This window comes from Dermacentor albipictus, chromosome 2 (genome assembly GCF_038994185.2).
Source record: "Dermacentor albipictus isolate Rhodes 1998 colony chromosome 2, USDA_Dalb.pri_finalv2, whole genome shotgun sequence".
Classification (NCBI taxonomy): Eukaryota; Metazoa; Arthropoda; class Arachnida; order Ixodida; family Ixodidae; genus Dermacentor; species Dermacentor albipictus.
Window position 1 is genome coordinate 164,993,866 of NC_091822.1, and position 288,358 is coordinate 165,282,223.

Below are 288,358 nucleotides of genomic sequence, written 5' to 3' on the forward strand. Positions count from 1 at the left end.
AGAAACAGCGCGTTTCTAAGGCAACACCGCATTCACTAGAGGCGCTTTTGTACCGCTTTGAAGCGTTGTACTCGTGGCTCAGTGGTAGCGTCTCCGTCCCACACTCCGGAGACCCTGGTTCGATTCCCACCCAGCCCGTCTTGCAAGAGTTGAGCCAAAGCCACTTCTCCTCTGTCGTGACGTCACGGTGTCACGTGATTTCATGGTCACCGCCGCGCCTGAGGAGCTGGGTTGAGCCCTCGTAATATGCTTCGCATAAAACAACTGCTCTGTGAAATGTGCGGAGAGACTTCTGTGACCGCAGTACTTGTGCACCTTCCACAGTGTTTCCTGTCATGTATAAAATTATGTATAGTGAGAGTACTGTTGCACTCAATATGAGCTACAACACACAAGCCGTGGCCGTAGCTACACTCTCGAGAAAAAAGTGTAGAAGGTTTTGCCATTCCAGAAACGCACACACCCTGTGCTTTATGCTGTCCAATTTCTCCACGGAACATAATACTGTGGCCCACAGAGCAGCCTGCAAGTCCTTAGCCTTTAGTGCAGATTGCTTTGTCACGGTGCACGCTGCCCTAGCTTCTTAACTATTTTTTCTTGTTTGCATATCCGGGACGAGGACGTAGCTGCTTGATGGGCAAGTGCATTGTTGCCCCGCAAAGAAAGTCAACAGTACACTCAAACAGCAACGTTGCCTCCACATTTTTCTCGTAAGCGTTGCTGCAGCTACAGCTCGCATGTTGCAGCTCATATTGAGCACCATAATACATACTTGCGACAACAATGAAACCGACGTGTAGAGCTAGTGTGCGTTTCCTTACGTCTTAACTAGTAGTCATTGAAAACCGGGACATTGAAATGTGGGCAAGAAAGAATCTTACCTGCTGAAACCAGTTTGCCAGATGTTTATTGCTCACTATGTGCGCTTCTGTCACTTTATTTTTTTCTTCCTCATTCCTCCAAGTGCCCTACAAAGCCATTTACTGTCTCTCCATTTCCTGAGCAAGTCCAGAAGTGTGCCCCATTGTAATATATTCGATTTTGTAGCCTTGAACAAACAAGTTGAAATTAGAACAAGCTTCTTTAAAGGAATCGGTGTATGCAGTATCTTGCAAACTTTTCTCGACGTACACTCATAGTACAATGCTAGTGCAAAAATTTGAATTTGTGAATGAGGGACATAAACAGCTGCTTCAAATATTGATCTTGTAGCCGTAAGTGAAGTCGGTAAAAAAAGGTTCGCTGAATGGATTCACTGTACATGGTACTGTGCGTTTTCTTTGAAACTCGTACGGGCCACGTTAGGCTGCCATCCTCTAGGATTGTGGTCACTTGGCTGGTGCAGTGTTGGCAAATGGACTAATTCATGGTGCAACAAAGAGTACAAGCACAGCAGTAGTGAATCTGTCATCCATTTGCACTACACTTTCTATCTGTTGACAGTTGCACAAGTGGCTTCATTTCATCTAGCAAGTAAAAGCATTATAACCAATTAAGATGTTTTAATGGAATGGGTTTAATGAACAGCTATTGGTTACAAGCGAAAAAATTCTGGGGTTATCATAAAGGCCATACATACTGTGCAACTACAGTGAATACCAGTCTGCTTTTCGATACTATGACCAGTCGCAGCAGTTCATGCAGAAATGTGCTGACCAAGCATGCAATGTATTGAGCATCCTCCGAGGCGAAAGATGTGTTGTGGCCATTGATGGCTAGTGGATCCATGCTCTTAGTTGCAGATGAATGGGCTCATCGCTTCTGCTACTTTAACCAATTGAAACAGCACTCGTCCGAGACTGTCTCCATGGGGATGGAAGACAGAAATGAATTTCAGGGTGCATTGCTGGGCTTTCAACTAATGCTTCACCGTTAAGTACAGACACAAGCCTGAGCACAGACAAATGTAAAAGCAAAATTTTGCTACCTGACATAGTCATCACAGCATATTAATGCACTGGCATTGTCTGATTATCCAGAATGTAACGACTTTGCTTGCTCGTAAAAACTAACTTTTGCATCGGAGGTTTGCAGACACCGTGGCCTTTGTTTACTTTAAATAGCAAAGCATCAGTTACAGTGCAGGATCACATTCTCTATATTTTTGTTTTGTTGTCCTTAGTCATTTTTGTGTTGAGCCTTTGAAAACGTGCCAACTAGCCCGACTTGCTAATGACTGGCAGACCCCAAAAATTTTCTTTGCTGCTCTTCTTGCATGTGCTGTTGCAAGATTCACTATATGGTGCTTAGCTTCTACTTAAGTGCGATGTTTAACAGTATCTACATAAATGTTACACACGAGAATGCTCTCACTAAATCAGTGAAACAATTTGAATGAAATGCGCATTTCAGAAAAAAAAAGCCAAATCATAGTGATAATCGAGAAAAACTTTACTTACGCCTTTCTTTATAGTTACACAAATTTAATTGTAACCCCTTGAAGAGTTAAAGCATGTTAGCAATTCAGCTATGAAATAAAAATTGTCACAGCCGTGAAAACCTTTCTTTACGACTGTCTAAGCTGGAGAAAAATGATATAATTGTACATTACTCTGAAATGTATTTCGTGAGCAAGTCGTGATCCCTAGTCATCAGTTAACATGTTTTCCACATTCAGTGCTGTTATGTGCATTTTACAGAATTGTGATTTGTCCATGTCACTGTTAGTTGCGAACATGATTAATAGGCAACTGGTGGCAGTACATTTCAGACCCATGACTTGCTGCAGTTGAGGTGCAGCACTGCCAATTTCAAGCAAGTTGTCTTACTCTCTGTAAGCAAGACGAGCAAAACGAGAACAAGGTAAAAGCGGGAGCCAACGTTTCGACAAGTGGACTAGTCTTTTTCAAGGTGACATATGCTACATGTAGTATATATAGGTAGCGTTCTTCTAAAGGGGAGTGAGGCAAGGATCGCAGGTGCGTTAGCGGCGAGGGTGTAGAATGGTGTAAAGTGATGAGGGTTAGCGTTAGCGGCGAGGGTGTAAAGGGGTGCTACGCACCCCTTTATTATCATTCTACACCCTCGCCACTAACATTTTCGGTCGTTGCCTCACCCACCCACCTTACCCCCTCTCCCCTTTAGAAGAACCCTACCTATATACACTGTGCCAAGGGATATGCATATGTCGCCCTGAAAAAGACTAGTCTACTTGTCGAAACGTTGGCTCCCGCTTTTACCTTGTCCTCATTTTGCTCATCGTCTTGAATTTCCACCTCCCACCCTGCCCGTGTTTTCCCTGGATCTCTGTAAGCAAGATACGCATGTACTTAAGGCAAGCTTTCCATGCTTATGAAAGTGTCTGTATGCCTATAAGAGCTAGTCAAATAAAACCTTTGGGTAAACATGTCCTTGGGATCTTTCAAACATGAGCTTGGTGCAGTGTTGGTTGTGTCTTGGAAAGTTAAGCAGTGCCAAGGTTACACTGAAATATAGGGTGTTCTAGCAACCACCTTGTTAAAACTACTCTGTTATAAATATGCTCAGTTCAAGACAAAACAGAAGCCGTGTCTGCGAGATCATCTCCTGGATAGCATAGCCTCCCTGTCAAACTATATACCCATTCCACCATTCTTCAAAAGCAATTTTGATATGTGCAGGTGCCCCGTTTACCACCCACTAATACAGTTTTCCTAGCAAAACTATGATGTTCCTCTTGCCACACTGCGTCCTTTTCTTTCCCCACGGATGAAATTTAAACATTCGTCAAGGTGTTCATGTATGCTATGTATGTGCGCTTGATAGAATTGATTCAGTAAAAGCTCTATTCATATTTTCAACACACTAACTTTGCCAATGTTCTTTTTGATGTTGTACATTGGATCAATACTTCCCCAATTCTACATCCTTACTTCTCTAAGGCCTGTAAGGGAGCTTAAGGTAAATGTTTCTTATTGGGTGAAATTTACAGCAGCTGCATATATCAAACTATGCCAATATTCGCTAACTCTTACTCGCTTGTTCTGTTCAGGCCATTCAAAATGACTCGGCAACATTCACGTGAATCACTGTGACTTACTCCTTTAGACTGCCAGTAACTTTAAAGTAAAACTTTTCCGTGACCTTCCCGATTTCTTCCATAAAAGATCGACGAGATCTTTGGCAAACCAAATCTCAAACAGGTCCTTTTTGTTGTGCCTTCCTGGTCCCCATGTTGATCATCATAATAAAGTACTAGTGCCAAGCTGCCACACAAACTCTTACTTTCATTCCTCCTATGAAAGCTTCAGCCGAATTATACTATTTCCCCAGCCCAAATGCCAGCAACCTTGATTATTGTTCAAACTGCTATCGCTAGTGTATGAATGTACTACTCATTTCCGTGGTCCCATAGCACACTTCATTGTGAAATCGTTGTCGGGCACCACCTCTGTGAACCCTGCAGTAACACTGGGCAGCAATGCATTTCTTGTAAGTGTGCAAGAGACATCGCGAACTTGTTTTGCCCAATGCCCATTTTGGTAAAACAAATGGCCTCGTGGAAGCACTGGATGCTGCACAGTTCGGACAAAAGGCAGCACAGTGCAGCAGTAGTACTCGAGGTTTCAGTGAACAACGAAAAGATCATATACAAAATAGTGCGTAGCTGTTAAAAGTGTTTTTAGCTAACAATTTCATGAATGTTCGGACTGCCTGTGTCTGAAAAAAAAAAAAAACATTACCATGCGGATGTGTACATATGCCAAGATGTTGACACAAAATACAAAACACTGTTGGAAACCTACAGCTATGGCGTCACAAAGCAGAGATGGGTTGAGAGCTTTTTCCAAAAAGACTATACAGTAAAAGCTCGTTAATTCGAACCGCAAGGAGAAGCCGCTTCAGTTCGAATTAACGAAAGTTCGAACTAACGAAAGTGAAAGAAGGCAACAGTACACTGTGATTTGGGAGCAGTAGGGCATGTCAGAAATTTGGCGTTTCAGAAAGTGATGGCGTGTGCCGCGGGCACACGCCATCTTCAAGTCGAAGCTCTGGGTCCGACTGTGCCACACCACCGATGTCCACCGAAACGAACGTTAGCAGAGGCTTAACACCATCACAATGAATCGCGACGGCCGATACCTCCTAAGCTGAAAACAGAGGTGCACAACCGATGAAGACTGCCGAGACACAGACGCTGAACATGTCAAGGTGGCGAAGGCCCTCATTCGTTGGTTCTCGATTGCAAGCGCAGCTGCGAGGTACTTGATTCGCTGTGTTTTTGAGCTTGCTGCGCCATCTCCACACTACATTAGCAGCTGTACAAGATTTGCAAAGCCTCAGAGATTCGCAACGGGCGAGAAGTCTCGGAGGTTACGTAGAACGGAGAGGCGGCAGACGCCGCTGCCTTCTGGCTGACCCCGCGTCGGTTAGATTTTTTTCCGATTTTGCCTTCTCTCGCCGTTCTCTCCGTTTCGGAGGCAATACAGCCTTGTGTGTAGGCAGTTGGCGCGCTTCTCTGGCCGTGTGTCAGGCGAGCGTAGTTCGAATTATCCGTGAGGGAACCTTCTCGCGTTCGAATTAACGGACTTTTTTCTACATAGACTTCTGTGGAGCTTGGCCGGACCAAATCGTACAGTTCGAATTATCCATAAATTCGAATTATTGAAGTTCGAATTAACGAGCTTTCACTGTATTATAGCCTGCTAAAGTTATGGTGCAGCTTGTACACCAACGCACACCATGAAGTTGTGCAGTTGTGTTTGCATCACACAACTCCTCACAAAAATAGGCTTGTTGGAGGCACTTTATTGACCACTCTGCACCAGTTTCCCGGATTAATTGTCCCAGTGTAACAGAAGAGATATGAGAGAAGCTGTAGTGGAGGGCTCTGGATCAACTTCAGCCACCTGGGGTTCTTTAGCAAATCCAATGCTCGGTACACAAGCGTCAGCCCCGTGGGAATGTGGCCACTGAGCAAGGGAATCGAACCCCAGCCACGTACTCAAAAGCAGAACATATCCCATTGCCCACGGGCAAGGAGACGCTTTGAACCAGCTCAGTTAATCCTAGAGTGATCATTTTCGTATTGCATGCAAGTGTGCATTTTTTTTTTTTTTTTTAGTGTTTCAGATGTTATCTTCTGTGATGCCAGTCTGTGGTTTCAGAACCCCGAAGAAAACCTTCAAAGCAATGACACAACTTCTCGTTTGCAAACATTTACTTTCGTTGCATTTGTGCCGCCACTTACATGCACGACATCCACGCAAAAACCAGGTTTCCTCTCTAAGCAGTAACGTTGGTTCTTCCTAGGCCAGGCACGAACATGAATTCCGTCGTCTAACACGCGGCACACCTATCTAAGTACAGAGGACACTTTTCTTTTTAAGCACAGGGAGAAAACGATGAACAAACTTTTTCAGTGTGAAGACCCCTCTTTCCAAAACAAAGAAATGAAAGAAGACTGCACCATCTGGGCATGAGCTAAGCTTTCCACAGCCCATCTGGCCAGATGTAGTATCACATTTCCTTTTTTTCTAACAATAAGAGTAAGAAAATAACTCCTATATCTAGACTTCAAGGAAAAGCAAAAGCTAATAAGCAGCGCGCGAGTTGTGTGTACTCCACAATGTATACATATATATATATATTATAAATATTTATAACTTATGTACAAGAAACAACCATCCACAGATGGATGGGGTAGTGGTTTTTTTTTTCTTTCTTTACAGTCTTAGCTGAACACTTGAAACGGGAAAAGTTGGAAGGAAGGAAACATGGAGAAGACGAGAAGGAAAATGGAATGTGTCTCGTAACTGCGCCTTCTTTCGCATTCACTGGAGGGTGCCTGCAGGAGGTGTTGGGGATAGCTCAGAATTGAATCCAGGCCTCTTGATTCGAAGACTGCTGTGATGGTGTGCTGCTACTGTCTGGTGGTCTGAAAAACGAGTGAAGCGTCGTTAACACGTCGCTGGCAGAACTGCAGCGTAAGTATGCACTATGTGGTAACACAGCCAAACCTCAACAAATGCGTATAGCGAATTATCGGATGTAATGTAGTTAATACAGAATGTTTCTAGCTCGTATAAGTGCATAACAAATGTATGCTTATAATACTGGACGTAACAAAGGTGCCTTCATGTTGGATGCAATTTTGTTGCAATAGGCTTTGACTGCAATAATGAATGTCTATAAGTTCAGGCCTAATTACATCGTGAAACAATATGCCACCACTGCAAGCATTGCTGAAAAATATGCACATCAGTTTTATTCGACAGCAAGTGAGAAAATAATGTGGATTGGTATAATTAATGTGGACTGGTATAATCTGGGCAGAGTTCAGTTATAGCCGATTTAGGTAGCTTGTCAAGAGGAGTGAAGAAAGAAGAAAAAAAAAAAAAGGATACAGGGGGGGGGGGGGGCAGCATATGTCCGGTCAGTTACCTCCTCCTTCGTCTTTATCTTGTCATGCCATTTAAATCGGCCATTGAGAAACAGCTTACTTACACAACGGGAGCACTGGCAAAGTCACCCCAGGGGTCAACGGAAGTGGCTGCTGCCGGTGCTACCGATGTCGTGTTGCCAGCTGGACCATCACCAGGCAAAAGCGAAGGGGGAGCTTCCTTTGGAGGGCTCAGGTCCAACAGGTTCGCCACTGCTCCAGCTCTGACCGCTGCAGGCATGGAGGAGGGCGAGGGCGAGGACGAGTTTCCGTTGCCCTCGGGCGTCTGAGCCGTGGCCGGACTCGACGGAGGCGGTCGGAAGCCACTGCTGAGCTGCGAGGTCGGCGGAGGCAGCTTGACGCCTCCCGGTGGCGGCGGGAGCAAGCCACTGCCGGAGGCAGCAGCCCTGGGTTTGCTCTTGCCCGAGCCAGACTTCTGCCAGGCATTGCAAGAAGGACGACGTGATTAGCTTAAGAGTACTTGGCTCTTACTGTAAGAAATCGTGTATTATGGAAATTTGGATATATAATCATCCTAAGACCTGCTCGAAAAGAGCTGAAGCACATACATAATCGCTAATTCAAGTTGAATCTTATTAACTATGGGCATGTTACGAAGGTGAAAAACTTTTTTTTTTTTCCGTATTGTTGCATTCCGTTGCATTTACGCAACATTCCGATGAACGGCATTAAACACAGAAGCAAAGTCAGTTTAAAACTGCCTGTACACGTTGTTGCATTTCCGCAACATTCGTCTACAAAACATGCCCCTTTGTGCTATCATTTGTGCTCATCCTTCACATCTTCTACCAAAACAAACATGGCGGAGGCGGCGCGCGCCTGTGAGCAGTAATACGGATAAGTTTTGCCACTTGTAAATGTATTTCTCCATAAGACAAAGCCTCAAAAAAATTTTACGCTAAGCTCCACATCCTCCCGACTCTGTAGATTAAAAAAAAAACATTATTATCTCGGAACACTTTGTTCCTGGTGACGGAACGTTGCTATGTTGCGCAAATGCAACAATGTGCACATGGTTTATTTTCTTCGGAAAAGTGAAATGGCTCCCAAGCGCTATTATGGCCAGCAATTCCTCCTGATAGTGAACGCAGCGACCCTTCCAGGAGTGACGACAACCACGAGTGTAAATCCGTTTCGATTCAATAGGTGTGCAAAATGTTTTCTGGACGATTTATTTTTTCTAAAGGATGCGGTGCATCCACACGCTGCTGTGTTGCGTAGTCACGGGCACAGCCGTGCGTCTGTGCTTCTGTGTTCTAAATTTTGACTATAACGCGAAAACTTTGCATTGCTTCCTGGCTGCACGGCTATCTGCACCACATACTGCACGAAATGTGGGAACCACCCGTGGTGCACAAGCAAGTACAATTGCTTCTTTTTGTTCCACACTAAATCATAGGTGCACCAATGATTGTCACGTGCAAATAAACATCCGAGCATGAATCGCACTAAGTGTATCTTTCACCTTCAACTTCTTTATTTGCACATTGTTGCAAATACGCAACATACCCTTCTTCTGCAAATTCAAACCACAGAAATTCGCTAAAGTTAGTTTCCATGGGAGTACAGCTACTGTTATCCTTCCCTACAACTCCATGAAAAATATTTTGAGGAAACAAAAAATTGTGCAGTAAAGGGTTAATGCTGAAGGCAACATCTCATGCAATGTGGGTAAAGTAACCATCTTTTCATGTGTCGTGTAAAAACTGTATTCCTTTGCTTAAACAAAGAAGATGATGTAACATTGTGTTCAAGGTTGGCATACCCATCCTAAGTCCTGGATTTGCATGCCATGCTATTCAAAACACATTTCGTGGGTGCTTTTCATCGTCCATTCCAACACAACAGTCTAGATAAAATCGGTGTCAATTTTCACGAACCCGGACGGTAAGAATATGCTTAAACTACTTCCATGTACCGTATAGACTCAAGTAAGGGGCGCCCGCCCAACTTGGCAGCCCAAAATAAGGGAAAAAAATTTCAACGGAGAACCGATCACGTTCGGTACCCTGATGCTGTGCGCATGCATTGGCAAACTTTAGCTTGCTGCATACTTCAGCATGCCACTACTCGATCACGAGTACTGCTGGCTGCGGTGCTAGATGCGCAATCAGCAGAGCGAGCGCAGAGAAGACCTCCCTGGAACACTACTCAGTATGCACACGTTTTCGCCTCCTGTCCGCCGGCGTCTTTTTTTGTGCACCGCTGGAACTTGAGCTTGTTTGCAGTGCTTTGCACCTACTGCGTAGCTTGTGTTGCTCCTTTTCCAAACGCTAAGCCGAAGAGTGGAACCTAGTGCTCGAGAGTAGTCATATTTACTACACTGAGCCACACTTATCGGAGGCGCAAGCAGACAGAGGTTGCCCTGGCTTTCACAAGTTAGCCTAGTGGTTATCGCGAGAGCAACCAGCACAGCTGCGGGGACACTTTTCCTTAACGGCATGTCATGGGAAGCCGTTCTCTTGCAGCGATATGCTAGTGGCACCCTTTTCTGTATCTTTTGCCTTCGTTGCGGGAGCCCCTTTGATTAGCGCACCGGAACAGGCATTCGAGCAGTGCTGGGTGCCGTCGGAGACAAACTGTTTCCATTAACTTAGGGCAATACTGTGATTTCTTGCTTGTGCAGCGCTCGGTGCCCACCCAGCAGTGCGCAAACCTGCAGTGGACAGTACTCCTGTGAGATGCCAGACCACCACGAGTGAGGCGTGAAAACTGATCTCCGTGGCAAAAACGTCACAAATTCACTGAGCACCAGAACCCATATCATGGTGGCACCGTCTCGCAGCTAAAAAAAGACATCACCTATTCATGATGGCAGCCATAGGTAGCCTCTTTATATAATGGAGGTACACACAACTTACGCCAATGTTCATGTTGATCTTGATTGTTTGGCCTTCCTTGAAACTGAGGTCCAAATGTGGCTGACTGGGATCAGTAGCACCTTTCTCCAACTCCTCACTCTTCTCAAGCCACCTAAATGACACAATAGTATCACTTAGATACAAGCATGCTGCAGTGGACACCCAATAGGAACACTCTTAGCTATGGGATTGGGAAACAATGTACCACCTATGTGTGACAAGCAGTAAAGAAATTTCCAAACAATAGGTAAAGGATTACGCACTTGAAATGGTCTTGAAGAGCAACATTCAAGTCGAACGAGTCACCCCGGTCTGCAAATCCGATTCCAATGAACGCTGCACGACCTATGATGAAAGAGATTATAGCATGAGAGTGCGCAACAACACAGCAAACACGATGCATAACAAGGACTTCACAGTAAATGTGATATGCTCATTTCTTAAAGCAAGCACGACAGAAGCCTACAAGTGGAAGGCCGAGTCAAGCAAGAGCAATACATGTCGCACACTCAGGTACGCCACAGTAAGGTACAACAAACTGTAATGAAGTCCTTAAGGAGGTACTGACAAAATTTTTGAAATTCTCCTTTCTTATTTTATCAGATAACTGTCGTCACCATCACTATCATGTCACGCTAGAATTCCTGGAATGCACAGAAAATTATGAATTATCCTCTTTTAAAGTGACCGTTTCAAAATGCACGTCAAATAGCGTAGGGCTCCTTGGCGTAAGGCTTGTTTACAAGACATCTCTGGATATCATGAAAATCAGGGTCACAGTCACAAACTGTTGACGCGTGCACTGGTGAGCCTGGTGAGCCACACAATGACCACATCTCGCCGAAAGCTGGATGCGCAGCGTATAAATAATTTTTTCCTCTTTCACTCTGCACTTCTTTGCATTCCATGCAAGATAGTAAGCTTGCTTCCCTGCTGTCACTTCTGTTAGAATGTGCAGTGCCTATTAGCCTTTTCACCTTCTTTCCCCCTATTATCCTGTCATCTGCACCTTTTGACAAGGCGACTACAATGAGGCTTCGACTAATGCACCAGATCACACATCAGTGATACCATGTGACTCCTCGACCCCCGAATTTTCGTGACATAGACTTTGCCCTTGTGAACAAACCCTACTCCAAGAAATTTGGTGCGCTTCTTAAGCTCATCAGATTAATCCATCATTTGTTGCACATTCAAGGAATTCAAGTGTCAAACCTTGATTATGGGGTCATTAGCTATCAAAGAGTAAAAATTTGTGTCAGTCCTACTTTAAGTACAATACCAAGATGATAGCCACTGAAGACGGCTAGATATGAATATACACTATAAGTGTGTAATTAATGATGGTAAGTGGCATGATAATGCTAAGCATCAAAAGGTGACAGTAGTAATATAGTGGTCAACACTCTTTGCTCATAGACCAATACTGAATGCAAAGCTTTAGCCTTTAACATCATTTTCACCACTGTTACACTTGCAAAGTACCATGCGAGTGTTGATTTGATATCTGTATATGAATTTGAACACGAACGCGAACACTGAAATAATGCACAAGAGGAAGGTTTAAGATACAGGACGTCAAACACAAAGCGAAGCATGCATCTATCATGCAACAACTCTGCCCATGTGAAAAACAGTACGGTCATTTTGCCGGTTCACATTTTTCCACAACTGTAAAAATTAACATGCATTTTTTTTAATGTACCACGTAAGAATCCTATAAATTTTAGGTGCAATATAAACAGCAGTGTTTCTTCCAACTTTCAATATGCCACAGCACTGCGAGTGACAGCGGCAGCAATTGATGATCAACGAATGCTGCTGTAGAACAGTCTTTCCAATGCATACAAAGAAAGTGACATACCATTGTCATCTTGCAGTCTAATGACAAAGTAGCGGCTTGAATCCATTACAGCCTCAACTGCAATACCCGGGTACTTGTCGATTGGGCATTTGGCAAACAATTCACCTGCAAGACAATTTTTTTTATGCATTATGAAACAAGAATATTACCCAAAACAGCAGCTGAATGTGAACTTCTTCACAATCTTCCCTCTTTGCAATACATAATGCCTCACAGAAAATTTATCATGATATATACAGTTCAACAAGAATTTGAGACATGCCCACTTTTCCATCAGTCTGTCACGGCATAGTGTAGTGCAAATCACAACTGTAGTTGGGAACACCAATTGACAAGCAATTATGCAGTGGCTTTCAGCATTTCCATCTGGCTTTCTGTCATTGTGCAGGTGTTTATATACGCGTTCTAAGGCATGCTGGGCCGAGAGCATACATATATATATATATACATACACACAAGTTCGCATCACACCCTTAGATTGTGGGAATGGCCCCCAAAAGCAGCCGCACTACATAGAGAGCTCTACATGCTTTCCTGATATAACGAGTTCAGCGCCACACCCTCAGTCAAAAGAGGTGCAACTGGCGAAACTTTTTTCCACTCAACTCGGCTGAAGTGATCACCGTACTTCAATGGCATGCCACAGACACTCCCGAAAGAACATTTTTGTAGCCCGATTCTCTCGCCATTTAACGGAATGAACAGGAGTGAAGGCGCATTTCTCAAGTTCCTCCTCATCATACAAATCACTGAAGAGCATTCAATGCGCATTTGTCTTCCGCAATTCAAGAACTGCACTGCGCTATTCAGTGGAGTAATAATTATTAATTAATAGGCTTCAAGGTGAAGCCTACTAACAAATAAGGTTGTGAGACTGATTGCTAGTGAAAACCACACCGTGAAGCTTATTTCCTGCGTTAATTACCGCAGTAATTCTGGTGGAATGAGTGATAACTGCAATGTTATAAATGAATAGACTACTGGGCAGCTTACTAAGCCATACTATTCAAGGAGGGAAAAGTTCCCATCTCAGCTCTGTTGAAATGACAGAAGCAAGTGTCTTGACTTATCTGCAGAATCCTAATATATAAAGCCACTAAACTGTATCTGAAGCCTGCGGTATTTGAATTAGCAAGCTAAGCTGATAACACAGCAGCTAGGCTTTGATTAGCAGTGTGCTATCTAGTGTAACATGGCCCAAATGTGAAGGGCATAAACGCAACAAGTTTCATGAGATTAGAGTTATACAGGCCACAAAAGTGAAAGCGAGTAAAACAATATAAAAAAAGGGACTGCTGCAGAGTTTTTTATAATAAGAAAGCAAGCATGGATTACTTTTTCTGGAACAAATTCCAGTTTTTTGGCACACTGAGTGTGATGTGTGGTTGACCGCTGCATGCATGCACGTATATGTGGGCATCTGCCAGGCTTTGAACTACAATTAGGCAACTTCAAGTTTACTGCACATCATGCCCGCTTCGAAAAGTATTATCTTGCATTCATTAGACCGTAGTTGACTTATTCAATAATGAGCCTTCTTGATGAACATTCGGGAATGCTTACCCGAAATCTTGTCCTCGAGTTTCAGAAAGCACTCCTTGCCCTTTGTGACCAGCCTCATACGCCCTTTCCATTCTGGTGCATCAAGCTTCCAGTCGGCAGCCCTGCACAAAAGGAAGCACGTAATATGCAACACTTGGCTTCAAGCAAAATCCAAGCTCCCGTTTATTCATTCACTACAATAGAAACTCTGCCTCCTTAGAACATGCGCTGATCTTGAAAGCATATGGCGTACTTCACGTTAAACAAAGTACACTGCACAGAAGTCGGGTCAACATACTGACCCTACATTCTTAACTTTAAACTCATCGCACTTATTAACAGAGGGTGAAGTGAACGAACACAATAAAATTGAATTGAATCTTTATCATCATGTGTTGTAGATGCAGTATGACGGAAGTAAAAACTGCATAAAAGCAGCTTAACTAGCTCCCACCGCCTACAAAACGGCCACAAAGCAGTGACATCTAGTAGTAAAGATAAGATATCAAACATGAGAGAGGGTAACTATTGGAACAACAATAATTCAGAATTACTGCAAAGCATAAAGTTTAACAGGTTACAATAGTTATTGCTCAAGCATGAAAAAATATAGAAGGTAAAACATACATGCACGTTGAAAAGACAGAATCGGATTACTGTCATACAATTCGATAAATCACACCTATAATGAATGGCTGCTATAAATTACCACTAAGATTATAAAAACAATGCTATAACATCTTTTGAAGTCATATTTTCTATGTTCACATCAGTGCCAATAAGATAATTTAACATCTTTGGAAAAACATTGCATAGAATCTGGTTACCATACTTAGTGCGTGATCGAGGCACTGACCAGCAATTATGCTGGCGTGCATCATATTTACTTCCAGTGGGCTTTAGGTTGGCCAGTTCAGAAATTATTGTTCTTTGTTTAAGTTCCTTTTTTATCACCTTACAAATATCATAATTGTAAAGATCCTGCATACCTATTAACTTATATTTTTTTTGTATATAACTAATAGAATGATTAGACTCCTCTTTAGCAACAATTTTATGAAATCTATATTGAAATCTTGTAAGTTTATCAATGTTTGTTTGTATTGTGTCACCCCATACTAGAAAACAGTAGTGAGCATAGGATACAAACAATGAATGGTAGATAAATAACTGTTTTCAAAGGAAGTAGATAATGGTTGCGATAAATTATACCAGGTATACATGCCATTTTTGTTACCACGTGCTCTACTTGTGCGTCCCATGACATGTTATTTGAAAATATGACACCTAAAGCTTAACGTGACACCTAAAGCCTCTTTGAATTAACTGCTGAATGTCTTCATGTGCAAAAAGTACCCTCGTATCATCATAATAAACAATACATTTTGCTGAACAACCTATGTTTACAATATCGTTTATGTATAAATTGAAAACAAAAGGGACTAATATACTGCCCTGGGGAACATTGTGAAAGCTTGATTTAATCATCGAAGTAAAATATTTATATATACAATTGTTTCCTTTCGTTTAAACAGTGAGCTAAAGATATCTAAGGTGACACCACGTACACTGTATAAATCTAGCTTTTGTAAAAGGAAATTTAGGGGATGTTATAGAACGCATTGATATAGAGAATCGTTTCTTTTTTATTTGTTGCTTAGTAACTAGAAATATAGGTAGGTGATCACTAATATCACATGAGTGGTTTGTGCTCTAACATCCTCAGAGTAAACATTCGTGAGAAAGACATCAATTAGTATTGATGAATTGGCAGTAAGTCTTGTTGGCATATTAATTGTGTTGAGTAGTCCCCAAAGCTATCAAATAAACATATCATCTCATGTTTAGAAGTTTTGTTAGCATGTCAATATTAGTATCGCCCTCACAAGCAATTACATATCTATTCACCAAATGGTTAAAAAAATTTTCTAGACAAGTCAGAAATTTTGAAATATATCCAGGGGGGGTGGGGGATATACGGCTGAGATGACGCAATTGTTTAGGACAGCTGTTAGCATCTCGCAATCAGGTTCTGAACAGAAAAAATTCTTTTAGGAGTTCACAGCGAAAAGTTTCTTTTACAAGGAAGCAAACACCACCGCCTGAACTGTAGGAACGATTTCCACAGCAAACATTATAACCAGGCAGAGAAAATGGATTGTGATAATTCATGTACCAAGTTTCGGTTAACATTATTATGTCAAACTGAAAATCAAGCTGTGAAAATAAGGAATCTAGAGACAAATATTTGTTTCTTGCAGATTGGCAATTTAAGCGCAAAAATTTTATGCCAGGCAAATATCTGTACGCAGTATGTTTATGCAATTCTGTTGGTAAAGCGAACATGGTTCAAGAAAGAAAGATGGGTATAAATGCGACAGGAATCTCAAGATGTGCTTGGGAAATCTTCCTTACTATTGACGAGGATGACAGGAGAACCAACCTCGCGTCTCATCAGAACTTTACCGTTTGCACACCATACAAAATAGATGTAATTCTCTTGCGCCCATTGCTTTGCCTCCCAGAACAGGGCTCGAGTTTGCTTGGTCAAGCTCGCCCAAATCATGACATCGGATTTCGCATCCCTTAGCTTCTTATGGTCATGTAGCCAGATGGCCCGAACCAATTGTTGCGAGAAGTGTGCAATGATGCCTGGTATCCTGTCTGGCCTAGAAGGTAGACATTGTATTGCCATAACATCACTCCCTGTTAGATAGAGCTGGCATCTGAATTGAGGCAGCAACTGTATTGGCCTTTTCCACCAAGTTCTCATGATCACTCTTATGGATCTGTAAAGCTCTAGGTTGAGCTTCCTATCATGCCGTTCAAGTTCATTAAGATTTCTTTTATATCTTGAATTTCTTTAGTGCTGGAACTTGTTTCTGTTGAATCAGCTTTCCACTTCACATCTGACAATTTGGTATCCTGCTCTTTAATGGCAGCAAGTACACCGTCGCATTTGCCAGACATTTGCACGCTGGCCTCGAAAGCAGCAACAGTGTCTTTCAGATTTTTCAGTCTCCGTTAATTCTGTAATGGCTAAAACATTGGAGTAATCGTCTCAAATAATCGTCTACAGCATTGATGCAACTGTCTAATGCGCCTGAAAGTCCCACTTAATAATTAAAATCGTGCTCCGGAAATTTTTTTTTTCTCACACTTTCCGCGGCACTTGCGAAGGCTGCAGGAATTAGCACAATTGCGATTACCAGATTCACCGGTACGCAAGGCAAGTTAAACCGTTTCCCCCAATCCACGGTTCTCGCTAAGTGAACTATTCACAGTGCGATCTCAACGCGCAGGTATATGCACAGCGGAGCGCCACTGTTTTTAGTAAACAAACAAACACATGCATCCGGTGGGCGGATCGGAAATGTCAGTATGCCGCTTTCCACCGTGCGGCTTTGTTCGGGAGCCGCCTGAATCGCGAAACACAAGGCCACAGAGCTGTACGGACAGGGAAGGGCCACAACACGGAAACAAGTCAGCCAAGAGTTTCTTTCCTGAAAAATAATTTGCGAGCGGCTACCACTACACGCCAATGCCGCATGCCCGACGCAACGCCAGCAGTGCGTCTTTCAGTCCGTTTCTCTCGCGGGACTTGAGTGAACAGTGAGAAGATAGTACGCTAATTCATTTTTTCTGAATCGCACAATACGAGGACAAGGAGTGAAAGCGAACAGCCGTTTCTGTTCAACGAGTAGTTTGCTTGCTGAGCATACATCTGTCCACGAAGCAGAAAAAAAAAACACCCACAGGAGCTATCCGCAACGAGCGTATCGAGAGCGCGCCCTTAGTTCTCGCGCCGCGTCCGCTACCAAAGAACGTGCATAACAAATTAATCTGTGAAACTGACCTGTAACCTCTGTTTGTCGTCCGCGGTGGTATTTTGTAGACGAAAACTTCGTTTTTAACGAGCAAAACGCTCTCGTAGTCTTCCATACTGTTGGTGATTGCAGCGGCGGAAGTGGCCCCTGGCGGCGCGACATGTGTACCATGCGAAACGAGAAAATCGGCAAACGGGGAACCCCAATGAATCACATGTGTGGTCGTTCAGTAACGGCGCTTTTGCGCGTTTTTTTCAATCTTGTTGTTCTGTGCTGCTTCGCCTGTGTCAAAACACGAAAAGTTACGTTTGTGTAAAGCAGACGGGGCACGTAAGTGAACATTCCGACATATAGTTGTCTGGTCGGCAATAAATTGAATTTGAAAAGAGTTGGTTTGACGCCAACCAAAACATTATAAATAAATGATGTACCGGGCGTTTTGAAGCCGGACCGGCTCATTCTGCATTGATGAGGTTTCGTGGAGCCAGTATATAGTGCTGTTTTACAGCGAAGCTGTATATGGCTATAATAGCCGATTCATCCGTCTGTCCGTCTGTCGCCTGTACGCCGAAAACTCCTCCGGCGCCACCCCATGAGCAGGCGATAAAGAAAAAGAGAGAGAGAGAGAGAGAAAGAGGCGCGCGATTGGCTGCGCCAGTAGTGACGTCGTTATCTGTGTGGCAGTCGAGTGCGCGTTTTCTCTCCGGCTCCGAAATATGTAGGCCACGCGTCATACGTACCCCTCAGGAGCAGGCATTTTTCGATCAGAAACGCCGGGAGCAGAACCGGGAACCAGCTCGCCTACGCCGTGCCGATGCTGCAGCACCTTGTTCACTGAACGCACGCTTGAGAGCAGCACAATACCACTGCGCAAACACTGTCACGTGGCTTCTTTTCATATTTCGCGGGCTTTCTTTGCAAGCCGGAAAAAAACGACTACGTGAGACGTGTCGTAAAGGAAACAACTCGATCAGTGGTTTCTGAAACTGCTCTACAAATCTGCGTATCATACTTGGGGTCCTCAGCCAATAATTAAAGAGTTGGTAATTAAATTAATTGGTGAGTTATGGGGAAAACAACAAAAAAATGCCTCAGTTACTATTGGCTATTGCGAATAGTATGCGTTCGGTTCAATTCGCTTCCGACGCGCCTTTCATATTTAAATTCATGGCTCATGTTATGTGGGAAACCCTGTATATAAACAGCACTGCTTTTGATAAATGTCGAACCCAGTAAATCAAGCTCGATTAGAATAAAAAATGCACCATGTGACAGCTGCTTTAGCAACTACGCGAATCAAAGTGCCAAAATTATGCTGCATCATTAATTCGGCACCGCTTCAGTGGACATCTGTCTAATTTTAAGACGTCATATGTATAGTCGTAAATTATAATGAAATGTAACACAACGTCCGATAGCGTCGCTAAAACAGCGACAAGACGGCGCGGATATTGTTCTTGTATCCAAACACGTGGCTCTTACTCACTGTTGGTGATTGGCCGACAAGCAGGCAGTTTCACGTGCCTTTATTAGGTTTATAACAAAATAAAATTTGTATAGCAAAGCGTGGGTGAAAGAAAGATAACGTAAAAAATTGAGAAAGAAAGCATACTGTCAAGAATTTTGTGGTAAAATAGTATAACGCCAAGAAATGAAATAATAGATATGATTGATACTTTTAGAAATTCAGCAAGACGTAATCTTTTCGTGTCTAATAAACTTGTCATCCCTTTGGCTGAATCCAAGCGAAGATGCTCCAAGAGGGAGAGAATGGTTGGCGAGCGTAGCGATAGCTAGCACAAGTTGTCGAAATGTTACTTCTAAGAGTTTCCTTTGTCTTAAAAATCGGCGGCACGAGAGAATGAAATTCTCAATAGATTCAGATCTATTAGAAGAATAACAGAGGGAACACGGCCAGGCCAGGGCTCCGTGCAAGTAAAAATTTCAAGGTGGAATACGGCATCTCAATTTCGTAAAGGAAACTTCAAATGGTATTGAAGGACACCAATATTATTCCATGGGAGACAAAGATGATGAAATTCAGAAGGCTGGGTTAGAGTGAATTTTGCGGCGTTTTGCGATATGGAGAAATTTCTGTACCTAGCAGCGTGATTACATAAGGCGATGCCCTCAAAACAGAGATGGCAGGGCCAGTGAGAGATGCTCATGCGAGTTGTTCAACCATTTCGTTCAAGTGCGACCCAGGGTGTCTTGGTATTCAAAGCAAGTAAGCTTGCTTTGCAAGTAATCATTGAACAAAATGTTCGCGGAATCCTTGAATTTGAGGATGCAGTAGGTGCTGTGCACACAGACAGCGAGTCGGTCACAATAACAGCTAATGAGGCATCTCGGGGAAATTTTCGTAATGCTATATAGTACAATTGCTAATAACTCTGCCTGAAATATGGGTATAAAGTCGGGGAGGCGAAGAGACTGTTGAAAAGATTCAGAGAAGATCCCCGCTCCTTTCATTGCACAGAGAAGCGTCAGTAGCTATTATGTTGTTATTAGCAAGCTGGCTTGGGTGTATCAATTAAATGTCTACTAGGCAGCAGTTTAGCATGATTTGGAAATGTGCACTCGAACTCAATTTTGAAATCTCTAAAGGCATGATTCGAATGGTAAACTTGGCAATGGACACATTCAAGTGTCGTAACTGTGCTTGCACAAATGTTATCTGAGGACTACTGTGTAATCGCGACCACGATACGTAAAAAAAAAAAAAAAAAAACTCAGACGGTTCAGTTATGACTACATATTGTTTACGTCTCTTTGAACAATTTAACATTTTTGTGGATGTCTTAACCGTGAACATGAGAAACCTTTAATCTAGGGTGGATATATGAGCTTTCTGATATACAACAGCGTTGGCAACGAAGCTAGGTAGCCAAAGGCATAAGGGCAGAGCTTCTCGTTCTAAAAGCACAATAAGTTTAATTTTAAAGGCGGGACCACCGGAAAATAATACGCAGCCGAATTCAATTATGGGCAGAGCGGGCGTCTTATTTACTTCATCTTTCTCAATTTAGTAGAAATCCCTAAGGGTGAACCGGAAATAATTGGCCATATTCTCCTTGCTTGTCGGAAATTTTGCTAGAAGAAGGTTGGCCGAGGCCCCTGTAAGCAAGCTTGGCCTCAGTATGAACGCCCTTGTCCTGCTTTCCTTTGCAGCTTCCACGTTTGGGTACAGCCACCAGAATGTTTGCAAAACGATGACACGCTTCATTGTTGACACCAAGTGGTTGCCTTCCTAAACAAGTATTTTATTATAAGTATCTATTTTTCGGCTCGCATCTAGCATGATTACCGTTCCACGTTCAATTGAACACCAAGCAATAATAAATCTTTTCCCAGTACAACTTTTTCTTTAAACCTCATTTACGCATTTTGTGCAAACCGCCCAGTTCTTGAGCGATACCCCACGGATGAATGTGCCACTTGTGAAGAGGTGCAACAGCAACTTGCTCCATGTACTTTCAATTGCCACCACAGAGTTGCCTACAAAAATTTGTAGGAATAAACTCAATGTGCTACGAAGTACAATGCATGGTCACCCGATCGATGGAAAGTCATACGTATGCCTTTCCATCGAGCGACCATGGAACTACATTGGCACGTTCGTGACGCTCCTCAACCAACCTCTTTCACGTCGACATGTGGGTCACTGTAGATGCGGGACCGTGTAGTTACCGCTGTTCGAAGAAATACTTTGACGCCGACTTGGAGCACTGGGCATGGGCCACTCGGCACGTGCTGGTCTTCAGTGAACCTCTTTGATGCCAACTTGGGTCAACTGGGTATGTCCCAATCACAGTTGTGTTGTGCCGCTCTTCAATGGACGTCTTTGACGCCAACTTGTGTAACAACAAATGTGCCACTGGGAATGTGCAGCTGTACAATGATGAAAAAGATCCCCTAAACTTATCCGACGCTGAGCGGAATCCAACTCACGTCACAAAGGTTCCTCAAGGACAGCAACCCGATGCATTAGCAGGCTGTGAAACAAATGCACTGAGTACGTGCCGCTATTCAGTGAACCTCTCGCCAACTTGGGTCACTGTGTATGGGCTGCTGAGTCTGAGTGTGCGGCAAGCGAGGGAACAGCGTTCGCAGGCGAAGGCGCGCCACGCTTCTAGTCTCGGAGGCCGCACGCGGACTTCTCGGCAGTGCTACTAGGTGGCGCAGCGTGTCCAGGCACCATAAAGGGCCCCTCGCCAGGCCGCACAGCAAATTTTGGCCATACGCTGGAAATTGTTACGTGCCCCATAATGGGGGATCTACCGCCAGAATTTTTCAGATTAGTTCATTAATAGCCGAGTAGAGGTATTGAAGTGCCGCGAACGGTATGATTTCAAGAGGCGAGCGCCACTGCCAAGATACACTCTCTCCACTTGCCCCGTCTAGCCTCCGCAAGCGAAATTCCTTCCCTGCGTTCTCCTATGACGGTACGGGAGAATCACGTGACGTTTACGTCACGGGCCCCGCCTCCTTCTTTTATCTCGCTTTTTTTTGCTGCGCGGAGCACTTCCGGTGACGATCTCGCGCGCGAGCGGTTGCGACTTTCTTGTATCGCGCCGCGCACGATTTTGCGCGCTGTGCACGAGTGCACCTAACAAGCGGCATAAGTCTAGTGCTACTCGAACACAGAGGCAGACGCAGGCGCGTCACAGAGCATGATAGCGTGCCGGAAGTCGGTCGAAAATGACATAGTTCCGTTCACTACGCGCGCGACTGCAATTCAGGGGAACCAGCAGACGGAACGGGAGTACGTCTCTCTTACTACGGCACGAAAAACCGGAAATATTCAGTTTGCGTGATTCATTATTTCTATCAACTTTAGTTCGTGTATTGAAGCAACGGACTGTACAAGTAACAGATGTCTCCTTGAATAATTCTCGAGCTGTCACGTGTCATTATGAGCGACGTAACAGCAGAGACATGTACGTAGGCGCACTAGCAGATATACGTCAACCCTCCGGCTTGGAGCGCGGCGGCCGGGAAGAGAAGGGCAAACGGCCTCTAGCTGGAAATTTCAGCTTTTTCCGCGGCGCGTAGCGACGTACTACTTAGCAGACACGATTGTGAGCCCACATTGTATGCACTATAAAAAATTTAATTATGTGGTTTTACGTGCAAAACCACTTTCTGATTATGAGGCACGCCGTAGTGGGGCACTCCAGAAATTTCGACCGCCTGGGGTTCTTTAACGTGCACCTAAATCTAAATACACGGGTGTTTTCGCCCCCATCGAAATGCGGCCGCCGTAACCGGGATTCGATCCCGCGACCTCGTGCTCAGCAGCCCAACACCATAGCCACTGAGCAACCACGGCGGGTGGTATGTACTACGCTTGTCAGATCAAACTGGCCAGACGTGGTGAGGGCCCTTTAAAAGCAGCCAACAACAGAAAAATATATTTTTTTTTATTGTGAGGTTGTAAACACGTTCAATTAAACAGTGTATGCTGACTACGTAGTGATTTCAGTTAAATTATTTTGCAGATGCCTCGCAAATTGAGAAAGCAAATGAGGTTAAAATCACCCTCATGAGATCTTGCCCATATGAGGGGCAACACATGTGTTCAGTGTGTTAAGTTCAGTGCGTTATTAAAGTTCAGTGTAACTTTGATTGATAATTATTTGTAATGTGGAATCTTTGGACTCGACCTAATCATATTTTTCATTGAACAAAATTTTGACCGACTTCAATATACTACATTTGTACAGTTCCTGCAGATAAATATCCCCAAGACTGGTTGCGTTATAAATATAAATGCGGCATTGTAAGCAAGTGAGTAACCTCAACACATGTTAAAAATTGGTTTGACAAAATTATGATTGCACTGCACTAGGAACCTCTGGTGCGCGAACTTATAGGCACGCCGTCATTTGGATTTTATCAGGGGGTAAAGATTTTGCGCTCCACATTTTCGTCATTCAATGCAACGTAATCAAATTCAACTAAACACGAGTACTAGTTTACTTCGGTTCGCTAAACAGCTATAGCTTGTGCTTAGCAGCGTAACACCATAGCCGCTAAGCCATCGCGGCGGCTCCGGATACGACTTAGGGAAGAGAACTCTGGTGTAACGTTAAGGAGGACAATTCCTCCTTAACCAAGCCTTGGCGAACCGCGAACGCTCAGCTCTTGTGGACGCGGCATGCATACGCGGGAAACAAAGCTTTCGCAGTGGCGGTTGTGGACGGCCGCGGATCCACAAGACATGCAGCCACGGTAATCGCAAGGAAGCCTGAACAGGCCGAACGGGTTGCGATCGCTGTTGCGCTCGCCGACGACAATCTTTGCCATATCTATACAGCGACTACATAGCCGCTATCAGAGCTTTCCAAAAGGGCACGGTCTGCGCACAGGCTCAGAATCGTTACAAAGAAAGAGATGAAGAAACACGTCATATACTGGTTCCCGGCACACTTTAGGACCAAAGATCGGCGACGTCTAACGAGGCGGCACACGAGGCTGCGCGCGCGCTTACAGACCGCACTGCTTAATTCACCCGACCACTCGGATAACAAGGACGCCCCCACTGCATACAATGAAATCACTAAACACTACTACCTACAACGTAGACTGTATAGCACGCCACACCGCACGCTCACTCGAGCTCAAGCGGTTACACTCAGAATGCTACAAACAGACACATACACCACGCAAAACAGACTACACCATTACATGCCTGAGCTCTGCGACAAGTCTTAATGCACCAATTGCAATAGACCTCTTAACGTATATCATTTATTCTGGCCGTGCTCGCAAGCTCACATAAACTACGAACAGGACAAGCGCAAGTTTGAAGAAGCAATCCGGAGCGAAGAACTCGCTCCCCAACTCTGGGCCGTCCAGCAGGTCCACGACGCCGCCAGGAAACTCAACCTCCCGGTTGCGTCGTGGGAGACGCCCACTCCATGAGAGCCCAAAGCTCTCGTGGCCTGCAGGACCTCGAATAAAGTTGATTTCCTTCCTTCCTCCAGATCCAACCGGCCTCCAAGGAGACGCGTGTTTCTGTGCGGCCGCCCAGATTGTCTGTAGGGACGAACGGAGCAAGCGTTCTCCCACCTATAGTTGATACCTAGACGAAAACAAATCTCAGGGAACAAATTTCCTCGAATTTCTTTCTCACAACTTCACCTTTTCGCGCATGTGCAGAAAGAACGTATAAATGCACTTTCGATGTGCTCGCGTTTGTTTGGAGCAGTTGCAATAATAGTTGCCAATTGCCCAAAATTGCATCACACATTTTAATATGTTGCCTGTTTCAAAATTACATAAATGAAGTGCTCGAGAGCGTTATATGCATGCCGCCTGGGTTACAAACAGAAGTGTTTTTTTATGGCCGACATTTTAAAGCACGTGATGCAATTATGGGCAACTTACTGAAACTCTATTGCTACTTCTCCAAAGAAACAGCTCATCTGAACATTTAATTGTAATCCTGCAAGGTTGCACAGTCCTAGCTGTTGTAACAGTGTTTGTGCTTCATGCTTGCTAGCGATTAAAAAAAAAAGCACACTGTCTTCACACGGTACATATTGCTACATCAGCGAAATATCCCCACCAGAACCCCGATTGAGCGAGTTAATATGCTCGCTCGGTTTGGTAATGGGATGTGCCGGGCGCATGTATATGTGTACATGTGCCAGCGCAGGTGAGGTTGTGTATCCAGGTTGAGCCTCTAGGATCGAGAAAGACTGCGGTTAGCCGGACCTGCGCCACCACGTGGTTAACCGTGAGAGGTCCATATACAGGGGAGACAGTCAGGGCTTGAAGCGGTGCGTTCGGCCGCTGCGGGATGTGCACGGATACGACCGAGAACACGTTCGCTTCGAGTGGAATGCATGGGCCTTGCCGTGCACGAGGCGAACGTGGTACGCGGTCGTAACTGTGAACAGCCGGTGATGGACGAGCAAGAGTATAGGGCATAGGGTCAACTGCCCCGGTGGTTGTAGGGGGGCACTCTGCCGTTTCAGCACTGCCTCATATACAGTGAAACTTCACTTGAACGAACTCCAAGGGACCCCAGGGAAAAGTTTGGCAGAGTGAAAGTTCACTAAACTGAAATAAGCCAGCGTGCGACAGCTTGTTGCCGTTATGTAAGAACAAAAGAACTGGTGGTCAACTTGTTTATCAACGCATTTATTTGTCACTCTGCTCAAGTTCCGCTAATTAGCACTTTGCAAAGAACACTGTGATCTTCTGCTGCACTTTAGCACTTAGCACTGCAGCAGTTGTGAACTGAGTCACTGTGTCTAAGCACTCGAGAGAACCTTCTCTGGCACAGCGGGCTGCTGGGCAGCAAAGGCTTTAACTTTTTCCAGGGCGATTAGTGCCTGTGTGGCAGATATATTTGGCGCTTCGTCATCACTGGTAGAACCTTCCTTGTCTTCGCCTGCTTCAGGTAATGCACTTGCTACAATACCTTCCGTAGTGAGTGCAGCGCATGTCTCCAACATGGTGTCACAGGCGGCATACTCCTCAAAAGACAAAGGGCTATCTGCACCTAGCCTTTCTGACAATTCCAGCCAGCCACCTGGCTCACTGTTCTCTTCATCAGTGCCATGGTCCTCTGCTTCGAGATTGGTGTCGACAGCAGTCCAGTTTGCTGCATACAGACCTGCTTTTTGCCAGCAATTCACTATCGTTGCTGGTTTCACACTCCACCAAGCTCCTGCGAGCATTTCTGCTGCCTGCCGCACATTAACCGCGTCAGGCTTCTGCATTCTTAATTAAATTTACCAGAATGCGCTGCACAAGCCGCTTCCTGTAGTGTACTTTTACATTCTTTATGATGCCTAGACCAAGAGGCTGCAGGAGTGACGTGCAGTTGGGCGGCAGGAACTCGACTCTGATGTTACTGAGACGTGTGTCCACTAATGAATGAATGAATAGAATTTATTGATAGGAAAGACGGAGAGGTCGACCTGAGCTAGTGCGCTCTAGTCTGCTACTCTGTACTGGGGAAGAGGGAAGGGGAGTGAAAGTATTGGGATGGATGATGATCCATCCCAATACTTTCACTCCCCTTCACCCATGAGAATCATGGGTCCTGAAACTGGAATGTTCCTGGATCGTAAATCCTTTACCCATGTGGCAACAGCGTCGTCGACTTTTATGAAATATCCAGTGCACAATCTTTTGCGGGAGGGGCCGAGCTGCGCACTTTCCGATGCGGCCGCGATCGCTTGGCGCTGGCTCTTAATCGTGGACAGTGACGATGCAGGGATCCCAAATGCCTTTGCAATGTCAAGTTGACGCTGCTCGGAGTCCAGCCTACGTAAAATGTCCCGTTTTTCGTCGAGTGTCAGGCGCTTTCGTTTGCCGCTCATGGTTAACTAGCACGCGCACACTTTCTCGGGGCCAAGACGAATAGGCCTAGTACGGCTGAAGCTGTGGCTGGCTCTGGATCTGGCTAGCTATGGCTGTGGAGCCAACTAAACGCTCTAAACGGGGAAAAACAGCCATGGTTTCGGCTGGCTACGGCTTAGGCAACCAATCCAGTTCAAAGCTAAACCGCTAAATGAAGGCGGTAAAGGCCGATCCACACGACGGACCAAATTGCTCTTTTGGACCGCGGTCCGCGCATCACGTGATAGGACGTCACCAGTTCGTGCGTACCGCCGTTGGCCCGCGCAAGGCCGCGGCCCTCGCGGTCCAACAAATCGCCGAGGCTTTTCCCGCTTCCGTATTGGCGGCGGACCGCATGCAAACCGCAGCGATTTTGGCTTAGCCAACGAATGTTGTCCGGCAACAGAGCCAAATCCAATCTAGTTTTCGGCTCAGCAAAAGCCAGTCAAGCCAGTCGTTTCATGTCCGCCGTTCCGCCTACACGTTCGTGCAGCAGATATATTTTTTAAACACCGTGTCCTCTTGGAGTGACGAGGAGGTTTTTTTCATCTTGTATGCCTCGTTGAGCAGTTCCCGGCTTTGTGGGACTCGAGCCGGAATGATAACAATGATAACACTCTGGCCGAGAGTGTAGCTGGTTGGTCCGCTCTGCCGTCTGCTATGGCGGTCCGCCGTGTGGATGTGCTCTGCGCCGGACCGGACCGCGGCGGGCCGTGACGTCGCATCACATGACCGATCGGCCCGCGGACTTGGTCCGTCGTGTGGATCGGCCTTAAGCGGTAACGCAGTAATGGACCGCGGTCGGCGCGGTTCTCAACGTAAAAAAAGCTTGGCAAAAAGGGCGGTTTATACTTGTCGATGTGCTCAGTATGACCTAGGAGACATGGCATGGCACCTCTGAATCTGTTCGTAGAAGTGAAATGCGCACTGCAGTAAATTTCGTTAAACTGAAGGGCGTTTGCATAGGGTTCAATGGCGCGACGGTGGGGGTTCTAAAAAAAGTTCGTACAACTGAATACTTCGTTTAAATGAAGTTCGTTCAAGTGGTATTTTACTGTATAACGCGCACGAAAGGCGCGAGCACTTTTAGTTTTGTCCGTTTTATTCCCGCGCTACCACCGTGCATTAGGAGCAGCACCGCCAAGAACAATTGTTTGGGCGCTGATACGAATTGTGCCACTGTGCATTATATCGTGACACTCTGACGAAGGAGATGTTGTCAGCATGGTCGGAAGAAGGCGACGCTCTGTACTTCGCACGCTGTCTGCCATCTAGTCAGCCGCTACGATTATTCTAAATATCCTGTAAATATTACGTCTGACTGTTTTTAACCCCGTAACATTTTTGGTGGAGGTAGCGGGATTTATATCAAGACGGAATAATGGCATTTTGGGAGAGCTTCAGAATGGCTTCAGAACAGGTAGGCGTTTGGATGATAACTTGTTTATTCTTAGTCAGTGTATTGAAATATCAAAAGCAGAAAGCAGACCGTTGTACGTGGCCTTTTTAGACATTACAGGAGCCTACGACAACGTAGACCGCAGCATTTTGGGGGATATTCTGGAAGGGAAGGCTTAGGTAACGTTGTCTACAGCTTTTGAGAGAGATTTACCTAGAAAATAACGTTTGCGTTGAATAGGAAGGGATGAGGAGCGAGGAGAAAGTTCATATCAACAAGGGACTGAGGCAGGGGTGCCCTTTATCCCCGCTGCTGTTTACGGTGTACATGGTGAGGATGGAGAGGGCGCTAGAAGGAAGTAATATCAGGTTTAATATCTCATACAAACAGGCGGGTACAGTAGTAGAGCAGCAATCCCCAGGTTTATTTTATGCGGAAGACATTGTGTTGCTAGCTAACAAGCAAAGTGATTTGCAACGTCTGGCTAATATCTGTGGACAGCTAGGTTTCAAACAATTTAGGTTTGAAATTTAGTGTTAGAAAATCAGGTGTTATGGTATTCAATGAAAACTGTGAACAGAAAGTGTAGATACAGTGCCAAGAAATACCTCGGGTAACAGAATAGAAATACCTTGGTATATGGATAAACGAAGGCAATAGATATATGGAAACACAGGAAAAAACCATAACAGTAAAAGGGAAGAGAAATGCAGCCATAATGAAGCACAGAGCACTATGGGGATTCAATAGGTACGATGTCCTCCGAGGTATGTGGAAAGGGGTAATGGTTCCAGGACTTACTTTTCGAAATCCGGTTGTTTGCTTTATATCAGGGTACAATCAGGACTCGACGGGAACCAAAGGTCAGTGGGTCGCCTCGCATTGGGCGTTCACGGGAAGACTACAAATGAAGCTGTGCAGGGTTATATGGGCTGGACTAGTTTTTAATTGAGGGAAGCTCGCAGCACAATTGAGTATGAAGGACGGCTGAGGAATATGAAAGAAAGTAAATGGGCTGGGAGAGTTCAGGTATCTGTACGGGAAAAAACACTGATTCACAGTGGAGGAAAAGAACTAGGAAGCTTACCAGCAAGCATGCGGTCTGTAGGGTGGGCAACACAGCAACAAAGAAGGTCAAGCGGAAAGTCAGAGAGGCTGAAATAATCTCATGGGTGGCGGCAATGGAAAAGAAACTTGCCATGAGTAACTACTTAAGAGGAAAAAACAAAATCAGGAAAGGAACCGGTTATGATAACTCAAAGGGAAGCTCATTACTTTTTGAAGCGAGATCGGGATGGCTTAGTACACGCACTTGTAAGGCGGGATATAAGAAGGAAGAGGAAGCATGTGGTTGCTGCGGTAAAGCTATACGACGGAGCAAGTTTTATTAGAATGTGAAGACGTCTATCCAGCGGTCGATTTAGGCACCACTGGCCTCCTTTAAGCCCTTGGGTTCAGCGGGAGCAGTGGTAAAGCAAACATGTCCGCAATAGGCATTAGTAAGAGGCGATCGGATGATTGGTGGAACAAAAGTAGGGAAACGACAAAAGACGGAAACGTACAAAAGCACAGTTCGCAATAGGGGACCAGAAAATTTGGGCGTAGTAGTTCTTAGTTGTTTTTTTTTATTGTTTAACCTAGGTATGACATTATAGGCAGTATATTAGCAAGAGCTTGGTGGCGCAACCGACCGTGCCGTTCCAAAGGGGACGCTCATAACATTCATCCATCCATCCCCACGCTGGAAATTGTTGGGTGACCTATAAGGAGTGTTCTGCCGCACGAATTTTTCAAAATATAGTTCATTAGTAGCCGACTTGTTGTGACATTACCACCAGCCCGGATTCCGAATCTGCAAGATGCAGAATTTATCCTGCGAGCGCCCAAATTCTCCCGTGACAAGTCAGGATGCTGAGCTGTCAGGCAGCGGTGTTCTGCGGAGAAGCATCGGCGGGCAACGTGTTCACACGTGTCAGCAAGTGCCAGACAGCCCGGCGCCGCACCTCCCTTTTCCTGGGGGTCACCGCGTGCGCGAACTTTGAACCGGGTGGCCAGCGCGGTCGCTGGTTGGACCTCTCGGACGACCGCCGAGTGCTGACTTTGTATTGGGCCATTTGAGTGACAATGGTTCCTCGGGGATTATAAAAGACGCGACGCGCCGCCTGAAAAACCGGATCCGCCGACCCACCGGGAGCCAGTGCTGCTCTCGACTGGGGTGAGATGTGTCACGCGTTTTCGCCGGACGTCGCCGTGCGGGAACAGTCGCGTTTGCTGTGAGATCTCGGCCCCAGTGCCGACCCGTTCATGTCCTGTATAATGACCTGTATATAGTGTATAAAGTCCCTTTTGTTATTCTCATCGACGCCTGGCTCGGAGTCTTCGCTACCAACGCTCTGTCACGAAACGGGTGACGAGCGCTACGGGACCACAAAGTCGTAATCGTGGTGCAGCGGTGCAAAGTCGTAACAGAGTGTAGGTATTGAAGTGCCGCGAACGCGTGATGTGAAGAGGCGAGCGCCACTGCCAAGAGACACTCTCTCCACTTGCCCCGTCTAGCCTCCGCAATCGGAATTCCTTCCCTTTATACATGGACACATCACGCACTCAAGAGGGCTATACCTCGGTAGTTTTGGATGACACCGAATCCCTGAGAAACTCCGCTGCAATGCGCGGAACAAATGCCGCTTACGGAGAAATTCTCGGTGTTGCTCTTGCTATTCGATACGCCATCCGTGTTCCCGAGGAAGTGTGTATATTGACGGACTCGCAACAGGCATGCCGGGCGTTCCTATATCAGGACATGGCATCCCGAGAGCGGCGCACCAAATTCTCAAACAGGTCCCGCAAAATGCGCCAACCACACCTCCCCGCGTCCACTTATTCTGGACTCCTGGTGATACCTCGCTGCCGGGTAACGGACGCGCAGATACGGTTGCCCGAGAAATTTCCTTCCGGGCGACTCGGCGTGGCGAGGCGACTAGTTCAGAGTGGGGGGATCCCTTGCTCCGTTACAAAGACATACTCCGTCATTATACACGCATTCGTCGCACCCACGCCGCACCACCGCCATCCTTCTCGCGAGAAGAAGCAGAGGCATTGCACCAGTTACAAGCTGCAACTTTTCCGAATCTTGTCTCTCTCAATAAATTCTATCCACATTGTTATGCAGATCGTTGCCCTGGCTGTGGCAGCTCGCCCACAATCTTCCACGTCACGATTGAGTGCACTACAAACCTCTTTCCTCCCTTGCCAACTCTCCTTTACCCCCTACGCAACAAAGAGCTGTGGGACGAAGCCCTCAGCGACGGACCTCCCGAGGTCCTCCGAGCTGTGATACAACGGGCTCGAAACATCGCCGGAATCATCTTAGGGACCCTGGACTGAGGGTTCCTCCCACACTGCTCTCGCCGTCCAAATATTAATAATAAAGATGTTTTACTCTCCCCCTGCGTTCTCCTATGACGGTACCGCAGAATCACGTGACGTTTACGTCACGGGCCCCGCCTCCCTCTTCTTTTACTTTATTTTATTTATTTATTTATAGATGCTGCGATCTGAAATCAGATCATAGCAGGGTGGGTATACATAGAAATATACAAGCATGTAAACACATACAAATCCATCACATATGCAGGCATTTTCAGACATTGGTGAAGAATACATAACATAAAGAAAAAAACATACAAGCAGATAACGCACACGAATTCATAACATTTGCAAGCATTTTTCAAACATTGATAAGGAGTTCTGGGTAACAATATAAGAATTAAGATTAGTCCAATCTGTTATTGTCCTAGGAAAAAAAGAATATTTGAAACAGTTATTCCGTGCGTTGATGGGGGTTATCGATAAAGCATGCCTTCGTCTCGTTTTATAACCTGATGAGTAAGTAAAGAACTTGGAAGTGTTAACCTTATAATGGCCGTTTACAAGTTGAAAGAGGAACTTTAATCGATAGATACGGTTGCACACAGTCACCGGGGGTAATCCATTGCGCCTTACGAGCTCACCAACAGACGCGCGGCCGCATGAACTAAAAACAAACCTAACTACCTTGTGCTGTACACGTTCCAGTTTTTTAATATTGGTTAAAGTGAATGGGTCCCAAATAATTACGGCATATTCCAACAACGGACGAATGTAGGAATTGCACGCCCGTAAACGAACATCAGACGTAGATGATTTCAGTGAGCGCCTCAAGAAAAACAGTTTACGCAAAGAATTCGCAACAACAGTATCTATGTGCTTCGTCCAGGAAAGCTCATTGGTTATCCATAGGCCCAAATATTTGTACCCTCTTACCTCTGATAGAGATACGTTGCCAACATTATATGCAAATTGAAGAGGTTCTTTCTTATGTGTGATTCTCATAAAAACAGTTTTTTTTTTCAAAATTAAAAGACATTTGCCATTGTTCACACCAAGCAGTGACCTTTGCCAGGTCATTATTTAGACGCACTTGATCATCAACAGAAGATATCCTTTCATACAAAATACAGTCATCTGCGTAAAGTTTCACGGAAACTGAAAGTTCTGCGACTGTGTCATTTATAAATAATAGAAATAAAAGTGGTCCCAAAACTGATCCCTGGGGGACTCCAGACGCAACCTCTGTATGGTTAGAAGAAGTATTGTTTAAGGTGACAAATTGGTGTCTGTTAGTAAGATAGGCTCTGATCCATGTAAGTATCTGCTCATTTTTTATATAATACCCTAATTTATGGATTAATTTGTTATGTGATACCTTGTCAAATGCTTTACGAAAATCCGTGAACACAATATCTGTTTGCTTCCCTTCATTAATTGCCTGTGCGAGATCGTGAACAGTTTCAACTAATTGAGTACATGTAGAAAACCTATGCCTGAAACCATGTTGGACATCTGTAAGTACCTTGTGCTCTTCTAACTGAAATTCTTCATTGCAACTGCTCCAAAGAAACAGCTTATCTGAAAATTTAGTTGTGCTTCTGCAAGGTTGCACAGTCCTAGCTGTTGCAACCGTTTTTGTGCTTCATGCTTACTAGCGATAAGAAAAAAGAAACGAGCACACTGTCCTCACTTGGTACATATTGCTACATCAGCGAAATATCCGCACCAGAAAGTGAGTGACAGGAAGGCTTTCTTCCTCTCACTTGCTCCGCTCCTAGATACTGAGAGAGATTTGGTACTGTTGGGAGACTTCAACTGTGTTTGTCATTCCAGAGACCACTCATACCTAACTAATCGTTATGATGCAAGTGCTACTTTCCTGCATCACTTAACAGAAGATCACAATCTAATAGACGTGGGCGCCTACACACCATCTTGGGTGCGGTTCACGCACTTTCAAGGCGTCTCCCATGCTCGACTTGATCGTGTGTATGTTTCGACAAATCTCTGGTCTAACATTCACAACTACGCCGTGAAGCCTGTATTTTTTACAGACCACTGTTTAGTAGCTGTATCATGGGGTCCCCGAAAATTTCGCAGGTTTGCTCCAAACTGGGAACTGTGGAAACTTAATACACAACTTTTGCGAGAGGAAAGTTTTGTAAACAAAGTGAAAGAATTATGGCTAGAAATAACACAATGTCAACAGCTCCCTTTGTTTGCTCAATGGGAAATGTTCAAAAATAGAGTGAAAAATGAGGCGATTGCCATTTCGTGTGAGCTGTCTCAAAGAAAAAAAGCTGAAAAGCATTACCTTCATGATCTACTTCACAAGCTGCACGCTTTCGAAAGCCAGGAACCAGGGTTGTATAGCGATGAAATAAACACAGTTCGCGCACAAATACAGAAATATGAGACGGAAGTGTACAAAGGAGCAATGGTGCGTTCACGCACAACTCGCTTCACAGACGAACAGCCCACAAAAAGGGCTCTCGGTGATGAGAAGAGATACGCGCTTTCCAAGCAAATATTAGAAATTGAGTCTGGTGGGTCGATATACACCGACACGTCCCAAATAATAAGCCTATTTGAAGCTCATTATAAAGATCTTTTCGCTGCAGTTAAGCCTCAAAATGGATACGGAGAAAACGCTGATCAGTTTACTTCCCTTATGCCACACTTAGAAGAAGATGATCGGCTCAGCGTTGATGGGCCAATAACTCGAGAAGAAATTAATTTTGCTGTCGAAACGCTACAGAAGAACAAGACGCCTGGTCCTGATGGCCTTAGTGCTGAATTTTATATAAAATTTCAGAAATTCCTGTGTCCTTTTCTGGAGCAGCTTTTCGAAGAAGCCTATCAATATGGTGAGCTTCCTCCATCCTTCTATCAGGGCCACACAACCTTAATACCAAAAAGCACTGATGATGAAACAATAAAGAGAGTAAACGGATATAGGCCGATATCGTTATGTAACGTGGATTACAAAATATTTGCAAAAATACTGACCAATAGATTGCAGACAGTCATTACTAAATTAGTAGGAGATCAACAAACATGCGGAATTCGAGGCCGCTCTATACAGACAAATATTCATATCGCACGTTCAGTCCTTGAGTGCATAGAGGGTAGTACGGATCAAGTAGCTCTTCTCCAGATTGACCTCGCCAAAGCCTTTGATAAGGTTCAACACGGATTTTTGTTCCAACTACTGCGACATCTACAATTAGGGGATGTATTATACAATGGTATAACACTTTGTTATAAACATTGCACCACAAAGTTAATTGTGAACCGTACCCTCTCAGATATAATACAAGTACAGTCATCCGTTCGTCAAGGTTGTCCGCTCTCGCCTTTACTCTTTGCCATATACTTAGAACCGCTTTGCTTAAGCGTGCTTTGCGACTCGAGCATTAAAGGATACATGTATGCCGGTGAGGAAATTAAAGTGCTAGCTTATGCAGATGACATTGCCTTCTTTTGCGTCGATAAGCCAAGCATTACCAAGGCAATAAACGCTACCCTGCGTTTCTGTGAGACTGCAGGAGCTACTGTAAATTTTGACAAAAGTAGGGGCTTTTGGTTAGGCATGTGGGCGCTCACTCCCTCTGTATTCGCGAATATTCATTGGAATCAGTCTCCGTTGCGATATCTTGGAGTACCTCTCGATAACTTCCGTAATAGTGGACCTCATTGGACGTCCACGATAACCACTATCCGTCAAAAGGTGACAACCTGGCAGGGACGTGATCTCTCCATTTTTGCGAGAGCTAAGGCATGCAATACATTTCTCGCTACTAAGCTTCTTTATGTTCTGCAGGTCTTGCACTGCTCACGTGTCCATGTCCAGGCATTTCATAGAATATTTGCATGCTTTATTTGGCATTCATCATGGGAAGCTATGAGAAGGGACAACCTTTTTCTCCCGCTTGAAAAGGGAGGCCTGGGTCTTGTGCATTTATTTGTGCGACAATTGGTCATGCGCTTATTTTACCTTAAAAATGTCCATCATCCATTCCTTCTCGCAGTTAATCGAGCACGTCTTGCGTCACACCTACCCTTTCTGTTTGTCACGACAAACTTTGTTCAAGAACTACCGCTATGGGGCTTCCTAAAGGAACTTGTCGACACTATTTCATTCTTGAAAGCCAGATTCACCCTTGAATATTTGTTTACCGCTAATCGAACGTCGCTAAACGTAGCACTTATAGATAACCTTTTCCCTGTACCTCTGTACCGAAAGCCGTATCAGTCTCTATTTGGTCAAGATGTTCTTTGCCGTGTCCGTAGAATGTGCATTGCGCCAGCAGCGAAAACGTTTTTCTTTAAGCTGCACACTTCCACACTGCCAGTTAAAACGTGGCTTCAGGAAAAAGGACTGTATGTACCCTGGAATACAAATTGTAGGCTTTGCAATCAACCCGAGACAATAGAACATTGCTTTATACTTTGTCGTGACGCATTTCTTTTTTGGGACATTTTACAAAGAACTATCAAAAAAGACTTTCCTCTCACATGTTATGGTATCCGGTTCCTTCCTTTCAAAAATACTGCCAGTAATACACCATATGATTTGTTTATGTTATTAGGACTTTATTCATTATGGAGAAGTCGAATGATCGACAGACATGCCGAGCCACCTCGCTCGACAAGGTCTATCTTCCGTGAAGAGACTGCCCAAGTCCGTAGTGTGGTGCTTACATATGATCCCGTCCCTGAATGGATTTCACACCTGGACGCTTGTGTTTGTTTGCCAGAATTTTGAACTGTCATTGGACTGTATACTATCTGTGAATTTGTTTCTCTTGTATGTTCATATGTAATGTAACTGCGTTGGTTTGACAGTACCGATAATTCCATGCAATAAAGAGAAAAAAAAAAAAAGAACCACGATTGAGCGAGTTAATATGCTCGCTCGGTTTGGTAATGGGATGTGCCGGGCGCATGTATACGTGTACATGTGCCAGCGCAGGTGAGGTTGTGTATCCAGGTTTGATGACTCTAGGATCGAGAAAGACTGCGGTTAGCCGGACCTGCGCCAGCACGAGGTTTTAACCGTGTGAGGTCCACATACAGGGCACGATCAGGGCTTGAAACGGTCCGTTCCCGCTGCGGGATGTGCACGGGTACGCCGGAGAACACGTTCGCTTCGAGTGGAATGCATGGACGTTGTCGTGCACGAGGCGAACGTGGTACGCGGTCGTAACTGTGAACAGCCGGAGACGGTCGAGCGAAGAGCACGGGGCATAGGGTCAACTGCCTCGGCGGTTGTAGGTGGGGCGCTCAAGCCGTTTTAGCACTGCCTCCCTCATATTACAACGCGCACAAGAGGCGCGGGCACATTTAGTTTGTCCGTTTTATTCCCACGCTACCACCATGCATTAAGAGCAGCACCATCAAGTGCAATTCTTTGGGCGCTGATACGAATTGTGCCGCTCTGGATTATATTGTGACACGCTGACGAAGAAGATGGTATTTATTACAGTAGCAACAAACCGACGTTCACCAGTTGTGCATAGTCAGACAATGGAGAGCACAATGAAAGTCACACAGAGAAAAGTCATGGTTCATACTGTCGGTACAAATGTTGGTTTCACTTTAGAAGGGTGGTAGGATAGGCACCTCACCAAAATGGAGTAGCAGTCCGGCTGTGTATCGAGTCCATCATAAACCTGCTTTAGGTGTAGTGTCATTTGGATGAAATTTGCCCTTGTAGGTACAACCATTTCAGCGTTTCGGTCCATCATTCGCGTTTTCCACAAACTGTGCATTCCAATGAGAAAAAAACATATCAAAAGGTGCACCGTTATCAGAGGTCGGCAGTAGGTATCGCATAGTATGAGCATTAATCTCAAAGTCTTTTTTTTTTAAATCCGCTGGAGGACATCCCAATATAGTATGGCGTCGGTGCAGCTAATAAAACAATGTTCAAGCTTGGTCGGAAGAAGGCGACGCTCTGTACTTCGCGCGCTGTCTACCATCTGTTCAGCTGCTACGATTATTTTAAATATTGACACGTGTACTTGGTTTGTCTTTATCGGGCGACACGTTTCACCGCCTAACAAATGTTATCGCACAGCCCAGGACGCGCCTGCATGTATCGGAAGTTTCTGGAATGTTATCGATGCTTCCATCCGCTGTCTGTGACCTAACCTTGTGTAATATGATCGCATGTGTGCGCGATGCGAACGATGCAGAACTTTTGTGGAAGGCACGCGGGTCCCAGCGATTACTCTGGTACATTCGACGACTGATGTATAAAAGCCGACGCGCTTGACCCGCTGATCAGATTTCGACAATCGCCGATCGTGTTTGCCGCTACCGTTGTTCTTTGAGTGTATAGCCTGTTTTTGAGTGCACAAGTCCGCCAAATAAAACGCTCGGTTCGGTAATCACAATTTTGCTGCCTCCCTAACCGTCCCTACCACGTGACAATATCCTGTAAATATACGTCTGACTGTTTTTAACCCTGTAACATTTTTGGTGGAGGTATAGCGGGATCATTATCAAGACGGATTTACGCAGTGGGCGCTCCTTGGCTGCATCCACAATGCCAGCACAAGGCGAGGATGCTTCGGGCCCGTCGGCAGCCACGCCCACCGTCATTCTAGCACAACCCCGCGACCCAAGAACCTTTTCTGGCACCGATGACACTGATGACACTGCGCCGCGGACGATTTTGCGCACTGTGCACGAGAACACCTGACTAGCGGCATAAGTCAGTGCTACACGAATACTGAGGCAGGCGCAAGCGGATCGCACAGAACGACCGCGCTCTGGTACAACGTTCGAAAATGACGTAGTTCCGTTCTTAGATACGGAGCCTTAGATACGTTTGGTACCCTGATTCCGGATCAACTGTACGCATTGCAGCAATAATTCTTCTCATTATTTACGTAGTTCTTTGTTGCCTTGTTATTTTAACGGTGTTTGCGCTTGACTATAATTACGGCAATGATGCAATTCATTTCTTTTCTTGTTGGCATTATCGTAACCTTGATTCTTGCGTGACTGTTATTACCTCAATACTGACCCTGTAACTGCTTTCTGCAACTGCAATTATTGTTGTCATATCCTCTCCGTTCTAGTTATTCTCTTGTATAATCACGTAATCAAATTGTCATATGCCCAAATTTTTTTTATTGTATAAGATTTAGTATGTAACACCTTATACCATGTTCCTATGTATCACATATACAGCCCTTCCTGTTACAACCCCTGATGGAATTTACAGTATCAATAAATGAAATGAATGAAATAACGTTCGCCTCTTCGAACCCGCGGTAAAACCACCTGAACAGGTGGGATTAAAGAAAAAGAAGCAAAACGCAGTGCATCTCGCCAAACTCATCAAGGACATCATCATCATCATCATCTACGAAGAAGTTTCATTTTTATGTGTCTATTAACGGGCAAACGGCAAACGTTTTGGTCTCCCGGCAAGCATCGATAGCCACACAAATTAAAGCAAATTTCAGACAGACACCAAACACCGTACATTGCAAATTTTGAAATGTTCCAGCACTGTTTCTACTTATTATTTTTTTAAATAGCAGTCCCCGCCACGTGAATTATTGATACGTCCGACAATATATTGAAACGACAAACTTTTACTGGACGCCGCTTCACGAATAAATGACAGTACAGTGAGAGCTCGTTAATTCGAACTTCAATAATTCGAATTTATGGATAATTCGAACTGTACGATTTGGTCCGGCCAAGCTCCACAGAAGTCTATGTATAAAAAAGTCCGTTAATTCGAACGCGAGAAGGTTCCCTCACGGATAATTCGAACTACGCTCGCCTGGCACACGGCCAGAGAAACGCGCCTACTGCCTACACACAAGGCTGTATTGCCTCCTAAACGGAGAGAACGGCGAGGGAAGGCAAAATCGGAAAAAAATCTAACCGACGCGGGGTCAGCCAGAAAGCAGCGGCGGCTGCCGCCTCCGTTCTACGTAACCTCCGATACTTCTTGCCCGTTGCGAATCTCGGAGGCTTTGCAAATCTTGTACAGCTGCTAATGTTGTGCGGAGATGGCACGGCAAGCGCCAAAACACAGCGAATCAAGTACGTCGCAGCTGCGCTTGCAATCAAGAACCAACGAATCAGGGCCTTCGCCACCTTCACATGTTCGGCGTCTTTGTCTCGGCAGTCTTCATCGGTTGTGTACCTCTGTTTTCAGCTTAGGAGGTATCGGCCGTCGCGATTCATTGTGATGGTGTTAAGCCTCGGCTAACGTTCGTTTCGGTGGACATCGGTGGTGTGGCACAGTCGGACCCTGGGCTTCGACTTGAAGAGCACACGCCATCTCTTTCTGACACGCCAAATTTTTGACATTCCCTAGTGCTTCCAAATCTCAATGTACTGTTGCTCTCCTTCACTTTCGTTAGTTCGAACTTTCGTTAATTCGAACTGAAGCGGCTTCCCTTTGCGGTTCGAATTAACGAGCTTTTACTGTATATCCAATAGTGGCGCGTCAAACAAAATATTTGGAAACTTATAGCATCGCAGTGATGCGTTCTCGCATTACGTCTTGTGAAGGGCAGGACTCTCCCCGCTTATGTCTGTTTTTCGTCAAAATACGATAGATTTTCACTTACGCAGAACGCACCGCGTAACTTCAATCTGATTTTGAAAATTGTCCTCTTGACTGTGCACGCGGCGACGTATGTTTATTGTTATTTTTTGTGTCATATTTACCTCTCTACGGCACCGGGCTCCTGGGGCCGCCAGCGGACAGTCGTAGCGTCCACACGGCGTTCCTCAAGACACCAGCGTGCGCGCATGTGACCAGCTATATAAGCGCGTTCGGCTTTCGTGCTGTCTAGCGCACTCGGCTGCGCTGGCACTAGCTGGCACGCGACATCAGTGACAGCGTTCCAGCGTGGCCAGAGTTGGCGCTCGCTCACGTGGCGTTCGATCACTCGGTGGCGAGCACGAGCTGGCCGACGCTGTCGTCCCGGCCACGTTACTTGTCTTCGAACACTTCCTGTCCCGATCGAAAACTTCCGACGAACTCGAAACATGCTTCACTTCCTGGGCAACTTGCGGAAGCTCTTCAGGGCGCGCAAGGTGAACACCGACGGCAACGTCTTCCGCCTCCACACCGTCGTCACGGTCGCCATTCTGATGGCCTTCGGCACGATCCTCACCACCAGGGAGTACGTGGGGACGCCCATGGACTGCCACTGCCCGACGGTTCCCAAGAGCGTGGTCGACTCCTTCTGCTGGGTCGAGTCCACGTTCAGCTTTCGCCCCCTTTTCAATGCGTCGTACAACGGAAGCGTCGTCTATCCTGGCGCCGGCCACAAGCCTCCGGGAAGCGGACTCGGAGACCGCAAGTACCACACGTACTACCAGTGGGTCTGCTTCCTCATGTTCGCGCAGGCGCTGTGCTTCTACGTGCCCCGCTGGTTCTGGAAGGCCTGGGAAGGTGGCAAGGTGCCCGCCATCGTCGCCGCGCTCGACATCCGCTCGGCCTTGACGCAGGACAGCGCCGAAGTTCGGTCGCAGATGGTCGACTTCCTGGTGCTCAACATGAACCACAACCGCTGCTATCTGGCCAAGTACCTGCTGTGCGAAGTGCTCAGCGTCGTCAACATCGTCGCCCAGGTGGCCTTCACCGACTACGTCCTGGGAGGAGGATTCCTGACCTACGGCTGGGACCTGGTCCGCTGGCATCGCGGCGAGGGCCGCGACTTGGTGAGTCCGGCGGTGATGGCCTTCCCCAGGATCGCCATGTGCACCTTCCTCAAGTACGGCCAGTCGGGGACGATCGAGAACCGAGAGGCCATCTGCGTCCTCCCGCTCAACATCATCAACGAGAAGGTCTTCGCGTTCCTCTGGTTCTGGTACGCGTCCCTGCTGCTCGCTGGCCTGTTGGCCGCGTCCTATCGCGTGCTGCTGCTGGTGAACGCGCCGCTCAGGCGTCGCCTGCTCAGCTGGCGCTACCCGGACAGCCAGCGCATCTCGACCGTCGTGTCGGCCATGTCGGCCGGCGACGTCTTCCTCCTCAGCCTGGTGGGGCAGAACGTGGACTCGCTCGTCTTCAGCCAGCTGGTGGCGGAGCTGTCGCGCCGGTTGGTCAAGGTGCCCGCAGTCGTGCTTCCGTCAGCTCCGCTGCCTCACTGAGAGAGGCAGTCCAACAAGTGCTCGCTAGTTGACTCTCCCCGTCCGCGCGGTTATTATGCGGGAGAACGTGCCCCCCTCATTGTTTTGTTTGGAGTGATTTGTTTTTTGTTTTGTCAGGCTGATGATAAAATGTTTTCATGTGTGCCACTCATCTTTCGTCTGTTAATGTTGGCGACTTCATTATGCAGCGTATCTCGCCGGCTCTTTCGCGGTGGCGTGTGTTGGCTCGGCGATTCCGACTTGCTCTAAAGAAACTGGAGGAAGTGCATGTCGCAGAAGAGGAGGAGAGACTGGCGTCGAATGAGAATGAGAGAGGGGGGAGTAGGGGAGGGATATCGCCATCGCAGGGAGATACACGGACAACGAACAGCGTCGTGCTGCCGTGGCATGCCAGTATGCGGTGCTGGTATGGAGGTACCATCAGTGGGTGCTGTCGCTATCATCGCACCACGTAGAAGAAAAACACTCTGCAGGAATAATAAAATACGATTGACAAAGTACTCGAAGCTTTGCTTCCTTCTTTTGGCTGATGCAGCTTCACGTACGTATTGCGTCACACTCACAGGTCGATGAATGACCGCTACATATCCTGCGTTCTGAAAACGTTTGGGAGCCACTTCTTCCCCGCTTTTGTGGTGGTGCAGTGCCAGAAGTGCCAAAATTCAATCGAATCGAATATTTTTCTAATAGTTTGTGAATAATTTTCAACCTTTTCACCAACAATTTTCGCATACAGGTATTCACGACAATGAAAATTTGTTTCTGTCATTACACGATGCACATTATAAAGGATGCTTTATTAAAATCACAGAAGGAGCCTTAGGAAAAACTAAGCAGATTGCTTGCATACTCTGGACTCTTCGAAGCCGTCACTGTAAGTCATTATTATGTGATTAGATAACGACAGTCATAAGGCAACGTTGCGGGTAATATTTGTGTATACCTTCGGGACCAAATATTGTATGCGTGTCGTATGCGTTGATGGCAGAAAAAAAAAAACCTTTTCTCTAGTTCGAATGGTCCCGGCAGATGGTGCCGCTATTGTGTAAAGTATGGTGCAATGAAATGTATTCCGACTTACTCCCATGAGAGGACAAAAGCGCTGCATTTATAAATCGTACCAAACAATACCAACTGCCGAATACCATGTATAAAGGACATTTTTTTTGCGAATGATCGTGTTTAGCCAGGAAAGTATGGCTGTCAGATCGACGCAGCGTGGTCTAGCACGTCGTCTGCTGTGAATGGAATGAAAGTTATTCCATTTTTGCTTCGATTTCAAGCTTAATAGCGCAGAGTCGCTGACGTAAAGTTTAAAAAGGAATTCGAGCATACTTGGATACACGAGAAATGACTTAGATTCGATGACATAACTGAATAGCGACTATTTGATTCGATGACCGAATCAAATAGCACTATATTCGCTTCATTCGCTCGTGCTGCTGCTTATTACGCGCCAGAAGCTACTTCTTCCTCCTACTACGCGAACCATATACTTCGCAGAACGGGTAACATCTAGCCCATATGTCTAGCCCTTACCCCAACCCGGCTGTGAGCAGCTCCATCGAGAGAGGGCGTCCTGAGCTGTACGCCTCTGACGTCACAAGGCTCTACGTGGCAGCACCGGCGGCGGTTGTCGCGAGCAGACGACCGAACGAGCGCATTCTGTACAACGAGCACAGTTTGCAGTAAAATTAAATTTTGGCCACCCGCGTCCTTGCTTCACTTTTGGCCTTCACTGCATAGCGAGTGCGTGACGCAGCGAAGACACAGCGCAGAGCAATGATGGGAAGCTACAGCGGTCACTCGAGCGTCGGCGCCGTACTGCAGCAGTCGATCTTAATTAACTGCGGAGGCTATGCTCGATAACATCTCGCTGCGCACGGACGAAGGAACAATTGGACGCGTACTGACAATTACCCGTCTGCATGCTCGAAGCATGCAGACAAACCGCGGGCTCGGAGTGCTGCAGCCGCTTCCTGGCAGTACACTACTCGTTTATTCGTCACCGCGAACTTTGCGACGAGAAAGCAGCTGACAGCCGAAGAGAATGCCACTCACAGCACACCCGGCGGCTGTGCTGTATGCGTATCGTTCGAGGTCGAGAGAAGCACATAAATATCCGCAGAACCAGCGCGAGTGTTTGAATCTATCAATCTCGAAGCCTGTTTGAGTTACCGAGGTATGGCAGCGGTATTGAAAGACGCGCACGGCCCCGTCATCTGTTGCCAGGAGGACGGGGCCGATGTATGGTGCCTGCTTAGGGATGATGCTCGCCATTTACAGAAGCAAAGGTATTGGGAGTCTGGCCTCATAGCTCATCAGTGTCGAAAGCACCCGAACGTGAAAGACTTGAGTGCCCGACTTCAGATACGCTGCACCTGGCTTAGCGATGCGAAAGTGTGATCAAGACTCGCGTATTCTGTCTCTTTCTCTCACTCCCCCATCCCCCTCTCCACGTGTAGGGTAGCAAACTGTGCAAAGTCCAGTTAACCCTGCTGCCTGTTCTTCCTCGCTCCACCCTCTCTCTCTCTATCTTGCCGAGGGAAGAATTGCACAGAGAAGTGCAACATTTGTGTCACACACCCCTTGTGAAACGTCCTAGGGGATCGTCCAAGAATGGGCAGGTACCAAGTGGCACATACCAAGTTGCACCTACCAATTTACACGTACCAAGTTGCACATAGTAAATGTGCAACTTGGTATGTAGGCAACTACATGGTATGTAGGCACTTTGTCATAGTAAAAGACAAAGTTGCCTACTGAAACACCGGAGCAAATGGAGGCCAGATTAGCATGTTATAGAGAAGCTTACCAAGCGCGGAAGCGTGCCAAGATTGAAGCTACTGCAACAGCCAGCGTCAATCAGCAACACGAACAACGAGGAGGAGACGAAGTTCACTAGGGTTGAGGATTGGGCGAGTAGTTATAGCATTCGAAAACCGGTACAGCGCAACGTAGAAAGGAAGAAACAAGCCGAGCCGGCCAGGTGAAAGTTGTAAGTCAGCGCTTTGTGCTTTCATCTGGCCGGCTCGGCTTGTTTCTTCCTTTCTATGTTGCGCTGTACCAGTTTTAGGAGGAGACGAATCCGTGGATGCAAACAGCGGCACCCACAACGAGCGTTTAGACGAACCACACTCTTTCATGGCTGGCGGCAAGCTCGACTGCGACAGCCACGTTTCACCGCAAGTTCACGGACACTTCGGCAGCGTGTGCAACGTGTGTGGAAGACTGTGGCCTAACTCTAATGAATCACTGTGTGCATAGTCTTTGCAAAACCAAGCCAAACACTCGTGATAACTAGGTATACAAGAAAAAACGTGAGTCTATACCGCACTTCTACAAAGGGAAGTTTATTGATGTACTAGTAGCAATAACAGCACAGGTAACTAACTTGGAAAACCGTGTACATTAATACTCATATAGGTAAAACAAGCAATTGTTCCCCCCGTCCGCATATTGTGACTGAGCATCGAGAGTTGGGATCACTCGACAGAAAAAAGAGAGAAAAAAAAACGAAACACACACACACGTACAAAACAAAAATGTCAAATTTGCTGGCTGCAAGTTATACACGTAGCGGAAATACGTGATGCCATCTTAATTTTCTGACTGTACATTTCAACTTAACCCATGAGTTTCTTCTCTTCCTGTCGTGAAAGAAGTGCTCTTAAAATGGCAACATTGGAAACTCCATCTGGCCCTTCCTCACTAAAAAAAAAGCTAGTATGCCACATTCTGAGGAAAGCTGCTTCTCCGCGGGCTGTGATATGTTCCGTAAGACACCGCACCATAATTAAACAAATTTATTGTGCCTGATCTGACGTTTAAACACTAATTTACATATGCGTGTAGAAGATGCAGGTCAAAGATGAATACACCAACTGCCACCCAGATGCCAGGCCGAAGAATGCGTAACATTGAACTTAATTGTGCTCCTATTGTCTTTGCGGTGAAAGTATGAAAAGTTGTACGCTCATATTAACAAAACTAGAGCAAATATATTTCATTCATAACAAATACAAGTTACGTATAACGTATTTTTCGTTGCTTTTTCGCTTGTTACGTGTGTGTCATGTCAGTGCTATTAGTAAATCGAGGATGCATTTGTGCCGTTACGACAAAATACGAAGCTAACGCTGCCGAATGAACGGCTCTTCCCGCGAGTGTCAGAAGGGACGAAAGGAAGAGATGATCTTGCGACCGTGCAGCCTCTGCGGCGGCCGGAAGTTGTCCGAGAGAAAGCGGCTCTTGGTGTACCCGCGAAGTCTGCGCAGACGCTGCAGCTGAAACAGTTGGAGAGAACGAGAACTTAGAGCCAGAGCTTATTGGTTGCGCTTTCTCAAAGTCCCGCTAGCGTGATAGAGGTGACGCAGAAGGAGACAGCAAAGAAGTGAACGAGGAACTTCATTTGTTGTATCTGTGCACGGGCACCGAACTGGTATATTCATAGGGAGATGGTCAGTCGAAGGATTCCCAAGGCTCTGGAGCATCCCGAGATGGGGATGTGCGCTGCACCGCCTTACCCCCCCCCCCCCTCCCCATATTAGACGTGGCGTCTCTTCAGAGCACATTCTTTTTTTTATGCGAAAGCGTTAAATGGCCCATCGAGTGAACAAGCCGGCTGCGTCTGTAGCAGCGAGACTTCCCACTGAATGCAACGTCACGTGACACTGGCTCGCGCTTGCTGGCTTGGGCCTCGGCGGAGCAGAGCGGTCGAAAGGGAACGCCCACTGCCATGGCAACGCGTGAGGGGAGAGGGCATCGCCGCGACGCCACGTCACCCGCGCTCTCACTCTCGGAAGCCTGTTTTATGCGCGCGTTCCTTGTATGCGCTAGCTCTCGACTGCGTTCTAACTGCGCCTCGGTAAGGCCAAATCAAGACGCGCGAAGCGTCTCAACGCACTCGCTTGCCCTTGAGGATTTCATAACCCGAAGGATCGCTTAGCGTCCTTCAACTGGACATTAATTCTTTCGCAATCAAAACTCATAAGAAATGCTATAGGTCTCTTCAGATTTTCTTCTTTTTCTGTATGGAGGTAACACGGAAATAAGCTAGATAACATGCGATACGATTTCCCGGAATTTTCAAGGGCGAAATTATATATTTCCATCCGAGCTGGCGACATCGGCGTGTGTTCTAAACGCACAGATTTAATTTCTTTATTTTTTTCTCTGGGCACAGCTAATCTTACGTTTACCAGATCATCTGACAGTAAGCCCGTTTTAGAGTGCTCTGTCTGTATCGCTGTATCGTTGCGAAACGCGGGCCCGTGTTCACGGCCATTACAAAACTCCCTGACCGCATGCACAACGACTCTCCGTTGCGGCGGTGTGCTTACCAGTGCCTCGGAGACGAACGCGTTCTTTCTGAACACGGTCCAACGCACGGACTCCGTGCAGGGGGGCGTGGTCAGCGAGCCGCGGTAAGTGTAGAACTCCTGCAGGTCCGCCGGGGGCATCAGGCTGTTCAGCGTCAGCGGGAACGGCGCGCCCTTGGCCGAGCCGGACCCGGAGCCCGCCAGACGGCGCACCATCCACGGGAGCAAGCGGCGGAGCAAACGGCGGAGCGTACGGCGGCGTCGCCGGGTCGGCGCCTCGGACTCGAGGGCGTCCAGCACGCCGCCCATCGCCCTCACCGAATCGAAGTTCACGAACGTCAGCTGCGACGGTAAAGTCGTGGACGATTGCTGCAGCTGTTATAGCTTTTTTACTGCGCAGTGCTCTGCTGCGACCTGCGCTCTTTCTTTGCGGAGTCGCACAGGTCGCAGCACAATAACCAACACAATAACCCGAGTGCGGAGCAACGGGAGAGTCGGCTTACCAGCTGCGAGCTCACGGCCCAAAGGGCCTTAGTGCAGCACGCTAGTGAGGTAGCTATAGGCTCAGTGGAGCCATGGAATAGGGGCCCCACCCTTGCCGGAAGAGGCTCCAAGTCGCCGGCGCCCAAGAAGACGACGGAGACCTCGAGACGCTAATTCCTTGAAGGAACCAAATAAAGTTTTCTCTCTCTCTCTCTCTCTCTTTGCGAAGTCGCAAGGTTTTGATGCCGCGATCGATGGTTGTGCTGGATTACGGCGTAGGTCCCTGCTAAACACAGCTGTGCACGATAGTCACGGTATGCTTCGGAAGCTGTCGCATGCGCGCGTACTCGCGGTTCCTTTGTTCGTCAGAGCCGGCTTCTCGGCAATTGTAGTATTTATGTGGGAAAGACCACCCGGGTGAATAGACTCGCTGTTCACCACGCACTGAGAAAACACGTTATATTTATATGGACTATTGAAATGTCGCTGTACGAGCTCATCTTGGAAGATAAATGGCGTAAGCATGGCTGCTGCGGGAAGCACGATGGATTGGACGAATCGGGTTGTTCACAGCTAAGGAGGCAAAAGAAATATGTGCTATGCTGAGACGTGGGATATTACGGCGGAAGGCGAGAGTAGGAAGTTGAGCCTGTGTTTTTAGGAGCCGGAATGCTTGTACTATACGAGTAATTGATGAGAATCGATCAGAATTGATCGAGTCACGCGGTTTTGGAATGATCCTGTGAAGTGTTAGATTAGCTTCGTAAGGGCCAGGTGCAGTACTGGCGTGTTCTAGTTTCGGGAGTGCGAAAACTTTATAAGCGCAAAGAGAGGAGCATGCAAGCACGTGGGTACGACGATGAAAGGGAAGCAACTGATTAGCGGAGTTTGCAATGTCACTAACATATGACGGGTCGACGTCAGATCGGAAGAAAGGCAAACACCGAAACATGTCTTTCGTCATGCTGCAACTAAAATCGCTGCAATGGTTACCCCTCTTAAAGGACTTCGCCCCTTCCCACTCCCCCTTCACTTCATCGGCGCATGTTTTTTATTCATTTGTTTTGTATTCACAAAGTTTTCTAGAGCAGCAATAAACTCCCAGTTGCAGTTAGACGCTCGCGCTTGTGTGAGTTGATGTTCCTCCATGTGTCGATAACAGGGGTGTGCGAATAGTGATTTTGAGACCCAATCGAATACGAATCGAATAGTGCCATAAGCGAATCGAATACTTTTCGAATAGTTTTCGAATAATGAGCAGCCATTATCACAATTAATACAAGACGACGTTCACATCCCAGTTTTGTTAAGGCTAGCAAGTTTTTGTTATTACATAGTGCGTTATTAAGCGCTGTTTATTAAAAGCACAAATGGAGCATTAGAAGCAAACGGTAGTTTCTTCGCATGCACAGGGCGCTAGGGGTGTGCGAATATTGAAATTTTCGAATACGAATCGAATACGAATAAGGCGAAAAACTGTCTTCGAATATCGAATCGAATATCGAATATATGTGTAGTATTAAAAAATTGCAAAACGAGGTAACAATAGCTTTATTACCCTTTTAAAAATAATATTGCATTTTACGAGGTTGCTTCAGGTTAAAGAGACACTCATTATAGGTAATGCACTCAGGTAGTGCCAGGTAATGCTCTGTCAGGTAAACGCTTGTTAGAGATTATCGCGAAGGAAAATTGACTGCTCAACATGTTCACAAAGTAAGGGCTCTCTATGCACTGTGACATTTGTCCAGGTAACATTTTCTAGGTGCATATTTTATTGCGCATACTTACAAAGCCCGAAAGTACATCATATATTGTTATGAAAGAGCCCTGGAATAAAGCTTGGTAAAAAAAAAATCGAAACTGATCATGTCTCACGGACCTGATGCAGATAGACTGGAACAGAGCGTACACATTCATAGTAAGGTTCGTTACAGCTGTCGTCGTTTGGTACCTTCTTTTGTCCTTGTTTTGTGTTGCGCTGTAACGAACCTTACTATGAATCCCAACCAACTGGCCCAATTTGCCATCTTGATGCAGAGCATACAGATAATGAGCGGATCATGTGAAGCTCTCAGTGAATAAACATGTTCTTAGGAGAATGTGGAGCAAGCATATAATTCATTAATTGCTAAATTATTCACAGTCTGTCCTAATATTCGCCGTTTCGACCATTATTCGGCCGTCCTCGAATATTCGGGAATTTACGAATATGCATTTCTCGAATCGAATACGCTTCGAATAAGGAAAATATTCGATTCGTATTCGAAATTTCGAATATTCGCACACCCCTACAGGGCGCTTCAGAGAGTGGGATTGAGGGAACGCTGTACAGCCGCAAGTTCTCGTGTTTTATGTATATACTAAAACCGCGGGGATGATAAGTTACCAAACTTGCTCCAATTTAAAGTTTATTTGGGCGTAGTTGACGAGCTGAAATGTTCGAAAAGCATTCGCAATTACGATAGTGACTTCGATTTGAAGGCCGAATCGCATAGGACACTGCAGTTGATTAGTTATTCGAAAGTTTTGAATATTCACACTCATCCCAAGTCGATATAAAGTGGACCTTTGGACCAATAACGGCGGCCAACTAATGCTTCCCCCCAAAATGACCAAACAAAGGCAATCCTGAAAGAAAGAAACCTTTATTCTGAGAAGGGCTGAAAGCTGATCGAAATTCTACGGAATGGATATATAGCAGCGCAAGGGAGACAACGGGAGAATCGTTTGGCGGCCCGCCGCCAGGTGGCGTAGTGGCTATAAGGCTTCGCGCTATGTATTAAGCCCGAGGGCGGGAGATCGAATCCCGGCCGCTTCGGCCGCATTTTGATGAGGGTGAAAAAAAAGAACGCCCGTGCAGTGGGTGCGCGTTGAAGAGCCCCAGGTGGTCAAAGTTGATCTCCCACAGATACGGCGTGCCTCGTGGCTTTGGCACGTAAAAGCGCAGAACATAATTAATTAATAAGCCTTGTAGCGCTCTCGTTTTATCTTCCGTCGTCGTCTTCCTTGCGCTAGTAAGGCAATCTTCATCCTGACCGTGCTAAGATTTTTTTTCGTTCTTTCGTACACACCACTTTACAAAGTAAGTGTTTGCTGCCAATCCGATATTAGAGACTTTTAGCGTGTCCGGTATTCGGGCAAGCGTGGGCGGTTTTCCGGCTTAGCGGGGGCGTCAAGGTGAGCGGCCCGATTGGTGGCGCCAGCTGGTGGCGCAAAGCTCAACCACACAAACACAGAGCTAATTACTGTATTCTGCTTAGCTGCTGGCGTAAATTTTTGACAGTGGCGTAATCGTGTTCACAATTACGCCGCTGCCAAAAATTTGCACGAGTGGCGAAGCAGGATATGGTGAGTTACTGCAGTTTTAGCTATGCGTTTGTCTGGTTGAGCTCTACAACACCAGGCGGCTTCACCGCTCACGTTTACGCCCCGACCATCCGGTAATCCGCCCGAACCGCTCCCGTTTACCGGAATAGCGTACAAGCTAAAAGTCTCTATTATCTCGAGGGCGGCGGCGTATATTCGCGCGAAGATCTTGGCTGTGACGGAAGTAACCGTTGCGAAGTTTCAAATGCCGCTAACTCAAACCTCGCGGCGTCATCGCGCTCGTCCCTGCAGTCGAATCCTCGACAGTCGCCACTATAGTCTCAAGGTGATTCTGAGCACAACGAGCTTTGCTTTCCTTAGGACTCGCACGTTGTCCATGCAAGGTGACAGTCCGCGCAAGCGCTTTTGCGCTTTGCTTCGCGCTACGAGACCGGAAAGTACAGGGTGGGCGAATATTCGAATAGGAATCGAATATTACTCACCGTGGGTAATCGTATTCGAAAGGGAAGTATCCGGTATTTATTGAACGTTCAGAACCAACCAAATATATCGCAACAAATGACCGTAAAAGTATGGCCTCCATTCTCCAAGTATGCTAAACAAATTATCGTAAATTATCAGAAGCGAAGCAGCAACGACATTTTTGAGGCAATGCTGAAAGACAAGGGATAACGCAAGCTCCGTTTTCGGTTTTGCGGTGGAAGCCTAATTGACGACTCGTGATTTTTCGCTTGTAGCCTGTCATTCAGTGTAACCCGCCGTGGTTGCTCAGTGGCTATGGTGTTCGGCTGCTGAGCACGAGGTCGCGGGATCGAATCCCGGCCACGGCGGCCGCATTTCGATGGGGGCGAAATGCGAAAACACCCGTGTGCTTAGATTTAGGTGCACGTTAAAGAACCCCAGGTGGTCGAAATCTCCGGAGTCCTCCAGTACGGCGTGCCTCATAATCAGAAAGTGGTTTTGGCATGTAAAACCCCAAATATTATTATCATTCAGTGTAGCCACCGCGGCATCTCGGTGGCTGTATGGCGTTACGTTGCTTGAGCTCGAGGTCGCAGGTTCGATCCCGTCCGCGGCGGCGGTGTTTCGATGGGAGAGCAATGCAAGAACATTCGAGTACTTAGATTTAGCCGCACGTTAAAGAACCCCAGCAGGTCATAATTAATCTGGAGTCCCCCCCCCCCCCCCCCCCACTACGGCTTGCCTCATAACCAGATCGTGTTTTTGGCACGTAAAAAACTCAGAATTGTCTCTTTTGTGTCATTTAGTGTTTTTTTTTGCCAGTCTAGTCATGTAGAAATTTTATCTTATACGAAACAACCAGTGACGTTTGCCTTCCAAGTGGCTCCTTTTCGTGTGTCTACGACACGCAATTATTTTAGCAGCGTTCTCTTTTTTTCTTTCTCTTTTTTTTTTCCACAACCGCTGATCATGTTGCCGGCAAGCATTTGTTTACTTACTGTTTAGGTACCTATACCTATATCGAAAAAAAAAATGCACCGACGATTACGATACACCTTAATGCAAAATTTCAGCGCAGCTCTATAGGTGTTTTCCGTTCGCGATATATTGGCTGGCGCGCACAATCTATCTCGTGCTGCACGTTGCAAACGGAGCGAAGCATTGCGCGACTGCCCCGCTTATCGGGAGATCGCGCGAGAGGCACATCGCGTGGGCGACGCGTTGGCGCGATTCACAGCAGCCGCCGCCGCAGACAGACCTCCGCTCATGCGGCGCTTTGTTTCCGTATATGGTATCGGTGGACGCGCTCGCCGCGTGCCCTATATATCGACGGCGTCATCGGCGAACAGACGGCGGCGCGCTACTCCGGCGCCATCTCGTAGCGGTCGTCGCCGCAGAGCCCGTCTTGCGCGGAACTACGCTTTCCCTCTCACGCTTTCGCCATACCCTCCTCCTCCGCTTTCCACCTCGCGCTCTCTTCGCCGTCGCCGTCTTTCATCCCCCGCTGCGCTCTGCGTTCACTCTTTCCTCTTTCGCTGTGCTCATTCTCTCGGTTACGCCGAGGGACGCCGATGCTCAAGGCAGGCACGGGCGCCTAAGAGCGACACTCTGAAATATTTCTGCTGTAGATATATGCGTCTGCCCTCGAACTATTCGATTCGATAATTGCTGTTCGCTAATTGCTCTTCGTTTTCGATTCGTGTTAAAAAAAGTTTACGTTCGCCCACATCCACCAGAACGTAAAGATGATCGAACGCGCACATTATTTCGTTAAACAGGCAAATTCGCTGCAACTTCTTTGCCACGGTGGCGCCCGCGTTACATGAATAAGGCATACAGATGGCCGCACCATGTCATTCACTTCGTTATACAGGTCGTTTCTTCATAAAGGCATTAATTTGTTGTCACAGCTTCCGATTTATTTATATATATACATACCCATTAAATGCATAAATGACAAAGTGATGATGCCGACGCGTTAAGTGCTGAGTGTCGAAATCGGTTCATGCACGAATGCCTTCCGCTTTTGCTCCGTGAAGTATCATTGGCAGCGCAGACTATCTTGCCGTGCATGCATCTAGAATGCAGAGTGGGAAGACGATGCTCTTCGCGCGCGCTTCGTAGTAAACGAAATTCGCCATTGTACTTATATTATAGTAGAAGTAAAGCCAACCAGCAGTTACAAGTCAGTCTATGACTAACTCCACGTATGAAAACGTCGGCCCAAACTCCCTCCTGTGGTTTACCTTGGTTTATTTCGTTTTATGCACAGTCTGTTTCCGTCTATCAATTTATCCATCTTTGGATTTTGAAGAACTTAGTATGATTTACATCTTGCAGATTACAACACCATTAATTCTTCTTTCTTTCTTTCGACTCACACATTACCTTTGAAATACTTCGTCAATAAAAAAGGAATGGTAACGACCCTCAGCGTCCATCGCTGCAGAGAATGAAAACGAAAAAAAAGAGCACCTGATAGAGCGTTGAGATAATGGCAATCCTGTCCGTCTGGTCCGGCTCATCAACGCTGGCGTACTTCTCGTTTGTGTACACGAGCTGTGCCTGAACAAAGAAAGAGCAAATTTGATTCGGCTCGGCCAGCTGGAGTCTACAGCAATGCTATCTATCTATCTATCTATCTATCTATCTATCTATCTATCTATCTATCTATCTATCTATCTATCTGTCTGTCTGTCTGTCTGTCTGTCTGTCTGTCTGTCTGTCTGTCTGTCTGTCTGTCTGTCTGTCTGTCTGTCTGTCTGTCTGTCTGTCTGTCTGTCTGTCTGTCTGTCTGTCTGTCTGTCTGTCTGTCTGTCTGTCTGTCTGTCTGTCTGTCTGTCTGTCTGTCTGTCTGTCTGTCTGTCTGTCTGTCTGTCTGTCTGTCTGTCTGTCTGTCTGTCTGTCTGTCCGTCCGTCCGTCCGTCCGTCCGTCCGTCCGTCCGTCCGTCCGTCCGTCCGTCCGTCCGTCCGTCCGTCCGTCCGTCCGTCCGTCCGTCCGTCCGTCCGTCTGTCTGTCTGTCTGTCTGTCTGTCTGTCTGTCTGTCTGTCTGTCTGTCTGTCTGTCTGTCTGTCTGTCTGTCTGTCTGTCTGTCTGTCTGTCCGTCCGTCCGTCCGTCCGTCCGTCCGTCCGTCCGTCCGTCCGTCCGTCCGTCCGTCCGTCCGTCCGTCCGTCCGTCCGTCCGTCCGTCCGTCCGTCCGTCCGTCTGTCTGTCTGTCTGTCTGTCTGTCTGTCTGTCTGTCTGTCTGTCTGTCTGTCTGTCTGTCTGTCTGTCCGTCCGTCCGTCCGTCCGTCCGTCCGTCTGTCTGTCTGTCTGTCTGTCTGTCTGTCTGTCTGTCTGTCTGTCTGTCTGTCTGTCTGTCTGTCTGTCTGTCTGTCTGTCTGTCTGTCTGTCTGTCTTGTCTATCAGGTCTTGTCTTGTCTCATCTATCAGGTCTTGTCTTGTCTGTCTTTTCTGTCTGGTCTGGTCTGTCTGATTTGCCTGCCTGCCAGGGTATATTTTCCTACTCACCTCCATGGGGTATGCGATGCCGTCGAGGCGGTGTTCGGAGCCCTGCGACGAAGTGGAACCCCAGTGAAACAGCGCATGCGTGAACTCGAAGGTGCCCTGTAGAAGACCGCCCCGCACTGTCCTCTTGGTCTTGTCCGCTGGCGAAGGCCGGAGGGCCACTGCGTGGCGCCACGTCAGGTCGCGTTCCTTGAACATACTAAACATACTAAAGCTTGGCATTAACATGGGACCCGAACGTGAGACGTCAAGCTGATGAGACTTCTGTCGACCGACACACCCATATGGCGGTGGCGGGCCAGTATAGCCGATATGAGTATGCGGGGAAGGGTCACATGCTGTGTGCATGCGTGTGCATGTGCGGGCGATTTCCAACGACCGACACAGGTAGACGAAAACATACATATATACTGATGTGACCCTCGGAATTGGCATGCCTTGCTTAGATAGTTGTTAGAGCCTTTAAGAGTGTATGGTAGAATAAAACCTGATAATTATTATTAAAATTGCGGCGAACATTAGTAGAATGGTCTATTTCCGCAGAATATATGGCAGATAGTTTTTTTTCTCGAAGTTGCTGATAGATTTCAATTAAGCTTCTACAGACTCAGGCGATCTTTGTGAAGACTTCTGCATCCGGGAACGATTGCATTCGTAAAAAAAATTGTTAAGTGTGACGCAGCTTATCCGTGATCCTTCCGCTTAACAAGTTTAACCACTTAAATTGACGATCAGCTGTAGACAATGGACGAGCCCTTTCACTGGTTCTCCTTCCTGGTTGACCGACGGAAGCCATGACTTTTGTGGCATTACGCAATTATTGGTGAAGGCGGGAAAACGCGGAGTCATCAATAGCAGCGATGACAGTCCCGCTCACGTGACAGGCCGTCGTTGTGCACCGTGAAGTTGCGGAGCGGGACGTCGTGGGCGTAGAACTCGAGCGGCTTCATGCCGACGTCGTGCACCACGCTCAGCGTCTCGATGTTCACTGGAGACTGCTGCACCCCGCCGCACGAGTTGTGCTCGATGCATTGGAACTCGGGCCACGACCACGACTCTGCACGGAGGAGGAAATTTTTGGAGAGCTCGGGCAGGCAGACAAGCAGAGGCAAGGCAAGGCATAGCAAGACAAGACAAGGCAAGGCAAGGTAAGGTAAGGTAAGGTAAGGTAAGGTAAGGTAAGGTAAGGTAAGGTAAGGTAAGGTAACAAGACAAGACAAGACAAGACAAGGCAAGACAAGGCAAGGCAAGGCAAGGTAAGGTAAGGCAAGGTAAGGAAGGGTAAGGCAAGGTAAGTCAAGGTAAGGCAAGGCAATGCAGTGTGATGCAAGACAAGGCAAGGTAATGCAATGCAGTGCAAGGCGAGGCTAGGCAAGGCAGACAGGGCAGGCCGGGCAGGGAACGCAGGGCAGGGCATGTCAAGGCAGGCAGGGGCAGGCAGATGAGCAGGGCAGGCAGTAGGCAAAGCAGACAGGTAGGCAACGCAGGCAAATCAGCCAAAGCAGGTCAAAGCAAAGGAGGAACTTCAGATGCAATAATCTTCAAATCAATACCATACAGAAGCCACGATCTACGTAACTTCATCCGACATTCGCAATTTCTTTTCTAGTTTATCACCGGTGGATTAGCGCTCAGATCACACACGGTGATCACGTGTTTCATTGATTTGTCTTACGTAATTACCTGTCGTTAATGTTCCGAAGCAAGACCATACATAAAACTCGTCGGACGGTGTTGTAGTATTCGGTGTCTGGCAGCAACAGTAAATATATGTATAGGCAACCATGAACCTCTATGCCGTCATCATAAAAAAAAAGGGATTCATAGGTCGACAGTAGCAGTAAACACAGCATTGTCGAGCGGATTTATTTCAAAGGTCTTAAGCGGCCTGGGAACACCTGCAACCGACTGTGAATGCCCGGTTTGTTAGGTTTACGAATAAAGGGGTTGTTTTTCCTAGCCTAAAATCACATGCCGTTATCTGAAAGTCAGGCACCCAAGAAGCCGAGCCGAATGAACAGATTTTGACAGCTGTCCGGCTACGACAATGCGCACCGTTACGAAAGTTTCTCAGACCAATGGTCACTTGGACGAACGAAAAAAATGCTGTTGTGTTGCCAAATTTGAATGAAAGCAATTAACGGTAAGCGCAAAAACTCTATTTCAATTGTCAGAATATCAGAATAAGAATTCAGTCAGTACTGTACATTTCCTATTTACCAATCTTTACTGAAGACTCCACAATTTTCTGAGCAGCTTTCCCAATATTTCCATCTCAGTTTGTGACAACCTGATACACTGATGAGAATCCGTCTATCCCGACTGTGTTGTTATTCAGACTAGATCGCAGAATGCGATCTCTGTGTGAAGTTTGAACCACAACGCAGGCGATTTTTTTCCATTGTCGAAATAGATGTCGCGATAAAGTTGGCATCACACTTACGGTCATTGTCATAGTTCCAACAAGGCTGGCCTATCACTGGGAGGTAAAAAAGAAGAAAGACAGAAAATAAGAACAAAATAATAAGGCCACAAAGACAAGTAACAGCCATAGCCAACATCAGGGTGAAAGATATCACCTATAACGTGTAGCCGAATTATTGACCGATTTCTATGTGTACGGGATCAGCCGAAACCGTTAGAGACGAGCAGAGCTGGGATTCGGACAATATAGCACTTCAAATGGTCAGATACTATCGTCACGAAAAAACATTCAGACGCAAATAATCAGAAAAAACGCTTTCTTTCTTCAGTGCCAGCACAGTGAGCCCCAAATGCCATCGCATAGAACAGAAACGTTTACACGTTGCAGCATGACATAAATAATTAAATGTTCACTCGTTAGAGAATTAGTGCGCAGAATGAGCAAGCCAACGCAAGCAGGCAGCGCGCAAAGCGTGCAGAAGGCAAAAAAAATAAATAATGTCGTCTGCAAAAAAAGCAGACGACATAAGCAAGCAGGAAAGAAGTTGCTGCGTAGAGGTCACTGAACCACGTCGACCTGCGAATATCAGAAAAAAAGAAAGAAAAACAGAACGATAATATATGCGTAATTTGTGCTACATGCGAGTTCAAGTGTGCGAAGCTGTAGTTAGTTGGGGCTCAACATTAGAGAAAATTTCAGCTACGCGTTGTAAACAAATAGGCGTGTTGCCGGCAAAAAGAGCAGACGACAAAGTCGACTGTTCTTAGCTGTTCGCTGGTTTCTATAATAATATTTGCCATTAATAATAAAAACTCGACCACTAATATTAATCTTGCTTCAGAGAAAACTTCTGCGATTAAAGTCAGTCCAATTTTTGTCCCGCACTGACGCTGACGACAACGCCGCTTCATCTTCCTGACATCACGTTCTACAACTCTTCTGTACAAGAGTGCACTAAAGTCAGCGCCAGCAGTGCAGACGACAGCGCAAAACGAGGCACACACGTCTTCGCCCTCTGCCCTGGACTGCTGGCATAATATTGTAATCTAGTGCCTGGGTGCACGTCGTAAACGGTGCGACAATCTCGTTATAAGGTGGCGTGTCGACCGGTTCGTCTGGAACAGTTACCACCAACTGGTAAGTCCAACCAAGCGCTGGTCTAGCACTGGCCATATGGAAGAGCCTGCGAAGAGAAGTATACACACACAAGCTTAGTCCACTACACAAGCGAAAAAAAATGGCGAGTTTCCTGCGCGAAAGTATTCCTTCTTTAATGCGATTCTCATTGAATGAACCAACTTTGTACAAGACGACTTCTCAGCTACCTAAGGAAAGGAGAAGGTTGGTGCGAACAACTACATAATAAGGAAATAAATCGAGAAGCTATAAATTGTTGAGCGAGTTCTCCTCAGATATGACATCTATGTCTACAGCGCACCTCTCTTTTGAATTCAGAAACATGACAGCTGTATGCAAACATGCCACCCGCATGCGGTTTCTATTCTTTCAGAGCTCGCAGTGGTGATTCAGCGCGGGATAGTCGTTTCATACTGACAGGCGGACTCCACCTGTTTTTGTTGCGTTCACATAAATGCTTTATACGTGTCTAGCTACACGCACGCAACCGTGCAGACCTTCTTTCTTTCTTTCTTTCTTTCTTTCTTTCTTTCTTTCTTTCTTTCTTTCTTTCTTTCTTTCTTTCTTTCTTTCTTTCTTTCTTTCTTTCTTTCTTTTTTTCTCATCTATCTTTATTCTCACCGGAAAGCTACTGAACAAGTACTGTTCTGCCTCGCAATAGAAACTACCAACGGCGATGGCTTTCATCTTAAGAGGAAGCTTTAGCTCGGGCGCTCCTATATAAATACATGTAAAAGGCGAATTCGCTTTTCTCGGCAACCACTGCACCAAATTTAGTAGGTTTGCGCATTTAAAACAAAAACTTAAAAACTAGTAACTGTTGGTTTCGAATTTTTTATTTAGGTGCTCAAGTTTTTATTAAAAATTGGCAAAAATCGAAAGTTTTCGCAAAACGAAACTATCAAGTTTACAACTCCAACTCGGCAACGAAAAATGATCAGAATCAGTTTATTCAATACAAAAATGGGGATAATTACATAATGAGTATATACAGAAGGAGGTCCTGTAGTTAGAAACTGAAATGGGACCTCCTGTGCATGATGACTAGAATTAATAAAACAACAATGGCAACATGTGAAATTTCCGATATTAAAGGTTTTAGGAGACAAGGCATAAATGAACAGAAGAGCAGCAGATGGATGTATTAAGCAATAACAAGGCTTTGGATTAGACAACTACAAAAAATAGCTTAAGAAAAAAAAAGAAGCAAGAAAATGCGAGAGACATATAGAGAAACGAAGTGAAAGTTAAACATATAACAAATAGTACACTCAAATTGGAAAGCCGGAGGAAGCTAAAAGAAAACACTTAAGTTCTGTGCGAAACCTGTCAGATAATACAGATAATACAATTATGTGAATTGCATATGATAGCCCATCTAAAACGGACAAAACTGATATGTGGCACATGAATCTCCAGAAATTCAGTAATGTGGAAATACAGCTTTTGCAGAACCCTTGTACACAACGTAACAACATCACGTAAGATGTAAAATCACATACCGAATTTGTCCGCTTTCAACGATCTAATGGATGCCGTTTGCAGAACTGCGATATATGGTCTTGATGCAGAGCTATGAATTTTCGAAAATCTTTTTAACAAAATACAGAACCTAAATAGAAATTCGGCTTCTAAGTCACTAGAATTTAACTTTCTCTCTCAAATGCAATAAATTTCATTAAAATCGACCCAGGGGTTACGTCAGAAAAACGTTTTTTGCAATTTACATGTATTTGAATAGGCCGCGTCGGAGTTGGGCCCGAGCTAAAGCTTCCTCTTAAGAGGCACGGCAAAAAACTGCGTTCAAAAAAATAAATTGTCAAAGATTGACACGTAGCAAAAGGTGAGCAAGCTTCCGTGCAAGCTTTGTCGAGCTCACTTTACGGCGCGTTGTCCTGGCATTCCCGGATCTCAGGACGCTGTTGTTGATGCTGCGTCTTCGAAGAATTGCCGCACACTTACCAGTGGCTGTGACCACAAAACGCAAGTCACCAAGCTCAAGTTGATGTTCTTGTTGGGCGCTGACAAAGCGATAACACCGTGACGATGACAATGATACTTCAGAAAATGGCACGTACCCATAATGGGGGACGGGCCAAGAATTGAGTGGTCGTGGGCACTGTCATCTTTTGCTGTTGTTGTTGTTTCTACATGCGATATTGAGATAGCCGGCCGTACCTGTAGCCAAATTGCCCAATTTTTATGTTTATTAGGAAAATGTAATGATCAGGTCAAGGATGATAAACATGAAAAGAACAATAGCGTGCATCTGAGAGGTGAGAGGAGATGAATGGGTGATTACATTTAAAAAAACAATAAAAGAGCAACTTAGAACGGAATTAACTTAGAAGACTTAACTATAGTAATAGAAGGAAAGTAAGAATGAGCATGATATACGTTTGTTGCCTGAATGAAATCACACAAAGCGCCTAACGCGTCCCTGTGGCTAGAATCTGGAGCCTAGGCCCCTAGTAATACTCTACTACTGATAAATTCAAGCCATGTTTACTAAGCGGCGTTTCAAGAAGCCTTTGTGCTGTAAAGCGGCGACAGATTTGAAGATAACGAGCAATAGATGGCATAGGGGCGTTATCACCAGAACATGCCTGCGTAAATATAGATTTGGCGTGGCAATACGGTAAGGTAAACTATCAATCATAACCTCAACACCTCAAAGCTGAGGCATTGAAACTCAGTCGAGGGCGTTATTGGTGGTGATGATGATGATGATGATTACCCTATAACATGCCTCATACACACCCTGGGGAATGGGCCAAGAATTGGGCACCTAAAGCTTTACATATTATTTCAAGAAACTACAAATAATGTGTAATATATCTTCCTGATCTTCGCTTTCATCTCAACTTAGAAAGATTATGTCACGGGATGTTCATGTCGAGTCTTTAAACCATGGCACATACTCATGGCGGGGATTGACTAGGCAATAAATACTCTGACCGCAAACAAATTCCAAACATTGTAAAAAAAAACAATAGTTGTCGAATCACAACCCTCCTTCTCCGTCCGCTGAGCAAATAGGTTTTATTGAGGAGTTCGTCTTATCCTATCATAATCGGTTTCGCTTGTGGTTACATCTGCTTTTCTTTTATTACATCTTGCCACCCCATGCATTCTTGACCTAACCTCCATAGTATGCCGGCGCCTCGAAACTCAATATTACTCGGTCGGTAGAGTCGGGTATGTAGATCCTATGGCAGCTTCAAACTTCTCAGGAGTAGTTTCCGTGTCGCAAAGCGAAATCAGACGTCTTGCAAACAGAACTGGAAGCCAGCTCCATGCACCTGCTCGAGTTTGTTCGCAAAGCTTCGGACATTAGCGTACAACTAAATTAATACCATTAAGCCACAAACCACGGTCAGATTAATAATACTTTTTATTCGAAGCACGGTACAAGAACAAAACAAGAGCAATAAAATAATGACGCCCACTAGCGTCAAAAGTGTGTATATGGAAGTTTTTCACAATCAAGAAAAAACGAGCTGAACACGCTGCCAAGTTCAAGTGGACGAAAGAAAGTACACAGTGTCCAACTTCTCAATTCATCGCTGCTCGCTCGAACCATGCTAAGCGGCTGCAGAACACTTTGTGGACTTAAGGCATCGGTGTCTCCTGTGCCACCAAACAGAGCTAACTTAACCGGGGCATTTCGCAAGAATAATTTAAAACACAGAAATACCCGACAACAGGCACCACAGAATGTGAAAGTCCCAGCGCAAACTACTGTGCTAAATCGGGAGATAGCGCATTAAGAGATGTTTCGTCGAAAGACCTTGAAGGCAACAAGACAACCATACAGCCTTCGCTCTTCTAGCTTTAACTAGAGATCCCATCAGAAACGCAGAGGCTCGCAGGAGATCCAGTCACTGATCAGCTGCTTATGCGTACGGATCACCTTTGACTTACGATCGCAAAATCGGAGGCTTGAAGCCTTTACACAGCGTTTTCCGCAAGAATTGGGTCTACATAGACATGAGAAGCCTTGCCGTAGGTGAGGCCACCAACACTGGAAGCGATATATCGTGACTCTGCGCTCTCCTTGAGCCGCACGACTTTTTGTTGACGAACCAGAGGAGCCCAACAGTGCCTTCAAAAAAGCGGAACACTTTTCTTCCAAACGACAAAAAGTGTCGTCGTTATCGTAAGCATTGTGTTACTGTGTTACGCACCGTATGGCGGGGTTAACAACTGTAATTTCGACAGCAGCATACGTGATTGGACAAATATAACAGCGCTAACACATACAACCACAAAGGAACACGAGACACAAGCACTTCGGCGTTTGTGTATCGTCCTTGTTCCTTCGTGGTTGCATATGTCAGCACTGTTACATTTGTCAAATCAAGTATGCACCAACTCGCCGAGAAATAAGTTTTAATGAAACACTAGCACACCGTGCGCGTGACACCGAGCATACATAATCCGAATATGTATGCAGTCACGCATTTGAAGAAAAATACAGAAGCGTCTATAAATAAATGTTATCACTTATACTCTCGTACGTAACGAAGCGTTAAGTCCTTGTCAACAGCTTTATAGGTGAACGGAAGAAGGGGAACATAATCTCTCATAGTAACAAGACTACCACAGCGCCCATTGGCTGAACACGATGATGATTGATGATAATTCAATGGCACCCCCTTTTAAACGGGGCGGTGAAAAATGGTCACCTAGCCTGCTTGATTTATTCAGGTATGATGTACATGTTTTTTATCTAGCATTTTTGTGTACTTCTCCTTAATCGTTGTATTCCCTTCAAAATCTACTTGTGCCGCTAGCCATAACGGTAGATCCGGTCGCATCAATCTCTTCCCCGCATTTTTTCAACCAGTACTCCAAACGTCTCTTTGCTTATCTCGACTGCTCACCAGTTGATGCTTCCGTTCACTTTAAACCCACGCGCTTCTGCAATGTGTACGTTACCTACGGTTCTCTCTGGGTGAATCCCTTCGCATTCCATTAGGATGTGCCGAGTGGTCTTCTGATTTTTGCTGCAGCATGCACATGCCTCACCTTGCTGCGAATATTTGCTCCGGTATGTTTTTGTCCTGAGGCAACCGGCTCCCGCCTCAAATAGCAAGGCGCTGCCCTTTGTCTTATCGTACAGATTTTCCCTGCTAATTTCTTTCTTCTCCATTCTTGTGAATCTCCATGGTCCTTCTTGTTTACATTCTTTGCATCCAATTACCTGTCTCTGTTTCTCTCGCTTTCCTTCTGATGACTCCTGGACGTCTGTTGACACTTTGAATTACACTGCACTTGGCTGCCAGCTTTCTTGACTTCATCGACTCTGTGTCCACGGTTTTCACGTGCAGATACTCGTACACATTAGCCACCCATTTATTTTTCAGCCATGTTTCCGAGTCTTTCTTCAAAACGAATTTTGTTCTGCGCTTCTCTGACTTTAAAAGAGGCTCAAACCATATGTCACCCTGCACCGCCTAATTTGTGGTTTTACCGTGGGCTCCCAAAGCCAACCGGCCTATCGATCTTTGTTTAACTTCCAGCCCAGACAAGATATCCGATTTTAAGCATATAATGGGATTTGCGAACGTAGCGCTATCACCATTACTCCTTTCCAGATTTCACGCACAACCTTATACTTATTGTGGCCCCACAATGCTCTGCGTTTCATTATCGCAGCATTCCGCTTCCCCTTTGTCTTCAGATTCTGTTGGTGGGTGCTTGAGTAAACATTTGTTTCGTATATGTATACGCCGAGGTACTTATATTGCTTGACTATGGGCATGATCTGCTGTTGAATTGACACCACGTGATTACTCGTATATTCATTAAAGATCATAATTCCCGATTTCTCTGTGCTAAGCTTGAAGCCTAGATTCCTCGCTGCATTGCCACAGATATTCGCGAGTGTCCGTAAATCTCTTTTATTGTCCTCTAGTGGCACTATATGCCGTCCGCATACATCAGTCCAGGGAGAATCTGTTGTATCACTTGTCCATTACGCATGTAGGGTAAATCAATCCCTAATTTTCTGTCTTTCAGTCGTCTTTCTGCGCCTTTAACATCACATATGAACCACAATGGGGACAGAAAATCCTTGCTTTAGTCCTTGGTGAATTTCCACCATTCCATTACATTTTCGAATTTCCCATACAACTTGTACTCGGTTGTCCCTATATATCTCCCTCAGCAGCTCCACGAAATCTTCCTATATGCCTTCGTTCTTAAAAATATCGCATAACAATTTCCTGTCTGCGTTGTGATATGCTCCTTTAATATCTAGAAATGCTATAGATAAAGGTCTATTCTGAGCTACTAAAATCTCTATGTACTGAGTTAGTACAAAAATATCCTCTAAGCGACTGCCTCGCCTGAACCCCCTTCTGCGGTTACCCTAGTACAATATTTTTCTACATCCACATCTACAGTGCTAAATTTATGGCTTGCATGGCCATTCTATATATCACCGGCGTTACTGTAACTGGCCTGCCTGAGCTTGTCTTATTCTTATCCCCTTTGCCTTGGTAGATGAGGTTCAGCTTACTTTCACAACATCCAACCGGAATATTCTCCCTCTAGTAACTTGCTCTATGGCATTAGTCAACAGTGTCTTGCTCTTTGGACCGAGGCTTTTGATTAGCTGTACTGAGATTTAATCGAGCCCTGCTGCCGTATTATTAGAGATATTTTCTTCTGATTTTTCCCGATAATATCTTTCTACGTTGAATTTTGATCTCTCAGGCTTCTCTGTTGTTGCTGGATCTGTTTGAATCTGAACAACGCTTTCTTTTGTGCCTAGGTTATCCCTGATAACGTGTATGATGCACCGCATTGCATCGTCTCCTTCGTGTACGTTACCGTCTTCTTTCCTTGTAGCCGCTTGCACATATTTAGTTGGACCTCCTAGTTCCCTTATATGATTCCAGAATCTCTTTGGGGCGCCTTTGTCTCTTTTGCGAATGTAATGCACTCAACGTTCACTTGCGCCTTTAATTTTCTCTTGCACGAGCTCACTCTCCACCCCCTTCTTTTCTCGGTATTTGTTCCATCTAAGGGGCACCTCTTCCTCGTGTAATTCCCAACTTTTTTGGCTTCCCTATGATCCCTAGACGCCCACCTACGCTCTTCTATAGCTTTCTTTATTGTCTTGCTCCCCCACTTACGTGGTTTACTCTTTCCAATCCAACAATTTTTTTTTGCCATGTCTATTTTATTTTCTGCTGCACAACGTCTACCAGTTTCTTATATTCCCAGACTGCTGTAGAGAAAAGGCCTCCATTTCGTTCTGTATGCTTTTTGCGATGCCCGTTATTTGCCCTTCATTCATATCTAGAAGTTCTCGTGCTATTGCTTCGTGGTTTGTGTTACTACTTCTCGCAAAATTTAACGTTAAACGTCTGCGATCGCTACCCAGGCTATTTTTCCGTGTTCATCTATTATCATTTGATCTGGTAGGCCATTTGCGACACTAAGGCGTAGTCTATACACGACTGCCTGTTTCCGCATTGCAACGTTACCCATCCCCGACACTTGCTCTCCCTGCTAAGTGCTATAAGGTTCTGTTCATCACACAGATCCAGCACAAGCGAACCGTTGTAGTCAGTATATTCTTCTCAACCATCCATGTGCGCGTTCATACCTCCCGCTAACATCACCTGGCCCAATTTCTTGAACTCATTAATATCGCTTCAAGTGCAATCAATCAATTCCTTATTTTTATCTCTGCTATCGCCACCTGTCCATAGGTATAAGCTATACTCCCAGCCACGTCTTTTTGTCTTTCCATGTGCCGCTAATCCATAAATGCTCCTTACATGTCTATTTTACTATTTGCCACTTCAGACCTCGCCTAATTAGCATGCCCACGCCTCCGCTGTTCCTTGACTCAGTCATTCTGTTGCACCCTTCCCATACAAATTTGCCCACAACGCGGCGCGCCAAGATGTCGCCACCACCCTGATGCTCCCGTATGAGTCTCCGGTGTGTACCGCGGCAATACGATAGTTGTAATGCGTATTGGTCAAGCCGAAGAAGCACGGCTACCCCGAGTACGCGTCCTCGTTCTATAGACACCAGGGTCTACAGAGAAACCACATACTGCATCCGCAGCGCAGAACACGTATGGTTCTGTTTGCACAACGCTAATTGTAGCCCGTGCTTGCACGAGCTGCTTACGAAACGTTAAACTGCACACAGGCACCGTTTCAGAGCTCGAGTGCAACGTGCGGTAAAAGAACGTCAGAAACAGTCGGTCGGTCAAAATTTGGTTGTTTCGATCTCGTTATGGTGAGCTTTCAGGCCGCCCGACTGTGCTGTTAGCGACTACAAGGTCGCGTGGTTTCTGAACTTTGTGGCTATAATGTACCTGTAGTTACAAGCTAACGAGGGAATGTTACAACACAGAGTCTAATGACATATTTATTTATTTATTGTGGATTGGAAATGTTGACAACAGACACAGTACGTCGACGGCTTCCATACACAACGTCAAATTGCTAAATGAATGAACCGACCCATCCCTGTGGCTATGGAGCTCTGAGCGCGATGTCGCGGGTTCGATTCATGACAAAAGCGACCGCATTTAGGTGAGAATGAAATGTAAAAAAAAGGAAAAAAAACCCGTTCGTATAGTTAGATTTGTGTGCACCAGATGTTCTAAAGCCAATCCAGAGCCTTCCACTATCGAGTCTCCCGTATGCCCCAGTTTTTACTTTGGGACATTAAACCAGATGGACGAATAAATAAATGAATCATTGAAGCATGCAGACGAAGCAGCTGACCCCGAGCGGTTACCGCTGACGACAACACCCACCGCCAAGGCTAATCGATGCGGTGACGTAGCAGCTTGGCCCTCGTAAAGGAATCGTTAAGCCAAGAAAGTATCACGAAAGTCTCGTACTAAGCTACACCGGTACACTACCTGAATGCATTTTACGAAAGGTTGGCCCTCAAACGCTCTCAGGACTCTCTTTCTTTCTTTTTTTTTTATGCGAAGCATATTACGAGGGCTCAACCCAGCTCCTCAGGCGCGGCGGTGACCATGAAATCACGTGACACCGTGACGTCACGACAGAGGAGAACGAGGGCTCAACCCAGCTCCTCAGGCGCGGCGGTGACCATGAAATCACGTGACACCGTGACGTCACGACAGAGGAGAAGTGGCTTTGGCTCAACTCTTGCAAGACGGGCTGGGTGGGAATCGAACCAGGGTCTCCGGAGTGTGGGACGGAGACGCTACCACTGAGCCACGAGTACAACGCTTCAAAGCGGTACAAAAGCGCCTCTAGTGAATGCGGTGTTGCCTTAGAAACGCGCTGTTTCTAAGGCGTGCGTCTCTTGCTCAGGCGCACATTTCGTTGCCGCGCCGAACGCTGCTTTGCTCGACGCTCACCGCGTCCAATGCGGGGCGCGTAGTCGCTGCCCTGTAGCCCATTGTCTTACACCCCTTGGCGGGTCGACGGGAACGCTGTCGCGTTCCACTCTTGAAGGCGAAGAAGTAATGCATGAGTTGTTTCTTCGTCTAGCCGAACCAAATATAGCCAAGCAACAGCAGTTCACCAGGCTAAACAGTGGTTCAACAACTAAAATAAAGGCTAGTATGCTTCGCATCCTGGGCTTAACCTTACCTAAGCCACAGCCATTTTTTTGATAAAAGAAGTAAATTTAGCGCAATCGAACAAGCCGCGATATCGCGCAATCGATTGACGCCCTTGGCGCAGCTGTCTCGACGCGATCCGAAAGATCGAAAGCCTTGTCCAATGCTTCACAAATAAGTATAATCACTCCTTTGCCCCAAAGGATTGCTGATGCTGAGTTTCGAAACCGCGATTTAGCGATATGGCCTATCTCACTTTCTCCAACGTAGCCTTTCCCTTCCGCGGCCCTTTAACGTTGTCTGGGACGACCAGAAAGTTCCTGTAGACGTCCCGTCCGTGCAGTGGCATGGTAGGCCGGAAGTTGTTCACCAAGCGCTCCTTGCCGTCTTTGTCCACGCTTTCAGCTTCCAGGTGACGAAATGCCCTCAACTGCGAAGGAAACACGGGCTAAATATGCGGCTGACATTCTGCGAAAGGCACTTTGGTGAGTGAGCGAGTGAGCGAGTGAGTGAGTGAGTGAGTGAGTGAGTGAGTGAGTGAGTGAGTGAGTGAGTGAGTGAGTGAGTGAGTGAGTGAGCGAGTGAGTGAGTGAGCGAGTGAGTGAGTGAGTGAGTGAGTGAGTGAGCGAGTGAGTGAGCGAGTGAGTGAGTGAGTGAGTGAGTGAGTGAGTGAGTGAGTGAGCGAGCGAGCGAGCGAGCGAGTGAGTGAGTGAGTGAGTGAGTGAGTGAGTGAGTGAGTGAGTGAGTGAGTGAGTGAGTGAGGCAACTTTATTCGGTCCACAATAGACGCGACTAAACTCAGCGTCACCTAGCTAGAAAAAATAAACGTAACGCGCATCCCATGCAATGTGGGGACCGGCCCCTCGCCACTAGCTGGCACCCTCCTCTCCACAAGAAAGCGTTGCCGTCGAAAAAAAAAATCCCCGTACTTTTACTGACTGCAATTTCTTTAACCGAATTACAGCGAACAGTTGTCTGAAATTCGCGCTATGCATGCAGACTGTTTGCGTGCGAATGTATACAGGCCGTCCCTGAAAAACCGCTCTATTTTTCGAGGGTGGAAGAAACTCTTGGAATCTTTGAGAAAGTATTCCAGATGGGGACACGCTCAAACCTAAGTGTCTGCGCTCTGCTCCACTGTACACTTCAATCGTTACATTATCTTTTTTTTTTACTTGCCTGTTCTTCGCTTATTTTTGCCGGTCTCTTGAGCACCGCCCAAGTGACTGCCTCGGCACAGGGGGGCGTGGTGAGGGAGCCCTTGTAGAAGTAGGCCTGTCTCGGGTTACTCGGGAGAAGGTCCGACAGTGAGATCGCCTTGGACAGCTTCGCTCGCTTGGTCCGCAGCTTGATCATGCGGTCCAGCGAGTAGACGACGCTGTTCAACGCTCGGTTGTCGCGCCGATAGACCTGCGAAGACGCCGACGCTCTTTCACACACACGCACGCACACACACGCACGCACACGCGCACACACGCACACACACACACACACACACACACACACACACACACACACACACACACACACAAAACGTGAGCGCTGACACACCTCGTTTTACACCTTCCCTGCAAAGCTACCGCGAACGCTGCCATTGCCAATGTTGGAAAAGCCACTCGACGATTGGGAGGTATACTGTTTTTTTTTTCTTTTTTGGGGGGGAGGGGCGGCGAGTCGGTCAGTACAGCTGCGTTGCATGACGGCAGATTTTGCGCAAGTACGAGGGAACGATAATAACACGTGACCGGATAGACACACGCTCGCTTGTGTCCGTCCCGTCACGTGCCATTTGTCCCTCTATAGTTCGTGCGCAAAAAAGAAAAAGAAGAAGAAACCTGCCGTTGTGGACGCGCCTCAGTCTCTGCGCCGGTGTCTGAGAGGTACACGCGTCTGCAGCTCCCGAGGATCGTATTAACGCGACAGCGTTAAGGAGCTCGTGTCGCAGAAAAGCCGGTGTCGTCGGCGTCGGTGTCGGTGTCGGCGTCGTCGGCGTTGACCGTGAGCGATAAATCCCTGCAGGCACTTCATGAATAAAAAACAACTTTCAACATGGGCTGGGTGGGAATCAAACCAGGGTCTCCGGAGTGTGAGACGGAGACTCTACCACTCAGCCACGAGTTCTTTTTTTCTTTCTTTCATGGTATTTATTATAGTTGCATTCAACTAGACGTTCACCAGTTCTGCACAGTCAGAGAATGGAGGGCACAATGAAAGTCACACAGAAGAGGCAGCGTTCATACTGTGAGTAGAAACGTTCGTGTCATTTTAGAAGGGAGGCAAGGATAAGCACCTCACCAAAATAGGGTACCAGTCCGGTTGCACACCGAGTCCATCATAAACCTGCTTTAGGTGTAGTGTCATCTGGATGAAATTTGCCCTTGTAGGTACAACCGTTTCGGCGTTGCGGTCCATCATTCGCGTTTTCCACAAACTGTGCATTCCCATGACAAAAAACATATCGAAAGGTGCACTATTATCAGAGGTTGCCCGATTATCAGGATGCCCGATGTCCCCACTACTATTCGCTCTTTACCTGGAACCGCTATGCTTAAGCGTAATTCAGTCGAGCAACATCCATGGCTTCAATATACTGGGTAATGAAGTTAAAGTCTTAGCTTACGCAGACGATCTAGCGTTCTTCTGCACGGATAAGTCCAGTGTTGAAAAAGTAGTATCGAAAATAGAAGAATTTGGCAGCGTATCAGGAGCGCGAATGAACTCCTCAAAAAGTTTAGGCTTATGGTTTGGCTCATGGTGCTATACACCAGAACAGTTTGCAGGCGTTAAGTGGACTGATGTCCCGCCAAAGTATCTTGGCGTGCCGCTAGACGCATATAAATTAAGCGCACACTATTGGAAAGAACGGGTTTCGGTACTGCAAAGTCACGCCCAGACATGCGTTCCACAACGACTTTCTATTTTTGGGAAAGCCGAAGCCTGCAATAAGTTCTTGGCAACAAAAATTTTCTATGTATTGCAAGTTATCCATTGTGCTAGGCTATACATCCAACGCTTTCACCGCATCTTTGCAACCTTCGTATGGTCTTCAACTTTTGAGCCCATGAGGCGAGACAATATTTTTAGGCCTGTTAGCGAAGGTGGGCTGGGCTTAGTACATCTTTATGTGCGGCAGATAGTGTCTCGTTTCTTCTTTTTTCGCGATACTTCCCATCCTGTAATTCGTTCATACATGCAAGTCACACTTGTTAATGCATTACCTGATTTAGTTGTTTCTTCAAGTTTTTCTTCGCGCTTAGGCTTGTGGGGGTTCATGCAAGAAGTTTACTTGGCGGTTCGTTTCCTGACAGTTCGGTTTTCCACTGAATACTTGTATTCTGTGTCGCGCAAAACGTTGTACAAAAACTTACTATCCATGCTATTTCCGCCTCCACTTTACCGATCAATATACATTAACTTGCCAGGCCACGATGTGCTAAAGCGAGTTCGCAAAATGTATTTATCCCCTTGCTGCAAAACATTCTTTTATAAAGTTCATAGTGAAACCATACCGGTTAAAGCATGGTTACAAAAAAAAGGTATCTTTGTCTCTTCTGTTAACTGTCGCCTTTGTGATGTACCAGAGACAATTGAACATTGTTTTATTAGCTGCACCGACGCCATCCTATTTTGGGATGTCCTCCAACGGACTTTAAAGAAAGACTTTGAGATTAACGCTCATACTGTGCGATACCTGCTGTCAGCCACGAGTTCGATGCTTCAAAGCGGTACAAAAGTGTTTCTAGTCAATGCGGTGTTGCCTTAGAAACGAGCTGTTTGTAAGGCAATTGAACAATTGAACATTGAAACAATTGAACATTGTTTTATTAGCTGCACCGACGCCATCCTATTTTGGGATGTCCTCCAACTGACTTTAAAGAAAGACTTTGAGAATAACGCTCATACTGTGCGATACCTGTTGTCAGCCACGAGTTCGATGCTTCAAAGCGGTACAAAAGTGTCTCTAGTCATTGCGGTGTTGCCTTAGAAACGAGCTGTTTCTAATGGTACGCCCACACTAGCGACAAAAACGCGCGCGACACGCCGCACGCGGCAAGCGCCCGCGCGGCAGACGCGTGCGGGCAAGTCCACAGTCGCGTTTTGCGGCACGCGGCAGCGGCCCGTGGAGTCCCGCGTTGTCTCGTTCCATTCGATACTTCTCGCGACAACGCGCTCTCCGTTCTGCCCATTTCGTCTTCCATCGGAAGTGTGTGTTTTTTTGCGCCCCTGCCGGCCACGCTCAGGCATGTCGGATACGGACGAGGAGCTACTGGTGACTGTGAACACTATAATACTTGTTTGTTCTTTACTTGTGCGACGCCGACGTGCCAGACAGCGGACAAGAAAGTTTTGAGTGCGGTACAGGGACACTGAGGGCCAGGCGCACACTCTGCTTCCCCACCTTCACCAATTACTCACCTGTCATGCCAAACTGCTGTCCATAATGTGCCAGCGGTTGGCGCGCAGCTCCTTGTCCGACGCTCGATTTATCATAGAGGTACGCATGTCCGCGAACGGTTTCCAAAAACGCCTCCATTGCGAGGCGAATTCTTCGTCGACGCCTCAGTGGCGGTGTGGTAAGGCTTAACAAAAACAGCCCCCTTGACTGGAAATGGCCTCTGAGATTTTACGGCGCGCGTGTCACTGTTCAGTCTCGGAGCCCATAGATTATGATTCTTTGCTTATGCGACAGGTGGCGCCACAACAGCGCGGCTCGTAAAGCGACTCGCTTCTGATTGGTGGACGTTTCGCGTCTGCCGCGAAAAATGGGTCTCGCACCCATTCGCGCGTTTGCCGCGCGTTGCTGCCGCTTTTCGAGAATCTTGCCGCGCGCGACAGCACCGCTCGCCGCGCGCGTTGTGTCGCGCGCGTTTTTGTCGCTAGTGTGGACGTACCATAAGGCTCAGGCGTGCGTCGCTTGCTCAGGCGCACGTTTCGTTGCCGCGCCGAACGCGGCGCTGCTCGACGCTCACCGCGTCCGATGCGGGGCGCGTAGTCGCTGCGCCGTAGCCCACTGTCTTACACCCCTTGGCGGGTCGACGGGAACGCTGTCGCGTTCCACTCTTGAAGCCGAAGATTAAGCGTCCTCCAATTTTTCAAGCGTCCTTCCTTTAATTAGATCACTATCATCATCATCGTATTCCTAGTCAAGCACGCGGGAGGCATTCCCGAAGTGTCGACCGGTGTCGACACGAACCGTCGCGAGAGAAAAGCAAGCGCGCAACGCAAGGATCACAAACGACAGCGCCCAGATTCACGAAGCTGTTCGTCTAAGAAAAAGTACCAGCCGTGATTAGAAGTAGCGCACTTACATCTGACACGTACAGGCGCCCAAATCTTTAACTGGCGTGCGCGAGCGGCGACTTTTCGGTGTGTCAGCGCCGTGTGACGGGGCGAGGCTGGAAACAGTCTGAAGCTAAGCGCATGCGGACAAAGCCCGCTCAGCTGGGCCAATCGTCTGCTAGGCTGTTTCCAGCCTCGCCCCGTCATACGGCGCTGACGCCCGGAAAAGTCCCCGCTCGCGCACGCCAGTTAAAGATTTGGGCGCCTGTACATGCAGCCGTAGAAATGACTCCTGCTTTATTGCTCAAAGGGACTTTTTTATTCATAAAGTGGAAATCCAAGAATGTTGGCTTTGTTTTTGTGTTTCTTGTGTGTGCGTTTTACTCTGCACAGGTCTGGTTCACGCCTCACTGCCATCAGAGCACGCGCGCTTCTCGAGGGACACTATACAAAAAGGCGGGTCTTTGAGCAATAAAGCAGTATAGTTGCAGTACAGCGCCTGTGTATGTCCTTTTTATGCGTGCGTGTACGTGTCACATGTAAGTGCGCTATTTCAGCATCGTGGCTCACCAACTAGCCCGTCAGTATCCTCTCAGTATCAGTACCAGCCTGTACAGATAAAAGCAGACGAGGTGGGCAGCGAGCGGCAAGCAGTTCTTGTTAACGAAAAGTTTTGTGAATTAAGCCCATGAACCAGCGATCCTCACGTACGGGAAGTAGAGAAATCAACGCGTAACACGTGTTATAAAACACATTTCCTCCTTGTGCCGAACTTCAGTATCATGAACAATTGGTTCATTGGCTGGCGAGTGTATACGGCTGGTCGCGCAGGTCTGTAACGCTATACAGATGGGGCGCATGCTTGAAAGATACAAGAGAGAGAGAGCGCGATTTTTTTTTTCTTTTTAAACGGGCAGACTGTTTCATAAAAAAGAACAGGCTATGGAAGTGTAGCGAACGTGAGGTTCTTGTAGATTGGTTCTATTTCGAGGAGGGCATACTTTACCTTCGAATAACGTGAATAACAGAACGCCAATTCAGACGCAAAAAAAAAAAAGAAGTAGCAGTTTCGCCCGAATGGTGAGGCATCGATTGCGATAATAAATTAATAGACAGCTATACGAAGTAAGGATAGTAGTTTTGATCGGCCATATAAACTTGCAAACATTGGCTTTCCTCTGAAAAAAAAAAAGGATGAGAGGAAAGTTAAGCCGTGAGGGTCGATGAAGCAGTGGAGAAAGCGATGACATCGATAGGGCGCCTGTGGAGGTGCGTCGTCTTGAACGGATCCTTTGCAACGACCTCTGCATTGTCATATACTTATTTGTCATGTATGAGCGGATTTCACCTACCCCCCACCCCCTTTAATACTTTCCCGGACTCTGACCTGGCCTACAACTCAATCCTTGGCCTACAAAGCAGCTTACGCAAATGATTCGCGCTTACGAAGCAGTAACGACTACTATACACTATAGATGGGGGACGGTACCTTGAAGATCACGCCGATGACCAAGAGACCGTCCTGGTGTCTGTAGGCCTCCTCAGCTGTGGCGTACTTCGTGTTAGTGTGTACCAGGTGCATCTGAAACGCAGCAGGCGAGCAGCAACACTTGAGTGACAATTTGACAACTAATAACAGACAATCCGGTATTGACAAGTGATGCGATGCCCTCCTTGTATGAATAGGATCATGTGCTGGGGTACCTTCATTTCGGCCACAGGATGGTTTTATTACACGAGTCGCACCTGCAGTGGTGGACTTTCGTAGGAATGCGCTTATAGCCGGGCTGCGTGATTAGTCTTTAACTAAAACACATATGAGGTTTATGCCGTAAACCGAAACTTTAGCACTAAATACAATACTAATAACCATTGCGTTTCAATCGGATCCGCACAACCAAATCTGCGACAAATCACACAGGGCAATTTTTACGTCTGCAGTCTATCGTCTCCCGCTGACCGCGGTATATTTACGCTGTGAGGCTCGGTTCAACGTGCATCGCCAGCTATGAAGCACCGAGATTAGCTTCAGACAGGAGAATGATGACAGCCTAACGAATCGACGGAGCCCTTAATTGCTTTGACTTGACTGATTTCCAGGCGCTTTGCTGCGTGCACAGACAGTGTTCCCTCTATCCCGCTTTCCTCTTTCTGTTCCCCCTTTCCCTTCCCCCGGTGTAGGTTAGCAAACCGGACGCTCGTCTGGTTGACCTCACTGCCTTTCCTCTCTTTGCTATCTCTCTCTCTCTCTCTCTATCGGCGTGACGAAATTACGGCTTGACGATAATCTCCAGCATTATCTCGCGGCTGCATGCCATTACTCGGTTGGTGCGGAAGATTTTCCGCACCAGAAAAGGTGGCAAAAATATGTCGATTGACAGACCCGTACCGTAAGCCAACTGCCGGGTGCTCTACGAATCATCGAAAAGCGCCAGTGGGATGCGTAGAGAGTGTTGTATATGAGCTTCCGCTGTCTTGTGGGAAAAAATACATAGGACAGATAGGGAGATGTCTTAATGACCGATTACGGGAACATTGCCAAACTGTGAAAAATAAGCAATACGGTCATCTGTCAACCCACTGTCAAGAATGCGGCTGTGCGCCAGTGTATGAATCCTGCCGGGTTCTTGCGAAGCACAAGGATAAAGACGTGCGAGAGATGATTGAAGCTCAGGCTATCTGGCGGAATAGAGACACGTGTGTTAGTGCCCCTTCAATCGACCTGTTAGATAAGGAGACGGCTTTTTTGAATGGGTAAGATTTGGATAAGGTGGCGCCACTGTGCATGGTTTATATAGGTGTACTTCCTGAAAATCAAGTTGTTGAAGTTAGCGCATTGTGTTGTCGTCTCCCTTCCATCCTTGTTTGCTGGCGCTAAATATGCTTTCAATTTACCAACACGCCCAACAAATGGCAATGCTCCCGTTATAGTTTGTATAATAGCAATTAGAACCACAGGGATCACATGTACTTTGAGCTACTGCACGTACGTGGACAGAGTGCCCCCTGTGTGCCCTGCACTACGAAGACGCTTATAACTTTTCTGAGACACCGCGGTCTCAACGACAAACTTCTGTCACAGTTGCACCCATCCCTAGCGCTCGCACTTAAAGGAGTCCTTGACGGACTCACCTCCATGGCGTGGGCTTCACCGTCGATATGGTGCTCGGTGCCCAGCGTAGAGTTGGATCCCCAGTGGAAGTGGAACTGGTTGAACCTGTACACGCCGGGCAGGCCCTTGGCAGTCACTGTCGCGCTGCTACCTCCCTTCGGGGCCGCCACCAAAACTGCGTACACGTTATGCGTGTTTTGGGGAACGTAACCCACGTCCGCATACATGCGATACCGTTAGCGCGTAATAGCGCTGCATGAATGAGCACAAACCACAACATCGGTTCCCACAGCTAGAACGTTAAAGGGACACTAAAAAAGCAACACTATAGCTCAGTTTATACTCGTCCGCGGTACGTATTATGTCAAAACTATACTTTTTAATCGGTGAAAAACAACTGAAATTGTTATTGACGAAAACAAACGTGGAACTTCCCTTTCGGTTGAATTTCGCGACTGGTTAACATCCCTGCCTTCCTGTATTCTTCTCTCTATCTCTCTCTCTCGCGCCGAAGCCTCACTGCCGGTGTACGTCATTATGGCGTCACGAATTTCAAGCTATTCGTTTCGTATTTAGAGCCCCTAAGGAGAGGGAAACGTTCTCAAATTTTTCTTGGTTGCCCCTGCGGTTCCTCTGACAGGATGCAATGCAGTTCGTACTTGCCGGTGAACGGTTAACACGACCAAAGTGGACGCTGTCCAAGATCGTGACGTCACGGCAAACTGCGCCGTGCGGCAACTACGCGGTCGTCCTTTGTGACTACATCAAGCCTCCTCTCGTGAAAAGTGCGATCGTTTCGCCATTGCCGAAGCGTAACCTGCCGACGCAGCCTATAACTTAATAAGCCGCTGTACGTCCTTTCAATGAGACCGTCTAAACTTCTGAGATGGTGTAAATTGTTGTTGTTGTTGTTGTAGTTTGAAGCATATATTTACAATACAGGGTGCGGTTCCTAGCGAACAGTTTCCCAGAAACATAAAAGGATCGCACAGAGCAGTCCACATGGAGGAGTAATCTTCGAGCACATTGGGCGCAAAATTCTGCTATCATTATCGACCCAGCTATAACAACACAACGCGTGTCGCATAGTTTCTTCTCGTGCTTTGTTTTATCGCGTCATTTTCCTGCCACCGAAAGCAAGCAGTATAAGTACTCTCTCATCCCCTTATACTTAGAGACGTACTAACGTATAGGCAACACTAGCTCAGTTCAACGAGCTCAACAGTAGCTCAGCACGTATAGGCGCGCACAACGAAGTATGCGTTTACCGAAGGCGCAACGCGACCGAGCAGCGAGCCGCCGCGGTGGCAGCATTTTATGCGAAGCATACTAGCCGCACAACCACGCTCTTCCTTGCTGCGCCGCGCGCGGCCGCGTAGCTACCATATGACGTCATAACAGCTGCAAAAGCGGATGCTCAACTCGTGCGCTCGCTTGCGGCCGCGTAGCTACATAGCCGGGTCTCAGCTCGTGCGCTCGCCTTCATGAGTTGTTATGGGTTGCATATTGCAATCACTCAGTTCAGCCCTTGGGCGCGGCCCGGCAGCCACCATTGAGGGTATGAGCCATTGTTCATTGCTGCGCGTCTCATATATGGGTCTATTCTCTTTTAAGTGTGCTATGTTTGTTATTAAGTTGCTTCTATTTTTATGCGTTGCATATTGCAATCACTCAGTTCAGCCCTTGGGCGCGGCCGGGCAGCCATCATTGACCTTTAGCGCAACCACGTGACGTGACGTCACGACAGCCGGAGGAAAAGCTGGGCCCCAACTCGCGCAATATGCAACGCATTCTTGGCTTAACCAAGCTAAGCCTGGCCATTTTTTCTTCGTCTAGCCGAACCAAATATAGCCAAGCAACAGCAGTTCATCAGGCTAAACAGTGGTTCAACAACTAAAATAAAGGCTAGTATGCTTCGCATCCTGGGCTTAACCTTAGCTAAGCCACAGCCATTTTTATTGCGACTATATTTATATGTCACCTATACCTGTGTCGGGCCCCTCGGTTAACCCCGTTTCTTCTCGTTTATTGCATAACGAGGGTCTCGAATACGGCAACATTGGTGCCTTCAGGTAGCACGTGGGGGTTTATTGACCAGTTGCCTTCACCCATAAAGATCACTGCCTCGTGACGCCTGCGGCAGAAGGAATGTTCCACGTCCGCCGCCAAGGTCTGTGAGTGGTGGCGCTGGCTAACACTCCCAGGGTTCTTACAAGTTGGTTCTTTATACTATGGTTCTACTAGGAAACACAAATACCCTAGAAAGTGGATGGGGATACGGCGCCGCGGTAGCTCAATTGGTAGAGCATCGCACGCGGAATGCGGAAGTTTCTGGGATCGTAGTCCGCTTTTTCATGCACTTTCATTTCCATCAATCTATCGTTTGTTTGTTTCATTTATTAAGCACGAGTAATTTCCCCTACGTTGTCCTTAGTGTCAGTGTTTGTTGGCTTCTGAAGATATGACTAATAAAAAATCGGGTCCCTCGGTTAACCCCCTTTCTTCTCGTTTGTTACCTGTGTGACCGTTGTTCACGACGAAGGCGTCCCGCAGGTCTTTTCCGTAGCCGGAGTATTGGAGCAGGCCCAGCGAGATGTTGAACCTGGTCTCGTGCGTTCTGATGTTGATGGGCGACTGGAATTTGCCGCCACACTGGTTCATCCCGCCCATGGGAAGCTCCGCCCACTCGTCAGTTCCTGCGTGGACCAATGGCGGTCACGTGACGGCATATACTTGGTGCCGCACATCGCAACTACAGGGTGTGTTAAAACAGGGGGCATTTTGGAATGGGGGAATTTTCGTGGCGAACTGAATATGGATATTCCGGAACAAATGGCTTCGAACCTCAAAATCGGCCGTAATATGAACTATCGCGCATATGAACTATCGAAAAAAAAGAAGAAATATGGCAGTAAGCTTTGCACGACGCCCATCAAAGTTCTAATCAAGAATAGTACTATACGTGCGCTTCCCAGCTAAGGCGCATCCTTTATTTCTTTTATTTTTCTTTTGGGGTCTTTTACTTGCCACAGTATACTTCGGTATACAGTTCAGGGCTGGGACATTGCGCTAGTGAGCTCCAGGTTCATGGAAGGTTCAATACCAGCAGTGGCGGCGGCCACGTTTGGGTGAGAAAGGAATACGAATACGCTCGTGCACTTAGGTTTAAATGCACGTTAAAGTACGTGGTCAAGATTAAGCTGAATACGTGGTCAAAATCAAAAGTGAGCAACGTAATCTAACTCGGCATTGCCCGCTCGAACGGCTCTCTCAACGCGAATCTTTACATTTCGCGACAGCACAGGGCAGCTCAACAGCTAAACAACTGCATCGTCAAAAGCAACGTCAACAACACATCAACAAAGACAACGAAAACACAACAAAGACAACAACAACAACTAAAAAGACGAGAACGAAAAGGATGACGACGACAACAACAACAAAAACAACAATGACAACAACAACGACGACGACAACAACAACAACAACTATGAGCAAGCTCGTAGAGGAATCCCAACCAGCCAACAAACAATGACAAGGAATTTAAGTAGCCTGCTTCGTAGCTCGAACAATAGCTGTAGCCCCACAACAACTGACAAAACTGACTGACAGTGAAAGTTTTTTTTCCTGTGGGAGCGAAGGGATGACAAGGCTGGGCCAGGATTCCACTTTTGTACACTGTGCAGATGCTTCACCTGTAAGCGACAGGAGGACAGTTGCTGAGTACGCGTCCCCGTCCACATTAATCTTGTCGATCGATCGATCACATATACATCTATATATAGACAAGTCTGCTACGGATGAGCTGCGACAGCTTGAATTTGTGCACGAGGATGTTTGAGCGCTAAAGTTGGCTTAGTTTTCTACAATATAGCTTGTCCCTACAATATATATTCTTTTTCGTCTTTCACACTATACGTTCACTCCTACAACTCTTGTGAAACACTTTCTTGGACTAGTTGGTTCATGCTTGAATGGCACCGGTCCTGTCGTTTGTGTTCTTCTGTCCTGGTCTATTGCCCTTGCTCTTTACTCCTACAATTCTTAACCACTTTTCTTAGTCTGAACGCACCTGCTAGACGGTGGATACAAAAACAACAAACAAACAAACAAACAAATCAATAGCCCGCGGCTTTGCACGAACATTGCCGCAGACTGCTGGGGTGTAAGAATATTCGAAATTTTTCGAGGAACGAATCCAATATTGTCCTATCCGGTTCGGTCCTCTATTTGTAGAGTCGCTATTCGCAAACACGAATATTGTTCGACGGTTTTCAAATACTTTCAACAGCCAACTGTGCACAATCAAGCATGACGCTGAAACAAACGTGCGATAACTTTTATCCCGGCTATAGCGAACATGAAGATGTGTGACACAGGGAGCCATGGACTGTTTAGGTGAAGCCGCGGTCGTTCACACTCAAATTTGTTTCACATATGACGTTCGGCAGTGGGTACCGTTTGGTGCTAATTGTCTACGCTGCGCCTGTCTACTCGCTTTGGATAACACCTGAATACGCTTCCATTGCAAAATTATTTGGTTTACTAGTCTCTCCACCAGCCGCGATCATTCCAACTAAAGAAGAATAAAATAATAAGCATGTGCGTTCTTTCTTTTTTTTTTATATGCTATCTACGCAACGACACGCTTTTTCAATTTAGTGTCGCAGGTATACCTGAATGGTAACGGGCTCGTAAGCTTGCCCTTTAAACCTTCTAAAATGAGCTGCTGGGCTATTTAGTTATGATTTCAGCTCATAAATAGGGGATAAAAGACATGAACGAGAACAACAGGACAAGCGTCCTCTCCCTCGTACATGTACGTCTTCTTTTTGCTATTCTTGAAGTTGAATTTTCAAGATTTATCCTGATAATGAACGTATGTGCATTATCAGTTTACTCAGTGGTTACTCAGTGACCAGGCCGACTCGCTAACCACTCAGTTACCGCGATCAAAGAACAGTGCCTACAGTAGTTCAGATATAAGACTTCCCTGAACCCATTGCCAATAGCTTTTCTATTCCTTATGTACAGCTCCGTGGTTGGCCCAGGAACGTATTGTATCTTATGTTGTTTGTTTGTTTGTTTTTTAAGTATGGCACGTACCAACGAGGGTGGTTTGACCTACGTTCGCACTGGAAACAACATGAAATGACTGTTCCCGGTCGCGAACTTAACGTTAATGATAGCACCAATAATTGAGCTAGCGTCGCATCCATCTGTTCACTTCGCGACGTCGTTATCATCGTCACCGCTTCCGTTTAGCTTCCTGCCCAGCATTTAGGTCCACTACAGGGCAGTGACCTCTCAATTAAGTTACGCCTGTTCCCGCGTCATCCGAAGCCGTTCAAGGCGATGTGTGCGTGCACCAAAAAGTACGGAGCACTTGCCTTTCCCTCCGTAACTCCAGCCGACGCCTTTGTGACTTCCGGCTGCTGACGGAAGAAAAACGAAACACGGAAACATGAGCACGCGATAAGAGAGAGAGAGAGAGAAAGAGAGAGAGAGAGAAATGCTTTCCGATTGCGTTAAAGGACAAGGAATGGCGTTGCCGCGATTTTCGCTCGCAAAGACGAAACGCGAACGAAACTGTCCAACTACAAACACACACATACACACAAAAAGTGCACGAACTTTCACTGATTAATTCTGTTTAGCCGTAAACCCGTTTGTACACCAGCAGGAAGCCGTGCAACGCACGCCTAAGTTCTAATCAAGCACGTTAATATGTCGCGAACCTCAAGGAAGAACTTCACATTGTGCTGTTCAGCGATCTGTATAGTTTTCTGTTCTGCTTTCTTTGATGAACCTGCGGCGCGGTGTCTCGGTGGCAATGGCGTTGAGCTGCCGAGGTTGTGGGTTAGATTCCCGTCCTCGGCGCGATGTGCATTTAGACGGAGCAAGGACGCATCGCGCGCCACGATTTGGGTGCACGTTAAAGAACCTCCATGTGTTAAAAATTAATCCAGAGCCCAGCACTATGGCGTCCCTCGGTATACCGACTGCGCAGTTTCGGAACTTGAAAGCCCCACATTTATTACAGTGAAGCTGTATATGGCTAGCCGATCCGTCCGTCTTCCGTCTGTCGCCTGTACGCCGAAAAGTCCTCCGGCGCAACCCCGTGCGCATGCGCGAAAAAAAAAAGAAAGAGAGGCGCGCGATTGGCTGTCCCAGTAGTGACGTGGTTGCTCTCCGTCGCAGCCGAGCGCGAGCGCGCAGCAGTGTGTCTACGGCTCCGAAATGGGTAGACCACGCGTCATACGCACTCCTGAGGAGCAGGCAGCTTTCGATCAGCAACGCCGCGAGCAGAACCGGGAACGAGCTCGTCTACGCCTTGCCGATGCTGCAGCCCGGAACAATAACATGCTCGTACAGCCGAGCGCAAGCAGCAACTGCGTACCGAGGCCTACCACGCCGTCGTTTAATGAACCGTCGGGATTAACCTAGTGATAAACACCGGGGCTGGACATTTCAGCTTCGCTGGTTAACCAGCTGTACGGAGCGCTTGGGCGGTGACTATTTTGTTTTTTTTTTGCATTTGAGAACGATAGAGCGCAGTGCACAGCGCCCATAGTACCGGGTGAGGTATCTGAGAAATTCAACGTCACAAGTTAAGCGAGCGTTCAAATTTCGTCACCGAAGTTACACGCGCGCGCGCCGAAATAAGCGATCATGATATTGCTCGAAAATATTTTACCTCATACATTACAGTTGCGAACAAATTTGACGCACTCGGTGAAGCTACCGTCACCATGGCGTTTTTGTAATAAACAATGTACAAGAATCAACAACTTCAGAAATATTCACATCAAGAAACTTTGAGTCCTGGCAGATTTCACAGAGTAGTAAGAAATCAATAGCTTATAATTACTTCCCTCAAAGACGTAATTGGCCACAGTGATGAAATGCTGCTCCGCGAAGCTAATCGAACGATTACTAGAAAGTATAATCACTCGCTTTTCCTCACAACCTTTCATTGATATGCACAAATGGAGCGAATAAAACGAGCTGGAATGATTATTTAATTCGTCGTCTGCACCCCGAATTCACACTGTTCATCGTCACTAACATTCGCTTATCGATGATTTATCGGTCGTCTCACCGATACTGACTAACCTGGCTTGTCTGTCCGGATATGTGCATATTCAAAACTATGTGAATGTATACACGTGAATATAGCACGACCGCAGCCGTCAATTCTACAGTAGTCACCGCCAAATTCAAATTCTGAGGTCTTACGTGCCAAGACCCCGATCCGATTATGAGGCATGCCATACTGGCGGACTTCGGATTAATTCTGACCACCTCTTAAGCGTGTACCCAGTGCACATTACACGGACGGTTTTTCATATTGATCCCGTCGAAACAGGGCTGCATGCCGCAGCCTGAATCGAACCGGCGACCTCGTGTTCAGCAGCGCGGCGGGTCTTAAGACACGATGTCTTAAGTAACGTAGAATCCTTCCACATAACGTACGTCTATTAATATAGTTAATGAAATTTCTCGCACTTTCAAACAGCTAACGAAACCTTCGGATATGACATCGTGATTTGCAAACTTGCCACACTCACTGCAGCTCACCGAAACCACGGCCGAATTGTTACCGCTTAAAAACGCACGTGCAACATCAACTTCACCTAATAAATCCGTTAGGAAACCGAAGATACTATAGACGCTCAATAGCTTTAACCTCGCTCTCGCGTGTAACACAGGTACCATCAGTACTCACATGCGCCGATGACAAGGAGCCACCAGCAGCAGCAGCAAAGAATCCATGTCGCGAAACCCTTTCGCTCGTTAGCAGGAAAAGCCATGGCAGTGAAGGTACTCGTCCTCGCTCGACACGATACCGTTCTGCAAGCCTCGACTGTCTGAGTGGGCCGTCTTCCGCCAGCGCGCAGGGGCCTGGCCGTGTTTTGTCTTTCGCCCTGTTTTATTATATGTATAGCTTTTTTTTTTTTTTCTATTCCACGCCCGCCGCGAACCTAACGCATTCAAGCGAGGCGGCACTGTGAACCAGTCTCTGCGCAAGAGGCAAAAGCAAGAGCCTATTTGGACCGCAAAGTAGCACGCAAGAACACCTAAATGACAGCCGTTGGTCCACTGCACTGTTTTTCCCCTGCGCCTATGCAGCTGTTCGTAGGCGCTACGTAGCAAATTTAAGGGTACGGAATGGACGGGAAGGAATAGAAACGTCGCCGCGATTTGCCTATGCGCACCGCCGCACAAGCTAGACGGCAACAGATGCGCAGTGGAGCGCTTGTCAACTCCTTTCCATCATGCAGAGGGGGCCCGTTCTCAAACGACGTTTCAAAAGGAATCCACAGGCCGGCGAGCCGCCCCTTCTCGGTAGTTGCGCGCAGCAGCGGGCGACGCGCTTCGTCTGCTCCTTGCACGACAGGAAGTATAGTCCCGCATTCGGCCGCTCGGGCAAGTTTAGGGCCAACTTTCCCTGGCTTTGCCAACTACCGAGGACGTCTCGTTCTCTCGCGGCTTTAACCTTATAGATCAGAGATAAGCATCGTGAGGGAGTTGTTCGGGCAGCGGATAGCTCTAGAAATAGTGCGCCCTACGGCCGGCCCTGTTAACGCAGATTTCCAGACGGTTTTTATGCACGCGAAGAGCAGACGACGCTATTCCTTGTTCGTCTGCTTCCGTTAATTCTGAAGCCCCCTTTCGTTCGTTTGCATATTCCCTTTCCGCGCTGATTATCTCGACGGGTGGTCGTATACGGTACGGTGCACGCAACTACGTTTACGCGCAGACGTCCGGCCGCCCCACTTTCGCACTTTCTATTTTTACCCTCGGACCGGTCGTAGTTGCTGCCGATTGCCTTTGTCTCGAGAACAGCGTGCACTGTTCTCCACGCGAGACGTCCGAGGCTCTGCGCGTATCATTTCAGCGGTAGCCACGCGCGGATGCACATCGAGCCGCCATCAGTCTTCGTCGAACGCCCGTAAACTTTTAAGCCCGCGGTAACGTCTTTCAGCCAGGCCGTGTGTACGCAGATATATTGCGCTCCCGCCAAGTCATTCGTTAGCGAAGGCATGCGAGAAGCAAGTTCCGCAGAATCGGCGGGAGCGCGACGGGCGCTGTAGCAGACGACAAGCGGCTGCAAGTGACTTCCTAATTTACTACACGCTCCACGTCACCTTAACTAACAACCTCCCCCCCCCCCCCTCACCTCCTAAGTGCATCGTTTCCAACTATACCTATAGTTACGTTTAACCGCAGCTGACGTGAAAGCGCTCGTGTTCCGCGCAGCAATATATAAGTTTTGTTTTCGTTTACTATTAGTGATTTATTATTATCGTTCTTTTTTTTTTTGCTGTGCCAAAATGTTAAAGTTACAATTCCCTAAATAATGGCGAGGACGGCACTGCATTATAGCCAACTAAGATCATCTAGGTAGTTGATTACCATAACTTCATTAATCGTGCACGTAGCTGCGAAAATTGCTCTACCAGTAGGCTGCCAATCTGCACACGGGAATAGTGAGCATATAGTCACCGTGATATTTATTGTTACAATATAACAAATTTAGTGCAGCTAAAAAGAAAAAATAAAGCGTCCCGTATGTATACGCTTTATACGTTACAATCGAGAGTTCTTAGATCAACGTTGAATGAGGCGCACGTATTTGTAATGAATGCGATATCTGACGATTTCAATTACTGCGGGCGAGAAGAAGGAAGCAGACGGCTTCCGTAAAAGGTGCGCAAAGCAAATGCGCGGTATACGCTGTAATGGTGTACGTCCAAGGTACGTGCTTCCTCCACTGATTTGGATAAGCACCAGCTATAGAATTAGCATACGCATACCAATTATTTATATGGAACCGGCCGATGCACTTACAGCGCTGCATAACGCCGAAATAGCGCACCGTTTGGTTTGCGCCCCCTGATGACGTCACGATTATCTTTCTCCCAACCATGGAGAAAAGAAACAAAATAGGAGAGGCCTTGACATTACGTTTTTGAAGTCGGTGTCACTTTGAAGTCGGTGCAGCCATTTTGGTGCACCATCTCCCGTTGCGCCTCCAATCAGCTCGCCGGAGCGGATAGGCGGAAGCTTTGAATTTGCATTGCTACGAGCCGTGTGTGCTGCCGACGCTCGTCAGGAGAGGGCATACGTAACTTCTGCAACAGTTTTAGCGAAGCAGACGCGCTCCTGTGCTTTTTCCGTGGCACGTTGAAGACGACGGACGAATACCCACGCCATGATTATACTGGAGTGTGTCTGCTGCTGACTGACAACTCACACTCGCAGACCCAAAGCAAAACTTTCAAGCTTACACACCACGCTCCGAAGTCAGGTTGTCTCGCGAACAGAGCATGTGCTGGGAGAAGAACACGGGCCGAAAACGACCTTACTTTTCAAAGGCCTAGAGCAGCAGCGAGAGCTTAAGGAGCGTGGTTGCCATGGTAACGATGTCGTTTGGGGATACCAGCCCCAGTGGCCCTTTGCGAAAAACAGCGCGTGACTTCGGGCACACTTTCTCCAATACGTCCGTGCTGCCCGGGGCCTCTCCTATGCTTTCCTTCCTCCGTTCCTCTAACCCGAATGACATCTTGTGGAGCTAACACAGGAGTGTACAGTAGTTGTTCGTGCCGCAGCTTCGTATGGAGCAATCGATGCGACAGCTAACGTCTGCCTCGCCGTGGCTGCGCATCAAATTTCTCGGCGACATCCGAGAATCGGCCGGTCCGCTAATCTGAAATCCGAGCCGACGTTCAGACGGACAAGTGCTTGCAACATTATTCGCAAGTTAGCAATCGTAGCGTCGTTATGTTAGGTCGTTTGCGGATCAAATTGCAATCTTTTATTTTTTTTTTTTGTACCCAAAATCGTGCTGGCGGACGCGGCGGCCAGCAGTGCAGAAAGAAAGGCACGAACGTGCCCGGTTAGTTAGCTTCAAGTAAAACTCTTGATTGGTCTAATTGGTTCATGCTTGAAGTAGTAAAGGCAAGGCGCAAAAGACCAGGACTGAAGAAGGACACAAACGACAGGACCGGCGCCGGTCCTGTCGTTTGTGTCCTTCTTCAGTCCTGGTCTTTTGCGCCTTGCCTTTACTCATTCAAGCTAGCTTCCCTGCACACTTGGAGAGTAGAAAAGATAAATAGGAAAATAATAATAAAATAACAATAAAGACGTAGTAAGTGCGAGCACTGTCACCGAGGAATGTTCGGTAACAGTGAGAAGCGTTCGTAAGGTACAGTCGCCTTCAAGAAGCACAATAGGACTTTTTTTTTATTTTGTTGCCTTCTGTGCCTGCAGGAGTGCTTAGCATAGGCCAAGGTCCCAGGACATCTTCCTCCGAGAGCGCGGTCTGCCATCCAAGCGGCTGAGGTCTTTAGCTCGCAGAGTAAATCGTCGAACGTCCAAGGATGGGCAGTGTGGCAAAGAAATAGGGCGCGCTCTACTGCCTCGTCCCATCCTCAGAAAAATTGCACGCTGTACTGCTGGGCATTAGGAATGAGTAGGCATTCGTGTAAATGCGACGCCCAACCACATTCGATACACAGTAAAGTTGTTTCGCGACGGGTGAGCCCGGGAGGCAACTTAAGCGAGGTCTCAATAGATGGTCGAGAGAATGCAAGCGCTGCCTTTAGTGAAATACGGTGAATTCCATTAAAACAGCTGAGGCCTTTCGCACGTAACCTTGCTCGGAGGCTAATTTCCCGTCCTTTAAGTGCGGGCACTTTTGTATGTAACCTATAAGCTGTATTAAGTTAACGACCTCCACGGCATATTCAAGGGCATCGTTTCCGTGCTCTAGTGCATCGGCAGGTATACGCGGGGTTCTTTAGGGCTTGGCGGCTGCGCCACGGTTTTCTGGCAAACTCTACTTTCAAAGTGTAAACTGCTTGCCTGGCTATTTAGGCCGGCGTGCGTCACGTGACCGCCGTTAATTCCTAGTACGGACGGCGCATCGCTCGAAGAACGTCACTCGAACTCGCCGTTTCGCGCGAGCGATCGAGGTAATAATGGCTAACTATAAATAAACCTTTGTTGCAAGAAGGGGAGGGGGGTTGCACTATCGTACACACGCCAACACATTGCCAAGGAGTCGCGCGCGGCTTGCAGCCTCTATGACAGACGTCACAGCTGCTATAACGTGTAGTGCCAGCTGCAGACAGACAAGTCATAGAACCACAGCAGAAAGTTGAGCTATCGTGAAAGAAGGTATTTAAGGTTTGCAGACGCACACACGAGAGGTCCAAAAAAAAAAACGCCGACTATCCTTAGTCGGCGCTTGTGTCGTCTGGACCTCGCGTTTGTGTTGTCTGCATGGCTCTCGCGTTCATGTCTGTGCGCTAATTACCTCCATTCGAGACGAGTCATATTCGTACTGCCGTGGCGGTGCCTATTCGCAACCCTTCCTTTTCCTTGGGGGAGGCCGCCCTTCGGGTCACTTGCCGGGATGACCAACTCTGGATCGTGGACCGTGCTTGCCTGGAGATGTCGGCCAGGGTGCTCCCGGACGTCTAGGGGCCCAACCACAGTTAAATAGATCCAATAAAGTTTTATCCATCCTATTCGTACTGCGGTCAACAATGGACATTATCCCTTTGTTATTTATGTATTTATTTGAGTGTCCTGAGGGACGGTCCGTCAGAGCAAAATTCCGCGCGACTGGCCACTCGAAGCATTTTGCGCGTATTCGCGGGCTTATTTCACGCTCGGAAAGACACTTTTATGTAGCGCCTGTTGAGCAACAGAACGTTGTATAGGGAGTTTTTCATGCTGCTGTACAATTTTCTCATTGACACTTGTATTCTAATTGTAATATTTGGGAAATTGACTAATAAATTAAGACTAATTATGTCATCATCACCATCATCATCATCATCATCATCATCAGCCTGGTTACGCCCACTGCAGGGCAAAGGCCTCTCCCATACTTCTCCAACAACCCCGGTCATGTACTAATTGTGGCCATGTCGTCCCTGCAAACTTCTTAATCTCATCCACCCACCTAACTTTCTGCCGCCCCCTCCTACGCTTCCCTTCCCTTGGAATCCAGTCCGTAACCCTTAATGACCTCGGTTATCTTCCCCCCTCATTACATGTCCTGCCCATGCCCATTTCTTTTTCTTGATTTCAACTAAGATGTCATTCACTCGCGTTTGTTCCCTCACCCAATCTGCTCTTTTCTTATCCCTTAACGTTACACCTATCATTCTTCTTTCCACAGCTCGTTATGTCGTCCTCAATTTGAGTAGAACCCTTTTCGTAAGCCTCCAGGTTTCTGCCCCGTAGGTGAGTACTGGTAAGACACAGCTATCATATACTTTTCTCTTGAGGGATAATGGCAACCTGCTGTTCATGATCTGAGAATGCCTGCCAAACGCCCACCAGCCCATTCTTATTCTTCTGATTATTTCTGTCTCATGATCCGGATCCGCCGTCACTACCTGCATGCCCTAAGTAGATGTATTCCCTTACGACTTCCAGTGCCTCGCTGCCTATTGTAAATTGCTGTTCTCTTCCGAAACTGTTAAACATTACTTTAGTTTTCTGCAGATTAATTTTTAGACCCACTCTTCTGCTTTGCCTCTCCAGGTCAGTGAGCATGCATTGCAATTGGTCCCCTGAGTTACTATATATAAGCAAGGCAATATCATCAGCGAATCGCAAGTTACTAAGGTATTCTCCATTAACTTTTATCCCCAATTCTTCCCAATCCAGGTATCTGAATACCTCCTGTAAACACGCTGTGAATAGCATTGGAGAGATCGTATCTCCCTGCCTGACGCCTTTCTTTATTGGGATTTTGTTGCTTGCTTTATGGAGGACTACGGTGGCTGTGGAGCCGCTATAGATATCTTTCAGTATATTTACATACGGCTCGTCTACACCCTGATTCCGCAATGCCTCCATGACTGCTGAGGTTTCGACAGAATCAAACGCTTTCTCGTAATCAATGAAAGCTATATATAAGGGTTGGTTATATTCCGCACATTTCTCTATCACCTGATTGATAGTGTGAATATGATCTATTGTTGAGTAGCCTTTACGGAATCCTGCCTGGTCCTTTGCTTGACAGAAGTCTAAGGTGTTTCTGATTCTATTTGCGATTACCTTAGTAAATAGTTTGTAGGCAACGGTCAGTAAGCTGATCGGTCTATAATTTTTCAAGTCTTTGGCGTCCCCTTTCTTATGGATTAGGATTATGTTAGCGTTCTTCCAAGATTCCGGTACACTCTAAGAAAAAAAGGACTAAAAGGGGTAGGGAGGTTAGTCCTTTTGGGGACTAACTGATTTGCCACAACCATTAGTCCTTTTGGGGACGAACTGACATGGGATGAACTGTTACTCCCCATGCGCTTACTCCTTCGGGGACTAAAAGTTGCCCCTGCCCGATGGTCCTCAAGGGAGTAACGGTAATTCGTTCCGATGCTCCGCAAAGGTGGAATTAATTAAATTTGACATTTATACCATAATAAAAAAAATTAATGAGCTGAAAAAAAACGGGCCCGAGAGCAGGATTCGAACTCACGTCCTCTCGCTCACAAGTCAGGTACTCTAACCACTTCACCACGCCGCTTTTTTTTTCTTTATTCACAAAATGACATACATAAAAACACGTTGGACTACTTGGACCAACGTGACAAGCTAAAATTTCTTGAAATTCACTAATTCATCAAGATTACCCAACCAGTCAGGCGGATCTGCCTGTACACGATATATCTCACGTATGAAAATAATGCTTTCAACAAAATTTTCTCGCGCTGGGCGCGCATTCACATCGGCGTGCGTTACCGCCATCCGTGTCTTCCAAAGACTATGGAGGCCCAGGAGCATTATCATGCCATACGGAAAGCCCTGATGGCTGTCTACCGGCAGGAAACGTATACCCTGTGCTGTTATCGGCAGTTCCTTTTTAAGAGTTCTTTGCAAGACATCCCAATAAAAAATTGCATCCCAGCACTCAATGAAAGCGTGCTCAATGGTCTCCGGCTTGTTACATAGCGCACAGTTGGTCGTCCATGGTACAGATATTCCTTTGTCGGCTATCCATGTTTTGACCGGAAGGGTAGATGTATGCAATTTAAAGAAGAACGACTTTACGCTTGCTCTCACTGGCATCTTTTTAACTCTTTTTAAAACATCTTGTCCTGGGCCTCCATAGTATTTCATTCGGTACAATGGCACTGGCATCATAACGTCAACTAAATCCTTGTAAAGTTTCTTTCTTGTTACTGTGCTCAGGTACTGAAGGGAAAACCGAGCTTTTAATATTCGAAGGGAGTCGACTACCTCTCGCAAGTAGCCTTTAAGCCGGTAGTGTACAGGCTGTGCACTAGACACAATAAATTCAGGCAAAACGCTTTTCAAACGGATCTGGATCATCGTACGCAAGAATGAATCACTTTGATCTCGTAAGAAGACAAAACGAGAAACAATCTGTCGTAAGAACAAATGCGACAATCCAAGACCACCATGTCGAACAGGACGAAACAAGTTGGTACGGCTGACCCTTTCCCAAGTGGAACCCCAGATAAAAACAGCAAAGACTGTGTATTTTCTGTACATTCACACGGGTCATCGACAAAAATTGGAGGACATACCACACTTTGGCAATTAAAAACAAATTACAAACAGTTGCCCTTGCAAACATTGACAAATCACGACCCTGCCATCCTCCGGTTTTCTCTTTTACGCGCGACGTCTCATCCTCCCAGTACTGCGCGGCACTCTCGTAGTGCTCAAGCGGCACGCCCAAATATTTCGGAGGAGACACGGTCCATTGTAACTCCGCAAAGACAGACGGTGTGTTGTCCCAACTTCCATGCCAAAATCCGATGCTCTTGTTCCAATTGATCTCGCATCCGGTTTGCCTGCAATATCTTTTAGCACCGCTTATCGCCTCTAGTACACTTTGGCGATCTGTACAAAAGATTGCGACGTCGTCAGCATATGCAAGCACTTTAACATGGGACGATTCAAGCTTATAACCATTGATTTTTTCGTTACTTATTAGAGATAAACAGAAAGGCTCTAAATAAATTGCAAAGAGCAGCGGTGACAATGGACAACCTTGCCTCACTGATGATCTGAGTTTAATGTTCTCAGTTAGTGTCTTATTCAGCACGATGTTTACTATGCAGTCATTGTATATCATTTTTAGACCATCGAGTATAACTGTGCCTATGTTAACGTGTTCAAGGATACAAAAAAGGGCTTCATGCGACACACGGTCAAATGCCTTTGCTAAGTCCAGCTGCAACATAGCGACCCGTCCGCCAAAAATGTCACAGCACTCAAGAATACTACGGGCTACATGCACATTTGTAGAGATAGAGCGACCTTTTATGCCACATGTCTGGTGTGGTCCGACTAGAAATGTGATGACACTCTGCAGTCGTTTTGCTAGCACTTTCGTATAAACTTTGTAGTCGGTGTTCGTGAGCGTTATCGGACGGTACGCGCCCACAGATAGCAGCGTAGCATGGTCGTCGGTTTTAGGAATCAGCACCACGTGAGCAGCACGGAAAGAGAGCGGCATTTCTCTCGTTTCGTACGCCTCCATGATGACTGCGTGTAAAATGGGCGCTAGTTCATCGGCATAAGCTTTGTAGAATGCGGCACCGAGGCCGTCTGGCCCAGGTGTCTTCCCCAGCGGTAGTTCAGTTATCGCCTGTTTTATTTCGTCTACGCTAATGGGTTTCTCCAAAAGGGATCGAGTATCACCATCTAACCGTGGCATTAAATCAAGGGTATCCTGTGTCAGCGGAATGCTCCCACTTCTTTGTACACCTATTAAGTTCTCATAGTGCTCGACAAATGCACGTTCAATTTCTTCAATGTCGCTGGTAATAGTGTTCTGATACGTAATTTCTCTGATTTCATTTTGTGTTGCGTATCTCCTTTCGTCACACAATGCGCGCTTATTAGGAGTTTCCCCCAACCATATCTTCTCAGCTCGCGCCCTTATTACTGCGGATCGATACTTTTCGACGTCCATAGCCTCGAGCTCGCCCTTAACTTCACAGATGTCTTTACCGTATATCCCGGGATTTGAGGCTTCCATGCTGATCATAAAATCAAGCTGGCATTGCAATTCCTCGATTTTTTCCCTTTCTTTATGACGGAGCAGTGTTCCCCTTTCGATAGCTATCAATTTTACGTCGTTCTTGAATTGGTCCCATTCAGCCGCACGCGACTTTGCTGCAATGCCGGCCATGCTTTCTATTTTTTTCTTTACTTTTTCGTTAAATATCTCGTCCCCCAGTAATTTAACATTAAACTTCCATAACTGCCAATTGAATTGCGTTTTCTTTCTCTTGCCCCCAACTGTCACCATTACAAGACTGTGATCACTAAAAGAGACATGCTTTACCTCATACTTAGTGCACATGCTCACAAAGTCAACCGTGGCGTACACTCTATCGAGCCGCGCACTGCTGCCACGCTGGAAGTGTGTGAACACGGGTCGATTTCCATTTGAAAGCAACCAGCCCAGGTCCTCCAGATCATTCTCTTGGATTAGTGCATCTAGTACCTTTGCACTTTTGTCGCGGCAAAGTACAACTTTAGCTCTGTCCTCTGCCATCAGCACACAATTGAAATCACCAAGCATAACAATACGTTTCGAACACTGCAGATAAGACTCGATTCTTTCGAAAAAGGCTACGCGCTCAGTCACGCTATTCGGTGCATAAACACAGATCACTCGCCAGGGGTGACCAGAAAATAAAAAGTCTACAATAAGCAAGCGTCCTGCTTCCGAGATAACAATGCTCACATCAGAGATGCCTATGTTGTTACGAATGAATATCGCGCAACCACCAGATGTGCCCACAGCATGACAAATACAAACATTGTAGCGCGTTCGAAAGGTTTCCACCATGCGGGCCGTCTGATCCTCACTCTCGATTTGCACTGCGACTAGATCTAAGTCATTTTCCAAAAACAGGCGGCTCACTTGGTACTGTCTTCTCCGGGCCGCTAAGCCCCTGACATTCAGTGTGGCTACTCGCATTGGCTTTTCAGTTTCACCGTGCATATTATGTGAGGAGCAAACGGGTCGCACAGCGCTCACCTCTGTACATGAGCGCACAGCATTCGCATCATTGCAGACGGCCATTCCTTGCAGTGTCATGTCTGGCACAGCTGAACCTTCTTCGACGGACGGTTGCCGGCGTGACAATCCATTGCCATCCGTGCACTTGAAAAACTTGCGCGACATGTTGTACAGGCATCCGTGAAGTGCAGACCCCAGCGCCTACTTCGGCGCCGCGTCCGCCTCGCGTTTATCTGGGGGAACGCTGGGCTTCGGCCTGAATGGTGAGCGTCGTACCGGTGCCGCTTTCGCAGGCGGCTCCTCGGCATTCAGGCCACCACCCGGGTCGTCGCTTTTCACCGTCTCGATGTGCGCCCGCTTATTCGATGATGAAGTCACGTCGGTCTCCATTGCGCTCGGCGCGTCGGGATCCGTCGATGTTGCTGAGCCTTCCTTGGCTTTTTTCGACCGGTGCAGCGCGTCCATTGACAAGTCAGGCTGCCTTTCTTGCAGTGGCTGCTGTTCGCTAGGCACCGAAGTAACGGCTCGCTGCAAGGGGGCGGGGGCCGTTGCCGGGGGCGTTGGTTGTGGTTCCAACTTCGCGTGTTGTACTGTCGCCGTTTCCTCAGCTTCTGCCTCGTCCATGACGAGCTCAGAAGAGTCAATACTCCTTATGGGCCCTGTGACGTTCGCGTATGTAGGCGCACACTGACTTTCGTCATGACCGAAACGTTTGCAGCGCGAGCATCGTGGCACCCGGCACTCTCTGCGAACGTGACCTTTTCCGTGGCAGCGCAAACAAAGCGGTGGCCTTCCAGGCACCACTAATAAAGCAGGCTCTCCGGCGACACGCAGCTGGTGCGGGATATCATCACTTTTAACACCAGGCTTCAACGTGAGATTCACCAGACGCGTAGTAGAGCCCTTGTCTGTCACGCCCTGTGCGCGCCAGCGCTCTCGTGAAACTTCCGTAACTTCGCCGTACGGCGCTAAGGCCTCGCGTACATCTTCATCGCTGACGTTATGGAGGACCCAGTGCATCTTAACACGTAGGTCTTGGTTGTTGGGATCAACCACCAGGCATCGCCGGCCCTTGACAGTAATTGTTGCAGCTGTTAGCAGTTTGTTGACGGCTTCCGAGCTTTTCATTGTTACGGCCCACACGTGGTTCATTTGGTAAGCTCCCAAGGCGACAACCTCGGGGAGCACTTTCAAGCTGTCCAGGGCGTCACGGTAGTCCTCAACTCTGTACGGCCGAGCACGGATATCGCCATGCAAAAAAACAGTATTAAAAACAATCCGACCTTTCGGCAGTTGGGGCAGCATCACTTGGTAATCCTGGCTGTCTTCAACAACATTCCTGTTTCCGCGGCCAAAATGGGCCGCTGAGACCGCTCCTTCGGAGCACATGGTAGCACGTCCTTCCACCTCGGTAGCCAAGACGCGACATTCACCACGCCGCTTGGTTGACAAAACGGGATATTTAGACAAGGTTAAGCATGGGAACACAAGTACAGCAATATCAAAGTGACTCAGTATTTTGTGCAAGCTATGCAGTGAGAGTCTGACGTTGAGTGTACTTGCAACCATAAGCGACTGCGAAAAGAAATCAGCCCGAGTATTATTAGGGTGATTTAAACTGAGGCACTACGCCATGTATACGTGTAGCGAGCTCACACGGGGCACCGAAGACGACAGAGAAGGGCACTTTCTCTGTCACTTAGCGTGTGCCGTTTGAGCTACACATCGCTTCAGTTCGCTACCTCCTTGGAACGGAAGGAACTTAGGTACTATTGACCAAGAAAATCTAGCCGTCTATCAATGACTTGCGCGTTTAATGTGTATCGCTCACTTATGGGGTGCGCACGAAAGGCATGCCTCTTCACATTCCAGTTTTAAGTTTCACGTAATTTTCGAAGAGACAAGGTGCTGCTTTGCATGTAGTTCAATAGACGATGCACTAACTTCGAACCATTCAAGATTTATAGACAATACCGTTTTCGCCGCATCGCTCCATGACACGAACGAAAACAGCGAAGTGCCTGGGGAGTAACTGTTGCCGTTCGTCCTCCCATTGCTCTCTTTCCGAGCAGGGACTAAACAGTTACTCTCCGAAATTTGCACACGGCGCGCACATTCATGCAGTTAGTCCTTTGAGGGACGAAAGCGCCCTTTTTAGGACTGACGGCGCAGTTACTCCCGTTTTCCCCGCGATTTTTCTTAGAGTGTACGCTCGAGGTCATGAGGCATTGCGTATACAGGGTGGCCAGTTTCTCTAGAACAATCTGTCCACCATCCTTTAACAAATCTGCTGTTACCTGATCCTCCCCAGCTGCCTTCCCCCTTTGCATATCTCCCAAGGCTTCCTTTACTTCTTCCGGCGTTACCTTTGGGGTTTCGAATTCCTCTAGGCTATTTTCTCTGCCATTATCGTCGTGGGTGCCACTGGTACTGTATAAATCTCTATAGAACTCCTCAGCCACTTGAACTATCTCATCCATATTAGTAATGATATTGCCGGCTTTGTATCTTAACGCATACATCTGATTCTTGCCGATTCCTAGTTTCTTCTTCACTGTTTTTAGGCTTCCTCCGTTCCTGAGAGCATGTTCAATTCTATCCATATTATACTTCCTTATGTCAGCTGTCTTACGCTTGTTGATTAACTTCGAAAGTTAATCAACAAGCGTCCCTAATCAATGTCATCAGAGTAATGTTGGCCAGCATCGAAATTCCATCCGCTCCAAGGGGACTACAAGGCCTGGACTCGCTGAGCCCAGTCCTTGCAACCCTCGAGTTAACCATGGCTAACAATCACCGGTCATTTCGTAAGCAGGTAAGAGATACGTCGATTATACAGTGGAACGCCATAGGTTTAGGATCTCGCACCTGCTGATTTTTGCCAATCTGTACATGTTAATCGTTTTCCAATTATCGTTATCTGCGAACCAAAATTATCACATCCGATCACATTATCCGGCTACGAGTCAATTACGTCCACAAGCAACAACGAAAGTAGCAAGGTCGTTGTCTTGATTCGCCGTGAGCTTGCTTACGTCGTCCAGCCTGTGCAACCTGATGACGACAATCAGTATGTCTGCCTCAGTCAAAATAGCTCCCGTTTACACTCATAAGTGCTTACCTATCTCCATCACGCCCCTTTGACATCAAAAGACTAGACGACATAATAAACGCGTATCCTGGTCCTTGGATTATCACAGGGGACTTTAACGCCCATCACACCATTTGGGGAAGCTCAAGAGTTGGCGCAGCGGGAGGAATAATCGCTTCATTTGTCTCTAATCATGACCTCTTGCTGCTGAATGACGCTAGTCTATATACATTTCTACGGGGCACAGTGTACAGCAGCTGCCTGGACTTGGCCTTCACATCCCGCCGCTTTGCCTCGCGCGCTAAGTGATTTTTGGACATTGAGACACATTGGAGCAATCACATCCCCACTTAACTTAAGATCGACGAGGTTTTCAACACTCATCCGCCTAACACACTACGAAGACTATAGGTTGGACTGTGTTTTAAAATCAACGGAAGGACGTTTGTCAGAAAGGTCACTCCTTTGGACTGCAAGAAGCTGTTAAAGAAGTGGCGCGGACTGCTTTGCGCATGTTCATGTGCTCCCCGAAGAATTCGCAATTCTGATGATGTCCCTGTTTTGTCCGGCGTTCCCCAGGGCTCTGTTCTGGCCCCACTTCTATTCTTATTGTACATAGATGATATAACAAACCAAGTCGACGTCACCATTCGCCTCTTTGCAGGTGACTGCATTCTTTATCATACTGTGCGTAACCACGACGATCAAGCAAAACTGAAAAATTCCCTAAATAAGGTAGTGCAGTGGTGTGCGGACTGGCAAAAGGTGATAATTTCCGACAAAACTGTATGCATGTCGGTCACAAACAAAAAATCAAGTTTGCAGTTCCCGTACGGTTTCAACAGCACTATTCTCCAAAGCGTCACCCACTATGAATAGGCGTGATCATCTCATCCGACCTCAGCTGGCTGGAATGCGCACATAGAGTACGTAGCTAAAAAAGCCCTGAACAAACTGTTCTACCTCAAACACACCTTATCGCATTCCACCAGCCTGACAAAGCAGCTTGCTTACGTCAGCCTTATCAGACCGGCACTCGAATATACCAACATAGTATGGTTTCCACATTCCAAAAACCACATTCATAGGCTGGAACGCATACAAAGAAAAGCTGCCCGATTTATCTATAATAGTTTTAAACGCACAGTTTCACCAACCGAACTTCTTTCTCGCGCAGGCCTCGCTACCCTCGAAATTCAAGCTAAAGTTGAACTATTAAAGCTCCCATACTCAGTGTTACACAGTGCGCTGAAGTTGGATCCCGTCGCCTTTCTAAAGTACAAACACACCAGACTGACTCAGCATAAGCGCGCTTTCACGCTTGAAGAATTTCTTTGTAACAACAATACTCTCTTCTTTTCATTCTTTCCGCGAGGTGTGCGAGAGCGGAACTGCTTACACCTTGCTATTATTGCCCAGCCCACATTAGAAACATTTACAAATCATTTGGAAGAAACAGTCGCGATCACAACTTCGTGTTTTTTTTTTTTTGCAAGAGCAATTGTGTGAAGACCAATGCGTTATTACTCAATAAATGTAAGTGTCCATGTCCATGTCCATCTGCTCCGACTGTACGCGCTCCTTCCAATTAAGTCTCTGGCAGAAAGAAGAGCTAGAATATCAGAACCCGAAACTAAGCGAAGCGGTGCATGCCGTAGTACGTGCCCTTTCCATAGAGAAATGCGCACGCCGTACTTCGTTTGCTTCTTGGGCGACGCAACGCTGCTCGTTATATATAGTTAGCAATTTTAGGTTTTTAACGCATCTCCTAATGAACCAACAGACGGCGACGCTTACTTACAATCCGTTCGTCCGTTGTACACAGTTCGCGGCGACTGCATGCATCCGGCTCGGTGCACTCCGTTGGGACGACTGCACATGTATATAACAACCTTGCATCGTACTTTGCGAAGATACGGCGTGCGTAGAACAAGAGAACAGACTGGTGGACTAGTAGGTACTGCTTGTTCTTGGTACTGCTATTCTTCCAGTTGTGCGACGGTATATATATGTGGTAACCATGTGTAATAAAAATTCGGTGGTTAGTATAAGCGCTGTGAATTCGTTGCCTTCTCTTGTCCTCGTGTTGTTGGTTTTTTCTTGCGCTTTGCGTAAAGTTGTGTGTAGAACGTTCTGTGTTTTTCAGTTTGCCCAGGACCAATGCGTGCCCAGGATCAGTTATCTGGCAGCTACCAAATTTCTTTGTTTTGAATGCACTTCCAGAAATGTCCAGGGCAGCGCACGCGCGTATTGAGCGCCGGCAGCCAAAGTACGAGAAGCGCGCTGTGTTATCCCTCATAGTACGTCAGCGGCGCGCTCCCGGAAGATGGCGCCACTGTATGTCCTCGCGGACATATTTGCGATAGCTATGTAGCGATTCTATTTCGTTGTTCTTTGTCAGCTGTATTCCTTCTTTGAAGCGCATCGGGCGTTATGATGATGTCGATTTGCGCTCGTATTGGCATCCCCTTTGAAACGGGCGGTGACAAATAGTCAACTATCTTGCTTGATTTAATGAGGTATGCTATACATACTTTTCATTCTAGCATATTTGTATGCATCTCCTTACTCTTCTCTTTTTTTCTCTTCCTCAGACCTTACCTTATACAGCTACCTATACCTGTAACAGACCCTGTCGTATCAACCGCTTCTCTGCTTTTCTTTCTTTTTTTCTCCCAATACTGTAACCGTATCTTGCTCGTCTCGACTGAACAGATTGATGCTTCCGTCCATATTACATCCAAGCGCTTCTGAAAGGTGTACGTCACCTACGGGTCTAAATGGGTGAATCACTTCGCATTCCACTAGGACGTGCTAATAAGTGGCCTCTGGATTTTTACAGCAGCATACACATGCCTCATCTAGTTCCGAATATTTGCTCCGGTATGTTTTGGCCCTTAGGCAACCAGCTTGAGCCTCAAATAACAAGGCACTGCCATTTGTGCTATCGTACACATTTTCCCTTCTAATTTCTTTCTTCTCATTCGTGTAAATATCCGCGGTCCTTTTCGTTTCCATTAATTCTTTGCATCAAATTCGCTGTCTTTGTTTCTCTCACTTTCTTTTTCATGACTGCTGGATGTCTATTTGCACTTTGAATTACACTGTACTTGGTTGCCAGCTTTCTTGGCTTCTTCATCCATTCTGTGTCCATGGCTTTCACGTGCAGATACTTGTACACCTTAGCCGCCCATTTATTTTGATCCATGTTTCGGAGTCAGTCTTCAAAACTAATTTTGCTCTGCACGTCTCTGACTTTAAGAGATGCACTACCCATGGTACCCTGTACCACTTGATTTGTGGCTTTACCATTGGCTCCCAAAGCCGACCGGCCTACCGATCTTTGGTTAACTTCCAACCCAGACTAGATATCCGATTTTAAGCATAGGATGGCATTTGAGAACGTTGGTGCTGTCATATTGCTCCTTTCCAGATTCCACGCACCACCTCAAGTGTATTGCGGCCCCAAAGTGCTCTATGTTTTATCCTTGCTGCATTCCGCCTCCCCCGGTTTACTTTCAGGTTATCTTGGTGGGTGCTTGAAGTCTTTCCTTCGTTCCGAAGTGCTCATAATGCTTGAGTGTGGGTATAACTTGCTGATTAATTGACACCACGTAATTACTCGTCTCTTTATTAAAGATCATAATTTCCTATTTCTCTGTGCCGAACTTAATAAGGCCTAGATTTGTCGCTGCGTTGCCACATACACTCTAAGAAAAGTTTACACCATTTGAGTCGTACACTTTTACATTCTTAGACAAAGGTACACCCCAATTTGCCGCACAATAATAATCGTCATCTGCCTTGCTTGCGTTTCCTTTCTTGAAAACACTGCGCCCGCTACTTTCCTGTCTGGAATGCTATGTCATGCTGATAACGCACATGCCGTTCATTACTGGGAAGTACTGGGCTCACATCGTTAAAGAAAGGAAGTGCGGACAAAAGAGATGATGTTTATCGTTGTGTGGCAAGATACAACCCAAAGAGTGTAATTTTGTTTTACACTCTTAAAACGGTTGCACCCCTTGGGGTGTATATTTGTTCCACAACGATAATCGTCATCTGCCTTGTCTCTGCTTCCTTTCTCGAAAACTCGGCGCTCGCTACTTTCCTGTCGAGAATGCTGCGTCACGCTGATAACGCGCATGCCGTTCGTGACTGGGAAGTACCGGGCTCGCAGCGTTAAAGAAAGGAAACGCGGGCAAGACAAATGACGATTATCGTTGTGGGAAAAGATAAGCCCCAAAGGGCATATATTTTTCTAAGAGTGTACACTCTTAAAACGGCTGCACCCTTTGGGGTGTATATTTGTCTCAAAACGATAATCGTCATCTGCCTTGTCCGCATTTCCCTTCTTTAACGCTGCGAGCCCGGTACTTCCCAGTCACGAACGGCATGCGCCTTATCAGCATGACATAGCATTGCAGACAGGAAAGTAGCGGGCGCGGCTTTTTCAAGAAATGAAACGCAAGCAAGTCACATGACGATTATCGTTGTGTGGCAGATATACACCCCATGCAGGGGGGATGGAGGGTGTAAGCTTCTTTTTAGAGTGTATATTCGCAAGTTCCTGTGAATCTCCTGAATTGCAGTTTCAAAGTTTTCAAACATTGGAAACTGCTGAAAAGAGTTCCACTCTCGAAAGTGTGGACATAAATAATATTGCAGTTTTCGTTTGCCACAACTCCTCCATCTATCATGTATCTGTTACGTCGGGTCCATGCAGCGTGCGGAACTTAGGAACTTAGAACCCCCCTCATCCCATATATATATATATATATATATTATATATATATATATATATATATATATATATATATATATATATATATATATATATATATATATATATATATATATAGAGAGAGAGAGAGAGAGAGAGAGAGAGAGAGAGAGAGAGAGAGAGAGAGAGAGCCAGTGTGCAGGGATCCGGTACACACTAAAAAAATTTTACACCCTCCTCACCCTTCGGGATGTATATCTGCCACACAGCAATAATTGTCATCTGCCTTGCTTGCGTTTCCCTTCTTGAAAACGCCGCGCCCGCTACTTTCCTGTCGGCAATGCTATGTCATGCTGATAACGCGCATGCCGTTCGTTGCTGGGAAGTACCGGGCTCGCAGCGTTAAAGAAAGGAAATGCCGACAAGACAGAGGACGTTTATTGTTGTGTGGCAAGATACGACTCAAAGGATGCAACCTTTTCTTAGAGGGTAATCGTCATCTGCTTTGCTTGCGTTTCCTTTCTTGAAAACGCCGCGCCCGCTAATATATATATATATATATATATATATATATATATATATATATATATATATATATATATATATATATATATATATATATATATATATATATATATATATATATATATATATGAGGGTGCGTGCGCTCTGCCGGTGTGAGGGCCTCCTTTCCACTCCACTGAAGGGAGATTTTATACCCTGGAATGCTGCGATACGGTGCCGCAGCTTTCAGTTGCAATAACCCTACGGCACAGGTATACGGCATTACCAAACTGAAGTGTTGCCAGCCAATGCCAGCTGTGTCGCTGTGTTTCGTATATTATTCACTGCTTTTATCGATAATGGGCCCCGATTGTGCAGGGAGCTTACATGGAAATAAGTATTGTATGTGTTTGCCCCCCTAGAACCTCATATGCCGCCTTCTGAGCTACGGAAACAAAACCAGAAACAAATTGCATAAGCACTGCTACAAAAATTTCTCTCAAGTACAAAGTTACGCTACATATAGTAGTAGAGCAGCATCCTAATTTATTGCAAAGTTTAAAGTATTGGTTATACAACAAGTTTATCAGTATAGGTGATGTCCAAATCGCAAGCCCGGCGATGGTGATCTCGAAGTAACGTCAGCAACTCTCAAAGGCTGTGCTTTGTGACTGTTACGCGTGAGAGCAGTCTTATTTTTATTCGAGAGGTGGCAGCACGATACTAGGCGCTCGGAAAATAAAGCAGCAGACGACGTTGCGTCGTGCTGCTTTGTCCGTAAACCTGTGCATGCCGTTAAGACAATCACACGAATCAATTTGTTTGGAATAACCACAACGTTAGCACAGCTGGCGAAACGCCAGTTTGAGAACAAACTGTGCGCAAGGTCAAAGGGCTGCTTCATTCCCAATTCGCCACGGAGCGCCGGACACGTGCATACGAAACAAAGGCCGAGCTTTCATGCCATATAACTACGTATTTCGTTGGAGACACTGACACTTCTGTAACAGGGAGACGTTATGTGCACCGGACGCAATTATTTCGACTCAGAAGCGATGCAGACTAAAGTTGCAGCGTACGGTTGTTGCACACAGTGCTCGAAGGGGTGGTAGAAAGATTATAATGGAGCGTGAAAAAAAAAAAGAAAAGAAGAAGAAGAAGAAAAGGTACCTCCCGTGTTGGCTGCTCAATGAAAGAACGCCGTTCATGAACGTGTTCAAAAGAAAATAACCTGGGAGCGGCCACGCGGCTTTTGTGAATGGCTCCGCGCGATGGAAGCCGTGCGGGAAACGCAACCCGCTTCAAAAGAGCGGTTTCTTTTCTTGTTACCCTCCGTACTTGGTCTTGTATTGAGTGCGCTCCGACAAAAGAGGAAGTGCGCGCAAGGAGATTCACGGTTCGCCAAGCTGCTGCGGGCGGGTTGTCAGGGCTTAGAAGGAGGTGGGAAAGGAAAGGGGGTAGCTAGAACGGAAGAAAGGGAAGTGCGTACAGTTCACGCCCGGGGATTCGGGCGCAGTTGAGCGCGCTCTTTTCTCCGTGCATGGAAACCAGGAGAGGAAGTAGAAAAGGGAAGAAGCGAACCGATTATAGAAACAACTGAAACGAAGAAGGAAACAAGAGCTAACAGAAAAGCCGACCAAAGGCACTGGAAGCCCACCCTCGAGTCCTAGCTCCTTTCACGAGGCCCGAACCAACGTGGTGGTGGAGGCGCGAACATTGAACCCTCCTCCTGAAACTGCGCGCTCACACACGGGCACGCGCATACAGCCCCCAACAACGCGCTCAGCTTTTCGGTTGCGCGTTCCCCACTGCCTTCGCGCAGGGGAGGTCCTTTCTGGCGAATCGTGACTCCTCAACTGGTTCGTTCCCCCGTACTAACCGCATTCGAAAGAAAACAACTTGTTTGAATTCTGCGAAAAATAAGGCGCTCCCAACCAGCGATCGTGGCCCTCGGAGCGCCAGAACCCTTTGACTACACTAGTTGTAATACTGCCCGCACACTCCTAGCTTCAAAATTTCACATGCTTGCAAGTTCAATACTGACCATTCACAAGCGTATGCGTACCCTATAGATCTTATTTTTCTAAATAATAAACCATTTCATTGTATAAAAATGCTTATTTTAACTTATATTACTGTACCTAGATGGCGCTTGCATTTGTTGGCGTCCTTACAATAGATGAAGAAGCGTGTTCATTTTTGAAGCCACGTTTGGCAACTGCTGTACGCAAGCGCCCGCTGAGCGCGGCAAAGCGGCTGCCCCGCGAAAGCGGCCCTTTCGCCCGAGGGCCAATGCCCTGCTCTGCGACGGGCCGAGAGCGCCCAGCGGCCGCTCCGATTGGCTGCTCCCGCCCGTAGCGTCGGCGAGGTCGCTGTTTGTTGCCTGCGCCGAGCGGTCTCGCTTTTGACACGCATCTGCGCAATCGCTCCTCGCGTAAGGAACAGCTGGTTGTCGCCTCGCGACCAAAACGACCAAAACAACGCAGTGTGTCTCGCCGAAGTAAACGGTCCTTGTCAGTGCCCAAATCGTCTGGATACGCCGTTTCGCCGAGCTACTACCCATGGATTTACACTCGGACGAGTGGCTGGTAAGCAAGAGTTGCTCGGCGAACCGAGCGATCACTGTTTATGCGAAGATCAAGCTCGGTGCCACCAGCGGGGGTCTTTGTTTGGCTTTGCTGCTGACCTTTGTCTCGCGGGCTCGAACTGCATCTTCGGTGGTCGTTTTGATCGAGGGAGTGAGCTTGAAGCCTACGGTTACCTGCCGGCCGAGTCGCACTGCATTCGGGGCCACGGTCGTTCGAATCTCGGAGGCACAAAAGACCGTTCACTGCGAGGATGGCCATTTCGCGTTTTCTTTGTTTTGTAATATCTGCAGTAGGCCCTGCTGTACTGTATTTTATGTCCAGGCCGCGTGCGATGATTGGGGGGGAACCCGTTTGGCCAGGCCGCGAGGTTCTGTAACTCACGACGGCACCCCAACGCGCAGTGCTTTGTTGCGGTTCCGGATATCTGCGTATTATGCAAACGTAATTACGCGCCCGCTACGTGAGGCTTTGCATGGAGCTGGCCGATTTTCGGGCGGTCGTCTGAGGTACGGTTCCGTTCCTGACCGCTCTCGAACGGCACATTTCCGCGTTGGAAACTGCCGTCTAATTTTGGTCTTCGCTTGGCGCGAAATATATAAAAAAGGAACTCGCGCAAGAAACCGCCTCGCGGAGACTCCGCTCGCCGCCCTTTGTACGACGCACAATTTGCCGAGGTTGATCGAGATCCCGGTCCGCCACAAATCCGCGACGCAGTTCGTGTATCACGTTTTGCTAATAGCGCGAGCGGTTTGTGCTTTCTGGCAGCGCATTTGCCCGCGATAAGCACCGATCTCCGTTTCGGAGACCGTTTCCTTCCCGTGAACGCTGGCGCGCTGTTCTAGCGCGTTCTCCTTTGTTGCTAAGTGCCTACTTTGCTTTTCAGACTGCCCATTTGTGGCGATGTCGGAGAATAACGACGCAGCTGAGCGTCTCGTGGTTCGGGCTCGCGCCGTCAGTGGCATGGTGTTTAAGGTGTGCTCATTTACGATCATTCGTGTAGAGGCGGAAACGAACAGGCAAGTGTGCCCGCGTCCCTCCATCAGCTGACGCTCGCGGCGAGAGAAGCAGGCTCGCCTGCTGCTGGTGTGCGTGCGCTCTTTGTGAAGGCGTTCTCATTGTGTCGCCTGCCAATGCTACCTGTACGGGTCGGGCGTTCAGTGGTGACAGAATAAACACGGGAAGTCGCCGTAACGACTCGCTGAGCCGAGCGATGTAGCGTGAAGTTTGGATACGCGTATCGTTATCGGCCGATGCTGAGCATCGCTTCCCGCTTGGCGGACGATAACTGCGCGCGTCGCAGTTGCCGTTCGACAAAGGTGGCTGCCGCGATGTCTGTTCTTGGCAGTTTCGAAAGGCGTCTATGCAGCTGTGCTACAAGAGACGAAAAATAAAGACAACGCTTGCTATTCTTCGCCTCTCGTATTTATTTTAGAGTCTACTGTTGTCTAGGCCTAATGGTTTCGGTCGTAGCTTGCAACGCGAATTTTGCGCGCCTGTGGTTTTCGTTTCGTGCCTGTCCTACCTAGAATCGGGTGCACCTGGCCAGAGGTTGTGACATGGCGAGTGGCTGCATATTGCGGCACTTTCACTGCGTGCATCGTGACACATGAGGCCTGCGCGCATTCTGTGCAGACTCGGCCGAGACGAGATTTCTTTTTCTTTCTTAGTTTGCCCTCGCTGGTTTGCAAGCGTCGCCCGCCAACGTGCATGGCGCGCCAACTCCCTCTACTACTACTGTTGCGAACTTGGTGTCCGTGATGTAACCTCTGACGAATCAGCTCGGCCGAGGAGAAACCGTATTATCGTTAACTGCTGCGTTACCGCCTTTCATTGCTGGTGTTTGCAGCGAGACGTCTGCTCCCGTGCGCAGACCTGCTGCTTGCCGCGCGACACGCACAAATGCGCAGATTTTGCTGCAGACGTACACAGCTGATGCGCGCAGACATGTGGGGAAGGCAGACCACCAGGCGCCTGCCCCCCCCCCCCCCCCCGCCCGTCTTTGTTGTCTCGAAAACCCAAGACGGTAGCGCGGACGCTCCTCCCAACGGTTGCACGTAGTCGTGCACGTGGCCCTCAGCAGCACAAGGGGGCATGGTGACGGAGGGGGGGAAGAGGCTCGTAGCAACAAAAATCTTGTGCAACATCGGGGTTGGTGGTGTAGACGCGCGCGCGTTACTGGGCACGTGTGCTGTGGGCTCGCGAGTCGTGGCGTGTTGCAGCGTGTCCCGGCGCCGTTTCCTGGGAAGCGGCGAGGTTGCCTCGTGTTTACTTTAGGGACGTCGCCTGCGTCGCGCCCGGAAACCCGTTACTGTCAACGGATCTGCACGCGATGAGGTCATGCAGAACGCTTGCATCGCGCATGTCGGGCCTAGGCCTGCGGTTCCCATGGCAGCTCTGCACCTGAAAGGCCCAACGGCGCTGGCACCTGTACAGACTGTCGAGAACGCAAACCTATCATTGAGCTGATTGCTACCTGTCGTTTACTTCGACAGTGCATTAGCGGTGTGCTAACTCGGTCTTCTGTAGTCTACACTTTTCTTGCTTCTTTGTCTCGTTCAGATCGTTGCAAAACTGCTTATGGTACTGCAACGGCGGTTATATTACTTCTCATCATTGCAACATTTCGCAGGGGTGATTCTATCTATGCTACGCCACGTGGGAAGATTTCTGCTGCGTTTCGTCTGGTAGCAAGCCACCTGCTCAAATGAAAATAATCCTTGTAAAATACATTCTCATTATAGGTCGTTGTCACGGCAGTGCGTTTCAGCTTCGCGCACAGCGTGACGGTGGCGTCGATCGATCTTGCCATCGATGAGCAGTCACGTGACATAGATCGGCACTTTAATTAGTATTCTTCTTTTTAAAATAAGAAATGGGCGCAAGCAAGCCATTGTGTGTCCTCTTTATTGGGAGGCTGATATTGCAGTGCGCACTATTTTACCCGATATATGCATAGCTCACTTGCTATATGTCCGTGTCTTTTCGTCCCATCGATACATCAATCAAGGTCGTGGAGACAAGCGAGCAGATAATGTCACTGCACAACAAACAGCGCTTCCTGCATTGGAGGCTGACCTTGGTAGATCTCGAGGAAAGCTTCAGTGCTTCCTATTTGGCCATTTTTCATGCCAGCTGGTCGTCGTCATATGCTCAGAAAAACATGCCAAAAGAAAGGCCTTGAATCGGCGAGCTTAGCTGTGTAAACAAAATTTGTTTGTATTGGCCCAAAACGGGCACTTCAGAATATGACACTGGTTGTCTGGAATGTTAGCAGTTGTTTTCCCTCACGTGTCTGTGACCAATCTCAAATTTTGTTGATCCCTTTTGGGTTGACGTTACTAGCACAGGGCTCCGCTTACAGTATGCACACGCTCTGTTCTCTAGTGTAGCACGTCGGGTTATTTCCCCCCCGAGTTCAGAATTCTTTCTTGATGAATTTCACACAATTGTGCACACCTTTGTGCTGATTTTGCATTGTTCTGCAGAATCAACACTTTCATTTTCACTTCTGCTTGTTACCTTGTAGTTGTGAGCTTTATCTTTCGTCCTCCTCAATGACATAGCAAGATTTTATTTTTTATTTCTTTAGGAGGGGGAGGGGCACGCACTTGACCGGGGACGGAGAGAGAGAGAGGAGGGTGGGGGAGGGTGTGATGTGCAAGCTGCATACTAACATGAATTTACAGGAGAGAGTGAGAGGGGGAGGGCACTTATGAATGGGAAGCCTCTCATCCTCCCCCTTGCCGTGCTACACCACTGGCCCTCTTACTCTCCCTATTCTTGGGTGGTTGAGTATTATCTCATGTTGCATTTTCGTAATGCGATGCACAATTGTAGGGATACAAAATTTCAGAAAATATTGAGCAGGAGGGAAAAAAAAGTTTTTTCCCCTGTGTTTTTTAAGGAAATCTTGAGAAAAGTTGAAACTCCACTAAAAATAGCTTATATTTATTATTTCAGTAGTAAAAATTCTTATTGTTAAATGCATGTGATAATTACAATAAAATGAACACCTTGTTCTCTTTTACGGAAGATTGCCACTCTGACATCTGCTACCATTGTCCGAGTCACTCGCTGGACACACTTTCATTAGAATCGATTGCTGCTGCTTCTGCATTCAAATTTGATTGTAGATAGATAAGTTTTCAAACATGTTTATACTTGTGAGCTTGTTGCAAAGCTTGTTATCAGCATATCCAAACGAAAATCAGTTTCGTTAAGAACTGGCAGATGGCAAAGGTATCTGCGGCAGCCTTAGAGCTATAGGTGTCAGTGGTTGATTAGTGCAAGGACCTTGTCACCAGGTTAACAGTTCCACCTGCTTCCCGGAGTCCTAGATGCCAGTTCTGGACCAAAGCCCGCAGGGCGCCCTGTAGTCCGCTACGCTTGAAAGCTACACTACGTTTTCAAAATGCAACTCGAAGCATATAATGAAGACATTTAAAGCTGTGCTGCCATTTTCTTGCGTAGTCGTCGCTTCTAGAATTGTGTGCTGCACAGCAGAGAATGGCAAGTATAACTGCATGTGGTAATTTTAATTCTTCATTTCTTTCAGTTTCTTTGTGCTGAATAAAAGAAACAAACAAAAAAAGGACCCATTAGTTCGCCCAACTTTCCAGCATTTTTTCCTGACCCTTGCATCTCTATGCACAAATGGGGCACAGAAGACAGGGGGAAGACACACCACTTACTAACAACAGGTGGTTTATGGCCTGTGATAAATGCTTATGTGCCATCATACAGAAGGAACAAATACCATCATTACACAGATTACATCCCAGCTAAACCATGTGACAGGTCGCTATTGAGAAACCATTTCTGTTTCTGACAAGCAAAATAGTTGGCCAGGTCACACAATGTTCGGCAAGATTGCCAGTTAGGGCCAGTTTGCTACCATTTTTGCAGCATTCCCATATCCGTGAAGGCACCTGTCTGTCTGTCCAGTTTATATTTTTTCTGCATGATGAAGGAATGGAGTAAATTTTTTTCCATGCATTACAGAAATGGGTTGCAGTGCTTCTTACCACATCCATGGGGCTTCTGCAAAACAGAATTCACAGACTTGAAAGTTTTTAAAGGAGCAGAGAACATGGCCTCACCACCAACTCATTTCCTTATTGTTTTCACATATGGCCAGTCTGATGACTGTGTGGTGTACCAACAATTTCTTTTTCTCTATTCTATTGATCAGTGAAGTCACGACTGTTCTCGTCATGTTTCTTTAGCATGCTGCTGGCCACAACTGATAAACTGCTATGAGGCACTACACATCTCGTAATGCAATGCCAGGTAGCCAATTAGTCGGTCCTCTTGCATTTTTCGTTATATAGCAACCGCTTGTCCACCTCTTTATTTCATGCTGTTCACATATTTGATCCAGTTATCTAGGTTAGTTTTTCATGCTGTTCGCTCTATATATTTTATTTCTTTGTGTATACATTGTTGGTCTACTTAGTGATAACTGATCTGAGTTGGCATTACTCTACTAAAGATTTACAAAAGTGAGCAAGCGTAGCTTCTTGCCTTGCTGCGATAGTTGTCCTAGTGGAGGCTTAATTGTGCTTCTTGGGCGAGAAGCCATCCCAGGCAGTGACAGACAGCATGCCTCTTCGCACTGTATCCCGCAGGGATATAGTGTAAGGCTTGCCACGTAGACATGGAGATGTCCGTTTCCCGTTTCTTCAACAACGAGCCATTGGACAACGACTACACCGCTGTGCAGGGCAAGTGACTAAAAACAAAATACCGCAATACAACCAAAAACATGAGTGAGCAGGGTCCCAACGGTCTTCCTACTCCGATTTACAGGATTGCCTTTGTGCCTCTTGACGTCTCGAAGAATTTAAGTTCTGTGCACAGACAGATTCTTAACATCTACCTTGGTAATGTGGCTCTGGAAGGAATTAACGAAGTACATTTCAACACCAAGAAAAAGACAATCACAGTGGAAGTAATGACGCAGGCCGCCTTAGAAAAATGTATACTGTGTGCATACTAGGATGCACAGAAGTCTGGTCGTTCATCGTGAACGGTGGTTACACTAGGGCACGTGTTATTTCCGATGTCACACTTGACATCAGCGATGAAGAGCTACAAAGGATTCTGTCCTCAACAGTGAAGGTCATCGATTTTCACCGCTTCGGTCGCTCGACGAGCGTCAAGTTTCTTCTCGAGGGAGACACTCTACCTGATCATGTCAAGGTGGAATATGCAAGACACCCGGTGTGTCCTTATGTGCCCCAGCAGCCATGATGTATCTTCATGCACAATAAAAGAAATGAAGTGCTCGAACTGTGATGGACCCCATGATGCCATTTCCAAGGATTGTCATAAACAGAGAAAGGAGATCAAAATACTGACTCAAATGAGCAAGACAAGTTTGTCCCACAAGGAGGCGGCACCGTTGGTGCAACATCGGAAGAGACGGAACGCATTCTCAGCGTGGGCAAGCTGTAGGTCCAAACGAGAGCTCCAGGGCTCCAATTACGGAGGTCCAGCAGAAGGTAGTGGAATCAGCATCAATAGATCTCTCGAAACCATTGCTTCAAGCCAGCTGCGAAAGCCTGGAATTGAATGTATGGCTATGCATGCCGCCGCGCACACGGGCCTTAGACTGTAAGCACGAGCAAGGACAGTGCACTCAGATGTCACCATCGGACTTAAGTCATCAAAGCACTGCTGCAACAAATAGTCGATGCCATGCAGCTGCTGCTGTCTGATTTAAATATTCCAGTGGCGCTAATAGTGGCAAAAATCATGAAAGCTATAGACAGTCTCCTAGCTACACTGCAGTAACCTACCTCTGCTCGCGAAGATGACTATGCTATGCTGCCACGCGTTACACGTACGCGTTGACGCATTACAAATGTTAGGCCCTCACGTTTCATAGCATCGCCTCTCGTCAGAGGCCACTGCTGCGAAAGCAGCGCTTTGTATAGCACTAGCCTCCGGGTCCTTTCACTTAAGGACCTCGTTGAGGCAGTAGTGCTACTGGCATATATAACTTTTTAGAATTTCACTCCTTCATGATATACCTTTTATGTTCACGGCACACTTCACAAGCCATTGTCATTATGTTAACATGTTCATATCTTACTTCTTAATTGTCTTATGCCTCTATACAGCCATGCTATATCGTCATAGACCGCCACTTTACCCTTTGTTGTTGTTTTCATCACCGAGTACATAACAATATTGCTTGGTGCTCTTTGGCCCATGACTGGCCCTTTTGCCACCAACCCCTATACATCATCATCATCATCTGCCATCAAATATCTCTCTCTCTACAAAGGTAAATTGCAGTGGTCTCTCTTTATGCCTTGATAAATGAAAATGAGTTGTCTTAGAAGGCTACCGCTGTGCAACACCTGCATTTGATAAGCTTTATTACTATTATTAGCAGAACATGTGTTGTTTCACCTTCCACATCGCATTCACCACAATTTGTCTGTTCGGTTAACTTCAGTCACACATGCTAGATCATTTTAATAAGTAACTGAAACACTCAAATACAGAGCTCTAGCAGCTTATGCTAAGATCAGTGTTGTAGTCAGAAAATTCTTTCGCAGGGGTTAACGCCTCCCTCATGGCAGGACAACAACCCCTTGGCAGCCACCTCGGAAGGTTGTTGTGATATTTTTGTGAGACAACACAATGCACATTGCCTTCAGTCCTTTTCAAGATTAACTCAGAAATGCTTATGTAAAATATTCATCCTGGATATGAGGGTCAGGTTCCTGCGGAACTGTGTGAGTGTGCCACCTCTGAAATCTGCATAGTGCAAATGATTGGTACTGGCAAAATCAAGAAAAACTGCTTCATGACGACGTACCAACATTACCACAAATACATAGTCATCTAGCTGTCTTGACGAACATGCTTGGGTCTTATTAATTGATGTGCAAATAGTAATTCTTTAGATTGAATACGAAGGCGGCAGTGCCAGAAGTGAATCAAATTGGATTAACAATTGATGTAAAACTATGTTCACACCTCAGCATAATGTTTCATAATGTGGTGTTCACATAACTGCGAAGGCATCGGTCTGTCTGTCCTGTGTATTCTTTCCTGCATGATAATGGAATAAAATACTTTTTCCATGCATTACAGAAATGTGTTGCAGTGCTTCTTTCTACATCCGTGGTGCTTATGCAAAACAGTATTTGCAGACTTGATCAAAGAGCAGATAATACGACTCCAACACCAACTCGTTGCTTTAATATTCTGGCTACGTTCACACAACATCAGCAAGTTTCTGTCATTGCATTGTACATTAATTATGAAGTGTTTAAAGCTCAAATGGATCATTAGGAACAAATAAGCAGTTTGTTTCCATAGACTGGACTCTTTAGAGAGTGGGAATGGCCACCGTATAGCCAGTAATGTATGGCTCTCTGAGCAATGTAGCTTGCTCTGCCATGTAAGTTCACATGTTTTATGCCTATATAATATGCCAGCGGGGATAATGTTTATTGTACCCATGCTCCAGTTTTATGTTCGGATGCTTAATGTTGACATCTGAAAATATTCAAATACTATGTGAAAACTATTCATTCTTCAAAATTATGACTATTTAATTTGTTATTTGAAAGTTTGAAATCGTTGCACACCCATATTAGTCACTATTACAGTGCAGGGCCAATCGAAGTGTCCTAAGCTCTTTGTGACACATTTAAGACATCAGGATTTTCACTGGGGCTTTTTATTTGTAGGTGTTTTCTTAGAGTGTACAATAATGCAAGTAGCCTCTGAAGCTGATATTTATAGCATAGGTGAGGCATTTATCCTGCTCCAATTCTGCATTCCTCATTCATTCTGTGTTGGATCTGCACTACAATCTAGTTGCAGCTGAAAGTTGCTTGAAATGTCAAACTTTGACCTCGGCATGCTTTTGCTGGGGGCACTGAATCAGAAGACTCGGTTTTCGAGAGTTCCAAAGATCTCATCAGCTCTGTGCAGCACGCGCCATGCTTCTCACGTACTGCCTCTGCCATCTTTGTCCTGTGACATGCTCCATCAGGAGGTAGAGAAGCACGCCTCTGATTTTCTGGTGGCCCTTGGAACTTCTTAATCTGGGATAGCTGATTGGTCCTCTTTTATCTCGTCCTTGTCTACCAGGCAATGTTTGGCAGTGATGCTGAGGCCTTCTTGCGTCTATCAGACGAGGCCTGTTCACAATTGAGCGAGAATCGGTCGTCGGATGTGGCTAGCTGAAGGTGCTGCTGCGTTTGTGCAGACGAAAAAAGCCCTTGTTTGTCCCTAGGAGGCCTAGCTGATGCAGGACATGTTTACAACTCCATTGTAAGTATGCATATTTATCGGCCCTTTACGACTTCACGCACCAAAAGGCACAAGTGAGCACTCCTAGCTCTCTGAGACTTTGCTTTCCATCGTCACAAATGCAAGCTTTAAAGAATGCTCCGGTGCTCTCTCTGTAATTTCTTGGAGCCTTTACCCCATTTTTATTATCCGATGTTCATTAGGCACCTCCGCATTTGCTTCATCTGCTTTTGTCTCGGTGAAGGTTAGGCTGGGTAGTAAATGCAGGCTGACATATCAAAAGTAGTTCAAAAAGCAAGAGAAAAACCGCTCTTAATTGAGCCCGCAGACAGTGATTCGAAGAGACTGCGAAACAGCCATCGTATTTGTCACCTACAGATAACTAGACTAGCCGTCTGTCTCGTAGCTTGCGCAAGGGATATGCTTGAGAATCATCTCGCAGCTCTGTTTTTAGATAGCAAAGGCAGACAAAATCTTTTGAGATAAAACTCTTGCAAACCAGGGAGCACTGTGCTCAGTGAAGGAAGCGAGAGGGGGGTTTAAAATTGAACCTCTTCAGGGGCAAATTAATTCTGTTCAATGAAAGTTTAGTTTCAGCACATTTCTTACATCTTCACCATCATGAAAATTGCACGGCTGAATAATGAATTAAAAGTTTCCAATTCTTTAGTGAGTTCTGTCATGTTTTCAAACTGTGGACTCCACGCGAAAACTCTCTACTGGAAGATCAGACTTGAGAAATTTAACTGTTTCATGTCTAGCATACTGATAAGAAACCTATCCAGCCACGCAAAATATATGGCTGAAGTAAAACATTGTGAGAGACAATGAAAGGAATGAACTAGTTGCATCGTGACTTGCTGACACTGAGTGCCAACACCTAGCCTTCTACCTTACAACTCGTTTTAATAAAAACATTTACACATAGTATTCAAACTCTCAGGTCAGGAACAATCAGAAGTGTTCCGATTTGTATGCAACAAATTTTAATTACAATTGTTTTGACGACTGCTTTTTCTTTTGATATGCTATCTTAGTGTACACAATTGTGCACATAGCACCTGAAGGGGTTAGTTTGGTAGCTTGCATGCAGGTTACTGTGAAGCTTACGGTGCCTTTAACTATGACTTTGCCACTATGACTTTGTTCCAATGTGTTTTGGTGAATCGTAGAGACTGAGATTTCAGCGTGTCTCCGAGAAATGAGGAGGGCTTTGCCTATTGTGTGCCACTATTTTTTCCTCGATAAAAGCGCTCGGTTACTGAGCTTTGGGTGCGCATTAAGGAATGGTGATGTCTTTCATCTCTTTGTAACTTTGGGAAATTGAACAGAATTTCATTTATTTATTTATTTATTTACAATACTGCTACTCTCATTTGAGAGCATGGCAGTGTGTGTGTGTGTGTGTGTGTGTGTGTGTGTGTGTGTGTGTGTGTGTGTATATATATATATATATATATATATATATATATATAAATAAATAAATAAATAAATAAATAAATAAATAAGCATATAGCATTTAAGTATAGAACACTATTAAAGAAAATCTAGACAAAAGTAATAATGGGAAAAAGGGCAAGCAAAAAAATAACAGTGATCGTCCAGAAACAGGAATAGAGAAAACTAAACACATAGTTGAAGAATATAAGCTATGGTATGTTTTCCACATGACAACCAACATGGTAGTCAAAAAGGAAAAGAGAAAGCTAACAAAGAAAAACAAAACGAACATTTGAACACATGTACCTAATGGATTATACAATAGTAAGGAGCGAAATATTATATAGCACTTCAAAAAAATTATACAACGGTATGAAGTGATATGTTTGAAGTATGAGCGATAGTATTCAGAATAGAATAGTAGTATGAAATATAACTGACAATTACATGTCAATTACTAGTCAATAAAGTTGCTTCTTTCAGCTAGCATGATATGCAAGCAGATCGGTTGCAGACTTCGGATAGGCCCCGCTTTTGGCAGACATGGGCTATAGGTTCTGCTGCTCTGCTGTGCATTGTAGGTTATAATTTCCTGCCGTACCTACTAAACCAAAATCTGGGTCGTGATGTTCTAATTATTCTATTCGAATGCCTTTTCTTGTCACGCTTCATCAGTGGCGAGAGGCACTGTGCCCACGTTATTAATGTGGTGCCGCACGGACAGTAAAAGTGCATAGAATCGTAGCATATAATCATGCGCAAGAAATTGCTACATTATATACCGTCCCTGCTGCTGCAATCGTTTGGCCACCATGGAAATTATGTGCAGTGTACATTGAATTTTTTATACTTTCACATGACCTTGTCGAGAAAACAAACTGGAATTTCGTTTTATTTGTCATAGTGGTTTATGTGCATTGCATGCTAGTCACGCATTTTTTTAGAGTAGTGTTGCATTTTACATTGATAACTATTTCATTTTGTTGTAATATTTTTTTGCATAATTAAGTCTCGACAGATACGCTATATGTGTTGCTGGTTCTAGATTGCATTTGGTTAGCGATACTTGTCATGAATGGCTATTTCATAGATATTTCAAAGAGTTCCTTTTACTTGTAACATTCCAAAAACAATACATTAGTAGAAATTTATAGGGTAAATTTGGCTAATGATTACCTTGCAGCAAACTTGAGAAACCAGAACGTTGTGTGAAACTGAAGGAATAAAGTTAAGACAGACCTATGTGCTGCCAATAATTACCGTGCTGGATGGAGAATGCTTTACCTTCATGCGCCGGGTATTTCGCTCTAGGGTATTTAGTGTGAAACTATGGGTTAGGCAGGGTATATAAAGGGAAAGGGAAAGCTCATGCTAACTAGTTCAACGAGGCTGTAATCTCTGGTTGTCACAATCACCATCTATTGTAGATACACTAGCCCTGGTGGTGCCCCCGCCGCGGTTCTCTGGAGCCCTGGCCGTGGGAAAGTGCGCCGCTAGCAGCAGCAGCGTCGGCCCAAAGCATCAGTGCAGCACCAACGCGAAGCCCACTGGCAGGCAGGGAAGGCGGCGGTGGGAGAGGCTTGTAGCAGCAGCGGTGCCGTGCAGCTGACTAGAGCAGCATGGTGAAGACTTTCCAGGCATACTTGCCGACCTGCCACCGCACCTACAGCTGCATTCACTGCAGGGCTCACCTGGCCAACCACGACGAGCTCATCTCCAAGGTACTCGCTTCTTTCCACTCAGCTTTTATTCTTTCTTCCTTTTTTTTTTCACCACTGCAGTTTTTAAGTGAATTTTTCTGAGTGGTGGTTTGTCTGACCTCTTGTACGCAGCACTGCATGAAGGAGTACCGGCAAATATTTTCGAAGTTTTAAAAACTAGCACACACTTCTTGCATGAAAAGAGATTAAACTTGGCAACTAGGCAGTTTGGGAAACGTGTGTTGATATAAATTAATATAAATATGATATAAGTTGTTAAATACAGTTAGAAATGCCAGACCTGGTATCACTGACATTATCACAGTGTCATAACACAAAGCAAGCTATGTCAACATCAAGTAGCAGCAACATTGGATGTGATGACATTGTGCATAGAAATATTAACAGTAGCACTGCACACATCTTTTCTGGCTGCATTTGTGTGTGGCAGCCTGAGCGATAATGGGAATCCTTCATCCTGCAGTAGGCATGAAATAGGCAGATGATGGTATCTAGCTTATGCATCATTTTCTGTCGACCACATTACGTCATCTGGAGGCAATGTCTTTTAGAAAAAAGTAAAAGTCGCAGTTTCGCCCAAAAGGCAAAGCATCGATTGCGAGAGCAAATTAGTGGACAGCTATACAAAGTAAGGATAGCAGTTTTATCGGCCGTATAAGCTTGGAAACATTTGCCTACTGAAACTAACTGGTGTAAGCATGCACAAGCAAACATGAACACATCACTCTCGATGAGCGCGGACACTCGCTGCGAATATGCTGGTGTGAACACCAGTACAGCAGCAGCAGCGAGCGAAGTGGCCTTCATGCCGTCCATTGCTTCAGCTCAAAAGCAGTGTGAACGTAGCGCGCACAAAGGTATGAGCCGCCTGCAGATCCCTTTCAAGGTACCGCGTGGTGTGCGCGGCTGTACAAGGTGCGCACTTGTTAGCGGAGTCGAAGCCGCCTTCCCTCCTTTCCACACTGCCTCCCCACATTGCTTCCTTTTGCGCGTGCGCGATATAGAGCTGCGATTGTCAGTTCCCCTTGCGCCCGGTCGCAAAATACGCAGTTGCTGCCAGAGCACAATGCCCCGCCCCCCCCTGACATCGTGCTTCCTTCCCGCTTCCAGCCCTCACATGCGCAAGATTGAGCTTCGAACACAGGCTCAACCTTGCACACTTTCACTCGTACGTGCAGCATACGGCACGCGGTGACAATTTAATCACCCTTGGACTTTATATGGAACCTCACGACAACGACGACGGCGGCGACTGCAGAAATGCACCTGGAGTGTCTGTATAATTGCTCTCGCAATAATAAGCATCTTTCTGCTCAACGTTTGCTAAATGCACCACTACTGAGGGTCTCGCGCAATCACCTTCAATGCAAGTTGTCTCGCTTATGTTTCTTGTCACCCGTGTAACATCGTGTGGAGCCTGTGTCTGCCACAATAAGTCCATAATGTTCAGCACAACCATGTGAACATTAGTCTAGGAACTGGAGCCAGTATGCGGTCTCCCCTGCTCATAATTTCAATTGCTCCATACCTCAGGTACTTGGGACCCTTGATCGAACCACTTGATGTAAAAAGGTGCCTCCTCTCCTGTTCAGTTTAAGAAGGCTGTCTTTGATTAATTGAAGAAGGGAATAGGTTCTGGCCATTTAAGAGCTCCCGACAGAAGTGCATTTCAACATGTGTTATACTGCTCTGTGCTCTCTGCAACACTGTACTAGCACACGACAGCTTCATTTTAACAGTGGGGGCAGTAGTCAATGCTGTCTTTGAAAGTAGTGCTGGAAACTATTCTTAACAATTAATTGTAAGTCATATGTAAATTCTGCTGGATAAACAGAAGATAGCCAGTTCATTTGTTATCTAAGAATACTTGTTTTAAGATCTCACATGTGTAAGAAAAGGGAGTTCCGTACATTGTTGCAACCGTTATGTAAATCTGACAGTGAGATTAACCAAAAGTGCACTTGAGAAGGTGTTTATTTCAGACGTTTTGGTATGCCCACTCACAATAGGGCCAAAAGAAAAAGCCTGCGTTTGCTGTGGCAGTGGCCTTTAATTAAAACTAAAACAGGTTTCTTAATGGGTCACTGGTTTCCGAGGGGACTGGCTTCCTGCTCTCCTAATCGCAGCCGCATGCACGGAGCTCTTCTGCATGCTCTTTAACATTGGAGGAAGTTGGAGATTATAGAGATTGTGGTGTGATACCTGGGAGGAAAAAACAGTGTGGGATAATGGTGGATGGTTGTTTTATTGTTTCGCATTGTTTTACTTCTCCTTTCCTTTTGTTTGCCCAGTCGTTACGATCTGTGAGCCAATTAGGGCGGAGAATAGGGGTCCATAATTAATCCCGCCAGAGCTCTTCCTGGTCGCATTTTGTGTGCCGTTACATAATGACGGTGGAATGGCTGCCTCATTAAAGTCAAGGGGTTACAGAAGTCATGTTTGTATTCATTTTATTCCTGCAGGAACATTAATATTCACCAAGGAAGAAGAGCAGCTGCCTTATTTAATGTAGTCAATAATATCTGGTCAGTGCTTGAGAGCTCTTTTGCTTTACTTTTGTGCTCAGGTTTGGAATACATGTTCTTGTGCTCCTTCACACTACCTGAAGCTAGTAATTCTACGGTACTGCGGGGAACTTGCATAACGAGATGTAGAGTTGAAAAAGAAAAAATTTGTTCACAGCTGTATGCCGATCTGACATCTGATGTATGAAAGACAGGGAAGAACTGAGTTTTTATTCCTTTATGAACTATGAGGCATTTGTTTGCTTGCTGTTCCTAGTGACAGCTTTTATGCTGGCTTCATTCACTGCTGCAGCTGTAAAGGCTCCTAGCTCACCTACAACTTGGAGCAAGTACAACATGACGTGAGAAACAAAAATTATGCATTACTGCTTAAAAAATCCAGGCGTATAAGTTCTTTTATATTCAAGTGAAATATAAGCAAGTTAACTTTTATTTTATAATCATTGATCATTGTGTTTCAAAGCAAAATCGGAACTCCGGCACGTGATGCATTGCATTTACATTTGATATCGACCACACCGGTCTTCACTGCTGCGTTAAAACTGATGCGAAACTCCACCTAACAGCTTCCCTGTAAAATAACGGTCCTTCCCTTTACTAGCTTTTCCGGAAATTTGCGGTTTACGTTCCCAGTAAAGTAGGATGAGGATATGATAGTCGTGTAACTCTCCTGACAGCTTATGGTGAGCCAACAGGCAGAGTGCAATTATTTTATTGTATTAGTTTTACTAGTATACTCATTCCCTTGGAAAGGCCTTTTGGGTCTCTACTTGTATGCAGTAGAGTTATAATGCTTGAAATATTTGAAATGTTGGAATCTGTGTTACTTTTTGTGTCATTCACTTTTGGAGCTTGGCTTGAGTGTTAGTTCTGACAGTCGGGGCACACACATTTTCATTGCTTGCTTTGTTGCACTTCTTCATTGACATAGTTTTGGAAGCCGCAAGCCAAAGAAAAGAGAAAGTTAGCATCCAATTGTAAGCACACAAAAATGGGTTCCTCGGAAAGCAATCTTCATAATTGAAGAAAAAGTTATCCTGGTCTAGTGATGAAAGCACGACTACAGTCTTTGCTGACTAGTTGCAAGCTGAAAATCGGCTGGAAGTTTGCGCTAGTCTACGTCTCTCTCTTCTTGCCCCAATGTCTATGTATTGCATTGTATTTTTCTATAAGCTTAATGAACCGAACTAACCCAACGACAAGCTTTATTTAGCTCTACCAAGCTCTTTTTTTGACGAATGCGTGAGGGTTTCATTTTGTGACCTCGTGCTCCTCACAGGTAGATGAAGATATTTTCTTTCAGGAACCCGACTTCCTCTATCAATTTATCATTAAAAACACTATAAACATGCCAGAGTTACTATATATTTCTTGAACATGCAGACACTAGGCTGTGATGTGAGCAAAGTGCACGATTCAGTTTATGTCCTTATATGAAGTCGCACTTTGATGTTGCTCAGTGCAAGGTACCTTTTTTCACATTGCTTTAGAACTGTTGTGAAATTTTTCTTTCCCCCTCAATTCTTCTGTGCTCTATTATTTTAAGGAAAATTCTACTGTGCGCCAGTTGGTCGAGCATACTTAATTTAGTCCTGTGCTCGCGTACTTGCTCTGGTCTGGTCTTTTTGTTGTGTTTGCTCACTAAATGAAGTATGCTATTGTTGTTGGAATGAGCACACATGTTATACTGTCTTTTTCAAGGGTACTTATTGGCTTGTGTTATCCTTCGCATATCGTGTTCTTGAGCCATGATCCTGAATTAAGGTCAAGTGTGAGAGGCTGTGAGCTAGAGCTTCAATTAAGGCTAAGTGCCACTTTAGGATGGTCACAGAGGAGGAGGCCTCCTCCCATGTCTCACAGATGGGAGGGGAGGAGGGGGATGAGCCGTGCAACATTTAGGAAGGCGTGCCAACTCTTGGAAATTAATTCGCTCGCCAGAATTAAATTGGAGACGCATGATTTCACGGGTTGTGCAGTGCATAGAACGGATAAATGATGGTTTGTTGAAGTAACGGAATGGTCTAGTGCGAAGGGAATCGCAGTTGAGGATTAGCAGATTAGGGTTGTGAGACCAGGCAATTACCAGGTAATTACCAGGCGTAAGGTGGGCTCATCGGGTGGAGTACTGAGGTAATTAGAAATTTCTTAGAGTATGTATGATGATGATGATTAGTATGTATGAGTATGTATAATGTCTTAGAGTAAAGTATGATGATGATGATTTCACATTGTTTGGGCTTTCAGTAATGTTATTAGTTGGATGGAGTTGTGAGCTACTTGCAGACAAAAGGGGTTGCTGAAGGTGGAGTAGACATAGAACAACTGCAAATTGGAGATCTCAAGGAGAGGCCTTTGTTGTGCAGTGAACTTAAAATATAAATGGTGACACTGATGATTTCATAGAGTTGGGTATTTCAGTAAGGTTAGCCAGGAGACATATAATGTGTGGTTGGAACTGATGTATGTGCCTGGGACGACAAGGGTTACCTTTGTGTGCATTTGTGCATATGTCAAGCTTCGTTGTTTTGTTATTGTGGTTTGCCAGATGAGTTAGTAGGTGATAAGGTGAACACAATGTCATGGCATCACTGTGGGCATAATGTATTTCTTTTTCTTTTGCAATCAACCTCTCCTGTGTCCTTTTATTTTCAGTAAGTGTGTGCTAATTGTAATGTCTAAGTACTGCACAAAATTAGCATCTGCATCTTGATGTGTTCAAAGAACTCAAAAACCTTAAAGGGACACCAAAGGCAGCTACTAAGTGGACACAGACTGTTTAAATACTATTAAAAAAAACCTCGCAGTGCTTGTTTCGGGACAAGGAGAGACTTCGTTTATGAGAAAATTGCATCTGAAGGGCTTGAATACCTTTTTTGGAATTCAAATCTTCCACCACCCAACCGGGGAGTGATGGCGTTGCATACGCCATCACCGCCCTTTGCTTCTGTTGGTGAGTAAAACGATGCCCGGTAGACGGCGGTACTGAGCCAAGATAGAGCTATGGTATCAAAGTGGCGGGTTCGCCGTTGCAGCTGCTTTTTGTTCAAGTGGTGTAGACCGTTCGGGCATCCGACAAAATGACATGGAAGTTCTGTGCTAGTTGCAATTTAAGCGACTTTTGGTAGCCAGCAAAATCAGCACTGCACTACGGGATAACTGAACTACTGAAACGCGAAAGCGTGGGTTGCGCAGAGTCGAGTGAAAACAACCTTTTGACCACCCTCGTCATTATCAAGAGTAATTTCAATGAGTTCTTCTTTTCTAAAAATGAAATCGAACTGGACAAGTAGCATTTCATTTCATTTTATAATACAATACAAGGACTTGTCTTGCTTTTATGGAAACAAGAGACCTGTAGGCGACTCGGAAACGTCATAAACTCTGTTTTCTTTTTTTAACTTTGGCGAGTGTTTGTTTGCTGTGAAGAACAAAATACAAGGATGTTTTTTTGTTGCAATGAATGGTTGAGTACTAATAACAGAAATTAACTGAGGAGTGGTTTCGTCATTGGGCAAGTACTTGAATGTCCCAGGGCAGTCTCTAATCATGTCCTGCATTTACCTCAATTTCTCGATTATTAAGGCTCTGTTTGCGATAATATTGATGCCTTAAAGATTCTCAAGCACTAATCTATCGCTTCAGCTTGACTTATTATTTGCCTTTAGTGTCCTTTTAAAGAATAAGCAGGAGTTGTAGTAAGCAAGTTGCTTGCTGTGTTAATGAATGGCGCTTTAGTGCTTAGAGATGAAATATTTACTGAAGTTGATGTATGTCGGTGTAAAATGATAGAGTATATCACTTGTAAGATTGATTTCTGTTAAAAAATATCCAACTTGCTGTGTTAGGTAAGATGGAGTCAGTATAGGTAGGCTTACCTAGCTTAATTACTACAAAAAGGAGAAATAAAAAGGTTTTTGTGAGCAGTGCCATTCTTGGGAAATGCATTGAATTAAATATGGTGTGACAGAAACAAGATTTGCAGTTACAGAGCATTAGCTCTAGTTTTATGGCACATTCCTATGTAGCCTTTGTTGAATGTTTATTCCTGGCCTTCCGTAGATTGATTCGCAGTTGCAGAGAATGAAAATTAAGTATGGCTTTACTTAAAATGTGACATTAGCAGTATGTGCAGCTAGACAGCTTGATTCTGGTCTGGTGTTATTTATTTTAGAACAAGAATTCCAGTCAGCTGTCTGTAGGTTTACAGTTATCTGGCATGACAGCAATCTATCATCTGTGTTGTTTATATTCCAAAAGGGGAGCTTTCCCCTTAAGTGTTTGCTGTTGCAGTTCAGGAGCTTCTTTCCTTTGCTGTGATAACAATTATAGAGAACTGCATAAAAGGGGTCGCTGCTGGGCTAATGTTGCAATGTCACCCGGGTAACAATGATTGTCATGTCATCAGGCCAATGATAAATGAAATATTCATACAGTTGAAAGAAGAGGTGCACCTTGGCTATTATCGATCTAGCATGGAGCCATCTTTTATGATAATTGATACTTCAGCCAACTTTGATGTGAGGACACCGACAATCCGCAATTGCTAAGAGCAGTATTCCTTCAGTAGGTAGATTACAGCATGTGGTAGTGTACAAGACAATGAGCCAGCACTGAGGTGAATGAAGTAAAATCAGCAGCAAGGGTAGGAAAGATGAGAAAGCAGAAGCTGTCCTTAGTGACACAGGAAGTAGAGCCAATGCTAGATCACTGTTGAGCCATGTTGGTCCTACATTGGGCAGTGTTGGTCCAGCATTGCCATTACTTACATTGCTACTTGGGGTGCATTCTCAAAGCAGACTGGTCACATGCTGCTGCAAATGTTTCAAGCTACTGGCACAGCTTGAAAAAGTGTAGACAGCGTGTAATAATGAGCTAGCAGTTACTCGTAACAGCTTCAAACTTTTGTGGCTGACTTGACTGACTTAATTGACACTACAGTATAGTTGGAAGCAAAGAGCTGCTCACCTGTACCAGTGCCATGAGACATGGAAGAATGCTGACAGTACCATTGACCTTCACAGCCCTTAGACTGCAGTTTGTGAGAAGGCTTGCTTGTTTGCTGATGTTGGGTAAGAGACTGGTGTGGGGCTGTGTTTTGTTGCTCTAATTTGTTTGTTTGATTTGTTTCCCTCTGCAGTCATTCCAAGGAAGCCAAGGAAGGGCTTACCTCTTTAACTCAGTGTGAGTTTCATTGTTCAATGTTCCTGGAAATAGGTCATTCTGTTTAGATGTACTCCCGCTTGATTTGTGTGCTAGCTAATCTTCATTTGGAGTGGGCAGCTATTGGGACTCTCTCTTCTTGCAGTTCGACGACTGCCTGCCTGGGTTAGCTAAATCTGCAAGCTTCTCATATAAGACCTAACACGGTAGTGCAACTTTCACAGAATGAAAGCTGTAAAGGAACAGGTGGCAGTGAAATTTTCTTGGTGGTAGTTTTATGGCAATCTTTTAAAACAACGCTGTGCGGCTTCAAACTGATCTCAGTCAGCACAAGTGTATCATCATCATCATCATCATCGTTATTATATTAAGTAATGCACCTGCATTCCTTGAACTTGGCTAGAGTTCTGTTGCCGTGTTTTACAAAGTGTCCATAACATGTTGAATGTTTAAACACCCAAGCTGCTTTTCTTGAAGTGAGCATATACCATATTTACTCACATAATGATCGCACTTTTTTGTAAAAAGAATGGACACAAATTCAGAAGTGCGATCATTACGTGGGTTAAATTTCCTGTGAAAAGAAACCTCTTTTTTTTTCATCCCGCATTTGCTGCGAGACAACAACAGGTAACAAGTAGGCAGATGCCGCTGTAACCATAGAATTTCCTACAATAATTACTAGTGGGGAATTCTGGCACTAGTGCTTACGGGAGCTGCAGTGAGAGTGGTTGTGCCAGCATGGGAATTATGGGAAGTACATGGATTTGCCTAAACTTCGTCCATTTGGCTTGAAACGGCTTTGTGACTTTGTAAACTGGTCATTTTCAACAATGTACTATGTAATAAATAATTAAATAAACATCATTAAAATTGTCCGACGGCAGGATTCGAACACAGAAACTCTAGCACAGAAGCCTGATATTGAAACCATTAAGCCACGGAGGCATGTATCGACAAGCGAATGAAACGCCCTTATGAATTTATCGCAGGCATGCCAGTGCCTTGAGACGCTTGGCGCGTTTCGATTTAGCCACCTGGACCAGCTCAATCATTGCAACTAATAGCAATTGTGCATGTTTGCGGCGCCTTCTGCACATCGAAAAGTATAGATTGCGTGGAAATGTATGACAGTAATATTTATATAGCATAATATAAAAAGCCACAAGAACGTCTGAATCCACAATCACGAAGATCAGACAAATCCATGTACTTCCCATCATTCCCATGGTGGTACAACGACTGCAGCGCCAGAGTTCCCTCTAGTAATTATTGTATGAAACTCTTATGGCTGTAACAGTGCGGGACACCAAAACAAAAATGGCGGCCAGCAGAGCAAGCTGAACGCGTCGAACGCAATTTTTTTCTTCTCATGAGTACGTTACGCGCATTGAAACAGTTTATTCCATATCAGTAAGGAATATTATTGTTACTATCGGCAAGTTTGCGGCGATAATGTAGCCATGACCACTTTGAGGGGACAGAAACAGAGATGGGCGTGCTTAGGTGCCAGTGAAAGAAACCCATGGTGGGCACGCTGCGGAAACTGCGGCATTTGTCTTCGCTACTGTCTTAATACAGCACGCTTCCGCTATGGGTGGGTGAATATCTTAGCTCTGTTACAAGCGTCAGCGTATGAATAGGGTACGCCTTTAGCGTATCAGTGTAAACGTGGCTACTATCGTTTCCGCTCACGATTTGTTGCATGCCCACGAGTGCAGACGAGAAGAATAAAAAAGCACCTCTTTTGTTGTTGTTGACCACAACCATTATAAAGCCAGGGCAAGTTTGGTTGTAGCTTTTTTTTCATGGAAGTGGAGAAAGTGATGAAAGGAATGAAATGGGGCATCTGCTTAAGAATGTTCAGTGCGTGCAGACTGCTTGGTATGTCTCGGAAGAGTCGTTCGCGTAGCATTCGACAGATGGTAAGCACGATCATCATTAGCTAGACTTGGCACACAAGAAATCGCTGTGGCAAGTTCAGGGTGTGATCATTACACAAGTGCGATCATTATGCAAGTAAATACGGTATACCATTACATTTTGCTCAGTTTACTGATGGAAGCAACTTAAATCTACAGTTATGCTTTAATTTGCTGTCGTAACGTTGGTCTTGCAATAAGGGGATCCTACGGTCATGCTCTGGTTTCCATTTTCAGGCCATGCACTGTTTCCACACTGCCAAGCCTGTGGTTGAGAGGGTTAAAAAAAAAAACACTTGCTGTTGCTGCATGCAGCAGTATAGTTTAATGCACACTACAGTGCGCTCTTAAAGGGAATGCCGAGTTCCCTTTAATAGCTGCGTGGTAGTGCCACTTTGGCTGATGTTTGTGCATTAAAAAGAACCTGTCTGCCTTTGTACCAAATCTAGCTGTAATTGCTAGCCAAATGCCACTGGAGGGTCCCCTTTAAGAACGGCTAGTGCCGTAGATGTTTCAATGTACTGCTGCCTCTGCAATAATGTGCCTAATCCCATTGCAGGGTGAATGTCGGGTGCGGACCGGCAGAGGAGCGCTACTTACTCACAGGTCTCCATGCGGTGGCCGACATCTACTGTGAATGCTGCAAAACCACACTTGGTTGGAAATATGTGAGTTACTAGCTAGCACTGTGATGTTGCATATTATTTACGACGTGGCTGTGTTGTGATTCCTTTTTGCTCCCTTAATCCATTGTATTAGATTGATTGATCGATTTGTGTGGCTTAACTTCCCAAAGCAACACTTGGACTATGAGGGGCTGGATTTTTAACTGCATGCTTCTTTTTTTTAACTCTTTCTGTACTGTAAGGTATAAAGTCTGCCAAATGTCCCAGATATTTCCAGAAACATGGCTTCGTGACAACTGTACTCGTCATTGGCTATATTGGTACAAATATCGGTGACGACTATACTCGTCAGCGGTACAGAAAGGGTTAATACACACCTAAATCCAATTACTCAAGAGTTTTTGTATATCGCCACCATTAAAATTTGTCCTCCACAGCCATGAATTGAACCTGTGAGTTCATGCTTGGCAGTAGATCGCCATAGCGACTGCACTGTGATTGGTCATTGGATTCCGGAAATGGGTACCTAAACTATGTAAACCACCTCCTTTGTGTTATTGGCTCATACTCAATTGCACTGCCTCAATTGCACCAGCCTCGCCACACTGTGCATTGGATAATAAGATAACATAGAATGTGGTAAAATGAATCACTATGATATATTGCCTCTGGGCCACACTGTGCATTGGATAATGAGGTAACATAGACTGTGATAAAATGAATCACTATGATATATTGCCTCTGGTTTGCTTTCATGTTGGCTGTTTTCGTAATAAGCTAAAGAATGCCTTCATTCCTTTTTGTTGATGGAAAAGGGCCTCCATATTCTTTGTTTGTCCTTGTGTTATCTTGACTTGCTGCTGAAAAGATTCAAAGTTCTCTAGGGTTGATAACTTATTGGTTGCTTCCTACCCTCTCACATCTCATGTTCAAACCTAATGTTTGAGGTTAGGGCTGTTTATTGGTGTAGTTTAGTAATGGCTCAAATTACTTGTTGATTTTGTCCAGGAGCTATCGGTGTGCTAGTTGGTAGGACATTATCTATTCATTGGAACTTAGTTTCAGTTCAGCGCTTGTGTGTGTGTTTTTATGTTCACATTTGTCTCATCAAGTCGCATCAATATATATGGTTTGAGTGTTTTGGTGGATAATATAATGTTGCAAGTACAGTATAATCTACTTATTAGCTACATTTATGAGACCAGAAAACACTGCTTCTATAACTGTTTATCATTGCAACTGAATGGCCTTGAACTACCATGCAAAAGTACATGTACGGTCGTGTCTTTTTGTTAGTCTTCATTTAAATGTGATATTCATGACCTACAAACAGTGCTATCAAGGATTGGACTCTTTCTATGCATTTATGCTTCATTAACAAGAAGCTTGCTGTCTGTATGACGGACAAGCCAGAAATAAACAAATTTAAGAGCACCTCCGGAGGCTTCAGTATATTTTTTTCTTTATGTAGACAGTATCAGTATATAGAAAACATTGAGTAATCTGAGCAAACATTGACTTGTATTTTGAGTGCGAAGCAGTTTTGAACATGGGGTGAAACCATTTTGTGCTTTCTAAAACATTAAGATATGTGGTCAGTGTGCATTTTTATTTGCCACTATGAACAGCACATATGGCTTCCATATGTGGATTAACTTGGTGATAAATTGGTATCGGAAAGCACAAAATAAGTGCTAGATATGCTTTGGGACTTGTGAAGCAACCACAGCGATAGCAGACGTGCTATTCGATCCCCGTGCATTACTCTAAGCAAAGGCAAGAAGCATACTTCTAGCACAAGGCTTTGAACTGCGAATGGAGAGTTCTAATCTAACTTTGAGGTTGAAGTAACTTGTCACCAGGAGGCACTGTAGGCACCCTGTCATGCAGAAGACATCCATGGCCTGGTGCACAGTCAATGAGCTTTTAACCACCTAATCGGTGAACTTGGGAACCAGTGCTTTCTAATTCTAATCCTTCTAATTCTACATTTCTTCGCCGTGTAAGACCATGCAGAATTTCTTATTGAACGAACGCTCTCCACTTGTCATCAGTGTTGCAGTCATGCCTTTAGTTCTCCAGGCTGCCTCCTGTTCTTCATGGTTGCTATGTTGCTATTCTCGTAAGCACTTGGTTTGCTATGTCTTACACTCAGTCATTTTTTGCACTTTAGAAATTTGTGTACTGCTTCCTTTTTTTTTGGGGGGGGGGGAGGGGGAGGAGGGGGGGAGCACATTGCCAAGGTCACAAGTCAGGCACTTCCCTATAGGCAGCTTGTTCTGCAGAATACAAAATACTCATTTTCTTGGACATGATGCACTTCAAAGAACACCAAAGGTCAGAAGTCCTCTGCTGTGCAGCATCTTATCATGGTATAGCTATTGCTTTAGGACATAAAATATGATCAATCTTATTTTGTCTCGCATGTCTCCATTGGCTGCTGAATGCAGAGTCGCATGTGCTTAGCATGACAAAGCATAAGTGTGCTTAAATGCTGCAGTATGACTACTCCCTGCATTTTGATGCATTTGTGGGAGTATTCACATTTACACGCAGAAGCTTGGCCAAGCAGTGGATCAACTTTGCAACATCTGTTGCAAAGCTGATGTTCCAACTTTTCTCGAACTTGACGTCGCATACAGGGAACCAATAGTTATCACTGTTGAAGGCGTTATATTACTCATTGGTAACCTCAAAATATCTACTTCAGCTGGTATTTACAACATTAATTCCAAGATTTTAAAGAACACCGTTGCTGCCTCAAGCAAGATTTTATGCCATATTTTTCAACAATCCCTAGCATCTGAAAAGTTACCCACCGATTGGTTAATAGAAAAAAATAATACCAATTCAGAAATCTGGAGATGCTCATACACCTGACAACTATCGGCCCATATCTTTAACCTGCATATGTTGCCAAATTCTCGAGCACATAATCACTTCACATGTGTACAGCCACCTAGAAGCTCACAATTTCATTTTTTCTAATCAGCATGGTTTTAGGAACGGATTTTCCTGTGACACACAATTATTTGAAATAACGGCTGACTTGCACTTTAACATGGACTGCAACCTTCAAACTGACTGTGTTTTTCTCGACTTTTCTAAAGCTTTTGACCGCATACCCCACTGTCACCTAATTTCTAAATTATCTGCCCAACGAATTGACTCTTTAACATTATCCTGGATTCATAATTTTATTTCTTTTCGAGAACAGTTTACTGTTGTTAACAATTTCTCTTCCCCGCCTTCTTCTGTTAGCTCTGGTGTGCCATAAGGCAGCGTCCTTGGCCCCTTACTCTTAATCTAAATTAACAACCTACTCACCCAGATTACTTCCTGTATGCGCCTTTTTGCCGATGACTGCATAATCTACCGTCCTATTCACATGACTGACGATCACTTGGCACTTCAAGCAGATCTTAACCTTATCGCTAACTCGTGTAACAAATGGCTCACGACACTAAACTTTACAAAGTGCGAGGTGATGTGCTTCAGCCGAAAATGTGTAAATTCTAAATTTTTTTATCATCTTAATAACACTATGCTTTCCCGCACTTCATCATACAAGTACCTTGGTGTTCTTCTTACAGAGAATCTTTCATGGGTCCCACACATCACTTCTACATGCACCAAAGCATCACATTCTCTTGGCAATCTATGACGCAACTTGCGAAATGCCCCGCCAAACATTAGAAAACTCACTTTCCAAACATTCATTTTGCCACAGTTAGAATTCGCCTCCTCGATTTGGTCCCCTCATCAAAATTACCTAATAAATATGACTGAAATGATACAAAATAGACCAGCCCGGTTTATATCACATAACTACGGTATAAACTCAAGCGTTACACAAATTAAACTAGACCTTCTGTTGCCGCCATGAGGTATTCGCCGCAGCATCGCTCTTCTGTGCTTATTCCGCAAATATATTTACACTAACAAACGAACCAGGTTACAACTGCAAATACCCCGCTCTTTTTCATGCAGATTACATAATCAGTTCAGTTTCATGTACATATGCAGTAAAACAAATGCACCTTATTCATCTGCGCTACCTCGTGCCATTCGTCTCTGGAATGACCTGCCTGATAACACAGCCTCCATATCTAATCCCGACACGTTCCGCTCTCAGTTACTTACGCTTTTCCCATTTAATATCGTTCACGAGTGCCCAATCTAGTGTATTTGAACGTGCATTTCTGCAATATTGTATATTATTTTCATAAACAGTATTCCATTTGCTCTGTAAATAGTAACAAGTGTTCGTGCGCCTTCAGATATTGCTTTGTATTCCCTGTGTCTTCAATATTGTGTAATACGGTAATCTCTTTATAGCACTGCTCCTGCTGGAAATTTGTACTTTTTATACCTTTACTGTTTAATAAGCCCCCCTTACTTTATGCCCTGCCATAGGGCCTGTAAGGTTCTTTTGAATAAATTAATTAATTAATACATCTCGTATATGCCCAACTCTCTAATTGGACCATACCTGAGTGACTGGCCTCTGCAACTCTGAACAAAACCTTTGGACTGTCACAGTGACACCCCCCCACCCTCTCCAGGTTCCCTGTCACCAAAGCTCTCATCACCATCCCCAGCTTAACTGAGCCCACTGCAGATCGTAAAAAGTCTCCTCCTTATACTATTCACATATCTGTGTCTGGTGCTATCCACACATCTCTGAAACTTTCTTAACCTTGTTCCACCACCCAAGTCTTCACTGCCACCAACTACATTTCCCTTGGCTTGATCGTCGTTCTGTATCGCCTCTGCATGTGGAATCTCAAGTCGCTCACTTACCTTGAACTCCTGCTAGGAAGCAATCAATTTGAATATGTTTTCTATTCCTTACTGCTCCAACTACAGCGAATCAATGTGCTATTGCATTACCATATTGCTCGCGTATGTTTTGCTGAATGGGAGAGTCACATCTCCATCCTGTAATGTGGAGGTGCAAATAACTCCCATCTTTAAATTACACCTATGTGACACTCTGTGCTGGCCTGTCTCTCCTTCTCAAATGCAGGAGCATGCCTTTGAGTCGAGCCAGAAGTACAAGGAGGGCAAATACATCATCGAGCTGGCTCACATGATCAAGGAGAATGGCTGGGATTGACAACACGCCCCGGTGGAGGAAGAGGACGTGCCGCCGCCACCCTCATCGTCGTCGGCCCCTTCCTCCCCCGTGGTGGCCCTATTTCGCAATGGCCACCCACCGCCACAGTACTTCCCACCATTCTGAGGGGTGGAGCTGCACAGCCAAAGTGGGATGGCCTTCAGACAGACCGGCTGTCCCTGACCCTAGGAGAGTCAAGTCTGCCCGGTTGCTAGCGTAGCAGGACCTGCCTGTTCCCCGACTGGTCGTTCCTTTGTTGTTGTTTTTCTGTCTCTGAAAAGCCGCGTTTCTCCAGCGCACTTCCTTCCATTTGCACGACCGTTTTCAGTGAAGCTGAGGGGAGACGAGTGTAAAAGAAACAGGATAGCTTGATAAACTCGGTGAGGTGCTCGTTCGCAAGTGCCTGTTTCATTGAGGCCAAATTGAATTTCACTTGTTCCGGTGTTCGTTTCTTTAGCGAGGGTTAAGGTGCCATTACGTTTTTCTGTCATTGTTCTGGGGCTTGTAACGAAGGTGTACTGGGGGGAATCACGGTTAATCATTATTGCTCAAAGCCGCATGCTCAACTTTCTAGACGAAGTCATCAACGTGGGTAATTGGGGAGGTCGTAATGCACGGCAGTTGTTGCTCATGGTATTATTTGAGACTTCACTATTTATGAGACCTAAACAAAATGGCACAAAAACTTAAATCACAATTGATGCATTCGCATACCTGACTGGTGACAAGACTGGCACAACACCCTAGGCTTTAAGGCAAAGGCCAAGAAATAGCATGTTTTCCATCTCGCTCTTCTTGAGGTGAATGTTTTATTTCTGTCTTTCAGGTTAGTTCGGTGGTAAAAAATATATACAGCACTCCTTGAGGAAAATGTTTTATGTAGGAAGGATTTTCTGTACTTCAGGCTAGCTTGGTGGAAAAAAAGAAGTACAGCGCTCTTTAGGGAAGTGTTTTAATATAGAACAATGGTGCTGACCTTCAGATTAATTCTTTAAAAGAAATTCTGCACTTCTTGAGGCAGATCTTAGTAGAACTATGTTTTTTGTGCTCAAGACTAACTCGGTGATGAAAATAATTCTTTTGACCTAGGAGCCTAAACAAGGTTCTCCTTTCAAGCCATTTGAACCATAGCATATATAGTCTGTTGCTGTGAGGGGTGTTTCCTTAGCTTCACACATGGTAGGTCATCAGACAACCGGCTAAAAATGGAATTGACTCTTTGTCTGAAAGTGTAGTTGACTTGGAGGCTTGTTTTCGATGTACCCCACTGCAAAGCAGGGGTGGTTAGTGTACCATTCCGGTGTGGCAATCTGTCGGGGACAGGCAGAAGTTCTGCGAAAACGTTGTGCAGGGCAAGAAACTCCACTTCAAAACGAGTAGTGCTGTGTTTATGACGTCAAGTTGGCCCTTCTGTCTCGGTGACAAACTCGCCACGAGAGGACTCTGTGGGGGACTGTGTTGTCGTGTGATCACTACAAGACGTGGTGAACAAGCACGGAAGTTTTTTTTTTCCCCCCCCGTCACCCGGTAATTTGTGGGGTGGTGACACCGTGATGACGCAGCGAAGCCAGCTGCAAGGACAAATATGCCATTGTATTGTCATCTAGGCATGGTCAGGTACCACGGGACCTAGGGCTTGTTGTTGTCGAAGATTTTTTTTACTCAATATACTTGAGGATTTTAGAATGTGTGTGCGTTTGTGTGCAAAGTTTTTGAGAGTGAGGGTTACGAGAGAAATAGATAATGTTATGCTTGTCTGCGTGTATGCGTGTGTGCCTGCAAATAATTTAAATCATTACCTTTGAATGTATGAAAATGCGGTGTGTGTTTGCTTTGAATGCTGCTGTGAAGTGTGATGGACTCTGTTTACATGGGCTGAGTGGGGTTTCATCTGGGTCACAAGATGCATGTGAAGCACGTGTGACATCTGTCTGCCTGAACGATCACAAGTGGAGAGTTTGACGTGTTTTTCTTTGAAAGCTTCGCCAGCACTATTTCGTGTGTTTATGTGCGTTTCTCTTAAGTGAATGTTTTCTCTCTCTGCATCTTCTAGTCTGCCGTTGTTCTTGTTTGTTTGTTTGTTTGTTTGTTTGTTTGTCTCGACACTTGCTGCGAGTGCTTCTTGCAATGACAACAAAGTTTTATCTGTGATTATATTTCTTTAGCACTTTTCCTTCTTTAATATGAGCATGATTGCAACATGTGAGATCAGGCCGCGCGGAATGTGCGGTCTGTGCACGTGGAACACTGAACATAGCATTAGAGGAGTTGATTTTTGACAAAGTGTGTCTCGTCACACGTTTCGCTTGTCTCAATTTATCAGTGACTGGGACTAATCTTGCCACAGTGTGAATTCTAGTTTTATTTTATCTCTCTGTCTTTTGTTCTACTTAATTTGCACCACAGGCATGCTCATCCAATTTTAACAGGCAGTTGTTGGCATCTGCCATTGGACACAACTGTGCGAGACGAGGCCTCAATAAGCGCATTGCTTCACCAGTTTACCGAAATCATTAGCAGTTGTAGCGAGGGTAGTTTTAGACAATCCTTGAGCACTCGCACGTGCATGCTGTTATAATTCCTCCAGTTAATTGGCTGGCACACAACGTTTATAAGCTGCAGTGAAATTTCACTTGTAGGGGCACGCTATACCAACAGTATTCAAAGCCTTGTGTTATTTCAGAACTGCAAGAGATATTTCTCCATTTTGGCCATCTTGGATAGTCAGGGTAGAAATAAATGATGTCACAAGAATTGCTTGTCTAGCTACACACAACTGTAGGAAGCCGGTGACATTTGGCCTTATTGTGCTCTGTATGGTACCTTTGTTTGCAAGGTAGCTTGTACAAGGTTTTTGGGATTTCCTTGATGTTGCTTACAGGGCAAGCTGTTAAGAAAGGCGATGGCTTAATGGTACTAGTGCAACAATAGACCCTTTTAGGAAAGCGCTAAGCTAGCTTTTTCACTATGCACAATTGCTCTATGCGACTGGCGCATAAATAAAATGGGGATTACTGGACAATTGGTGCACTGTTATTTTCGTGCATTAAACATGACGGGAAGGTGTGCACGAAAACAAACAATGCACTATGCATTGATGGACATTTTAGCTATGCAGTTAAGCTACCCTATTTTAGGCATTCTGCATTGCAAGCCAGCTTGGAACTTATCTAAAGGGTCAATTGCTTCAGAAACATGTCAATGGGCAACTGCTAGGTCACCATCAATGAACTGACTCCTGAGAATTTTCTTAATTTAAATTAAAGCCTTGAACATCAGAGGAATGTTTAGATGGGCCCAACTCCGACGAGGCCTATTCAAATACATGTAAAACGCAAAATCTGAGATAACTCCTGGACCAATTTTCATGAAATTTGTTGCATGTGAGAGATAAAGTTAAATTCTACTGTTGGAAACGGAATTTCGATTTAGGGCCTAAATTTTGTTAAAATGATTTTCTAGAATTCGCAAGTTTGAAAATAATGGAAGCACGAAGTTTACAAATTAATAGCTCTGCATCAAAAACAGACATTGCGGTTCTGTAAATGGCAATCATTAGACCATTGAAAGGGGACAAATTCGATATGTCATTTCATATCTTACGTGAATTTGTTACGTTGTTTACAAGGGCTCTGCAAAAGCTGTATTCCCTTATTACAAATGTTTTTGAGATTCGTGTGCACCATATCAATTTTGTCCGCTTTAGATGTACTATTAGACGCAATTCACAGAATTGTATTATCATGTTTCGTTGCCGAGTTAGAGTTGTAAACTTGATAGTCTCGTTTATTGCAAATTTTCAATTTTTGCCAATTTTTGTTAAAAAATTGAGGACCTAAATCAAAAATTCGAAACCAACAGTCACCAGATTTTAAGTTTTACCTTTAAATGCAACAAGCCTCGTCAAATTTGGTGCTGTGGTTGCCAAGAAAAACGAATTTTTCTTTTACATGTATTTAGATAGGAGCACCCGAGCTAAAGCTTCCTCTTAAATGAGGTGTTCCCTCATGCTGGCTCCATGCATATGTTTTTGTAGTTTGTACAGTTTGCCCATCTCGTCATTATTTATGTGGGCTATACGGCATGCATGCACTACAAACAAAGGTTTAGGTCAATGTTCTTTGCAGTTTGTGCATGCCCTGTACCTTACGTAAACTTAACTTTGTCCAACCAACTAGCTACCAGCTTATCGTTGTTTTTACTTTTTTAATAGTGGCCAAGATATTAGCAACTCAGTTTTATAAAGCCAATAAATTCACTTGTGGTTTATAAAGCTTGCTCATATGGACTAGGGAACGAAAGGATTCTAAACAGAATCTGGAAGTGCGTATTGTTCATTGCCATGCTTGTGGGTACATCAATGTCTTTCTTTGTTGTTGCCAGTCCTCTGGTTTCAAATCCCCGCAGCTACCATGAAATGTTTGTTATGCAACTCAATTCATCGAAAAAATCTGCAAGGATGGAGTTTAAGATGTTTGCGCACTTGTCACCTTGTGTGCATCAAAGCATGTACAGTCACGTTCAGTGTGAGCCTCAACACTGGTGCGCGCGGTCAAAAGAGCTCCAAAACTATGTGGTGGCTCTGACATGCAAAACATTGGTTTAATAAATACCAGTAATTGTAACTGTGCTTAATTCTGCAGTTCTTGGTATACGGCGGCTCTGCCATGCATTCTTGAAGCCTCTTCAATTACAGGCACCGGTGTTCCAAGTGTACATTGTAAAAAGCACTGGTGTTTATACACACCACTGTGCACAAAGACTAGACCTGTTTTATTTTAAGTGTTTCTTATCTTGTGGGTGGTGCCCCTAAAGCTTTTTTGGGTAAACATTGGGGAACACATGGTTGCGTAACAAGCACTTTACATTGAACAGCAAAAAGACACTGGCATTGTTCGAAGCACTCGCGCCTGGTTCAGAACTTGTACTCTTGACCGTAATGCACATCAGTTTCATTACTTGATCTTTGCCACATGGATATGATGGCAGAGTGATTGCCTGGAAGGTCAAATAATATCCAGCCAAAGCAGAGTCTTTGTTTTACATGTGCTCAGTTCATGTTCTTCAGTATCACTGCAGGGACTAACTGGGTATGGACACACGCAGCCGGAGGGAATCTCGGTATATGGGAATGGTCATTTACGGCCAAGTCCATTCACAATAATGCCAAATACTTTTGGAAGGAATGTTCATTAGTCGATTCGTCGTAAAAGTAAAATTAGCAACGTTGTTGAGAGCAGATCCTTTCATAAGGCAGAATCGGATGAAGGGCCAGAAATTGGGATTATTTGGGCGATGCTGGAAGACATGTACTTATCTGTAGCACAAACAGGGTATAGTATTTGTGCATCTTTGTTCTTAATGAGTGCTCATTCTTTATAACAAGGCAGATCCTTGTTCATTAATAAGTAGTACTACTGTCGAATATGGAGAGGTGATCTCTCGTGTAGCACCGAGGCATCTTTTTTTTCCCTTACATATTGTGAGAACAGACCATACTTTATTCACAATTACCTTTATGGGCACCGCCAAATGCAGAAATTGTCTACTTGTATATCGTGCAGTCTGTGGCTTTTCTAGATGCCAGCCACGTTCAGTTTTCAGCGTTGACGTTAAATTCTTTCATCGGTATGCCCAACAAATTAGGATTCTGCTGTTGGTGGCGTTGATTTCTACCGAAAGAGAGTTTGCACCAGCTCATTCTTGGCTGAGCCAGGCATTGCTCGATTGAAGCCTCGCGACATATTTTTTGGCTAAAGTTCTTATTAGCTAGAGACGTGAACCTTTTCCTCGTGAAATTTTTTCCCTAATGTTTTTTGTGCTACCTATTTAACCAGCTACTAACTTGTTTCCAGTTCTGAACATTTTGTGATCTGAATCACTGCAGTGTTACTCATCATTCACAGTGAAGAGTAGCATGCAATGCAAGGCAATAATGACGTCTTGGTCTTTTGGCCAGATCTCATGTTGCTTCAGTTACAGTGGATTCGTGGACAATGCTGATGGCATGTACGTGCGAGCATTTTAGCTAGTGTAGGTCACCTTGTTAACTGCAGAAAACTATTTGAGAATTGCCAAAACACTTGCAGCGGTGTATGTCAGGAGACTGTGCTGGCTGGTGCATAGGGGCTTGTTCTGGCAAACCTCTTGGGATTTTTCAGCAGGTTTGCTTACTGCACTTGTTCCATGCCTGTGAAGTATCATTACTTGCTTTATAAGTGCTTCCTAATGTTGGTCGGACTATGCCAATGAATGAAAAATGTTGGGGTCGTCTACATTTATAGAATAAGTTTAGACAGACAATGAGGACTTAGTGTCGCTGTGCATGGGCAGTGTCGATCCATGCTGAAGTCTGTTTTCCCTGAACCTTTCAAGTGCTGCCAAAGCACGAAGGAAGTATGAACAGGACAGACCATAACTGAAGTAAAATGCACTTGAAAGTGATGTGCATCAGCATTTGATCTGTGAGAATTCTATTTGCATTGGCTCAAAAATGCCTGAAAACACTTATGTGATAGGTTAGAAATAATGTTACTTCCTTTCTCAGTCGCTCATCAAGGGCCCAGAATCAAAGGAGGAGGATTGCAATTTGGCATGGTGACCCCTATGAGATACTTGAAAGGTACTTGCAGTTGACAAGACATTCCATGAAATTTGCACTAACAGGTGGCACATCTAGCTTTTGTTTTTCTTAGTCTGTCTCCCAAGATTGGACAAAAACCTTGTTTTTTTATGCTGTGTAATGTTAGTTTGCTTTCAATATATTCTACCAACCTCGTAATTGCTGTCACGGAAATGGAGAGTGATGCTCATATGGGCTGGTTGGGGCAGGAATATAATGAACAACTTTGTGAAAACATCATGCAACACACAAGTACAGCACTGTATTTGTCTTTGTGTTGCATCTTGTCTTTGCACTGCTTTTCTTCTGCATGTTTCCACTTAAGCACGTGCAGTGATTGCCCAATTTCAAAGCAGACTTGCGACTTCCACCTGCCTGGATTTTTGCCCATGTTATGTTTCCGTCCCTCTTCTTGGTATCGTGGTACAAAAACCACTAGCTTGTACAGACGGTTATCTGCACAAACCTTGAGGTGAAGATTCCTTGTGTGAGGAGATTTACTGGGCTTTCTTTTCACTACGTGGCCAGGTTCGGGAGCCTTGCTACGATTTCATTTTGTACACAGTTGTGGCTATATTTTTTTCGATTCTGAGCTTAACAAAGAGTTTCTGCTAGCCTTGTCTCCATGCATTGCTTATTGCAAGTTGTTGTCATGGTCTTTTTAAATCTTTTTAAACTTTCACTGACTTGGTGTTCTGGTCCTTTTGCTGTCAGTGCAATTGTCTGTCCAAACTCCGTAAGACGTTCTTTCCTTTACAGTCCAAACACCTTCACTACACTCTTGGTTCTTGCGCCACACTGACCGTTTACCCATTATGTTGGAACTCTAGTTGGCTGAAGTTTATGTGATGATTACTGTTTGTTGATGAAATTTGTGGTTGTCTGCATCAAATAATTATCTACTGTTACTGCTGTCTATTTAAGCCAAACCTTCACATGTTAAGGATGCCTATAGCTTTCAGACAGAATGACTAAACACGGAAGAGCCCAACATACTGGCTACCAGGCACTGTGGGCACGAATTTTTTTTTTTTGATGATGAATAATTGCTGCATTACTGTCGGTGTATCTACAGGTATTTTGTTAACAGCCATAGATGTATAGCATATAATAGCAGAGAACCTTGCCTTTGGCAGTGTTCATATTGCGGTGAAATATCCTTGGTTGAATCGACCATCTTGCTCCACATTGAGCCTGTCGGTGCACTTCAGCTGTTGTCTCCCCCACCGAGACGATTGCGCCGATATTTGTTCTCTGCCAGTGCAACGCACTTTAGTCACATAAAGCCTTTATATAACTTGTATTGAGGGAATAGCACTGTATTTATTTCCTTCATTATTTGCCGGTTTCCTTTATTTGTTTCTCCGACGCGTTATGCTGCTGGGCATGTCATTGTTGGGTCTCAACAGGGACCTGACGTGTTGGAACTAAGAGATTAACAAGTGGCCTTGTTTAATGCCATGGGGAGATGCAAGTTGATGAGCTTAAGTTATTTATTTTTTGCAGTTGCTTTTGTTCTTTCCTTTTTTTTTTTTTCACATGTTCGGTGAAAATGCAGTGTGCTGTCTTTTATCACACATTGAGTCCCCAAAGGAATGCTGAATCTCCCCACCACTGCACTCCTTGCTATTGGAAACATGGCACCTCTTGAGGTGTACATTTGTCCCATTGTACCACAGAAAATTGTATGTCATTTACAGTGCAGTTTATTCGTTACTCTGCAATGATTGTCGCTAATCTCGTGCATTTCTTGCCCTTGACAACAGTTAATGTTATGCGGCATGAAAAGGTCGTAGCATTTTTAAAGCTGTGCTATAACCATCATTTCACACAACACCTCCCTCCACTGTTGTGCAGACCAACTGCATTACTGTCGATAACTTCAGGTGCACTTTATGTTTGTTGACAGGATAATCACTGGGCACACAGCATTAAGGAAAGGGACTTTCGCAAGAATGACTACGTTTGCTGTTATGTGACAAAATAATTTGTCCAGTATTTCGGGAGCGCTATCTTGGTATAGTGCTCTTCAAAAGGTGGCGTTGCTTAGATACAGAAATGCATTTCTAAAGGTGAAACATTTTCAAAGTGCTATTTCGGCAAAGTACACTTCAATAGGTCGAAATTTTATGGAGTGCCGTTTCCTTGTGTGTGCACGGAAGGGTGCATCATCTTGGGACATGAGAACCCAGCCGGTCTTCTCCGTGCTTCAAATTGGCACCCTAGAACAACAAAACTCGTTCTTTGTAAAGCAACAGCACGAGTTCCAGATTTTTCTTACCAGGGAGGAAAGGAGTGCTGTTTGCGACTGAGCACGAGTTGCCAATTTGCCGGAGATGCATACATTCCTTGGGGAATGAAGACAGTTGTACTGAAGTCTCCATTGCATGGGGAACATTATCTGTAACCGGTTTTTAGAAATGGCTTGTTAATTGTAGGAGCCGTTGCAATTAAACTGCGGTACATCCAGCAGACTGAGGCAGTAAAGTAGCATGCGCGGTTGTCACATGTTGTCTGTTGTGTCAGAGCCGATGAGCATGTGGTCACGCAACAAACACTTGCATGTAGTGGCTCCAGAGCTATTTGTATACGCAAGTGCGAAGCTTTCTCTTCCGTATTACTTTTTTTTTTCTCTTCTCAAAGCATTGTGTTCTTCATCCTGTGAAGCTTGGTGTTGCAACTACTGCTGTAATGTGCGAGACGTGCATATTTTATATAGACGCATCAACCATTGCGTGCGAGTCACTTGTGCTTTGTTTACTCCATACCATGTGTCGCCTCATCTGCTCTACAAATGAGTTGCCTTCAGCCATCATCACTGTCGTTGGGAGCGTGTACACATAGGAGAAGACTGACCGAAGAGAGCCTTCAAGTCTGGAGTGTGACTAAGCATATTCTGATGTTCGAGTCATGTGTCTTCAACTTTTTTTGCATAAAGCAGAGCTGCTGTCCCTGTATTCATTTGTCATTTCTACGCATGTCGCAGAACATAAACATGCACAGTTTCTGCATTATGAATTAACCATAGTAGTATGGGTTAAGCTTAATTATTTGCACAAATTAAGTTTAATTTTCCAAACACAGGAGAAATTGCATAGCCTGCAGGACAACCTTTTAATTACATGCCAGCTTACACTAGCTTATGCTTTCTTTTTTATCTTGGTAGTAAATAAGCGCACGTTGGTTGGGCCATCTAGAATTGCTGGATTGGGCGGTGGTAAATGATCGTACTACGACGCAGCGAATGGTGCGGCATCTACTAAACGCCGCCATCAAAAAAAAATTGGGGGAGTTTCCGCAATCATTTCGGTTTCACTACGTTGTAATTGGCATATCTTGAACTACAATATGTGCGTCCCTTGCGCAACACTAGCGCAGTCGTGGTGCAGCCAATGCGCGAGACTGCTGTAATTTTTATGTAGGCGCCATCATTTTACAGAGACAGAAATAAAAGCTTTACTACACGTTAATGTGTTGAATAAGCGAAGACCTAGACTATTCCAACTTCCTTAAATCGTGAATCGCAGTAACCTAGCGACGGTGTCTCCATACGAGCATGCTACGGTGCACGAGGGGAGGGAACAAAAGGATGGATGGATGGATGGATGTTATGAGCGTCCCCTTTGGAACGGGGCGGTGGCTTGCGCCACCAAGCTCTTGCTACTATGCTGCCTAATATCCTACCTAGGTTAACCCATGAGAACAAAAAAACACACTATGAACTACCACGTCCAAATTTTCTGATACCCTATTGCGAACTGTGCTTTTGTACGTCTCCGTCCTTTGTCGTTTCCCTACTTTTCTTCCACCAATCCTCCAATCGCCTCTTACTGATGTCTATTGCGGACCTGTTTGCTTTTCCACTGCTCCCGCTGAACCCAAGGGCTTCAAGGAGGCCAGTGGTGCCTAAATCGACCGCTGGATAGATGTCTTCACATTCTAATAAAATATGCTCCGTCGTTTCCCTAGCTTTACCGCAGCAAGCACATGCTTCTTCTTCCTTCTTATATCTCGCTTTATACGTGCGTGTTCTAAGGCATCCCGATCTCGCTTCGAAAAGTAATGAGCTTCCCTTTGAGTTATCATAAATGGTTTCTTTCCTAATTTCGTTTTTTCCCCTTAAGTAGTTACTCATGGCAGGTTTCTTTTCCATTGCCGCCACCCATGAGATTAATTCAGCCTCTCTGACTTTCCGCTTGACCTTCTTTGTTGCTGTGTTGCCCACCCCACAGGCCGCATACTTGCTGGTAAGCTTCCTAGTTCTTTTCCTCCACTGTGAATCAATGTTTTGCCTGTACAGATACCTGAACACTCTCCCAGCCCATTTACTTTCCTCCATATTCCTCAGCCGTTCTTCATACTCAATTTTACTGCGAGCTTCCCTCACTTCAAAACTAGTCCAGCCCATATCCCCTTGCACAGCTTCATTTGTAGTCTTCCCGTGAGCGCCCAATGCGAGGCGACCCACTGACCTTTGGTTCCCGTCGAGTCCTGATTGTACCCCTGATTTAAAGCAAACAACCGCATTTGCAAAAGTAAGTCCTGGAACTTGAACTGGAACTGGTCCTGGAAAAATTGCCGGATAGCAGCGCCACGCTCCGGATCAAGTGCGAGTTTCGTCGGTGCTTGCGCAGCGCACAGCACAAGCAATAATCGGGAGTGTTTCCTTCAGGGGCGTATATGCACTTTATGCCAGGAAAGTGTCCAAGCGATTCCGTGCATTGAAGAGCCGCTTCTTTGCCAAAACAGCCCCGCTAGTTATCAAGTATCGAGGCTGGTTGGATATGGTGCCTCCGGCTCAGTGAACACAGCGCCCATTCACACGCGAACCGTTCAGAGAGGGGAGCTGAACTACGCCTAAATCACGTTCTTTTCGGTGAGTCTCGGCGTGTTAGATGGGCTTTCTCCCTGCTATCACGGCTACTACATGTTGTTTAGAGAGGTGCGACACGCTCGCGTGTCGTCTGCCAGTGTTGTTCATTCTTCTCTTCGCCTCAACAGAATACCGTGCACCGCTACTTTAGCCAATCATGACTGACGCAAAGTACTTCACGACAACCAAGAAAGGTTAGTTTAAGCACGCTTTTCTGTTCTTTTTCCTGTACCATATGTGAAGGTAGCCCTCAGATAATGAACATGTGTTCTGCAGACGGCCCCGCTTAACACCTTAAACTCAGTTTGATTCTTTACCGGCGGCGAAACCTTTGCTCTGCAGCTCTCACTCTGAGGGGGGCGGCAACGCCGACCGGCTCATGTTCTCGGTCGTTTGCTCGAGACGACCGAATTTTTTGCGTGCGTGGCCGTCAACTGACCGTTGCTGTCCGATTCCAGGTGAAATATTCGAGCTGAAGAGCGAACTCAACAGCGACAAAAAAGAGAAGAAACGCGAAGCAGTGAAGAAAGTAATCGCCTCGATGACAGTCGGCAAGGATGTCAGGTGGGACTTCTCGCCGTAGCGCGGCCGCCTTTCCAACACTGCATTGCGTGTTTACACTTTTCCCAGTGTGGTTTCGTTGCTGCTGATGAACTTTGCATTCGCTTAACGCTTGTGGAAAACGGCAGTAGTGGATCGAAGTGTTGCAAATTTTCAGCCCGCGGTCCCTTGGATTTAGCCGTTCTTGCGCAAGCAACCGGCGCGTTGCAGCAGCCGCACATAAGCGACTGTTGCAGTTCCTAGTAAAGTTAGTACAGCGTAACGATCTTGTTGCGCAGAAAAATTGCTAAAAACCACCGACCTGCTGTTTCCTTAGCTATGGCGCGCCTGTTGGCTATCTTGTCTGTGCTTTTAAAAATATCCAAAACTCGTGCCATCGAGATCGCGCATTTCGGCATGATCATGGAGTACGTGCTCAGTGCGTGAAAATTTGACAGGCCGCAGTCGTGATCTGCCAATATCACCACCGATATCGCGCGTATGTCCAATGCTGAAAATAAAAGTCCGTCTTCTGTCATAATTTCGTCGTTCGGAGATTCCTGCGGCAACTGACCCGTTCCGTTCGACTTGGGCAGTCCGGTAAATGGGAGCGATGTCTATGAGTTCAGAAACGGGGCATTCGGCAATCACGCTTGTACTGAAGCACACGGAAGTGGTACATTATACGGGTGTCACACGGCGCACTTTTGATCGAGATCAAGCCTGATCCGGATCGAATTTCTCGGTCGCGATTGATTCCTTTGCGCAAGCTGCGCGAAGCCTGATTTTGTTAACTGGCCCGCTAGGGCATTAGCTCAATTGCCTGCAAGTTTAGTGTTACAAGTGGGCTGTGGCTTCTGCTAGGACACGTTATGCGAAATTTAATACCTCTGATTGATCAAGTGTGCTTAAATAAAGCCCATGCTCAGCAATCTAGAGGCAGCCTATTTAAGCTAAAGAAAGATATTTGGGGAGTTCTGAATGTAGTTCATGTGGCCTTGTACACGATTTGCATCTCGGGAGTTGTGGCAAGAAACAATTCCAGGCATGAAATGAGTGCTGCAACTTATGTACTACCATTACATGACCTGGAGCATGCTGGCCTGTGCTGCGGTTCTGTTATGTACCTGCTTTGCATTGAATGGTGCAAATTCGACAACTGAGACATTGCATTTTCTCGCAGTGCCCTGTTTCCGGATGTGGTAAACTGCATGCAGACGGACAACTTAGAACTGAAGAAACTTGTCTACCTCTACCTGATGAATTATGCTAAGAGTCAACCTGATATGGCTATAATGGCTGTGAATACATTTGTAAAAGTGAGTAGCCAATGCTCTTCATATTTTCTGCTTCTTTAAGTTGTGAATGATTCATACACATTGGAAACTTAGCACTCACATTGATTTTTGTACTGGTCATTCACCCCAAATATGCATTGATCACTTGAGGGCAGCAAGAGTGGATGGGAAAGTTCTATGGCAACAGTCTGCATGTGCGTTTGATTGCCTTGCGTGTTCTGTGATAGCAGCACAGGCAAAGGATACCTCATTCTTATTCATCACACTGCACCATATGGACACGCTGGTAGGCAGAAAACTCATCATTGTTGAATGTGTCAAATCATATCTGCAAAGTCCGCAAGGTGGAGGGAGTGTAGACACCGTGGCTGTACAATGTGTGGCTGTAATACATAAGGTGTTGCTGCTTGTTTTCACTTACGAGCCGTGGGGATGAAGAGTACCTACATAAATCTTAAAATCCGAAGCTTCATTTTATCTGTCTCCTAGGGTCTGTCTCCAACTTTCAGCTCACATGACCACTTTGTGACAGATGCAAAAGTGCCAGTGTGTTAATAGATCAGGCTGCACATTTGAGAACCCCTAATGGTCAAACTTAGAGTTGCACTCCTCACAATATAGGTGCTGCTTGAGGATGTAAATCCTTATCAGTCATCATTCTTACTTCCACATGTTTACTGACGCCTTTGATATTTAAAGATAGGCTGTTGCCTAAAACAGAATGGCTGTTTCTTCCCAGAGACAGGAAATAATGATACTCGTGTCCCGAGTCTTACTGTCTTGTGTTCCCTCAGGACTGTGAGGACGGCAACCCCCTCATCCGGGCGCTGGCGGTACGCACCATGGGTTGCATCCGCGTGGACAAGATAACGGAGTACCTATGCGAACCCCTGCGGAAGTGCTTGAAAGACGAGGACCCCTACGTGCGAAAGACGGCTGCCGTGTGCGTCGCCAAGTTGCATGACATCAATGCCCCCCTCGTGGAGGACCAGGGCTTTTTGGATCAGCTGCGAGACCTTCTCTCTGATTCCAACCCCATGGTGCGTTTTCTTGATCCTTAGGTGAAATTGTATTGTAGGAGTAGCTTTATGCAGGCTACAGGGTTGTGTACCTGGCTTCAGCATTTCGTGTAGACTTGTCAACAGGCCACGTTTGGCTTTTTGACTTTGCTACTGTCTGTAAATTTTGTGGTTCTGAATTGCGACATTCAGAGCAGTGTCATGCGCGAATACTAGCACTTGATAGCTAACGATGTGACGTCTTCTCCTAAACTTATAAAAAGAAACATTTCCGCAAGAAATGGGAGCTACAATTTTGAATGCTTAATGTGTGCAATCAGTATCTGCTGCAGTGGCTTAATGGGTACAGTGTCTTGTGGCTAATGATGAAATCATAATTACCTGACTGTGCTGTGGCCACTTTATGGCACAGGCAAAGTGTGAAATGGACCATGTGATAGAAATTTAATTTTCAGTCTTCCACTCTGTTTCCTATGGCCTACCTTTTGATGTCACAGTAAAACAACTGCTGCTTGACATTGCGGCATGTCTTCATGAATGGCACTCGCAGAAAGCCCATCATTTGATAGTCAACACTGTATTTACAACATTTCTCATGTGTCTTTTTGGTAGTCACAAGGATTGCAGAAGTCCTTGTAATTTTGTTTGCAATGGCATATTTGCTACTCGAAAATTACAGAACGGTTTGCAAGCAGCATTGCTAATTTGAGGAGTTTAGCCTGCTCTAGTGTACAACTGTTAAATATTACTGTTGCACAAAATGTGTGCACCCTTATTACCCTGTGGCTTGCGATTGCTCCATAATTTTTGGAAGTAGTACACGCATGTGTAGCTGTGTGTGCCCAGGTAAACACCAGCTGAAAGGCAATTTGCCAACACCTCATAGCACAGGCATAATTGCAAGAAAGTTTAATGATATTCACGCCATTGCAGGTGTGCCGTTGCCTTCAGGATCTGCTCTATATTTTCTAATGTAATGTAGATGTCACCGAATTTAAGAGCAAATAAAAATTTCTTTAGGAAACACTGTGCTGAGGAATATCTTTAACTATAAGAAGGAGCAAGGTGTGCTTTAGTTCTGATATGCCACATTAGCTATGTAATGCCAAAACACACTTCCACATCAAAGAAAATTTTAAAAACTTGATCACTTTTTTTTTCTAGCCATGTAGAGTAAATGTGTCAATTTCTTTTTCTAGTTATAACTTAAAAGTACAGTAGCTAATTAGTAATTGGTTTGCTGAACAATCCATAATTGAAAACTCTCTCCAGCATATCAAAATGCCGCTGTAGGCTACGCATTAAGTTTCCCGTGTTTAAATCGGAACTTCGCGGTGCCAAACAGCCAAGCATATACGATTAGTGTTAAAGCATACTTGTCCATTTGTCAAGTTGCGAAACAATATGCACTGTTGGTTGGATAGTATAACGCTTTGCGCCAGCGCAGTTGTTTCAGAGTTCTCGCTGATCCTGTGATGCATGCGGGCGTGACACAGGTAGTGGCCAATGCTGTGGCAGCGCTTTCCGAGATGAACGAGGCGTCGAGCAGTGGCCAGCCGCTGTCCGAGATGAGTGGGCCAACCATCAACAAGCTGCTGACGGCACTGAACGAGTGCACCGAGTGGGGTCAAGTGTTCATCCTCGACTCGCTGTCCAACTACTCGCCCAAGGACGAACGCGAGGCCCAAAGCATCTGCGAGCGGGTCACTCCGCGCCTGGCACACGCCAACGCGGCCGTGGTGCTGTCAGCAGTCAAGGTCGGTGCGAGCTTATCCCACTCTCCTATGCAGTGGTTGTTCCCCTGGCCGTGGTGCTCGAGTGATTTTTCAAACTCGAGACGACGGTATCTCGTGCGAGATTGGAGCACTAGTTCACTAGGTAAACCGACACACCGCAGTGGCTACGCGATGGTCTTGCTGCTGTGCGCACCCGCCGTGGTTGCTCAGTGGCTATGGTGTTGGGCTGCTGAGCACTAGGACGCGGGATCGAATCCCGGCCACGGCGGCTGCATTTCGATGGGGGCCAAATGCTAAAACACTCGTGTGCTTAGATTTAGGTGCACGTTAAAGAACCCCAGGAGGTCGAAATTTCCGGAGTCCCCCACTACGGCGTGCCTCATAATCGGAAAGTGGTTTTGGCACGTAAAACCCCATAATTCTTTTTTTTTTTTCTGCTGTGCGCAATGTCACGGGCTCAAAACTTGGGGCTGCAACGGCTACATTCCAATGAAGGGACAATGCAGAAATGCTTATTTACTTAAGGTTTTTGTGCATATTAGAGAATCCCAGGTGTTTGAAATTAATCCACAGCCCCCACTGCCCCCGTCCTCTCACCGCACGGTGTCGCTCATAATATACTGTGCAGTTTCAGCACATTAAACCCCATTCTTTGTTTCAGTATCATTCCTTTTATTTTTGAATGGCTTTCCCTTGTCTCCTGTTGGGCAGTACAAAGTTCTTTTAATGTAAATGTTGACTTGCTAGGTTGTATCAACATATTTCACCACTGCCTGTAACCTCCTTGTATACTATGTACATTGCATACCCTTCCCCCCCTACTATTTGATATCCATGCAAAGGGCCCTTTCATGCAGGGCACAGTGATGATAATCGATGCCTGCCTATATTATGAGCTATGACGGGCATGAATAACTCGAAAACTCGATGGGGAAGGGGAGGAATGCAAGAAAAATGCTTGTGTACTTGAATTAGATGCACGTTGAAAAAACCCCAGGTGGTCGAAATGAATCCAGAGTACCCCACTACAGTGTGCCTCATAATCAGATCGTGATTTTGGCACGTAAAACTACAGATTTAATTTTTTTTAGTGCTCATGAATGCTTTCACTGCTTCAGGTGCTGATGAAGTTCATGGAGATGATGAGCAGCGACTCCGACTTTATCACCACCCTGACAAAGAAACTGGCCCCTCCTCTGGTCACTCTGCTGTCCAGTGAACCAGAAGTGCAGTATGTGGCACTCAGAAACATCAACCTTATTGTGCAAAAAAGGTAAGGCCTAATTCCTGTGTGTGTGTGTGTACAGGTGCAGTCACTTCAAATCGTTCCTATGCTTCAAAGTCCAGTCCAATCGCAGTCACTTTGCATCATGGGGACGTATTGACATGTAGGCAGAGTAGGCGACACACACATGATTCTCTCTTCCTTTGCAGGCCTGACATCCTGAAACATGAAATGAAGGTGTTCTTTGTCAAGTACAATGACCCAATATACGTGAAGTTGGAGAAATTGGACATAATGATCCGCCTTGCATCCCAAGCAAACATTGCTCAAGTCCTGGCTGAACTGAAAGAGTGAGTGTCAAGTCTATTACTTTACATCACCACTTCTGAGATTATGTCACCATTGTGGCACTTGGACCTCCATATAGTTTATGCATTTGACTTAAGTTTGACATCATATAATTTGTATGAGCAAAACTGTGTTGTGGGAATCCACAAGGTGAAGATGGTTTGCTCAGTCAATAGAATGACTTATCCTGAAGGGCAGGGGTGTAGGGCTCGGTCCCCTGAGTAGGACAAACTTTGCTGTGAGCAGAAATTATGAGCTAAGGACAGGGCAACATGAGAATGAGGCAAACAGGGCACTCCCTCTGTCTGCTCCTACATGTTTGTATTTGAGCTGACTAGGCAAAGTTCTGCTACAACCTGAAGGTGTCAAATAAAAATGAGACCTTCAGCAACATCTACTACCGTATTACTCGAAGATAGGTCAAATAAGAATGATCGACCCCTATACATTGAACTAGCCAAGAAAGAAAAAAATAAATGAATATACAGTTAAACCTCACAATAACGAAATCGGAGGGAAACGCGAAAAAATTCGCTTTCGTGAGAATTTCCTTGTTGTGAAATGAGACAGCACAGGTGGGTAATGCGTTACAGAATGAAACTTTGCTGCCCAAATTCCATTGGCCCACTTTGGCAAGCTCTGCTCGAGGGTATAGAAGTGCATTGCTGACAGTACAAAAAGCACCACATGTGTCAATCCGCAGTGGCAGCATTGCCATGGAACAGTATACTCAGTCAATTGCTTTCGGAGATATGATCATTTTTCTGAGCTTTTGCGTAATGCAACACTGGACGCATAGCAACAGTGCTCCATGCGTGCAGCAGCATATCTCCAACGCACGCCTGTAGGTGCCGGCACGTCTGGTGCCGAGCACGAAAGTGATCGTATCTCATATACTCGAAGGCAATCAATCGAGAATATGGGCCCTTCATGCAAATCCATGTCCGACGCCAAATCTACACGCAAAGCCTGTCAGGTGGCACGAAAAACCAGCATTCTTGAAGCAAGAGATGCATATTTCTGGCCGATCACTGCCAGGAGCCAATGCATGGCACTCCGTGCTATGACCGCCATCTCATGTGCCATAAGCAATTCCACATTGGTGGGATTTGGATTTCCTTGTTTTTGCTGCATTTTTCTCACCAAGGCACACATTATATACTGCACCAGGGGTGCAAAAACTGTCGTCGCATGTCAGTAGCAACATGCGTGCTGTTTCAAATGAACAATCAACAAACAAGATGGTGGCCATGACGTGTTTCAAACGCAGCTTCTGGCGTTTGGTTGTTCTTGTAAACTAAAATTGCAGCGCTCACTCAAGTGTAATGTGGTGGTATTTTATGCAATTTTATTGCATAGCAATTGCATTTATCATGTTTTGCAGCCTGCTAGCCTTGTGCGAGTAGGTAATATATGGGGTTACGTTCGAGCAAATTTCATTGAGTGAAGGATTGTTCTACAGTGACATTTCATTGTCGAGAGGTACGAAATGCAATCAAGCCGGGAATACCGTATTTACTAGATTCTAATGCGTCCTTGATTGTAAGGCTCACCCGTTTTCCGTGACTAAAAGAAAGGGGGAAAAAAAAAAAAACCCGCCCTCAATGTTAATGCACATCCGTTTGCTGCAACTTAAAAAAAGACAGAAAAGTCCTTTACAGTAGCACACACCTCATTCTTTCATACACGAATACAACTTTCTGTCGCTTGTAAAAACAAAGCTTTACTCCCTATACACTAACGTTGCGACACATTTTTAAAGAAATCGCAGTTTAGGCCAAAAGGCAAAACATAAATTACGACAGCAAATTAGTAGACAGCTATACGAAAAGTATGGATTGCAGTTTTATCGGCCGTATAAACTTTTAAACATTCACTTACTAGCTAAATTAACAAGCATGGTGTCACGCGCGTGCAAGCAAGCATGAACGTGTATCACACAGTGACCGCGGAAACTCTTTATCAAAATGCTGGAGTGGGAAAGTGCAGTAGCAGGAGTGAGAGAATTGACCTTTGTGTGGTCTCTCGCTTCAATGCGCACTAAGTGAGGAGAACAGAGCGTGGTGTGCCTAGATGCATAGACTCTTGTCTCCATCGCAGATTGCTTTCAAGATAGGTGCCGTGCGGACGTGCCGTATGTAGCAGCCGCCGGAGTAGAAAACTTCTTCTCTTTGCCCCAGTCCCACACGCAAGTTTCGGGAACTCTGAACGCCCGTGATGCAGCCTGATTTCCGTTAGTCTCTACACACGTGATCACTTTCCTTTTAATTGCAGCATCATGATGAACTCTGCATGTCTTTGCAGTCAGTACTTCCATGCTGTAGAGCAAGTGCAGAAAACGGAAAGACCAGGAAGGCGGACGGTGCACTAACCTAAGCTACACTGTACCTAAGCACACTTACTACAGCACATGGAGAAAGCTATGGCAGCTGGGCTCGAAGCGCATGTGAGGCGGCCATATTGAAATTGCGATGGCGATATGGTAATGCAGATTTAGGGTCTTACTCGATTCTAACGCGCTGGCTATTTTTGGACCCGTTTTATCGGGAAAAAAGTGCACGTTATATTCAACTAAATATGGATAGGCTGATGACTTGATTTGGGTAATATTTTCAAAAGAAAGGAATAAAGGTCGACTTAAGTTAGAGTAAATACGATAGTTGCGATCTGTCCAGGTCGTGTAGTTATTCGTTCCCTTGGAAACTATCAGTTTGCTATGTATTGTTGAGTGAGAAGGCCCGGAACAGTTAACCCTTTGAGGGTAGATTTTTTTTTGACGTATGCGACCGCCCAGGGTCGATTTTTTTTAATTGCACATTCCAATTCTTCTTAGGGAGTTATATCAAAAATGGCTGTGGCTTAGGTAAGGTTAAGCCCAGGATGCGAAGCATACTAGCCTTTATTTTAGTTGTTGAACCACTGTTTAGCCTGGTGAACTGCTGTTGCTTGGCTATATTTGGTTCGGCTAGACGAAGAAACAACTCATGCATTACTGATTCGCCTTCAAGAGTGGAACGCGACAGCGTTCCCGTCGACCCGCCAAGGGGTGTAAGACAATGGGCTACAGGGCAGCGACTACGCGCCCCGCATTGGACGCGGTGAGCGTCGAGCAAAGCAGCGTTCGGCGCGGCAACGAAATGTGCGCCTGAGCAAGAGACGCACGCCTTAGAAACAGCTCGTTTCTAAGGCAACACCGCATTCACTAGAGGCGCTTTTGTACTGCTTTGAAGCATCGTACTCGTGGCTCAGTGGTAGGGTTTCCGTCCCACACTCCGGAGACCCTGGTTCGATTCCCACCCAGACCGTCTTGCAAGAGTTGAGCCAAAGCCACTTCTCCTCTGTCGTGACGTCACTGTGTCACGTGGTTTCAAGGCGACACCGCCGCGCCTGAGGAGCTGGGTTGAGCTCTCTAATATGCTTCGCATAAAAAAATTTACCGTAATTTTTCTACGGTGACTGTAAAGTGAGAAAAATATTTTCCGTTGGTATATATGTACTCTTCATTCATGAATAACAAGAGTAAAAAGGGAAATAAACTTATAAGAATTGAAAATTTCATGCGTTTAAGACTTTGAAAATGTGCACACGAGAATAATTCGCAAGACTCAAATGTTCCTGCTCTTACACTGATATCTACATCCATAGCGTAATTGAACTGCATAGGTGCGCGCACTCTAGAAAACTGTGTGGTTGTGTGCCCGTCAAAAAGCAAAACATGCGACAAACTTCCTCTAATCATCTTATAGCCAACCAGAGGCAATTAGTTTTCGCGAGTCTCAAGAAAAAGGCCACAGAAATAGCATGCACGGCGGCATTGTACCTATGCGCACCCCCGATAGCACTAAACGAGCGAGAAACAAGCAGTTGCCCTTTGAGCAATTAGTAACGAGATAGCCATCAGTTTTGCAAGCGCAACAAAACCCAAAATGCCATCCGCCCACGCCAATGCGCGAGCTGTAGTATATAGACGCAAGGGAGCAAACTAGCGCTAAAACCATGCAACGAAAAGTGAGAAAAGGATGTGTGCAAAAAAAATTCCCTGTATTCCCACATCGTGGCAGCACATGACAGAAAATAAAAAGTTAGGAAATTGGTGCGGTTTTTAAACGTACAGACGGTGCCGTAAATTTACAGCATCGACCATTTTGGAGTTCGTTCGTAGTGCCGTATATTTACGTCATTGACCCTCAAAGGGTTAATGTCATGGGTAAGAGTGAGGGACAGAAGCAATGCCCAATTATGGCTTGCTTGTCTAGTAGTTTTACAAAGTGAGATGCGCTATTTAATATGTCTATAAAAGTTCATTGTTGAGGTTAATTCTTGTTGGGCTGTGCACTTCTGAGCAAATACGCTTTATGAATGCATGATTCATCATTATGAGCAGTAAGTGAAATCCATCAATTTATTTTTCTCTCTAGAGCTGGTATTGCAATATGAGTTGTGATTATTTGCTGCCCATCTATATCTTGACTCAGTTGATAACCCGTTGGTGTAGTGGCTTTGCTGTTGTGCTGCTAAGCCCGAGTGCACAGGATCAAATCCCGGCCACGGCTGCTGCATTTCGGTGGGGACGAAAGGCAAAAATGCCCTCGTACCATGCATTCAGTGCACGTTAAAGAATCCCAGGTGGTTGGCATTAATCTGGGGTCCTCCACTACGGTGTGCCTCATAGTCATGTTGTGGTTTTGGAACGTCAAATCCCAGAATTTAATTAATTTTAGTTGATAATGGTTGCATTTACTTACCATTTAGATGTCACAAGTGTCAATTACATGTTCATGCTGAGGTTCAACCTTCCGCACGTTCTCCCGTGAAGGTATGCAACAGAAGTGGACGTGGACTTTGTGCGCAAGGCTGTGCGTGCCATTGGTCGCTGTGCCATCAAGGTGGAGCCGTCAGCCGAGCGGTGTGTCAGCACCCTGTTAGACCTCATCCAGACCAAGGTCAACTATGTTGTCCAAGAAGCTATTGTTGTCATCAAGGTGAGTTCCCCATGGTGCACTTCCTACGGCTTCCACGAGACGACAGAGCATGCCGGATACAGTCAAATCTCGTTACTACGAACGAACATTAATGAATTTCTCACATTTACAAATATTTTAAAATCCCCGCCAGGTTGCCTATATTTTCAATGTAAATATATGTCAGAACTACGAATTTCAATACAGCGCGTATTTCAGAATAACGCGCATAGTTTATTTTCCCCTTTATAATGGAGGAACATCGGTATTATGAATTCGGCTAAAAGTAACAGCGCTGCAATTCTCGCGTGAGACATACTGCGAGTGCAGCAGCTATCATCATCACCATGTCGAGTGCCAACTGCTTCACCACAAACTTCAGGAACTTCACAACGAAGGTTTGACAAAGGTTGTTCACGCGAGATTCAACGATGAATGAAGCCAGAGACTGCACCAAGAAGCGAAAGTAGTTTTCGCAGTAGGACAAATTGGACGTATTGCAGGAACTCGCTCCTACAAGTTGCAACTAGGAAACTTTCAAAATGTGGACCAAGCTGTTCTCACATGTTTCAAAGATGCCAGACAGTAAAAAATTCCTGTGTCTGGCCCAATGCTCAAAGAAAAAGCCCGCGAATTTGCAGATGCACTTGAAATAACTGGGTTCGACGCCAGTGCGGGTTGGCTTTTTCATTTCCGCCAGAGGAACGGAATAACTTGGCAGGTAGTCTCGGGTGAAGGAAAAGGCTGCTGACAGAGAAGGCATGGATTCGTGGTGCAATAATCGTTTGCTAGAGGTGGCTGGATCATACTCTGAAGACTATATTTTCAACGCGGAGGAGGCCGCATGTTTTTATCAGCTCTTGCCAGATCAGACGATGCACATCAAAGGGCAGCAGTGCAAAGAAGGGAAGCAGTCACATCACATGACAGTCCTGCTCTGCTGCAATGCAACAGGCACGAAGAAAATTAAACCACTCATCATTGGCAAGTATGCGAAGCCTCGCTGCATGAAAAATGTCATGTCATTACCATACAACTACCGCACCAACAAACGAGTCTGGATGACCAGAGAACTCTTTTCCGAGTGGCTCATCAAACTCGACGACCAAATGGGGAGGGATGACCAAAGAATTCTACTGGTTGTCGACAACTGCTCTGCTCACATTGTGAATGTTCGCTTGATGCACATTTGCTTGGAGATTCAGCCACCAAAAACACGTCCTTGCTGCAACTGCTACACCAGGGCATTATAAAGAGTGTGAAAGCAGAATTTCGTAAGCGCCTGGTGCAGCAGTTCATTGTCAACCTCCGCCTAAAGCAGCCGACTGCAATCAATATTTGTCAGGCAGCAGAAGTGCTCCAGGAGCATGGTGGAACTTGGAAGCGTTCACCTTTAGCAACTGCTGGCAAAAAGCAGGGCTTATCAAAGTGCCTGTGTAGCTTGAAGATAACCTGGAGGTGACCGACAACAACCCAGGAGACCTGTGGACCGAGGTTGCAGAACTACTGCCTGCCATCTCTTCCTTCGACGACTACATGGAGAGCGACAGCGTACCACTAGTGGCAGCGTACCTGACAACCAAAGAAATTAACTCCATTCGCAACGTCTCCAGTGATAACAATCCGAAGGAAGACGACTGTGGGTCACTGAACGCAAAAGATGAGATTGTGTCGAACATTGATGTTTTAGTGCACATGAACAAAGTCCGCACTTTCATCGCTCTGTGCAATGATGTATCCGATGAGGTGTTGTGCGAAGTGGAAGATGTAGACACATTCCATTGGTCGTGCGTGCTGCATGAGCCAGAAGAAAATCACTTTTTTCAAATAAAGTAGCTTTGAAGTGAGTGAGACATTTTCATTTGAGAGTATGCTTGTCTGCACATGTGTTTTCTGCCAAGGTACGTCGTTTTCATTACTAGGTTTGTCCACTGCTCATAACCGCAAGTTTTTCATTACAATATTTCAAAAGAACGAAAGATTTTCTGCGGTCCTGCGTGATTCGTGATATCGAGATTTGACTGTAGAGGACATAAATTGATTCGGCCAAAGGGACTTCGCTTCTGGAGACCATGTGCTAACAGCTCACAGGAACTTAGGTGCTTGAATAAGCTACCGAAAGAGTACAGTAAACCCTCATTACAACGAAGTCGGCTTATTCGAATTATCGCTTTAACCCAAGTGTCATGCAGTCCTGACCAAAAAGATGCACGCAGAAACTTGCGTCAGACTAAGCTGACCTCCTTTTTCTCTGGAACATAATGAAGCAAGGATGGCTATCAATGAGGTGGAATTACAGTTGCCGAGCGATTTTTCAAACCTCTTGGGGACTGAAAAATAGTCAGAAAAATCTGTCCAAAAAACTTAATTGAGAAAGCTACAATTTATTAAGCTTAGAGCAGCTTAAAAAAATCTATAATAATGCCCTGCCTCATGATATGCTTGGAGGCGATCAGATTTGCTTGGATTTGCGCAAGAGTGACATCCTCTCTGTATATAGTCTGAAAGCGTCACCGCTTTCGTTATCTCCATAGGCGGAGGTTGAAGTAACAAGCCACGTTTCTTCGCACCACTTCGCTCTCACGAAGGCACATGATGTGGAGCCAATCACACAAATGCGAAGCCGCACAAACACACACAGAGATGCGACAATGTCTCCGAGACACAACACATACAAAATAGCAACCGAAACAAAGAAAGAAAACAAAGAATCCTGCAATAAGTGCTGAGCGAAAACAAAGAAACAAGAAAGAGTGCCGTCCCGTGGAGCGTTGTCAGCCAAGGAAGAGCGGCATGGCCTCCGAGACAAGATGTCGCACACTCTCTCTCTTGGAGGCTATAGGGTGGGCCACTGGAAGCCAAGCAAACGGAAATTCAACATGCGTGCCCCCAAGATAAGGTAGCATTAGTAGCGTGGCTCAGAATGAGTGATTTAGTCAGGAAAATTAAACGTTGGGTGACAAATCGGTTGTGAAAATGCATTAGCTTTGCATGTATTAACCTGGATGGTGCATTTATAAAATCTGGAATATCCATCAAGTCCGAATTTTTGGAGTCCAAAAAATTCATCGGCAGCTGTACTTGGTAATATTTCCCTTTACTTCTGCGGTGTTGCCAATTAGCTGAGACGTTATTGTCGCAGCTCTTATAGCGTATCTGCTTTTATCGAATTACTGCTTGTGTTAGTTTTTTGCCGTGCTGTTCACTGTATTGTAACGAGGGTTTATTGTAACATTGTTAGCACGTCATGTGCACAAAATATAAGTTTTGCTTGGCTGCTTTGGTCCACAAGGCTGGATGTGACAGCTTCGGGTCTATCGTATCACTTCTTAGACCCCTTAGGAACACCACAGGCAAGAACATCCTTCTTACTAATTCTGCACCCAATTGGCAAGTAACATGCTGTGTGAATGCAAGAACTTCAGCAAGTGGTGATGCATTAAAAATGCTTTGAGAGATCAGTCAACGCAAACCTTTAGCTATCACACACATCCTTACAGCTCTTGCCTTGCCCATAAGCCATAACCTGGGCGCGGTGAAGTTACAAAGTTTCACAACACAATACCATCTCAGTCGTGGAAGTCACCTTTCACCACTTGATGGCATTGTCATGCTTATTTCTTTGACAACTGATGTTAGTATCAGATCCATGTCCAAGTTCTCGTGGGTGATGGTAGTGCTGTGGTAAGCTGTTACTGTCGGTGATTCTTGGTTCTGATATGTGTACTTGGTACAGTTGGCTTGGTACATACTATATTCATCCAGGCAGTAATGCTGATATGTAGGACGGCACGCAGTGCATGCGAATCCACTCTGCAGTTGACACTTGGCAGTCTCAATGTTGAGACGGCAGCCTTCAAACATTTTATTTTTATTTACAAATACTGCTGTCTCAGTTTCTGAGACATAGCAGGAGTGAGTACAGAGTAACAATAAAAAAAAAATACAATTTCAAGTACTTTTAACAAAATTCACCAGAATACTAGAAAACATTATCAGAATACATAATTACGCAATTCTTTTTCAAAATCCTCAGTACCGAGTCTGCGCAGAGACCCATCAAGTTTATTCCATAAATCCACCGTCCGTGGAAAGAAGGAAAACTTAAAAGAATCAATATTCGACCTGAAGGGCACAATGTTCAGGGGATCAGATCGTCGAGTACAGCGTGTAGAAGCTGCAACAAAAGAAATCGGCGCCAGAACACTCAAGCCGGTGTGAACTATCTTATGAAGAAGGATAACGCGATCAGAATTACGCCGATGTTCGAGAGATTGCAACGTTAAAACATGTGCATGCGAAGTAGGCGAGAATTGCCGGTCATAGCGACAAAAATGAACCTGATTGCTTTTTTTTGGACTGATTCTAACATAGCTATGTCTAACATAGCTATTTTCATCTGGTGTTCTTTTTTTTTTTTTTTTCTGGAAGAAGTTCTCACTGCTTTGTTCGTCGTGACTTTTAATGCAGGACATCTTTAGGAAGTACCCAAACAAGTACGAAAGCATTATATCCACTCTGTGTGAAAACCTGGACACGCTGGATGAACCAGAAGCAAGGCAAGTTGCGTGCCTTATTTTTACAAGTGACTACATAAATGCTTAATTTTAGCTTGCACTTATTCTTAATCTACAGCTAGCCATAACTGCATCATTGGTAATACGAAAGAATAGGAGGAAAAGCTTTCCTTGTGAGTGCACCACATCCCAACTGTGTTGCATGCTTGCTTCAACTTATTCTAGCCGATTCTCATTGAACCACTCATTTCATTATGCACCTGACTATCAAAATACTGATGTTTAATCTTTATTTTATAGCCCACTGTGTTCTAGTCTGTGATTCTACAAGTAAGGGACTTGTGTTGTGTAAGAGTGAACACGCTATCATTCTCTAATCTTGCACAGTAAAAAAGAATTAACTTTAACTGCAGAGAGATGCTTAAATTTCAAGCAGTCGCACACAACGCAAAACTTTGCAGGTCCATGTATGCAGCCCACATAGTTGGTATGCCGTCCATGACTTCTAAGGCTGCAGCTGCATGCTTTATATTTCGCAAGGAAAAATGCCTCGTGAATTGTGCGACTTAGTGGTATATGCCCGTGCTACTGCAAACGTAAGGAAGTGGCACGGTATGTCTGTGCCGTGGCAATAAAACATGTTTGTGGTGTGCACAAGACTACAGATGCCATTGGTGGGTTCCAGCATCCATGATGGGCTAACATCTGGTGGTTTTGTAAAGGAACTGTGCTTTGCGTCACATGATGGAGCTTTCCACCATAATTGGTGGAAACACATGGCGGTGCAACATGAGGCATCTTTTTCTGGTTAGACTGAAAGTGGTGGCAATGCAATTTCTGCAGATTTGGGTATCAAAAACGATGACCGTGCCTCGCCGCTGTGCATATATCAAGCGAGAAGTCGCGCCTTGTTGTTGCAGCTTGTGTTCTCTCGTTTTCTTTGTTCTTGTAAGAGCTCCCAGTGCTTTGACCATGATAGTCCTTTGGCAGTGCCTGTACAGTATTTTACATTTTGCCTTGCTTAGAGCCTCAATGATCTGGATCATTGGAGAGTATGCAGAACGCATTGACAATGCGGATGAGCTGCTGGAAAGCTTTCTGGAAGGATTTCATGATGAGAATACTCAGGTGAGCCCATGTTCCTGTCACATTTTGACACAATACACGTAATGTGCAATGGCAGCATTGATGTGCCCAGCCTGTTTCAACAGTATCGCAAGTTTCAAACCTTTACCTTTTCCTTCTTTCTCTGACAGGTTCAACTTCAATTGCTTACAGCCATAGTCAAGTTGTTTTTGAAACGACCCACAGAGACCCAAGAGCTTGTACAGCAGGTAATAATTGGAACTTATTTTGACACAAATTGTGTTTTTCTGTCTTCTTTAGACATGGGACATTTTAATTTCGTCCAGTTTCCTGTTGCGCCATGCTTCAACATTGGATGTGCCAACTCTTTAAACTCAATTATTGTAGTTTCTTCTACAGTGGCAAGCCTGTCATTGTCAGATCGCCCACAATGCATGCCACATTCTCAGATTCTTGCAGTGACTGCCACCTGATCTAAAATGCGCAATGATGACCGTGGTTTATTGCTTAGCTACACCGCTTGACTAATGTCTGTCAAGTTTTTTTTTTTTTTTTAATGGTCTGTATCATCATCACCATCATTTCCCAGTTGCATCCCAGTTTAATACCGACATACTTGCTGAGTTAAACTGTCTCATTTTACAGCAGCGGTTGTTACCAGCCATTTCCTGTTTTGAAAGGACATGTGGGGTCATGAACTCGGCTGATGTCAGTGGCAGGCTGACCTCCGCTGTAGCCTTTGGTTAATGACTGTGCCTTACAGCTCGTGCGACCTTCACTTTGCAGGTTTTGAGTTTGGCCACCCAAGATAGCGACAATCCCGACCTCAGAGACCGGGGTTTCATCTACTGGCGGCTGCTCTCGACGGATCCTGCTGCTGCCAAGGAGGTGGTGCTGGCCGAGAAGCCACTCATCTCCGAAGAGACAGACCTGCTTGAGCCCAGCCTACTCGACGAGCTCATTTGCCACATTGGCAGCCTTGCGTCTGTCTACCACAAGCCACCGTCAGCCTTCGTCGAGGGATCGCGCGTTGGTCTCCGCCGTGCCCTACCCCTCAGGCACAACTCGTAAGCACCCTGCCTTGCTTTCCCACGTGTGTGAATTATGCAGGCTGCCTTCAAGTGGGGATGGTGTAGATAGATTACTGGTTGTTGTACTCTCCCACTCTCTGTATGAGATGACTCATCAGCTGCGACCAATTTGCTTACACTGCCCCCTTGTCTTTTTACCTTTTTTTAAAAGTTGTTGGAGTGATAGTGTTTCGTTCAGGGCATGATTCTTGCATAACATTTTTAATCGTGTTTCTTGTTTTCGGTAAATGGTAGAGAATGTTTAAGGGTAGTTGTGGCGTGGTTGCCTAGACTATCTTAAATATGTCGGACGTCCCTTGACCACTAGTGGAAGTGGCAGGTGGAAGGGAAGGGAAAAGTGCACACTGCATCATTTCTGCACAAATTATTTGCACAAGTCTGGGAAACAGAATTGCAAAGTGTGTGTATGCATCTGGGTCATCCACAACTTTTGCCTGTTAGTGACTCTTCACTGCAATGTAATGCGTGGTTGTGAAGCATTCTTCTGTGATTCAGCTTTTTGCAATACTGTGTTGCCACGAAGTTGCACCATACTTTACTGGGACACTGCATTAAAAAGGTCTTTCTTTTTGTGTGTGGCCGCTGGTCCAAGATACTCTGTATAGCTGGCATTTTTCTGTTCTTTTGATAGCGTGGGCTCGGCAGACGAAGCTGGAGCATCGGGAGCTGGAGACCAGTCGACGGTCATCCCGAGTGCTGACACGCTGATTGGAGACCTTCTGAGCATGGACATTGGAGCCCCGCCCCCTGTGCCTCCCGCTGCGGCCGTGCCGGTGCCACCGGCTGCCCCTCCATCGGCAGCCATGGACATCTTTGGTGGCGGTCTGGACAGCTTGGTAAGGTGCACTGCTCTGGCTGCAAAATTGCAAGCATTTAGTGCATAACGGTGCCTGTGTAAGGGAGCCAGGTATAAAGGGCTCTTGTGACTGAGCCACTAGCTTGTTGACACTCTGATTTCACATCTGTTGGTATTTAATGCCCAATACGCAAACACATGTGCAGCTTAATGCCTTCTCCCTAGTCACTTGGTTAAAGTTCTTCGCAGATGTATGCCAATCTAACCAACCGATACATCAAAGACAGTGAAGCTGTATATGCGCCTTCGCACACCCTTCGTTGAAAGCACTAGAGGTTCGTTTGTTGGCAGTTCTTAGTGATTCATTACTGTTGCCCTTGTTATATGGCCGTGTCCGGGCTCTCACTCATGCTGCATGCTACAAAGTGCTATCGGGCAGCTGACTTGCAAATTATAAGGACTTGCGCATTTATGAATGAACTGCTTCCTGCAGTTGGGTGACACCCTTGGTGGCGCCGGAGCTGCTCCTATCCCAGCAGCAGCACCGGCGCCATTGGCATCCACCAACACGACAGGCCTGCTGGGTGACATATTCGGCCTGGGCTCCACCAGCACCTTCTATACGCCACCAAAGCAGGCAAGTGAATTTGACTCACCATACGGGAGAGGGCAGGCAAAGATAGCTTGCCTCTTCATTCCATTTCCTCGCGACATCTTATTTGCTTCTATCTAAGCTATTACTAAACCATTTGTGAAAGTTGTTGCACCAGAACGCTTCCTGGATGGGGCTTCACAACTTCCACCATATAGCTGCGATTTGTGATAAGCCCTAGGTACCAGAACACAGTTTGATCAAAGTATGAAGACTCTAATACTGGGTGTTTCATAGTATGTTGCTTTGGAATGGCAAACTAAATCAGTTAGTTGAACAAAGATTATTGTATTTGCTGTTATCTGTCCGTGCTTTTCGTTCTATGTGAATGATATGGCAATTTGACATACCAGTGGGGGTGAAATGGATGCTGAAATGACTGTTTATTTAGACTTCACATGCTAGAAGACCTCTGGTGGCTAGAATGATTCCAGAGCTGCCTCACGTCCCATCCTCATCTAGGAATCTTGAGGCATAGGTGTAACATTCAGACATAAAATTTGGCAAACTAGTAGTACAGTCGACTTCGTTAATTTTACCCTACGGGACCGACGAAACTGGTCGCATTATCCAGCAAGTCGAATTAACAAGACAGAAATAACGCCGAAACTTGCTGTTGATTGACTTGGCAGTATTTGTCTTTAAATTTAGCTTCAGCATAATCCATCCGAATTATGCAGTGAAGTATACCAAGGGGGGAGGTGCCACTCTCGGGAGGCATAACACGTGTTCCTTAATTAAGACACCCACATGTGCCATCTCCAGTCACAGTTCGAGCACTGAGACACCTAATAAGTTTACTGGCAGGCCTTCAGAGTTTTAAATAGACCTCCGCTCTTATGTTGGCAACAAATGGCCCCTCGACCTTTGTAGTTCTTTAATCTTATGGCTTCCATTGTTGCTAGCTTTCCGGGATTCGAACCCGGGACCACCGCGAAGTCCCGGACCAGGACGAGTTTTTCTTCAACTGCGAAGCTTTTCTTTTGAGGAACCCATATGAGTTTCCTTTGTAGCACTTAGCTACCTTTGGGTGGATGTTTCATTTTCTCTTTAATTATTGCTTCTCTCCACCTTGCAGGTTTCCACAGAACTATTACGTCAAGCTTGCGATAAACTTTACTATCGGCGGGCCACGAGTGGATTCTGCATACAATAGCAAAGCGTTATAGTTGGCTGGGAGTGGAAAGTATTGTGACATGCCAGCATTTTGCTAAGGTCCTGCCCTTACGAATGCATCATTAGCCACATGTGCGCTGAGATCCGTAAAGTTACTTTATCTGTCACTTTGGCCGAAAGAGTACTAAGTTCAAAAGGTTAGATTCCATTGCAAGCCATTAACAGCAACAATGTCAACAGAACGTCGACGAACCATAATCTCAAGGTAACGGCATAGTAACTGCCGACTCTCTGTAACTTTGCATGAGTGTGGCACGTTGTGCCGCATTTTCGCAGCACAGCGACACTGTCACGCACGTCAGTGCTATCTCAGAAGTCATAGCCACTGTACTGCCTCGCCCTGAAGCATGCTGGAGACATGCTTTGGAAGCATTGGATGCCCTAGCATGGTTGAAAGCGAGTGACTTTCCTCGTGGCTTCTGAAATCCATGTGCGGTGCTCGTTCATCACAGCAGTTGTATCTTCATCGGGCTTAAACTGTAGTGGGAGCCGCGCTGCTCTGTGCCCAGTTCAATCGCACTTCCATGCTTCGTAACATCGTGTGTTTGAAGTGTTCGTTGTAACAGTACGGCTCTTCTTAAATTTTCATTATTTGCAGATGGTTTCAGTAGGCAGCGTCAGAAGATCGTAAATGGAGGGAAATGTGGTCGTCATAACCGATAAATCGTTATATCTAGAATCGTTATAAGTGGGTTCAACTGTATTGAAAGCACTGGGCAGCCTCCTGCATGCACATTCATAAATGTCTTCAGAGTCCCACAACTCAACTTGTGAAATCTATCCTGCAGATCTGGCTGCCTGCAGCACGAGGAAAAGGTTTGGAGATTGCAGGCTCCTTCACACGAAGAAATGGCCAAATCTTCATGGACATGACCTTCAGCAATAAAGCAATGCAGGCTATGACTGCCTTTGCTATCCAGTTCAACAAAAACAGGTGAGTGAATGCCAGTTGCTGCTACTCACATTATTGCGAGAAGTCCTCACATTCTTGCTTGCAGTCAGCAATATTGCAGTCGCTGCTGTGGAGCTGCAGTGGCCATTCGTCACAAGGGCTGGGTGCAAAATGAGAGATGATGGCTCTGTGCTAGATTGATCTTAGAATGGGATTGCGAGGGGAGGCGCACGCAATTTGGCACCTCTTACAACCACTTAAATGCGCAATTTTCATGGTGGTGGTATAGGCCTGTATAGTAGCCATACTTGGTGCTCCTTCGTCTGTGGAATGTGTGCATGCTGCTAAAAGCAATCACGTGGGTTTTTGAAGCGAAAGGAAGGATAACTTTACTAGTTGGTTTTCATCTTTCATGCTGCTTTCTTCACAATGTGTGTGTGTGTGTGTGTGTGTGTGTGTGTGTGTGTGTGTGTGTGTGTGTGTGTGTGTGTGTGTGTGTGTGTGTTATGTGTGTGTGTTTTCAATCTTTGCACGGTGCTGAGACAGAATGTGCCCCTTATCTGTGCAGCTTTGGGCTGGCCCCCGCGCAGCCGCTACAGGTGCAGGCTCCCTTGCAGCCAAACTTCCCAGCGGATGCAAGCCTACCACTTTCCACTACTGGCCCTGTCCAGAAGATGGACCCCCTCACAAACTTGCAGGTTAGGTACCACTGTCCAATAAGAGAAGGCATAATTGCCACCAGCCTTGCGTGGGAGATGTGCATTCGACTGTCTAACGCTTACCATGTTTTTCTGCATATAACCTGCCACCACATATAACATGCACCCCCAATTACAACAGCCCAGAAAGAAAAAAAAATATCTGCTTGTGTCATCCACGTAAATAACTTCATACAACACTCGTATATTTGCAAAAGACAGTCTCCATTCCCGGATGCACGACTCGTTCACGCCACATCTTCAGCCAGTTTTCAAATCCTATGGTGATGCTGACAAAGCTGAATTCACACGCCGGACCAAGCCGAAAACGCCAACGGTGATTTAGCTCACCGCCGTACCGCGAGGTGCTTCACGTGAACCGAGGGAGCGCCGTGGGAATGGGTGACGTACGAGTTTGCCAGCACTGCATGCACTCGTAGAATGAAGATTCACTAACTGATGAATGCAAAATGGCAACCTGTAAAGAGGAGAATGAGCGACTATGAAAGAGGCAAGAAGAGCTTCAGCACACAGGGGTGAACAGAGGGTGCGGTACCCTAAGAGGTAATGAAACTGAATGGTGCAGAACCTTGCCTTAAGTTCTGGCTTCATGGCAGCATGCTGCTGTGAAGCTACACTTTATAGGGAGGTGGGTCTTAGAAAAAATAATTTTCTTTGAGATATGGTGCTGAAAACCTGTACTTATGTGTAACATTATGTTTTTATTTTGAATGTGCAGTCCATTTTTGTTTACGACTTCTGGTTCTAATATTATGCGAGCTTCCTTCAAATAATTTTGTGCAAAGATTTGAAAAATCTGTCCTTGAAGTTTCGCTAAACAGTGTACAAATGACTCCAGTATGATTCAAGGTACACAATAAGACCAACCTTATTGCTCTTGCCTTACCTAGAACAAGAGTTGCGAGATTTCAAATTTAGTCACCAGAAAAAGCTTTTTCAAGTTTAAAATTCAATATCTCGCAACTCGTACTATAGGTAAGGCAGAGCAATAAGGTTAGTCTTATTGTATTCCTTTAATTATACAGAAGCCATTGACGCCCTATTTAGTGAAATCTAATGAACAGATATTTTGCAAATCCTTGTGGAAGATAATTAAAGAAAGCTTGCATAATGGTTGAACCAAAGGAGATAAACGAAAACGGACCTTATATTCGAAATAAGCACATAACATTACATCTATGTACAAGCTTTCAGCACTATACCTTGAAGAATAGATTTTTCAAATTTTTCGTCTACGACCCACATGCTCCCCTCTCCCTAAAAGGCGAAATGTGCATATAACCCACACCCCGTCTTTACTGTTCAATTTTTCTTCTGAATTTTTTGTGCAGGTTATATGCGCAAAGATGCCCTAGCTGTTCATTGAGGCGTCACACACATTGCTGTTGTCGTAAAGTGTACTCTAGCCTTCACACTGATGTGCACCTTTGTGTATGTGCTTGTTCCGCATACTTCCTTGAAGACGTGCTGCTATGTGCGCACGTATCTGCATTCTCTCCTACAACAGGGGTATCCAGCATGTCGCCCACAGAGCGTTCTTTTGTGGCTTTCCGAGCGTTCACCTTCCAGCCCACTCGCTCGCTTACATTTCGGGTTATTCACTTACTCTCCACTGAGCATGCCCCAGAGCAGCCATGTGCCACCTTCGCTGTCAGTTCTGCCGACGAAGTACTAAGTTAAAAAGTAAGATGCCTTCGTATATGCCCTAATGCCCAGTGAAAGTTGCGAGACCAATGCCCTGTGACATGGAGAAGCTGGCTTTCGTGCACAGCACAAGTGTCTGGTCGTTGACCCCGTTGAATATTTGAGGGTAAAAGGACGTAGCAGTACATTTGTGCCCCAACGCTGTAATCTGGAAGCCTGTGACGTCACCTTGTGTGGCTGAGGCACTGCTTCAAAGAACAAAATTCCAGTGTGTCAGATTGCGTCTGGCTTGTGCTGTCGTTGCAGGTGGCCGTCAAGAACAACGTGGACGTCTTCTATTTCAGTTGTGTGGTTCCATTGCACGTGTTGTTTGTGGAAGACGGACTGATGGACAAACGCGTGTTCCTAGCCACCTGGAAGGATATTCCAGCCCAGAACGAGCTTCAGTTCTCGCTGGATGCGGGGTCCCTGTCCGCTGACCAACTGGCCCAGCGGCTGCAGCAGAACAACATCTTCACCATCGCCAAGCGCAATGTCGACGGCCAGGACATGCTGTACCAGTCGCTGAAACTCACCAACGGCATCTGGGTGCTGGCCGAGCTGAAGGTTCAACCGGGGAACCCCAGGATCACTGTGAGTGGCATTTATTTTTGTTCAATGGAACAAGTGCAGAAGGGGCACACACATTGTAACTAATAAAATGTTGAAGTGTTCAGTGCAGCTATTTCAAAACTAGTTCACTATGCCATCCCTGTACAAGGTGCACCTTCTATGACAGAGATTGCGGCGCCATTGCCTGCTTGTCTTTGGCAATCAGAAAATGCAGCTGAAAGAGAGGGCCAATTTGTATTGTCAACACGAGATCGCCAGTATGATGGTAATACAAGGGTCGAGTGTGCCTGCTTACCTTGACATGGCTCCTGCTAGTTGCTTTTTGTGGTTCGCTCTTCCTTAAACCATTCTGGACAGTCAATGACAGTGCTGCCCGTTGATTCTCTGGCATTCCTCAGCAATTCTCGAGATAGTTTTGTAATTAGGTGGATTTACATTTACCGTATTTACTTGCATAATGATTGCACTTGCATAATGATCACGCCCCTGAATTTTGTCGTCCAAATTCGATTTTTCTTTTCCGCATAATGATAGCACTCCGGACTTGCCGCAGTGATATGTCCTGTGCCAAGTCTACCTAATGATCGTGCTTACCGTCTGTCGAATGCTGCGCGAACGACTCAAGACATACCAAACGGTCTGCATGCACCAGATTCTTAAGCAGATGCCCCATTTCATCCTTTCATCACTTCCCGCACTTCTATGAAACAAAAGCTACAACCAAACTTGCCTTAGCTTTAATATTTGTAGGTTTTATAATGGTTGTGGTCAACGACGACAAAAAAGGCACCTTTCGATTCTTCTCGCCTGCACTCATGGGCATGCAACAAATCGCGAGCGGAAACAATAGTAGCCACGTTTGCACTGATACGTTAGAAGTGTACTCTTCATACGCCGACGCTTGTAACACAGCTAAGATATTCGCCCGCCCTTAGCAGAAACGTGCCGTATTAGGATAGTAGTGAAGACAAATGCCGCAGTTTCCGCAGCATGCCCACCATGTGTTTCCATGTCACTGGCAGCTAAGTGCCCCGATCTCTGTTTCTGTCCCCTCAAAGTGGACATGGCTACGTCATTGCCGAAAACTTGCCGATATTAACGGTATCGTTCGTTATTGATATGGAACAAACTGTTTCAATACTCATAATGTACTCACTAGAAGAGAAAAAAAATGCATTGGGCTTGCTCCGCCGGCTGCCATTTTTGTTTTCGTGTCTTGCACTGTTACAGCGGCAGTGTTGTAATTGTGTTGTCATCCCGCAGCAAACGTGGGATGAAAAAAAAATTTTTTTCTTTTCGTGGAAAATCGAACCCGCGTACTGATTTGAATTTGCGTTACATTTTTTGACAAAAAAAAAATTGAATCATTATTCGAGCGAATACGGTATTGTCTAAATAGTAAAGCTGCTAAAATGCAGAAACGTTTCTTCAGCAACTACTCTTTACACAGATAGTAGACATTCATTGCTGAAATGTCTGCTTCGTTTGAGGGCAGCCACTGCACCCCGTTTTGTTGGGGTTGGGGAGGAGCGTCAAGCTAAGGCAGTACCGTGAATATGGCCATTAGTTTTGATTTTTGCCATTGAAAACTGCTGTTGACAGTTTCACATTGCGCGTTTTTCTTCATTGCAGTTGTCCTTGAAGACGAGAGCGCTGGAAGTGGCACAAGGGGTGCATCAGATATATGAAATTATCCTACACAGCTGAGAAGACTGAACGGGAATGTTTCTCAATGCCCCCCCCTTTTTTTCTTGATGCAGTTGTCTCTGACCTGCCTTTTTTTTTTCTTTTGTGGCATGTATGCAAAGCATAAGTGCAACATTCCTAAGTTATGTCACTGCGTCTGTGTGAAAGGACTGCAGACTTAGCGTGCTTGGTTGCCATCTGATTCGCGTGTAGAGCTGTCAAAATTTTTTTTGTAAGTTTGTCTCTTCATTTCGTGTACTGGACATTCCCGACCCAACCGTCACTTTGGATCATAGTGTATAGTTGAAACTTAAAGGCCCTTCTTTACTCACTGGCTGCTGCGTTGCTCTTTATATTTTATTCTTCCACTATTAAAAAAAGGTCTTAGGCTTTTCTTCAGCTCATCTTCGATTGGATGTGTGTGAATATGAATGTTTTGTGTTGGAAGAGCAAGCGAAGCATCAAAGCCCTACGTGTTTATTAGCTAGTAAAAGGTGTGCATCACGAGCTCTGTAGTCGGACATTTGTTTTTGTTGCCAAGTCTTTCGTCGCATTTTGCCCATCTGTCGAGGAGTCGCGCACCATGCTTTGAGGCCGAAGGCATAGCCACTTAAAAACCACTTGGCATGGGTGCAATCTCCACTAAGAGCAAAAACAAAAAGAATGTAATGCCGCTTTGCGAAATCCTGGCACAGAGCAAGAAAAGAATGGTTGTTTCTCATACCAGTGATAACACATAATTAGTTTTTTGTGCCATTTCTTTTGTTAACACGATACAACACATTTCTAAAGCTGCCGCTCGAATTCAGTAGATTCATGGTGGTTCAAAGCCGGAACTGCGGTGTCAACCACGCTAATGGAGCTTTGCCCCCCACATTCTTAAATGTTCCTCGACTCAATGCTGCCTTGGCTACAAAAGTGGACAGTGGTGCCGACCTCAACTTAAATGGTGGACACACCTTCAGTAACTCTCCTCTGCGATTCCCAAGCTAAAATTTTGTAACCAGGCACGCGATGTAGTTTTAAGAACACTAGTGAAAGTGCATTTTTTCTCTGGAAGCCCTCGCTGCAGAAATCAACTGGGGAACTGTTGGATCAGTAGTTTATTTGATGGACAATGCCTTCCTACGAAGACAAGTCTAGGAAAGTGCATTGAGTCAAAGCCCGTTTGTGAATAAGGGGGCCAATCTACATTTTGTGTGACAACAATGCAAGCGCCTTTAGTGGATATATGTAAGCACAACTGTGCGCAGCTGGCATGATGCTAGTAGGTGTGTAGATGCGTTTGCCGTCTAAACTGTCAGAGACGAGGAGAGGTTTGCGGGACTTGGGTCTTTCCTAGACTTTTTTGACATAGTGGTTTTCATTGTGGACGAACTTCTTGTTAAGCCTCTTCAAGTGTTGTCAACTGGGGGATGTCTCTTTGCCGAGCAAAGGCTGTTGAAATGAGAATGTCTGGAAACGAGGATGAGTCGTTGAAGCAGGCCGCTTTCTACGACCGCCAACGAGTACTTGACTGTACTGAGAGCTAAACCCAACGAGCTACACCTGCCAAAATGCTCGGACTTACCGTGTTGCACTTTGGTGTCTTAGTTATTGGCATGTGAAAACATTCAGCTGTTTCAAGCATTGTCATTCATATGTATTTTTTTTTACTTGGCACCTTACCGTTAAGGATGTTGCGAGTGCCCCAATTTCACCGTGTGAGAAACACACCTGCAGCATGCAGCAAAATTTAAGATTGCGTAGTTCATTTTGTACAAAGTGTCACGGTGAAAATGCTGTTTGAAGTAGTGAGTTTACTTTGTCGGGTCTTACGATGACACCAACAGTGAAACGAAAGAAAAAAGCTAACCCTATTTCCATTTCCTCAAAACTGTATAAACTGTAAGCAAGTTTTTCTTTCTACTGCTGTAACAGTGGTTGTACTTTTATGCTAAGCTTTTACTTTGAGGAAAAAAAAAAGAAATATATATATATATATATATATGTGCATGGACATGTCGCAATGCTGTCGTGAAGCGCAGAATGCATTGGCATGTGCGTGCACGTGTAGTTTAGTCTGTGGAACACCCTTGTGAATAATTTTTTCATTTTGTGGCGATACGTTTGTGTGATTACTGTGTAAGAGAACGAAGCCGGATGTTACTCATGTTCAGAAAACTAAGAAGAGCCCGGTTGACGTTGGTTCATTTTTCACGTTTCTAACTGCGTCGTGACAGTTATTCAGCACATTCAGTTGTTGGCCTTTGCCAGGTGTTATGAAAAGACGAACGAAAGTGTGGAAGTTGACTGTAAAAAAAATAAAACACATTGAAGTATTGGTGGCTAACATTAGCCGGCTGTTCTGACTTCTTGCAACTTTGAGACTGATTACACTGTTGCAGCACGTGCAGGTCAAAGAATGGGACACTTACGGTGAATTAACCGACATTCGAGCTAGTTGCTATGGGTTAATCGCGCTGCCTTAGGCGCCAAGTGGAACACACCTAGAATGGGGGCAAAAGTACTGTTACCAATGTTGAAAGCTGGGCTGGCTGGCTACTGGCATTTCTAAACATGGTTGCTGTGCTGGGTAAAATGGCATGAACATAAGCCTGTGCTGTGCAGCTTGCTTTTGTCTTTTCCAGTGCGGCAACTTTCACAATAAGTGGAGGGCATTCACTTATTGAGTTCCCCTTGGCCCCTACACACAGTGCAAGACTACACATGGCTGAAGATTGAGTGGTGTCAGCCATGCCTTGTTTCCTATGTCCCAGGCCAGACAAGATATATCAGTGCACTGACAAAACAATCCGAACTTCAATGCTCACTCTGCCTTTCACTGGCTGTTAGTGGCACTTAAGCATATCACTGTATAAACAATAATGCAAATAACAGAAGCACGGAAAAAATAAAGGAAAGTGCCTGCCAGACAATGTTACCGGCTTGTTATGCAGTATCATTGCAGTGGGGTTCACTTCTTGACCCTGCCACACTGCAAGCAACGACTGTTGACACATAATCTAATGTGTCCTAACAATTTCACCTGCGGCTTGACCGGGCTGCCATAGCAATGTTGGACTTGTCTTTGAAAGCTGAAGTCCTTGAAAGCTCGGCCAAGTTTTCACATTTTGGCAGAAATTAAAACGTACACCAAATCAGCAGGAAAACCTGCAAGCATTCACATGAAACCACGATCTATACAAAAGCGTTGGTCGTATATATATTTTACATTATTTTACAGTTGTGTCAATATAACTTAAGCTATGTGGTCTGAAACAATACTGCTTAGTCTTGCTTCTCTGTTTTTGGCGTTTTTCTGTTCTTGTAGTAACACCAAAGGCCACGTATCGACAGCACGACAGGCAGACTGATGGGCAGGAATAGAGGAATGTAGATGGCGTATCTGCAATTGAAAAAGCGGGAGCTTTAATGAGAGCATGCAATTTTTTTTTTTACAACATTTAAACTATGTAACATGAAGTTTGGCACTTAGCACACTACGGGACAAGACTAGCTTACTGCAAGTCAAACCAATGCAGTTATCGGCTCAGCTAGCCAAGGGTTAAATTGCATGCATGAGGTGACAATAAGCACTTGCTACTCGTAACATTGGTGTTGAATGTTGGACTATTATGACAATGACAACAGGACCAACGTGCTTGGTTACCGAGCTTTTGCTAGCTTTTAGTGCTGGGGAAAAGGTTGGCACCCTGTTAAAAAGCTTTAACTTAGGGCCAACTTTGATTCCCCTATTTGAATAAAGGTGAAATACAGGAATGCTTTCATTTGGCAACTGACATGATTTCAATTAAATTTGTGGCACTTGTAGAGAAAGTTTTATTCTATCAACAGTTGTAAGCAAAATCTAGGACCTCAATATTTTTTTTTTTACCAAGTTTACAAAAAAAAATTTGCAAATGAAAGAAAGCATGAAATTTAAACCTGAAAATAGATACAGCAGCTCTGTTCACTACACCTGTCAGATCATCTAAAGGCAAGCAAGTATGCTGTCAGTATTAGTTAAAACTTATGCAAAAGTCCCAGTCAAGTCATCAGTACACTGCATCAATTTTGTCCACATTGTATGTCCTAATAATAGACGCAGTTTACAGAATTGCAATGTCCCTTATTTTGCTCAGGAAGTAGTAAATGTTATGCTCATTCTTAATTTTTTTTTACTTGCCCCAATTGTCACAAAAAAAAAAATGCTCTCAACGGCTGGCAGACTAACTAATACAACAAACCTTACCCATGCTGGTGCAGTGGGTGCTGAACAAAATTACTCCACTTGTTCCGATGGAATTAATAACACAGCCAAGCTAAAGCTTCTTTACAAGATTCATACTACTCTCGGGCTTGAGAAAGTCGTGGTTTAGACATTTTCTTTTTTTCTATCATGTGCAAAAACATTTTCGACTGGCTGGCCACAATACACGAACTTGCTGCAAGTACCAACTGATGAGGTTGCTTCTGCTTTCTCCTCTTCCTTGTGTACTACACTGTACGCACCATGTGGTACAATTAAATTTCTTAGAGGAAGCTCTGGTGCTGCAGTTGTTCGGCTACCATAGCAATGATAGTTAGTACAGTCTAACCACTTATAACGAAGTTGCATCCGACACAAAAATAACTTCCATTATATCTGACATACGTTAGAAACATACAGCTGTTACAGTTACAGCAGTGAGGCATTTATTTATTTCATTATATCTGACGATTTCTTGTATCTGTGTTCGTTATATGGAGGTTTGTGATCTTTGTGCCTGTGGCCTGCAGACGTTTGCTGTGGCTTGATTTACTGCGCCCTATCTGCCTTTACTGGCCCATGTTTTAACATGATAGCGCTAAGGGCCCTGTGTCGCAGAAAATCCGGTGTACTGCGTCGGCATCTGGCGCTGTTTTGACAAAAAGATTTTCGAACCACTCATCCCCTCCATGTGGCGCAAGAAAGTTACTGAATAAATTTAATTCCTCAAGCTAAAATATGCACAAACATTGTAAAATACGACTTACATACAACCCTACAGACATGATAACGTCAGATTGTAATTTGAATATATGCGAAAACGTAATTCTATCACATGCAAACTCAAACAAACCCCTTTTCCAGTGTTTCTAACATTCATAGAATGGCCACGGTGGCCACGATTTGCGCACACCAGCGCACGAACATCTCGGAGTCTACAGTGCAGTGCACCCATTTCCTTGAAGCACTTCCAGATGGCGCTTGCCTCCGCCGCATCGCGGCCCATGCAAGAGGCTGCGTTTCTACCAGAAAGCCCGTGTCCCGTGTGTAGCATTTGCCGCAGGCGTTTCCCGGTAAACATTACGCCTACGTACGCTGCAGTTGCCGGGAAGTGTGAGAGGTAGGAAGGATTTTTAAGGTCATTAGGTGAGACGACATTGTTTGTGCACGGTTGACGATTTGCAGAGAATCATCAAATATTCATGACGGACTGGATGAAACCAAGCAAGGGTACCACTTGAAAACAGTTTTCTATTAAGTTCAGCTAAATAAATGTTTTTATGTCATTTTCCCCCCATTTTAAGTCTATTTCATAAACCGTGTTGAATAAAGATATTTGGATGCACCTGGTCGTGTTGCCAATTATTCTACTGATAAGACTAACTTCTAACAAATTGTCACGATCCCTTCGAATCCGTCTTAAATGGAGCCTACTGTAAATGGAAGTATGCACTGCACAGCAAACTAAAAAAACTTAAAATGCACGTTGCTGCATCTGCATCGGGCTCTCGATTAGATGTCTCTCCGAAAGAAAGAGGGCAACTGACATGTCGCTAATGCACGACACCCCCCGCTTCGTAATATAGAAAGCCTCTAATAACTGACGTGCCGCTGCATCCACACTTCTATCCAGAATCCTTATCTTGTCTAGTCGTGGCTCATGCTGATATGCATAGCAGTTCAAAAGCAAATGGCAAAAGATTTTTACCTTTTAGAGACTGCTTCTGCTACCCCAACTACATATAGGAAAGGCAGCAGATAGTAGAATAACATAGCAGAGTTCTTAAACCTCAATCAAGCCTCTTGATGCTGAGCACCAGTGTTGCCAAGAGACAAAAGCTATGATCTACAGGCAGGTGCCAGGCAGCTTGCATGCAGCAATGCTCAGTTCAATGGATTTTTCCGCTAAATTGAGTGATTTTTATGCTTTATTGATAATAATAAACTTATAGCAGATAAAAATTTTTAATAGCAATAATTTTTTCAAAAAGATTTAATGGATTTAGAAAGTTATACAGGCACATTTTAGTTAGATCTTGAATGTTGTCATAGTAGGCTTTTCTTCAGAAAACAAAAAGGTAAAGAATAGATGGCAACTATTGATTTTCTGTGCCTTTGTTTTTTTGTGTGTGTGTGATAATAGTTCAACATGTATGTTTGTTATATAATCCTCCTTGATGAAAATTTTTTTCGCAGATTCACTAAAGTTACTATCAGATTCTAGCAGACTTTTTGACAATTTTGTTTTGCTGAATCTCCTCAAGAACAAAAAAAAAAACAACAACATTAACAAGTTATTTTACAATGTCTCTGTAAAAACAGTCAAAGAAAGAAAGAGTTTAATGAAAGCTGAAGGTGCCAGCCTTGCTATAAGCAGGGTTTGTATTCACATAAGATGTTTGAAATGATAAGAGGAAAATAAGATAAAGAGAAAATTAAATATACAAGATATAATGACCAGAGCTCAGACGACAAAAGAAATAATACTAAAGAAACAGTGGGAGTATAGCACTGGCATAAATTCATTATGTCTGAACAACGACAATTGTTTAACTCGGAAGCACTGCAACTAACACCTTCTAAAAATCAACAAGACAGCACCTTTCTCGGATAACCTTCAAACGCCAATGACATTAAACAGTTTTTAAGGCAGGTCTTTTGGCCGGTACCCATTGCATTAATTAGGTAGATGTGTTAAGTTCAAAGTGGCAACTTACTTTTGATCGTCTGGAAAATATAGAAGCGCCAGCAATGAGGGATCGAAGAAGGCTTTCTCTGCAAGAAGGAAATAAAGTCAATGAGACCTAGGAACAATGTTAAATCAGGTGTACGAACATTAAACACTAAAGAAAAAAAGAAGGCTTACCAGAGGCCAAAAATGCAGCCTCGGCATTTCGGAAAGCGTTCTCCAAATCTCCTCTGCTCAAAAGATCGAAGCTTTGTTTTGCGTATGATACAGACGAGTAAATCTATAAAGAAAATCAAGCCTTCAAAAAAATTGCAGTGATCAAGGAACATAAATCACTGTCACAAATAGGCTATGCCTCAGACAGCAGTCTACAAAAGCAATATAGCAGCCTGGATTTTAACTAGGTGATAGGTACCTTTTTTTTTTTTTTTTAGCTACCTCTGCACAACATGTTTCAAACATATGTACTAAGTCAGCGAACACAACTTAAAGATTACCATAGCTGCATCAGTACATAACGCCAGAAAAAAGGCGCCAGAGCTTACTTTTTCTTAGGTCACAAAGGTGGTATGATAAGTTAGCACAAGTGCAAAATGACGCTACATGCAGCAGCAATGACCAAGGTATCAGGGTCAAGAAAAAGATGAGAAAACGTGTAAAACAGGCACCTTTGAGGTGCTGATTCAATCCATTTGTCATCTCTGTACAGTCACCTAAAAGGTGTACAGTTGCCTAAAAGGTGTACAGTCGCCTTTTAGGTGACTGTACAGAGATGCCCCTAAGCAGTTCTACCTGATGGAAGATTAATAGTTGCCCTCCAGGAAGGTGCCAAGTTCCACCATTTTGCACCCCTATGGGTGTGGGGAAGCCTGCTTACAATAAGATACTGCGTCCGCATGATCATAACGAGATTCATTTTTTCCAGGATTGCCAGCCTACGAATGTAACGACGCTTTAAATGTATCAAGGGGGCTCATTACATTTGGAGTTTGAAAAGTGCAGGGAGCTCGGCCACCGGGCGATTACACTTAATGGAAAAGCTAACCTCCTTCAATGACGGGAGGCGAGGGTCTGGGAATAGTGAGTGTTAACTCCACGCATTGCAGTGGAATGGAGGTGCCAGGGAAGTGTCGATGCATTAAGAATGCTCGTGTTGGGGCTTTAGGTCCAACATTCCGATACACTACAGTGACGTGCATATGCACTGCATCGCTGTGCAAACATGGCTGCCCTGGAACACACACGCTTTGCCCCTCGGTGCAATGTTCCACCGTAGCATGATGGCCAATCCGTAACTAAGGTGTACGCCCACACTGGGGCTGGTGCATGTGCAGAAAGATGCTCCATTATAATACTCACAGCACAGTTGTTAATCTAACGCGTCAAGTGCACTCCTGAGCTGAAAAGAGCCGCATCGATTTCGTGCTGATACGCTATTGGCATTAAAAATAAATGTTGCACTCTGCCCTGCAGATGGCAGCTGGTGCTCATTCGGTATTGGCGAGAAGGAAGGGGTGCCTCCTGTCGAAGGTGCCATAAATGTGCCGCTCAATGCAGACACCACAGCAGCAGGGGAGCCACCAGTACTTGGCGTTCTCAGCGCTCCCCTTTCCTATGACTGATTGAGCTTGACGCTGATTAGCTTTGCTGGTGCGACAATAACGGCACACTCAGCATGACGTGGCCAACGGCTACTGTAGGAAAAATACCACTTGACAACTAGTAAACATTGCTGGGCGAGTTGTACACGCTAGCTTTCAGCGCAACAAAGACAACAACACAGTTGGCTTGTCATCGTCGTCTTTGTCTTTGTTGCGCTGAATGCTACCACAAAAAAAAAAAACTTGCCCTGACATCCAGCAAAAGAACACTTACAAGTTCCCCGATTTCATCCTTGACTACGATATTGGAGATCTTGTTAAGCAATTCCGAGAGAGAGTTCAGTGAGGAGCTGGACATGGACAAATAGTCCTGAGTCCTACGCCTAAGGAGGAATGCAACATCCTGAAAGGAAAAAAAAAAAATGGGCACTGTAATCTAGGGTTCAGCAATACAGCAAGGAAAAGACAAGATTTGACATTTAAGCTCCAGTACTAGTAACAACTGTCTCAGGTGAGCACAGGTGCCTCCACATAAGTGCTGCACTGAGTGCAACCAAAGAAGTGCCACAATGATGTCCATTCAAGACTAAGCGCCAGCTCCCAAATGCGATTCGACACCAATTTCTTTCTTGACTTTGCTGTGTGGAATGTTGCGCCATACCCCCTCTACTGAATGAGTCACTGCACATCAGTACTGCAGCTTTACAATTCCTAAGCTATCATTTTCAAATCAAGCACTTTGAGAATCTAGTTGAAGGCACTGAAGTGGCAGAAGGAGGCATGTTTCTCAAGCAACTGCTTACTTCAAGAAACACCATAAAATGTGACTGAATTGCAGTGACTACTTCAGTTCTGTTGGGGGGCACCATTACACTCCCCACAGTGGAAATCGAAGTGAGATTGGAGTTGAGGGCTGTTTGCGGTTGCAAGGAAAGACAATACACATAAAGTTAAGCAAAAGCAAACAGCTACAATAAAACTGTGTCAGAGCAAGCCAGCTGAGATAGACTTGCAGCCAACAAGATTGCAACAAGATTGAATGGGAACTGTGTTTATCAACATTTAAACAAGACTAATGGCATATTTGGCTCGTTGTTTGAGAGCACTCTATTACTGCTACGGAGGTAGTGAAAAATTGCTTTAAAGCTGTATTGCGAGCGTAAGCAGGTATGGTAGTGATAATCTAGCTTCATTGCCGGAGACCACTTATGCTAGCACTAACACTTAGGTGCTCTTATACACCATTATAGTTCTGCTAGAACACTCTGAAACGACCAACTGAGTGTGCCATAAATTAGTTCATCCGATAACTTCCAAGACATAGGGAGGTCTGTACTAAAGATTCTCCCTAAATATGCATCACAATGTGTAGTAGTATGTCTGGGACTAAAGCCAAAAGTTTCGCCACTCCGAAGTTATGCACGTCCAATTTAATATAGCACCACCAAGATTGCTGGCATTTGAATATTAACGATTTAATCAGGTTATGCTATTACGCCAGTCTTTCTTCCCAGACAAAGCATTATAATGCAATCAGGATGAAGGCTTATAACAGGATTCTATTGCGAAGAAATGGAGTACTTGGTGCATAGGCAAACACCACAGAGATATCATTTGTGACCTGGAAGTACCTAGCCTTATCTGTTTTGAGTGACCTAAAAGAATTTTCTACCTCCGATTGCAAATGACAAAAGGAACAAATGACTAATACAAATTGAAAAACAGCGTATTTATTTTGCTTCTATCCAAATTGTCACAAGCCACAAGATCACAACTCAAATGCTTAAAAAAAATTTAAAATTTAAAAATGGGGCCTTACGCACCAAAACCACAATCTGATTATGAGGCACAACGTAGTGGGGCACTCAAGAAATTTGGACCACCTGGGGTTCTTTAATGTGCACCTAAATCTAAGTACACAGGTTTTTATGCATTTGGCCCCCATCGAAATGCGGCTGCCGTGGCTGGGATTCGATTGTACTCAAATGCTTCTGCTTCTGAAAATGTACAATGTGCATATTTGATATTGCACACCTTCCAACAGGCTATCAACAGCCTTCCAACAGGCTATCACTCTGTGGAAATGTGTCTAACTGTACATGCCAAGGTAACATATATCACATATATACCACAATAACGAACCAGAAGAATGACATTTGAAATGAACTGCACACATCTTAGGACATTACTAATTAGACCTGTGCTGCAATATTGGTTATTATGCATCAAGCGTGTTTGAAAAAGGGCAATGAAAGATCTGGTTCTCGGTGTTTACCAGCAGCATAATTTACATCAGGCAAACTTCTGGGCTGGCTGTATTTTTTCTTAAAATGTAGCACTGCACATGAAACAGGCTATCCCGCTTGTGTAACTGAAATGGTGTTTGCAGTTGAGGTGTGGCGTTCACTTGTGGATACCGTAAACCTCATTGAAAACTTCAAGATTTTCAACTTATTTTGGTGCCACCTGTTAATGCTGCCTGACGCTAAAGACACAAAAGAACTCATAAAACAATTTTCAGCACACAGAGTTACATTTGTTTCTGAAAGGGCTAATTTCTGGCAAATGCCTATCAGCAGAAATAAAATACAACAGCTGCTCACCAAATATGAAGGCATTGGGCTCTCCAAGTAGCGCACTGCGCGATCATAGCTCTTATCAGGCAGACCAACCAGAAGACTGAGCTGGGCCAGGAACACTTGAAATACAGAGCGCATGTCAATCTCTACGGGCTGTGGCAAAGTGTCACCAGGACCTGGAAACTTGGCGACATTGTAGAACAGGACGCCACCCCACTTGGGTGATAGAAACGAGTTGGTCTGCAGCTGGTTGCCTGGTGGAAGAAGAGCACTGTGTCACTGACAAGGGGTCAAGTGAAATGAAGCTTTCAATTTTTTTTCCATTGTTAGATCAGCAAAGATCAAAAGTTACCATGACAAGTGTAAAACTAGAACTTGTCAACAAGCTTCTGCAGCTCATACATTTTTACACCCCCATCAGTTCCGAACTTTCAAGGCAGCATTAATGCAAATTAAGAGTGCTTTTGCGATAGCAGGCAGAGATGAACATACGCTGGCCCTGTCGTATGGTCACGTAGCGTGAATGGCTGCCTTTACAATAAAGGCAGACTCGCAAACCTCGCCTAAAAGAAGATTGCCAGGCTTTTGTGAGTGTAGCCATGTGCAACCTCCTCACCCCCCACACACAGACAGAAATCCTGAATGCCCAATTACAGACCTTAATTAAAAAGGGGGAGAAATATTGTGGCCATGCTAAAGCTCAATTCTTTATAGAAACAATCCTGCACATATAGCGTAGCTCCATAAACAGTCTTGTTGCATATGTTCAGTTATCACTACTCTCATCATTGCTCTCAGTTAAAGCATGCCATGGCTTTAGAGAAATGAGAATGCTATGCTGTGAAGCTACACCAAAGGGTGTGATTGTGCATAAGAATATAGACTGCACCTCTACTTTATCACTAAAGTTCCAAAATTTTTGGAACACATATTATGTCTTCCAAATTATTGGTGCAATATGCTTGCATGCCACTGCTCAATCAACGCATCAACCGACTTCATGTTCCTTTGCCTTCTGCAAGAAAAAAACCTGTGCAGCCAGTTAGCATCTATTGGACAGGCTTATCACTATTGCAAAGACTTCTGGACTCAACAGCATAGCTAAGAGATATTATTGTCCTAATTACTATTAGTCACTCACTGGTTTTGACCCTTCTCCACCATGAGGAATGACAAAGCAAAACAAGAAATACCAATATAATGGGCCATATTCCTGACAGTGTTCTTGCCCGTGACACTGTCATGCCCGTGATGAGCAATATGTGAGAATTTAATGCTACTCTAAGTTACTACACTACCACACATGGGCCCCTACGGGGCCATCCTTGCATTTTATTTAAATATTCTTTAATGGCATGAAACACACAATTACCCTAAATGGAACACTCATGCCATCGAGTCCTTCTGCAGTCAGACGAGATTAAACATATACGGGTCTCATTTATCAGTGGGAGCTTTCATACAGTATGTATTCATGAACAGCTGGGTTCATCACTAACAGTGTTATCGTATGAATCAGCAAGATGCATATAGCTTGTCTGCAGTACAGGAATGTTTAAACTAGCGCTAAACAGCGAGATGCCATATAATGAGCTACCACAGTACATTAGCCTTGGGTAAGTATGGCAGTAACCACCAGCTAGCTAGCTGGAAAAGTCTAGGTACCTGAGCAGTGAACAATTTGAACAGTGTTTGTGGAATAGTACTGCCGATCACTAGCAGCCAATATGTAACAGTTTCACAGTTTCAGACAGCAGCACAAAAGGTATTCACTCCCCAGTGCTTCTCCCCAGTGTAGCAGCCATCACCAATAACAAGCTCTTTTGTGAAATGCTAGCTGACATTGTACTATCCGGAGAGAGAGAAGTAAACTTTATCACAGGCATATTAGTTATTGAGACCCTGGCAGAGAAGCCAGCATGGAGGCCACGTGGCCGCGACACCGTTAACCCGCTCTTCCAGCATCACTGGAGATCTTCATGCTATTAGCACAACTCACAGTACATTTTGCTACTATTCTGCTGCTTCGTAACCACTCCCTCCTCTTATCCTGTATGAACCTGAAGTAAATATAAATAAAATAAAATATGCTTCATGCTACAACAACCATAAAACAAAATACATTGTGCCAGCCTTCTTACAAGCCTCGAAACAACTTCCGGCAGGAATATTGGGTTCATTGTGCACGGCACTCATGCATACCTTGGTCGTCATATATGTAGAGCGGATAATGAGTTTGCGGCACCACGTAGACAACAAAGTTGAGAACGGGACGAATTGACGCTTGAAATCCTGGTGGAGAGAGGAGCAAAAAGCATGAACAGTGAAATGTGTAAATCACACAGTTTATGCTAACAGGAAATAAATAAATGAAGAAAAAAGTATTCGATCCCAATTCGAAATTTCAGGCATTCATGCACCAAAACTACCTTTGGGTGGATGGAACTTTTTCCTTTCATTGACAAACTTTTCATTCCTGTCAACAAGATGGCATAGCCTACTTGGAACCAAGTGTTTGTGTAACTTTCTGCCAACTACGGGCCTACGTGCAAGTTTTATGCCTTCTTTCTTATGATGTCAACAGCCGTGATAGTTTCATCACTAAACTTATTGCGTGATGTATGTCCACGCATCAGATGTACCTTCACTTTGGGATGATCTAGAGCAAAGCAATGCTATTAACTTAGTGAGAAAGTCACTAAATTTAATGAGTTTTTAGCCCCTTGGTAGAATTGTCTTTTTGAAGTATTGACAATAGTTTAATGGTGTCAATTATAGCCGGTGACTTTGCCCCACTAAAATTCCACAAGGAACTTGAGCATCTAATTGTTGCTGCTCTTTGAAACAGACTGAAGAGCTTACTAGAGGGCCACTTGCATGCTTTAAAGCTATTTTCCTGGGCAAAGCATAGTCTCAAAATTGGGGAGTGTTTTCCCCTTTTCACATTTCCATTATTGACTTGCACACCACAGGAGATAACTTAAAGTTGTAGTTTTAAAAAGTAATGAACAAGATGCCTAGAGCAATTTAAAGAAATGAAAAAATTCGTGCAATTCATTATCACCATCACAGTGACTTTTTTCTAAAAGTTGAGTGTTTTGGGCCGTGTTCCGGCAGCTTTGTCCAAGAAAAGTTACCGACATTGGTACGCAGGGCTTGCTACATAAATACAACTGCAAGAGAAACAAGACTTAAAGAAAAAAAAAACTAAACAAGAATCAGACAGGACGCCATGCACTATTCAAACAATGCCTCTCAACACCCGAAGTGAAATCAATGAAGAAGACAGAAAGAAAGAAAAGCAAAAAATAAGAACAAGGAGGAACCAGAAGCAGCAGTCTCCAAAGTTGCACTTGCAATCACTGTCATTGCTTCACGCTTCGAGCGAAACATGTTTTTTTTTAATTCTGTGATGACAGTTTCAAAGAATAACACAAGAGAGATTCACTCACCAGTGCTTCCTTCGATTGGGTTTATGATCAACGAAAGTTGGTCAGCCGTTGCTATGTATGCACCGCGGGTTTGGTTGAAGCGCCGCCTTAATTTCAGTGGAGTGAGAAATAACACCTGCATTTTTGCAGAAAGAGTATTTGCCAGCCATTACAAAGACCGAACAAAGATTAGGAAAGATCAGCATCGTGTCTAATGTTAAATTATCTGCCTCCATTCAGCTCTGGTTTAAATCATTCAGATGATGAAAATGTGCCTTGAATTAACATTTCGACTGGAAACAGGCATGCACATCAGAACTCATTTAAGGGTACCATGTGGCTCAATCATTAACTTTGCAAGGGCTTGAAGTGTATAGCTCTCTCTGAAATCAACCGCAACGGGCTGGCACTTTCTTGGGATTTTTGCCAGTGTGTATATGACACCTTGATTAATGGAAGTTTATCCGGTAAGCTGCAAGCAGGTCTTCAAGCTGCTAAGAGCATATCAGGCAGATATTTATTACCTAAACTTGATAAGGTGTTAAAGTTAATAATTTTGTTCTGCAATCAGTAATCCCACATGGCATACAGTAAAAGCGCACAACATAAAGGCATAGAAAGTTGGAACTTGTATCAAACTGTTACTTTAACTGCTCATCCTAATAAAAAATCGGGCCCCTCAGTTAGCCCCCTTTCTTCTCGTTTACCACAGACATAGAAACGGCAAAAGAATAGTGATTAACTCCACATGTTACTTTGCAAACTGCATAGCAAGCATAAGTGGGTTACATTTTTATTATTACTGTCTCTTGCTGCATTTTGTAAATTATATTTCATTCATACAATCCATGCCAAGAATGCAAGAAGCCCAAGTAGAAAGCATGGTCCATATTATCCACCAATTTTACCTTCGAGTGTGGCTTCACAACAATGCATTTCTCATTGCAGCGAAACCGCTCTGCACTTTTCAGTATGATGATTGGACATACAAGGTGCTATGTTTTATGGGCTTTCCTTTGTGCCGGGTTACAGACGCAGATTCGCCCCCTCTAATCTTCTTATTCCAACTGGTGTAATTCAGGGTTCGGATAATATACAGAGGCAGGATATGTGCATGAAAATACAGCGCAAATCATGGTGACACGCAACGTGAAGCAATCAGAAAAGCGTGCCACGCCATGCAAGTACAGTACATGACCCTCGACTGAAAGAAATTAATGCAGCATGCGCAAAACAATTTCCCACACACGAATGAGCTTGCTTTTGGAATTGTGGCAGTTACTGACACTGGATAGTGCAACTGACATAGTGCTATTCCCATTAAAAATTACTATTGTTTTTCCTATGACACCCATTATCTGAGCGATATTCATTGCAAACAGAGCCAACATTTCTTGTTGCCTTGTCATACTGTGGCTGAAACATACAAATATAAACAATTAGCTACTAAGCTCTAGTTAAAGAACCTAGTAGACAAACACTACAGAAACTATTTCTGTGGGAAGAACGGATTTGCACAAAGTACAAGTATTACAACTAAACGAGAAGAAAAGGGGTTAACCGAGGTACCCGATTTTTATTAGTCATATCATAAGAAGCCAAGAAACACTGACATCAAGGACAACATAGGATATGTGCAATCCAGCAACACTGATGCCTTCAGGTAGCATGTGTGGGTTTATTGAGCAGTTGCCTTCACCCAAAAAGATCACATTCTCGTGACGCCTGTGGCAGAAAGGATGTTCCACATCCGCCACCACGGTTTGTGAGTGGTGGTGCTGGCTAACACTCCCAAGTTTCTACTAGGAAGCATAAATACCCAAGAAAGTGGATGGGGAAACGGCGCCACGGTAGCTCAATTGGTAGAGCATTGCACGCGCAATGCGAAGGCTGTGGGATCATTCCCCACTTGCAACAAGTTGTTTTTTCATCCACTTTCATTTCCATTAATTTATTGTTTCTTTATTTCATTTATTAAACACAAGTAATTTCCCCTATGTTGTTCTTGGTGTCATTGCTTGTTGGCTTCTTAAGAAGTATCACTACTGTGGTTTTGTTACATTATGTAAAACTAGCAGTGGAAAGCAGTTTCTGGCAGAGCAGAATAAACTCACCAGTTCAACAATTACACAACTGCTTCATAAGAAGCACACGTCCAAATGGTTATAAATACCTGACTCTTGACGTGCACCTTGGCAACCAGTGAGATCTTCTCCAGAAACGGCTTCAAATACACTGCACAATAGAGTTTACATTTTCAGTCATAAAAACCAGCCTGCCTTAAAACAAACGAACAAGACAATGCGGTTTATGACAAAATTCAGTTTCTGTTTGAACAACTGACAACCTGTCAGTAAATGTGGGGGAAAAGAAGGGAAATAAAGAAAAGAAAAAAAGGTTTGCTCACCTTCAACTGCATCCTCTATTCGCCATGAGACGTCCAGGGTTTGCGGTTCGGGAACAACAAGCGTGAATGTCACGTCGAACTCTGTGGCTGCGCTCAAGGGTCTCATGCGTTCCTTGTCAAGCTGCACACATAAGCAGATGCAACAAATTATATGCATCTATGCTACGAAAAACAGACTTACAGCAAGTCATTTTTGCAAAAATCTGCAAAGTAGAGGAGGCATCATGAAAAAGATAACTCGTAAGGGTGGATGATGGCTTTTTCCCTTCATACGAAAATATGCCTTTCCTGCACTGTCTCACTTACCCCGGGATGCATCCCAATTCAATTCTACCTAAGCAAGCCTCAACGTGCTCATGGGGCAACCTGCACAAAGTCCACAAGGTGACACTTTTCCGTTCTCTCAGAAACATGGTGTGAAAGTTTTGTTGTAGATGGGCTCTTCCAATAGCAGTAATATTTAACTTTGAGGTGCATGCATGTCATTGCCCTGAAATGTCAACCAGCAAGTCTGAACCCCAGTTAGATGGTGCCTCCGTCTTCCACTAGTCTCAGTGTTGTTATCTTCTGCAACCATGAGCGGCTCATGGTAGGAGTGCTCATAGTAGTAATGTCAGAGTACAGCAAGATCAAAAATAGCATTCTCAAACCATGTGCTTAGCAGTGGGTGCTCTCATGTTTACAGTAGCTACAGTTACTCTGTAGCTACTGTGCTTGGGCTGAAATACTAGATGGTTTCACATCTTGTCCGGTTGGGTAGTAAATTCATGATAAAAATAATGGAAGGACACCGACCAAAAATGTGTTGATAGCTATAAGACAAGCAGACACACAGAAGCCTCGTCCACAGACACCAACTGCTTGAAAAAACGAGAACATCACAGTACCCAACCTAAGCATTTTACATATGCGGCCAGAAGATTGCAATCATTGCAATTCAGTGTTTATCTTGCAGTTTGGATAGGAAGGAACTTGAGATAATCCCATGCAATCCAGTTTCTTCCCTCGGCGATCATGGAAGCCTTGTCCAAGTCAATGTCATAATTAGAGGCTCCACAAGTGCACTGGCAGTGACTGTTTTTTTTTTTTTTGCATCATGCATACATTCATTATTACGACATTGCAAAATGGAGGGTGACACATAAAAAGAAGTAGACAGGAGAAGCGCTGAACTAACACCTGACAGTTTATTGCAAACTGTGAGGGAGAAATACAAAAAGTCCGCCTGTATGTGCACCCTCATACTACTAGCCCAGACCAAATCTTTCCAAGACTGATTTCGAGTTCAAGCGGATTGATAGAAGTATCCGAGATGTAAAATCCATGGTTTTTCTTTATATGGAGAGCTTTCGTGGTTTCACACTGTCCGTTTTGCTTAGCCATAATGATGAACTTGAAACAACTTGCCCGAATGGAATAGATAAAAGCATGAGAAGCACTTGAAAGAATATAAAAAGTTATACAATCCTGATGCTTGTACCATTATCACAAAGCGCAGAAATGCAATTCTAAGTAATGGCAAGCTGTTCTGCTGCAATATCTGTGTCCCTTAAGATTTCAAGAGTCAATACATGCTTGCCTTTGCTCGCTCTGTGGCCTTGTGCGAAGTGTGCAATCTCTTCAGTGTGCTCTCTCTGATGGCATACTGCCTCACAGCACTGACAATGTTGTTGCACAGGATGCCAACATCTGGAAATGATGATGGTGGCCACACTTTAGAGACAGCGCACAGCTGGTCTTGCTTTGCACGCTACTTGTGCCACTACATTGAGCAAAACTGCAATGACCAACGACTAACAAAACAAGTTCAAGTGAAAGTTGCACTACGAAGGTTACAAGATTAAACTGTACTTCGCAATATACAAGGATGTGTATTTTTCCGCGGCTAACGCACAATTATGCTTATAAGTATACCGCTGTTTTCCTAGTGCGACTGTGGAATGGAACACACTTCCATATCCATTGCTGAGTTCCCCTAATCTGAATACATTTTTAAATGGGTTACATTTACTTACTCTGCTAAAGCAGTGCTTTGATTTAATGACTCTGTTATGCTGCGCGGTGCTTGCAATGATTATTTTCCATTAAACTTCTAACTATAGTAGTCAGCGATGTGTGTAATGCGACCACTGCAACCATTTGTTGGGTGTCACAGAATGGTGCACATGAAATTATTTCTCCTACCTTATATGATCTCTATTTCTGCTCTTGTAATGGCCCTTTATTGAGGGCGTACAGTACAAACAAGCAAGCACACAAAACAGGCAAAATATGGAACAATACCCAACTTTTATGTAAACATGGATAGGCCAACTAGCCCTCCTACAAAGCTTACAAACAAAACAAGAAATACTATATTATACTTTTGCCCACTGACATTACTTCAAAGAATACAGCTGAACTTAAAGCCACATAGGACCATTTTAACATCCAACTACAGTATCATTCATGAATAACTCACCATTATTGACCTTCACATATAGAATCTGATGTAGTCCAACAGTCACAGACTCATCAGTGCTTCCTTCTGGAGCTATAACAACATACAGCTGGTTTCGAGATTTGAAGAGGTCTGTCTTGTGGAGAACTTCATCAACATCTGCAAGTCAAAAACTATTATTATTTTTTGCTTCCTGGTACACCGTACCTGCTTTAATTTTTATGCAGATAAGCCATCATCAAAGCAAATGATTAAGAAATGTCGTCATGCAGTCAGTCCTAATTTACAAGCCGTACTTCAAGAAACCAAATGCACTGATAAAATAAACCTAGCTGGTGATATCAGATTCACATGTTTCTCTTTTTCTCATGTTCTTCCTAAAGGAGTACTGACACAATATTTTTTAGTGTTCTTTTTTTCCATTATTTGAAGGTCCAGGACCTCAAAACCCAAGGAAAAAAATACTCGCAAGCCTCAGAGCGCCCTAAATAATTTAGTGTAATGGCTGTTCTGCAGCCAGTTTTGGTTTAACTTCCCAGTAGCACACTGTGTAGTGACATGAGGATACAGCATGCGGTCACATGAAATCAAGACATTGCGATGTTTTGACATTTGGTCCAGCTTGCTCAGTTGTCCGCTATGCTGCTACATCAGCTCTCACAATGAGTAGCAGTGCACGAGGTGACCGAGCAACAAAACACCGCAATGTCTTGTTACCACATAACTACATGCTGTGTCATGATGTCACAGTACAGTATCCTTCTGGGAAACAAAACCAAAAATGGCTGTATATAAGCTGTTACACTAAATTATTTACAGTGCTCCTAGGCTTCTCACAATTTTTTTTTTCTAGCGTTTACAGGAACAGAGCCTTCATTCAATGCAAAAAAATTTTTTTAAATATATAAAATGAATTGTTGAAAATACCGTGTCAGTACTCCTTAAAATTGCTAGTATTAACATTTGCACTACAATATACACTATGTTACACTTAATGTCTATAAATTGAATCTAACAGGAGACCTAGAACCGACCTAAATTGTCTGATGTTTAAATTAAAAGACATGCTTAAAAAGAATACGTGCTTTTGGGGACTTTTGAAGACGTTTCAGCCATAAGGGTGGCTAAGTTAACAGTGTTTTAGTGGACAATTGTTCACTGTAATAGAGCTTGTCTCAGAGTTTTTTTCCTGCATCAGAGTTGTGCTACAAGATTGCTATAAAGTTAGCCTATATAATTATGTATAACGTATATAGACTATATAAACTAGCCTACTTGACAGTATTTTTTGCATTTGCACCCACATTGATAGCCCCGTGGCTACGGCATTCTGCTGCTGAGGTTGCAGGTTCGATTCCTGATGGCAACGGCTACACTGAGATAGGGGCAGAATGCAGAAAATACACGAGAGCTCCGACTAAAGCACACACTAAAGAACCCCAGCTAGTCAAATTTATTCTGGAGCCCTACACTACCGAATGTCTCACAACCGACTGCAGATCTGAAACCTACAACTCATTCACTTAACTCAAACAATCATTGTTCTACATTTGGCTTCATATTACATTAATATCTCATCAAACGAGTACACATCTGAAATGATAATTTTCTTCTTTGACAGGAGAGGCCGGTACTGAAAGCTGTAGCAGCTTCGCTAAGGTCCCGACTCTGTTTTACATGGTGACACATAGTTTACATGGCAAATCAGAAAACTAACGTGGCAACCAAATAAAGAATAAATGTGGGAAATATGCAGAGTGCAGGTGTATTCTGACAGAGATGAACAAAATTGGCATGAAAAAGTAATGCGCGAACGGCTTCACTTATGTGCGCCTCCCCATCATATTGGCTGCGCAGCCTCAGTACAGAGTTTGAGGTACAAAACTTCTAGCGCCTGCTGCCATTGCCACCACACCAGGCTTTAGGAGTTATTTTCAAGAAAAATTAAATACCAGCAAGGGGTAATCACAAGGCTTACCGGACAGCTGTTTCGTAAAAAGTGTCGTTTCATTCTGATGGGCTTCTCGCACGGTCCATTCGTAGGCAAAGCTAACCTCAGCAATGTTTGGTGCATCTCGTCTGCTGGCCTCCTCGAGACGTTGAATAAATCCTTTGCGAATTGGCACACTAGCGTCACATGACACCACTTCCACCTTTATACGGTGTACGGCCTGCACAACAGAGAGCGCAAACAGCTTGTCAAAGTTGAATTCAGAAGATGTGCTTCGTTACAGAAGTAGAATTCCCACTGAAATGGATACCAACTGCCAAAACATTGAACACACTCATATGTAAGAAATTTTTTTTTATAATGTTGTACTTGCTAAAAGTTGAAATGCACATGGTCCACAAATACAGTACCTACGACTATCAAGTACGAACATGACAGTCCAGCGAAATTCCATGCTGTTTGCGATTATGGGAATTGAAAAATTAATGATAGTCATCATCATGCACAGCATTAAGCATTTGTCACATGACAGACACCTACCTTTTTTTTCCCCCTTTTTTTTCATATGTGCACTGGATTCTGCAGCATATCAAAACTTTTTCACTATTCACAGCTAACATTGCACAGCTTCATCATTTGCAGCTTGTATAAAACGTTCCTGTGCTCTATTTTAATCTGTGTATGCAAGGATGCCAACAACAAAGGTAGGCCTCTAATACTTGCTTGCTGATATAACAAAACCTGTAGCAAATAAAAAAAAAAACGATCTAATACATGCAATGTTTTCAGATTGCTTTTCATAATGCGTGCTGATCAAATGTGAAATTTCGCAATGTACACAAACTGAGACAAAGCGTGTGTGTGTGTGTGCGAGTGACTACTCAAGCTTTCTTTTATGTCAGACGGGCAGTTTCCCCGTGTATCATTCAACACAGCTAGCCTCATTGATGAAACATTTTTGAGATAGTCAGTGAGGCAAACCTTTCGTAAACGAGATGGACCCTCCCTTCTCTTTTATTTGTCTTCTCGTATGCAGCTGTATTGTATTCGGAATGCTTGGATAACATAGCAACACGTACCGTCACGGTGCTCAGTGCCTCAATTTCATCGTACGGCAGGTTCACCCGGTAGACTGTTGTTGTTTTCCACCACACGGGCAAGCCCACGAAGACAAAGATGAGGATGAAAGATAAACTCGCGCTGACATGTGCCAGCCCTGAGAAACAAAGTCGGCAAGAGAGTTACCCGTATGCACACCTAGCTGCTATTTCGTTTTCAAGTTTATGTTACTCTTTCGAGATCGTTGCGCATTCGCACGTAGTTTCTAAGAGGAAAACTTCTATTTATCAATGACACTCATTACTGAACAACTGCAATACCGGCTGTCGTAGCAAAACGACTCTCAATTCTACCGATTGCAAATCAAATAAACACAATGTCCAATTCAAGTTGCCCGTCGAGTACCGGCGACTAATTTCCCGGCAGCAAGAAGAACGTGAGCTAGCTTTTAGTTGCTATGCCCACTGCTTTAACACAGTTCTTACCTTTATTTTCAGCATGTTTCAGTGAGCTAACTGAAGGTGCCGAGGGAGAAGACATCAGGGGATCGCGAATCAGAAACTGGGAGGGCACGGTGAGAAGAGCGGTCGACGCACCGCCACTGTTCGCATTTGACGATTGCAGGATTGGATTGGCTCTATTTAACGCCGATGGACAATAACAAGCCTCAGCAGAGCTGCAAAAAATACATAAAAACGTGTTTCGGGGCTTTAAGAATTCATTTTAATTCTCTTATAAAAAGTATGCTGTTACATGACTTAACTGAACCTTATTACTTTTAGTTTTGTTTGTTTTGTTTAATTAGTTATGCGTAATGCGGGTGATGTGGGGTAGCATATATGATCAAAAAATCCATTTGTTGATAGCAAAATGATTAGGTACTTGATCGTTTACCAGTCAGAAATTATTATAATTGTGTTTTTGATGAAGGATACTTACGAGAGGTGACCGGCACCGCTGCCATGCAAGAAGGTAGCGGAATAAGCGGGTTACGCAGAACCAGCCTGGCCACAGTGACGCGAGATTTCTGCCGGAGATGTATCGAGATGGGAGTGGATGCGACAAATTTGTGGGGTAGCAGAAGTACGGTCGGGTTGGATGGTTTCGTGTACGGCTACTTCGTCCATCTCTAGCCATACTCAATGTGTCCGATCCTGAGGAGACTATCATGGTCGCTCTCCGACGGAACATCGAGGAGCTCAAACTCCAAGTGGACGCGAAGGGTCATCAGCCATGTTAACCTGAAGCTGCTCAGTGACAAGCGTTTAACCCATGATTGACTCGTAAAAACTCCGATCGGGCGGCTAAACTGTCGACAAAAATGCCCAAATGCAAGTCGAAGACGAGGTTTCTACCGGCGACGTGTGCTTGGACGCTGTTGATCACAGCGACAACGTTGTTTTTCGTGTTTCCGTGAGTACGGCTTCTCACCCCTGCGTGTAGGCTCATTAAGCCTAATTTTGATGTTTGTCGCAATAATAAGTGTGTCAGGCGAGTAAGAAACGCCCGGGAAGGATACATCAGGGACGGGCTCGTTAGAATTCGCGGGGCGCGTGCGTGGGCCTCCCCACGTGTTCATGTGGCGTTGCAAGACGGGCCCGGTCATTCTTTGTGGTCTGCGCCACAGCCCGGGGTTACCCGCAATGGCATAGCCGAAGAAAGTTTGAAATTTGCCGCTCGCCTTCGCTGATCTGCTGTTTGTTCCGTTGGTTGCTTACGGTATGCTTCGTCGGCTGGATCACCGGGTGATCTAGGTTCACTGCTCTTTTGACCTGGCACGCATGAGCAATTTTGACAGCTCGCACGCTGGGGGCCGTGTGCGCTGCGGATCGGTTTGCTCCTCCCGCTGTTCAAGTGGTGTCGAATGAGTGATCGTTCGTCATGCCTCCTCGATCTGCTCAGCTTCGCTGGTGGGGATTCGTGAGCGGCGGTGTTAACCGATTTGCGTCTCGTTTTCATTTAACGCAACTCTTGAGGCGCCTTCCCGTGCTCACTATGTGGCAAAACGGTGGCGGTGTAATGAGGATTGACGCTCGCGTTCATTTTATGCGTTTCATTCGTATGAAAGAGAGTTACCAGACGTTTCTCTTTTCACGTAGACTATTTGCAGACGTGCACGGTTGCGGTGGCCACAGCGCGCACACGCCTGACCACTGATAACAGACGAAATGCCTGAGGAATGCTGTTTGTGGCAGCTTGGACCGTTAGCAGCAGCTATTGTACGCGCCATTATTCTACAAGATAAGCCGCATGCGGTACTTGCTAAACGACATTTCTGCCGTGATGGTGTTTCAGCCAGCAGCACGGCCAACTGGAACGTTGCACCCTCAAAACTGTTGCATTGGCCGTTTGAGAGTGTCTGTCAACAGCATCTGGCCATGAACGACACATGTTTTCACCATTGTTCACAAAGAACGCCTGCTTGAATAACACGCAGTTCTATAGGGTCTCTTGGGAAATCGGAATTGCAAAACAAATAAACAAATGAATGAGATGTCAGGTATTATCGATCTGCTGTTGTGAACGGAGCTCAGTGACAGCAGGTTCCATCATTCTGGCTGTTCGTCACAGCATTGTGCTTTGACGTTTTTTCAAGGGTGCATTCTGTTACGCTCCCAAGCCTTTCTCACAATCGTGACCCAACAGGTGGATAGGCTTGTTAAAAAAATACTTGGAAAAAAAAATTGAATGTCTCGCTATACAGCGAGTCTGCATACAAAACCGCATTGAGCGAACTGAAAATGCGTTTTGTATATTAATATATATTAAATTGCATTTTACGAAATGGCAAGTTTTACTAGAGAAAACAGTTAAAAGCTGTTTATCATTATGTACCACAACAATGCATTCAGCTATTCCATGTTAGCATTCAGTTCCAATTCTCACTTAGAGCAAGAATTACAGTTCGTAAATGAATGATCCAGCCCAAGCCATGTGTCAATTTGAAAACATGAAAGAAATGTCAACGAAATTGCCATTTTTAGTATAACCAGTTGAATCGAAAGCTTTAAACATCATAAACCCATGACAAGTTGCGGAAGAATTTCAGAAGGACCCATTGAACGACTACACGACAAAATCCACCAATAATAGTTGGATGTCTATCAAGTTGTGAAAGATGGAATAAATGGCCCGGCAGCTTCAGTGGAAATGTCTAGCGGTGCCCTCTCACCCACAGGAACTGCAGAACGAGGTTCATGATCCAGAGCACTTGCAAATGCCATTTCAAATAGCAGTAATAGCCATTTTGCCCCGCATTAAAGTTTGCCAGGTCGCATTCACAGAGAAATGTTGCGTGCATTGTTGGCTGACCTGCTAGAGAGCATATGCTTGTGTTAGTCATTTGGCTATCCAGGAACAGGTTCTATGTGCCTGCTGCATGTCCTCCCTATTGTGCCGTGATGCTGCGGATGACATTTCTGCCTGTACACTGCTCCTGCCACAAGTTTGAAATAGCACTTTCCGTCTCACTTTAGCTTGCTAATCTGACCTTAAAAGGATTAATGCCAATGTCTTTATCATAAAGACGCACATGAACCCTGTAATGTCCAAACTGAGTTACACATCAGGGAAAATTCTAAAACTTGCTCACGTCTATTTGTGGCCATAGAGAGTAATAGGCTATGTATTGTTTCCTAAGCGTAAATCAGAATTTTGTGCTATTAAACTCAGTGTAGCATTTGGGCATTGCAGGGATTAATTATGCATTGCTAGTTCGCACTGAAAATTTTAGTGGAAGCACTTACTTGTTATTTCCATTCTGATGTTTACGTTGTGAATATAATTTGCAGGTGAAATGGTAATTTTAATGCATATTAGCGCAAAAACAAGGTGTATCTTTGGTTGTGTTTGTTATACCAGGTCTAAAAATTATGAAAGTTGCCTGTGGCCATATAGCACAATTCTAATCCTTAATTTAGATTACTCAAAGAGGTGGAGATTACTACCAGATGGAATTAAAATGTGTTAAGTGACTAAATAACAGTTTCACTAATGATCTTTTAAAAAATAATTAGGTTCAGTAAAAGCACTGTTCTGATTACTTTCAATCTCGGAAGCATTGCAAAAGAAATATAACAAGCACAGTAATGCATTTCATCACTTTATCTAGGATTGCATATGTCTAAGCGGGGTTATCCTCGTATGTCATTCCAAGCGGATATGCCTTGCCCCAATTCTTAAATTGCAATATGTGCCCGAAAGTCAGTTAGCAAAATTTTATTGATTAGTCAATAATGCATTTCAATTTCATGTTCAAGGGGTCTCTACGTCTTTGAGTAATCCAGCCCAATGAGTAGAGTTGGAATATGTGCCACAGGCAACATTTAAAAATTCTGATAACATTAAAGGCATCAACATTGATCAAAGAAAGAATGTCGCTGAGGCCAACATTTCGACAATCCTTGTTTTACCACGGTTAATCGCTTCCAAGCCTCCACATTCCTGTGAACCTCTCTCTCTCTTTTAATGTAACATGTAAAGTACCTCACCGTGTACAGATGACACCATTATTATTTTAAATGACAGCATGTTGTGTTTAATGCTCATGTTAATAGTTGTGGCATCCTCTCCCACGTTTGCAGCTGCCCAGAGTTGACCGGTCGGTACCACTACAGCATCCCCATTGTGCAGGGTTTTGTGACATTTTTCGTGCTTGTGAATTTCTCTCTGGCCACATTTATGGATCCTGGCATCATCCCAAAAGGTGATTAGCAGCTCCGTGTTGTGTCCATTTGTTATCTTTTCATTGTGTGGCAGACGCTTCCTAGTGTGATAAGTGCTTACCATGATGGTGCCAATGCAATAGTCGCCAAGTGTTTCGAAGCAGGGAAAATGTCGTTCTAGAGAATTGGGACACGAATTATCGAGAACACAAGTTCATGTGGACGAGAAGAAGTAGGTTTACCTTCTCCTTTTGATGTTATGGGACTTTCTTGAAACTTTGGCCTGTCATTGAATTATTTATTTGTGTGATCTTGTTTTTACTCGAAAGAAGTTTTAATGTGATCTCTGAATAAAATTGTGGCTATGTACTAAATGCTCGTGGGTGCCCATATATAGTATTACCATATTTTTGGGCTATATGACATAAAGAAATATAATGCAAAAGGATAGAAAAGGGCTAGTTGGTACAATAACATATTCTTGGATTGTAGTGTGAAGGGACAAACTCGCAAACGAGTTAAAGACAGGATGAGCGCTAACTCAACTAAATCTTTATTGAAACTATCAACATATGTATAAGTGATTGCAAATACCTCAGCATACGAACATGACAAGGTCTAAAGACTATCATTTGAACATATCAAAAGGTAGGGAAGGAAAAAAACAACAACAAAAGGCACTACTTGAGATTGACACATGTGCTTAGAAGATATTGAAATTCGCTTTCTAACAGAGATATTGATGTCTGGCTAACACAAGTCTCCCCCAATCTTTCCATGTGAAATGCCTCAATTATTTCCCATGTGGTTTGGCATTTGTGTCTTGAAATGACTTTTGTGTCTTCAAACAAAGGTTTGCAACCACAACTGAAACAATGCGACGTTAAATGTGAAGCATTAGGGTTGTTAAGTGATTGTCTGTGTTCTTTTAGTCTGATATTGATACACCTGCTGCTCTGTCCAATGTAGGCTTTCCCGCACTTGAGTGGAATCTTATAAACTATACCATTGTAACAAGGCACTATTATATTGCAAGAAAAAATGATTGCGGAGTTAGGCATATGTCCCCTTTAGTGCCTGGAGAGATTTGTGTTAGCCACGCATCTATATCTGTGTTAGAAAGTGAATTTCAGTATCTTCTCAGCATGTGTGTCAATCTCAAGTAGTGCCTTTTTTGTTGTTGTTTTTTTTTTGGGCTTGATATGATTAACCGATAGTCTTTAGACCTTGTCATGTTCGTATGCTGTGGTACTTGCAATCATTTATATGCATGTTGATAGTTTCAATAAAAATTTAGTTGCTAGTTAGCGCTTGTCCTGTCTTCTTCTAGTCTGTGTGTGTGTCATATGCACTTTCATTTCATTTGTCACAACTTTCTCTCTATCTTTTTTCTTATTGAATTTTGATAGGACATTGAACCACATTTGTCTTTAACCAAATGAATTTAACTGCCGGAAAGCCCTTTGCGGCCTTTCTGAATTATAACACATGTGAACATTTATTTGTCTGTTAATTTTATGAGTCCTTGGCTTCATCACTTGATCATAACTACTCAATGTTCTTTGTTGAGAGTACTTCATTATCTCTTAACAGACCTACTCTGAAAGAAAAGAGTGGTAAAAAAAGCCTGAATATGAAGGAAAGCTTGTAATGTCGATCTCATAATTTCAAATTCGTTACGAAATAGGGGGAAGTGTGCTGAAGTGCTAGGAGAAGTTGTACCACAGAGGACAGCAGTAAAGACCGGAGAAAGATCTGCGCAGTGAAGTACGTGTTGAGGGCAGAGACGCCGAAGCTGGAGAGACCCAATACAAGTTCCCAGAACCAAAACTGTAACAGCTAGCTGCGACTGTCTGGCTCTCTGCCAAGCAGTCAATGGCGTACTAGCGTTGCTGCACTCCCTGCTTGAGTCATTCATTGAGGCTGCGTGTCTCGCACCGAACTCGTGGCTGCTTGTCACTAGCTATGTCCCAAAGTAGTGGAAGTCAAAAACGAAGCAACTTAAAAAGATTAGCCTACAAATTGTCAGACACTTGCTCGACTTGACATCACCCCACATCGCCAATTGCAGGCCCTCGTAGAAATGGGAAGGGCAGTCTGCTTGTTTAATGCATGCACATAACTGTGCACGACAGCACCCCAATTTTATAAGAGCAATCTGGCACTGCTGACCCCTTAGGAAACTCCTAAGATGGCTTTTATGGAGTGCGCATTTTCCATAATATGACGGTGTAGGCATAGCTGGAAGGTAATTATTGCGTAGCTAGTATATTGTTCATACTTCTGTGCACTGGTTATCATCACATTTAACAAACCAAAACAATAACAGCACACCAGCTGCTCAGCTATGGCAATATTAAAAACATGCTGGCTGCCGTATTTCGGGCAGTTCTGCATTTCACGAAAGCCAGTTTTGTTTTTCTTGCTTTTTTTGTGCTGTAGGGTAAAAGAATGAAGAAAAAATTTTCCTTAATTATTTGTGCTCGGATATCGTGTGCTTTCACTTCTGCTTGCTGTTGAAAGTCAGCGAGGCTGCATGGCAATAAGTACGCAATCCTTGCTTTCGGTGTGACTTCACAGCAGTGCACCATGAAGCCACCCTTCGAGGCAAAACTTGTGATTAGCCTGCACTCGCATGTAGAACTTTTTTTTTTTCTTTTTTAGCTTTTGCGCAGGCAACTGTGCTATTTTTACTGAACTCTTCTTTCCTTTTGTTGCTGGCGCTGCACGTTAGTTGAGTTTTGTTTAGATTTTTTATTAGTGATTTGAGTGATGCTTGGAAATTTCGTTGTGGGACATCAATTCCCAATCGTCTTCTCAAAAGTCTCACAGGCCAGTGAGCTGCTGCAGCTACGCAAAAAATAGAAAAAGGATACGTGCTTTATGTTACTTTCAACTGTCACTGATATTTGCTGGCAAAAAAGAAATGAAAAAAAAAAGTCAGCTGAGTTTTCCATTCTTACATAGCATTTAGTATTGATCAGTAACACGCACAACTTCATCAAGCTACATGCGTGATCAAGTGAATTTGGTTAAGAGTTGCAAAATGGGTGCTATTAGCAGATAGAAAATGTTGAATTTCTTTTGTCAGAATTTTGTGAAGGAAGATTAGCTAGAGACAAGAAAGCGGCAATTAGTCAATGTCAGACAAAACCTGTTTTCTCAATTCAGAAGTTTCCACAGGCTGATTTCACAATGTTTTTATTACCCCACTGACTACAGCCACTATGAAAGGAACTCTAATTTCTTGTCCTGAGTTATGTTGTTGAACTTGCCCATTCACACTATTCTGCTTTTGATTGCCTGTTTCCTGTTGTTTGTTTCTTTTTTTTCTGACATAGAAAAGAGAGGCACACGTCAGCCCTCATATGCTGTGAAAGTGATCGAGGATATTGCTCGTGAATGTGGGTTTTTCTTTACTTTGGATTCGTTCGTAGCTCGTGTCACGTCTCTCTCCGTCATGTCTCTGGTGGTGGTGGTGATGTTTTGCTCGTTTGCGGAAGGATAGCCAGTCACTGTTGGCAAACTGTATATACTGCAGATTGCATACGTTATCATTTTTGACAGTTTCTGATAAGTGCCTAGAACTGTACTCCTCCTCCCTACTCATAAACGACATGCTTAGCATTAATTTTTACAAAGCCATCCTAGTTTATGCTCAGGCGGGATAATGTAACAATACTGTTTGGATTCTTTTCCTTTTTGGGCTTTGTCAGTGATCTCAACGGTGCTGTGCCTACGCAGTCCCCGAAATTAGATGGTTGTGAGTGTGGTATGATGAGAAAAGAAGAGAATAGAGTGATAGGAATTGCTACACTATAATGACCCTAATTTGATTTAACTACTTGGAACTATGCTGAACGAAATTACACCATCTTGGTGGAAGTGCAGAACACCTGAGGAAGCCTTGACGCATCTGATTCACAGTTGCGGATATATGTGCATGTTAGGTCACAGCCAGCAAATTGGTTGTGCTCATACTGAGCCAGTAACGCAGGCTGTGCCTGCTAATATCGACACATTTTCTAGCTTTTGTGCCACTGTTCATTTGGGTGTCAGTTCTGTGCTCTTTATGTGCTTTTGTGATCTTGTTTGTGGTTCACCTTACTTGCTGTGACTTGTGGTTTATGTGCAATGTGTTTCTTTATTGCTCTCTTTAAACTAACTGCTGTGCCATCTGATATTAGTGGTTCATTGTAAAAGTGGAATGAGCTATGAGAAAGCAGCTCGAAGACATGACACAGAGCAGAAGAGTGTAGTACTGCACTCATGCATTCTTTTTCTCTGTGTCCTGTCTTTGCCCTGTACTGTAGTCCCCCACTTTTTTTTTAAATTGTTATTATTATTGATCATTCCACCCGAACTTAATCTTGGAGAAATGGTGCCATGGTCCAAGTGATTCTAGAAAATTCTGCTTATATATAGTCACTTGTAAAATTCTTGCAATTCATATTTATTCAAACCAGAATGAAAAGAAAAGCTACATGCGTGCGCAGGCACTTGGTGTGTGTGCAAGTAAATATCATTACTCCACTGTTGGCAGAGGTCGCAGCCTACTTGACGTGTTGATACATTTCTTATGTGCGCTTTTTCGCTGCACCAGGCTACAAAGCCGTTCTCTGCGCTGTGATATTGCTTGCATATAGAATCTTCTGAGGAATCATCACAGAAGTGCAGTCTTTTGTCTAGTGAGTAACAAAACATTGGGGCTTGCGCGTCTGCCGTTTCCTTGCCTTTTCAGACAAGCCGTATCACGAGAAGGACGACGACTTCCGGTTTCCACTGTACAAGAATGTGGAAATCAACGGCATCACGGTTCGCATGAAGTGGTGCACAACATGCCAGTTCTACCGTCCTCCGCGCTGCTCCCACTGCAGTGTGTGCAACAGCTGCATAGAGGTCAGGTTGCGGCTTTGGCTGGGATTGGCTTCCTTGCCGGCTGAATCATTTGTCATAATAGGAATGGGAAAATGGCTGCCTATTATTCCTTGTTTGCTGTGGGGATTTGTACTAAAGAACGTGAGGCACATTCATCATCTTTAAAGGAACACTAATGCTGGTGCAAGTGGCATTTTAAAGGCATTTGAACTGATAGTCTTTTGGCTAAACTGTGTATAATAGGCGCTGCTTTACAGGCAGCTTCAACAACCATCGAGCCAATAGTCTATCGAGTCGACGGAGTTGTGCAGCACTCTATTGAAATTTCAAAGGCATTCGAGCAACAGTGCAAAGAAAACTCATTTCTTGATGAGTTGAGCTAAAGTGGCATTTTTAGGTCTAGAAAATGCCAGAGATGCCTTTCCAAGTGCAGTTTGTGCTAGTGGTAACGTGATGCAAATGTGGGACAGCATAGCTAGTATATGAAATAATGTTAAGGAGCCTTTTCCATGCATCCAACTTGCTAGACTGGCCATCTTCCCACTAATATTGCTGTTGATTATGAGGTATGCGTCTTTGAAAGCTTGGATGGTGCAAAGATAGAAGGGCAGCAGGCATGGCTGTACCAGTCTGCATGCCATTGCATTATGACTAGTTTGAGGTTTACGATCTTGGTTAGGCCAAGCAAGGTGTGTGTGAAGAAGCGCACCTGCAGAACCTTGCATATAATCTATTGGTGCCACCATCTTGGAAGTGTAGAACCAGCTCCCAGTGGCACTTTTTGTGCCCCCTTTAAAACAGGTAAACATTAGGTAATTGATGTAATAAAGACATTAGAAAGCACAACTGAGTGAGGCTTATATTTTTGCGCAGAACTGCTCACTTGCATTACCTTTTAGCATTAACCTGTCGGCAATGTTTGCACGAGTGTGCCATGCCCTGACTGAGCACAATGGTATGTTGCCTGGCAGAGCACGGTTTCAGAGTTGCCAATGTAGTGTTGGCATTCTGTGGGAGGTGAAATGTGCATATTGTATCTTCACCCCTTTTCCTTGGTGGTCTGTTTTTCAGTAGACATGCTGCCTCCACCCGCAATTTCCTCAGTTGCTGGGTCACCTTTCATGCAAAACAAGTGCACAGTTGTTTTTCTGTACCTTAATCTATCATTCTTGTGAGACATAATACTTGCCCTTACTGTCCCTTTGATGTTCCTCGTAGGCTATAGCTAATGCAGGGAAGCAACAAAGTGTGTGAAGTCATTTATTTCTTTATTGAACCACTGCAGCAGTGTACGCAATTCTCAATCTCCCTTTCTCTTCTCATCATGCAGACGTTTGACCACCATTGCCCCTGGGTGAACAACTGCATAGGGCGGCGCAACTACCGCTACTTCTTCCTCTTCCTGATCTTTCTCAGCACCCACATGATTTCCATCTTTGCCATGTGCCTCGTGTACATCCTGGATAACCGCCATCGCCTCAACAGTCACCACAGCATCATCACGTATCCTTGACGTGTACACCACTGCGTGCCGCACTGTGTCCCTCTCTGTCCTGTGCTCTGTAGCCGCCTTCATTGGTGAAGCGTGATAAATTGCGGGCAGAAACAACATTCTTCAAAATTTTTGTGCCGACCAGTCAGTTTCAAATTATCTCATGATGGCAAATTTCCAAATTTGTATAACGAAAGTTTTGGCCCTTAAGAAATTCATGGGTGCTGCCAAGACCTTCACTCAGGATCGAATTAGCCGGAGTTGAATTAAAGAAAGTCTAATATATTTCTCTTTATTGTTTTATTATCCAACTAGTCAACATAAAGTATTTTGGAGGTCCAGGATTTACAACAGAGGAGGAAGCGCATATTAATAACACTGGCTGCTTGAGAAAAACTTGAATGCCTCGGAAAAAGGCTGTATGTATACTGATTGAATAGCAGTGCTCAAATAATCACAGAGCCTTGCTTTTCAAATGGCTGCTAAATTGGGCTGGTTGGTACATGTTATAGTACTAGCTAACTAAATGGAGTAAGTGCATAGGACAGGACGAAGGGAATGAGTCAGTGTGCATTGACCGTTCATTTTGTTTCTCTTGTGGGCTGTTGCTCCATTTAGCTATTTTGCTGTTCAAATAATCTGATTTCAACTTGTATTCATTTTAGCTGTCAAAAGTGTCTTTTGTTCTTAAGTTGCTCTTTGGTTATGTACAATCATTGTGAAGCAGTTTTGCCTAGTCAGAGCGATACCCTGGTTTTTGCGAGGTGCAAAGTATTGTGCCAGGTGAACACTCGCGTATGAACTGGCCTTGACTCGACGCTCTCTGCACCACCAGAATGGCCATTATAGTGATCTGCACTGTACTCTTCATCCCCATCTTGGGCCTCACGGGGTTTCACATAGTTCTAGTCTCTCGAGGCCGGACCACAAATGAGCAGGTGAGCGTTTGTCCATACGTGTTTGGTTTAACTTGTCTGAAAAACTTAGTTTCTCGTGCGCAAATTTCAAAGACAAGAGCTGCCTCTTGTTTATTTATAGAGTTATTGAAGGAAGGAAGGAAGGAAGGAAGGAAGGAAGGAAGGAAGGAAGGAAGGAATACATCTTTAATCATACAGTATGGCTCGAAGCCTTATTAGGGTGAAAGGAAGAATGGAAAGGGTACATCGTTAATGATCCTGCAGGCTGCGCAGGCCTGCCAACCCTAGAACATGAAACAGTCTTAGCCAAAAATACAAATGTATTTTTTTAAATTGTACTGTGATGTAAATATATATACGTATATAGTACTACATATATTGATTGATTCATTCATTAATTCATGGTGTTTGTCATTTGAAAGCAACACTTCAACTCTGAGAGATGCCATAGTGTAGGGTTCCGGATTAATTTTGACCACCTGGGGTTCTTTAATGTGTACCCTAGTCTAAGTACACAAGCGTTATTACTTTCTTCCCCCCTCAAAATGCGGACGCCTTGGCTGGGACTCAAACCCATGACCTCACACCCGGCAGCCGTAACCACTGCGTCACTGCCGTGGGTCGAAAAGTACTAAAAATTACTTCGCCACTCAAAATGTAGACTGTTCATTAAATATTCGCACGCCTTGCCCTGAAGGGACACCATCAGCAGGCAAACTACACTGTATATTTGCAGCTCGAATGACAGGAGCCACAAGTGTTCATGAAATGTACTGTCAGCGTCAAATAAAATGCAAACAGCAAAGTGTCCGGGCGAAGCCTGATTGAATGTATGATGCGCGCCATTCAGTCATCACCACCGACAGGCGCACTCGCCGTGGTTGCTTAGTGGCTTTGTTGTTGCACTGCTAAGCACAAAGTCACGGAATCAAATCCCGGCCATGGTGGCCGTATTATGATGGGGGCGAAATGCAAAAACACCCGTGTGCTTAGATTTAGGTGCACGTTAGAGAATCCCGGGTGGTCAAAATTAATCTGAGGTACCCCACTACGGTGTGCCTCACAATCAAATGGTGGTTTTCACACCTAAAACTTCATAATTTAATTTTAAATTTTAATTGACAGGCGCACGCATCTGGTTTGACTGCGCTGCCACGATGGTACTTCCCCTGTACTGCAATATTTTAGTTTCTGTTGTGGTTCGATTTCATTTGAAACTGAGAAAAGATGATGGCGCAAACTGTACCATCACTGCTTCTCGCTTTTCATTTGACGCCGATGGCAGATACGGGCTCACCGCACTGGGCGATAATACTCACCCTAAACTGCAATATTTTAACGTCGGTTTTCTTTGGTTTTTCGTTTCTTGCTTTAACATAAAACAGGACCATAAAAGAAAGAAAAATATCACAGTTTAGGGGAAGCACCATCACACAGTGTTGTCACACCAGATGTGCACACCGTTCAGTGGTGGTCACTGAACGGCACGCATAATCCAAAAGCTGTTCAAATTATTAAAATGTCTGAAATTTTTTTCACTATTAATACCTTTAGTTCAGTTATGCTTCAGCCATGCGCTCCACTGTTCGCGTTTCATTTGATGTCGATAGTACTTGTGAAATATTAACTTAACAGTGTCCGGTATATTGGTTGCATTATGCACTGGTTCCATAAGTTGGCTTTGCTGCTTTGTGGGTAGGCCCGTATTAATGGACGGGTTGAAAAAGTTAAGCTGTGAGAAATTTATCAGCAGCTGTGTTTGTATTCTTTGGGAATAAGTTTTTCATTAAACTAGTCACAAATGATAAAATTGTAAGATCATTAGTGTCTTACAACTATTGTAAACGTCTAAAAATCAGGCATTTTGCTGTAAAATCGTGAAAGTTGGCAGGTATGTTCGTGCCCTCCTGTCATTTGGCACTGCGAAAATTACCTACAGCTGGTCGTTGATTCAACATTTTTTTTCCCTTTTTCTCTTTCTTGTTTTTGGTATGCTTGTATAGTTAAAGTACGATCTGCAGAGTGACTTCTTTATATATATAGTATAGTGGCATAGTGAGATCAACGTAACCGAATTTCACTCCTATGGTCATCTCTCACTCTAGGTCACAGGAAAGTTCCGGGGTGGCTACAATCCATTCTCAAGGGGTTGCTGGAACAATATTTGCTACACTATATGCGGGCCCCAGTATCCTAGGTGAGTTCATCAGATAGGTTGTTTAGTAGTGCTGAAGCTCCAGTGATCCAGTGATGGGTGAACTCCTTGTTTCTTCTCCATCCATGTCTTGCTACCATCCGTACAATTTCTTTTGGTTGCTCTTCATTAATTAGTGACATACAGATGTACTGCTCATAGATAGAACTGGGACACTTAAAGGGACACTAAAGCGAAACAATAAAATAGTCTAGGCTAATGAAGCATTGTTTGAGAACCCTGCAGGCAGTCATGTAAAAAATAGTTTGATTATTAGTTGAGAAAATTAAGGTCCAAGTATCAGTACTTGAATTTCGCGCCGAAACCTCAGCGCTGGTACGTCAGCGTGACGTCAGGGATTCCAAAGTATGTTTTCGCATTTGGGCCGCATTGGCCAAATAAAGGTTCTCAAAACTTGCCATGTTTAATGTTTGGTTCCTTTAGAATACAATGTAGTCAATGTGTACCGCTATATATTATTAGTAGGCCCTAGAAGATGCCATCAAAATCCAAGACGTCACAGCCACAAAGTGCGGGAACTTCAAGTAGGCGTCACCACCCGTATTTCGTTCTTGCGCTTTTTCTGGCTTACCAAACGTCTTATCGTTGTAAGAGTGGTGTTTTCGATGTTGTAGAAAGGTAATTTACTGATGCAGAAGAAATCATTTTTCACTTTAGTGTCCCTTTAAGCAAGAGGGCAGCTGGTTCTTGAGAATACAGTTAATGTGTGTGAATTTAACCTAATTCACAATCTTCCGCAATGCGTGAAATATTCTGCTTTCCAAGTCGGACGGAATTAGAGAGTAAGGATTTTTTTTTCAACATCTGCTGGTTTTTCGCAACGAGCCTACAGCTTTCATTCTATGGCATTGTGGCCAACGCACTGAAGTGCTGTCCAAATTTTGTTTTCAGATGAAGAAATTCAAATAAAAAAAGGCCTTGCAACACTTTTGAGCATGGCAGACAAACCTGCCTAGCTAGACAGTACTCCCACACACACACCTGAGCCAAGTATCAGTCCTATGCATTGAGCAGGAGAGCTTTAATTTCACTCATAAGGCTGTGCGTGCACTCTTTCCTCTGATGTCTTGAAATTCTCACCACTTTTTGCGCTTTTGTTATGCAATAATAGCATCATCAGCAGCAGCAGCCTTATTCACGAAGGCCCCTTCAAGCAATATTCAGTTCCTCCTGTCTAACCTGACAACTGCAAATTCCCAAATTTCATCACATTACCTAATTTTCTGCCATCGTCAACTGTGTTTGCATTCGTAACTGTGTGATGCGTTAATACATGCAGTTACTGTTGGCAGGATTTCATTACATACCACTACCAAGCATTGCCTCCCACCCAACTAAAAATCAATAATTCTTGGGGGCAGGACCTTTGTCAAGCAGTTTCAGCTTTTCATCCTGTCTGCTATTTTCACTTTGAAAAGGAAGCAAAAGTGGTTGAGTCATTGACTAGTAATAAGGCACTGACACTATCCGATGGTGGGAAACAATGCCATTGTGCCAGTACTCTGGCCTCCAAGAACACTGGAATGACTGATCTTGAAGGCTGAAGTATCAGCACAGTGGTATTGTTTCCACTCATTGGTTAGCAACACTGTCTTAATTATGCATTAGTTATTTGAAGGCCATGCATGTACCAAAGCACAGAGCAACACAGGCATCTCTTTTCTTCAACACAGCTGCACTGGTTCAAGCGCACTGGGAGCAGTGAAAAGGAGCGGAATGCTGCAAAATGTAATTAGCATTGACTCCACTCGTACAAAGAGCATTACAATACTTTTTGCACACAGATTTGTGAAGTATTGCCATCCACGCCAGGCACATTCCACACTTCTTATAAAAGGCTTTGCAAGATGTCCTTAAAGATAACACTACAAGGCCACCTGTGTAGCTAAGGTTGTCGGTACATCATTCCTAACAATCGGCATCTCATTTTCCTTGTCTCAGTTACGCCAGCCACCGGAAGAAGGCCAAAAAGACGGCAGCCACTCCTCCCTGTTCCAACCTCCTCAAGAAGAATGACAACCAGGTGAAAATATACACGGACAACAATGCTGCCAACATGCGTAGCCCCATGGGCAATGCATACAACAAGGTCAGTGGTGGGCCACCCACCGTGTCCATTGGTCTCATTCTATCTGGTTTGTGTGTGTGTCTGTTTTTGTCTAATGACTAGTACGCAGAAAGTATTTTGGTTGGCATTTTGGCATTGACACCTCACACCAAACTGGCAACAGACCCACCACTATGTGAATTGGCAGTTGCTGTACTTTCAAATCTGGAAGCATGCACGAGCATTGTTTGAGTCGAGTCCTGTCCATGTGAGACAGAAATCAGTTTTTTATCCCGCTTACAGCATTCATGCTTGACTGAATATTCTGAAGCTGTTGCTTTTCTCTTTTGTTCACCTTGTACAACATGAGAGGTACTAATTTGCCTTAAGTGCTTGCCTTAAGTGCTTGCCTTATTATCTCAAGTACTCCTAACCCTTGCTGTTTAGCCAAAGGACACCATCTATTTCACTGGTTTTAGTGGAGAGGATGAGCAGAACTGATTACCTGAATCCTTATGGTGTTTTGTTACGGAGCTAGAACCTCGCATGAAGAGATGCCATCAGGCAGCCGTGATCCAGTGTGACTTTCTTTTTTTTTAATGAGGCCAGAAATATGCGCTCACACAGGGCAGTGTCTACGTGGGAATTCCTGCTAAAGTTTGTTCTTTGTAGTTACTGTTTTTAAGGTTTCTGAACTGGATGTGTCTTCATGGGGAAGGTGTGTTTTTTGTTGTGTTCCAGCGAGGCTTGATTGACTTGTATGCTGACACTGCATTCATTTGTTAGTAGATTTATTGACATTAGTCGCAGTTCGGCCAACACTCTTTATTGGAGAAAGTATGGCTTATTTTGTAAGGAATCTTGGTAGTTTTGGTTGCACGTTTAGCATGGTTTGCAGAGCATTTGGACCATGAGGCAAGCTCCATCATCTGTATTATGTGGTATTGGTGCAGTTTAGGCTATGCCTCATATTGTTTTATTGGTGACTTCTTAAAACTGCCTTGCTATAGAGAATTTGTGACTAGCTGGTCTTCTTACGACGTTGCTGTTTGTCATTGGGCTACCCTTGGCTACCGCACCTGTGTACTCAGTGAGGGCATGTTCCCGTCATGCTGCTACCTGCATACAGAGTTGATTTCTCGAGAACTTCTAGGTGAAACAACGGACTGTTGTGAATGGGTGTGTCACATTGATAGCTCCTAGAATAGGTATGATGCTAGTCAGTGTGCATTGCTTATTTATGCCTCTTGGCTTTCCTAACAGTCATCTGTTCTCGAACAGTTGCACTCAACAAATGACCTGGCAAATAAAACATGTTATTAGCAGCACATGAAGGTTAGTTATTGAAAGTTTAATTATGGAGTACAGCATGTCGGGAGTAGAGATTGAGAATTTAGTGATGAGGTTTAATACCCAGATGCAACTTGTGGGTTGAGTGTCACTGTGATGGGGGCCTTCGCTATAGTCTCTACTATCTGGAGCTCTTTAACATGCACATTAAAAACACATGGTCCATCTTAAAAACAATTTCTGGGAACTTATGGACGTATGCTCGGAATTCGTCAATGCTTATGAAATTGTCAGCCTCATAAGCTCAGCTTTATGAATTTACAAATCTCAACTCATAACAAAGTAGCGTTACAAACATGTCATGTTCTTGTTTTCCAGCTTGGCTGTGACGTAAGCAGAAGTGAAAACTTCACTGCAGCGCTGCCAAGCTAGCCGCAATGAACATTTTTCAGCCAGTGCAAGCATCATCGTTCAACTTGTTCTTATTTAGAAAAATTGCTAAGAGCAATAGCCTTTTGCTCGGTGTCTTTATAGTTTTTCTCATTTTCAGCCACCTGTGCAGAAGCCAAAGTTTAAGGGCCCACTGCAACAAAATTTCACGTTGGCTAAATTGGCTGTAAATGAGCAGTATATACTATTGAAGTAATCTTGGCAAAAGCTACAGGGCTGATAATTGTGTAGTTTTATTACTAACCCAAGCAGATGACACGGGCACCTGATGGTTAGCGGATATGATGCAAATACCAGAACATGGCTCCCTAGATTTTCAGATTGCTACAAGCTTCACATAATGTCGGAGGTTATGCCCACACGCCATACAGATTCGCAGCTTTCTGGATTCTCAATAATTTCTGGCATGTGGTGGCGGCATTGTTTACTTGTGTCATTGTCTTGTCTTGTCTAAACGTCTCATTTTTGCAAGCTTTTCACAACATGTCCTCTCGTACTACAAACATTAAATTTTGTATAAAGGCCGCTCCTTATCTGCACTATCTGTACGCATCCTTTTCTACAATCTCCCACATTTTGTTGCCATTGGCCTTTACTAAAGTGCCGTTCATGCTGTGGCACCTATCTGCTACCGCGCGTCCTGACATGTACCAACTTGCCTTACAAATCTGAATAATTGTCAGCTGTATCGAGGACTAAATAGCATACCATGGCAGGAGCTACTGTTTGATTTACATTGGAAGAAAGCATGCTCTCTTTATCTTTGTAATGTTTTACCTATCTAACTCTCCTATGCCAAATGTTGTCTTCGCTGCTAAGCGCTTATGTCCTAATTATCCTTTAAAGGATCACTGCAGCACTTTCTTAACACGCTGAAAAAACATTTAGAATCTGTAGGACATACTATCAGAGGGCTCTCATATTTGAACAAACATGGTTGCAGCGTTCCTTAAAAGAGTCCTGAACCGCTTTTTATCAACATCGAGAAATGCAAGTTGAATATACTATTTCAGAAGTACTTTGCAGCAGTAAGTACTTCAATGTGTTCAGCAGAAGTGGAGTTATTAGTGATCAAAGATTGCCTTTTACACCGCATGCTATGTGGTGTGGACTGACTTTGTCCTGCACCAGCTTGACCAACGGATAGTAGGAACATCCGAATTGTGCACAAAAACACAGCACGATCACTAGAGCACTTTGTTTCAGCGGAAAAAATTTGTGACCTTTGCTTGCTTTTTCTTTTGCACCATCAAGCCACCACCATTAAGCTGTCCTCAAGCTTCTTGACAGCGTCCAAATGAGAAAGGCCAGCTCCTTCCATTGTGCCACAACAGCGGCGAATAACGCTGAAAGCTGATGCAAGTTCAGGTGCAGTGCATGGTGGTTGGTCCTCTTCGTCAGAACCTTCGCCGCTGCTCGAGTCTGCGTCCTCATCACCCATGATGTCAGCCGCAATCTCCGTATCAGCGCGATCCGCTACAGCTTGCACGCTGTCGTCAGCGCTGACGAAATCGCGTGCTGTGACGCCGCCTGGGAATGCCGAGAGCTCGTGAAATTCGCTGTCCAGGCATCCAGCGTCATCGTCTTCAAAAACCAGGCGTTCAATGCCTTCTCGACATTGTCAAAGGTTGGGACGCGCACACGACATGCTCCCGGGCAATTGGACTGCACTGCCTTCAGCTTAACATCGGCTTTGTTCTTGAGGATCGTACTCAGGGTGTAGCGAGGAATTCAGAATGCCGCGGCGACCGACGACTTTTTCTCGCCAGCCTCCACCCGTCGAATGATGTTCACCTTTGTTGAAAAATCCAAATTCTTGTGTTTTTTCGCGGCCATGGCTCCAGAACACAGGCCAAAAGCTGAAAGAAAAATGCGGTGCTCCACACAAGTCTCAAGCCTTCGCGTTGGCCTCATGAATAAAAGGAACAAAGCGAATTGAAAGATGCACCGCTCCGCGTCTCCGCACTACCACAAAGCCAAGCTGCACTGACATCGTTGCTCTCGCTGTGCCAGCGGTGTCAGCCACAAAACACAGGAAACGGGCGTCTGCGGTCAGCGTGGTTTCTTCCTCCCGCTTCTCTTTCACACCCAATCGCACTCCAAGGGATCCTCGTCACGTGCCTTTTACCCACACGCCCCTTTCTCAGTGTGCGGGGTGGCGCGCGTGAGATCGCGAAAACATCGCGAGAGCTTCGTCAGGAGAAGCGCACTTGCGGGGATGGGATGCGATGGGAGAAGCGCACTTGCGGGGGTGTGATGCGATGGGAGAAGCGCACTTGCAGGGGTGAGGTAAGGTGGGAGAAGCGCACTTGCTGGGGCGCAGTTCAGCACGGAGTTCGATACATCGATATGCTGGTGCACGGGAGTTCTATATACGCGAACAATAGCGCTATACTTTTGCTTGGGATTCTCAAGGGTATTTTTCAAGGGTTCGATATAGGCAATAATTCGATATATCCGGGTTCAGTATATTTGGGATCGACTGTATTAGCATTGCGATACGCTGGGCCGAGATTTAATTTGTGGATGCTTCTGCAAACATTTACCAATTAAGTTTTCAGTCAACATCTTATTGCATTCTCTGTATTAATGTACTGTCCATTATCGCGAATAAAAGCAAACAATTTCTCATTTTAAGGCAGAAGCCTTAGATCGCTCATACCCCGATGGCCTTGAAAAAGACGTGTCATCAGGTCCAGTGGTACTAAAACTAGCATCATCAACAATGGTTCATGCAAGCAAAATGCGCAATGGCTCATCCCTCATAATGCGGAGTCTACAAGCACTCATCAAAGTGAAGCGTACCAGTGCATGCATTCGTTGGAATCACACATACAACACACAGAAACGTTGCCGTCTAGTCATACCTCCGTAGGCAATGGTTCATACCCCTGAAAGCTGAGGCTACAAGCGCTCAGCAAAGTGAAGCGAACAGGGCATACATTAATTGAAATCACCCATATGTCACACAGAACAACAAATCAAATCAATTTTATTCTCCAGTTTACATACTGGATGGTCATGTTGGGCTAAAAGCTACATAAGTAGCTTGACGTGACCCAATAGACCAGACAAGGCAGTACAGCACAGTACAGTACAGCAAACAGTGAGTGTGCATATAGAATAATTCACATATAATTCCAGCGATAGCTGGAATTCTTCATGAACAGAAATGCTGAAACATGATTTCCATCATGGCGAGTTACCAGCATTTGAAATAGCCTTAGCACAATGAATTTCACACAACACTACCATAGCAATACTAGGTATACAAGACAATCTAACACCAGCTAGACAACGCGTCATGAGAATGATTTTAGAAGGTTAACATTTGCTGAGAAAACTAAACAAGTTGTACTGTATGCACTCATAAAAATACACAAAGGCAAAATAATAATCACATTGGATATATTACAAGGGAACAAAGTATGAGCGGAGTTCTTTCCTACTAAAATTCTCAATACACTTGTATTAGTTAAAAGTGAATGGTAGGTTATATATTAGCGACTGATGTTTATAGTGTTCTGAACTATGGAATTGACCATATCTCAGGATTCCTCGTGTTCGCATTAATGCGACAACGCTCTAAGGAGGTTTATTGTTTTATGTAGCTCCTAGCACATTCTGAAAAATATTGTGCATTATGTAATAAACAAAAAGTGTATAGGTTATCAATTCGGATAATGTTATACTACCTAGGGGAATGCCTTTATGATGCTTGAATAGTAACATATTTCCAACATATCGAATTATCTTCTGTAACATAAGAACTGTGTGTATGTTAGTTTTGGTCATTGTACACCACACTAAAGTGCGGTAATATAACTGTGCATTAAATAATTCATTATAAATCAGCACTTTGGCTCTTATAAGAAGTACATTACAACATTGTGATACGACCCCTGTCACAGAATAAGCTTTTTACAGAGATAATTTGCATGCATGTCGCAAGATGAGTGCAAAGAGAAATAAACTCCAAGAATTTTATGAGTGTCAACTGTATAACTGTATCTATTTTTTTACCTTCAAATGTGATGTTGTTTAACTGGAGCAGCTTATTCTTGGAGCAAAAGATAATTATTAGTCACATTAATTTTAATTTGATTTAGCTGAGACCAGATAGATAATCTTTCTAGCAGTTCATTACATTCTACTGTTAAATTGTGCATATCGTTTCCATATATCATGACACTGCTGCCATCAGCATATATATAGTGAATTGAGATTTAGTATTAAGTTTTACAATATCATTGATGTAGACAATACATAAATCCTAGTACACTTTCTTGTGATACGTCAAATCTGTTCATCACGAAAGACATGTGACGGTTCGCGTACATGCTTTGGAATCTCAATTAGATAAGATTTAAATAGAGATAAACAGCTTCCACATATTTCGTAACACTCCAGTTTATCTAAAACAATGTTATGGCTGAGGCAGTCAAATGCCTTACTGAAGTCTATAAATAGCGCAAGAGTATGGATATTCCTTTCCGTGTTATTAATTACATTTTCCTTTATCGACAGTAGGGCTATTTCTGTTGATCTGTGTTTCCTAAATGCGTGTCGTATGTTATTTATAACGCCAAATTTATCAAAGAAATTCGCCATTCGACAGTGTATAATTTTCTCGAGGCCCTTTGAAAACAAAAGCAGCACTGAAATTGGCTTATAGTTGCTTGGGTCATTAGAAGTACTGCCTTTAAAAATTGCTGGAACTTTAGCATACTTCATTGCTTTGGGGAAAGATGCCAGATTGAAGCGTTAAATTGAATATATGAGCAAGAGCAGGAAAAATGAAAGGTATGCAGTGCTTAATGGCTCCTAATTGTAGGCTATTGATGTCTAAGGCCTTACTGTTATTTAAGGAATAAAATGGGTTACACACTTCATATTCGTTGATAGGCTGGAAGTAAACGCTAGCAGCAATAATGCCAGCATTTATTGTTTCCAAAGTTGCTGCACAAAGGAGGTAAGCAGAAGGAATGGCAGCGTTAAGTGTTGATTAAAGTGATTTGCAAGGGTCTTTCCTCTTAATTCACTACCATCATGAAGTATACTGTTTGGAACGCTCGTTTTGGTCTTACGGCCAAGAACATCATTGATTATCTTCCATGTCTTATTAGGACGCTGCCGTGTGGCATTTGAGAAAAGCTGCTCATAATAAGCCCATTTTGCATGCCTAAGTTCCGAATTTAAGTGGTTTTAAAAATTTTGATATTCTTTTAAGTGCACTGTAGAACGTAACTGTAAAAGTGAATGGTGCATACGTTTCAATCCTTTGCTGAGAGGGTGCAATGTAAAGTCGAAGAGAAACGTTGTTGCTGTGAGTCTGACCCCGCTATACAGGCACACAAAGCTGCAAATAAGCGTTGAAAACGATCCGAAGAAGCCAAATGCGAGACGGCACATCAAGTGTGCAGCAGGCTTTCACTTTCACATGTTGCAGGAGTGTAACATTCTGCCGAACTTTTTCTTGGTGTGGAATCATGTTTGGCCCATCTTGGGTTAAAGGGGACTTGGAATGTCTTTACTTCATAACTGAGGACACACTGATGTGATTGCAATGCCTTTAAATCAGTATATTCCTGCATAAATTTTTTAGAAAGGACCTAATAATAATAACATAAGCATAACAATAGGCACAGTGTTTTTTTTTTTTTTCATTCCCCCTCAACACATCCTCACAGCTGGGCTTGCATCAGTAGCATTACCCTGCCTGTTGCTGCTTTCTTTTTATTCTTTTTACGGTGCACTTATGGTAATCGCTCAAGGCATACGTCTTGTAAAGTGGTGGCAGGACAGGCAGGTTGTGTTAAATTGTGACTTTTTCGTTTTGCCAGAACATTAGAGGGGTGTAAGTGCATGCCTGACATAATATGTCGCACAGAGCTCTTTCATTCGTGAGTGGCTCCCTTCCTCAGCGTGTGCTAAGGAGCCACTACAATGTAGAAATTTGAGCACAATCGAAAGTGCCTCGTTTGATGCTAGTATAATTCAAGATCATGAACAATTGCCCAATAGTTGGCGTTTGTGGGCTGTCATACGTGCCTGTGATGGCATAGTTGGGGCATAATAGAAGGGGCCATAAACGATGCGGGAGGGAGCGAGAGATTTAAACAAGCCAAATGTTATTCTGCTGCCTGCTGCAGAATAGCATTTGTGTGTATTAGCGCTTTTTAAGTGATACATTATTTAGTCATGGCTTTTACTATTCGTGCTTTTCAAGTTAATTATATGTTGTCATATGCGTGTCACATGCTACACAGTTTCGCGATTTTCATTTCTCTCATGTTGTTGGCCATTCATGTCATGTTCTCGATTGATCACTTTCTTTCGTGGACACTTACACTTTTGTGTGGGTGTAACATCCCGCAAGAGGCCTTCCTGGAGCAGTGGCATTCCTTCAGTAGTCTTGAAGAGCTACATGATAGAAACATTAAAGGTGTGTGACTATCAAATTTGAATAACAAAAACCAAGAGCAATTTGACCTGAATATTTTTCGAATATGAATACTATTGCTATGCAAAGATGAAATTTTTTCACCAACCTGAGGCACGAAAGAACAACAACAAAAAACTGGTTTATTGCGCAGCAAATAACGTGAAGGAGTATTAGGCTTCGAGCTCAACAACATTTGCTACTACAACACTTTTGCTTGACAGTGTCATAACTGCAGTTATTTAATATTTGCATCAAGGAAGGATAGCTGCTCAACGTTTTCAGGGAGCAGCAACACCCTCTTGTATATCACAGTTACTTCACACACCGAAAATAGCGGCTCACTGGACACACTAGTGTCTGGTATTGGCAGGTATCTCTTCACAAGTTGAGCCAACAGTGGGCACCATAATTAGACCACAACTCACATCGATATTCTTTTTGGCTCAAACTTTCATGATGCACATATATTTCATTGAAACTTGTGCTTGTGGCACTGAAAATTGCTGCCACAGGCAAGCAAAACTGCCGCTACTTGATGAGCTTACCAAAGTCTTTCAATAGTGCTGATGTGGAAGGAGCCTCTTCAGAAGTTTTTGTTGTTGAGGCCATATCTAGGTTCTTTATTGTGTAAACTTTCCTTGCTTCCTCTAAAGCCAGGTTTTTAATTCACTTTGCCATTGAAGCATCCTGGTTGTACTCAACTATTTTAGAAAGAGGATCTAAAATACATTGCAAAGCTTGCTACTCGCTCAAATTTGTAGTTTGGAAAGTATTTTTAGCCATTTAGCCAGATTAGTAGCAGACATGGGGGTTTCCACCTGAAGGCAGGTGTTATGCAGATGCATGAAGAGGCAGCATAGTGTGCGTGTACTTGAGCTGATAGTGTCGGGTAGACATAAGCTCCAGCAGGGGCCTCTGTGACAGTGCTCACTTCTTACTTTTGATATGCTTCACTGCACGGAAAATATGCTTCACCGCTTAACTTGTCTGTACTGCAGCGAAGCTTGCTTAAAGTACTGACAACAGCAATTTTTGTGCGTTCAAATATTTTGAATACTAAAAGTGCCTTTCGAATAGAATATTTGAAGTTTTGAGTATTTGCCCTCTGTTAGTGAAAATAAAGCTAGTCAAAGAAGTGTGTCGTTCTTCTTTAGCACCTTCCTCTACCGGCTTTGAGCCAGCCAGTGCGTGCTAAAATTGATAGACATCAAAAACAATCTATGCAGAATACTGTGTCAAGGGGTAAAGATAGGGAAGCATCGATTGAAAGACCAGCATTGGCCCTAAATTGTGGGGCTCTCTTCAGTCTAAGCAAAGTAAATTGTTCAGCTGAAAAATTTGCTTCTTTTTTTGTCCCCCACCCCACCCCCCCTCTTATTTGCCTTTCTCAAACTTGCCTAGTTTTTCTTACAGGTCAGATTAGCAAGCATCGGTGTGGTGCAGAATAATGTTGATACAAAAACTTTTCTGTGCCCCTTATAGTGAACATTCTTTCATTGTCTTGTGAATGTTCTATCAAGGGACTGTAAAGAATGTTTTTCTTGAGGAGGAGCAATTCAGCACCCAGTCTACTACATAATTCGTCTACAGTCTTTTCTTCTATAGTATTGGGAATAGGATGCACATTAGCACTGCAAACTCGTCTATAAAATTGTTTCATCAGTACATTGAAAATTTTGAGCTTTCTTCACAGTTGTACTATTTGGAATGTGTTCATGTTCTTATGGTTGTATACCTGTGAGAGTCTACTTATATTAACACTTAAACATGGTATTATTTTAGTTGTACACATCATGCAAGTCATTACAAGTGATCATGATTTGATATTGCACTAGCTTCCCTTTGTTTTTGTACCCACTGCCACATGGTCCCGGGCAAGACCTCTATTATATAAATGTAGATAAAATTTCCCCTGAAGTGTGACGGTTAAGTCTGGCTTGCTGCACATGTGTACGTATGTAATGAAAATGAAAAGTAGGTCACCTGCTCCCATTGACATATGTCGCTGCTCAGGTTAAACAAACAAACAAAAAAAGAAACAAATTAAACAGTTAACCTCATAAATGTCTTGGGGGAAAATGGAAAGCTCTAGAAGTGTGACTGTTTCCTAATCCTGAATGTGGAGCTTGTAATGCTGCAAGTCATTAGGCCCTAATTATGATATTAGGCTTGTCTAGGAAGCAGGAAACCAGAGAGCATCCTGCACAACCTCCATCTGTGGAAGTATGCTGTAGCTTGAGGATACTAAGCAGTTTTTGCAGTTTCCTATTTATTCAAGAACTGAAACGTTCGTTTATTGCACATATGTTACATGGGATTCAACAGTAGGTGGAGTTCTTTGTTCTAACAAGTGGCAAAAATAAAAAAATTGTTCAGCTAGTAGCAAAAGCTTATTATATAATGTAATTGTACTGTTGACGGGAGTTTCGCAACTGCTTTTGCATAGTGGTGGAAGCTGGCGGGCAGCAGCATGCTTGGTATCAAACACCCAGCAACAAGATCAGTGTCAGAGACCTAAATTTTCTGTTTGAGATGTTATTATGTGTAATTGTAAAATAAAGGTTAGCTTGCATATACCTCAAATAGGCAACAACTTCTTTACATGGTTTTAACTGGTAATCCATAATTTTTGCTGCTCATGTCGCATTTTACTGGCTCCACTTTGGTTGTCAACTAGGAGTTGGTAAAGCTGCAGTGGTGAAAGCAGACAGCATATTCCAGTAATGCAGGCTTGTGTGGGAGCCCCAAAGTGGCTTAAGACTAGGGCGTCGGTGATTAGAGCCAGCAAATGGAACTGCAGTACTTCCACAAAGGGTCTGAGAAATTGCTTACATATAGCTTCGCTCTCTTTGGTGTATCATTTGCTCATATTTGTATATATCTGGAAAGGATCTTTTTCTCTTTACTTGCTAACACAGAATGTGAGACAAAAGAAGCAGGGAATGCCACTCTTGCAGCACTCCTTTTTTTGTCTTTGTTTTATGTGAGCTTCAGCTACAGCCTGCTGACATTTTCTTCTCTTTCCCTCTCTCTCCCTCTTCTCTTTAAGATATATAATGTCACTCCTGTCTGATTGGACACTTTTTCCCAGGTCAGAACTCACTGTAGATGCCATTGCTTATCTTTCTGTTAGTCTTTCTTATTAACAGTGTATGGCATTTCACTTAGCACATACTTCTTTTTTTTAATGCATTGTTGCTGGCGATGTTAGTTTGAAGCTTTATTTCTTTTTTTGCCTGGCTTCTAACCTGACGCGTAGGCTGTGATTTTTGTGCCATGCTTGGATGTGCTTGGCTTTTGTCCTTGTCATGCTACAAGGCTGCAACTAACGTTGAAGATATACCTTTGTTTATGTTACCCTTTACACATTGTGTGTCACAGCTAAAGCCACATGATGTGTAGTTTCAACATGTTTTTGTCATAGTGTTGCCTGCAGTCAGTGTGTTTGTTTCAGTTGCTCAATGACCATGCTGCAACCCTCGGTCAAAATAGGTTTCAGAAGGTCACCCCATTAATGCAGGCAACTTGTAGGATGCAGTTCAGCCACAGTGAAAGCATGGCTATCAGGCAATGGAAATGGACTCATTGATGCCAGGCAACACCACATTCTAAATTCATTGAAAATGTGTTCCATGTGCTTGCTGCTTTAGGTTTCTTCAGACACTAAATTTGGTACCACTACTACTGGTTGTGGGGCTGTCAGTGGTGGTTATGGTTGCTTTATGTACAACACGTATGACAACTTTGATAAGAAGTATTGAAGTACCTCATTATGGGGTCAAGCATCTTGCAGTGGGAAAAGGAAAAGCTGGCACTTGTTAAACATGTGCAGTTATTGCAAGTTTTAAGTTGTTTGCATATCCATCCTTTAAAATGGCTGGTCATTATTAAAATATTAAGATGCCCTTCACATTAGTCGCCGATTCATGCATTTGCTTATTGCACTACAAAGATTGCCTTTGCAATTCTTGATTACAGAGCAGACAGATGTGTGATGTGCTGGCAGCCATGCCTGTATGAGCCACTAGATCTAATCAAAGGCTTCCAAACTTCTTTGCTGCAGTTAAGGACAGCTATAGTAATTTAGTTCAAATTGCGTTGGATATTCAAGTTTTAACGGCTTGCTCTCAATGAAGCCAGAATGGCTTAAATTGATTTTCATGCGAAGTTTCTTGGCATTGACATAACAGTCAGTAGTGTAGTAAACTGAAACTGTAAGTAGCATATAGAATCATGCTTTGTTATTTTATGCTCTTAGCACTTTAGGTTGCCACAGGAGACTGCATGGTGTGAAAGGTATGCATGAAGCTTGTATTGCTGCCAAGAATGAGCAAAGGTTCATGCATAAGAGTTGGATAATGCATTCTTCTGTCTCTGCTCAGCACTTTAGGCCACCTCCTTCTCATTAGCATGCCCAAAAGCAGTTATGTCTTATTTCAAGCGACTGGGAGTAACTTATTTCAGGAATGACTTTGTAGTTACTGTGGAGACAATTTTAATGGAAATTTTTATCTTGAGAGGAAAGGGAGAGAGGTAGCTAGGTGCAGCTTCAACTGAATGTGAAGGATAAAGCAAGTTTTAACAACACATAAAGGCAGTGTACATCACCATCACCTGCGTGAAATGAGCCAGTGCATTGTCATGAGCCACACATGCACTTTTGGTTGGGAACTTCTCTCAACACTTCACTTCAATCAGTTTTCGTAACTTTATCGGAAAATGAAGATATTTCCTTGTAAAATTTTGCCCTTGCAGGCGTACTTCGTGGGAGTACACTTCAATTCTGGAATGTGCTTGCCATGACCTTCCCTCATGACAGCAATACTTTCTTAGCGCAACCAAATTCACATGCTGCCACTGGTTCTCTCATAACTTCTAAAGTAGGTAACAGTGTTGCACCCAACACCTAATTGTAGCATTGAGGCGGCTGATGAAGTCTTTGAGAATGTGGCCGCAGCATTTTGTATGTTGCTGGCTTCCACAAGTCCTTTGCACGAGCATCAATAGACCTTTGGAACCCTAGTGGTTGGCAGTGTTCATAATGTTCAGGCAGTTGTACGGTGTGTTGGGTGCTGACCAATGGCTGGCACAGGCTCATTGCTATTGTTTTGACAGCCACCCACTGCATCAGAACTTCCGTATGTACTGTAACTTCTGGTCTCGCTGAGAGACAGTTTGCCACTCGTAGGTTGGCATACTCATTTCGCACCCATCTCACAGGCACGAGACACAAGCGTTAGTGAGCGACAAAAGATGCGAGTGGACATGTGTATGAATGAGAGTGTGTGCCAGTTAATGTGAGTATGTACAAAAGTAATTGACTGATTTTGAGGGAGCACAAATATGAACATGGCTAGACTGTCGGTGAGTGGGAGTGGCCGTGGGTTTGCATGTATGTGTGTGAGTGCCGGTAGGTGGGAGCGTACATGAGTTTGAGCGTGAGTGGGTGCAGGTAAGTGTGAATGTAACTATGAACATGCACGAGTGAGTGCCGATAAGTATGAGGGCACGTGAGTGTGAGTGAGCGTGTAGCCTGTGAAAATATTGGAGGATGGGTGTGACTGAGTATCCGCTTATTCTGCTGAGCTGTGTTGCCACTGGATTCACGTTCCAAGATCACTTAGTACACTCTCAAGAGCTTAATTTGAACCTCTTGTGCATCCTTTTCTTTCAAACACAGATAACAATTCACTGCCTCTCTAGCTAAAAAGTGCATATGTCCCATAACTCCCATATTGAATAATCCCACATGACATATGGGAAATTTACAAGATTTTATGTAGATTCCTGTATGTTTCATATGTGATTATTACATGTAGTGGTTATGAGGCACATGGGTATTTTTTATAGGGCCTCGATTCAACTCTGACCACGCACACAGTTAACATTCCAGTTTAGGGAAGCTTTGTGGTTTTTTTATGACTGTAGTGCCCTGAAGCCATAGAGATGCTTGTTATTTGTCCTTATTCCAACCCTCTGCCACCAAAACGGACTTTTTGTATACCCCTATAAAGGCTAACTGTGCAGCTTTAGCTGAAGAGCTAGAATCTTGGAAGTTTGAGGTGGAGATCTTGGTGCCTAAGTATTTGGCCTTGCTTGCACTGATACATTTCTAGTGGTTTCTTGTAGCATGCATTGTATTGCATACTTAGAAATGTGAGCATTGCTAAAAAATTGCTGCTGCTGATCTGCATATTAGCAACATTAATTGTTCATGAAAAAATAAACACTTGTGTATGTGCATGGCTGGTGGCTGCATGGCCAATGATGCATTCTGTCGAAGGTAACCACTAGATTATCCTTTTTTCTTTTGCTTTCTTAGGTCAATACTTCTGATTTGACCCTCATCATTTCTTAAGCCTGGTGTTATAGTGTTGTTTAGTGCAAGGTGGTGTCTTGATCAATGGTCCCAGTGTCCTTGTTGCAGTCATTATGTGAAAGATTGCATCTACAGGCAGGCATGAGTTATGGTTAATGTAACCATATTCCCCAGACACTAAGGTGACACAGGAGGGGTGCAGGGTCTGAGGTAGAAGTGAGATTGAATATTTTTTTGAAGTTTTGCTTCTGTGAAGGGAAAATCTTTTGCTAGCTATTAAGTAAGCTTACACTTGCGTTTTTTTTTCGTTATTTCATGTGCTTCAAGCACTACACGCATGATAAGCAAAATGGCATGAAGACTGCATGGCCAGTGTTCTTTGGCTTGGCTACGGATCATTAGCCCACGGATTGAGAATTGCATGGTAGTTGGATCAAGAAATCATACAAGCCGTTAGTGGTCATGTGTTGTAGGAAGCTTGCGATCTTCCAATGGTTCACAACATGTACCGTCCACTTACCCTCGCATGATCAGAATTGCACTCTCATCAGCAAAAACGCCATTCCGACCAATCATGCGAGGGCGAGTGCACGGTTTCACTTTCCAAACAGTTATAAGATTGCAGGTGCTGCTACCTCACTTCCGGCAGTGACGCCACATACGAGATAGTGACTAGCCGATTCAGCACCACAGGGCAGGCATTTCGGGATAACTCGGATCCGGAGAGGCCAAAGCAGGACACAACACCATACCACATGTAAACCGTGGGACAGTGCGACCACTGCACTAAAAGCAGGACTTGCCCTGCCTAAATCGGGATATCTTGTCACCTTGTGGTTTGATTCTGCCTACTCAATGCTGTTGTAACTGATAGTAGAATGATCTTAAAATGCAAATAAAGAAGCTAACGAAGGAATGGCCAATAGATGTAGCAAAGTGGAGAGAAGTCAAGAGTCAAGAACAGCAACCCTGATAGGAATGATACACGGATGGTCGACAAAACAGACTTAGCGGTTCTTCTGGGGATGGCATTTTTTCCTTCCTGTGTAGGGGAATTGGTAGTGTCAGGACATTGCCGGGCCTGTTAGTCTCGTAAACAGCAAAGCTGCTGTTTTGTGCAGGGCATGTGCAGTACAGTGCACTCTTAAGAGGGAGCTTTAGCTCGGGGCCAACTCTGATGCTGCCTATTCAAATACATGTAATGTGCAGAAATGCTTTTGTGAGGCAATCTCTTCACTTGTTTAGATGAAATTTGTTATATTTGAGATAAAGATTTAGTCTAGTGACTAAAAAGCAGGATTTCGACCTAGGCCCTAAATTTAATTTTTTACATTGTATGTTTTAAAAATATAGAAGCACAACGTTTACAAATCTGTAGCTCTGCACCAAAAACAGATATCACAGTTCTATAAACTGCACCTATTGGAGCATCAAAAGCGGTCAAAATTTACCTACATTATGTATTGCTCTTGCTTTCAAGCACCCCCACCAACATGCAAGACTGACAAACATAACTAATTCATGTAAGATATAAATTATCATGACAGATTTGTCGACTTTAAACGTGCTATTAGGTGTGGTTTACGTAATTGTGATATCGTTTTAGATCGCAGCTCCTATGCACCCGTACCTGCGTTGAGCATCAACGTCCTTCGGTGTAACCGAGCGAACGAGCATAGCGAAGGATGAAAGAGCGAACGCGAAGCGCAGCGGGGATGAAAGACTGTGATAGCGAAGAGAGCGCGAGGAGGACAACGAAGGAGAGTATGGTGAAATGGTGAGGAGGAAAGCGAAGTGCTGCACCAGACGACGGCGGCGACCAGGCATGCGGCAACCGCATCAACTGATATCATATATGAAAACAAAGCACTGCCGTGGGCTTCGGACCCACTGCGCATGCGCCACTTCGCCAGCACCGCTGCTGCTAGAGAATGCGCTCTACGCGATCCATGCGTTCCCGTGTTCACGCCTTCTCTCTGAACAATGAGCAATTGGAAATGCTTCGTCTGCCGCTGCTGCTAAACGAGCTGCCCGAGCAGAGGCTAAGCGCCGCGGCCCAGAGGACCCTGTCGTTCAGAATGAAATGATTTGCCACAATATATCGCGGATTCAAAACACCTAAGCAGCGGCGCTCAATCTTCGCATTAGGGAGTGTGGCAGTCGGCGATGATCTTGTTCATTGCCGAGTTGTCACTATTAAGCTGAGAACTTAGTAGTGCCGTTATCTAAAATTGTGTAATTTTAATTGCTCTTATTAAAATGTAATTGACCTAAATAAAAAAATTCGCTTCCAGCAGTCACTAGATTTTAATTTTTTTTTCTTTTAAATGCAACAAGCCTCATCAAGTTTGGTGCAGTCGTTGCTGAGAAAAACGATTTCTCCGTTCGCATGTATTTAGATAAGAGCCCCCAAGCTAAGGCTTCCTCTTAAAGAAAACACGAGTTAGTATTCCGAGATTTATCACTGCCCGAGGTACAGCATGAACACCTGCGTACTGTTCTTGTTTGTTTGATTAGATCTTTCTCTCTCTCTGCCTAAGGCTCCATCGCTTTCATTTACTTTCCCAATAAAGTTGAGGCGGTGCAATTGGGGTGATCCGTAATGTACTTTCTCTCTGGGGCTTTGTGGTTTGCAGATGTCGCAGGGCTTGGTCGAGCCGTCCGACATCGACGCGTTCGAGGCGACGCAGTCGCGGGACTGCGAACCCTCGCCACCGCAGCCGCCGCACCACGGCTCCAAGACCAACTTCTTCAGCCCGACGGGCAGCGGCTTCCTGCCGGGTGACGTCGCGGCCCGGCAGCACCCGGTGCCCCCCAGTAGCCTGGGCGGCGCCCCTTCCAACAGCATCCCGCTGCAGCCCCTGCGCTGGCCGCAGAGCCCGTGCCGCACGCCGCCGCGCAGCCTGACCAGTCCGACGGTCGGCTCGCCGCTACGCCGTCCGCCGCTGCCGTCGCCCGGGGCGGCACCGCGCCGGCTGGTCGGCGGCGGCGCGAGCCCGTCGGGCCGGCGCTTCGCCTCCGAGAGCGAACTCGACCAGGCGAACGGCAACTACCCGCCGTGCGCGCCCACGGCGCCGTCGGACCTCTCTGCGAATCGGACGCTGCTGGGATGGGAGGCGCGGCAACCGCCACCGCGGCCCGGATCGCGCGGCGACGTCAGGGCGACGCCGACTCCCGGAGGCAGCAGTGTGTCGGCGCGGCGGTTGAGCGGCGGCGGCGGTGGGGTTCCCGGCGGGGGGACCCCGCCCCAGGGGCCGGGCAGCAAGGGCTCGGGCCTCGAAGGAACCCACTACCCGGGGCGGGCCGCACCGCGGCGGCCCATGTCGTTCGTGAAGGCGTTGGAGATGACGGACTCTCTGGAGAAGGGCTCGTCGGGGGCGCGGCCGCAGCGCAACGCCGACGGCACGGTGCCCGCGTCGGGCGAGCGTCGCTCGGTGTACGACATGAACTATGAGATTTCGGTCTAGCCGGCTGGGTGTTAGTCTCGCGTTGCCTGCCGTAGTCGTGTGCGCAGGCGGAGTGTTTGTAAGAGCTTGCGGCTCTCTCGAGGCCTTCGCCGCCATCAGGGTACCGCAGATAGGGTGGAAGAACCAAAGTCCTTTGGTGTGCTGGCTACTGTGCTGAATGTTCGTTTTCGGGGCACCTGCTGTGTTCTGTTTGTTCCCGGCCTGTGTGGAACGTTCGCGAAGCACTCTCCTGCCATCGGCAGGATTGTTAGTGTAAACTCTGAAGCACGATGCCAAGCACCCGAGGATGGCATTTCCAGTGTCGGAAGGCTGGCGGCATTGAAACAAGGGCATAGAAGGAACTGCCAGGGCCTGGCCCCCCCTCACAAGCAAAGTTTGTGCGAGGGGCACTGGGTCCTAACTGTGATGCTGGTCAGCTCTGGTGCCCTCTGCTGCATGGAAACACGGGGCTGTTATGTACATTAAGTGCAGCTGTGGATACACTCTTGTTTTGTTGGTTGGTATAGTCTGTGTTTGTTGTTCTATGTGTTTGCCAAGGCACATCTGCGGAGAGAGTCAGCATTTGTGTGCCATGTCCCCTGCGTTCTCATTGCCGTTGTAGCACTGGCCCACACTCCCCTGCTTTGTCTTGTGTAACTTCAAAAATGAATTCCTCCTTTGCTGTAATATTTTTGCCAATTAGGATTGTTATTTATTAATATAGAGACTTCCTGTGTCTCGAACGCTGAGCAGCAGAACAAGCCACCTCTGTCCTTAGCCTTCTTTTTTTTCCCGTGGGTTCGAAGCATACAGCTAGGCTAAGCTAGTGTACAGTTGATGTCTTGAAAGGAACAAGCTGGTTTACTTGTTGGATGGACAGTTTTTGCTATGCTTGTGTGGGTCACTTTTGAATGCTCACTCACTTCTCTACGGCTGTATTTAAAAGTTCGACTTTGTACATAGGTGTGAAATATGTCACGGGTCTCGCAGAGACCTTCCTGATGCACCAACAACCTGAAGAGCAGTGTTCTGGCTCAACCCTGCCATTTTTCCCATTCATTTTGTTTTTCTGTCTCTCTCTCTCCATTCTTTATATTTGATTAGATAAGTAGTGTGACAAAAAAGAGGCTTAGGTGTACTTTGCCAGGCCTGTGATCTAGTATTATTGTTCATTTGTCAAAGTGCCAATTCGAAGAGCTGTAGGAAATCTGTTGGTTGCACTGCAAGTGTACGAGGATAATGTTGAGCACAAGTAGTCTGGGCCCAAGTAACATTCATTCTGTCTGTTTTTCCAGTTTTCTTTTACACACTGTTGGTGTGTCTTCTTTTCCTGTACATTTGTGATTATTGTGCAGTTTATTTTAACAGCTAGCCCCTCTTTCTGATGTTCTTTCTTTTGTTTGCTGCACGAGGCAGTTGTGTAGGCATGAGAGATATGTATGCATCATCATCACACAATGAGTTTTGTTGCAATTGAAACGCTCATACTTAACCTATATTTACATACCAGCAGAGAGAGAGAGAGAGAAAGGGCCCTTGCTGGCAGGGTTCTTTTTGTTTTGTTTTGTTTTCCCGCATTTTTTTTATATAATGTGTGTTTGTGCATGCTGACTGACCGTCTGCTGCTGACGTTTTAAAGTTGAAGATATAGCGTAATTTTTATCTTGTTTGTTGAATAAATGGGTTCAGTTGGCTGATGCAAAACTTTTGTGAGCATACGTTTTGCAGAGGTAAGAATCTGACCTGTGGTGGCTCAAGTGATTATTAAGGCTAGTTTCAACCTGGACAGCAGGGATGCGGGTGGTGTCCATGGCCCATGTACATAGGCAGATCCAAGCAGAGCATTTGTCAAAGATTCACACCTTGTTTTTAGCTCATGCACATTTAACAACTGTATTTTCAGTCAGACGCGTTGAAGAAAAGACAGAAAAAAGGTATAGTATTATGGACTGGATTTGTGATTTAAATGCTGCAGTGCAATTAAAAATGGCTTTGAAATAAAGCTTGCAAGCAAAGCTTTTCTTTTTCTTCTCTTTTTGCATGTGTACCGTTCAAGCATTGCACAGATGAGCATGGCCAAGTGGATAGTTTTTGAGCACTTAAATTAGTAAACAGTTCCTGCACCTCATCACTTTGTTCAGAGGCAGTGCTGTTCTTGTTATTTTCGGTGCCTTTGTTTCATAGACCAAATCTGGCAAAATGTTATCCCTGCACACTTGATCTTAGCAGTGCGCTTGAGCAATTTCATTATAGAGCTCCTGGCTAATCAGAAGATAGCACCAACGTTTCATGTGCAGAGTTGTGTAGACCCCGTCTCCGGCTTTTTAATTTGGTAATCTTCCTAGTTCTCTGAAATGCTTAATGAGATGCAGGCAATCTTCTTTTTGCCCTCTTCCTGTTGCCTGGTCCCTGGAGAACAAGACAAGAGTGCCAATATATGGTCCCCTACAGGCACCATGTACTAGGAGCAGCTGCACTTTGTGTGCCTTCTGGTGGCAATGTACAACCAGTTCGAGCCTAGTTTGGCGTTCTTTATAGTGATATGCCATTTCACCATAGAAAAGTACTGTATGCGTACCTTTGTTTCTCTATGATTTTACTGTACCCGATCTGTGTTCCGCTAAGTCTTCGTCTTGTTAGCAGAAATGACGGAAAGGGTGGCCTCGACGAAGGCGCCCTCTGGCTTTCAATTTTTAAAGAATCTCGTTCTGGAATCTAAAATACGCTACACTAAGTGGGAATTATTTCCAGCAATGCTTACTTAACATGGTGTCGTAAGTGTTTCCACACCGTAGTGTTGTTAGCAAAGCGTGCACCGTCCTCGGTGTTAACCAGAAATGTTGCCTCGGCACGCGCGTCAGCATGTTTCCAACATGGCGGCTTGCTTCCAGCGCAGCCGCGGCAGCGAGAACCGACGGCCCGCGACATCTCTCCGGGCGGTGAGACCAATTGGCGCACGTGAGCAGGCGCCAGTCGACGCGAAACGTGCCCGCAAGCAGAATGGGTGCCGACTTGACGAAGGTACGCGAAGTTCGCGTGGTCTGCGCAGAAGACGAATCCGCAGACGACGAATCTGTGGAGCCATCCATGCCGGCTCGGGCAGCGGATCTCGTCGAGGTCGAGGTGCTCCCCGCCGAACCGTGTACGTCCCACCGGCGATCGCTGCCGCGGCTTCCTTCCCGCTTCCGCTTTCCAAAGTCCAGCGCGAGCCGATGCTCGATGACGAACGTCTACTGCCACATGCCCGAGACTCGGAGTATCGCGGCGGCCGAAAGCGGCGGTCAAGCCCAGCTGCGGGGGACGCGACTGGAATGGAAGCTCCACCCGAACGGACGCCTCGAGGTGAGCGTCGGCCCGCCTCTGACCGAGGAGGAGGAGGAAGCCCAGCGAGCTGAGGCTAAGGACGCGACCAACGAGGCCGACACCAAAGGGAAGGAGGGCGGCTCCCCGGCAACCCCGACGCCCGAAGCCAAAGGGAAGAAGGCCAAAGCCAAAGGGAAGAAGGCCGGCTCCAAAGGGAAGAAGGCCGACACCAAAGGGAAGAAGGCCGGCACCAAAGGGAAGAAGGGGGTCTCCCCGACCTCCCCGGGCTCCCCGACCTCCCCGTCCTCCCCGGGCTCCCCGGCTTCCCCGGCAACCGCGACGCCCGAAGCTGCCAGCGCTTCGCCCTCGCCGCCGCCCTCGCGAGGAGGTGGAAGCAAAGCGGAGTCCGTCAAGCCCGACAGGACTTGGTCGTTCGCGCTCAGACCTCGCGAGCCGGTATGCTTCGAGGTAACGCTGCGTGCGAAGACTGAGCCTGCCACGCGGCGGGACAGCGCCGTTTCGGTGCGGATCCTCGACGCGCCGGCGGCGGGAACTGTAGGCACGGTGTCCCCCAGACGTCCATCGCTACCGGCGTACGTCGTGAGGCGCCGTAGCATCGTGCCGGGCGGCGTCGCTGAGCAGGAGGAATCGTCGCGGCCGTGCGTCGAGTGCGTCGGGGAAATTGCGAGACGCCTGGCCGACTTCGGTTCGTGTCGAATCAACGTGGTCACGCGGTCCGGCTCGATCGGTGCCTCGTTCGGCGCTACCCGCGCCGTCGCGCGAGATTCTGGCGGTCCCGACGACTTTTGAGCTGTCGCAGCTGGAGGACGTCCGAGGGTGACGCGCAGAACGGTCGCGTCAAGATTCGTCTGAAATTGTGGTGCATTGTATACTCGAGTGGAGAACGGGAGCCTCGGAGGTACTGCGCTATACTTGTTCGTGGACGCGCATTGCATTTACAGACTACAAAAAAAAAAAAAACAATTGTAACGGTGTGCCGGCGACACCTTCATGCGTGAAAATTTCTACTCTTCCCGTCGTTTAACGCCGCGCATTCCAAAACTCTTGCACTCCGCGATTGAGGCGGCGCTGCTTGTGCACAATATTGTTGATGTACCACGTGACTTGCGCCAAAATGTCAAAATATACGAACGCCGCGTGGCTGGGACTGAACCAAGGTTTGATGTTTGCCGTCGCTTAGTGAAAGTCTGGCTATTTTTCTTTCTTTTTTTTGCATTTCACCTAAATGCATAATTTGTTATTATTAATTCATCAACTTCACTAAATATTATACTGAGGGCAAAAGTGCCAATGAGCATATTGTAGGCCTTCCTCTAGAAGGCCAAGGGTTCGATGACGATAATGGACATGTTCTTGGCGAAGGACAAGTCTAAGCAAGAGCGCGTCGTGGTCGTCGGTACCTTGGGATCTGTGTAGCACTCTAGCCCGAACCGCTCGAGCATAAATGAGGGCAGCCAACCTATGTAGCACCAGTTACAGGAGATGATGCTAGAAGTAGGCACAGTGAGTGAGTGAGTGAGTGAGTGAGTGAGTGAGTGAGTGAGTGAGTGAGTGAGTGTATAAACTTTTATTGGGTCCAGCAAAGCGCGATAAAACGCGCACCCGGCTAATCCCACGAGGGACTGACAGATCTAGCCTGCCGGCCCGATCGCGGGTGCGCTGGACGGCCAGGATCTGGTCCTCAAAGACGGGACTTCGCAGGAGCGCGTCCCGCTCTTCCTTGGTGAACTTCGGGCCCAGCGACCCGCGCGCCCAGAGCATATGAGGCAAAGTAGCAACCTCACCTCAGGCCACGCAGGGAATAGGGCCGATAATCTCTGTGCTCTCGAGAGCCAGGTTATTTGTCATTTCATTCATAAATAAGCCTTTGTGACGAGGCACTTGGACTCATGTAATTTAGCTTAACCAATACTTCACTATCGAATGAAGGGATCATAAAATGTGAAAGCTACTATTTGCAGTGGTTGGTTGGTTTGTCTTCATAGTTGGACGAGTTAGCAATATAATTCATCTTGGGTACTAGGCGCGAAAACACACACAACACAAGGAAGGAGACGGGACAGAGCTTCTGCCTCGTCTCTTTCCTTGTGTCGTGTGTGTTTTCGCGCCTAGTACCCAAGGTGAATTGTGACCAACTCGCCTAACAAGATGTCCTTTTTAGCAATATAATTAGTTAGATTTAAAAAAGACGCACTATAATGAGAAATTATGAGTAAATGAAAAGTAATATAAGACCAATATTTAAGAATTTGACAAGGAATTCGTCCTGGTTCAGGGAGAATAAGCTTCTCAACAGATGCACAGACATACCTGTGACAATGTCCTAGAGAGGAGGCTCCCAAAGACAGAATATCTGGAATGGCAAGGCTGTTGTTATCCTCGGACATGGTGTCTCACATCTGCTGTGGGTGATTGGCCAAGATTCAGGTGGATAAGGCTTAATGAATATAGAAATTAAAAGGCTCTGTCCGCCCTCGTGGTTGCTGGCAATAATAAATGTTGACTCTCTCTCTCTCTCTCTCTCTCTCTCTCTAAAAAAATTCAATAATCAACAAATTCAGTGTGACAGATGCGAGAAAATGACCGACATATCCTGAATTGAAATATACTAAAAACTAATAATACTAATAATAGTACTAATAATAGTACTAATAATACACTTTGGATGGGGGACGCTAACATACCTGTGACTGTACACGAGAGTCGAAGCTCCAAATGAAATTGTCAGATCCAGGCCAATTTTACGAAAGAGAACTTCGAAGACCCATGACAAAAAGAATTGATCTAATGTTTCCTCCTCATTAGAGAAAATGCAATTTGAGGAATGCCTCAAAGCAGACCTGCGCAGTAAAAATTCAAAGAGGACGTCTGGCAACCTAATTTGGAGAATGAGTCCGCAGATTCACTCGAAAACAAACTCTTGTGACCAGGCACCCAAATTAATCGAATACATTGCAAATTAGAAGGGACTATATACGGAAAGGAATAGTCGTAATACAGGAAAATCACTAGACGCGGATAGGGACGAACACGCAGATAGACGATCTGCGACAATAGCAGCTGTGGCATAATTGAAAAAAGTTAATTTACGCAGGGCGAGAATTGCTCCTATGAACTCTACCATCAAGAAAGATAGGCTTAAAATTTGGCATTCGAAAAGAAAAAAATTCAAACCAAGTTTACCACAAACGATTCCAACGTCTGATTTTTCTTTCCAGTGTGATGCGTCAGTTGCGTTGAGGTTTGTTGGAATTGCCGAGAAACGATCTTGTAGAATCTCATTTAGAAGTGCGGTATGGGAGTATAGCTTATCAGTGTTCCAAAGACAATATTCCTGAATGTAGTAAAGTCTGCATGCTAAAAAATAACCTGGGTCGCATGAAATCTAGGCCAAGGAGCTACAGGAAAACATGAATGAAGCTGTAGTATGAAAACTATATGGGGTTCAGTAATACGGTGAAATGATCCTTCTTGTTCTTGTTCCCTAGTGAAATGGCGCAACCCACTCTGGGGGCTCGGCCATGAATCGGGCGGTGAAGGAATTGTTAGCATTTTTTTGTGAATAAATTCAGGTGAAATGAAATAAGTATGTTGTAATTGGGATTTAATGTGTCTACTGTTACATGTATGAATAATCAGTTATCTAGATATTTTTGTTAATTTTGTGAACATTATAAGAATTTTGAATTCTAACATGCAGTTCGTTTTGTCTCGCGCAGAAAGATGCAGAGGGCTTCACAAACGTTCCTGTGGCTGTAACCCAGTACAGTAGCCCCAAAGGAAAGAGTTAAAAGAAGAGTTAAATTCAAGCGAGGCTTTTGGAAGGGTTCTTCTAAAAATCTTTTCCGTTGGATAATGAAACGGTGGCTTCCAGAAGTGTTCCAGAGGTTCAGCCTCATTGCACAAGGGACACATGGGCGATATAACCAGACCAGACATGTGGAGGTAAAGGTTCAGTGGGGGGACTCGACACCGTATAGTCTTGTAATGATTACTTCAATTTTTCTAGAGGAGCACCCATTTGTTATTCCAAGGAAAACTGAGATGTGGGAAAATCAGACGTTGCCAATGATGATTGCGCGAACCTATTCGAAACGAAAGAAGGCAGACAAAGTTCATCACAAGGGATTCCAACGTCTGATTTTTCTTCCCACTGTGATGCGTAAGTTGCGATGACGTTTGTTGGAGTCGCCGAGAAATGATGTTGAAGAAACTCATTTAGAGTTGTATATTTTCTGAATCGCGCCGCAGTGATGAAAGCTGACGAAGGTAAAATGGGGAATATAGGACCATCGTGGGATGCTACTGCGAGCGCATCAGCATATCCGTCTAATGCTTGGCCTTTGTGACCTGGCACCCGCACTAGACGAACGAGACGTAAGTTTGTTGGGAGAAGAGAACAATCACTTCCTCTTCCTCCTTCGGGGGCGAGACATATTTTGGGATCGCTCGCTACGGAGATGCGAAATGCCACAGCGTCGTCGTCATCATCATCATTATCAACCGTAGCGCGAAGGCTCGTGCTCGCGTTCCACACCGGCACCAGCAGCCGCAGGCCGTCGTCTCACCGATGGAGCTCGGCGATGGTCGCCAAAGACCTACGAAGTAGGCAGCTGCCGCGGGCCCTCTCCCGGTGACGTATGTGATCTAAATTCTGCTCGGGTGCGAAATTCTGTGACGGGTGCGCTCCCGCCCGGCTGATAGTGAGCAGTCACCCCCGCAACCCCCGCCAGAGAAGAGCCGCCTCTCGGGCAGTCCACGACGTAGCACCGACAGCAGCAGAATCATCATGGCCGGCAGGAGCGTTCGCGTCATCACGCTGGGCGACCCCAACGACGTGGTCTGCATGGACGAAGGCGTGCGCGTGTTCGCGGTCGACCCCTCGGCGCAGCAGTCGCAGATGGTGACCCGCCAGTCTTCGCTCACCAAGGTCTTCTGCGGCCCCGTGGAGACCATCGGCATGCCCGCGCCCCCGAAGATCAAAGGGTCGCGTCTCGACTGGCGCATCACACCCGAGGGAGGCCTCGAGGTGACCGTGGGCCGACCGCTGAGCCAGGAGGAGGAAGAGAAGCGGCGTGACCGCGGCAAGGAAGGCCAGGACGACAAGGATAAGGACAAGGACAAGGATAAGGACAAGGACAAGGCCGCCGCAAAGCCCGCCGCCGCCTCGGGCTCCGGCACCAAGCTGGCCAGTGTGGCCAGCATGAAGAGCGGAATTTGCGACCCGCTCTCGTTGCTGGCGAACAAGCGGCTGCCCATCTGCTTCGAGACGACGCTCGGCCAGGAGACGGCGCCGGGTCTGACGTCGGTCACCGTCATCAACGAGCAGCCCGGAAATCCGGTCGTGGTACAGCCGCGGCCCGCGCCTGTGCCGTCGAGCAGAGGGTGTGCCCCTGGCGGTGTGCAGGTGAGCCCACTTCTGGTCCCGGAGAACGCAGTCTCATTGAAGACGATGGGCTATGGGCACTTCCCACGCCCACGAGTGCTGGCGAATGGGTCGTCGCCCCTGGTCGGCATTTAAGTGGCGACTGAATCCTGACCACAACGCGCCTGCGCCGTCTCCATATGCCGTTTTGGCGTGACGTAGTCGCGCGTAGCAGTAATTGCTGTAACTCCGAGTCCCTGTGTTGACGATAGACTGGTTAGCCTATACTTGGTTTTCTAATCTATGCGCCCGAAGAGCTTAGTAGGAAGGGTTGTACATTCTTCTGCAAGCATATAGCATTAAATCGTAGCGGCGTTTGGTGAGTCCTGTGACTCCAATGCGCCGAATCACGTGACTGATTAGTGCTAAAGGCAAGAGCGCAGTATTCAATAGGCTTTACGCAATATAGAGTATGTATAACGAAACAGGATCGTGCATTATAACTGGCAGCGCGGGAAAGGGAACGAAACTGCCGTCTGCTGGCTTCGCATGATTGTTATCGCGCGCATGCACGTGCACACATCTTGGGGTTTTCCTCTGCTGAATGCAGCAACTCCTAATGCTTCTTTTTTTTCTCTCTCTCTCTCTACGCCCGTTCACACTACAGGTCATCTGCAGCAGCGACAGCTACGGCGGCTACCAGCAACCCATTGTCACGACCTGCAGCGGTGCCGGCGGCGGCGGCAGCTTCACCGGCGTTCGCATCCTGAATGACTCGTCTTCCTCGATGGGTCGGCGCTGCGAGCAGCTGCTTCCCGAGCCGTGTCCCGCGATGCAAACGGTACACATCATGGACGACGCCATGGCGAGCCGTCGCAGCTCGTCCCGCGTGGTGCACATCTTCGAGGACCCGCCCGGGCCCTCGCGGTCGATGAGAGGGTCGTCGCGCGATCGACAGATCGCCACGCGCGTGGTGCACATCGAGGAGGACTGTCCCGACTTGTACTGAACTCTCGGATGTTTCGCCGCCACCGTCTGCCATTTGTCCCTGACAGCCGCAGAACAAAAGTTTTGGCCGAGGATACGAGGGCTTAGACGCGCTGTCCGGCTGGCGAACCTCATTGGGACGGTAGCGAAATCGTGAGGCTGTGTTATCCTGGGCGCAGATGGCAGATCCTGGATGATATGTAAGCGAGATTGACGGCCAAGCTGCGGAAAGCCTGTCCGATGACGTGGCGGCGGTTTCGCCGTGGCGACATTAGTCTCACGTGTGAACACTTCGAAAACGGGCTCTGCCTCCAAAAACAAAATATGGACGCTCATACATGATTGAAAGCGGGGCAACGGGACGGTGTGGTCCGGAATGCTTAGCTGTGTTAGTGACGCGTCCTTCAGGAACTGCTGCAAAAGCATTGGGTTGGCTTCTATCCCACGTCACTGTTATCTCGCTGCAGCGCTTGCAAACAAACGAGACGCAAAAAAAAACGAATAAAATGGGCATGAGAAGGCGTTCAGTGTGGGACTTGGGAATGTGTAACACCACCATTAAATTGTTTGCGGTGTAGTACGAGTGTAGTCTTACCTTCGTCTTAGAGTGCCTCGATGGCTGCTGCTGCTGCTGCTGCTGCTGTATAGGCCAAATGACGCGAAAGTATAAGGTATCTTCAGTTTGTCCTTGATTATCCAGGACTGCACAAGACGTTGCTTTTTTATTAAATACCTGCCCGAGCAGCTGTGTCGAGTGGTCGCAGCGCAGATGTGCCGCATTTCTTTTGCATTGACGTTCGGACCGAGTATAATCCGAGGACTCCAAAATATATATCAAAACGTTTATTTAAAAGAAAAAAAATGCAGAAAGCGAGTGGGTGGAGCCCCTAGTCCAGGGCCCCTCTGGCTTGAGCGGTCCGCCGTGCTTGGTCGAGGAGCGCTAGTTGAATCTCCCGATCCCCGCTGGCGAGCCAAGTCTCCCACTGCTCCCTTCCGGAAAGTTTGCCGGCTATTTTTGGTGTATTAATTCCTCACATGCTCACAACATGCGGACGATAGAGTACTGCGCATCACTTGCAGCTATCTTGATGAGGGCTCAGTGACCTTTCTATATATAGCCCCTGTCGTAACAGATGTTCCGTTCTTAGGGAGAAAGAGGAGATTGAAAGAGAGAGAAAACATTTACTTGGACCGTCGGAGTCGTTGCTCTTGAGGTCGAGTGGGTGGCGTCCTCATTCCAGGACTCCACTGGCCATGGCTGCTCGACGTACTTGCTGGACGAGAGCTTCTCGCCTAGCCAGGGTATCGCCGTTCAGCTGTACCTCCCACCGCTCAAATGGCGTGCTAGGCGTCTTTAAGTGTTGAGGTTTGCCCCCGCACCCCCACGAGATGTGAAAGAGTGTAGGGCGTGTGTCGCCCCACCAGGGGCAGATGGTGCGATATGTTTGCGGGTACATTTTGCTGTATCTGTGTAGGTTTGGGAACGTGTTGGTCTGAATAAGTCTGAGAGCTATACTGCGTCTTCAGTGCTGAGCTTTCTGTGAGGGAGAGGATAAATTCTGCGGTTGAGTTGCTGCATCTCGAGTCGGTCGCAGTAATTTAATGGCAGGGGCACGAAGGTAAAGGGTGGGGATTGATGAGACGATTGGTTTCGCCCCACTCGGTTTATTAGCGCTCGAGCGAAGGCGTTCGCCCGCGTTCGCCCTTTCGTTCCCTTCCAGTCCCGCATGGCTCGGCGTCCACGTAATTTGATGGGATTCTTGCAGCCTCGGGCTTAGAATCTGAGCCGCCAGTAGCGGTGTTCATCCGTTGGTAGAGTTACGGCAGGCCTGTTCCGAGTCGGTAACGCCATGGACTTCTCTGCCTGCCCTGTCTTGTTGCTTTATTACTAGCGCCGCGGCTATGGTCTCAGCCGCAGCGGGGGTTTCTGCCCTGACGGAGGTTGCGAGGGTCAATGAGTTGTCCCCTCCTTCACGGCGGCTACTGCGAAGAGGTTCCCTATACAGGGTACGCCGCCACGTCCACGCACGTTACGTACGGGTAACCATTGAATAGTCGGCGCAGTCTGTCGACGCGAGCCTTGCGTCGTCCTTCATGGAGTTAATGACTCATGTGCTTCGGTATGGGGTTCGCCTCGATCTTGCCTCTGACCTCGGGCGGGAGTGATCGTTGCCCATCGAGGGCACGGAGTTCCGGCCGTTGCCGTTCCGGTCCGGTGGAGAACGGCTCTGCCCGCCGCCGTGTTCTGTAGCCTGGCTTTTTGTGAAGCCATAACCGCGTCCGACAGCTCAGCGAGGGTGTTGTGGATCCCGAGGGCCGCTAACCTCGTTTGAGGTGGTGACAGGGAGACTCGGGGCCTTTTTGTACGCGCCTCTGATGATGGCATCGATTTGTTCTTGGTCGCGTTTGTTTAGCGAGTGGTAGTGATACGGCATGCTATACGTTACTCTGCTGATCACCAGAGCCTGGACGAGGCGAAGCGTGTCCTCTTCTCGCATGCCCTTGCGGCTTCTTGTTATTCGTTTGATAATCCGCAAGATCTGGTTGGTGGCGGACCTTAGGGTTTGGATGGTGTGGGAGGCTTTCAGGTTGCTCTGATCCAAAAACCCAGAATCCTAGTCTTATTGCTTTCCGTGATCTTCTGGCCCTCTAAATAGAGGTCGCTAGGGCCGGGGGACTTGTAGATTCCTCCTCCGTGCACCCGGATCACCTCGGACTTCTCGGGCGCGCAACGCATCCCGCTCGCTGCCGCAAATCTCTCCGCGGCCGTCGCGGTCTCCTGAAGGGTCGCCTCTTTTCGCGTGAGGGAGCCCTTGGTGGCCCCTCGCTCTCCAGTGGGTGATTTCCTCAGTACGGGAGTCCAGCGTCCTTAGCTGCCCTCCTCGCTCGGTCGACCAGTTATGGTGAATCGGAGCTGGACAGCGCTGCCTCTCATTGCCGCGTGGTGGGACGTGTTGTGGTTGTGAGCACTGGCGGGCCTGCGTATGCACATACCACGTGGTATATACTATGGTTTAGAGCGTTGCGCATTCATGGCAGTGCGCATAAGAATACAGCGCGGGGTGGTATGCTGCGTGTGGTACAGGCTGTCGATCCGGGCCGAGGACGAGCCAGGGCTACCGCACCCCGTGACAAGCTACAAAGAAATCACGCAAATATACAGAAGCGGCAGATGTAGGCTTCCCCGTCCGCATCCGCAACTCAACCGAATGCAGCAAACGATCGTGCGACGCACGCAAACGGGGTCGCTAGCGCATCCCGTGCTCTTGCGTAAGATGTTCCCAACAGAGCATGACACTTCATGCCCTTTTTGCAGACGGTCAAAAGGCACTCTAGCACACATCCTTGCAGAGTGCACTAAGCTCAAGAACCCCCCTTCATCCCTACCCCCCACCCTCCCCAGCCCCAACTCCCCCGAGCGATGGGAGACCTTGTTGTCCAGCCCCGAACTACCGACCCAGCTCGCGCTGGCGGCTAGGGGCCAGGAACTGCTGGACGCATATGGGACCTGAGAAGAAGGTTCCACCCCATCTGGTGCCAGCGCGCACCAACCGTCACTAAGGGCTCAGCACAAAAGTTGATTCTCTCTCTCCCTCTCAATTGTAGATATGTGCTTGTAGTTTCCGTTGTTGTACGGTTTCTTCTCGCTTCTTCTCGCGTGAGAGCATTGTGCGGCGGCGGTAGCGTTCTTCTTGACAGGTGACGGTGTTGTATATGTGCGTGTAGGTTAGAGGGTGTCGGGCTCGGGATGCAACTACTCGGCGCGCCCCACTCGCGGCTCCCGGTGGGCGTGCGCTTGCCCGCAGTCGTGGGCCTGCTGATCGTCGCGCAAGGATTCATGCCGCCAAGTCCGCGCTATGTGTACACGTATGGTGAGAGTTTGTGCGCTGCACCCGGAACATGATGTACACAGCCCTCGAAGTTAGAGAATGGTAGGGAGACCAACTGCGGTATGTGGCCGTGCGTCGCTTCAGCAGCGCGGTCAGCTGAACGTTGCTCGTTATGTCACATATCTGTGAGCGGGTTACCGCTCACAGACATGTGACATGTGATAAGTGATGTGATATATGCGAAGTGTGCTGATGGTCGGTGCCTCGAATTGCCGATCTTCTGCATCGCGCGACTTCGTGGGGAAGTGTGCTGCCCGAGAATCGGTAACGATCACGCAGATCACCCGTTGCTTGCTCGTCCAAAACGTACATGTACGTGAAAGATACAGGGACGCAGCGCGGTGACCTCCGTAGCCGTTGATCAACGTCCCATGGCCTATATGGCTGACCGCAGCCGAGATTGTTGTCTTTGTAGATGGAATTCACGCACATGTCGTGTCAGAATTGGAGCTTATATGTGGAGCCATCTGCGTAAATTTGGCGTCAATATTCGCAGCCTATGCGTCCTCATACATGAAGAGGCGCGAATTATTTAAAAGCGGACGTAGATCGATTATTAGATCTTTCCCTTTATATCTGGCACGGTCGTTGTGATAATACAGGTAGATCACTTCAAGAGTGGTATAGAACATCGCGATTGGTCCAATAAATATTCGAATTGACCACTTTATATGGAAGTTTGATTGAAAATGTCAGGTTCTACCTGGCACCGCTGCCAGCTTCATTATGTCATTGCATGTGAGAAGATGTCAATACAAGCACGATCTTGCTGTCTTGAGGGGACGTTAGCACGATTCAGGAAAGCTTTAATATTGTCGCCCGGCTACATTCAGCTTATATCGTCGCTCCGTCGTGGTTACAGTTGCTGAAACCTTCCTTCAAAAATAGGGCAAACAGAGAGCCAAGCTGCCAGTGGGGGGAAAAAATACCGCAGATTGTATCTCATGTGCACAAAGTGGCTCACAACCTGAAGAAAGTGGCCAACACGTAGTATACAAGGCCCATATATGTTTTTCTTGGCAGTACACGGAAGCTGGAGGGCTTCTGTCCCACAATTTTAATACCGCCAAAGTTGTCCCTGTGTTGGAATAAGCGCGCTAGTCCGTACCACCTGCGCGGTTGGCTTGATGTTGCTGGTGTTGATGCATGTGCGGAATCTCCCTAACATCCACAAGCATGGCAAAATTTAATTAAATTCTGTGGTTTTAAGTGCCAGAACCACGATCTCGTTATGAGGGACGCCGTATAGTGGGGGACTCCGGGTTAACTTTGGCCGCCCGGGGTTCTTTAATCTGCTCCTAATTCTAAGTACGCGAGCGTTTTGCATTTTCCTTCCATATAAGTGCGGCCTGAAGGTGGCATTACGCCTCAGAGGCGTAATGCCACCTATAATGGAAGCAGCAAAGCGTGAACTTGCTGGCGAACGCACCGTTCCCTGAGGCCACGGTGTTATATCACCGTACCCAAGGCCAATCGCTGGGAGGATACCGGAGGCAATACATTGAGAAAATCAAGTAGCCGATCTCGGAGTCACTGCGCACCGGTGACTGAATCGTGGTCGGCCACTACGCGCGGTAATCACTGAGTCGCTCTGTCTGCCACAAGTAACAAAAGTTTGTTATAATAAACTAATTGTTTGTAGGTCGATGAGTGCAGCGCCACGGTTTGTAAAGAGTGGTAGCTCACGCGTATGATATACCTCTGAACGAGAAGCACGGTGAATGTATTCCCGACTGTATTACTTAATATAGCATTACAGTGCTCATTTACTGATATTCACATCGTACATGGGTACTTCAAGCGGTTAATGATCTCCAAACATTCACAGGATCGCTGTTGTCGTAAAGCGATGCACTTTAAACGATGGGGGCGGTTCTAGACTCTGTGCACATGATAGCAGTTTCGAGAGCGCCTGGAACTGTGCGCGCCCCACGAGACCTGTCATTAGGAACAGGTTTGCTTTTCTCTTTTTGCTCGTCGCGGGTTGCTCGCCGGAAAAGTTGAACGCGACGCTGTTTTCGCAGTCCGCGACATTCGAGAAGTGTGTTATTCAGGGCTCGGTCGCCAGGTCACGAGGGGTCAGACTGCTAAGACGTAATTATACTGGTACAAGTCGTTGTTCCGTTTCTCAGAATGACCGGTCGCTAATTTTTTTTTTTTGGGGGGGGGGGGTGGCGGGTTTCCCAGAAACACAAAACAAAAATTAAACGATGCAAGCGAGTAGCGTGTTATTGCTCCAAGGGAAGCTTGCATGGGGAGTAAATCAAACAGGGCAACTGAATATGCACGGAAAGCGCGAATGGAAAGAGGACAGGGATCGAGCTGCAGCTGCTGAGTTTAAAGCGAAGCGACACATTTGCTTTTCATGCAAATTTTGTTCATTTATTTGTTATTGGTTGCAGGCATAAGGGAAAAAAAACTGATTTGCGGCACGCCACAAACCGGTACTGTATCCACGGTGGCAGTTGTTTGTTTCGAGGAAGCGATCGAGTTAGCCGGCAATCGGCCAAATGTTTGGTTTCAACGAGCACGCCAAGTTTTGGCAACCGAGCATGCACTGCAGTTCACCTGTATCTGTACCGGCTCCGACACGTGGCCCCTATAGCTGTCGCGACGCCTGAGACACATGATAGGACGTCGCGAATGTAGTGTGAATTCGAGAGTCTGACGAAATATCGTCGGTAAGAAACGCGAGAAGAAAGAAAGGGGGACGAAGGCGCCAAACGAAGGCGCCAAACGACGCTCGGTTCTTAACTTTACGTTTTGTCACGCGTTACACTCGCTCCTGTGTGGAAATCATGCAAAACATCATTGTCATTTATTGTAGCGAAGCTTTTTAGGGTTAGGTTCTGGCGGATCTCGTTTTCGTGGACATAGACCAACAATATTTCATACGTGTGCCGATCCAAAAGATAGTGCAATGCCGGGCCGATTCGCAGCTGAGGTGAAGCAGGCGTCAAGCACTCCCCATATCCGCCAGCCTACCCAGAAGAAGGTGCAATGCCGGGCCGACCCGCGGCGGAGGTGAAGCAGGCGTTAAGCACTCCCCCCGTACGTAGGCCGATACCGAAGAGGGGGAATGCCGGGCCGATTCGCTACGGGAGTTAAGAACTCCCCATACGTGGGCCGATCCAGAAGATCGTGCAATGCCGGGCCGACCCGCGGCGGAGGTGAAACTGGCGTTAAGCACTCCCCATACGTGGGCCGATCCCGAAGAAAGTGCAGTGCCGGGCCGACATGCGTTAAGCACTCCCCATACGTGGGCCGAACCTGAAGACCGTGCAATGCCGGCAGACCCGCAGCGGAGGTGAAGCAGGTGCTAAGCACTCCCCATACGTGGACCGATTCCGAAGAAGGAGCAATGTCGGGCCTTTTCGCAGCGGAGATGAAGCAGGCGTCAAGCAATCCTCCTACGTGGGCCTATCCCGAAGAAGATGCAATGCCGGGCCGACCCGCGGCTGATGTGAAGCAGGCTTTAAGCACTCCCCATACGTGGGCCGATCCCCAAGAAGGTGCAATGCCGCGCAGATGCGCTACGGAGGTGCAGTTCGCCATTAAGGGGCCCACATTCACAGCTTCGCTGGTCATGCTTCTTCACAAACTGGAAGGGCACTGAATTTTTTAAAATTTTTTTCACGTGTCTTCTTCAGGGTGTAGCACAGCACACCAATTACCTCGCTAGACTGCAACAGCAACGCAGCACTGGCTGCTGCTGAGTTCATAATTATGGGGTCTTACGTGCCAAAACCACTTTATGATTATGAGGCACGCCGTTGTGGAGGACTCCGGAAATTTGGACCAGCTGGGGTTTTTTAAGGTGCGCCTAAATCTAAGTACACGGTTGTCTTCGCATTTCGCCCCCATCGATATGCGGCCGCCGTGGCCGGGATTCGACCCGGCGATCTCGTGCTCAGCAGCCTGACACCTTAGCCACTGAGCAACCACGACGGGTGGCTGCTGCCGAATTGTAGCGCGGCCGTGCTATAGCGCTGCGTTTATATTTGGTCGACATATGCAATGGGGACTGCATTTGAACGAGACACCCCGTATCTTGGCGCAAACGAACCCGCATTGCTTGGTAATTTCTACAACATGCGAGATATAACTTTCTTGCGACCATTTCTTTCTTTCCTTCAAGTTTCTTTCCTTTTTTTCTTTCCTTTTTTTCTTTCCTTTTTTCCCCTTTGTTGTGTACTTTTGCGTCATTGCTCTAAGAGGCGTTATGGTCCAACTGCATTCTAACACCTCATGAGGGTCATCACAGCAGACAATGGAGCGCTCGACCCAGCGAAACCTATAGGCTTGAACGAAGCCGAACTTTGGTGAGATAAATGTTAATATCGCAGGTGCTTACCAGCGACGGCAGGCCTGAGATATAGGACTGCATACGCGTTTATACTTGGAATGAAACCTGTGGTCTTGATCATGTTTCCTTTTGCGACTACATTGAAACTAATTTGGAATGTGACGAGAATGGTGTGCACGCATTTAGTGGATGGATGGATGGATGTTATGAGCGTCCCCTTTGGAACGGGGCGGTGGGTTGCGCCACCAAGCTCTTGCTACTATACTGCCTAATATTCTACCTAGGTTAAACAATGAAAAAAGACAAAAAAACACTATGAACTACCACGTCCAAATTTTCTGATCCCCTATTGCGAACTGTGCTTTTGTACGTCTCCGTCTTTTGTCGTTTCCCTACTTTTCTTCCACCAATCCTCCAGTCGCCTCTTACTAATGTCTATTGCGGACATGTTTGCTTTACCACTGCTCCCTCTGAACCCAAGGGCTTCAAGGAGGCCAGTGGTACCTAAATCGACCGCTGGGTAGACGTCTTCACATTCTAATAAAACATGCTCCGAAGTTTCCCTAGCTTTACCACAGCAAGCACATGCTTCTTCTTCCTTCGTATATCTCGCTTTATAGGTGCGTGTTCTAAGGCATCCTGATCTCGCTTCGAAAAGTAATGCATTGCCTCCGAAGCGCCCTCTGGTGGATAGGTATAGGCAGGTTTTGGTCGCGCCTCGTTTCGGGCTTCTTCGGTGATAAATTAAAAAAAATTCAGAAATAGGTGTGCGATGACGGGTTGTGAACCAGCAGGGTCGCCCTGCACCAAAAAAAAAAAAAAAGAACTCGATGCTCTACGACTCCACAATATTGTAGTCAGAGAGACGCGTCTTTATGCAGTGATGCCTGAAAGTGAAAATGAAATTATGTGCACTATATGTGGTGTGCGGATCTTTTGCGAGCACAATTACCTCGCACTTTCTCTTACGACGACAGTCCAGTGTGTGTGCGCTCATCATCCCAGCTGGCCTTCGACGTATATCGTCATAACTCGCGGGTCTCGCTTCCCCTCCGGGCCCGGCCGGGGGCCCCCAGGCGCGGGGCGGGGCTTCGACCCGGCCTACAGTGCATCGGCGATGGTCTCGACGACCGCGTCGACGGACGCGTCCGGCGTGCAGGTGCGAGCGCAGTCGGCCGGGCAGGAAACTGAGCTGACGCGCACGGAGAGAAACCGCAGCGTGTCACCGCTTTCGGCGACAATGGAGGAAAGAGAGAGAGAGACGAGCCGAGCCTCTTTTGTTTCCCGCCAAAACGCATCGCCTATAGAGCAAACCATTTTGAGGAAAGTAGCAACAAAAGCGAGGAACGAGCAAAGGAAACTTGCTTCAGAACGGTCGTCTCGGGTCTAGCTACACTCAGCAACGTGTTTAAAACGCGAAGGGAAGAAAGAAAGTAGAGGGTGAAGCTATATAGCAGGCTGATCCGAGCGCTCTCTTGATTTGCCGAGTTCGCGTCGCGCCAGTAGTAAAATTCCACGCATTGTGCTGTCTTGCCCGCATCCTCTGACGGGTGTCAGCCGAGCGAGCTGTCCGCACTTAACGGCGGGAGCACATACAGCACGCTGTTTGCTCGTCTGCTCGCATGACTGCTCTCGTACGTATGGGACAGCAGCCGTTGCAGAAGCGGCGGCAGCAGCTGTTGCTTTTTCGCCGTCTCGGCTGCTGCTGCTGCTGCTTTCTGCTGCTTTCTGCTCGTCCGCGGCACGTGCAAGAGAGACGAGCCGAATGTCTACGACGACGACGACGACAACGACGACGCGGACGTCATTATTACGCGCACGGCATACGAGGGCATCCATCTCGTGGCCAAGGCCTCTGCGAGAAGTGTACAGGCCCACCGCTTGGTCGATCGCACGCAGCAGATATTTCACGTCGGCGTGGCGTGGTGACTATATGCATGGTGTTCGGTGTAACCTGAACCGAGCTCCCCCCCCCCTTTTTTTTTTCTTTCTTTTTTTGGAAAACCGGAATAGCTTATAGGCTAGTGAGACGAAAGGTAATATGTTCGCAGTCGACTTCAGCTACTCCGAGATTTCTATTTTTTTTTAAAGTGCGATTAGGTAGCTAATAAGCTAAGCTCAAATATCAGAGTGTTAAATGTTCGTTTTAGCTGCACAGGGCACAATACTGGAAAAGAGTTGTAAGGTGTTACAGTAACCTCCCTGACAAATTTGACGCCAATCGCAGCATATTTTTTACATGCTTTTTACTCTTTGCACCGTCGGCCATTTTTGCTACCATCTTTCGGTCACGCCGGCTACGACGGATTTTCGTTCAGTTGAGCACATTATGTTTCCGTTTTAACATCGACGCGTGGAGGCCAATGCGCGCTTCGCATGCGGTCACTGTCTACAGGAAGCAACCTGTTTCGAGCTCGTTTCGCTGGGTGCAGAGCTGCGATCGAACGGTGCACAGCTGCCCTGAGCTGGACTGCTATAAAGCACGCACAACATCCGGCAGCGCACCTTGCTCATACGCTGCGCAGCAGATACGTGGTGCTTTGTTACTCGCGGAACTCAAGCTGTGTGATTTTTATACGCACGGATCGGGGCTGCACAACTCAAAACCAGAAAGGGCCACGATCGGCTTCTCTGAGAACTACATGGGCTGCATCTTTAAAGGGAAACGTTGCATATTTTTCTTTTATACCTGAACATAAGGACATAATCCGTAAGGACATAGCGGGCAACGTTGACGAATTCTACAGCATTAATGAGAAGGTAGCAGTAGTTGTAATGAAGCTTAATAAGAGGTATAGATTAGAAGTAGTACAAGCCTACGCTCCAATCTCCAGTTATGATGATGATGAAGTAGATCAGTTTTATGATGTGGAATCAGCGATGAGAAAAGTGCAAACTCAGTATAGTGTTCTAATGGGCCACTTCAATGGAAAAGTGGGGAAAAGGCAGGCTGATGAACAAGCAATTGGTAACTACGGTGTCGGTTCTAGAAAGACTGGAGGAGAGAAGTTGGTAGAATTCGCGGAGAGAATTAAGCTACGAATAATGAACACCTTGTTCAGAAAGCCTAGCAACAAAAAAGTGTACCTGGAAAAGCTCTAATGGTGAAACAAGAAATGAAATTGATTTCATACTTTCTGCCGATCCCAGCATAGTGCAGGATCTAGAAGTGTTAGGTAGGGTAAAGTGCAACGATCATAGGTTAGTTAGGTTTAGGGTTCGCCTGAACATGAACAGAGGAAGAGCAGAATTAGTCAAAAAGAAAGAGGCCAACCTAGACGCAGTAAAGTTAAAGCAGACCAATAAAGGTTGGCACTTGCAAACAGATATGCAGCCTTACAACAGCGAGATGAAGACGACATAGAGGTAATTAATGAAAGCGTAACAAGGCTGGCTTCCGAAGCAGCAATTGAAGTCGGAGGCAACGCACCAAGGCAACTAGTGGGTAAGCTCTCCCAAGTAATAAAGCACCTAATGAAGGAACGACACAGGATGAAAGTGTCCAACTCAAGAGATAAGATAGAATTCGCGGAATTATCAAAACTGATCAACGAGGAGAAAATAACGAATATTCGAAACTATAACGTAAGAAAAACTCAGGAGCGTCTGTCTTGTCCACTCTGTTTCTTCTCGCCCGTATTCCGCTCAGCGACACTGTAGTAAAAAATGGACGCAGCATGAAATCAGTGAGAAGGAAACTTGGCACAATACCAACCAAGATGTATGCACTGAAAGATAAGCAGGGCAACCAGTGAACAGACTGGCTTCAGGAAGGGATACTGTACAATTGATCACATGCATGCAAACCAATCAGGTAATCGAGAAATCTGCAGCGTACAGTCAGCCTCCCTATACGGCTTTCATAGATTACGAAAATGCATTTGATTCAATGGAGATACAGCAGACACAGAGGCAATACGTAATCAAGGAGTACAGGAGGCTTGCGTAAATATCTTGGAAAATATCTGCAGAGATTCCACAGCTATCTTAATTCTCCACAAGAAAAGTAGAAATATTCCTACAAAGAAAGGAGTCAGACAAGGAGGCACAATCTCTCCAATGCTATTCACTGCATACCTGGAAGAAGTATTCAAGCTATTAAACTTGGATGGCTTTGGAGTAAGGATCAAAGGCGAATATCTCAGCAACCTTCGGTTTGCAGATGACATTGTCCTGTTCATATCATAAGAAGCCAACAAACACCGACACCAAGGTGTCCTTAGTGCCAGTTTTTGTTGGCTTCTTATGATATGAACTATAAAAATCAGACCCCTCGGTTAACCTCCTTTCCTCGCGTTCATTGTCCTGTTCAGCAACACTGGGGACGAGTTACAACAAACGATTGGGGACCTTAACACGGAAAGTGTAAGAATGGGGTTGAAGATTAATATGCTGAAAACAAAGATAATTATCAATAGCCTTGCAAGGGAACAAGAGTTCAAGATCGCCAGTCAGCCTCAAGAGTCTGTGAAGGAATACGTTTACCTAGGTCAATTACGAACAGGGGACCCTGATCATGAAAAGAAAATTTACGGAAGAATAAAAATGGGTTGGAGCGCATACGGCAGACATTGTCAGATCCCTGTCAGAGCCATAATCATTAAAAAGAAAAGTGTACAATCAGTGCGTTCTATCTGTGCTAACATATGTGGCAGAAACTTGGAGACTGAAAAAGTAGATCGACGACAAGTTAAGGACCGCGCAAAGAGCGATGGAACGAAGAACGTTAGGCGTAACGTTAAGAGATAGGAAGAGAGCGGTGTGGACCAGAGAAACGGGTATAGCCGATATTCTAACTGACATTAAGAGAAAAAAAATGGAGCTGGGCAGCTCATGTAATGCGTAGGTTAGATAACCGGGGGTTATCGTAGGTTAGATAACCGGGGTTAGATAACCGGGGCTATAAGCGTAGGTTAGATAACCGCTTTGTCTCTCTCAATTTCCGGTCAATCGTATAGTTTCTTCGAACGCAGCGAGGCAATTACTTTCTGCACACATATGCACGATAATCGTATAAGTTGTGGCTATCTTATCTAATCGCCTCGTTGTATATACGTAAATAGTTATCTTCTTCACTTTCTCCTCTCTGTTATATCCCCCACAGCCAGAGCAATTATGGTCAGTAGCAATTTCCTTCCCTTCCTTTTCATTTATCTAATTAAACAAACAAAACTACTACTACTACTACTACTACTACTACTACTACTACTACTACTACTACTAATAATAATAATAATAATAATAATAATGATGATGATGATGATGATGATGATGATGATGAAAGAAGCCGTTGTGAGAAGATAAGCGGGGTGCTGTCTGTTGTACTGGCAAAATTCGCCATATTGGCCTTTTGAGCCAATCAAAGAAGATAAGGCGGCTAATGCGACAATCTGGCGGAATTTGCCAGTGTCCAGAATAACACCCTAGAGTGAATCTTAAATATCATCTGACATACTTTTTCAAGCAGTAAACGTTACCTCAATAGTTCCTATCTAAATACTCGCAACGGAGAACTCGTTTTGCCGGGGCATCCCCTGAACCTACTTTTATGAGGTTTCTGCATTTAAAAAAGAAAGCTAAAAAAATCTACCGTCTGCTGGAAGGAAGACATTGTACTTCGCCTTCAAATGACGCCGAATGACGCAATTACTCGGAATGGGCGGTGACTTGCAGACGATTTACAACTTCTCAACAGACGATGCGAATCACCTCGTGTTTTCTGCCGGGCGCAGACCTTGAAGTCGAGATCGAGACAAGTCCGGGTCTTCGTTACGAAGTTTCAATACGTCTACAGTAGAAGTGGATCGAGCCGTTTGGATAGCTGCCTAAATTCGCCAAGGTGCAGACTTAACTGTACACCGTGAATAATATGTATCAGAGATCTATGGAAGAAGGTGGAAGGCTGACGAAACGCTATTATATGCTGTATCTTATGACCAGAGCACACCTCGGTACTGCTTAAGTGCTTCGTGCATAACTGTATAGCACGGTGTAGTGTGGTCCCCGGCGCGCAAAGGGTAGATTCCGAAGCGCCGACAGCGGCCGATAAGAGATCGCGGATTCCGTGCTGCGTCCGAATTATGGGCGTTAAGACCCACCCGCGGCGCGGTTTGCGTATAATGTAGCTGGTTTCCATTATACTGTTAAGTAACCGACGTTGTTCTATCGCACGTCCCGCGATCGCATCCCATTACCGCCGGAATACAAATGTGTGGTCTCTTTTCCCCCGACTCATCTCTCGTGTGACTCGCATACTCGAATAGGCGGAAACCAACGGGTGTGTCGTCGGAGACCATGCATTCAGTGCTGACCACGTCCGTGGACAGATCTGTTTTAGATTTCACGTGGAGCACTGTAAAAAGAAGGCCCGTATTATACGCGTGCCGTATACAGGCCCGTGTGCCGTTGTATCGTCTGCTTTTCCGCTTGCCAAGAGCAGACGACACCGTACGTATACCGGTCGTCCTTCGGCTATCGGGTTTGGCGGGCTGTGCTGCCGTGCGCTTGATACCAGCACGCTTAGAGATAACTGTGCAGGCCGGCCCCATGCGTCAGGGTCACTTGTCTATACGGCGACAGTCACGTTCGTCTTTTGCCGCTGCCAGAGATCAAGTATATAATGAGAACATGCGAGTTTTGTCTCTCGTTTGGAACGCGGACGGTGGAACGTCTACTGACGGCCGCTAAATGTAATTTCCGCGTGATGCCTTCCGCTGGGGAACACGTATACTTATTCAACGGGAAAGGAAACACGAAGAAGGTGCATCCTGCATAGCTCACACTTTCCTTGTTATATGTTTTTCTTATTTTTTTTTTTACTTTTCCTTCAGAGTACCACTTCTGTGGTACTGTGTGCTAGTTGTCCGAGGTGTCTGTGGTATATGGCGGTGGTGGACTGCAGTGTTGTAGAACTAGTAAATGCATGAATAAGTAAATGCAGTTAATATGTGCAGCGCAAATGCGTGAATGGCGCGTGAAGCGCCGAACTGCGGGAAGATATGTGTGTGGTTATAGCGGAGATATATATTTCATGAACCCGAAGACACGTTCCAGCTAGTAATGAAAAACGGAAAAGAGTGCAGAAGTAAGAACACGACAGGAAAAGTAGACCGCTGCGACAGCCGCATTTTCTGTCTGCGTTCTTCTCCGCTTTTCCTTAAATCGCGCTGGATCATTTATTTGCCTAAATTCCGGCAAGCCCAACTTTCTGCCTTAACTACAAACAGAAGCGCTGTCTGCTAAGTGAGATTAGTTGGTCAAAGAAATTGTAGGCAGGCACATGAGATTTGAAAGGGTTATCTAACGCTGTATCGCCGCAGACATGTGTCAATATCAGCCGTTCCAAGAACCAGCAGCAACCTACATTTTTAAAAGACACGTACGACAAGTAAAAAAAAAAAAGGAACTGTTACAGTCCGAAAGATAGCAAATTAATATGTACGCAGGCTCAAAAATGCAATTTTTTTTTTTTCGTGTGAGGTCACCGAGGGTTGACGAGGTGTTGGCTGTGGGAAGTGGACTGCACAATGTGCTATGTACACCACGTGGCATTCTATGTACCATAGAATGCCACGCGGTGACCAGTGACGAATTATAGAGCCGTACTGCCACAGTATGCCTTGCGACAAAACAGTGTTATTCAAATATGCAATGTCATGACACTGTGGCTTTCTGCGTGGAAGACAGGACGACAACGTATCGAGGAACGCGCTTTGCAAAAGCAAATGCTTAATTTAAGGAACAGCTACCTCGTCTCGTATTTCTTGAGCACTGTCGGTGCGCTGCTCCTGTCGCTTGCATGCAGAGAAGGCTTGATTTTGTAATTTTGGAAGTGCACGGCACCAGTTCGATTACTCGCTAATTTTCCTGATCCATTCTGCCCTCGCCTGCTCCTCCTTGATCAAGAAAATGCTTCACGTCATTGAGCCACGGGGGATTCCTTCCTTCCTTCCTTCCTTAACTAATTAATTAATTAATTAGTTAATTAATTAATTAATTAATTAATTAGTTAGTTAGTTAATTAATTAATTAGTAATTCATTCATTCAGTCATTCACTGCACCACTGAGAAAATTGTTCCGTCCTCATGTCCTATCATACGACGGCATGACATTGCCTACGACAACCAAGTGGATTCTTCGTGGGATACTATAATGTCGGCACTGATTTATTGGGCCTTGGAACGTAGACCTTGAGAATTTAAATGATCCTTTAGAATTTGTGCGGGATATCAGTGCATATAAGTATCTAACATCCCGCCGACATCCGAATGCGTCCGTATTGCTGCTTTTCCTTCTTATATCATACATGTGCCCCTCTTATCCATCCATCCATGCATCCATCCATCCATCCATCCATCCATCCATCCATCCATCCATCCATCCATCCATCCATCCATCCATCCATCCGTCCGTCCGTCCGTCCGTCCGTCCGTCCGTCCGTCCGCCAGCCAGCCAGCCTGCCGATTGGTCGGTCGGTCGGTCCTCTAAAGAACTATACGGTTCAGTTCGTCGTGTACTTATAGACGCGCATTGTATTCATCGGTTGTGGTTTCTATAGCTGCGTTGTTTCTCGTTGTGCTGCTATAGTCGTTGCCCTGCTCTTTCCCTGTGCAGAGACTTACTGGCTCTCTGTTTTGCGCACGCACCCTTCTGTCACTCGGACTTCTAACACACGATGTTTCTTATTTTTAGACAGCGAACATTCGCCGAGCGTGGTGATGCTCTCGCGGGCGGTAGCGTCTCTCCTCTGACTGCATTTCACTTCCGGTAAAGCTCTAGCTGCTGCCACGAAAAATTGTGTGTGTGTGTGTGTGTGTGTGTGTGTGTGTGTGTGTGTGTGTGTGTGTGTGTGTGTGTGTGTGTGTGTGTGTGTGAGAGAGAGAGAGAGAGATGTGCAACGTACAACGTGGGGCGCGGGCACATGTTCTGTCTTGGTCGCTGTGACCTATACCGCGCCGCTTGCATTTGCATTTTGTTATTTTTATACTATGGCTCTTTTAACCACGGTGTTGTTTCCTATAGGACATAGATACATCTCTGTTTGCGTGCTCCCTCGTCTTATCTCTTCATCTCTGGGCCCTGCAGTTCTGTGACTGGGATGCCAGCCTCCCACAATGCTATTCTCGTGTTCAGTCTCCCCACCTTTTGATTTGTGCGTTGTTTGCTCTCTCTGTGTCTGTGCCGAGGTGATTTGAACCTTTGATTATAACATAGGTTTTCTGCCGAGGAGATGGCGGCCGTGCCTGGTGCCTTTATCTTAGTTGACGTGCGAGGTTGGAGGTGCGTTAACATGGTGGCGGTGTGCGCGACCCCCGCAAGCATCTATGCTGCCGCGACTGTTGGTCTGCAGCTGGTTTGCACACGAGCAAATGGCTTGATGACGTTCCAGTCACGATATCTCCGCTCACGTAATGAGTTCTCTGCACACCAGTCTCGGACTTACGGTACTTAATGAGGGAAAGTTCGTGAAAGTGTCTCCCGTTTTTTTTTTTCGTACGTCACAGACTGACGGAAAACAAGACAGGCACCCTTCATCAACTTCTTCTTCCTTTCCTTTTATTTATTTATTTATTTATTTATTTAGTACTAGCCGTAGTCTTTGTGGTATTACTGGCCTTCGTGGTGACGACCGTCTGTAACAAGCGTTTACGCGGCTATTCGCACCGGTGAAGCGAACGAAGAAGACTGGTATATAATAGCCCAGGTGTGACGTCACTGTGAGTACAATTAAGGTGGCAACGCTTGACGATAATTCAGAGTTTAGTGTATAGCAGCGGGTACGGTTCTACACAAATAGTCTGAAAATATGACACTGCGCCCCATCCGCGCTTGAGTAGAAGCAACTGCTCGCAAGTACTCTGTGAATGTATTAAAGAGACGCTAAAGATAAATGTTACGTTAATGTTAAATGTTAATGCGTACCAGTTAATGTGTGCTAGTTGGCCATCGTGTCGTCAATAGCAAAAACGTCAACTTTATCGTTAGGGGAACGTCGGAATTCGTAAAAGGCGCGATAATGGAAGGCGGGTGGCCACGCCACATTGAAGGAGCCGCACCAGCCCTCTGTGACGTCATGGTCTCGGGCTTCTGGCAAAGAAAGAAAGAAATAGAGCGAAAGAGAAAAGAAAGAGAGAAAAAAAAGCAGTGAAAAATAAGAATACATTGAATTCTGAGGGAACAAAAGGCTCAACTTAGCGAGATTCGAGAACTTATCACGGGCCTAACCAAGCCAGGTACGCGATAAAATTACATCAAAACAGGCTGACGTACAAGGCGCTGATATATCGCCATAAAATAATATCTAAGAAGAAAGAAAAGAGTGAAGCTTAGCCTCCTCTCTAGTAATAATCAACCTTTTTCCGCCAAGTTGATTAAACCGAGCTTTTGAAAGACGATTAGTGTAAGGTAAATAACTGTCGCTAGTTAGTGTCCATTTAAGGATGTAAGTAACCTAGATTTCACGGCGTCTGTCGCAGCTGCCATCATCACGGTTATCGTCATCGCGTCGCCTTCGCAGAACGAGCTGCTAGAAAGAACAAAAGAAGAAGAGGAAAACTTCATTAGTTCACCTGCCTGGATTAGATTAGAGGTCCGTGACGTGTGAACCATCCTGTCGTCGTGTCATCATCATCCCGTCATCGTTCTCTCTTCGTTATACTGCCATGATTGCCTTCATCGTTGTCGACTTGTTGCCATAGCTATTGTTGTCTTCGATGTTGTCGTCGAGCCTATCGCCCATTCCCGTCGTTCCATGGCTGTCGTTGTCATAGTAAGCCATCTTGCCATCATCAACGTCTGTGTCATCGTTGTCGTCGTCGTTCTCGCGGCAGAACCAACTGCCGCTCTTTTTTGAAGGCCACCTAAGGCGTTCCTGTGAGTGGATCTCTACGCAATGTTCTTTTAGTGCACTGTCGAAAGCTCCAGGCATCGAAGTACGAACTAAATGAACACAATGGTCGAAGCCGCTTTTAGAACCTATAACACGGCGGCCCGACGCGGCTAAACTCCCGAGGTACGTGGCCGCACAAGCATCACGACGACCTCGAGACATTCAAAGTTCGATCCTGATTGCACCACCAATGACGGGAAGGAACTTCGAAGACGGCCTAACGAGGGGGGAGGCGCGGCGCAAGAAGGTTCGAGACCTTCGTATCGTTTTCATACGTTTACTTGTTCCAATTTACTTTTGCCGCGTTCCGTTCTGCATCTGCCTTGGTCGGCGGAAGCATTGCAGAGAACGAGAACGGAGAAAATAGAGGGAGATTGTTTCGCTATGTTACGCTGATTATTCCTATCTTTACTACTACTACTACTACTGCTGCTGCTGCTGCTGCTGCTGCTACTACTACTACTACTACTGCCACTACTACTACTACTACTACTACTACTACTACTACTACTACTACTACTACTACTACTACTACTACTACTACTACTACTACTACTACTACTACTAACTTGATTGATTGATTGATTGATTGATTGATTGATTGATTGATTGATTGATTGATTGATTGATTGATTGATTGATTGATTGATTGATTGGGATACTGAAGAGAACTTGCGACCATTACGGAGTCAAGGTGGAACACAAGTGCTGAGTACAAACGCTTTTCGCGTCTTTTCAGTTTTAAGGGCCAAGAATTTTAGTGGGACATGAACCTTTATTCGTTGAAGTGGTCACGTTAAAGCGGTAATGCAAATGAGTGCATTGCTTGGGGAGGTTTTCCCGTCATAGGCACTTTCAGCAGAAGGATCTGCTTACGCCTGCTTAACGCGCGTACAAGGCTTTCTCGCGTGTTTTCCTACTTAACTCTCCCGCTTTTTTGGCACAGTGGGCGGCGAACACATCAAGTATGCATTAGGTACTCTTCGAGGGTCTCTAGCGTGGAGAGCTTAATTTGCGTTTTCTGACCGCATGCAATATGTCTAGAGTGCGACGAACAGCGGCATTTGTCGTCCTGTGCTCAAATACAGACGTGCGGTTGGTAAATTCGACGCGCTTTCCGATTTCCGCCATTTTGAGAAGCATGGTACAAAGCGGTAGAGCGCAGAATGCCTGCAGCAGTCTCCGCAGCTGCAAGCTCAACTCGCACGTTGCAAATGTTGTTCGTTTTTGGTATTCCGGTGTGTCTATGTTATTTTTTTTTTATTCAGTACAACTTTTACAGCTGTTGTGGGAGGACAGATAGTTGGGACAGGAAGTAGCGATCGAAAGCTCGGGGTCAAAAGACTGCGTATTCGTGGAGTCTACAGCTGTGCTTATGAGCTCCATGGTTATTGCAGCGTAAACAATAGCGCCGCGCTGGTTACGCAGACAATTACGTTGGAGCATAACCCTACTCACGTAAAAGCGAAACGCACGCTCGCTCGCTCGCTCGCTCGCTCGCTCACTCACTCACTCACTCACTCACTCACTCACTCACTCACTCACTCACTCACTCACTCACTCACTCACTCGCTCACTCGCTCACTCGCTCACTCGCTCACTCACTCACTCACTCACTCACTCACTCACTCACTCACTCACTCACTCACTCACTCACTCACTCACTCACTCACTCAGCCACACTCTGTTTTGCATGCACACAGAAGCGCTGGTCCACACAAGTTTTCAAATAAGGCCCGGCAGTGCAGGCTTGGAGCAACGGGTCCGAGTTGGGCTAGGGCTTCAGATGGGCGCCGGGCCCGGACCACAGAATCAGGTCCGTTCAGTTTTATACTCTGTAATATTTGCGACGCGCCTCAAATACTCCATCTGCTTACGGATTTAAAAACGTCCAAGTAGTGTCTTGCCAAAGCTGGCTTCGCCACAATAAGGATCTTCGTGGGGAGAAGCCCGCTTCTCGTATTGGGAAGGCATGTGTGTTTATTAGTTGGCTTTTGTGTGTGTGCGCGCGTAACCAAGAACGTAAGAGTGGCTCATTTGAGCGCTGCTGAAAATAAATAAATTATTAAGCAATTAATTAAACCTGGGCTCTCTCATTCCTGAGACCAGCGCTCAACGGATCACACAACGGATCGAGTAGCTACTGGCACTAAGAAGCTATATTCCCTCTGCTCAAGTATGATGATGATGATTGCAGCGTCTAGTAATAAAATAGTGACAGAACAGCTACATGCCGCAGCAACGGCGAAAGAGAGCGAAGGCGAAAACACACACGCGTATTGCGTGTCGCACTTCAGTTGCATACACGCGTTCATTCTCTATCCAGACGCGCGCGCGCACAAACACACACACACACACACACACACACACACACACACACACACACACACACACACACACACACACGCACGCACGCACGCACGCACGCACGCACGCACCTTGGAAGTCGCCTGTTTGTGCGTGTACAAAACATAGGAACTAGTGTACAACTGTGATAGTCGAATGCGCAAATCGCCGAGTTGGCGTTCAGAATGCTTTCCTCTTTCGGCCAGCCTTCACAGTCATGTTTCCATGCTTGCCATCCATTACGATTCTTTACATCCTTCCCAGTTATTACGTTATTGCTGGTGTTGCTTGTTGTTCGTGTTTTCCCTTACATAAGAGCTGTGTAGCCTCGCAGAATTTTCTCCTGAATTAGCTCCATCGGAGCATCTCCCAGGTAGAAATACTGTCATCTGCAAAACTGTGAACTACTGAGCGTGTTCCTGTTTCACAGTATTTTCCCCTTACTTTCGGAACCGATGTCTGCACGTACTCTGGTATACTTTCTTCCGTGCCTTCCCTTGAGCATAAAGACTCCTGCTCCTGTTCTTACACCTTTTTCAGCGTTTTCCACTTACTTTAGGTGCGTTGTTTGCCTCTACGTGTTTTGTATTCTATATTGTGCCTTGATTTGAACATTAAGACATGTGTTCACTGTTTTCAATGTTTTCCAGTGGTTTTTTCGCTTTAATTTCTTGTCAGGTTAAATCGTAGAGCGACCACATCAGAAAGGCACTGGTCCCGGGTTCAATACCCGGACCGGCACAAATTTTCCTTCAACTGCGACGACGCTTGCTTTTTCAGAAATCCCTGTTGGCTTTCCTTTCTAGCTTCGTATTACAGTCGGGTGAGCGACAATTTTTTTCTTTCGTATGAGCCTTCCTCCACCTTGCGGGCTTCCGCAGAACTGATTCGCTCACGTCAATATAAGAAGGACGCCTGAAAAATAGCACTATAAGTAAACGCTTTGCGAAACCGATAATGTACTTGAAATGTTTAGAATTAATGACCGGTATGCTCTTCATGCAGAATACACACAGGTGCAAGCGTTTGAACGACGGAGTCATCAACCATGCGAAGCCTACCACGTGTGCAGGTGCCAGCAGTCTGCTACTTTTTACCCCCGTTCCAGCTTGCGCACTTTAACTTTGTGACTGTCGTTAGCGAAAGCCATGAAAATTGGTTTTTCGTAAGCTGCATATTTATTTTATTTTTTATTAAGAGTATATTATTTATCAAGAGTATTTTATTTTTTATCAAGAGAAATTTTTTTCTGACGAGCAGGTGATGACGCAATCGACTCAGCTACGCAGGTGCCTTAGCATTTCCCGTGCAGTGCTTCACAAAGAGTGAAAGCGGAAACGGCGCACCTGAACTTCCGCTGAGAGAAACGCGAACGGCAGGCAGCGTTGACAATGACCGGAAGCTTCCTGCCCTCGTAGCGAGAGTTCGCATAAATATTTCAGGATGCCTGCGTTGGAAGAATAAACGACGTCATCCGTAGTGCATATCTAATTTCACGCTGTGCTTGTTGAATGTTTGAATGCTGGAGCCTGTTAGGGAGCTTCATTATGCCTTCTATTGTTATGCAAACTACATCCCCCCTCTTCCCCCCCCCCTCCACACATACATGCGGCTCCTCTTCTGTTATGATAAACGACATTCAGAAGTAACGCACAAACCGAACGCCGTGATCGAATCGTCCTGAGAGGGAACGTAAGAAGGCCGGCTAACTCGAAATTTCAATTACGAGACAATGAACGCAGCGTACGATAAGCGCGAAGGACGGTGCGGATTTGTAAGACTGGGGAACTAAGGTCACCATAGATCGCATATATTCAAAACAAAAACGTACAGCGTTCGTATAACATCACCACTCCGACCAGCGAGAAACGGGGACAGACCGCAAGTAAAATAACAATCTGGTTATCGTGGTTCATGCACTAGAAAGCACTACGGAACCCATAAGAGCGATTGCCATCGTCAAGTAAAAAAAAGGGGCAAGAAAAAAAGAAACAGAAAAATACAGAAAAATAGAGAAGGAAAGCGAATGTTGATAAGAGCAACGCCTTTTTCATATGTCGACGCACGCCAGGCAGCGCGGCGTGCTACACTCGGTAAAGTATTTCAACTTTGCCGCCCTACGGGCTACCGGCAGCCGTCAAACGAACCGCGTCGTCTGCTCCCGCGCTCGCCTTCCTCATTGGTTAGTATTGGTCGCGTGACCTCTGACGCCAAGTAGGCGCGTCGCCGGCCGCACTCGCTTTCGTAGCGGAGGGCTCGCGCGCGTCGGTCGACTCCGCCGCCTCTTCTCTTTCCTCCCTCTCTCTTTCTCTCTCTCTCTCTCTCTCTCTCTCTCTCGGCGAAGCTGCCTGCGGTTCTGCTCCCGCCCCTCCGCGTGACAGCAGCCGGCGGGCGCGCGAGAGGGACCACTTTTTAAGCGTGGCCGCGGGGATTCCTGCCAACAGTTTCGCTTTTCATGCTGCCGGAGAGGAGCAGCATAGCCGCTTGGGGCTTGTTTGAGAGGTCGCCTTCTCAAGTGCACGACACCACACTCGCTGCTCCCCTCACGTCGCCGCCGTACCGGGACTTTAGACCATGCTGGCGGCACCGACCCCTCTCCTAGTGCTCGCCGTTCTGATCGCGGTGGCGGACCGAGGTGAGAGCGCGCTGGCTATGCCTCTGGCTGCGTCTCAAAACACGCGCGCGTGTTTACGTCTGCGGCGACGACCCGGGGGCCGCATGCGGGCCTCTTGTCGGTTTGGGCGTGCGCGGCTGCGTGTGGCACCGGGCTCCGAAACAATGGCTTCGGGGAGGTGTGTTCGTGCCTCTTCGTGCCGGCCGGAACTGTGTGGAAACGAGACAGTTCGCTGTATAGGTGGAAGGGGCGAGCCAACTGGGGTATTCTGATTGGATCGCGAAGCGTTTGTTTCTCGGTGGACCGAAATAACGCGGAAAACGGTTGAAGTCACATGCCGTGAGCTTACGGAATGGTGAGGAGGGGCTAATAAATGAAACAAAGAAATGAAGCGAAGAATTTGTACTTGCGTATTGGCACTTGAATTTCGTCTACAACATTAATTTTGTCGTAATCAATCTCCGAGCATGATGTTTTATTAAGCGTGCCAAAATTTTGTGTTAAAGCACAAACGGATGCTTATAACGGGACATGCATAGCACTGAGCTTCATCCAACGTAGGTGTTTGCAATTTGCTTACATGTAGATATGTAGACGCGTAGGAACGGGACTACGCTGACATTCATATGGAAGGCTATTCACCATCGCTTCATTTATGAGGTAACATGTGCTTGACAAAACAACGTATGCAAATTTAAAAAAAGAAAACTGCGAAAAGTTTATCTATACCAAATGCCTGACGCCTGAAAAGTGAGACAAATTACGACTCCTATATAGCGTACGACAGGAGTTGAAGTAAAAATGGCAATGAAAGTGCTCCTCTCAATTTGTAGGAGAGCGGTGCGATCTCTCTGCTTGAGTAGATAGATGCATCGCATAATTTCGGGCAAATTATACCGGAGGGCACGCGCGAAGCGCCCATTGTGAGCTTCACCCTTGGTGCTTGCTATGAGGTCACGGGTCCCAATTGTCGGGCATTCCGAACGCGTTGTCCATGCATACCGTATCTGTCACCGGGGGATGCTTGTGCAACCGCGACACACTTACCAAGGGGCGCTGATGTTATTGTTGTCACTCTCATTTCGTGGCCGATATCCGCCCACTTAGGGGATTGGGAGTATTTGGGTGGATAAAGCAAAATTATGTCGGAGCCGACCGAACAGTCATACTTCTCTTTCTCTTCTAAGTAAAAAAAGCCGGCGGTTAAACTGTTTGTTTCGGTGCCACGACCCAGAGTTATTATAACTCGCGCATGGCACTGTTATAAAATTGACGTTTATTTGAGTGGACTTAAACACTACAATGTCGAATTCGACCCGGCATGCCCGACTTCGTATACACTCGCGCTGTGGCTCCTGGTACTCGAACCCTCCTAGAATTAAGGCTCCTTCTAAGACGCGTCCTCGCATTCCTGCACTCTCTTCGAATAGCAGCGACGAAGTTCAAGCGACCGCTGCGTTCTTCGCAGAGATTCTCCCAGCGAATCACCGCGATGTCAGCGAAGGTTATTATCTCGTCCTCGAGATACGTAGATCTGGACATGTTTTGCAACATGAATCCGTCGTCTTTTCATCTGTATAGGCGGGATTTAATTAAGGGTATTTTCCAGTTGGGAGTCCCCTTCCCCCGTTTGCCAAGCAAAAATAGACCGCCAACGACACAACTTAGGTTTGTAAACGTGCTCGAGGCTGACTATACCACCGACTGCCGAATAATAAGGAAGGGCCCCGCGAACGCGTATACATAGAAACACATTGACGCGAAGGTTTTCTACGTGTAGGCTCGTATGTAGGCATCACGGCGCGGGACTCCGCAATAACGGGGTCTGGTGCACCGGAGATAAGGCTGCTCGCCCACGTCGGCCCCAATGCATGAAGAAGCTAGCGTCACCTTCCGCACGGTGTGTCCGTGTCGGCGCGTGCCCTCCAATGAAAACGCGCTGATTTCTTCGGGTGCGTTCCTTAATGAGCGGCGTCGACAATTGTCAGTTCCGTGCAAACTTTGTCGGACGCGCGCGAGCAGCCATTACGCAACGTTGACGACGTGCCCAAGTTCCGGCTTACACGTGGTTGCCCGCACGAACAAGCTGCGTGTGGTTGCACTGTAGCTCTTGCAACCTGGCGTCCTATATAACTGGGTAATGCTGCTGGAATCGGTGATATCGTTTGGTTTTTGATGCTCCGTCGGTTAGGTTTCGTCGTGGTATAGGCCTGACTTCTATAGGTGGGATCGACCTTGATTGAACAGGAAGAGTGCTGACGACGTGTGCAGTACACCCCCCTCCCCCCTGCCCCCGCCCCCTCTCCCAAAAGAAAGAAGAAAGAGGGCAACTTGGAGGGGGAAAAAATAGGTACCTTATCCACAGAAAGTTAGAGGCAGAGAAGTGACTGAAAACGGTGTTTTTTTTATTGTGCCGTTTCCTCTGTGTCCCGCAGCTGCAGCTGTTCGTGTGCGCTCGACTAATAACGCGGCTCGGATAATATATACTGCGCATGCGCACCGCCCATGCGGTTAGCCATTTCTCCGCATGCTTTTTCTCAATGTCAAAAACCACCTGAGAAAGTTCGCACCGACAGTAAACAACCATGGCTGTGAGAGCTGTGCGTGCCCTGCGCGGGTGTGTCAGACTTGTACGAAGGGAATTACGTGTAATCAATTACATTACATGTAGTTTTGTAATTGGTTGATTACTTCTTATATATATACCATATGCACACATACACGGTAAATGTCACTGTAATTCAATCACGTTTTCTTTTTCTTCAGTAACCGTCGTATAACCACGGTCACTTCATTGACGAGACAAGCTGCAGCGCGAACGACGCAACTTTTCGAACTCGAACACGGTGGGAACGAATCAAATCAAATCATTTTATTTCCCTGAAAGAGACTACAGTGCACAACGTACGCGGTCGCGCCGCGCGGGGCTTTCGCGCATGCGCATTTTCGAACAGTCTGCAGTCTCCTCATCTTATACGGACGCTTCCACCAGATGTTGGCCGACGAATTGAAACAGCGATGGTATGTTATGTCTCGATAGCGACGGCCACTTCGGACGTTCATGCCAGGAAATCACAAACGGAAGATTTTTTGCTTTTTTTTTGCTTGTTTCTTCAGCCTTTCATTGGCCCTACCGGGAGGAGAACCTTGAGGAGAGCCCAGAAATGAAACGCTGCGCTTCGTAGCAGACCCAAACGAGAGAGCATCGCGGCGTTGACGTAACCACAATCTTGTGAGCGTGGTTTTCAACGTTTTCAAGTTACAACTCCACAATTCCCTCCAGCGTTGCACACACGGAGCGAGTTTCCATTATCGTTGGCTGATGTCTCCACGAAAGAGAGAGAGAGAGAGAGAGATGACCGCTGGGAAATTTCGTAAAGCATTGGCTAGTGAAGGTAAACAATGCATGGAGGACCGCAGAGAACGCACTGAAAGTGTCAGGCCAGCTCGTTCTGTTTGCTGCCTGTGTGCAACGTTAATGAAGGGTCGAATAAAAATAAAGTGACGTAGAAGTAATCGATTACTTTTTACTAACTTCTCAATTACTTTCGTGGTGGCAGTATTTGGTAACTGCAATCAATTACATACTTTTTTGATCAAGTAAGTGTAATTCTAATCGGGCGTACTTTCTCTGTAACGTGTGTAAGTCTGGTGTGCGTCCGTGCGCGCATGCGTCTTGAACGTTCTTAGAATATTCGCAACGTTGCCAGCACGCAAAATAATACTCCTTACTTACCGTAATGCGCAAGAGGGTGGCGATTCGAAATGGCGCATAGCAAAATGGCGCGCATGCCTCATCATTATCTCTTGCTGTCTTTTTTTTACCCCGCGTGCCATTTGAACTTCTACCTCAAGTTATCTCACGAAAATAACATTTCTCTTAATGTTATCTATATTCTCATGTTTTGAGATATTGAGCGTCGCACAATATTGCAGCTCGTTTTACCAGCCTCGAATCTCGCCTGTTCATTGATTGGGGCTTATCTCGAAAAAAGAAGAGAAATTTATCATGATGTTTTCTATCATGTCACGTTGTGGAGCATGGCCTCTCGGACAATGCCAGGTTGTTTTCCGCCACCGAATCTCGATCCGCTGTCTATTGTCGGTCTGTTATCGCAAAACGGTGCTCTCACAAGCGGCACAGTATAATAGCTGTCCTATGCTTGAGGCACGTACTAATTTCCCAGCGTTCTTCGTCGTACACCTCCCCTCGCAACCCTGTTCGAACGCGTCCTGTTCCGTACAGCCCAGAACTGTCCTTTTCTTAACGATCCCCAGCGTAAATATAGAAACTGATTTGCCCTTCGTGAGCGAAGCGAAAGTGCGCGACCTGTCTGTCGACTTATTTTCACGTCTTGCGTGTACAGAGCGCTTAGCGCATGAGAGCTGTCGGCACGTCTCCGTCATCGAAGCGTTATCCGGTATAGAGAACCCGGCCCCTTATCGGAACGCCTCAAGGGTGCGGATTATTTCTCGTGCGATACCAAGGAGTCGCCACCGCCTCCACGATAGCGCAGATTGAGTGCACTTTCGATGCTTTGATGGGTGCACGAGAAAGAAAGGTGTCGGTGTTATTTAGTTCTCATAGGTTGGGCGAACTTTGTGAAAGGTGTTTACGCACGTGCTCGTGTGCCAGGGGCCTGCCGCAGATACGTTCCAATGGCTTCAATGCGTGACCTTATCAGGAGATGCCGCGACCATATTTGGCGGCCTATTACAAGGGCTTTATCCTTATTACGCGAACATTCTAGTGCTCGTGGTCAGTATGCAGACAATTAGAGGAATCTTATTGCTTCATTGTTTCATGAATACATGTGAACCTCACTGCAGTGACAGCTTTAAAGGGAGTGGGCGTGTGTTCGTCTGTGTTTCACTTTGACGCAGCCCCAGGCGAAGTCTTTTACTGAGAAAGGTCCGGAATGACACTGCCTCGAAGAACAGGCATGGCCACCCGTTAAACGTTCAGAGTCGTTAGCTGATAACGAGGAAGATATTACTACTACTACTACTACTACTACTACTACTACTACTACTACTGATAACGAGGAAGATATTACTACTACTACTACTACTACTACTACTACTACTACTACTACTACTACTACTACTACTACTACTACTACTACTACTACTATTTTTTATGAAAAGGCACGTGTACAATGGAAAGAGATGGAAACGGGGAGGGAGCAGGGAGCAGGCTGGCAACTGTCACCGAGAGGTGCACAGCTCCTGCCCACTCTTCAGGGAGGAGTGAATAGAAAAAAAGCAGTCCACTGCTTAGCACAGTTAATTCTGGAAAGTTATGTGACCGCATACTTTGCATGTGGTTATTGTGACGTCCCAACATAGTAACACGCGTGCCTCACAAACAGACCTTGCACTCTCAATTATCAAAGTAACGTTTCTGTACCACGTATCTTTATTCAGCCTGCGATTTCGTGCGAGCTGTGACGCTGTCGCGCACACTCAACGCACCTCGAGTTAAGTATGTCCAAAGTCCGGGAAGTTTGCCCAATAACGCTTTAAAACAATGCATGGCCGATGGTAGGACAGAACCTGTCCCTTCCAGCAGAGCAGCCAAACGCCCTAAGCATTCGCGCACGATCGCAGGCATACTTACATTGTGCCAAAAGTCACACGTTAAGAAACTCAGTGAAGAAGGATGACCAGCGAAGCTGTGTATGTGGGCCCCTTAATGGCGAACTGCACCTCCCCCGCGGGTAGGCCCGGCATTGCACTGTCTTCGGGATCGGCCCACGTGCGAAAAATTGTTGGTCTACGCGCCAGATCCTAGCCATAGACAGCTTCGCTGTGAAAGCCTGGTGCGTGCCCCACGTGCCAGTTTCACGCGTTGCACTTTCCCATCGTGACAGTTTGCTCTTTGAGACGCTGTGTTAAACTGCTCTGCCCACGAAGTTAGTACACATGTTTCGTCTGATGAATACCTACAAAGCGGGCCAATCCATAGAGAAAGAAATTGAACAAGAAGCGACACTCTTCAAAAACTGACAACAGGAAACACGTCACGCCTAGTTTCATTTCAACTCCATCCGTTAGTTGAGGCGAGCATCAGAAATAAAGAGCGTGAAATAAACTTACAGACAACGTTTTAGTTTTGCGTGTAAATTAACTTATACTTCGCGACTTACATTTCTTGCGTTGCCAAGATAGCTAGTGTCCGTTCTTGTTCAAATTTCTCTATGGCCATAGCCAGCTAAATGCTATGAACAGGAACCAGGGTTGCCAGATTTGGCTACTTTGCGCCAAATTGGCTACTTTTTGAGGCTGTTGGCGGGGAAAAAAATGCCTTGGCTACTTGGCTACTTTTTTGGCTACTTTTGAAATAGTTTGATTATTGTAAAAATTAGATAGAAACTTGTGTAGCTCATATTACGCAGCAACATTAGCAAATATTTAGGCCTACCCGCAACAACGACACTTCAAATATTTTCAAGCTGGTCCATCATCATTGTCAATCTGACTCTGGCGCTTTTATTTCATTCAAAGGGTTTCGCACTGGTGACGTCACAGCGTGTTCCATCTTCGCATTGACGTTCTGCGTCAGGCCTTCCACCTTTCACACATAGGGCTTCTTCGATTTTCCGAGTTCTGGCAGCCCGCTGGCAGCCGGACGGCAGCCAGATAGTGCCGGTCCTGATGGGAAGGCAACGTGAGGTGGGATCCTAAGACAACCCGAAGCTGCCCGAAGTTTGCAAAATCGAACACTTGGACAGCTGGTCACGGGATAAACGTAAACATGCTACCAACATGTCAGCGGTCGGTCGGGCCGGCGCGCTCTCGGCGTAGTCGGTCCATTTATGTGTTCCCAGCTTGAAAATATACAGCTGTATTCTGGAATACGATAACTTTTGCGAGATTACGCGCGACTCGGCATCTCACTTTGCAGAGCGTAACAAACGGCCTGCGACGCGTCCGATGCCAAGATGCAAAATCGCACGTAAATAATCGCAAAAGCGATCGCTTGAGGATGCCTTGAGTTTTGACCTTCTTCGAAAAATGTGCGCCAAGATTAACTCATTTACACTGTGATTCTGATTTGTGATAATATTCTAGTCATATTACATGCTGATCAAAGCGCTCTTAGCTGTAGTCATTTATACACGTTTCATAATAATTTTTGTATGTTCCTACATTTACTAAAAGCAACTTTAAGTGTTGGCTGTGATAATGTCTTCAGAGCTGCATAATAAATGAAAATGCAACGTTTTTCATAGCGTGGCTACATTTTTGGCTACATTTCTCTATGTGGGCAAAGTTGGCTACATTTCGAGATTTTTTGGCTACTTTTCACATTTTGGACCTGGCAACCCTGACAGGAACCGCCCTCGTGAGGATAATGAGCAGCACGAGTGCGTTAGAATCTAAGCCTGCAGACTTTCAACACGTTTCCTCGGTACATAACGACAATTTTGCTAATCAAGATTGCCGTAAGTTGTGCGAAAAATGTTACATGGTAGTCTTGAAGCGAACTGCGCATGTCTTTTATCTCAAAACTTGAAAATAGACTGTTGGCACAGTAAAGCAACTTAAAAACGCGCTTTGTATTCCGGCGCAGTAGACTGATAAGGCCCGTGACCGAAAGTTTCTTGGGACCGCACCCTCGCTGCTGTTATCGCGAGAGCGAAAAGTGAAAAGGGAATGGTTAGGTGGTTGCCGGTAGCGGCTGGCTGACCTTTAAATTATTTTGTTTTGTATTACCAATAGATGACACATGTTTTTCTTTTCAAGCGTAAATTAGATAAAAGGCTTTTGCTCGGCGTGCAACTTCAATGCGCAACATAAGCTGCTTTTGCAAAATGCTGAGATTTTAAAAATATTTTATAAGAATCTACGTAGGTAAGTTGAGAAATTAAGTAGGTTGTATAAAGTGGTATCTCGTGGCCCTGTCCTAACGTTTGGCTTTGAAGATATATCGTGAGTATCCGGGGATCTCAGGTGTCTTTGTCATGTCATCATTGTCCATAGCCATTGTGCACACTGTATATACTGAACAATATAATATACATATGACAATTAGTCCATGCTTAACTGTACTTTTCCATGGGTCTGTGCTGTTATATTTTAATGAGCGAAGACTCGGACACTACTGTGGGAGTGTGTCATGTATACAATCCTTCGTTTCTTTTATTTGTTATCGTCCTCGTGCCATTTCGCCGTAATGGTGGCTCAGTGTTCGTGTCGTCCCTTGTTCAAATAAACTTGTTCTAAACATATCCACACTTAAGGGCGACAGATTTGTATGCATAACTTCCAAAGTATATGTAAATACCAGCGAAGCTTCCGTAAAAGCACGCATTTCAAGAAAATGGCGGGTCGTTGCAACCGTCGCCATCTACGTGTCGGGGTCGGGGGAACAGCTAGCAAAGGATAAAGAATTACAAGTGACGAATTACAAGATCTCATTAATTTTTGAATTTCTTTAGCGTCCCGCATTTCGACCGCTACGCCAGCAGTTATCCAGCATGCTATTAAACTATAGGAGTGACGTATGTCCTAATGTGAACATAATAAGGCTGCTATTGACTGCAATAAGTGCTCCACTAGGTTCCTTAGGGAGGTGAGCGAACAGGATGGAAATAAATTACAGTGCCACAGAGGTTTCAAAAGCAGCTTCACCTTTATTCGTCTAGAATAATGCAACCAGTGCAATCGAGCAAATAAAACACGTTTCAATGAATGAAAAGTACTATGGCGAGCACACAGTCGTACTGTATAGCAACGTATACGAAACCTCTCCACAGAATCACCCGCCACTCCGCGCGACACCATGTATTCATATCTAACAGTTAGCGACAAGACACCGTTACCCCACGTTATCATTGACATAAAAAAAATGGCTGTGGCTTAGGTAAGGTTAAGCCCAGGATGCGAAGCATACTAGCCTTTATTTTAGTTGTTGAACCACTGTTTAGCCTGGTGAACTGCTGTTGCTTGGCTATATTTGGTTCGGCTAGACGAAGAAACAACTCATGCATTACTGCTTCGCCTTCAAGAGTGGAACGCGACAGCGTTCCCGTCGACCCGCCAAGGGGTGTAAGACAATGGGCTACAGGGCAGCGACTACGCGCCCCGCATTGGACGCGGTGAGCGTCGAGCAAAGCAGCGTTCGGCGCGGCAACGAAATGTGCACCTGAGCAAGAGACGCACGCCTTAGAAACAGCTCGTTTCTAAGGCAACACCGCATTCACTAGAGACGCTTTTGTACCGCTTTGAAGCGTCGTACTCGTGGCTCAGTGGTAGCGTCTCCGTCCCACACTCCGGAGACCCTGGTTCGATTCCCACCCAGCCCGTCTTGCAAGAGTTGAGCCAAAGCCACTTCTCCTCTGTCGTGACGTCACGCTGTCACGTGCTTTCATGGCGACACCGCCGCGCCTGAGGAGCTGGGTTGAGCTCTCGTAATATGCTTCGCATAAAAAATGGCTGTGGCTTAGGTAAGGTTAAGCCCAGGATGCGAAGCATACTAGCCTTTATTTTAGTTGTTGAACCACTGTTTAGCTTGGTGAACTGCTGTTGCTTGGCTATATTTGGTTCGGCTAGACGAAGAAACAACTCATGCGTTACTCTGCTTCGCCTTGGACGCCCGCATTGGACGCGGTGAGCGTCGAGCAACGCAGCGTTCGGCGCGGCAACGAAATGTGCGCCTCAGCAAGCGACGCACGCCTGAGCCTTAGAAACAGCTCGTTTCTAAGGCAACACCGCATTCACTAGAGGCGCTTTTGTACCGCTTTCAAGCATCGTACTCGTGGCTCAGTGGTAGCGTCTCCGTCTCACACTCCGGAGACCCTGGTTCGATTCCCACCCAGCCCATCTTGCAAGAGTTGAGCCAAAGCCACTTCTCCTCTGTCGTGACGTCACGGTGTCACGTGGTATTCAAGGCGACACCGCCGCGCCTGAGGAGCTGGGTTGAGCTCTCGTAATATGCTTCGCATAAAAATCGACTTACTAATTTTTCTGGTCGTCGGGCACTCAGAGCCGGTGTTACGGAGAGTGAACAAACATTGCACAACGTTTCTTCACGGAGCGTTCCGCACTTATCGTCACGACGAGACAAAGCGCATGGCACGCCGCAGAGTGAACTTGCAGGATAACCAAAAGGACTTCTTCTTGGGCAAGTGGGCGGTTAGATTTCCTAGGTATACTTTGTGGCGCAAAATACATTTCTTGAAAAGGGACAGAAGAAAGGGAGGACAGTGAAGCGCTTCACTGTCTCCCTTTCTTCTGTCCCTTTTCAAGAAATGTATTTTGCGCCATAAAAGTATACCTAGGAAATCGCAGGATAACAACAAGCCTCCACTCGCACCTTTCGCCGATGAGTGCCGTGCGCTAGATCATGCGTGATCTGAAGGGAAGCGCACGCCACACTTTCAACAAACACGTCAGGAAAAAAAAAAAGTGCTCGGATGAAACCGTCGCGTTCAAGTGAGCAACGCCATTCCGCACGGCATAATAGCTGGTTTGCACAGTCATGCAGAGTTTGGTTTGGTTTGGTGCCTGCGGATATGACTGAACCCACTGCGGGGGATCGGCCATGAATCGGGCGGCGGTAGGTAAAGAGGGAAGAATGCTTAAATGGAATTTTGCAATTGGAAAATGATGATAAATGAATACTAATCGTTAATATAAATTTTCAGGCTATGTTATTTCAAAACTTCAGGTTAATATTTTTGTGTTCGTATTAAAGAAAGTAAACCGATAAAATTTACAGGGCAGCCCCTTTGTTTCGCTTAAGCATGGCATCACATACGTTCCTATTGCAGTGTTCTGGTGCCGACGTCCAAAGAGACAGTATCATAGGGAGCGTAATGACCAATCCAAGTTGGCGGAGGGGAGCGTTTAGAAGTCGTTTTCTGTGCACGTTGAACCTACGAAACTGTATAAAGAAGTGGTCCACAGTTTCAGGTTTGTTGCAATAAAGACATTGAGGAGAAGGTGTGAAATCAGTCCTGGGAGAACAAAAAATTAAGCATCGGTATTCGCTCAACGCATTATTGGGAATGAAACTTGAAATTTTATTGTTAAACACCATCTGCTGTGCCAAGGGAATCTAAGGTGATGAAAATCGGTGTTATTTAATGCACATGATTCATCATCTTCTTTTTAACACAATATTTTTTTAAAATCTTGCAGCCGTGATGTATGCCGAAAGTTTTGTCTTGCGCCACAATGACGGGTTGGTAGGGGTCACCAAGAAGAAACTAATAAATTGTGAAACATAACAAATGGCATTTGTTGCTTTAGTACAGCGAAAATATTTGAAACGGAATATTTGCTCGTATGACAGTATTCTGATTAAAAATTTCCGAAAATATTTTTTCACATAGGTTTTTCATAGATTTCACTACCAAAGTGTCGAGATTAATTTGAATTAAAAAGCTGTTTCAAAAGAAGCCCAAGTAAACGGAACGGTTGGGTTTTTTTTTTTTTCCAAGGGTATCTGAGAAACGATCCGAATATATTTGCGGTGGTGGTTGTGATGTGCTGTAGCCGCAGGCGGGTTTATCCTGGCTATCTATCGGCCGGCAAATGCGCCGCCTCAGCGTCTCTTCCGGTGTGACTTGGATGTTTACTACCTGTACTTCCAAGCAGATCAGTGCCTCTCTATTAGAAATGTAAGAAGGAGTGAAGTTTCTTTGCGGGCAATGGCGGATCCTTCTGGAAACGCAAGGTGTTGTACGCACGCACGTGGGACGCCTTTCTTTGGAAGATTCTCAAGAAGAGCGACCGTTCCTTCAACCACGGTATAGCTTGGGAGCGACCACGGAAACTGTGTAAAAAAGAAAATAACTTTTGGGGTTTCACGTGCCGAAACCGTGGTGTGATTACGAGGTTCGCCGCAGTACGAGACTCCGGATTAATTTCGACCGCCCGTGTACTGTGAGATGCAATTCACAGTACACGAGTATTATTATTATTGTTATTTTTTTGCATCTGATCCCGGCCACGCCCTCTGGCTTAGCAGCGCAACATCAAAGCCACTCAAAGCCAGGCGACAGAAAGGTGTTCGATCTCTCCTGCCTCATTGCCCGAAGTACAGAGCGGAGACTAGGTATCGTACGTCCCGTCTTGAATAACCATGGAAGGACATAGTATATGGAGATCCTGTCCTTATTCGATGCGTTAGAGAAGCTTCCATCCAGTATTCAAGCGGGTCACTCCGCTCACTCGCTTCCTGCCCGCTCAGGGCATCTCAGTGTCCGCTGTAGGGCGCAGTGCGGCGGGTTTGTCATAGAGACAGATGCGTTTCAAAGCTTCGTCTTTCAAGGAGGCGTATCAAGCGAGTGTCCGACACTCCTGTTTATTTTATCTTCATCACGTGCCGCTGTCGGTGCTTTTATACTCGAGAGTCCTTGCGATAATTCGTTGGAGTTTGCCGGAACGAAAGAAAAAAAAATATAATAAAGCAGATTATCAGCTATCAGGAAGCCTGAAAAGCTCTGGCCCTTTTCTTTCTTTCTTTTGCTTTTTAATTACGTTTTATTCGCGCCTTGCCACACTCTCCTGCTGAAGTCACAAGAGAGAAATCACTGCGCTGGAGTCGTGGAAATGGCTGATGGTTCACCAGTATTTATTCAACTGCGAGGCCTTAATTCCTGAGGGTACCCGCATTGGGTTTCCTTTTGTGGCTCCGGCTACTGTCGGAGTTATGACAAATTTTCTTTTTAATGGTCCTGTTGTTGCGCCGGTTTTTTCGGACCGCTCCTCAACCAATTAGTCCAACATAACACTCTTGTACAGCTACTTGGAGTGAGTAATCGCTGCGTTTGACCAGCATCCGCCTCAGGTATCGCTATAACACACTGCAATGACCTAGCATTTGCTGCGGGAGTCGGCCTCGACTCTAATTATTCCCATTTCAGACACACAGTCGACAGTACGTATATCGCTAATCCATAAGGCAGAGACTTCCACACCACAATGATGACAGACCGGGAAATCCTGTGTATGGGGCATGCGGAAAATATGCACTTCAATGGGTCCATACAAAACTGGACTCAGCTCCACGACCGGGAACCGGCTGTAATCGGACAGCGACGACTGGGACTAAGATTTGCTTAGAAACATGCTTTTCTAGCTCCCCATTGGCTCATGTTACGCTAAACCATTGATTGTGTAGCAATTTTTTTTTATTCCGACGGGCCGAGCTTCCGTTACATCACGTCACATCAAATCAAATCATATTAGTTTATTCGGCAGAACAATATGAACATTATGTGGGCATGTTCTATGCAGAACATGCCCACATAATGAGGCAAAACAACGAAGCCAAAAGCGTACTTCCTGACAAGGCCTCATCCCGGGTCACACACATCGATGGCAGAAGGATGAACATGTTTATTACACAAAACAAAACAAAGATTCTACAGTTTAGTTTTGGCATGGTTGCGAATTAATCAAGACGCTTGGCTTTATAAAAGAAAGAAATTACATCAGTAATGCTACAATACACGATGCAAAGAGAGGCTAACACTACAATCAATACATATCACAAGTATTTGGGGCATCGGTTTTAATTGAACATAGCATCTTCATTTTCTTTTTTAAATTGAAAAATAGTTTTACAGACAACCGTGTCATCAGTTATTGAAGGACACACATTGCATAGTGTAGCGATTTGCTTATCTATGTGTTGGGCGCCGTAGTTAGTCCGGGCGCGAGTGGAAACGAGAGCGGTAACTCGTAGACTATAGCTTATATTTCTGTTCAGGTGTGTGCTTCGAAAAGATGCGATGTCCTGCTTAATTTCATTATAAATATGAACGGCGACAGAATACTTACGGCACTGTGGGAATGGAAGAACAATAAATGCCCGAAATAAGTGGTCACCCATAGACGGATATGGAGAACAAGCGCGCAAAGCTCTTTTCTGCAATGAAAATAATCTGGCCGAATCAGTTTGGTAGCATGTGCCCCAGATTAAATTGTAGTATACCAGTTGTGAGTGGATTAGATCAAAATACAATTGCTTTTTTTGTTTAATCTGCAAGGGAAACAGGTACCAATTGCGATGGCTTGCACAAATATACTTCGCGCTACGTGTAAACGGACGTGATTTACATGATCACCCCAAACTAGGTCACTACGAAAAAGAAGAACGCCTAAGAATTTACAAGCGTTTGTGGATTTAATCACGGTATTATTGAACTGAAGTTGCATGGGATAATCTGTAGGCTTACTTTTAGGACGGAAAAGCATAAATTTAGTTTTCTTAACATTCAATTTCAATTTGTTCACCGCAAGCCACAGCGTGAGTTCATTTAGCCAGATGAAAACCGGGAAAAAGAAAGAGAAAGAAAACGTTCGCGTCATCTCCGTATAAAACAATGTTAGCATAAGATGAAAGTTTTACTATGTCATTGATATATAGTGTAAAAAAGGGGGCCACAGTATAGATCATTGAGGAACTCCAAATTTTATTATTTCATAGACGGATACGGCATCGCTTAGTCGCGTGAGTGCGGTTCGACAAGTGGCTTTGCAGTAGCCCGTGAGGTGTTCCACGAATGCCGTATCTGTATCATTTACGGAGTAGAACGTCGTGCTTAATTGAATCGAAGGCTTTGGAGAAGTCGAGAAATACTCCAACAGTGAAAAGCTTATGTTCAATATTGTGAAACAGACTGTTTTTCATTTCAAGCAGTGTTGCCTGCGTGGATTTTCCAGGTTGAAATCCATATGGCTCTTTGAAAATTATATTGCTAAGATGCAGGAATTTGTATACTCTCGTGAAGGTCACTCGCTCAGAAACTTTAAAGAACAGAGGTATTTTGGAAATGGAATGGTAGTTATTGGGATCATTCTTTTGTTGCCCCCCTCGAAAATTACTGTAGCACGGGCGGATTTCATTTTATCCGGGCATTCTCCTGTATTAAGCATTAGATTACAAATATGTGCAAGAGTAGTGCTAACTAACGTAGCAACAGCTTTTATTGCAAGCGCAGTAATGCCGTCTGGGTCAGTAGAGCATGTATTGCGAGTAGAGTTTATTAATGGAGAGAATTTCATCGTCAGATGTCGGGGATAAAAATATTGAATTTTCACATGCTGGGATCAAAAAGATAATAACGACTGATTTAACAGCTGAGGGAAGATTATACGAAGTAGAGGTGCCTACATTTAAGAAGGGGTCACTGAGTTTATTAGCGAGCGAGACAGTACTATACAGAACTCCATTGATTTGCATTTCAGAAGGAAGAGGATGTTGGTTCTTACCAATGAGCTTATTTATGGCTTTCCACAGGGATCTAGTGTAATGCATTGGTGAAAACTTTAGGCGATAAAAAAACTCACTTCGCCTTTTTTTAAATCCTGGTTTAATTCGTTCCGAAACTTTTTTTTTAAACTCCTTAAAACGTTCTTGATTGTGCGTATCAGGAAATAGTGCGAATAACACATTTTTTTTTTCTTTAATACGCTTCAGAAGGTCACCCAAAGATCTACTCCTTCTTGGCCTTCCTGGATTTTTTTACTTGTACAATTGGAAAAGCTTCGTTAAACGCATCCACTGTTTTATCTATGAATATATTATACGCAGCAGATTGATTCTCTGCTTCAAGTGCACCAACCGAGTTAGTTTCAGACATATGTAAACAAAATATAGCGACGTTTTTTTGGTCACAGGTTTTGCGCATGTAAACAGAAGTATTCAGCTCCTTCTTATACGACAAAAATGCAAACATAAAGCTTTACCTATTGATTTCTCAGACTCGCAAGTTTAGTCATACAGTAGTTCCGGCTGTACTTCCTTATTTCCTCGTCTCCCCGGCTGTATTTTATTTTGTTTTCGTCTAGTGACATAACCCTGTTTATTAGAAAGCGTAGTGATGCACAATTCCTCATGCCGTTTTAAGACAGGTGTCAAAAAGGAATGAGTGGTGAGTAAAGACTTTATTTGAAAACAAGGTATTGGCGGATGACCTTGTTGTTAGGCGGCCAGAGCCCGGGCGGCTTCTTCATCTCTCTCGATGATCTTGGCCTGCAGGTCAGGGTCGGAGCTGAGCAACACGGCCTCCCACTGCTCAGTATTGCTTATATCGTGATTTGTGTGATTTTCCGCTGGGCGCGACCACATAATAAGGAACAGACCCGCTTTTTGCTTACAATGGTTACATGTATTAGGGTATTGGTCCGCGGATAGTAGTAGTGATAGGCTACGGGGTTGGGGTATAGGTGATCGTCTGAAGTCGTCTCCGAGCTACCTCTTGTCGATTGTTAAGCGATTTGTGTGCTGGCGGGTGCAAGAAATTATACGTAGTATGCACGTACGTCATTCAACGATGCTCCGCCACTTCCGGTTTACGGCAGCTCCATCTTGGGGAACCTATAGGCCTATGCGTGCGCCTGTTGATAAGGTGCCCCAAGATGGCGGAAAGTAGCGAAAGCAGACGACAGCATCGGATGTGACGTCACGTGCATACTATGTATAGAACTACGAAAGCTCTAACGGACGCCTGTTTCGCTCACGGCTTCTTTCGGCCGACGTGCATTAATTTCGTGCACGCGCATTGCTCAGCTGCTGAGCCCCGCCAAGCATTCGACCATCCGCGCGCCGAGTCCTGGCTATTTGAGTCAGTGCGAGGAGGCGATTGATTTCCAACTTGTAAATCACACTGTCACGTGCACAGATGGCGTTTGCCGTTGTTGCACGGCCCGAAAAGTTAAGAAAAAGAAGCGGGGGGGCGAAGAGAGAAAGAAAGAAAGAAAGAAAGAAAGAAAGAAAGAAAGAAAGAAAGAAAGAAAGAAAGAAAGAAAGAAAGAAAGAAAGAAAGAAAGAAAGAAAGAAGAAGCTAGATGAGTAGAGCAGTCTCACTTCCGATCACGTTCGAACGTTACGTAACTACACGCGGTCGCAAGCAGATTGCTTTTTGCCGTGACGCGGACATCGTATTTCCGAACCATCAGTGCGTGTGCTTCGAAATTCGAACGCGCGCTGCGCTTCTGCTTCTCCTTAGAACGGTTTCACTACACGCTTACGACGTATGTATGTATGTATGTATGTATGTATGTATGTATGTATGTATGTATGTATGTATGTATGTATGTATGTATGTATGTATGTATGTATGTATGTATGTATGTATGTATGTATGTATGTATGTATGTATGTATGTATGTATGTATGTATGTATGTACGTATGTACGTACGTACGTACGTACGTACAACCTTGCGCAGAAGTATATGCACCACAGGCTCACCGAAAAAAAGAACTAAATTTATGCGCAGGAAAGGGCTCGCGATGCCAAGTTTAGACTGCAGTCAAAGAAAATTGTCTTTTATCGCGGAATTACTGGTCCGTATGGGAATACGTACGTACTCGAAATCGTGCGTACGTAGCAAGAGCGAAAGCGTACGTACGTATTCATACTGCTTTGAGCAAACATATATATCGTGTTGTACGAATGTGCTATCATATAAATTCAAACGCGAAAAATTCCGAAACTATTGAATGTAGCAGTGGCTTCATTCAGAGTCCAAAGCGTACTCTTGGGACTACTTCACGCTTAGAAACAGGCTACGGAGTTATTACACGTAGCGCTTCCACCCAATTACTCGTAACAGGCACTCTGGTCAGTTATTTCCTGTTCGTGTTTCAAATTACACTGAGGGTTATGCTGACGTTTATGCTGATTACTGTATACACGTATGCACGTACAGCAAAAGCCAGCGGGCCATTACGTACTACCGTCGACCTATACCCTCTGCTTTTACGTGTTTGCCTTTGCGTGTGTGTAATGCTAATTTCCAACTGATACTGATGAGGCGCATGAGGCGCATAAATGCAGTAAGAGTCCACAAAAAAATGTAAATATAAAAATATACTAAAAAAACTACGTCATACAATACAGACATCACACGCGTGTTCAACAACGTAATACCCTTCGATACTCTAAAAGAAGGAAATCCCTTTTTTCATGCAGGTCAAGGGATGAGCTCGCGAGGAGGGATACAGTATATAGGAGATCGTGCTTCCATGCAGACGGACAGAAAAAGTATAAAAAATATGTAGAACAGGACAGAGAGAAGGCTGAGAGAGAGAGAGAGAGAGAGAGAGAGAGAGAGAGAGAGAGAGGAGTCATGGCAAAATAGAAAGGGGTTAACCTGAGCGTACACAGAGTATGCATTTGGGCATCGCCGCTTCCGGCCGATAAAAGCGCATTCTCGACCCTTTTGTCGAACCGAAATGAAACCACGGGCGAACAGCTTTCGGCCGGTGGGGCACTGCTCTGTATACACGCACACTTTTGGACTCACCCCGCCCGGTAGCGTGTCGGTCGGCATGTCGACCGCACGACTCTCTTCTCTCCTTTTTTATTCTTTCTCGGTATTCCATTTTTTTTTCTTTAGTAGAACCGTTACTGTTGATCGCACAGGCGTGGCTTTTGGCGTCGGGGCAGGGAAAGGGTAATGCGGCACCGTTTTGGCTGAGCCCCACACAGAAAGGAATAAAAAAGTAAAAATAAAAGAAGGACGAACGTTGATTTGGAAAGCGTATTGTGAGAGCGATGCATCAAGAGCGGTCATCGGAGCATGCATATATATATATATATATATATATATATATATATATATATATATATATATATATATATATATATATATATATATATATATATATATATATATATATATATATATATATATATATATACATATATATATATATATATATATATATATATATATATATATATATATATATATATATATATATATATATATATATAGTGCACTTACTCGAGAGTGCCACGGGATGTCACTACAAATATGCTACATGCTATGTAGTTCATAGTGTGTTTTTTTTTTCTCATGGGTTAACCTAGGTAGGATATTAGGCAGCATAGTAGCAAGAGCTTGGTGGCGCAAGCCACCGCCCCGTTCCAAAGGGGACGCTCATAACATCCATCCATCCATCCATCCAAAGATGGCGCCGACTGCGATCCAAGTGTACCAGCCAAAATTACGCCGAGGTCGTAGGAACTGGAGACGGTGGAAACAAAACCATGCGTATTAATTAGCCGTGAATTGACGACGTGTTTCATTCCACGAGTATGGTACGTGTGTACCTGCCTACCTGTGTACACATGTGCCCATGTTCGCGCGTGTGTTCGCGCACATGTCTTTGTGCATGCATGCGTGCGTTCTTGCTCGTGTGCCATAAAAGCTCCGTTCGCACACTCCGTTGTATCGCATCTTACAATCATATTACAGGACGCCTATATAAAGACGCGCTTGCCGTGTGCGGTTCTCTCCGGTGTCAAACATGCATCAATGTGCGCTGCATTTTATTAGTTTCTATATTTTTTTCGATTGTATGCCGCAGAGCAACTTTAGAGAAGTTGAAATCTGACGCATTTCGTCATCGACTGCCATTGCCCTGCACGTCGTTGCAGCGCGGTCTTTCAACAGTGGACTTCCTGTGAACGCTGAATACGCATTCATCGGGGACGGGGAGAGGACAGTTCTTTTCACGAGCTGTATTTGTATTTAGTAGAAAAACAAAAGTGACGGTGTTTGGTTGAGGAAGTGTGTCAATCAATTAAACGTTGGTATTACCATGCACGTGGCAAATGCACTTACCTTTTAGGCGTATAAGGAGCCTTGCCTATAAATTTAATACAGGGTGTTTTTTTTAAGCTGCACCAAATGTTTTAAGGATTACCTGTAGCAGAAAGCACAATTATAGTTAATCAGGTGGCCATTACCTTTACGATAAATCAAGATGCATATTGTCATAATTAACATAATCACACTAATTAACTTTCTAGGTAATTACTTCAAGGCACATATTTCAACCTACCAATTTTAGCTAGTGAGTATGCAAGGTACATCGACTTGGAATGAATGCTGAGGATGGGCATGGGCTTCAAGATATGCACCGTCAAACTTGCGTTGGAAACGCAACGTTGTTGCACTTACTTTTATGCGAAGCATATTACGAGAGCTCAACCCAGCTCCTCAGGCGCGGCGGTGACCATGAAATCACGTGACACCGTGACGTCACGACAGAGGAGAAGTGGCTTTGGCTCAACTCTTGCAAGACGGGCTGGGTGGGAATCGAACCAGGGTCTCCGGAGTGTGGGACGGAGACGCTACCACTGAGCCACGAGTACGATGCTTCAAAGCGGTACAAAAGCGCCTCTAGTGAATGCGGTGTTGCCTTAGAAACGAGCTGTTTCTAAGGCGTGCGTCTCTTGCTCAGGCGCACATTTCGTTGCCGCGCCGAACGCTGCTTTGCTCGACGCTCACCGCGTCCAATGCGGGGCGCGTAGTCGCTGCCCTGTAGCCCATTGCCTTACACCCCTTGGCGGTTCGACGGGAACGCTGTCGCGTTCCACTCTTGAAGGCGAAGCAGTAATGCATGAGTTGTATCTTCGTCTAGCCGAACCAACTATAGCCAAGCAACAGCAGTTCACCAGGCTAAACAGTGGTTCAACAACTAAAATAAAGGCTAGTATGCTTCGCATCCTGGGCTTAACCTTATCTAAGCCACAGCCATTTTTTTAAAGAAAACATTGTTTTGTGCATTGAAGCATAAAGCAACTGGAACGCCAATGCATTTCTTCGGACCCTTTGAAAATTAATATCTCGAAACTGGTTTAGTTATGAGAATTCGTTTCAAATGGGACTTGTACCGAACTTGTCAAACTTGCGAAAGATATTCTGAAGCTGTTGGGAGAGTTTTGTGACGCTTTCGCGGAACTCTTGCTGGTCCCTGTGGCGTTGATTTGCATCCGCGTTATTTCTTCGCACATTTCATCGGCGTCGAAGGAGTTCCTCGTTGATCTCTCTTTCTTTCTTTTCTTACTTTTTTTCCCCCTTTTCCTTTCTGTCTTTCTTTTTTTCTTTGCCATTCGCTGTCGCGAGGCGTTTCAACGAGTCCTTCCGAACCGTTAGCGGAGGAAAGAAGCGGGAGATATGATTGGGAGCTGTTTTGACGGCCGGGTCCCAACGTCCGGTTGTCGCCGGCATTATCACGCGCTCTTCGCCCGGTTCGGCCCCGCGCATGTTCTGTCGAACAGGAAAAAAATCAACAGGCGGGTGACATTGAATCACGATACACTCACTTTTCTTTTAGTCACCCAACAGTATATAACTGCCGGCGCTACAAGTCAAGATAGGAGTCGCGCAACATAACAAGAAACGTTCGCTAGCGCCTGTCGATCGCGGTTATTAATAACCGCGATCGATAATAACACCGATAATAACATCGATAATAACATTATTGACATTAACATAATAACATTATTATTGATAATAACAACGATAATAACACCGTCACTTGCTATTGGCAAAGAAGAATTCCGAAACACAGCTCCGGTAATGGTCGCAATGTTCGCTTGCCCTTCTACTTGAAATAAAGACTGCGTTACTTAACACGCTCTCGGATGGCGCCAATTTAAGCGCAATATGCCACACTCACGTTCGTGTATGTACGTGCCGTGTATACACCGAAAAAAAAAAGATATATATCGATGCTGGGCAGTCTTAACAAAACTCGCGTGATTACTCCAGCCAGTACGACTTTCAACAACGAGGCCTGAAGTTCATGAAGTTCAGTGGGAGGTACAACGTCAGCAGGGGGAAAATTGCGGCCGTCCGCCGATTTGACGATTTAACGCTCTCTGTTATGTATACTCTATAAGTGTTTGGAGAAAAGACGGGGAATGCGGGAGATGGCAATTCAAGACGATGAGCAAAACGTGAACAAGGTGAATGCAGGAGCCAACGTTTCGACAAGTGGACTTGTCCTGTGGCGAGGAAAGCATATGTCGCCTTGAAGAAGACAAGTCCACTTGTCCAAACGTTGGCTCCTGCATTCACCTTGTTCACGTTTTGCTCATCGTCTATAAGTGTTTGCTAACTAGAAATGCTTACCGAGTTCAGTGCGTGAATGCAATATATATATATATATATATATATATATATATATATATATATATATATATATTACGGATGTGTGCAGAATCTACTGCGTATAGTGTAGATGAGCTATCTGAAAGAAAAAAAAATAGGAAACGACCTTTCATAGAACAATTTTTTTTTTTCAGTTTCTGAAGCGACGTTTCTGAGCCCTTCGCAATTTCCGTCTGCTTGTTCCGCATGCGATGATAGAGTTGTCCCTTTTCCCCACATGGCACGACAGCGTCGTTTCGTTGGCGAATGCAATGCTTCCGCAGGAGTCGAGTCTGGGACAAATTGGCTGCTCTCTCGGCGGATGCAGATTTAACCGAGTGAGAGTGAGAACAGCTTCCGCTGCAGCATACGGCGACAAAGACTGCGTAGAGTCTGTCTATTTTAGTGATATCAATCGTTGCGCCGCGCGCCGCCGCTTTCCGAGTCGAGTGTTCTAGAATGCCGGCTTATGCGGTCCTCCCACCAGAAGGTGACGAATGTATAGCTGAAGTTACTCCGTTCAAGCGGCCTATATATAGTTAAACTTCACTTCACTTCACTTCATTACCTTAAAAACCCCATTAGAGGGTTATTACATAAGGGGTGGTTAATAAAATGAACATCAGAAACAGGCGTTCATTTTGAGATATGGGTGACAACCAGGCACGTACCCAGGGGGGGCCCGGGGGGGCCCGGGCCCCCCCCCGAAATCAAGTGGCATACCCCCCCCCCCCCTCCCCACCCACGCCACCACTCCTCACACATTCCTAAAGCGCCACCAGATCAATGTTGAGACTGGACAGCTGTTCATCGGTTAGCATTATGCTGCCTTTTTCACTCCTTTTAGACGGCGGCAGTTATCGGCACCTCTTGTAACGTGAAGGACAGGTTTCTCAGATTCCGCACCCGCGCGATTAACTCGAGATGCGTTCAGTTGTCACCATCTATTCAACCGTCACGCGCATAGCTGTTGCTTTTGTAAGTTCAACCTTCTTTGTTGAGGCTGATCCTGGGACCAGGAGAGGGATGCGGCTGTTACTCAGCTGGTCTGTACTCTCATGGAACGAGTTGCGGCCAGAAAAAACGCCAATTGCGTTTAACTTTTCCCTTTGCTTCATTATTTTCTTGAGTTACGGCTCGCCGCGACGCTGGCAGATGCCCGGAACCATATACAGGTGACATGGGTTAGATAAGGTGGGAAATAAAATAATGTGAAAGAGCGCCCATCATAAAACCCTACAATAACCCTTAAATCCAAAAGCAAGATGACTGTCGCCCGTTACCTCGTCTGTTTTTCCCTAACTGTATAGCACTTTTTGTGCAAAATTGGCAACTGGAAACAAAAATCGCAAGGAGTTGAGAAATTAAGCGATATACTAAGGGAGAGAGCCAAGGCAACAACCAAACTGCAAGCAAAAGCGAATAATAAAAAAGTTAAGCGTTGTTTATGAGACTATTTATGTATCAACATCTTTTTATTGAAAAAGGAAGTAGAGAAAACGCCGCCGGAACTGGAGAACAATTATTTGTTATGAATGACGCTTCTACAGTTATCGGTCGAACCGCCTCACGTAGCCACTTCTCTGCTGTGCTTATGTGGCGAACATTGTTTAACTGCGCGAGCAAACGAACCACAAAGACAGCGAGGGCCCTCGCTGTCTTTGTGGTTCGTTTGCTCGCGCAGTTAAACAATGTTCGCTAATACCTACCAACTCGCCCAACAACAAGTTCTACTAAACTATGTGCTTATGTGGGTGTTTTTCTAACCTTTCGCGGTGAGCGCAGTACGTCTAGAATCGCAGAGTCCTGCGCTCTACGCGGTTGTATGGCAGTGGCGGCCGCACAGCGTTACGCAATTCGCGGAACTGTCAAAACTGATCAACAAGGCGAAAATAACTGATATTCGAAACTATAACATGAGAAACACTGAAGAAGCCGTAAAAAATGAACGCAGCCTGAAATCAGTAAAAAAGAAACCTGGCATAGGACAAACCATGATGTATGCACTAAAAGATAAAAAGGGGATATCATCAGCAATCTCGAAGATCTATTAAAAGCAGCGGAAAAAATTCTAAGCTGACCTGTATACAGTACCAAGAGGAGTCACGATACCTCACTTAGAAACAGTAATGAACAGGATACAGAAACTCCTATTTGACAGAAACCACATTTGAAACCCACAGAAACCCAGAAACCCACATTTGACAGCTTCTCCAGAGTAAAAACACCTGGCATTTCCCTGGCATAACGAATCTTGTTACACAAAGATGCTTGAGGTCTACCTCACCAAATTACGCTGCCGCATTCCCTCCCTAAATTTCTATTTATACAGGTCGGGTTTGGTTCTCTCTCCCCTTTGTTCTTTTTGTGAGCACGAGGAGACGATACAGCACTTTCTTCTATCTTGCCGCCGCTTTGCTGCGTTAAGAAAAAGATTGTTGGAGATAAGTTTTCGAAGAATTGGCCTGGACTTGACAGAACCTGCAATTCTTTTGTTCGGGGCGTCCACGTTGGGATTCAGCCACAGGGATGCGTGCTTCGCTGTCCAAACATTTCTTACAGAATCTAAACGAATGCCTTGCTAAATTCTATTTTTTTATTACTTTCGAATTAATTATTCCTTATTCAACAGCACCTTCCTGATTTTATTTTAGCCGGTAATTCAACCCTATTCAATGCTATTCCCATAGATATTAGGAAATTTATGCTCCATATTAATTTGGTATAATCCACCCATTTCTTGGCCAATCCCCCATCGTGGGTAGGAGCCACACGTGCCACAGGCTACTACAACAACAACAACAACAACAACAAAGGAACAAGAGATCAGGATCGCCATTCGGCCACTAGAGACTGTGAAGGAGCACGTTTACCTAGGTCAATTAATCACAGGCAACCCTGATCATGAGAAGGAAATTCACAGAAGAATAAAAATAGGTTGGATCGTATACGGCAGACATTGCCAGCTCCTGACTGGAAGCTTACCATTATTATTGAAAAGTAAGGTGTGCAGTCAGTGCATTTTGCCAATGCTGACATTGGGGAAGAGACTTGTGAGCAAGTTAAGGACCGCGCAAACAGCGATCGAACGAAGATTGCTATAGGCATAACGTTAAGAGAGAAAAAGAGCGGTTTGGATCAGAGAGCGAACGGGTATAGACGATATTCTAATTGACATCAAGAGGAAGCAAATGTAGCTGGGCAGGTCATGTAATGCGCCGGTTAGATAACCGTTGAACCATTAGGGTTACAGAATGGTTACCAAGAGAAGGAAAAGGCAATCGAGGACGACAAAAGACTAGACGGAGCGATGAAATTAAGAAATTCGCGGGCGCTAGTTGGAATCGGTTGGCGCAGGACATGGGTAATTGAAGATCGCATTGCAGGGAGAGGCCTTCGTCCTGCAGTGGACATAAAACACGACGACGACGACGACGACGACGACGACGACGACGACGACGACGACGACGACGACGATGATGATGATGATGATGATGATGATGGAGGTGGTGCCCCCCCCCCCAAAAAAAAAATCCTGGGTACGTGCCTGGTGACAACAGCTTCAGTAAAGGCAGATGGGCTTGTAATGGCTGCGATGGCGTGTGGAAGGCCATTCCAGTCCCTTGATGCTCGATAAAAAATGATGCTTGAAAAGTGGTGGTTCGAGCACGTGCGCGTGCAACTTGAAGCGGATGACCGGTGCGATGAGATATGTATGAAGGGGGCGTGATGTATGGCGGGTGATTTAGGGAGCTGAAAAAAAATGAGCGGAAAAAAGAGAGGGTGGCAACCTGTCGACGGAAAGAAAGCGTTTCCAAGCCAGATTGCGCTTTCATCGATGAAATGCTGATATCGTATGAATATGAAGATTGAATGAACCTAGCAGCGTGATTTTGCACAGCCTCAAGTGCCTCAAACGACTGACGTTTCGTTTCGCGTTTCGTTTTTTTTTTTTTTCCTACGTGTTCGTGTTGTTTCTCTCTCTCCTTTCTCTCTGTTCGAGAACACGTTCTTCGCACACTTTAAAAATTCTGTTTTTTTTTCTTTTAACGGAGCTTTTTTTGCAAACCCTCCCACTGTTCGAAAATTGCTCTTGAGTGCATTTAATATTCGGACACATTTATAGAAAGAGGCTACACTTGCAACTCTAGCGAGTACAGGGTTCCAACGCATGGCACAGAAAAAAAAAATGAGCAGGTAGGTATGTGACATTCGCTTTAGCATCGGCGACCTTCTCCAGTTCATCCAGCGCAGTGGCTACAGAGCAAAGACTGTTAGGGCCCGGGCTTCCCCAACCCCTCAGCGTAACCAAAATCTTGCGCGCATTGCGTATATATGTTACAGCGCTGCCCTTCTCTCCCTCACGCACATCGAGCGACATTATATTTATTGTCGCTGCCAGATGTCGCTGCCAAGAAAACGGGGGAAGATTACCGAAGAAGCTTTTGAAAAGCAAACGTTAGTGAAGGTAAACGACGTGTGGCGGGCTGTAGAGGACGCATTGAAAGAGCCAGGCCAGCTCGTTCTGTTTACTGCATTCGCGCAACGATAATAAATGCAGGGAGGAAAGTAACGTGGAAGCAATGGATCACTTGTTTTGCTAATCGATCACTTACTTTCGTGGGCCGGTAATTAGTAACTATAATCACTTACATATTTTTTTAAAGAAGTAATTGTAATTGTAATCGGTAACCTTATTTCTGTAACGTGTGCGAGTCCGATAGGTATCGTAACTGCGCGCCCATCGCCGTGTTGGCTCTCAGATAATTTTTATTTCATGACCTTTTTTTGGTTAAAATAGATTTCCTTAAAAAAACGGCGTTCGTGTTTCTTTTTTTTCTAGAACTCTCAAGATACAGCGAACCCTTCTAGAAACACAAGGTGCTGAAGGCATACATACGGAATGCCTTGTCTTCTGCATAGGTTCTTAATAAGAGCGTCCCTTTTACTACGGCAGTGACGTCTTTAGCCGTCCCGCATGGAGCTCTGACTTCGATTGCCCTTCATTTTCTGCAAAGAAACCTTCGTGGCCTTCTCGCCACTCGGTTCACTTATGTAGTGCAACCTGCCCCTTGTCTTTGAATAGTCCGCTGCGTCTAGGACTACATACATAGGCTTCGTTTACTCTGTTATCTAACTCCTCCCTAGATTTTCAGAATCTGCGCCGCTGTTTCTTAGTTTTCAAGATATTTCTTCTTATCATAAATTCCCATTACGTAAAAAGAAGCAGCCGTCAGCACTGTAGGTTATCAATGTCTTTTACAATTTCGTGCTTGTCATTTTTCAAGATTAGGTCGCACACTCGCAGTCCAGTCTACACGCGTGGAGCCTAACAGAACGAGGCTCGTTTTCACGCCGAGCCACCGACACCCCGTGTTGGCAGCGGGGAAGGGAAAAGGGGAGAGGATGTGAGCACGTGATAGGAGACAGCTGCACCGTCTCGTCTTTCCCGCGCGGCGATCGAGCAAGTCAAACGCCTCCTCGATAGCACAAGACTGGAACGACGGGAATCCCAGCGCCATGACGTCGGACTAGTGGGCTGAAAGAAAAAGCATGCAATAAGAAAAAGAATACT

The 288,358-nt window shown here is 45.4% G+C and overlaps 11 protein-coding genes across 15 annotated transcripts in view; 7 read left to right on the plus strand and 4 right to left on the minus strand.

Moving 5' to 3' along the window:
- Positions 1 to 6,121: 6,121 nt before the first annotated feature.
- LOC139056259 (NECAP-like protein CG9132) lies at positions 6,122 to 17,661 on the minus strand. Its single transcript, XM_070534340.1, has 7 exons — positions 17,505 to 17,661; positions 13,670 to 13,770; positions 12,107 to 12,211; positions 10,506 to 10,587; positions 10,243 to 10,354; positions 7,426 to 7,796; positions 6,122 to 6,856 (listed from the first exon to the last, which is right to left on the minus strand). The coding sequence occupies exons 1-7, from the start codon at positions 17,588 to 17,590 to the stop codon at positions 6,790 to 6,792; spliced, it is 924 nt and encodes a 307-aa protein (XP_070390441.1). The 5' UTR covers positions 17,591 to 17,661; the 3' UTR covers positions 6,122 to 6,789.
- Positions 17,662 to 40,442: 22,781 nt separating this feature from the next.
- Positions 40,443 to 42,240, plus strand: LOC135910627 (innexin shaking-B-like). Its single transcript, XM_065442634.2, has one exon. It carries the CDS (start codon positions 40,634 to 40,636, stop codon positions 41,738 to 41,740), a length of 1,107 nt encoding a protein of 368 aa, XP_065298706.2. The 5' UTR covers positions 40,443 to 40,633; the 3' UTR covers positions 41,741 to 42,240.
- A 3,291-nt stretch (positions 42,241 to 45,531) lies between these two features.
- LOC139055597 (carbonic anhydrase 1-like) lies at positions 45,532 to 60,429 on the minus strand. 3 transcript variants are annotated; one of them, XM_070533116.1, is made up of 8 exons: positions 60,370 to 60,380; positions 58,399 to 58,453; positions 57,289 to 57,324; positions 55,723 to 55,902; positions 54,849 to 55,006; positions 53,812 to 53,901; positions 47,083 to 47,403; positions 45,532 to 46,026 (listed from the first exon to the last, which is right to left on the minus strand). In XM_070533116.1, exons 4-8 carry the CDS (start codon positions 55,793 to 55,795, stop codon positions 45,910 to 45,912), a joined length of 759 nt encoding a protein of 252 aa, XP_070389217.1. In that variant the 5' UTR covers positions 55,796 to 55,902; positions 57,289 to 57,324; positions 58,399 to 58,453; positions 60,370 to 60,380; the 3' UTR covers positions 45,532 to 45,909. The 3 variants fall into 3 exon arrangements, with proteins under 3 accessions (XP_070389217.1, XP_070389216.1, XP_070389218.1); XM_070533115.1 differs by having other exon boundaries at positions 57,289 to 58,453; positions 60,370 to 60,429; XM_070533117.1 differs by lacking the exons at positions 58,399 to 58,453; positions 60,370 to 60,380 and adding an exon at positions 58,476 to 58,920.
- A 7,523-nt stretch (positions 60,430 to 67,952) lies between these two features.
- Positions 67,953 to 84,779, minus strand: LOC139056260 (carbonic anhydrase 2-like). Of its 2 annotated transcripts, none has more exons than XM_070534342.1 (7): positions 84,106 to 84,779; positions 81,767 to 81,808; positions 78,893 to 79,072; positions 76,397 to 76,551; positions 74,754 to 74,846; positions 69,164 to 69,394; positions 67,953 to 68,414 (listed from the first exon to the last, which is right to left on the minus strand). In XM_070534342.1, the coding sequence occupies exons 1-7, from the start codon at positions 84,188 to 84,190 to the stop codon at positions 68,232 to 68,234; spliced, it is 969 nt and encodes a 322-aa protein (XP_070390443.1). In that variant the 5' UTR covers positions 84,191 to 84,779; the 3' UTR covers positions 67,953 to 68,231. The 2 variants fall into 2 exon arrangements, with proteins under 2 accessions (XP_070390443.1, XP_070390442.1); XM_070534341.1 differs by having other exon boundaries at positions 67,958 to 68,414; positions 81,767 to 81,811; positions 84,106 to 84,778.
- Positions 84,780 to 104,999: 20,220 nt separating this feature from the next.
- On the plus strand, positions 105,000 to 136,416 carry LOC135910686 (protein yippee-like 2). Its single transcript, XM_065442728.2, has 5 exons — positions 105,000 to 105,313; positions 117,460 to 117,753; positions 125,416 to 125,459; positions 127,920 to 128,028; positions 133,016 to 136,416. The coding sequence occupies exons 2-5, from the start codon at positions 117,652 to 117,654 to the stop codon at positions 133,103 to 133,105; spliced, it is 345 nt and encodes a 114-aa protein (XP_065298800.1). The 5' UTR covers positions 105,000 to 105,313; positions 117,460 to 117,651; the 3' UTR covers positions 133,106 to 136,416.
- A 7,903-nt stretch (positions 136,417 to 144,319) lies between these two features.
- Positions 144,320 to 172,935, plus strand: LOC139056261 (AP-1 complex subunit beta-1-like). Its single transcript, XM_070534343.1, has 19 exons — positions 144,320 to 144,603; positions 144,729 to 144,794; positions 145,059 to 145,164; positions 146,324 to 146,459; positions 147,233 to 147,478; positions 148,954 to 149,214; positions 150,312 to 150,466; positions 150,628 to 150,768; positions 155,583 to 155,748; positions 160,198 to 160,286; positions 161,270 to 161,372; positions 161,501 to 161,578; positions 162,117 to 162,397; positions 163,053 to 163,257; positions 163,711 to 163,854; positions 165,834 to 165,979; positions 166,506 to 166,635; positions 168,607 to 168,933; positions 170,545 to 172,935. The coding sequence occupies exons 2-19, from the start codon at positions 144,758 to 144,760 to the stop codon at positions 170,617 to 170,619; spliced, it is 2,826 nt and encodes a 941-aa protein (XP_070390444.1). The 5' UTR covers positions 144,320 to 144,603; positions 144,729 to 144,757; the 3' UTR covers positions 170,620 to 172,935.
- Positions 172,936 to 173,779: 844 nt separating this feature from the next.
- LOC139055599 (GPI transamidase component PIG-S-like) lies at positions 173,780 to 193,626 on the minus strand. Its single transcript, XM_070533118.1, has 14 exons — positions 193,472 to 193,626; positions 193,007 to 193,143; positions 191,955 to 192,147; positions 189,998 to 190,135; positions 189,116 to 189,225; positions 187,537 to 187,657; positions 187,303 to 187,364; positions 185,151 to 185,265; positions 183,901 to 183,990; positions 181,723 to 181,952; positions 179,394 to 179,522; positions 177,696 to 177,798; positions 177,547 to 177,604; positions 173,780 to 173,986 (listed from the first exon to the last, which is right to left on the minus strand). The coding sequence occupies exons 1-14, from the start codon at positions 193,524 to 193,526 to the stop codon at positions 173,869 to 173,871; spliced, it is 1,659 nt and encodes a 552-aa protein (XP_070389219.1). The 5' UTR covers positions 193,527 to 193,626; the 3' UTR covers positions 173,780 to 173,868.
- Positions 193,627 to 193,959: 333 nt separating this feature from the next.
- On the plus strand, positions 193,960 to 229,180 carry LOC139056262 (palmitoyltransferase ZDHHC8-like). Of its 2 annotated transcripts, XM_070534344.1 has the most exons (9): positions 193,960 to 194,399; positions 197,570 to 197,691; positions 200,992 to 201,054; positions 202,392 to 202,549; positions 203,859 to 204,031; positions 204,856 to 204,958; positions 207,043 to 207,134; positions 209,094 to 209,241; positions 226,340 to 229,180. In XM_070534344.1, exons 1-9 carry the CDS (start codon positions 194,308 to 194,310, stop codon positions 227,168 to 227,170), a joined length of 1,782 nt encoding a protein of 593 aa, XP_070390445.1. In that variant the 5' UTR covers positions 193,960 to 194,307; the 3' UTR covers positions 227,171 to 229,180. The 2 variants fall into 2 exon arrangements, with proteins under 2 accessions (XP_070390445.1, XP_070390446.1); XM_070534345.1 differs by lacking the exon at positions 200,992 to 201,054 and having other exon boundaries at positions 193,985 to 194,399.
- A 969-nt stretch (positions 229,181 to 230,149) lies between these two features.
- Positions 230,150 to 231,262, plus strand: LOC139055794 (uncharacterized). Its single transcript, XM_070533342.1, has one exon. It carries the CDS (start codon positions 230,150 to 230,152, stop codon positions 231,260 to 231,262), a length of 1,113 nt encoding a protein of 370 aa, XP_070389443.1.
- A 3,698-nt stretch (positions 231,263 to 234,960) lies between these two features.
- On the plus strand, positions 234,961 to 237,405 carry LOC139056263 (uncharacterized). Its single transcript, XM_070534346.1, has 2 exons — positions 234,961 to 235,880; positions 236,506 to 237,405. The coding sequence occupies exons 1-2, from the start codon at positions 235,263 to 235,265 to the stop codon at positions 236,845 to 236,847; spliced, it is 960 nt and encodes a 319-aa protein (XP_070390447.1). The 5' UTR covers positions 234,961 to 235,262; the 3' UTR covers positions 236,848 to 237,405.
- A 23,238-nt stretch (positions 237,406 to 260,643) lies between these two features.
- Positions 260,644 to 288,358, plus strand: part of LOC139056264 (carbonic anhydrase-like) — a 123,036-nt gene continuing 95,321 nt past the window's right edge. Inside the window, exon 1 of the mRNA XM_070534347.1 lies at positions 260,644 to 260,891. Coding sequence (XP_070390448.1) covers positions 260,831 to 260,891 — 61 coding nt within the window. The 5' untranslated portion in view covers positions 260,644 to 260,830. The remainder of the gene's footprint in view (positions 260,892 to 288,358) is intronic.

What these genes read in the sequence shown, in the direction of transcription:
- LOC139056259 (XM_070534340.1), bottom strand. Translation starts at nt 17,590, where the DNA reads ATGGAAGACTACGAGAGCGTTTTGCTCGTTAAAAACGAAGTTTTCGTC. An exon ending in TAGACTGCAAGATGACAATG is followed by an intron (nt 10,588 to 12,106) that starts GTATGTCACTTT and finishes CTTTCATCATAG; the next exon opens with GTCGTGCAGCGTTCATTGGA. An exon ending in AGATCAACATGAACATTGGC is followed by an intron (nt 7,797 to 10,242) that starts GTAAGTTGTGTG and finishes AATGCCTGGCAG; the next exon opens with AAGTCTGGCTCGGGCAAGAG.
- LOC135910627 (XM_065442634.2), top strand. Translation starts at nt 40,634, where the DNA reads ATGCTTCACTTCCTGGGCAACTTGCGGAAGCTCTTCAGGGCGCGCAAG.
- LOC139055597 (XM_070533115.1), bottom strand. Translation starts at nt 57,406, where the DNA reads ATGTTGGCTATGGCTGTTACTTGTCTTTGTGGCCTTATTATTTTGTTC. An exon ending in TTGGAACTATGACAATGACC is followed by an intron (nt 55,903 to 57,288) that starts GTAAGTGTGATG and finishes TCCTCCGTGCAG; the next exon opens with AGTCGTGGTCGTGGCCCGAG. An exon ending in CGTTCGTCTCCGAGGCACTG is followed by an intron (nt 46,027 to 47,082) that starts GTAAGCACACCG and finishes CAACTGTTTCAG; the next exon opens with CTGCAGCGTCTGCGCAGACT.
- LOC139056260 (XM_070534341.1), bottom strand. Translation starts at nt 84,190, where the DNA reads ATGGCTTTTCCTGCTAACGAGCGAAAGGGTTTCGCGACATGGATTCTT. An exon ending in CTGGAGTTACGGAGGGAAAG is followed by an intron (nt 79,073 to 81,766) that starts GCAAGTGCTCCG and finishes TGGTCCACGCAG; the next exon opens with GAACTGACGAGTGGGCGGAG. An exon ending in GTGAAGCCCACGCCATGGAG is followed by an intron (nt 74,847 to 76,396) that starts GTGAGTCCGTCA and finishes GCTGCGTTTCAG; the next exon opens with ATGCACCTGGTACACACTAA.
- LOC135910686 (XM_065442728.2), top strand. Translation starts at nt 117,652, where the DNA reads ATGGTGAAGACTTTCCAGGCATACTTGCCGACCTGCCACCGCACCTAC. An exon ending in GCTTACCTCTTTAACTCAGT is followed by an intron (nt 125,460 to 127,919) that starts GTGAGTTTCATT and finishes ATCCCATTGCAG; the next exon opens with GGTGAATGTCGGGTGCGGAC. An exon ending in CCACACTTGGTTGGAAATAT is followed by an intron (nt 128,029 to 133,015) that starts GTGAGTTACTAG and finishes TCTCAAATGCAG; the next exon opens with GAGCATGCCTTTGAGTCGAG.
- LOC139056261 (XM_070534343.1), top strand. Translation starts at nt 144,758, where the DNA reads ATGACTGACGCAAAGTACTTCACGACAACCAAGAAAG. An exon ending in GTCCTGGCTGAACTGAAAGA is followed by an intron (nt 150,769 to 155,582) that starts GTGAGTGTCAAG and finishes TCTCCCGTGAAG; the next exon opens with GTATGCAACAGAAGTGGACG. An exon ending in TCTATACGCCACCAAAGCAG is followed by an intron (nt 163,855 to 165,833) that starts GCAAGTGAATTT and finishes TCTATCCTGCAG; the next exon opens with ATCTGGCTGCCTGCAGCACG.
- LOC139055599 (XM_070533118.1), bottom strand. Translation starts at nt 193,526, where the DNA reads ATGTCTTCTCCCTCGGCACCTTCAGTTAGCTCACTGAAACATGCTGAA. An exon ending in AGGATGAAATCGGGGAACTT is followed by an intron (nt 177,799 to 179,393) that starts GTAAGTGTTCTT and finishes TTTTCTTTATAG; the next exon opens with ATTTACTCGTCTGTATCATA. An exon ending in GGCTGCATTTTTGGCCTCTG is followed by an intron (nt 177,605 to 177,695) that starts GTAAGCCTTCTT and finishes TCCTTCTTGCAG; the next exon opens with AGAAAGCCTTCTTCGATCCC.
- LOC139056262 (XM_070534344.1), top strand. Translation starts at nt 194,308, where the DNA reads ATGCCCAAATGCAAGTCGAAGACGAGGTTTCTACCGGCGACGTGTGCT. An exon ending in AGTCACCACAGCATCATCAC is followed by an intron (nt 204,032 to 204,855) that starts GTATCCTTGACG and finishes CTGCACCACCAG; the next exon opens with AATGGCCATTATAGTGATCT. An exon ending in TGGGCAATGCATACAACAAG is followed by an intron (nt 209,242 to 226,339) that starts GTCAGTGGTGGG and finishes TGTGGTTTGCAG; the next exon opens with ATGTCGCAGGGCTTGGTCGA.
- LOC139055794 (XM_070533342.1), top strand. Translation starts at nt 230,150, where the DNA reads ATGGGTGCCGACTTGACGAAGGTACGCGAAGTTCGCGTGGTCTGCGCA.
- LOC139056263 (XM_070534346.1), top strand. Translation starts at nt 235,263, where the DNA reads ATGGCCGGCAGGAGCGTTCGCGTCATCACGCTGGGCGACCCCAACGAC. An exon ending in GTGCCCCTGGCGGTGTGCAG is followed by an intron (nt 235,881 to 236,505) that starts GTGAGCCCACTT and finishes TTCACACTACAG; the next exon opens with GTCATCTGCAGCAGCGACAG.